This window comes from Hirundo rustica, chromosome 28 (assembly GCF_015227805.2).
Source record: "Hirundo rustica isolate bHirRus1 chromosome 28, bHirRus1.pri.v3, whole genome shotgun sequence".
NCBI classification, from domain to species: domain Eukaryota; kingdom Metazoa; phylum Chordata; class Aves; order Passeriformes; family Hirundinidae; genus Hirundo; species Hirundo rustica.
Genome location: NC_053477.1, coordinates 4537908 through 4805436, shown reverse-complemented (window position 1 = coordinate 4805436; position 267529 = coordinate 4537908). Strand labels below are relative to the sequence as shown.

Here is a 267529-nt window from a genome sequence, read left to right as displayed (position 1 = left end):
TCTAACCAGGGTGCGGGTCCTGGGGGCATGGGGACCCTGGCTGCTTTGCTGGCTGCCCGCTTGTGGTGGTAGGGATCCTGGGGCCCTGCGAGGTGGCAGAGCCGTGCAGGGGGTTGGGATGCTCCTGGGGTGCTTCTGGGAGAGGGTGGATCCTGCCATGCGGCAGCCCTGAGTTGTCACGAGTTGCCAGTTTCTCCCCATTTGGGGGGAGCTGCCCAGGCACCGAGCAGGTCCTGCTGTGGAGGGAAGCACTTGGGGCTGCTTGGGGTGCTCGCAGCCTCTGCTCTGCTCTGCTGCTGCCAGCTCTGTGCCCAGCGCTGGGCTCCCCAGTGCTGCAGTGGGAGCATCCCAGCAATGGGAGCTTCCCAGCAGTGGGGAGGGAACATCCCAGCAATGGGAACATCCCAGCAGCAGGAAGGGAGCATCCCAGCAATGGGAGCATCCCAGCAGCGGGAAGGGAGCATCCCAGCAGTGGGAGCTTCCCAGCAGTGCATGTCGCCTCATTAACCAGGCCAAGCAGCAGAAGCAGCAGCAGCAGCATGGTTTTTCTTTGGTCTCTATTCCTTTTCTCCTTTTTTTTTCTCTTCTTCTCTCCCCTAACTCCTCCAGCCCTGCCCAAAGCAAAAATCGAAGTGGAGTCCTACTCAGCCCACCCCGGCGAGCTCCTCCAGCTGCGCTGCCGGCTGCGGGACGACGTGCAGAGCATCAACTGGGTGCGCGATGGCATCCAGCTGGCCGAGAACAACCGCACGCGCATCACCGGCGAGGAGGTAGAGGTCAGGGACGTGGTGCCCGAGGACTCGGGGCTCTACGCCTGCATGACCAACAGCCCCTCGGGCAGCGAGACCACCTACTTCTCCGTGAACGTCTCAGGTTCGTAGCAGCCCCGGCTGTGCAGGGAAAGGGGCAGCCAAGGGCCCGGGCTGTGAAGAGAGGAGCTGCCTCTGCAACCCTGCACAAAACTGCGCACAGCTGCACAAAACTGCACACAACTGCACACAACTGCACACAACTGCACACAACTGCACACAACTGCACACAGCTGCACAAAACTGCACACAACTGCACACAAATGCACAAAACTGCACAAAACTGCACACAACTGCACAAAACTGCACACAACTGCACACCACTGCACACAACTGCACAAAACTGCACACCCTGCACACAACTGCACACAACTGCACACAACTGCACACCCTGCGCACAGCTGCACACAACTGCACACAACTGCACACCCTGCACAAAACTGCACACAACTGCACACCCTGCACACCCTGCACACAACTGCACACAACTGCACACCCTGCACACAACTGCACACAACTGCACACAACTGCACAAAACTGCGCACAGCTGCACACAACTGCACACCCTGCACACAACTGCACACAACTGCACACAACTGCACACCCTGCACACAACTGCACACCCTGCACACAACTGCACACAACTGCACACAACTGCACAAAACTGCACACCTCTGCATACACTCTGGCCACTCGCAGTGAGTTTGTGACCCACCCGCGTCTCACGAGTGCCCGGAGGAGTTTCCGTGTGGAGCCTTCCCGGCTGCTGCAGGGCCGGGAGGAGCAGCCAGGACTCATCTCCCGTTTGTCTGAGCGGGCGGGGGCTGCGGGGCCCCCCCAGAACGGCACGTGCTGGGTGGGAGCCGGGTCTGCGCTGGTGTCGGCGTGTGAGGAACGCTCGAGGTGGGGACGTGTCCGTGCTCGCGGTGTCTTGGCTGCCACCCGGGTGTCGGTGGCGCCGCCGCACACCGCACACGGCGTGAGGAGCTCCCGGCACCTCTGACTCTCTTGGCCGTGTCCGTGGCTGCAGGCTCTGGGAAGGTGGGCTCTGCCAGCCCCGGCTGTGCTGGCGATCGTGCAGAGTGTTTCCCTGTGTCCCCACGGCCCTGCCAGGCATCGCACCGCCCTGCCCTCCCTCCTCACCCTCAATGTCCCTGCCCGGCCAGCCACAGAGGTCCACTCACACACACGTGCTCAGCAGGGCTGTGGCTTCTCTTGCAGACGCTCTCCCCTCGGCAGAGGATGATGATGATGAAGATGATTCCTCGTCGGAGGAGAAGGAGGCGGATAACACCAAGCCGAACCGTACGTGCCAGCTGGGTTTGCCCGTGGCGCTGCCCTGTGGGGAGGCTGGGGGGCAGGAGGGGCAGGGGGGCACCCCAAGGTGGGACAGGCAGCTCAGGGCATCGCCCGGGGTGGCCTCGGCCGTGCTGAGCCCTCCTCTGCTTCCAGAGGCCATCGCTCCATACTGGACCTATCCCGAGAAGATGGAGAAGAAGCTCCACGCTGTCCCCGCTGCCAAAACAGTGAAATTCAAATGTCCTTCGAGCGGGACACCCAACCCCACGCTGCGCTGGCTGAAGAACGGCAAAGAGTTCAAACCTGACCACCGCATCGGGGGGTACAAGGTACGGGGCTGGGGCAGGGGGGCAGCCCCTGGCTCTGCGCCGCTCCGGGCCTGGGGGGCTTGTGGGGAGGGGCAGGGCTGGGAGGGGCTCCGAGGCTTGAGAGGCACCAAGCCCCGTGCACAGCACCCCAGCAGGGGCAGATGGGCCCCTCTGACACGGCTGTCAGCCATCGCCCCACGGCAGTGACCTGCTTCTGGGTCGTGTTTGTACCAGCTCAGCCCTGGGGGAGGGGGCGAGGAGCCACGGCCGCCTAATCCTGCTCACCGAGGGCAAGGAGAGGGGTCAGGGCATCCCCAGGGGCCCCGGGCTGGAGGAGTCCCTCCATGCCCAGCAGTGGTTGGTGGGGGCTGCTCCAGCCCATATTTGGGGGCCACTTTGGCTCCCTGAGCTGGGGAGAGGCTCGGTGCTGCTTCCCCAGTGCCCACAGCAGAGCTGGGCTGCAGATGCATCTGGGGTGGGATGGCAGCTTGGCTTTCCCCTTCTCACAGCTCCAGAGCATCCCTGAGCTCCTTTTCTCCCCAGGGGAGGGGTGACCAGAGCTACTGTCCTGCTGGCTGTCCTCCAGCTCCAGGGCAGCGCTGTCCCCTTTTGCCATCTCTCTGTTTTCAGGAGGGAGCTGCAGCCTGCCTGGGCTCAGAGCCCTCAGTGTTTCCCAGGCTGGGAGCCCTGAACCAGCCCAGCTGGTGGCTGTGGGGCCACCGCCACCACGGTCACATGCCACGTGTCACACGCGGCCCCAGCCGTGGCCCTGCGCGCCAGGGCTCCTGGCAGGGAGCAGCAGGAATGTCACAGCTCCCAGCTGTGTGCAGCGTGTCCTGGGGAGGGGCACAGGCTCACCCAGGCCGTGGGCTCGGGTGGGGAGCAGAGGGGCTGCTGGCAGCACTGTTCCTGCTGGCTGGTGACAGAAAAGTGCCCCGGGGAGCCAGTGGGGATGAGATGCGGGAGAGTGGAAATAACCGGATTCCAGCTGGGAGGGAGGAGTGCAGTAGTGAGCAGGGCTCAGGGAGGGTTTGCCATGAGGAGCCACAGCTGGAGCTGGCAGTGACAGGGCTGGCTCTTGGTGTCACTGCAGTGACAGTGCTCCTCCCAGCAGAGCCACTGAGGCTCTCCAGAGGAGATGGGTCAGCAGCACCCACGGACACCAGGCTGCACCTGCCCATGGACTGGCACAGGGCCAGCTGACCGTGGGGAGCCGTGGGCTCTGAACCCCAGGGGAGCAGCTCCTGCAGGAGGAACGGTGCTGGTCTGTTCCCTCCACACTCGGGGCCGCCAGGGAGGGCTGTCCCCGCTCACCAGGCCAGCCCGGTGTGCTCGGCCAACAGCATCTGCTCCTCGGCACAGCTGGCTCTGTGGCCAGGCTGTCCTGGGACAGCTGGCAGCAATTACAGCCCCCCCCCACCGTAGGGATGGAGAAAGGTGACCTCCGAGGGGGATCCGTGTCCTGCCCGTGGCAGGGGTGGAACCGGCTCTGACACCAGCAGGGCCTGGGGCTGGTGGGTGCTGCACGTAACTGGCCCTGTCCTCCCCGTGCCCCCAGGTCCGCCAGGCGACCTGGAGCATCATCATGGACTCTGTGGTGCCGTCCGATAAGGGCAACTACACCTGCATCGTGGAGAACAAGTACGGCAGCATCAACCACACCTACCAGCTGGATGTCGTGGGTGAGAGCGCAGGGCTGGGGGCTCACCCCGCATCCTCGTCCCCCTCAACCTCCCCGGGCAGGAGCGGCTGCTGCGCCCTGGAGAGGTGGGGGGGTTGTGTCCTGGGGCTCACCCACCGTCCCCGTGGTCACCTCCCGTCCCCGTGGTCACCTCCCGTCCCTGTGGTCTCCGGCCCCAGCGTGCACGTCCGCAGCACAGCGGGCAACGAGCTGGCCGGGAGCAAGGCTCACCCCACCCTGTTCTGGGGATCTTTAATTGTGGTGAAAATAATTTCATAGACCAGACAGAAACTTTTTCTAATCGCCTTATTAGCCATAATTCCCAGCTGGGAAGGCTGGTCTGAGCAGTTCCACATGTGGAGCTGCTCTAAATGCCAGTAAATGAACCATTAAAAATGTGATTTAATTTGATTACACTGAGCAAACTGAAGGGAACAGTCAGCGAGGTGAACAAAGGGGTTTGTTAATGCTGACTCACCACGGCGGCAGCGGCTTTGTTAAGGGCCAGGGCCCTCCATAGGTTTGTTTGACCTCTGACCCCGCCCAATAGGTGCCGATGTCCCTGTCCCCACTCCGGGGTTTCACCTGTCCCCCATCCTGGGTGCTCTCACCCCATTGCAGCCAGGCTCCTGGGGAAGGGGACCCTAATGCTGCGTTGGTTGCATCGGTGCCCGCCTCGGCCAGGGGCCCTGGGCACGGCGGGCTGCGGGGTGCACCCTTGTAAGGCGCCCCATCTCCCGGTCCCGCAGAGCGATCCCCGCACCGGCCCATCCTGCAGGCAGGGCTGCCCGCCAACAAGACAGTGGCCCTGGGCAGCAACGTGGAGTTTGTCTGCAAGGTCTACAGCGACCCTCAGCCCCACATCCAGTGGCTGAAGCACATTGAGGTGAACGGCAGCAAGATCGGCCCCGACAACCTGCCCTACGTGCAGATCCTGAAGGTAAAGCCACACGCTGGGTGGTCCCGGCCACGGCCCCCGCTCCCCTGGAGCAGGAGCAGGGCACTGGCGGCCACTTGGATGGGCCAGAAGAGTCACCTGGGGCTGGGGACCACCGGCCTCGGGGCAGCTGGAGCCCCAGAGCCCCCACCAGCCTGCTGGGCAGGGAGCAGGGAGGGCTGTGCGTGTCCGGCCCCTTTGGAGCCCTGAGCGCACACCACGGGGCTGGGGTGTTGTCCCGGGCAGCGAGCACGGCGCCGGAGCTGAGCCCCGGATCAGCCCAGCGACAGCAGCTCCCTCTGCACCCCAGCAGTGCCGCTCACTGGGCACACTGGCTCCAGACTGGGTGGCCTCTAAAGATCCCTTCCAAGCCGTCCTGTGATTCCATGCAGCCGCCCCCGGCTGTGCTCCTGACCGCTGGGAAGCAGGGGGGAGCAGGGATAACACCCCATTCCTGCCTGCCCCTTCCTCCGGTGCCCCCCTGCCTGCAGCCCCGTCCCTCCCCTGCCCGTGGGTGTGTGGGGAGCAGGCGCAGCGCTGGCAGAGCCGATGCCAGCCCTCGGCGCGCTGCGGTTCCGGGGCGCATCCGTGTGACTCCATGTCGTTGGTCTGTTCCAGCACTCGGGGATTAATAGCTCTGATGCGGAGGTGCTGACCCTGTATAATGTGACAGAGGCCGAGAGCGGGGAGTATGTTTGTAAGGTTTCCAATTATATTGGCGAGGCCAACCAGTCTGCGTGGCTCACGGTCACCAGGCCCCTGGCCACAGGTAACCGGAAGAATGCCTGGCGGTGGAGAACAAAACTCTGGGCTCTCCTGTTTCTGCTGTGTTTCTGGTGCAACAACCATGGAAAAATACCCGGCGGGGCCGGCTGGGCGCTGTGCTCTGTGTGTGTGTCCCAGTGTCCCTGCCCTGTGCTGGTGTCTCGTCTCCCGCTGTCTGTCCTGTGTGCTGCGCTCCCCGTCGTGCAGACACCAGAGCTGCCCAGGTGCCTGCAGGGCCTGGCACCAGTGAACCTGGGGGTCTGAGGGTGCTGCTGTCGGGCCAGTCCAGGCACCCCAGACTGGCACAGTGCTGCACCCCCTGTCTGTGCTGCCCTCCTGTCTCTCGTCTCTGTGCTCCCATCCCCAGTCTCCCATCCCCGTCCTCGTGCCTCCCCGTGCCAGCGAGCCAGCCGGCCGGCTCTGCCCGGGCTGATTTCTCCATGCAGCCCATGGCCAGCATGTTCGCATGGGCAGGACACTCCGTGTGGTGAAGGGTTTTAACCAGCATCTCCGTAGGTCCATAGGGATGAGTGGTCATCCCGAGGGTCTCTCTAGCAGGTCTGCAGTGGTCTCTGTCTGCTCCCCGGGGGTCTGCCAAATGAGACTGGGCTCTCCCTCCTCTCTGGTCTCCTCCCAGAAGATCTCATGTCGTTTGCTTCTCCGTTTTTTGCTTCCATTTTTCCTTCCAGACGGCTGGCGTTAACACGACAGACAAAGAAATGGAAGTCCTTCACTTAAGGAATGTCTCATTTGAGGATGCTGGGGAGTATACATGTTTGGCGGGTAATTCTATTGGGATCTCCCATCACTCTGCATGGTTGACAGTTCTCGAAGGTATATACTCCTCTTCCTCTCCCTTTCCTCCCTCCTTTCCAACGTATGCATTGTGGTCCGGGAGAGAGCATTTCCCAGCCCGTGTCCCCTTGGAGCGTGGGTGCCCAGGGCCGCGCTGCAGCCGGAGCAGCGTGGGGCAGTGTCCCCCTCCCTGTGCCCCCTCCACCCCAGCTGGGGTTCGCCCCCGCTCTCTCCCTGGCCGGGGCAATGCATACCTGGGGAACTTAACCTGGGGCTGCTCCACCTGGGCAGGACGGTGCCACAGCCCCGGGCTGGGCCAGGCCAGCGCCGCCCGCTCCGGGGGCACCGGGGCAGCTTTGGGGGTGCTGGCAGCGCTGCCCCTCTGCCTGCCGGGGCCTGGCCTTGCCCTGCGGTGCGGGACCGTCCTGGCCGCGTGTGCTTGCTGCGGGGATGGCTGCCCCGTCCCCATTGATGCCGCTCCTCGGTATCAATGCACGGACCAAAGCCTGATAACAGCTCTGGGAAAGTTTTCTGGGTCGTTGCTTTTCCAGCCAAAACTTTCCCAGTTATCAGCCACTGCTTTGTCAGCCGGGTGTGCTCGGAGGTGGGACGGGAATCCTCGGCTCCCTCTTGCGCCTCTCTCCGAGGCTCCGCTCTTTGGGGGTGTCAGGCTGGGGGTGCAGAGGGTGCGGTGCCAGCCCCGTCCTGCCGGATTCACCACGGACCGCAGCACGTGGCTGCGGCTCTGAGCTGTGCGTGGCTCCAACACACCAGAGCGGGGTCTGTGGGTCCCTTGCCACCAGCCCAGGCTCCCAGAGCAGGTCATTGCCACTGGAGTGCCCGGGCTGCTCTGTTCCCAGCCCTCCCCAGTCATTACCAGTAAGGCCTGGACTCCCACAGCCCCTGACACACCCCCTTTCCATCACACCGTGCACAGGGTGATCCTGAGGCACCTGCAGCTCCCAGGCGTGGGCAGAGCACAGCAGCTGGGACAGAGACCTGTCCTCAGAGGTGCCACATCGCTGTGGGGTGGCTCAGGCCCTGTCCCCCACTCCATGCCTGTCCCAGCTCACCCCACCCCGCCCTGGGCTGCCTGCAGAGGTGCCGAGGGCGTTGCTTGGCCGTGGGGATGATGAGCTGGGGGCTGCTTGCACGCCTTCCCTGCGAGGGTGGGTGGGCAGCCCCCGGTCCCTGCTGCACCAGGGTCCCCACTGAGCTTGGGGAGGAGCCAGGGGCTCCCCAGTGCCACCCCCTGCTCATGGGCGTGTGCTAACAAACCCTGTTCACGCCGAGCCAGCCATTGAAGACACCCCAGCCATGATGACTTCTCCCTTCTACCTGGAGATCATCATCTACTGCATCGGAGCCTTCCTCATCTCCTGCATGGTGGTGACCATCATCATCTACAAGCTCAAGAGCACCACCAAGAAGACGGACTTCAACAGCCAGCTGGCCGTGCACAAGCTGGCCAAGAGCATCCCCCTGCGCAGACAGGTAACAGAAAGTAGAGAGGGGGTTTGTTTGCACCTACTGCCTCTCCTGGAGCCCGGCCTTTCCCAGGGACTGGGGAGGAGGGGTGGGAAGACCCAGGACCATCTCACCCTGCTGCATGTGCCACCCACTCCGGCCTGTGCCCACCACTGGCACGGGATGGGGCCGGTCCAGGCTGTGCCTCCTGGTGATGGCAGCACCGTGAGCAGGGTGGGGGGCTGCACAGCTCCCCTCACCCCCCTTGGCGGGGCTCCTGAGGAGAACCAGGAGGATTTACAGCAGTTCAAGGTTTGAGCAGAGCGTGGCACACACTGGGAGAGCTCCCAGGCTGGGCGTTTTGGGCCGCAGCATGATGGAGGCTGATTAAAAATTCCATGGAGGGGAGCAGCACTGGCGGGCACACAGGCAGGGCGGGCAGGGGGCTGCGGGCAGGGGGCTGCAGGCAGGGGGATGCGGGTAAGAGCAGGTTCCAAAGCTCCCATCAGGTTCCAAAGCTCCCCTCACCCTCTCCCCTCGGGGGCAGCCCGCCGCGGGCTGGGCGCTGCGTGAAGGTAACCCACGGTCCCACCGCAGGTGTCGGCCGACTCCAGCTCCTCCATGAACTCGGGCGTGATGCTGGTGCGGCCCTCGCGCCTCTCCTCCAGCGGCACCCCCATGCTGGCCGGCGTCTCCGAGTACGAGCTGCCCGAGGACCCGCGCTGGGAGCTGCCCCGGGACAGGTGAGCTCTGCCCCGCTGGGAGCGGCGTGAGGACGGTGCCGCCCACGCTGGGGCCAACCTGCATCGGGCTCTTCTCCCGCCAGGCTGATCCTGGGCAAGCCTCTGGGAGAAGGCTGCTTCGGCCAGGTGGTGCTGGCAGAAGCCATCGGCCTGGACAAGGACAAGCCCAACCGTGTGACCAAGGTGGCGGTGAAGATGCTCAAGTGTAAGTGGCGGCGGAAGGGCGGTGCTGGCACGAGGCCGCAGCCCTGGCTGGGGTCTGGGGCGTGCAGCCCAGCCTGGCACCCCCTGACTGCCGCCTCCTCCACTTCAGCCGACGCCACGGAGAAGGACCTGTCTGACCTCATCTCTGAGATGGAGATGATGAAGATGATTGGCAAGCACAAGAACATCATCAACCTGCTGGGAGCCTGCACGCAGGATGGTGAGGAGTTGTCCCCTCTTCTGCCACCCCTGCAGCTGCTGTCCGCGGGCCGGGGCTGGCCTGGCACCCCGCTCCCTGTCCCGGCCTCTCGGGATGACCCTGGCACCGTCCCCATCCCCTCAGGACCCCTCTACGTGATCGTGGAATACGCCAGCAAGGGAAACCTGCGGGAGTACCTGCAGGCGCGGCGGCCCCCGGGCATGGAGTACTGCTACAACCCCGCCCGCGTGCCCGAGGAGCAGCTCTCCTTCAAGGACCTGGTCTCCTGTGCGTACCAGGTGGCACGGGGCATGGAGTACCTGGCCTCCAAGAAGGTGAGGAGCTCCCGGGAGAACGTGGTGGGATGGGATGGGATGGGATGGGATGGGATGGGATGGGATGGGATGGGATGGGATGGGATGGGATGGGGATGGGATGGGGATGGGATGGGATGGGATGGGATGGGATGGGATGGGATGGGATGGGATGGGATGGGATGGGATGGGATGGGATGGGATGGGATGGGATGGGATGGGATGGGATGGGATGGGATGGGGTGGGGTGGGGTGGGATGGGATGGGATGGGGATGGGATGGGCAGCCCAGCAGCTGCACCCTTCCCTCCCGTCCCGTCCCATCGTGGGGAGCTGTCCAGCTGACGGCCCCATGCCCGGTCAGTGCATCCACAGGGACCTGGCAGCCAGGAACGTGCTGGTGACAGAGGACAACGTGATGAAGATCGCTGACTTTGGGCTGGCCCGTGACATCCACCACATCGATTACTACAAGAAGACGACAAACGTGAGTGGTGTGCGAGGGGTTTTGTGGGCTGGGGGTGCTCCAGGCCGTGCTGGGTTACACGTGCAGGGCTCTCCCCTGCCCCGGGCTCCCTCACAGCCACTGTGGGGTTTTGTGTCCCAGGGTCGCCTGCCGGTGAAGTGGATGGCCCCCGAGGCTCTCTTTGACCGAATCTACACCCACCAGAGTGACGTGTGAGTAGGGCCTGCTGGGGAGGTGCACGGGTGGGATTCGTCTTGATTTAATGAAATTACAATTGGTGTCAGCCAACCAAACATTTTAAACCCAAATTGTATTTGGTGCTGGGACTCGTTTATCCTGCTGATTGAATCAAAGCTGTGGGTGGTTGTTCCTCCCAGCACAACAACCTCCATCCGTACCCAAACTGGGCCTGGGGGGTGTCAGTGCCCCGGAGTCGGTGCCCCAGCGCCTGCCCTGTGTTCCCAGGTGGTCCTTCGGGGTGCTGCTGTGGGAGATTTTCACGCTGGGTGGGTCACCCTACCCCGGAGTGCCCGTTGAGGAGCTCTTCAAGCTGCTGAAGGAAGGTCACAGGATGGACAAGCCCAGCAACTGCACCAACGAGCTGTGAGTGCAGTGCTGGGGAAGAGGGGTTTGATGTCTCTGAGTGCCACTGCCGGGCCCAGAACACGGGCTGGGGCAGGGAGCGTGACAGGCAGATGTTTGGAGTCACCGTCCGAGCTGTTCCCAGCCCTGCAAAACCATCAGTCCATCAGATCTGCAATAATCAGCATCTCCCTGGACAGGAGGGAATCCCAGGGTGACCCCAGCACGGGGACCAGCCCAGGCTGTGTCCATCCTCCTCCCCGGACAGCCCCTGGTCATGAGGGCAGGCGGGATGGATTCCCTTCCTCCCACAGGGGGATTTCCCTCAATCCCTGGAGCAGCATCTTCCTGGGCCCTGGGTGCCAGCCTGGGCACGGGGGCACACTCCTGGTGCTCCTCTGCTCCCGTGGGTGGGGGTCCCAGCGCTTGCCCCAGGCTGAGCCCCTGCTCCCCTGCCCTGGCAGGTACATGATGATGCGGGATTGCTGGCACGCCGTCCCTTCCCAGAGACCCACCTTCAAGCAGCTGGTGGAGGACCTGGACAGGATCGTGGCCATGACCTCCAACCAGGTAGGAGCGGTGGCACCAGCGGCACCGGGCGCAGTGCTCCTGGCGCTGCCCAGTGCCCCGCTGAGCCCAGCCCCGGGCTTTGTCCCTCTCAGGAGTACCTGGACCTCTCCATGCCGCTGGATCAGTATTCTCCTGGCTTCCCGGACACCCGCAGCTCCACCTGCTCCTCGGGAGAGGACTCTGTTTTTTCCCACGACCCGCTCCCCGATGAGCCGTGCCTTCCCAAGCTCCCCCCGCAGCACAGCAATGGTGGACTGAAGCGACACTGAGGTGGCACTGCCGGGGTGCCGTGCCGTGCCACACCGTGCCACACCGTGCCATGCCATGCTGTGCCGTGCCGTGCCCGTGGACGCTGCCTGCACAGCCCGGTTGTGCTGAGCTGTCACAGAAAGGGTTCAGAGACACCCGTAGCATCTCACGTAACCAAAACCACCCACGTCCTGCCAGCTTCTCCTGCCGCCTCGTGTCAGCTCTCCACAGCCCAAAGGGTTCGGCTCCCGTGTTTTTATGGCATTTCCTCCTTTCATTTCTAAACCTCTTCCATGAATTCTGTGCTTGAGTGTTCCCACTTGGCTGAGCTGAAATCCTCTCCGGTGGGCAGTGCATGGCCAAAGAGCCCGCCAGGTGTCCTGGGATGGCACATCCTGGTGGGGCACCGAGCCGCGCTGCTCTGCCACTCGGGGAGTCGGAGCAGCACCCGGCTCCTGCGGCTGCACGAGGCGGGAGCCCTGGCATTCTGGGAGCCTTGGTGTGCCAGGAACGTCACTGGTGTGCCAAGAGCCTTACTGGTGTGTCAGGAGCTTCACTGGTGTGCCAGGAACATCACTGGTGTGCCAAGAGCCTTACTGGTGTGTCAGGAGCTTCACTGGTGTGCCCGGGATGCCCCACAGGGCCAGCACCAGTGGGCTTTGCTGAGCCACGCCCGGCACATCCGGGGCAGGAGCCCTGCACTGCCCAGAGGCAACCAAACCCACCCGTGCTAAACCCAGTCCCGTGTACATAACGAAAAATATGTATAAATATGAATATATATTTACATGTCTTTTTAAAAAGGGTTGTTACCAGAGATATACCAGTTTGGTAGGAAGGTACTAGTGGCTGGTAGATATCAGTTGCTATGAAAAAAAAAAAAAAAAGTCATATATTTTGCTATTTTTGCTGTTTTTATTTTTTTAAATTATGTTCTAAACCTATTTCAGTTTAGGTCCCTCGATAAGAATTGCTGCTGCTGCTTCAGTTTTATATGGGGTTGTATTAAACAATAATAATAACGTGTCGATGCCTTTTGGGAATCCGTTGTCATTACGTGCCTGGCCCTGCCCTGGCCCCGCGTCCCCCCCGCTCCCCCCCCGGGGCCGGGCAGCGCCCGCGGCACCGCGTTGGTGTGCGGGGACGGGGACGGTGCCCCGGGGAGGGGCTGCCGGTGCCCGGCCCTCGCCTGCCCGCGGGGAGGAGCGGGGGGCGCGGTGGCTGCGGGGTCTCGGTGCCCGCTGTGCCCCCGTGCAGCCCCCGCTCGCCGGGCAGCGCTGCCAGTGCCTTACCGGGGGAGCAGCCTCATGCCAGCTCCGCCCGTCCGTGCCCCGCGGTGTGCCCCACCGAGCGCGGCGGGGGCCGCCCGAACCCCTCCCTCCCTGCCGCTGGTGTCGAGACGCCGGAGCCAGGCCGCCGTTACTTGAAAAGTTTATTTTGCCTTTGTACGGAGAAATATTATTTGTTGTAAACTCTTCTGTAATGAATCTGGAATTCTTGTAATTATTAAAGACTTTAACCGCGACTTGGCCGCCCGCGGGCCGTGCCTGGGGGGCGATGGGGAGCGCGCTGTCGGGGCTCTGGGTGCTCCAGCCCGTCCAGGCGGCGCTTTGGGAAGGTGATGCTCGGGGAGCAGCCCTGGTGGCAGCCGGTTTTGTGGGAATTCTGTTTTACACGGCTCCGGCGCTCCCCTAAAATGTTTTAGCAGCCTGCACCCCACGGGGCGCGGGCAGGGGTGTGGGAGGTGGCTGAGCCTGCAGGGAGGGAGGGGGTGAGAGGGGCCGCCGCCTCCGGAGCCCCGAAAGGGTTAAGCTGAGGCAGCCGCAGCATCACCGGCCTCCTCGGCCTTTTTAAATGCATCTGCTTGTTGGTATTTCCCGGTGTAAATTAAATCGATCAGCTGCACTCTGCCCACCCCCCACCCCCTTTAAATTAAGTAGAGCTTTTAATCAAGTGATTTATGTTGAATTTGCGGCCCTGGATTAGGCTCGCAGCCCGCGGGGGGAGCGGGGCTGGGGGGCTCCATAAATCACTGCTCTCTCCGGGACCGGCTTGGCGAGGCGCGGGGAGAGCTGGAGTTCGTGTTTACATCATCCCAAACTGCAGCTCTCACCATCTCCTGCTCATTTCCTGGGGTTACCAGGAGGGCAATTAAATATGATAATAAGCAGAGCAGCTGCGGCAGAGCCGCGCTCGGTGCCGGGCTGGGAAGGGGCACGTGCGGCTGGATGCCCGCTGCATCCCGCGGGGACACGGGGACACCGGCGTGCAGCGTCCCCGGGGTGCCGGCGCCCAGCAGAAGCCACGGAGGGTGCTGGGACAGCGCTGCCTGGGTGCCGCACCCCAGCAGGAAGATTCAGCTCCGCTCTGCTCTTCCTGGTGAGCCGTCCTCTCCGTGTGGGCAATCCCGGGGATGAGCTGGCCGAACCTGACCTCAGCACCCACCCAGCACTGCGGGGAACCGGCAGGAACAGAGCAGCGCCAGGTGGGACCCAGCTGCAGCACTGCCCGGCACCGAGGGCTCTGCTTAGGGGGGAGATGGGATGGAATCCCTTGGGAAACGGCTCCGGAGCAGTGCAGGATGTGAAGCGCTGCCCTCAGGAGCCCTGCAGCGGGCGCGGTTGTTGGGCACCAGTGGCTTGGCCTGCACCACGTTTGGCTCTCACAGCATCCTTTGTCTCCTCCACTGCTCGCCCTCCTCGTCCTCTCCTTTTAAAGCCCTCAGACTGTGCAGGGCTGGGACAATCCCTTGGCCCCAGCCCAGGCCGTGGCTGCTCTGCCAGCGCTGAGCTGGGCTTTGTCCCCCTGCCAGCCGTGGCAGGAACCTCCTGTGCCATTCCACCTTGGAGCAGGGTCCTGCGGCTTGGAGCACGGCTCCAAGATCCCCCCAGCTCCCTCTGTCCCCTGTGTCCCACCCAGCTGTGGGGTCAGCAGGACCCAGGGTTCAGCTCCAGCCTACCTGGCCACCACAGCCGAGCAGAGAGAGCCAGGTGTGTGCAGCTCCCCCAAACCCTCGCTGTCCTGGGCCCTCCCTGCACCACGAGGAGAAGCAGGCTGGGCAGTGTGACGGGCAGTGGGATGGGGACACCTTGGGGACGTCGCTGCCTGCACCCCTTCCCGCTCCCTGCAAGGTTTGATAATGGAGCCCTTGTCCCACACGACTTTAGGCTGGGATAAAGCTCCGTCTCCTTTGTTCCACGTTTACAGCAGAGGCAGAAGGGCTGCAGGAATGTGGCGCTGGGATCCGGGAGCTGTAAATCCCAGCCTTTGTTGTGCTTGGGCCGCGCTAAATCACTGCTTTTCCCTCTGAATGCTAATCTCCTCTAAAAGTGCTGACCGGGGCATCTTTCCGCAGCAGCTTTCTGGGGAAGAGGCTGACGCAAGGCCCGGGGCTGGCGCTGGCACAGGAGCAGCATCCAGCAGAAATCCCCGATTCCCGGGCAAGGCCGGGCTGGGACGGACACGGGCGCCGCAACACCCGGCTCCAGGCTGGAGCAGCGACGGTGTGAGGGTGCCCGGGGGAAAGATAAACAGCAGAGGAGCTGGTTCTCCATGCTGAGGGGAGACTGGAAGGTGTCTGGCACCGGCGTGGCTGGAAAAGCTCTCCCCACGCCAAAGCACACACGGCCTTGGATCTCTGCAGCGTTTCATTTGCCCGGTGTTGCAGAACAGAATCCCGTGATTTATGGGGCTCCACGGGGGTCGTTTCCTCCCCTCGCTCGGAAGGTCGTGAAGCAGGATTGCTGCCTCTCCCCTCGGTGTGTCTGCAGGGTACGGGGGTCCTGGGAAGGGGCTGGGGTCCCGACATGCCAGCCAGAGGTGAGACCCGGGCACGTCCCCCGGGGAGCCCGGCAGCAGCGACCTGTGAGCCTGGGGCAGGAGGGGATCCTTGAGATCCTTGAGAAAAGGGGTTTGTGCAGAGGTGTGTAAGGGGCCCGGGACTGCCCGGGTTCATTCCCTCCGCCTGCTCCAGGGATCGGCTTTGCCACAGCCCGTGCTCGGCCGAACCCGGGTGTGGGCTGGGGGTCCCCGCGGGAAACCCAAGGAACAGTGAGTCCCAGCTTCCAGAACTTTCTAAATTGAAAACACAGGAGGCAGACGGACACAGGAGCCCTCGCACACACACCAGCATGATGTGGTCGTGGTGGTGCGTGCACGGCCTGAGGACGGGGGCGTGGGAGGCACCAGAGCTCGCCCACGGAGGACCGTGCCCAGGTGATGCCCGGGCTCCTCTCCAGCCCCTCTTCGCTCCCATCTGTGAAAGCTCTCAGCACAGGAATGCGCTGCTCCCTCGGCAGCCGGCGCTGGCTGGCTCTGCCCCGCTCCCGCCCAGGACACTCGCCAGCCTCCTCCTCTCCCTCCGCCAGGAGCAGGGGCTGCCAGGCAGGAGCTCGGGCTCGGCTCGGTGCTGGGATGCAGTAGGAAGCTCTCCGGGCCGGCTGGCAAAGGAAGGAGCCGTTACCGGAGCATTTCAAACACCCCCGGGGTTCCAAGGGCTGCCAGGAGGAATTCGGGCGGGTCTGGGAGCAGGAGCAGTCACAGGCTGGAACACCAGGCAGGAGATGCCTTCCCTCGGGACGGCGCTAAGAGGCAGCAGTGACTCCACAGCAAGGGTGTTATTTTATTGAAATTAACAGTTGTTCCCATTTATTAGACACAGATCCGGCACTGCGGGCGGGCTGGATGGACACGGAGAGGTTCAGGTACAGAGCTGAGGACACAGAACTCCTGCCAGCTGTGCCTGTGCTGCTGTAGGAGCCCGAGACCCCGGGACTAAAGTGCTGCTCACACCTGACCTTGGAGAACTGGCTTTCAGTCGGGCTGTTCTAAAGGCTGAATAACCTCTGGAAGAGACGTTTCCTTCCTACTTAGCACCAAATCTAATCTTACAGTAAGTATAAATATACATGTTTAAAATCAATAACGTGAGTAATTTCTCAGCATTTACATAGGACAGAGTAAAAAATTTAACAAATGCTAAAAACAGCTTTCCAGTATCCTCTGAGAGTCTGACAAAAACTGAGTCATCGCTGGAGTGTGTGAGGAGCTGCTCTGCTAAGTATGGAGAGCACTTGGTGTGTATTCTGAGCTGGTAAGGATTTACCAAATCTCCACACTTGGGAAGGGTGTGCAGGTCCCTCATGTGACCCAGAGGGATCCTGAAAGTGCAAGTCTGAGTCTGTCACAGTGTGTGGCACCTGCACAGCTCTCACTGGGGAAGAAAACACAGGTGGAGGCTGTTCCTGCCACTGCTCTGCTCCTCTCCAAGCTCTGAAGTCCTTCTGATCAGTTCTACCACAGCAGCGAGCGCTGCTCCCTCCTCCCCTGCGGTCACCCTGCTCGGTGGAACTGCGGCCACGTGGGTCATTGTGGGCTGGTCACTGCTTAAAACACCCAAATCAGGACCAAGAGCCTGAGCTGTGACACTCAGGACAAGCTGCTGGCCCTGGCTGTGTGGGGATGCTGCTGCAGAGGATTTCACACTGCAGAACAGGCTTTGCTGGACGCCCAGCCCAGCGGGTTCTGTGCACGGGCCATCCTGACAGGAAAAGCTGCCTTTGCTACGCACAAACACCTGCTCAGGAACAGCACAGACAGCAGCACCATTATTAACATATTTACACCATAAGTTAAAAGTAGCAGGGCAAGGATCCAGTGCAAAAGAGATGTCTGAGGCATCCAGACAGCAGTGGCCTAAGTTGCTAACGAGCTTGGGACAGGGAGAGAGGCCCCTGAGGGCTGCTGCCTCGTCTAGAGCAGCCTCCTGGGAAAGCCCTGCTCCCTTTGCAGGAGGTGTGGAGATGGAAGCTGCTTCCTCCCAGTGCTGGCTCCAGGTTAGGCTCCGTTGGCACCGGCCTTGCTGCTCTGGGATGCTTCCATTTTGGTCTAGGGGCAAAAGAAAAGGGCAGATTTTAGGCAGTACAAATGTTTCTTGAAATTCAACATCTTTTCTGAAGGTGTCATCCCATTTAGCATGGGAAGCTCTCTGGAGAGTAATAGCTGAGGAGGAGCAAAGTTCTTCAGGTTAAAGGAGACAGGAGTCCGTCTGGACTCCCAAACTTGCCTCAAGCAGCACCCCCAGATGTGAACATAAGCACCTAAACTGAAACCAAAGATTCACAGAAAGAAAATGGGGAAAATCACTGCAGAAATATTTTTACAGATACGAAGTGGCTCTGAACATCCTGGTGACCCCAGGGGAAGGCTGGCCTGCCCTAGTGGCCCCAGGCAGATTATGAAAGAGGAAAACAAGGATATGGTAGTAACTGCCTCAGCGCTCTGCTCCCACCCCCAGTTTGACTGCTCCCTGTCATGTGTGGTGTTCCTGTATTGAACAGCCCTCAGTGCAGTTCTCATCCAGCTTTTCCTGTATTGAACAGCCCTCAGTGCAGTTCTCATCCAGCTTCTCCAGCTGCTCCTCGAGCTCAGTGCTCACAGCATCCTGTACTATGAACCTCCACGGTTTGGCTGCAGGCTGTGTGAAGAACAATCTCTTTTGGGAAGTGTAAGAACTCTGACAAGCTCACCTCTCGTGGGGGAGGCTTCACTGACGCTTCTGAGAACGGCAAATTCTCTCTTGGCTGGGACACAAACTCTTCATTCTTTAAGGAGAAAGCAGCTGTAAGTCACAGAACCCTCTCAGAAAGGGCTAAACCCCCCAGCCCCTTCTCCCTTCTGAGCAAGGCTGTTCCCTGCTCACTCAGTGAAAGCTGTGCTGGCATTCCCATTGTTTCCCCAGCACAATTTAGCTATGTGGAAATATTTCTGGCAGTTGACACAATATTCTCTGATTCCTGCTGCTGCTTTTATCAGCTGGGACTAATCTAAGGAATTCACTGCAGCATGATGCTGAGAACCATATGCTCTGGCTTTCTTACTTTGGATATTTTGGCTCATTTTGTCCTGGACAACTGAACCCAAATTCAGTAAGAGGGCTAAAAACAAGTCCTCTTTAACTGCCTTCTCTGAGCTGAATGTACCTGAAGCAATTCAGGTCGAGTCCTCCCTGGCTGGGAGCCAGCACGTGGTACTGAATAACCAGCTGCTCCCAGGCACAGGAACAGCCACAGCAGATCCCTGCTCCCTCCCTTTGCCTCTTAAATCAGAACTGTAAGGCTCTTGGGGGGAAAACATCCACAGAGGGCAAGAACAGACGCTGCTCGTGTCCTGTGCCGTGGCGCCAAACATTGGTTATGTCCAGCTTTGGAAAGGTTTGGTCACGCTCAATTCACAAGGATCTCAGCACGTTCTCCTGCTTGCAGACTGCCATTTCTAACCTTTCTTCCTTGTACAACAGGGGCAGGATCCAGGAGGGTCTCCTGACCTTCGAGCATGGATGTCATCACTCCAGCAGCTTCCCCTGTCTGCAGAACACAGAGGTATAACTTCAGTCCACTTGTGGGATCAGGAAACAAGATTCCGATCACAGTCCTTCATTTTTGTAATGTATAATGGTTGAGCTATTAACCCAAAAGTTTTACTCAAACAACTCGCCTTGTTCTGTGGAATGGGAACGGATTGTGGCTTCAGGTCTATTAAGTACAAGGCACGGGAAAGCAGGAGGAGAGAAGAAGGAACATTCTCCTTTAAATGCAGATCCAGCCACTGTTGGAAGAAAACAGAAGGAAAAGTTGCTTCATATTGGCTCTATGTGGGTATTTATTAATACAACACTCTCTGTCCTTAAAGCAATCTTACAGTTTTAGACTACCATCATGAGAAGAAATGGGTTTGAAGAGTCAGGGATACCCCCCGGTTCACCTTGCCTCTATCTGGCCCTGTTTTTATTTGTCTAGGACACAATCTGGACCCTTCATGCCTCAGAGCTCAGCTCTGCAGGTGAGGATCCATCTTGAAACTCACGCACGAGTTCTCAGGAAGCTGTGCCAGCTGTACCCGACCCCAGCCTGGAATGTGTGCTCTGAGGAACCTGGCCACACCAGGGCATGCCATGCTCACCTGCCCAAGCTGCTCCTTCAGCTGCTCCTCAGTGAGCCCCAGTGAGCGCATCCCTCTGGCCCTGCAGGCGCTCTGCAGCTCCGACACGCTCAGGCCATCGACTCCTTCCTTGGCAATCATCTGGAACAAACAGCAACGTTCCCATCCAGGCACAGAGTAAGCCAGGACCCTGCTGCACCTGAACTGACTTCTGGAGACCCCCCCCAGTCCAATCTCCTGGTCAAAATTGCTCAGCATTTTCCATTTGTCCTTTAAGCCTCTTTAGGGATGGGGATTTCACAGCCTTCAGACAACCTGTTCCACTCTTTACCCACTCACTGATTTTAATTCTTTTTCTTATCAAGTTGAAATTCCCATTGCTGCAACTCGTGGCCTTTACCTGCTGTCCCTCCACTCTGCACGTATAAGTCTGGTTGCATTTTCCAAATATCCCCATTACACATCAGAAAACAATCCCTTTTTTGTAAGTCAGCGTGACTCCAAACCAAAACGGTCTAGTGACAATATCTGCAGTGCCACCTTCGTTACAGCTCCCCAAATGCTGCAGGGGTGCAGGGAGATGAACTCTCATTCTCTTTTCTTCTGGAATCTCTCATGGGCAGGGTCTGACTCCCATCCATGCTCAATTCCCTGCTGTGGAGGGGGTGTGGGCAGGGACAGACGCCTCGAGCACGTAGCTCCCGCGCGCTGCTGCAGACTCACCTCGTCATCGGCCTTGATGCTGCGCAGCCGCAGCAGCAGCTGGAAGCGCAGCAGGTTGTTGGTGCCGATGGGCTGCAGCTCCAGCAGCTTGCACAGAGCCACCAGCTGAGGCCTCTCCAGGTGCTCCAGGGTCAGCTCGTCCTCGAAGAGCTTGGAGAAGCGCACGATCTCCTGCGTGCTGGGCTGGTGGCCGCTGTGACGGATCTGAACCATGGCACAAAGGAGACCTGAGCAGGATCGATATCTGGGAATCACCTGCCCCCCTGCCCTTCCTCACACCGGAATTGCTGTCTCTGATGGGGACAGGCCAGTTAAAAGTCAAAATGAAATTGTTATTGAGTGGCCACTGGAAGTTTCCCAGGATGAAGGGAAAGGCTCTGACAGCAGGGAGGCCCCCAGGGAACAGCACCCGACAGGGCAGCTCTGTGCTGAGGCTCTCCACAATCCTGGTACAAACCCTGTGTTCCCTGCCCAAACCAGCAGCGCTCAAGGTGTGTCTGTGCCACGGCTGCCACCCCCAGCACGGCCCATCCTACCTCGTGCAGGTAAGAGGAGAACTGTTTCCCTTTTCCTGAGTCTGCTTTGTTCCTTTTGGCCATCTCTGCAATGGTCTCCCGCAGAAACTTGGCTAACTCCAGCTTTGCATTCAACTTCTTCTTCTGCTTTTCTTCCTTCATTTGGGAAATACAAAATTATAAATTAGAAAATATAACATAGGAAATGGAATTGCTGTGCATGTTCCTTCTGATCCCTGCCAACAGCACAGCCTTCCAACTGTCCCACTCAGCTCAGGAAAATGCTGGGGATTCTCAAGCACTGGGTGAGGCTGATCCTCACTTGCAGCAGCAGGCAGGGAACAACAGCCCTGCACAGATGTTCTGAGGAGCTGTGGACACCCCACAGCCACAGAGAGGACACAAACCCTTTTCGACTCCGTCTCAAACGTCGAGGGCAGCATCTCAGGGAAGAGCTTCAGGAACACAGGCAACAGAAACTCCATGAAGGGGACAATGACAAACACCAGGAAGGGAACCAGCCGGAAGAGATCTGCACAGGTTCTCAGCAGCTGTAGGGAGAAGAGCACAGCAGAGATTACCCAGAGATTATCGCTCAGCCAGACGCACAAAATGTGTCCAAAGAGGGGGTTAAGCCTCTTTCTACACTCCTTTATCCAGGAGTTGTGGCACTTACCCTTCGCCTCTCCCTCCTGGTGAGCACCTGCCCGTGGAGCAGCCTCCACACCATCCTGGCAGCCACCTTGGTGTCAGTCCAGAGTAGGTGCAACCCATTGTAGTAATGCTTCAGCTCATCCACAACTTTTTGTCGCAAGGACTTTTTTCCCGCAGGAGCCTCTAGGATCTGCTTGCTCAGAGTTTTAGCAGGTTTAGCTCCCTGGTTTCCGGGGCTTCGGTGGGGCTGGGATTCACCTGGCAGCTGCTGCCATGGGCTGGTGGAGGTGTGCAAGGTGTGGGCAGGTGAGCGAGGCAGGGCAGCGCCCAGACAGGAGTGGCGTGGCCAGGGGTGGGTTCTGGGGTCTCTTGAAGTCCGGGTTAACTGGGAATCCACCAGATGGACAAGAGCAACGGCTGGAGAGTACACAGGGCTGGAGTGCGCCAGGAGGTGGCAGCCCCTGAAACTGGAGAGTTGTTTCAGTAAGAACAGAGATGCCAAAGTGCCGAGGCATCACACCCACACGGACCTCCTCAGCGCCAAATTAACCTCGCAAAATTAATTTTGTGACTAAGATCCCGATCCTTCAGTAACGGCTGAAATGCTGAGAACCCGTCCAGTGCTAGCAACTCATCTCCTGGGGGGGAACCTCCGCAGCGTCTCACGGAGGTCGTTTTAGCAGAGACTGGGATAAACCGAGGCAGCTGCAAACAGCCCCCCAAGGTTCCTGCCCCCCCTCCCGCGGGGCTCACCTGGCCCTGGCCGCGGCCAGGAGCGCGTTACAGCCGCACGCAGCCATGGCTGCGGCCGCGGGACCTCAGCCCCGGCGGCGGGGGGCGGCGGCAGCTCCGGGGGGCGCCGGGGGGCGCCGGGGCCCGGCCGGACCCATCCCCGAGCCGCTGCCGGGCGCGTCGGGCCGGACCGGGGACTGCCACGGGTGAGCCGACCGGGCTGTGCTGCCCCTCTCCGGTCCCTGTGCTCGTGCCAGTGCCGGTGATGCCGATCCCGGTCCCGCTGATCCTCTGATCCCGGCGCCGGTGCCGATCCCGGTGCCGGTTCCGCTCACCGCCGGCCGCACTCCTCCCGCCCCTCCCACCCGTCCCGTCGTGCCCCGCTCGCGCCGCTCTGACCCTTCGCCGCTCTGTGGTGCCTGCGCCGTGACGCCATCTCGCCGTGTCACGCCTCCTTGACATTAGCCAATCAGACGTCAGAATCCCGTCCCTGCTGGAGGCCTGCCCAATGGGAGCGGAGCGGGGCGGGGCCTGACCAGAGGAGCCCTCGGGAGAAGCCGCTGATTGGGTGAGAGAACGGCGGCGGCGCGCGGGCGGTGACGTCACTGGCCGGTGCGTGACGCCATCGCGAGTTACGCTGACGTCATATGCATGGCGGGCGCTCGGGACCGGCCGGGGGGGACTTCGAAGGCTCTGGCGGAGCCGCACCGGGGCCTGCCCGGGACGGGACCGCCACTCCCCGTCACGGGGCCTGAAAGCGCATCTGGTCCCAGCCCCTGCCGTGGGCAGGGAACCTCCCACCAGCCCGGCCAGTCTGGCCCCGGACACGTCCAGGGATGGGGCAGCCACAGCTTCCCTGAGCAGCCTGTGCCAGAGCCTCCCCAACCTCCCAGGGAAGCATCCTTCCCAATGTCGCTCTGGCACACGGAAGCCATTCCCCCTGCCCTGTCTCTGCAGGCCCTTGTCAATAGTGTCTCTCCATGCAGTGCCCATAAATACACAAAACACCTTGGGAGCAGCGCTGTGTGCGATGGGACGCAGCAGAGCAGAGACTCCTCTGTGCTTGGGGAAGGGCTTTGCAGGGAACGAGGTGACAGAGGGGAGAGTCAAGCCCTGACGTGTGTGAGACAAACACTCCAGTCCTGTGTGTCTGAGGAGCGCATGGAACACACTGGCAGCTGAAGAAACGTTCTCAGCAGGTGACAGATGACTTGATCTCTTGAAATTTTTAAGGTCCCTTCCAACCCGAGCCATTCTGAGATTCCATGAAGTGCTACCTGGTTTTCAGACACTAGATGGGAAAAAACGTTTCATTGCCCCGGTGAAAAAAAGGGCCTGGAACCCTTTGGCTAATGGATACGCAAACAGATGAACAGTATTTTTGAAAGTAGAAAATAAAATGGGGTAGATGGATGGAAAAGGGGACAGAGCTCCCACATCTGCTGCCAGAGCTCCCAGTATGAAACTGGGGTTTAAGCACATTTAGATTATGTCTAAAAGAGCTTTTCCTGTGTGAATGAGGGAAATAGATGAGTCTCCTCTCCTGTTTCCGAGGAGATTCGTCTATGGATGTTTGTGCACTGTACAAGGGCCTTTAGGAGGGTCCCTAAAGTGAAGAGCAGAATCACTTTGTAAATTTCCTTTCTTAGAGCTATTCCCAGCCCAGCCCCTTGTCCCTCTTGTCCGAGGAGCCCTGAAATGGACAAAATCCCGCCCAGTCCTCTCTTCTCCCCGGGTCCCCTCGGGGGTCACTCCACCGCCACCCTCGACCGAACTACACCTCCCGTGGCGCCTTGCGGAGGGCACCGCCCGAGCGGCCAATGGCTGACTGCGGCGCGTGCGCGCGCGGCTGCGCAGTGCGGCGGCGGCGGGGGGCGGGCGGAGGCGGAGGCGCTCGGCGGGGCCGCACCGGCACAGCCGCTCCAGCGCCGCCGCCGCCAGCGCCTCCCTCGGCCGCCGACCCGCCGGACCCGCCGGGCGCCGCCGGCGCCTCCCTCGGCCGCGGCGGGCGCTGGGGGGCGGGCGGCCTCCCCGGGGCGGAGCCGGCGCCAGCGGCGGGGGCGCGGAAATCGAGGCCGGGGCTCCGTCGCGGCCTTGCTGGTGCCGCGGGAGGAGGAGGCGGAGGCCCCGCGCCGCCCTCGCCGCCGCCTTTGTCTGCGCGGGGCCGGGCGGACGCGGCGGGGCCGTGAGAATGGAACTGACTGAAGGTGAGCGCGGGGCCGCGGCGGCCCCGGGGCGGAGGGGCCGCGGCCGCCATGTTGCTGCGGGAGCTGCGGCGGCACCGGGGCCGGGCCCCGGGCAGAGCCCGGCCGGGGCAGAGCTCGGGCGGACGGGCCCCGGCTTCGCCCGGGCTCGGTGCCGTGACGCGGGGTCCCCGCGCCGTCCCCCTCCCGGCCGGCTCCGCGCTCCCCGCGGCTTCACCGGGGCCGAGCCCCGACCTGCTGCGGATGCGAAATTCGGGCTTTGACCCGAGCGGAGCCGTCGGTGTCACCGTGCCGCGGCCTCCCCGGCTCCAGGAGAAGGGTTTTATTGCGCGCGGGAAGAACTGCGCGTCAGCGAAGGGTTTGTTGTTGCTCTGATGTTATTTTTTTGCGATGCTGTTGCGTTGTGCTGCACTTTGTTGTGGTCTCGCCGTGCTTTCGTTTCGCTGTCGATACGCTCGGTCGTTCCAGTGCAATTTGTTGTTAAAAGTCTTAGCTATGACATAGTTCTACAGATACTAACTAGCCCAAAGAACGATATTAAGTAGCCAGTAGTTATAGTTGAAGGAAAAACTGTAGCGTGTTTTGATAACTGTTTAAATCTTCCAGTGACATTTTGCGGAGATGCACAGTGAATGCTTTAGTAGTTACATATGTATTTTCTAAATTAATTATTCTTATGAACTACCTGGAAAGATTTTGCTCCAAAACCTGGGCATGTGCTTTATGAAGGTACAGGGTAAGAGTGGAGGATGGTGGTCAAAGACTCTATGTTCCATTTTAATACAAACATGTTTTTCATTTTCCAGTTTCACGACTTTGCCTGGGGTTGAGGGGGTTTGTGTGAGACACGTTGTGGTTCTTGCTCTGGCTGTGATACGTGACTGCCTGTCACGACATTACAGCGTTTGGTATTGCCGGTGATCTGGCTCCATAGCAGCATTAGCCCATGAATTTTCCCGAAGATCCAAAGTTTTTGCTCCATGTTTTCCATTTGAATCCCATGGCTCTCTAAACAAATGAGTCCCTGAGCTCCTTTTTCAGGCAAACCCCTTTTCTCTGCTGGTCAAGTTGTTTCTTTCCACAGCACCGTGGGAAACTTCTTCCAAATGCCCTTATCAAGCCCAGTTACAGACGTGACTGTTTTTTCTGGCATTCAGAAACCAAATACAAAACACCTTTACAAAGGTGCACAGGGAAGCAGCCTCACCTCATGCTTTAAAGTTTGTCAAGAGGCCTCTGATTCACCGCTGGTGTCTGCCAGGAGGAACAGCTCAGTCCAGCTGGAGTCAGGAACAATCCACTGGCTGCGGGTTTCCTGTTAAAGACTCACATGCAGGTGAAAATTTGGCGTTGTCTTAACGTGTGCAAACAGATCTTTGCCTGGAGGATTTGTTAAGGACATGCAGAGAAGAAGGGGACAAAGCAGATTGCACAGACTGAACGCAGGGATTAGTAGGAACAATTGTTTTATTTCTAGCTGCAGTTCATACGGTTCTGACTCACCGGGGTGATGTTCCAGGTGACGGAGGTGTCCCTCTGGGTCATGGTTGATGTGACCAGAAGCAGTGGGTACGCTCAGCTCCGGGGAGGAGCGAGGTGCAGGGGTGTGTGTGTGAACTGCAGGCTTAGGGTTTGGAGAGGTCAGGAGTGATTGCATCACTTCAGACACGCGGCCTGTCCAGCCGGGCAGCTCTGTCTCTCTGTCAAACACCTGCAGCCGTGAACAGCTACCGAGAGCAGGTGCTGCCTTGGTTGCATGCTTGAGGGGACCAGCCCCGGTGCAGGGTGGATACTCTGGGATAGAACAGCACAGGAATGGCACTAGACATCTGTGGGGTGAGCAGGGGTCGGTAGGATGTCAGCAGAGGGTTGCACGTCTCTGATTTAGGTCTGTGTGGACTGGAACTGTGTTGGTGTTTGTCTTGGAAGTTCTGCTTTTGAGCCTGTTGATAGAAAGCCCATCTCAGGGTGACGAGGCAGTGACACGTTCTGAGCACACGCGGCTGACTCACAGCAGTGCTTCCAGCTCCCTGAGGGAGCCAGCAGGCCAGATTCTGTCTCACAACACTTTCCATCCTTAAAACACCTCACCTCTGACTGTGATAACCTTCTGCAGGGATTGTCATCCGCAAAGGGTGGACAAAGGTTTTGTGAAACCTGTTTAAAATATGTTTATGTTGGACTTTTATCAGTAGCTGTTGTGTTTCTCCCTGCTGTGGCCACAGCCAGTCTCAGCCAAACCTACAAGAACTCCCTGATGGGGAATAAGAAGAGCTGTGATCACATGGGACTGGAATTGTTTGATAATCTGAGGTCAATTGTTATTTAGTCTAATGCAGCATGGAAGCAAGGTTTGAGAACTTCAAGTCTTGTTTTCTGAGAGCAAAGTTGAAAAATACTCATACTGAAGCTGGCTTTAGATAAGTGCAATTGTTGGTGAAAAGGTGAACCCTCACTGAGCACCCACTCCTGGAGTGGAACTGATTTTTTGTGTTATATTCATTTGAGATGGGAACTGAAACAAACGGTGTTCACTTGAGAAAGAGCTCTACTAGGCTGGCCTGTCTTATTCTGTACTGTTTATATTTTTCCATTTACCTTTTCCTCTGTTACTTTGAATTGCAACTCTCCCATGAACAACAGGAAAATATTTACTGAAGGTGTGTAGAGTCTCAGTGTTTGTAAATGGCCTTGTATCCCTTTCTGCCCTGAGAAAGGGCTAGAGCAGAATGGTGGACACTCACCTTTAAAGAGGAAATTCATTCTCTCATCAGGAAATTCAGTTGCACTTTTGAAAGTGTTAACGTCAAGTTATTTCATTGTTGATTTCAAGTTGTTTGCAGCGGCTCTGAAGTGTCCATTTCGTATAAACATTGAAATGATGAAACTGTTTCTTTATGTGTTGATCTCCGTGTTGTATCAGTGCAGGATCTGTTATGGGTTGTGTTCGGAAGCCAAATCGTACAGTTCACAGGAGGCTGACACGGTGGGTTAATAGTGTAATCTACTGGCATAGTGAGAAGAATTTATTCTGGAATACTTTTCTGCCAGATCAGCTGGAAATCCTGTTGCCCCGTGGTCGGGGTGGTGTTGCTGTGTGGCAGGGACGGCTCTCTGTGGTGACAGCAGGGTGTTCTCATTAGTGCTTTGGAGGGACATACACAAAGTGATCCTTCCCTGGGTTTGGGTGTCGAGAGTCTTGTGTGCTCGGGATTCCTCGCTGTGTCCTGTTTTTGTGGGTCGCTCTAGGGCCTGTCCTCTCACTGTAACCCTGCCCAGATGCCACTTCACTGGGCAGCATGTGGGGCCTGATCCACTGATGCAGAATTTTGGGCAAGAAGGAGGGTGGGAAAGTTTGGGTGTGTTAACGGTGATGACAGCGAGAGACTGGGCAGGAAGGAGCTGGCAGTGATGTCGGTGCTGTGGGAGGACAGAGAACAGCCTCGGTGCTTTGAGGTGCTGGGAGCTGTTCCCTGGAGCCCTGACCCTGCTTCTCAGCCTGCACCGAGTTACTGAGGAACGAGTTTGGGATGGGATGTCCCAGCTGTGCAGCACAGGCTGGCACCCAGGCTGAGGGACCCAGGTGAGCTTCAGAACAAATTAAAAGAAACAAATCCTAACTCTGTTCCTTAACTGGTACTCCTAACTGGGGTGTAAATGCAGTGCTTTGAAGTTCATTAATCCACATTTCTGTCATGTAACAAAACAAAGGACAATGGCAGCCACCTCTGCAGAACCTGTGGGAGCTGCATCGGCAGCTGGGGCCGTGCCCATCCAGCTGTGGGTGTTCCTGAAGTGCTGCCACAGCTTCCCAAGAGTTGTTTATAAGTATTCAGAGGAAAAGATTGAACCTGGTTTTAGTAAAACCCAGCCTAGCGTGAGAATCTACTGTTTGCTCTTCAGTTTGGCAGATGGAAAGTAACAATTTGGTGGTGAATAGTACAAACAGTCCCACTTCCTCTTTTCAGAACGGAGGTGGGTTGGGGTTTTTGACCTTGGTGTGCAATCCCACGTGCTGCTCCTCAGATTTGCGCCCCCTGACAGTGACACTTTTGTTGGTTTGCTGGCTGATGTGCAGAGCTGTGGAGGAAGGGATGGTTTCATGGCCCCGAGGTTTAAAAGTTCCTGCAACGAGAAAATTCTGCTGCAGAGCCTTGTGCTGTTATTGCCCCAAATTGCTTAATTACGGTGGCAAATGTGCCTGAGTCGATCTCACAGGGCAGTGGAGGTGAGGACAAACATCAGTGAAGTGTGAAGATCATGGAAAAATCACCCCAAAACATCCAGCACAAATCTGATCAAGTTCTTGTTCCTGTTGGAATTTCAGTTACTTTTCATGGTCTTGGAGGAGGGAAGTTGTCAGTGTTAGGAAAGCTCTTAGCTAAGGTATCAAGATGCTTTGGGAGGGTGAGAATTGCATGTGGGCAGGGTTTAATGGAGGTTCCCTTTAGAAGCCGTGTCTGTGGGATGCATTAATGTCATTTCTAACCCAGACCAAAAGGGCACAGTAACCCTCCTGTGTGCCCATGGAGGCAGAACAAATACCATGGAGCTGTGTTTGCTTTGGAAGGGCTGAACTAACCTTGTGGGAAGCAAACTGGTGTTTCTTACCTGCAGGTCAGGTCACTGTGTGTTGCTTCTTGTTGAACATTGAGCTGCTTACATGAATGCCAAAACCTTCTCTGACACTGTAGTTGAGTTTTGGAAGTCTGACTTTGATTGAGTCTGATTTTGGTGTTCTCATATGCACTGGAAAGTTGAAGGTGTGTGTGCCAGTGCTCAGCTGCAATCTCATTCAGTGGGTGACCTCAGGGCTTGGGGGTCTGTTGGTGCTGAGGTCAGAACCATGCAGTGCTTGGTATTAAAATAAGGTGTGAGGGGCGGGAGAATAACCCTGCTCACTGTAATAACCCTCCTCCTGAACTGTACCCTGCTTTTCTGGGGAGGGAGGAGGTTGGGGAGCTCCATCTGAGGCTCTGCAGGGCACTGCCTCCCCAGTGGCCGAGGTGGAACGACACACTTGTTTTCATTGTGCTGTTGTTCAGAGCATCCTATGGCTTGCCTAAAGACTGCTCGTGTCTCGAATTTTGGCAAGGAAGTGGGGAGGGAGGAGGAGAGGTTTCTCAGTTTGTGTTTCTGTGGTGCTCCTGGCTTGTGCAGTTCACAGTGGCTGTGTCAGGAGAACCTGGTGTCCCTTGTATGCTGCAGGGTGAAATGCTGTCCAGCTGCTTCGGGTTGGAATAACCCTTCCTAGGGCATGGCTAGGAGGGCTGCAGGGAGTGCTGGGGATTTTGCCACCGTTTATTCTGACTTTGTAATACTGGGGCTTATATTTCTTAAGCACTCGTAGGTGCTTCTGATGTTCTTTGAAGTGTCTTGGAAAAGAAGGAATTGGCCATATGAAGGGCTATGTCAGTAGGCCTTTGTAAAGGCTCGGTAACACCAGTCCTCTCTAAATCCCTGCGAGGGTGGCTGCTGATTAGAGAGGGGGAAATTGTTCTTGAGATCCCTTTTTTCCTCAACTGCTTAATTTGCTTAATTACCGTTGTTTAATTTGCACTGACTTCTTATTTCCCTTCCCCTGCCTCTAGGCCCTATGAGAAAAAGGGAAAGCTAAGGATGCTGGAGCAGAACAATGGATTTCTCTTTCTCTTTCATGCAAGGGATCATGGGAAACACAATTCAGCAACCACCTCAACTCATTGACTCGGCCAACATCCGCCAAGAGGAGGCCTTTGACGGCAGCAGTGACATTGCTGAGGATGGGGGCCGGACGCCGTACGAGGCCGCGCTGCAGCAAGGCTTCCAGTACCCCACGCCCACGGCGGAGGAGCTGCCGCCCCTGTCCAACGGCTACGCCCCGGCCATCGGCATGTACGAGCCCCAGGGCAAGTACCAGGCGTACGCCCAGTATCCCAACGGGTCGGCCAACGGCTTTGGGGCGGTCAGGAACTTCAGTCCCCCGGAGTATTACCCCGTGGAGAACTCGAACGCGAGGCCGCATGAAGTTCTGGAAAAAGCTTCCCCTCCCCAGCCGCCGCCTCCACCGCCACCTTCAGCTCCACAAGGGGGGATTCCAAAGAAGACTGGCTCACCAGAGATCAAACTCAAAATAACCAAAACTATCCAGAACGGCAGGGAATTGTTTGAGTCCTCCCTGTGTGGGGACCTGTTGAATGAAGTCCAAGCGCGGGAGTACGCTAAGGCAAAACATGAAGGGAGGAAAGAGAAAAGGAGAAAAAGTAGCAAGCACGACTCTTCCCGATCGGAAGAGCGCAAGTCACACAAAATTCCAAAATTAGAACCAGAGGAGCAAAATGTAAGTGGAGTGGTAATTTCAGCCATCTGTACACCTGGTGTTGTTGATGAAGAGCATGTCCAGCAGGGTTTGTCCTTGTTCTGGCTCTGTGCACGCTGAGTCAGGCTTGAGTTACTTGTCAGAGCCTCGGGATGAGGTTGCCAGGAGCTGTGTCTGTAGGTAACACAATGTTGGTTTAAAGGCTCATATGAAGCAAATTTTAGAAGAGGTTATATATTGTTTTTTTTATATTATTTAGTGTTATAGCACGTTTAGAGTTTGCTACGCTCTGGCTGGTGTTGAAGGTAGAACTTCTGGACAAAAGCTTGCGCATTCCAAAAAGTGCCTCTCGAGAGAGTGCCAGACTGTTGAGTGGAAAGTCAGGTTACTTGGGGCATTCAGCAGTGAAACATTAATTAATCTTGTACTGTGTTGTCCATATCCAGAGGATGCACATCAGGTGGTGTTAACTGAGATTCCGGGCAGCAAAGACCCAGATTACGTTGCTGCCCTCTCGTTCTTTTTCTTTCAGTTTCATAAGCCACTCCAGTACTTCTGTTTCCTTTTCTCGTGCTTGTTCCTGCCACCTCTGTGGTGCTGGTTTCTGCCCCTCCCAGTTTGAGGGAATGGGTGGCAGAGAGGCTGGTAACTGCCAGGAATGGGGAAGTTGCCATATCTGGCCAGGACAGAAATTGCCCAGCACGGGCTGGGCTGTTACAGAATGTAGCTGAGTTTGTTGTGAGGTCTGTGAAAGCCCTTGGTGTTTGCTGCTTTCAGGGAGGAGAGCCTGTCCTGCAGGGATCAGCTCTGATCCGGTAGAGTGGGTCCTGTGCTCCATGGAGGTGCTGTTGGAACCCCTGTGGGGTGGCTGTAGGAGCTGCTGTGTCCTGCTGGCACTCCCTGAGCAGCATCTCTCTTGTACCTCCTCTCTGGCCAGACTCCATCACCCCGACATCAGGCTGTCAGTTTGCTTCCCCTCTTACCAGTGACTCCCATTCTCCTGGAGCTGTGCCTGTCCCTCTGGCTCTGTTACCTGCTTACCATGAGAACAAAATCTTCTGTCTCTCACAGACTGAACTAAAACGTTGCATCTTGAATTCCAAGTTCCTAGTCACGTGTGTCATCCAGAGTTCACCAGAAATCTTGGTCTTGCTATTATCATCCCTGTTTCCATTTCCCTTTCTAAAGGTGGTGTTGCAATAAATGTTTCATGTTACCCAGCCCTGTTTCAGATGTGAGCTGCTCTGACAGGAACAGGGTTTTGTGCTGGTGGTTTTCGGTATGAGTTTGCCAGGGCAGTCCCAGGTCCACTGTCCCATCATTTTGTTTTCCACTGCACAATTTTGTCTTCATTTACACGTTTGTCATCTTCAGTGTTAATGGTATGAGTGACTTGGGATCGCCTTCATAGGAACAAACAACTTTTGCTACAGCTCTGGTTGTTTTATAGTTTTACACTCATCGAGGCTGTGGCAAGTCAGATGATCACCAGTTGTTCCTTATTTTGGCACTGTATTCTCACTGGAAATCCAGTGACTGTGAGGGGATGCCCGTACTGGAGAGGCTGATTTAAAATGAAAGCGTTGTGAAAACACCGGTGAACATCAAGCTCTGAATCCTTGTTTTAAGGATCAGCCTCTCTGCTTGGTAGTTATGTTCTGTGAGGAGCTGGAAGTTTGCAGTCTGTGAACCCAGCTTGACTCTCCTGGCAGAGCAGAGGTTTCACGAACTCCCTGCAGTGAAAGAAAGGCAGGAATCAGCGCTGTGCTTCCTGCTGTACGGGGAGGAAGAGTTTCTGCCCAGCAAACAGCAACGTGATCAGTCGTAACTGGTGGTTGTGTACAGACAGCTCCAAATGGAGCACTGGGCTGTGCCACCCCTGAGCTGAGCTGCTCTGTCCTTTCCTGTCCCCGGTTCTCTGGAGCACACAGTGTGGACTGACGTGGGGTCTGTGCTTGGAGTGGGAATAATGGGGGTTGTCAGCATTATTAGTTCCTCACTGCTTGTGTCTGACTGCTCCTTTTGCTGCTCTTTGAGTCCTTTCAAGTGTGTGACGTCTTCTGAGATAGTTCCCAGCCCACCTTTACCTCAGCCCCTGTCCCCTCGCGCCCGCTGGCATGGCCACACCACGTCAGTGTCAGCCTCTGGTCAGGGCTGATTCTGCTCTCTGTTGTGAACTTTTGATCCTCCAAATATATTTGTCAAGTCTATGCAATTTAACATCGATTTACAATTATCATGTTGTATATTTAGCATAATTTATGTAATGCAGCTCTTGCAAATAACTGGTGTACAGTGAGAGTCATCACATCACTATGGATATCCTCACATGGGGTTCTCTGGTTTTTGGAAATTATGTGTTATTTTAGGTGGAAAGTTACTTGGATTTGCTGTTTCCGAATGTATGTTCTTCTGTCACCTGTTACAGGAGAGCATAGTTATATTCAGATGTGATGGTAATGTAAATAGTGTAGGGGAAAGCAGGCATTTCTTTATTGTGATGTTACTATGTTAATTGGGTACAAGGAATAGTCATATTCATGTTTTCTGGGTTCATGGTTGCCTTTCTCTCTGTGAATTATTTTTTTCTGCCTGGTTTCACTATTATCTTGTATTGTTTTACTGTCCCCTTACCTTATTTGTGTTTTCCTTTTTTCTCTTCATTGTTACCCATTTCTTAGAGACCAAACGAGAGGCTTAGCACACTCTCTGAGAGACCAAGAGAAGATGTGGTGCTGGAGGAAGCCCCGGTTAGTACATGCACCAATTAACACTTTGGGAACTTAGTAAATGTCACTACTTTTGGACTGTTTCATCCATTGATTCTTTAATTTATCTGACAAATCAGTTGTCATTTCTTTTAAACTCTTATTACTCTCATTGCTGCATCAATGCATCTCTTATTGTACTGGATTTATTGCTTGCTTTTATCCTAAAAGCAGTATTTCTAATCAGCTTAGGAAGCAGAATTGTTTTTGGGGGGTGGCAGTTGCTCTTTTGTGCCTCGATTTGTTGGTGATGTTGTAATGTAAATCCCAGCTGTGCGCAGCTCCTCTTTTTCATGTTTCTAAGAAATGTTTTTCTCATCTTGGATTATCAAACCTCAGGGATATCTGAGAGAACAACAACAACAGGTCCCTGTGGATGGGGTGTGCCTCTCCAAGTGCTCTAAATCCTCTCCTGTGGCTTTAATCTGGTGTTTCTTTCGCAGGTCCAGCAGCTCACGCCGTCCCTTCCAGCACAGGTCACCCACGACGTCAAGTTCCAGGTTGGGGATCTGGTCTGGTCCAAGGTGGGGACGTACCCGTGGTGGCCTTGCATGGTGTCGTGTGATCCACAGCTTGACGTGCATACCAAAATTAATACAAGAGGTGAGGGAGGAAGCTCTTTGCTAGAGTGTCAGGTGTCTGTAGCTGTTCCTTTATTAAAAATATCTTCGTTCTGCACAGCCTTTGTGGGGTGAATTCTGCTGTGTGTGTGCTGAACAGGACGGTCTTGGCGCACACAGAACGAGCACCTGGTACACGACCTCTGCAGGTGGCACTGTGGGAATGGGCTTGTGCACAGGGGTTTCTGCTTTTCTCGAGTCACTGTAGGAGTGTTCAGTGTGGGCAGGGTGTCCTGATCTTCCATCTTAAACTGTTCTGGATCTGGCCTGTTGTGTTTGTGCGTTCGGGCCAGGTACCTCACTTGCAGGAATGGAGCTCTGGGGAGGAGGAGAGCGTGAGCTGAACAGGCAGAGCAGTGTTGATGCGAGTGCTGAGTGGTGTTTGCCCTTTCAGGTGCCCGGGAGTACCACGTGCAGTTCTTCAGCAACCAGCCGGAGCGCGCCTGGGTGCACGAGAAGCGCATCCGGGAGTACCAAGGGCACAAACAGTACGAGCAGTTACTGGCTGAGGCAGCCAAGCAAGCCAGCAACCACTCTGAGAAACAGAAGGTACAGGGGGCACTGGGGGAATCATCTCTGTAAGGGAGATGCTCCGGGGCAGGTCTGGAACTCTTCAGTGCTTTGCCCTGAGAAGGTCTGGCTGCTTCTCGCTGCCAGGGAGTTCGGTGTCCACATTCAGTGTCAAAAATACCTGTAAATGGAGAGCAGACTGCAGTCTGCTGCCTGAGAGATGCAGGGACCCTCAGGGTTGTGTTTAAGCGCTGTGGTGGCAAAATCTTCAGTGTAACCAAGTGCTTGTCTTGTCCCTTAAGATTCGCAAGCCCCGGCCGCAGAGGGAGCGAGCGCAGTGGGACATTGGCATTGCCCACGCTGAGAAGGCGCTGAAAATGACCCGGGAAGAGAGGATAGAACAGTACACCTTCATTTACGTAGACCAAGAGCCAGAGGAGGCTTTGGCCAAAGCCAAAAAGACTGCCGCTTCCAAATCGGAGGCCAAGAAGAACCGGCGGCCGAAGCCAGCGCCGAGCACGCAGCCGGAGCACGCCGGCGTGGCCGGGTCCTCGCCTCCCCACGCCGAGGCGCGCAGGCAGGGCCAGCGCAGGCAGCCCAGCGGGGAGGAGGAGGAGGCACCGCCCGTGAAAATCGCCTGGAAAACAGCTGCGGCTAGGAAATCCCTACCAGCTTCGATAACCATGCACAACCTGGATCTGCAAAAGTGTAACATGTCTCCGGTTGTTAAAATTGAACAGGTTTTTGCCCTTCAGAATGCTGCTGGGGATGGAAAACTCATCGATCAATTTGTTTATTCCACCAAGGTACGTGCTTGGTCCAGTGACCCCTCTTTTTCTCCTGAGTTATCCCGAGCCTGCCTTACTGGGGAGCTTGAACTGTGTCCACCAAGCTTTCACCATCCACGTTTCTTTCATTGGAGAGATTAACAGACAGCTGTGACAATAGAATCTTTCAGTGTGCTGAACCCCACTTTCAGTGTAGCTCTGGCAGTAACTGTTTTGCTGGTGGCAGAGCAGCTCCCTACAGATGGCCATATTTTTGTTCGTAACACATTAAAAATATTAAAGCTGTTTAACTTCGGCTTCCTAGTTCAAATAGTCCAAAAATTCTTGATAAAATCAGTGGTTTTGTGGGAAACAGATGACAAAACTGTTAATGATGTAGTAAAAAGTAATAACTACATTTTGTGTAACAGACTTTTAAATTGAGTTCTGCCTCTGAGCTTCCTTCAGGTGCACTGCAGCTTCCCACAGTCAGTGTAAGGAAAAGGCTTAGGACTATTTCTCTGCCTCCTTCTTCTGCCTCTCTACCTGGAGAGTATTTATTTCATCCTAAGCCCTATAGAGAAGGTAATGTTTAGAAAAGTCACTGGAATTGTTTTTTCCTTGTGTGTAAGGGGAGATCGAGAGGGGTGGAAAGTTCTGCAGGGAAGCAGCTCCGTAGTAGATTAATCCTGTGTATGTGTTGGGTGGGAGAGCATTGATTGTTTCTGTTCTGAGATCCAGGGGCAGGTCTCTTACCTAGTAGCAACACACCTTTATATCAGGGGAGGACAATCTTTTCCTTTTTTCTTTTCCAGGGAGTTGGTAACAAACCAGAAATAAGCGTCAAAGGACAAGAGAAACTTAATTCTTCATCAGCTCAGAGAAGTGAAAAAGCAGTGGTGCAAAACGCGTCCTCTCCTGAGACCACTTCTGGGGCAGCAGGTAGGGAAACTGCAGACCTGGTCTGAACCTGAGCCCTCAGCACGAACATTCAGATATCAAACCCAGAATTTTCTCATTACCTAAAAATTATTAACATCTTTCTGTTTACATGATAATTGTAATGAACATGGCTAATGTCACACGTGGTGAGCCAACATACACAGCATGGCTGTGGGGTGGGATTGGTGGTTTGGCCTCGAAACTTTGTGTCTGCAGCTTCCAGCCTGAGTCAACTGACTTGAGGGATGATGTCCTGTGCAGAGCAATGGCAAGTGGGTTTAGAAGACGACCCAGTGGATGTGTGTTAGCTGGGTATTGCCATGGCTTTTGGCCCCAAATGTAAAATACAAGAGCTGTCATGAAAGCAAAAGAGTCAGGAAGTGGCACATTTTGGTAGGGAATGTCTGATTCAGGATGGAGACTCCCTTGGCTTTGTTGTTGAGTTTTTGCATGACCTGATAAAGAACAGGGATTTTTTAAAAACTGCTTCAACTAACTCCATCGACCAAATGAGGCAGTGCTTGCCTTCTGGAACCATCTCAGGGGTACATCATAAAGCAGCAGGTTTTGAAATACCAGGTCTGAGGGAGAAGAACCACTGAAGCAAATAATGGAACTTGGGCCTGAAATGGGAAAACCTTGAATGAGCTATTTGAATCTCGTAATGTTGCCAGGTGTCACTTCTGCTTTAACAGTCCATCTGATTATTTCTCCCTTCCCAAACATGAAATAAATGAGAATCAGAGTCGGAAATCTCAGTGGTCAGCATCCATGAGTCCTCTGCAAACACACTTCAGGTTCTGTGTGATGGATTTAGGCAGGGTTGTTTGGTAGGCTGCTTTATGGGACTGCAGCACACGGGCCAGGTACTCTGCATTTCCTGTGTCAGTGCGGATTCCCCTGCTGTTGACGGTAGTGGTTCCTTCCAGCTGTGGTTGCTGTGGCTACTTGAATTGCCTTGCAGCAGGAGAGGCCATTGCTGTTCTGCTTCTCTCACCTGGCATCTAAAGGCTTCAGCTTCCCTGTGGCTCCTCAGGTGTAGGGGTGAGAATTCTGAGCCTCTCTTTTTTCATTTTCTTAGGCTTTTTGGATACGTAACACTCCACGTGCTAACACCCTGTCAGTGCCTGAGCTTACCTGCAGTGCACACTCCAGTCACTCTCAAAGCCATTTCCAAAGTCCAGTTATTGGTCCCCTCTTGTGGAAAATAACTGCCAAGTCCTTTTTTCAAATATAAGGTCAGCGGAACTTCAGAATCCCTTTACGGTAAAGTATTTCCCAGACTGACTCTGAGAGTCCTTATTGATAACCTGCAGTAAGATACACAGAATTCAATAATGCTGGAAAGATTATTCCCTTACTTGAAATCTGCTGCGGCAAGAGCAGTCCTGAGAATCCCTGGTGCCTCTGACGTGCAGACACTGAACGGGGATTTATCTCCATCAAGGTGGGGAGGGCTGGTCCAACATCTGTCCTGAAACTTTGGATGAAAATATACCTGAAGATGGGATGGGAGCCGGTGATGACGGGATCCTTGGAGAGCAGGAAGAGGAGAAAGTGCCCACTGCAGTGGTCAATGTTGCTGTCAGCCAACATCAGACACTCTGGTTCTGGAATTCTCTGATCTGGGATCTTATCTTGTAAGATCTTGATCTCATCTCCTTGGCTTCAGCGGTGCAGCGCAGGGAGAAAGTTCATTTGTGATTAAAGTAACAGTTGTCACATCTGTTCAAATTTACCCGAAGCTGCTTCAGGGGATTTTGCTCACACAGCAAGGTGACAAAAGGTGTTCCCCAGCTCTGATGTGGAGACCCACTGCAGCTGTGGGAGTTCCTCAAGGGGTGGGGCCTATTGGAACCAGAATTTACACGTGGACAGTGATGGATGTTGACTTGAGTCATTAATTTCCAAATTACTAGTAACTAATTGCTATTATTCATTAATTAATATGCTGTAAAAGTTTTTTCCCTTGAAGAAAGACAATTTTTTCCCCTCAGAAATCATTCCCAGAAATTAATGTGACGTGATAACTTTTCCACCTGGACAGATTACTGAGACATTCCTAAGCTGTGCAGCCATGGGAAAAATGCTCATCCAATGGATCAAGAGAAGTTTTCATTTTTTTCTCTGAAGTCCTTTTACAAGGTTGTCTTTCAGTCTGGTTCAAGCTAGTTTGTGTCTCTAGACACTTGATCTTCTGACAAGACCAGGCAGGTTTACAGCTCCTAACAGTGCCTCCGTCTGGCACAGTCAGCTCCCAAGAATTTGCAGTTTTGCTTGGAAGAAAACAAAATATTTCACAGTTGTGTCTTCTTTAGGTGAAACCTCCCAGGCTGAAAACCCAGAATAATGCTTCCCAGCAGCTCACTGTAAATCCTCAGGTGCCAGTTTTCTGTCAGCTCCAGGCGTGTGCTCATTCCAACAACTGCCCGTGGTGCTGAGTGTCGTGTCCATGGCTCTCGATGTGCCTCTTTGGGAGGTGCTGGAGCACAGAAAGATCTTTTGATTTTGCCAGCCTTAGTTGCCAAAAACTCAGTAGCTCCCTCTTCATCTGTGGAAACGTCACAATAACCTTCATTAATCTGAGTTTGTTTTCTATGGTAATACTTTTAAAAACTTGTGTTTTTCACATTCATTAATGATGGTAACACATCGTGGTCAATGCTTCTGTTTGTGCCGAGTTTTTCTTCACCTCAAAACTTTCAGGTGAGCATTGAGGTTTGGTGTGGCTGCAGGTGGTACAGGGTGGGGCTGGCTGCAGTTACGTGACAGAGGCCATCACCCCACAGAGGGGGGCACAGATCTGGCATTTTGGGGGAAATCCTGAAGCTGTGCTTTGCGTCTGAAATTTCTAGTTTGTTTTTGTTCAAGGAGTTGGTTGTGGCTACCTTCCCAAAACACCAAAGATGGACTGTTTGGTTCAAAATTACCCAAGTGAAGACTGTGCCTGAGAGGTGTGTTATGGATTGTGGAAAACTGTTTGCTCTAATTCCAGCCTTTTGTTCCACTCTGTTACTTGTGTCTGTTTTCTGAAGCTGATCTGTCTCTGGAATCAGAATATGTGTCTGCAGCCACAGCACCAGCTGGTCAATAGCTTGGAACTGAATTTAAAAATAAAACATTCAAAAGAGGACAAAGTCTTGGTTTCATTCCTTTACCTCTTGGTTTGGTGTTGCACATCTTGGTGTACCTCAGAAGTACAAGGAATCGTATAATGGAAACCTTTTTCCTTCTTCAGGTTCTGTAGAAAAGAAGCAACAGAGAAGATCGATTCGAACCCGCTCCGAGTCTGAGAAATCCACCGAAGTTGTGCCAAAGAAGAAGATCAAAAAGGAGCAGGTTGGCTTCCTCCATGTAGAGAGTTAAAATATATCGTATTCATAAATGTTGTGGCTTATATTGGTGCCTTTTTATTTTTCTCCATTTTTCCCCATCGGGTTTCGGTTCGGACTATCCTCCATGAAATCCCCCTGTCAATGCCATTGCTGTGACTCTGCTACTGGCATCTTCTCAGTATCAGTCAGGCTATGGAAGTGGGAACGCAGTGATGGATGACTCCTAATCAACCTGCCATGTTTCCTTTGAGATTTCTGTTCTGAGCAAAATGGGTTTGTTTCAGTGATTTCTCTTGGATGGAATTGCCACCAGGGTCCTTCCTTTGGCTCTTGATTTAGCTGCTGGTTTGTGTTGAGGTTTTGTTTTTCAAATGAAGTTAGAGTGATTAATTTGACCGCTTCTGAAAATGGACTTCAAGAATGATTTCACTTAAAGATGAGTAGTCAGACTTTCATGTTGGCAGACATCAGCAAAACAGTTCTGGGATATACCATTTTTTCCTGAAATAGTTCTAACGTGTACAGGGCATTCCTTGAATCTGGATGTCAGATAGACAAATGTTGTTGCTTTAAAAAAAAAAATTAATGATAAAAGATTTCTGCGTGGAAATGAGTAGGAGAGCGCAGTGGATGGACAGAAATATTAAAACCTGCATACGCTTTTAACAAGTTTGTCAAAGTTGTTGGTTCTTCTCCTTGCATGGTTGATTTTTCCCTCTTCAAGGGCCTCTGTCTGAAAGCTGAGAGTTTTATATAAATGTTTCATAGTTTAGCTTTTCCCAGTGAGAATTTTTAAAGAGGGACAGTCAGGATGAAGATGTATATGGGAAGGGGAAAAATATTTTTATCTCTTTAATTTATTCTTTGCCCTTTGTGCTTTGTTTTGCACTTCCTTCACTTCAGAGACTGAAAGTGAACTCAGTTGCTTTTTGGTTTTTTTTTTTTTCCTTATTTTTCCTTTGATGCTGCAGCATTTCTGCACTGCTGTGCAGCAGAGGAGTGCTCCAGCTCGAGGCAGTTTCTTGGTGAAACTTTAAAGCAATTTAAGTGTTGGGTGTGTGACACCTGATGTGGTCCATGGAGCCTCTTGGCACGAGCTGTTGCAGCCTCTCCCTTTCAAAAGAGTTGTTATACGTTTGTAAAGGTTTCTTAATTTAACAAAGGTATAAGAACCAACAAGATGAACTTCATGGATGCCAGTTAGCTCCATGTGCTTCTCTTACCTGGCTGACTCAATCTGTGGACATTAATTAAAAGCGCTTTTCTCAGGAGAAGTATCTGACTAAAGTGAAACCCAGGGGCACTGTAATGCACAAAACCTTGAATGTATTAAGTTAAATTTTAAAAAAGAAAACTTACTAACTTCTTACAATTATGCAACAATATTTGTTACCCAAAGTCAAGTTTTCTTGATTCCCCAGTTAGTCTGCAACAACTTGGTATAAAATTATAACTGGAACGAGTAAAATTAATGGGAAAAACAAAATGTTGATGCTACTGTTACAGTGACTAGTGGAGAAATAAAAGTGATTGTTTAGATTTTATATTTGTATTACAAAATGTATCCTATACAAATCCTTCTACTGTATGTTTTTACCTATTGTACAACAAAATAAAATATTTTTTAAAAAAATTATAGAATAATCCTTAAATATTTACTAAACGTGTTTCTCCATGCATACGTAACCACATTGCAAAGAAGTAACTTGTAATTCTTAACCTCGAAAACAGGATTTTAGGCAACAGCTTTCTTCTGTAAAATATCCAGTCACCAAATTCCCACGTCTTCCATGTATGTTGGCAGAACAGTTCCCAAACTTCTCCGTAGGGCCGAGGACTGGAAGCGCTTTTGCAAGACTGTAAACTTGTGCCTTTGTCTGCCGAAGCGCCTGTGCCCTGGCGTTCCAGCTGTGTAGAGCCCTGCACCGCGGCACCCGGGCGGGCCCGTGCAGAGCTCTAGACGGGAGGAAGGGCTCCAGGAGCTCCAGGGAGCGCTGCTGGCAGCGCCCGGCGGCCCCGCGCTGTGTCTCAGTAGCCCAGTGCCACCCTGCCAGGGGAACGTGCGCTCGCGCAGCCGCGGGCTTTGCGCGGCGTCAGGGGCGGCTGCCCACAGGCCCCCGCTCCTGCCTGCTGGACACGGATACAGCGCTCCTGTCACCTCCGTGGCCCGGGGGAGACGGAAGGGACCTGGCTAGTGACCCTGGCTGCCACGGCTGCGGGCACCAGCGTAGGCAGGAGTGGATCCAGCGGGACGCGGAGGCTCGGGCTGAGGAGGGGATGGCAGCTCCCACCTGAGTTCTAACCCCTTGAACTGACCTGTTTGCTTTTTGGTACTAGGGAGAAACTTTCCTCTGGTGTTAACTGTGGATTTTCCTTTCAAACAGGTTGAGACTGTCCCGCTGGCAGCAGTGAAGACGGGGTTGCAGAAAGGTGAGTGGCAGGTGCAAATGAACTCGGCTGAACTTGGTGGCTCATGGCCCTCGGGCAGCAGCTTTGTTCCATGTGAGCCACAATGTCGGTGCTCTCTAGGGCCGAGCTTGACTTCTCTGGGGCAGGCTGTGGTTGGGGTTCTGGTCCTTGTGCATTGCTGGGGGAAGGATGGTGTTAGTTCATGGGCTGTAGGCCGCTGAGTCCTTCTGCACATTTCTTAAAAGTCTGTTCTTAGCCAAAGTGAAAGATGGATGATGAAGAGGAAATGTAAGGATTTATCCTCTCCCTTAGAGACAATTTATTGCCTTCCTCTACTGTGTTACCATGTCAAAAAGTCTGTCAAAAGCTCTGCCTAAGCTGGTTTTCAGTTAATTTTCAGGGAGAGCTCAACTAGTAACTAAATTGCAAACTGAAAGTTAAGGCAGATTCTGTAATCCAAGCTCTCCTCTTTCTTTCCTTTATTAAGCTTAAGGAAAAAGTCGAGAATGTGAATTAAACTAATTTTAGCGTATTGTGTTAAGGTGCCAGTGAGATTTCAGACTCCTGTAAACCCTTAAAGAAGAGAAGTCGTGCCTCCACGGACATGGAACTGACCAGCTCAGCCTACAGGGACACGTCTGACTCCGATTCCAGAGGACTCAATGATTTACAGGTAAAGGTGTGTTGGTTCTCACAGGGACCTGATCAAGCTGTCACTGTACATGGGACTTTTCAGTTAATTACTGCTAAATATGTGAATACTATTTTCTACAACCTTTGAGTCTTTTATTGTCCGAAAACTTAAAAGCCTAGTCTGTTTCCTTCTATTCCCCTCCATTGGTTTGTTATGAAAATACAATGTTTACTTACAAATTTTCCTGTTACTTTGGCAAAGCGTTGGTTTAGATCATGGTTTGCTCTGTGGAAGGTTTGAAATTCTTGGAGAGTTGGGAGATGCTGCTGTATCTGGTGTAACTCCAAGGAGTGGCTGGAAAAGGAAGAGAGAGCTTTTTATGGTGTTTGGCTTGTACAGGTGAAATTTATCAAGAAGGCAGCACTTGTGTGATCCCAGTGAGGTTCCGCACGTTTCCAGGACCTTTGTGTCTCCTGACCTACCAAACGGTCTTTTGCTTGACAGTGACAGAAGTATTTTTCCCAGTGTGAGTGTCCTTTGGAACTGTTGGTTTGAGCACTGTGGGTTTTTCCTCTCTGTAGGGCAGTTTTGGGAAGCGTTCAGACAGCCCCTCAGCCACTGCTGATGCTGATGCCTCTGATGTGCAGTCGGTGGACTCCAGCTTATCCAGGAGAGGAACTGGAACAAGTAAAAAAGACACTGTTTGTCAGGTAACTGGTGATACTGGGAAGTGATGGATACTAAATATGTATCCCCTGTTTCTGTTAGTTCCCTTAATTTAACCTCTCAGATAAAATATCCAAGTTTTTAGGAGTTTTTGTGCTCTGGAAATGATTCATATTAAATGATTCCTAAGGCCTCCTGCAGGCCAGAAAGCTCAGCAGCTGGAAGGTGGTGTCTAATCCATACCTGCCAGCATCAGTAAAAAAGTAGATGACATTTTCTGCTCTGCTTGAAAATTGCAGATGATTGGTCAGGATAGGAGAGAGTGAGAAATTTTCAGTACTTTGAAAAAAGACCCTGGGGTCTTCTGTCCAGTTCCCTGGTCAGTAGTAAAGGACCGGAGGAGCAAGAGCAGCTTGTTCCCTGAGGAACAGAGGAGTGCAGGTGGATCCTGTGGGGCCTCTCCTGTCTCTGTCCTGGCTCGCAGTGTTACCCCAGAGCAAGGTGCTGGGATTGTCCTCGGCCTGAGGCTTGCCACGTTCAGTTCTCCTGCCTTACCCTGATTCTGGAGCAATTCCAGGCAGCTCCTGTTGCAGCACCTGGCAGTGTCTGGCGTGTCAGAGTGCCCTGGTCCCTGCTGAGCTCTCTGCCTGTTGCAGATCTGCGAGAGCTCCGGCGAGTCGCTGCTGGCCTGCGAGGGCGAGTGCTGCAGCATGTTCCACCTGGAGTGTCTCGGCCTGAAGGCCGTGCCTGAGGAAAAGTTCATCTGCGGCGAGTGTAAGAACGGTGAGTGTGTTCCTGTGCCTGGAAAACCGGCAGGGATTTCCCCCTTTGCTCAGCAGCCACATTCTGGTCAGAGCAAACCAAGACGGTGCTTTCTGAGGGTTTGTGAGTAAGTTTGGGTTATTTCGCTGCTTTTTTAACCTCTGAGACCAGATTCTCATTGTCCATTTAGCAAGTGCCTTGGAAGAAAAAAAAGTAACAAACTGCTTAGGGTTTTACTTGAAATAAGGGATTTTTATGTGAGCAGCTACTCCAGTGTGATTGTGGATCACAGTAACCACCCGGCCTGTTGGATGGGAGGGGTCCTGTACTGCTCACAGGCTGTTGGCTTCAGAATTTGTTTGGACAATATTTGTATGTCAGAGTTGGGTTTTACAGTCGGGATTCCTTATTCCTTCTCTTCCAAGGAGAGCACACGTGCTTTTCCTGCAAGCTCCCTGGCAAGGACGTGAAGCGCTGCTCTGTCAGCACCTGCGGGAAGTTCTACCACGAGGCCTGTGTGCGCAAGTTTGCCACAGCCCTGTTCGAGTCGCGGGGCTTCCGCTGCCCGCAGCACTGCTGCACTGCCTGCTCCATGGACAAGGACATGCACAAAGCCAGCAAAGGTGAGCGCGGAGGAGGCTCAGCTGCATCGTGGCAGTAATGCTTCATCCGCTTCCACTCTCGCAGGAGCAAGGGTTTCCTCCTCACTGAGGAGGTAATTCTCTTTATCAACCGAAGTAGCTCCTGGGTGGGAAGCAGCCCGACACTGTGGAGTGTACCTGCATCCACACGCCTGGTCAGCTCTTGGTGCTGTGTTTAATGGAAGCCAGGGTTTTATAAAATATGAGGCCAAGAAATGTTGGATGTTAAAGACAGTTTGTAGAGGCCTTGTGAACAATTATTTTTCAAGGAAAAAGATCCTTTTACAAATGAACCAAAATGTTTAAGCCAAACAAATAGACTCTAGAACAATGGAAGATTTTCTTAACAATTTTAAAGTGAACGTTGAGGGGTAATATTTATAAAATTTTCTTTAGAAGAAGATATAACCATTTCTTTTTTTTACCCAGTACTGCCATTGGAATAGACCCAGCCCTGCCTTTGCCTGTGGGGAGTTGTGCCCTCTCCTGACCTCAGTGTTCTTTCCCAGCCATGGGAATGGGCGATGCTGTGGCCCGGGTGACGCGTGCCTTTGCTGTCTTCTGTTGAGCAGGTCGCATGGCCAGATGTCTGCGCTGCCCCGTTGCCTATCACTCGGGAGATGGCTGCATCGCTGCAGGAAGCTTGTTTGTGTCATCCCACATCCTCATCTGTAGTAACCATTCCAAAAGGACTCACTCCTCATCAGCTGTAAATGTAGGCTTTTGTTTCGTTTGTGCAAGAGGTGAGACACTTGGTTTTTCCCTGTTTTATAGTTCTGTTGTCATTTGTGCAGTTTAGTGATAAAAACAGTGTTTCGTGAGGAACTCCTCCCTTAGGACTTGCTGGGGTTAAATGCTGCCTGGGATTTTTTAATCTAGTTTTATTTTATTTTATTTTGGTCAGCAGTTCTCATGAGATTCCACTCACTGTGTTGATCCAGAACACCTGATAGCCAGAAGCAGCAATAGCACTCAGGCCGGCTTGTTGTGCCAGTAGGAAAAAGCAGATCCCAATCCCCCCATTCCAACTTTTCATGCTGAGAATGGCTGCTGTGTTGTTAATCACTATATTAAGCAGAAGGGGATTCTTCCACTGCCACAAACTTTAAACTATTAAGTTTTAAGGCTAAAAGGTAGGATTTACTCAAGAACTAGAAAACCTCAATTTACAACTGCCATCACATTTGAGAACTTTGAAAGAAGACCTTTAGCAGTATTGTATGAGCAGGTTTCATGCTGGGCTTTTCCATGTGTTAAAGTTCTTTTTTTTTTTCTTTTTCTTTTTAACTTTTTCCCTCACTTGTTACTTCTGTGATTCTTCGGTCACCAGGATTCTGCCAGAGTGCAGCTTAAAAAAATGTCAGTGCAGCAGCTGCTTTGGTCTCAAGATTCAAAAGTACCATTATTCTTAGGTGTTGGAATAATATTATTGTGTACCTTCTACAGAATGCCGGCAGTTTATATTGGATGTGTTCTCTGCAGCAGTTTTGAGAGTCACTAATAGGGAAATGAAAGTGAGCTGGATCTTGCAGTTACTTGTTTCCATTTGTGTTTGTTCAGGTGGAAGTTTAGTTTGGATTGGCTTTGCAAGAGCAGAGTAATAATTACACATCTCATGCTTTTTTTTTTTTTTCCCTTCCACTATACATTTGTTTAGTAATTCTCTTTATACCTGAATCTGGCTCCATCAGAGATGAAACTGCTCAAGTCTGTATTTTCTCCTGGCAATCTAAATAACCTCTTGAGCCCTAGCAGATGGAATTACCTGTCCTGTGTATTCCCCAGATCCTAATTAGAACTTGAACAGTTACAAGCCATTGCCACTGCCTGAATCCTGTGTGTCTTGGAGCAGCTCTGTACTTGTTCGTCCAGAGCATTCTTGTGGAGCTTGTGTCCACCAGGCCTGGCTGGAATCAGGAGCCAGTGCTGCGGAAGGTACCTGGGCCGGGAGCACGGAGTCACCTGCTCAGAAAGAAATGGGCAACTGAACACTTTAGAAATCCTTGGACATCTCTATGGGAATGGTGATTTAATTAGTATTAGTCACTGTCAGGAGCAGACACTCTTTATTTAGATGCAGTTACTGAAGTGAGAAATGTAAATGAGAGACAATCTATTAAATATACAAGCTTGCTTACAGTGAGGTACTTGAAATACAAGATATTTAAAGACTTCTTATTCACCCCCTGCAGTACCCTCCAATCATCATGTTACAGTCACTCCATTGCATGTGTAGGTTCCCTATTTTTAGGAATCCTCCCAATGTCCAGATGGGCTGACCCCAATCTTCTTACAGCAGTGTTTTAGGCACCATCCAAGAGCTTCTGTCTCGGATTCAGCTGTGTGTCCCTCAGGAGAAGAACTGGGGGCTCTCTTGGTAGCTCATCTCTCCTGTTTCTTTGGGGCTCAGTTGCTCTGCTCTTCCCATGAGTTACTGGCCAAGCGCTTCTGCTCCGCAACTCTGGGCTCTCAGCTGGGCTGCCTGGCTCTTTGGAGTGACAAGGAAAAGCTCTTCTTGCTGCAGGACAGGGAATTGCAAAGGCCTGGAATGGAGTTTTGTAGGCAGCTGAGTGCTGGACTGTTCTGGAGCAGCCCTGGGAGGGCTGGGTGGGGGAGCTTCACCACCATGGCCTAGGGCAGGAGCTCCATCTGTGCTTCCCCCTCGGTGCCTTGCAGAACACTGACCTCGTCCTTGCTTTCCAGCACCGCTACAGAGGCAAAACCCTTCCGTAGGCAAGGTCTCGGGGATAGATTTGTAGGGAGTGGGACGGTGAGTTCTCATTCCCAACATCTGTTCCATCTGTAGCCCCAGCTCAGAGCACGACCCTGCTGCAGTGACCATCGCCCCAGGTCTGCAGAGGAGCTTCCTTTTGCCCTGTGGGAAGGAGAGGGGATCCCGCAGATTCAAACTTTGTTGCTTTTCTTGTGCTTGCCTATAAATGCACAAATGAAGGGTAAAAAAACAATTGAAATTCCACTTAGAAACAGTCTTTTTCATAGCAAGATTTTCCAGTTAAGTTTGAGTCTCTCCAGCACAACCTCTTTGTTAGCACAGAAACTTCGTCAGACTTTCCTTTTTCTTCATTTTATCCTTTTTTTCATTCCCACATAAAGCATTAGAGGTGTTCATTGGGTTTATTTGATTTTTCCTTCATGGAATCATGGGTAGTTTCATTGCAACTCATCTCTTTCTGTTTGTTTCGTATAGGGCTGGTAGTGCAGGACCATTCAGACCCCCTGTTCAGTTCCTATGCCTATAAGTCCCACTACCTACTGAATGAGTCAAATCGTGCTGAGTTGATGAAATTACCTATGATTCCTCCTCCTTCGTCAGCTTCCAAAAAGAAATGTGAGAAAGGTAACCAAAATAGTTTCTTTCTCTTTAATTTACTTTCGCTTTTTCTATTTTTTCTCTCTAAATCAACGGAGAAATGTCTGCTTGTCCCCACACTGACTGCTTTCAGTGACCTTCACTCATGGTTATTGTGAGCCTGTGTTCATGTTGTTGGCAACTTTTAATTTTTTTTTTTTTTTTTAATTATAAAAGGGCTTAAAATAATTGCTGTCACTAAATTCTCCTTGGTAGGTATTTGGTCACTCCCTATCTGGCCTGGGCTGTTCCAGGTTCAGGGAGCTGTTTGCACAGCAATGTGGAGAGGAGGCAGATGGATCTCGATATTGTTGCAGTTCAGTATTTACCTGGACGATGTCAAACCGCTTCTTAAACCGCCTGGAAGCAGAGGGGGCTGTGCTGCTTCGGCTCTTGTGCAAGTCCTGAGAGAAGAGAGGGCCTTTGGGGCTGGACAAGGGTGGGTGCCGTGTCCTTCTGGAGGGTGCCAGAGCAGCAAGGCAGGGAGGTTTGGCCTGTGTGTGTCCCACCTCCAGCACGGAGCCAGCGGCGCCCCGTCCCTGTCCCGTCCTTGCCAGGCCGGGCTCTGACCCTGCAGGGACCCCGCAGCTCCGGGCAGGGGTCACCTCCTGCGGCTGAGGGGGCTCAGGCTCTGCGGCTCCCTCCTGGGGCAGTTCCTGCTCTCTGTGTGCAATGCTCAGATGTGATATTTCATTCCCCACAGAAATTTGGTTCCCCGGGAGCGTTCAGAGCCGGTGCCCCATTACCCAGCCCGAGTTAGGTCGCTTTGAGCGTTGTGAGATCAATGCTTGCAGTAGTCCTGTAATTCCTGAAAACAAGAATTATTTTGAGCCCTGTGCTTAGCTTGAGCCAAATCTGCCTAATGCATCCCGAGAGCAATGTTGGGGTTTTTCTTGCTTAGCATTGACAGTTTTGTGTTTGATTTTGTTTGATTTTTGCATCTCTTGGCATTTTCTCATCTTGGATAATGTTTCAGTAATGTGTCTGTATTTCCTCTGAAATTACATTTGCAAAAAATAGTTCAAAAATTTTGTTATGGGTTTGGGAGCTCTGGAGGATCCGTATGACTGGATTTTACTGGTTTTAGCAGAGGAAATACAGTGTTGATCATGCAACTGAATTGTTTAAGGAATGCTTATTGTAATATGCAATGATCAATTAATGCAATGGTATTTTGGGAAGTCTATAGGTGGACAAGATTTTCTGATAAAGGTTCGAAAGTGACTATTCACACTTCTTTCAATACTGGGATTGAAAATTAGTTTGAATACTCTCAAGTCTCTCCCAGATTTTCCATCTGGGACAAAAAAATCTTGTTAATTTTTAAACATGTATACATATAAGAATGTATATGTATATATTTTATAGACCTACATGTACAAAATATTACAGTATGTGTAATGTATCAAGTCATTTTACATGAGCTGCTTTGCTGAGGGTGGCTTAGAGATGTGCTGTGGCTCTCCACACATGACACATCATCCAAAATGTGAGCCAACCAAAATAACTTTTGCCCAAATTAGTGTAAACTTCAGAAACTCATGTGATCCCCAGTGCTGAGGTTCCCTCTGTGCACCATGAATTTTCGGGATGGGGACAACTCACGTGTGTCTCATTCTGCTTTATGTACTGGGCTCATCCTGGTAACTTTTTGTGGAATAAACACACTTATTACGATTCCTTTTCCTTGCAGCAGAAAAGTATTGATCAACCTATAGGCTGTGGGGTCGGTGCTCGCTAATGATTGCTGGGGATTCAGTCAGAGCAATGTTGATTGAAAAGGATTCTTCAAAACTGTGGAGTTTTGTGGTTGCTTTGGCCGTCACCAAAGCACTAAAAGCTGCTGTCGCTGTTCCCAGCTGCAGTGCTTCCCTTGGGAATGGTGCTCCTCCTGCCAGCTCACCTCGTGTTTGAGTCCTCAGCTGCTTTTTTGTCCGACGCACTTAAGAGTCCCAGCTTAAATTGAGCACTGCACAGTCCTTTTTAACCAACATTGATAAGTTTGGCTCGATCCCTTTCTTTTGCCGTTTTTCTGTGGGGCAGTGGGAATCTGGAGTGGATGATTTGAAATGAATGTCAATTGCTGTGCTCAGGGGGAGCAAATCCTGACTTCTACAAACCAAGCAGGGCTTCTTTGTTTCAAGGTGGCAAACTGTTGTGCTGTGAGTCCTGCCCAGCTTCCTTCCACCCCGAGTGTCTCAGCATAGAAATGCCTGAGGGATGCTGGAATTGCAATGACTGTAAAGCTGGCAAGAAGCTGCGGTACAAGCAGATCGTTTGGGTCAAGCTTGGGAATTACAGGCAAGTTCACCTTTGGGGGGTTCTATTGCTTTGGATGTTTTCATGTACTCTGGAATTGCAGGAAGATAAAGCAGCTCAATCATCGTGAGCAAGAGTTAGAAATACAGTAATTCCTGTGCTTGGGGTGAGGCGCCGATGTCACCCCTGAACGCAATGCTCCTGCTTCTCCCAGGCAGCGACGGACTGGATTGCACACGCCTTTGCTCTGCGGAGGGACCGGGATGTGGGAAGGCTGGGGCTGGCAGAGCCCAGCTGTCCTTGCTGCTGTTTGCTTTAGTCAGCTGCAGCAATACAGGTGTTCACAGGTGATCCTGGAGAAACACTCTCAGGCCACGGATATTCTTAGAAGGCTTTTCCAGAATTTGGAATAAGAACATTGCTTGTGTTTTGCATGGAGCTTCCCAGGCATTGCCAGCCGGAGCCTTGGCTGCTTGAGGGAGGAATTCATTTCCTGAAGAAAGGAAAACAGCTCTTATTTCTCAATCCCATTAGGGAAACCGGGAAGCTCTGGTTCAAGGAACTTACATTCTTCTTTTCTCTCCTACTCTGCAGGTGGTGGCCAGCAGAGATCTGCAATCCCAGGTCTGTGCCTCTCAACATACAGGGCCTCAAACATGATATCGGGGACTTCCCAGTATTTTTCTTTGGTTCACATGACTACTATTGGGTACACCAGGGCAGAGTTTTCCCTTATGTTGAAGGAGATAAAAGCTTTGCTGAGGGGCAAACTAGTATTAACAAGACCTTCAAGAAAGGTAAAATCAAACAAAGTTTATAGTGGTTTATGACAAAAATTCCACGTGTTTGTGTCTCCATCACCACTTAACCTGCATGGGAATATTATGTGACTAGTGTTCTGTGTTCATGTGAAATCCAAGCATTGTGTTGATCCCTTGACTGCAGATAAAAATGTGTTTAAGTGCCTACTCATTGTGTGTTGTTGTGGGCCAGTTCAGTGCTTCCACAAACGGGGAAATGTTATGGAAATGGATGGAAATCTTGGGTTCTGCTGCATGGGATCATTGTTCAGTATCTTGGTACCTGCTGAAAGTACCTGCTGATAAATTCATGATAAATTGCCATAACTAATTTTTAGCTTGTCTTTTTGTTAATAGATTTCTGTTCCTAGTCTTAAAAAAAAAAAAATAATTGATAGAGACATGTACATGTACATATTTGATTAGTAGCAGCTGGGGCTGATTGCTTTCTATTCTGAATTCCTTGCACAGCACTTGAAGAAGCAGCAAAGCGTTTCCAGGAACTGAAAGCACAAAGAGAAAGCAAAGAGGCATTGGAAATTGAAAGGAATTCAAGGAAACCTCCGCCCTATAAACACATTAAAGTGAGTTGGCCTCTTTCTTTTTTATTTTTGTTTTTATTCTGTGTGTGAGGAAGTTGCCCTGTGCATGAGTAAGGATGCCTAGAGAAGGTGTGGCTGCCCACTCCCCGGCAGTGCTCAAGGATCAGAGCAGCCTGGTCTGCTGGAAGGTGTCCCTGCCCAAGGCAAGGGTTGGGACTGGATGGTCTTTAAGGTCCCTTCCAACCCACTGTTCTGTGATTCTAAGTTGTGTACTTACACCAAGGTGTTCGACAGTGGGGGCCTAGAGAAATTCATTTTGCTGTTCTTTTCACTAATCTCTTGTTGTGTTTTACAGTACGTTAAACACAGGATAAAAATTTTTTTTTTTTTGCCTTTTCATGCCAGTTGTTGCCTCGGTGTTCCCAGTGCACTGTCGTGATCCTTTGTTCTCCCCCTTTGTTCCGCAGTCCAACAAGGTGATCGGGAAGGTTCAGATCCAGGTGGCCGACCTGTCGGAGATTCCGCGCTGTAACTGCAAGCCCTCGGACGAGAACCCGTGCGGGCTGGAGTCGGAGTGCCTCAACAGGATGCTGCAGTACGAGTGCCACCCGCAGGTGTGCCCGGCCGGGGAGCGCTGCCAGAACCAGTGCTTCACCAAGCGCCTCTACCCCGACGCCGAGATCATCAAAACCGAGCGCCGCGGCTGGGGCCTCCGCACCAAGAGGAGCATTAAAAAGGTAGAGCAGTGACCCAGGACAGGGCTGTGGCAGCTGGCAGCCTGGGTCTGGGTGAAAGCGCTGCACTCTGCACCTCCAGAGAGCGAGCTGTGTTCGAACCCCTCTGCCTGGCTGCTCAGGGCAATGCCCGGTGCATTGGTGACCTTGTGTCAAGGTGTCAGTCCAGTCCCAGCTCTTCTGATTTTCCTTAGAAAACTCTCTTAGCCTGGAGGGCTGCTTTTTACCATGGGGTCTAAGCTCATTCATTTTATTAAATTCAGAACTTTTTAAATCTGCATTTCACAAAAACTGTGTTACTGCAAATGTTCCAAGCTTATTGACTATAAGGTCCTAATAAAAGTGAAGTATGTAGTGAAAATACTGTAACAGTTCCTGTTTCCTCAGGAGCCCATGGATATTGTCACATGGTTCTCTTTGGAAAACGGGCAGATTGAAAGGTTTTACAGACCTGACATCTGTCCTGCGTACTGAATGCAGGAACAGGGCTGCCTTTTATTCTGCGTGGGTGTATTGCTTGGACAGCAGTCACCTGCTGCAGGTATTCACATTATGCCTACTAGACCAGTAAATTTTGTGATGATGAGAGTCTTTTTTATAGGAAATGCTTTTTTCTCTGCTGTTCCCTTTATCATCGTGATTAGGATGCACAGATTTCTTACTCTAGTTCTCCTTTCCTTTGCAGGGTGAATTTGTGAATGAATATGTTGGGGAGCTGATTGACGAGGAGGAGTGCCGGCTGCGGATCAAACGTGCTCATGAGAACAGCGTCACCAATTTTTATATGCTAACGGTGACCAAGGTGAATATTGTGTCTTGTTTGATAGCAAATATCACTCAGCAGCAGGAAACCTCTTTGCTTTATAAGTACTAAACACATCTTTGTCTTTTTCCTTGAAGGACCGAATAATAGATGCTGGCCCAAAGGGGAACTACTCTCGTTTTATGAACCATAGTTGTAACCCAAACTGTGAAACACAAAAGTGGACAGTGAATGGTGACATTAGAGTTGGACTGTTTGCTCTTTGTGACATTCCTGCAGGTAAAAGGATGGCACTCTTTGGTGTGTTTGCTTTTGTCTTGCAACGATCAAGTTCCTCACTTAAAATCATTATTTTTTTTCTTTGAAGTTATTAATATTAAAAGTGTTTAGCAACTTTGTCATTCACTGGAGTGGAGATGGTACTTAAGGTTCCAGTTTTAGCAGGGGTCTCATGCTAACAAATGCTAATGAAATGTCATTGTCACAGGCCTGACTCCCCTCAGTGTCCACCTGGGTGAATTGTTTTTCTTTAAATTTTAGGAATGGAGTTAACATTCAATTACAACCTGGATTGCCTGGGCAATGGCAGGACTGAGTGTCACTGCGGAGCAGAAAACTGCAGCGGCTTCCTGGGAGTGCGTCCCAAGGTAGGTGGATGAAACTGCAGCTTCTCCTCCCAAATCCAGGAATTTTGTAGGGCAAAGAGGGTTTTGATTTATTTCACTCTTTAGCTCTTTATCTAATACTTTCTACTCTTGGAATCTCCAAAGATTTTATACTGTGCCCTGCCATGCTGTTGTGTCTGGTGGGAAGTCAACTCAGAAACATCTGAATGAGCACATCTGGTTTTAGAGCTTAAAAAATATTTTAAATGGATCTAATTTAAGAAGAGTTCATGCCAATAATAACCCAAAATTGATTTGATTGCCGGGGGTTTATAAGTGACTCTTTGTTGTGATTTTCTCCTTCTTAGACAGCATTTGCAACAGCAAATGAAGAGAAGGTGAAAAATGCAAAATTAAAGCAGAAGAAGCGGAAAATAAAAACAGAACAGAAGCAGATGCATGAAGATAACTGTTTCCAGTGTGGAGATGGGGGAGAGTTGGTCATGTGTGATAAGAAGGACTGTCCCAAAGCATACCACCTCCTATGCCTTAACCTGACTCAACCACCTTTTGGTAAGAGCAGTCATGTGGCTCCTCCTGCTCAACTTTTCCTTCCTGCTGCAAGGCAGTGTTGGATGTGAAATGCAGCATTCGTCTATATAAAATACTGTGTTCACTAATGTTAAATGCAGTATTCATTTGCACCAAGGGCACCAAATTTGCTTTTTCAATACCACTCACTTCTAGCAGTGGATCAGGGGACTGTTCCTAAATGTAACTGGTGGGCAGAGGCTTTGTCATGCTTTTTAGTGTTGTTCTCGTTCCTCTCCTTGAATCAAACTTCATCTTATTTTGATTGAAACACGAGCATTGTCTTGGTGTCCTAGCACAAGCAAATGACAGTTCAAACACCGACAAAGCCAGCAGAATGTGTAGGGCTGACCTAAAGCTGCCTTTGGAGGCACCCTCTGAGGAGCACACAGTCCAAATCAGGAAAATGCACAAAACAAGCTCTGTCTTGCAAGGACATTCGGTGCCCTGGTGCCCAAGGAAGTAGATCTGATTGTTTTAAGGTCTGGTTGTGCATGCAGTAATGTTCTGGGCCAAGGGAGGCCTAAAAAAATGCAGAATAGAACTGTGTTCAGTCAGATTCTTGTACATGAGAAGCAAAAGCAGCAGCTGATTTTTCTGAACTTTGTTTGCATTCATCTGAGCAATTCAACACGGAGTGAGGGTTAAAGGCCAGTGCTGTCTCTGAAGTGCACTAATTCCAGCTTCCCTTCTCTCTCTCCTCCCATCCTCAGGAAAGTGGGAGTGTCCATGGCATCAGTGTGACATCTGTAGCAATCCTGCCGTGTCCTTCTGTGAGTTTTGCCCCCATTCCTTCTGTAAGGATCACGAGAAGGGAGCCCTGGTGCCGTCGGCGCTGGACGGCCGCCTCTGCTGCTCCGCGCACGACCCCAAATCTCCTGTGGCACCCGAGTACTGGAGCAAGATCAAGTGCAAATTGGAAGCACAGAATGCTGTGGAAGAGGCAAAGGAGTGAATTTGGTTAAAAACAAACACGGGAGGGGAGAAGAGGGGCAACAGGAGATGAACTCAGAGAGATTGCAACGCCACACTCGGCTTTGTCCTCGGAGCCGTCGTGTGAGCTGGGACGGGACCATTGACCTGAGCGAGAAGGACCAGGCAGTGGTGTTTGGTTTTTATTGTTTGGTCTTTCTTTTACCCTTGAATGTGCTACAGCAGCTCTTACTGTTGGAAACCAGGAGCGTCTTGGCCTTTGAAGAAAACCGTAAACCTGTTGACAGTGAAAAGAATATTCTGTTTAAAATAATGTTCTTTGAGTGTAGAAAGCAAAGCATAGCCACATATTTATTTATTTAATTTTGAAAGGGTGTTGAAGATCTGGCTTTGATCAGTCATCGTGTCTTTAAAAACAAAACAGCGAAGCCAACGTAACATTTGTGTCTAGTTTATGGAAAGAGCAAAGCCTCTCCCCTCTGTAACACTGAGATGCCAAACAGACAGGTGTGGGTGTCAGACCAGGTGGCTCTGAAATGCCTCTGTTCCAGTACTTATTGTTAAAGGCATTGGAGAAGGTAGGTTGTCTCTCATATTTACTTATGAATATTATTGTCAAGCCTTTCCTGTGAGAAATCAGGTGTGTGACTTCTGGGAAGTGCTTGTAACACAGGGTCTGGCAGTGGGGAAGCGATGGTGGCTCCTTGCTCCAGAGCTGTCTTGGGTGTTTGCAGACAGATGAAAAAATTCAGAGTTTAACTGCACAGTGGTCATTTCTTTATCCCACCTATTTTGGAAACCCCTCCCAGGCAGGAGAGGCTCCCAGCCCCAGTCAGAGCTGAGGTCAGTCCTGCCTGTGGGTTCATCCCCTGCCTCATCTGGCCTGGTTTGGTGGCAGTTTCTGGGTGTGATTCTTCAGTCCTGCCTTCTCGGGCTCCCCTTGGCATCAGGGAGGCTTGGGCACGTGAGGGGCCTGACCCATATGCGTGCTGGTTTCAATGGAATGTTAAGATTTTTTTGTTGAGAGAGATCTTTTACCTTTATTCTTCATTGTTAGTGGAGCTGAGGAACATCTCAGCGCTTCCTCTATGAACAGGGTATTTTGTGTCTGGGTAAGGGGCCACGTCCCAGCAGCCAGCTGATGCCTCAGGAGAGGGTTCTGTCTTGGATTTCCTGTGAATCAGAGACAGACTCCTTCAGTGAGGCTTTCAAAGTGGCTTGTGTTGGCTCTTGCTCCAGAATCTTTTTAGAAACCTGTATTCCTCCATTTTTTTGTGCAAGGAGCCACAGGGCACTGGTGTCCCCAGGCTGGAGCTAGTTTTGGTGACTCTTCCTCCCCCAGCCCACGAGCTCACCAAGCCCTGTGTGTCCCCCCCTGCCCTGGTATAGCAAGTACTTCTAACTTGTGTACTCATAGTAGCTACTTCCTGCCAGCCTTTGCTCATGGGTACTGAAAATAATCCAGTGTTGCTGGCATCCGGCTGAATTGAGCCTTGGAATTAAGAACCTTGTCTCTGGAAAACTGCTTACACAAACCTGTGGGAGCACAGAGGCTGCTCAGAGCAAGAAAAGAGGCAAGAAAATGGGCTGTGGAATTTAGAACTTGTCTTGCCTCTGCCTGGTGTCCTTCTCATCCTCAAACTGATGTACAGGAGGAGTTTTGTGTGTGTGCAATGGTAGAGTGATAGATACACTACAGTCCCCGAGCAGCTGCTGCGCCGTGGACTCGGCCCAGAGCTCCTGCCCACACCTCCCTCGGGGTGTCTGGGGCAGTCCTGGGGCAGCAGCTCTGGGGATCCTAAAGCACTTCCTGCTGTGGGCCATGCTCCAGTGAGGGTCCAACACTAACCCTGCTGGAAAGCAGTGCTGGATTTTGGTATTTTTAAAGAAAAAAATTACAAAAAGGATTTTATTTTTCTTAACTTTTTGTGTGAGAAATATCTCTTTTTAAGCTCTTATTGAGGATGTTTAACTTTCTCAGAAATTCCAAACACAGCTCTTGCTAGCACATCTGTAGGGCCTGAGGTATTCACTTTATGTTATTTATTAGGCTTGATAATGTTCAGTGATTTTCTCTGAAGTCAGAGCATTCTGATGTCACAGATATCAGCTGGTATATTTTATATATATGTGTCTGTATATATATCAGATATGTTGCTGATATCGTGCTGCTGTGTGAGTGCTCCGACCTGCTCCATTGGTTCTGTGTCCGTGGTGACCTGCTGAGCAGAGGGACGTGGTGTGGCAGCACCAGGACACCTTGGGAGCACGGGACAGAAGCCACAGGCTGTCAGTGGCCACCGTGGCCGTGCCACAGTGCTATGCCAGGGCACAGGACACAGGCTGGGCACAGAAGGCTTAGAACTCTCAAATGCTGTGATGGAGACTGCTGCTCCTCCTGTGCCACTCGATGTCTTGGTTCACTTTGTGTGTTCAGATTTCTTAGAGAGGCTTCTTTTTTCCACACAAAAATGATTCGTAGCAGCCAACGCCTGGGCTTGGACTCAGAAGGGAAAACAGGAGAGGTTGTTCAGTTTGTGAACAAAACTGAACAGAAGAGAAGGAGAATCTTTCAAAAAGCTTTAACACTGTTGGATGAGCAAAGGCCAGTTCAGAGGATCTTGGTGACTGCAGGGGCTGTTCTGAGTGCCAGACTCAGATGTAAAATGCACATTTTAATCATGTCTTTGTGAAGTGAGTAACCAGAATGTAGTTGCTTAGTGCATCTCCTATGTAAGGAAGAGATTGCACAGCTGTTCTGATGAATTGGCTTCAGCAGAGTGGGAGGCAGCTGCTGAATTAATTTGTGTGGGCTCCAGAATGAGGAATCTTGGATGGTTGGGTCATTTCGTGCTGAGACGTAGGGAAATCCACAGAACTGGTGATTTTGGTGGAGAACTGCAGCGTGCTGTCCCAGCACATTGTTGTTCCTCCATGGGAACACACCAGCATGTTTTTCCCTTACTTTAGTGTTAAATTTTAGGGGTGGCCTCACACTTCTGGTGACCTCCTGCCTCCAGCTCTGGCACCTGGGCAGTGCCTGAGCTGCCCTGCCCAGGGAACAGGGATGGTGGTTTACTGGAGTTTTTCCTCTGCAGCTGCACCTGGGCACAGTGCAGGCATCCTGCAGCCCATGGCTAGATGAGTCTAGAAACAAGAATTCCACGATTCTGTGATTCCAGTGGTGCAGAGGCTGGTTCTGCCATTCCTGAACACATGGTGCAAGCATTGGCTGTTGTAGCTGTCAGATTATTGTATAGACTTGTCCTGTCCATAGACTGTTGAAGGCATTTGCAGCTCAGGAAGGAAATTTGGTGGGCAGATCACCTTCTCTGGTCACCACGTGGTGTTGGAGAATCAGTTCAAACGGAGTAACAGGGCTGGAATGTAGATTTTTGGCCTTTCTTCTAAAATACCCCTTATTTTATCTTAATTTCAGGATAGAATGGGAAAGACACAATTACTAGACATAATTATCAATGAACATAAAAATCTGTATATATTGAAACTTCACAGAATTATGTGGGTGGGGAGGGGGGAGGGTGGGATGGGGGTGTCCGACGCTGGTACGGAGAAGTCACTTTAACATGGAAACCTCTGCCTCATTGAATTCAGGGTTTAATGTACTTGAAGCTCTGCGGTTCCTTTTACAGCTTTTTTATTTATACATGATTTTTTGTATACTGCATTGAAAATGTCCTTGACTTCCCCCAAGTTCCTTCCCGCTCCCGCTGCACAGTGGATCCGTGGCAAACGGGAGGGTTTGGAGGCCTCGTCTCGGAGGTGTGCGTTCACCAGGTGTTGCGTGGGGGACGGCGACCTTGGAGCAATGCTGTCCCTTTGCTTCCCGTTCCCATCAGCTTTCCCCACCGTTTCTCTTTGTGTAGCAAAAACATTTGCACTTACGATACACTCCTACACGTTGGATGTATTCCCAGTGTTGTTCTGAGGGAAAAAAAAGGCAGAACAGGAGGAAAAGAAAAGGTGTCCCCTGTGATACTGTATTTCTGAGTGAGCAGCTCAGGTCTGTGTGCCCCTGGGAGGGGTCTCGCTGCTCCAGAGTGAGAGGCAGGGAGCTGGAACTGTGCTTTGTGTAGGAGATTTCTGCGATTAATGTGAATAAAAAAGGGAAAACACGTACGAAATTGCCAAAGCCATTTACCACTCCCTGTGCCACCGGCTCCAGGGGCAGGCGGCTGCCGGGGGCCCCTCTGGAGATCCCAGTGTGTGGGATCCCTGGGACCCCCCCCCACCTTGCAGTTCTCTCTCGCTTCTGGCTCGTAACCAGACTGGATGAACCCCTGCGCTCCCTGTTCCAGCTGGATCTGTGTCTCATTTCTGGTGTCACTTTTCCTTTTCCAACAAGCCAGCGGCGTTGCCGCGGTCCCCGGGGTGATCCTGTCCCGTTGGAGCCGGGGGCTGGGGTTTGCGTTCGGGGTGCTCTGAGAACCCCGACCCGTTTGTCTCCACATGAGTGATGTTGCACAACACAGATCCCCGCGGATCCGCCTCCATCCCCACGTGCTCTGTAAGATGGACCTTTGTAGAGTCGTTATTTCTGTAGACTTTGTTTATCTGTAACAAACTTTGTAGATTCTGTGAAATGTTATTTTAATGAAATCACTCGAGTCTTTAATAGCAAAGCATTGATATTCACTGAAGTCGGTATCGAAGAGTTTTTGGACGCAGATGCAGCCCTGACACTACCGAGGAGTGTCTGATTCCACGGGGCATTACTGTATCATGAATTGATGTTGCCGCATAGACTTTGAGATATCCAATATTTGGGGGGTTTGTGTTGGCCTCTGTCCTCTTGCATAGTGTGAAGCCTGTAAAGCTGGTTCCCTGTACATAGATAGCTCCTGTCCTCTAGGTAGAGCGTATCGAGACTTGCCTGTAATATTTTAGCTTCTTACTGACTGTGTGTGATGGTAGAACATATAATTTTTGTACATTCTATCTACTGAGATGTTGCCTTTTTTTTAATTTTATTTTACAAATACTCTGGAATTCAGATGGGGGGGGGTTGGGTTTTGTTTTGGGGGTGTTTTTTTGGTTTGTTTTCTTGGGTTTTTTTCCTTTCTTTTTTTCTTTTTTTTTTTTTTTCCTTTTTTTTTTTCTTTTTTTTTTTTTTTTTTCTTTTGCTTTTCCGTGAGGATTCCTTTGGAAAGGTTTTTAATGACATTCCACTGATCTGAAATTTTTTTGCTTGAGGTTGACTTCAATAAATCGTTCTGAATGTTCCAACGCCGAGACGAGTCAGTTCCGTGTCGGGGCGGGGCGGGGGGATAGCGGGACCCCGCGCTGCGGTCCCTCCTCCGGGCAGGGCCGCGCTCGCCCCGCCCCGGCGCTCCGGGCCGGGCAGTGGCCATGCGGCGAGCGGAGCTGGCGGCCGAGACCGCGCTGCGGGCGCTGCTCCTCGCCACCTTCGGGTGGGTGCGGGACCCCCGCCCGCCGCCTCCCCGCCCGCCCCGGGGCTCATTTGTTTGTCTCCTTCCAGGATCATGGAGTTCCTGCCGCCCTTCCAGCGCGTGCTGCAGCCCGAGGAGATGTGGCTCTACAAAAACCCCTACGTTGAAGTGGACCGTGTTCCCACACTCCTCATGTTCGTAAGTGCGGTGGGTTCCTCAAGTGGTTTGGGTGGGAAGGGACCTTAAAAGACCGTTTTGTCCCTGCCGCTACGGGGGATGCCCTCCTCCTGCCAGACCAAGCCCTGCACGATCTGCCAGGGAACGGTTCCGGGAATGAGGCATCCACGGCTCCTCTGGGCAGCCCGCGCCAGTGTTTCCTGCGTTTACTTCGATTTATTCTTAAATAGCAAGTTCTCCTTTCAGAGCAGAGCTGCTGGCTAAAGGCTTGTACTGCAATACCTGCAGCTCCTAGTGCACGCTGCAGAAAGTGCAGGATTTTGTATCCGTGTGGATAAATAGCTGAAGGGAGGGGCTCTGAGGATGGAGCCGGGCTGTGCTCAGTGAGAGGCATAAGCTGGAACATGGGCATTTCCACCTGAACTCCAGGAAGAACTTTCCTGCGTGGGTGCCTGAGCAGTGGCACAGGCTGCCCAGACAGTGGGAGCCTCCTCACCCGGACGCACTCCTAGTCCATCTGGACACAATCCTGGCTGATGTGCTCTGGGGACCCTGATGGTCCCCAGCAGTCCCTTTCTACCCACCCTGTGAGACTAGTGCCAACCAGGCCAAACACACAGCGATTTTTGTCATGTTTTGAGTCTTTTCCGTCCAGGGTTGCCTTTGGGATTTGAAGTTCATAAACTGATGAGGACTTTGCACTGTTGTCCATAATCCATTCCACGTCTAAATTACGGGGCACGTGGAAGATAGCACAGCTCTCACTATCAGGGAATGTCTTCCTTGCAGGCAGCTATTTTTAGCAGAGATTTATTGTCATTTTATTGTCAAATGTTTTCCCAGCGGCTCCAGCCTTGGTTAGAAGAGTTTGACTAACTCTGTGTTGGATTTCCAGGAGAGAGCAGCGTGTCAGAGGGATTGGTTCCCCCTGTCACAGGTGTGAGGTGAGGGGCTGTGGCTCTTGAGTTGGCAAATGGCAGGTGGGATTTTCTACAAGAGGTGGCCACTGAACAATAAGGACAAAACCTTGGGATAGTATTTGGAACAGGCAGTGTAAAGCAGGACACCGGAGTTCAGGTGGGAACAGAGTCCATGGGAGCCTGGCAGCCATGGTGAGGATGTCCGGGGGGGAAAATCCCCCAGGGCTGAGATGGGGATGATGATAACTGATTGCTCTGAATCAGCAGCTCCTGCGGTTTTGCTGACAGAGCTCGGGTGCTGCTGACAGAGTGCTAATGCTGGGGCTTGCAGGGAGGGGAGAGCTGAGGTGCTGTGCCTGGGGTCGCCCCCAGGAACCAGCCAGAGCAGCACTCTGCCAGGAGAGCTGTCTGAGAACCAAAGGATATGCTGGGCTGACCAGGGCCTGCTGCAAGTTCAGCTGGTGGGGGACTTGTTCTGATGGAACTGCAGTGATTGCAGAGGGCAGATTGCTGTTTGGCTTTGGGGAAGGAAAGGGAGCTTAAACCTACTGACACCTAAAACTCTCCCTGTTTTGTGCAGTTCATCGCATTTCTGTCTCCCTTGTTGCTCATCATCCTGGCGAGGCTGTTCATGGGCGCAGACCACGAGGACACGAGGGAAGCCTGCCTTGGTGAGCTCCTGCTTGTCCCAGAGAAAGGCTCTTGAGCCCTGCCCGTGCCTGAATGTGCTACACTTTCAGGTGGCGACGATGCTGATGTGACCCTTTTGCTCTCTCTCAGCTGCCAGCCTTGCTCTTGCCCTGAACGGGGTTTTCACGAATGCCCTGAAGCTCGTTGTGGGCAGGTGAGGACTGGCTGGTTCCCAGCTGTGCCAGGGGGAGGGCGGGGGAGGCAGGGCCGGATCAGTGCCAGGAGCTGAACTGGGACATGCTCAGCCTGGGAAGAATGTGGTTTTTTCTAGCTGTAAAGACAATTTAGAATTAAAAAAACACTGGGTAGCTGCTGTCTCAGGCCGTCACTTGGACGGGCTCATTCAGGCCCACGCTGGGAAGGATCACGTTGGCACAGGCAGCTTCTGCTGCTCCGTGGGTGCTGGGAGTGCCCTGAGCTTCACTTCCCCGTCCCAGGCCACGGCCCGACTTCTTTGACCGCTGCTTCCCGGACGGGCGAGCCAACGCCGAGCTGGTGTGCACAGGAGACGCGCGCAGGGTGACGGAGGGCCGGAAGAGCTTCCCCAGCGGACACGCTTCCTGTGAGCTTTCCGTGTCCCCTTCCTGCTGCAGCCCTGGGGCCCATGGGGAGGGCAGCTTGCACTGGCTTTCCTGCACCCCGCAGCTTTGGCTGCGTTTGTTGACATGGTCAGGGGACTCGGGTTTCCCTCTGCAAAGCAATGGGATGAGAAATATGGTCCAAAGCTGTAACCCCAGAAAGGAGGGATGTGTACCAGGTACCAGCTTCTAGGATCCATCAGTCTCAGATGCCCACAGGGGTGGCAGACACCTCTCACAGCTCTTCCACTGCAGCAGCAGAGCGTGAGGGTCTGGCAGCAAAGCCTGGAGCTGTTCTGAACCAACATCGCTCTGTTCTCTTCCAGTTGCCTTCGCTGGTCTTGCCTTCTCCGCCTTCTACCTGGCAGGGAAGCTGCACAGCTTCGTTCCGGGCCGGGGGGGCCGGGCCCTGCGCTTCTGTGCCTTCCTCCTCCCCCTCTTCCTGGCCACCCTCATCGCCGTGTCCCGCATCTGCGACTACAAGCACCACTGGGAAGGTGGGTGAGCCTCTGCTGGTGCACTGAGCAGGGCACTGCAGGCGCAGGGGCTGTGCTGCCACAGGAGTGTTCAGAGCCCCCAGGAGCAGCTTGGGGTTGGTTTTTTTTGTTTTATTCCTCCTGTGGCAATTTTGGTGCCACCTGCAGAGAACTGATGCCTTTCTCTGTGGTTCTGAAATACAAACCAAGGTTGGGTTTACAGCCAAATCAGGTTATGGATCCAGCAGAAAAGCTGCCGCTCAGGAATTGATCACGAGGCTTGGGAGGCTGCAGGACCATTAACTCTGCTCTGGTCTTGCCCACAGATGTGTTGGTTGGCTCAGCCATGGGCTCGGTGCTCGCATACCTGTGCTACAGGCAGTACTACCCTCCCCTGACAGACTCCGTGTGCCACAAACCATCTCTGGCCAAGCCCAAGCCGCTGCCTGCGCATGAGGAGAAGCCTCCGGGTCCCAGCTTCCACATGGACATATAGTGACGGGCTGGGGCTGTGTTCTGCTGCTCCCTGGGTGCCAGGGCAGCCAAGGCTTGGGGGAGGCTGCTCGGGAGAAGTGGCTCCACTGAGGATGAGCCCCTGGGCAGGTGTTCCCTGCTGAGCTGGTGAGTTTCCTGCCCTGGCCCTTGTGCTGCTTCATTTAATTCAATTTTGTAGGCCAGCCCCTCTTCACGCCCACTGTGGAGCGAGGGAGGCACTCGGGATGCCAGCCTGTGGGAAGACAGCTGGGGTATGAAGGTCCTGACCAAGAACTGGGAAAATGTGACCGCCCCGTGTGCCCAGTCTGGTGGGAGTTCTGGTGTCCAGTCCAGGAAGCACCACTGGTCACCTCCCTGCAATCCAGCCGAGCTGGCCCAGCTCTTCTCCTGGGAAATGAAGTGCAGTATCTGCCAACTCTGAACTTTTCTAATTCCCAAATAAAGGAGTTTAATTTTTGTAATGAGCTGTGGTACTAAAACTTTATTTCAAGGCTCAGGTTGTTGCTTTATAAGCCATTTCCCCTGGTGTCTGCAGGGGTTTCTGGTGGGTGCCCTTTCCTTGCAGCTTTAGTACAGTTTTAATTACAGAAATAGCTTCCCTTTCCCCTAAAACTGCACATGTAAATTTTCCAGCCCTTCCCTCTCCCCCAGACATGCACACACCACAGTCATCTACTTATTTATTTTGGCTTTTACTGGAAAAGACATTAAATAACATTTAAAATTTATTTAGCTTCCTTTTTTTTTTTTTTTTAACAAAGTGCATAACTTAAAAAGCTGATCATTAGTGTCCCATGTTAAGACTGTCTCTTTTCCTGCTCCCATGAGACCTTAGCCAGCAGTGGTTCAGGTGCTGACCGAGCAGCTTGGCTGTTCCTGCAGTCAGGTAAAGAACAGCTTCTGTTCCTTGGGAGGGGAGGAGGGGATGGAGGCTGCAAACAAAACCCTTCCAATAGTGCAAATAACAGACAATGGAGGGAAAACAAACCAGCAGGCTGTGGGGGGGGAAAAGGCTCCTTACCCCATGCAGGGCAAAAGTCAGCAGGAGGGAAAGTGGTTTGGCTCCTCCAAAGGCTGCACAGCAACACCTCGCACAGCAGCGGAGCCCCAGCCCAGGGGCTCTCCGGCCCCGGCCCCCTCAGAAAAGAGCTTCAAGGCGGGAGCAGACTGAGCTGCCACCAGAGCTGGTGTCATTGCTGCAGTGTGCAGACCCTTGCTGGCTGCGTTTTGTACATTTAAAGCTAAAAACAGGGACTGGGGCGCGGCGGGTGCAAGACCTCGGTGTCCCCCGGCAGCGCTGCCCCGTGTCCCTGCGGGGCACTGAGGGCTCCCTCTGCCCTGGCACTGCCAGGAGCAGCTGCTGTTCCCTGCCCGCCTGGAGCGGGAGGTGAAGCTTTCCTCGGAGCAGGTACAGCTGGGCACTGCCTTGGTCGGTGTCATGGGGGCTCCTTGGTGCCAGCGAGGGCTGGGTCAGGGGGCTGGGCTGGCACTGCCAACACGCCGCTCTCACGAGGCGCTTTACGGGGCAGCCCTGCCTGGCAGGGCCCAGGGGTGCACAAACATGCAGCAGCAGTGCAGGGACACAAGGGTGGCTGCTGGCCAGACCCTGCTGGCTCTGGGCTTTGCTGCCCGGGCCCACAGTGCTGGTGTGGGTGTTAGCAATCTCCCCGGCTCCACGGCGGCTGTAGCTCTTTCCACGCTGTGTGTTTAAGGCTTTTTCTCCTCAAGGTCCCGGGCTGTGAGTGTCCTCCCCGAGCCAGGGTCAGGACCTCAGAGGAACTGACAGCTTGTCTGCTGCAGTGCTGGAGGAGCTGGTGTGGGGACTCACAGGGTGCAGGGTTAAAAGTACACGTTGCCACAGGGAGTCACTGTACAGGGGTTGTGTGTGTTTGAGCAGAAGTATTTTTCCCTTGACAGTTTTTCCCCCTATCCCTACCCAAAATGGAGGAAAATCCATCCTTATCTCCAGGCAGCAGCAAGTACTTGGGAAGCAGCATGCAGGACATGGCAGCAGAGGAGAGAGGAAGGCAGAGAAGAGATCTGGACTTTCCTGGTGAGTACGCAGTGGGATTTGACCTAAAACAGTAAATGCGGGGATAGCTGCAGTGAGGCAGCCAGAATCCAGCCTCCTGGACCCTCCTTGGTTCTCTCATGTCAGGTAAGAGGAAAGAAGCCAAAGGTCTGACAGGCCAAAAAAGAAAGCTGACACAAGTTCCCTGCCTTAGGTATTGGATAATACTCCCTCAAACAAAACCAGATCTCCTCTGAGGTGTCCTAGAAATGCAGAAGGGGTTATGGCAAAGGTGACTTACAGCCAGAACAGAACAGGTTGGTCACTGGCTTCCTGGTAGAGGTTGATCCAGTGTGATGCCTTGTGTCTGGTAGATCTCCTTCAGAACCAGCAGAACGGTGTCCTCTGACTCCCTGCAGGAGGAGGAGATGGGAATCAGAAGGGAATGTCTCCCTGCACTCTGTCAGGACGCTGTGGCGGTGGGGGTGGATGCAGTGCTCTGCAGAATGCAGGCAGCACAGGGCAAGGAGAAGCACAAGTCTCCTTCTGTGTCCCTGTGTGTCGCAGACAGGAGATCTTGTTCCCTTGATCAGCTGAGGCTTTTCTCACTACACTGCCTTTGAAACTGATGCCATTCTGCTTCTACCACCTGTAAATTTGAAGCCCTGAGCATTACACAGACACTTACCAATAGCAGAGATGCCCCTGGAGTGCAAACAAGTACTCGTTGAAGCTCTCTATTGGCTTCTCCTGCAGCACGTAGTCAATGCGGTTCCCTCCATTCAGCCTCCCCACGTTGATGAGCGGCGTCTCTTCCTTCACTGCTGCTGGGGGCTCCTCTGCCTTTGTGTCTGGAGGAAGGAGGAGCAGCGTGGTTGGGCCAAGGGCCCCAGCAGCCACGACAACACAACAGCAGGGCCGTGCCCTCCCCTCACCCCACTGCAGCTCACACAGGGGAGAGCCCAGAAACAGCAGTGCAAGGGACAGCCAGAGGAGGGGACAGGCTTTTAAACCATGCTGTGGTGTGCTGAGACCCCCCCAGGAAACCCTTTCATCAGGTGCTGACAGGGAAAGGACACAGCATTTGGCGAGAGCCAGGTGCCTGCAGAGCCCAAAGGTGATCCGACTGCTGGGCACAGGTGGCTGTGGGAGTCCAGGCACGCTGCTGCACGCGAGGCTCCCCAGGCTGCACCCCTGGCTCCCCCCTGCCCCCCACCACCAACCTGGCTGCTTCTCAGTGCCGGCCTCTGCCTCTGGCTCAGCCTCGGTGCTCGCCGCCTCCAGGGCCGGCACCGGGGCGCGGGTGAAGGACTGCCAGGCCACGCGCAGGGACCCCAGCAGGTTGTTCTTCAGGTCCACGCTCATGCGAGTCAGCCCTTCCTTCAGCTCTGCAAGGCAGGAGGGGCGTGGGCAGGGGGCCGGGGGCTGCGGCAGCAGCCCCGGGCAGGGGGACGGGGGCTGCCCCTGCCATACCGAGGTGCATCCTTTTCCTGCCCTTGTGGTGGGGCAGCAGCATCGGCTCGAACTCCACGTCCGGGACGATCATGGGCTCGATCCGATACGCCACGGGGTCGTACTGCACACAAGAGGGGCACGGTGGCCAGGGCTCGTGCTCCGCGCGTCTCACGCGGGACGGCTCTGGTCCTTATACCTACGGGGTGGTAGATGTTGAAGAAGCCTTTGCAGGTGGGCAGGCTGTAGTTCGGGTCGATCCGCTTCACCCCTCGCACTGTGAGAAACATCCCAATGGGAGAGCCAAAGGCAAAGAAGATGGTGGGCTTGTAGTTCAGCTGCGGGTAGTTTGCCGAGACCTGGGAGAGGGGGATGTTCGGGTTTGTTCACGAGAGGATCTGTGCTGGCAGTACCAGGGCTCTGCGGGTGCGGCCAGAGCTCGGCCGTTACCTGTCCCAAGCCAACGTCCCGGTATTGGCAGTTCCTGACATCCCCTGAGCTGTCCCCGTGCTGGGACGGGGGCCCTGGCTCGGCTCCGCGTTCACTGTGCCCAGGAGCTGCTGAGCTCTGATCCTGCAGCAGCACAAAGGGGTCCTTGTGTCAGAGGGATGGAATGGGATGTGATGTGACGGCATGAGCACAAGCCATGCAGAAAACAAACCTTCATCTCTGTCTTGGAGCTGATGTAATGGAGTATTTTCATTCTTGGCCCTAAGGGAATTCCTATGTCTTTAAGGTTTTTCTCTGTGCACAAGAACTGGAAAATAAGCAAGGCTGGTGTTAGTCCAGGAGCAGAGGTGTGGTGTCTGTTCTATGGGATTGTGTTCCTCCTCAGAGATGTTTCATGTGTGACTCAGCACCAGAAGATGAGCAGTGGTGGGATGATGGGGAGGAGAAGCAAAGAAGAGCCAGTAAACAGAAGAACTTCTCACCAGTGCTTGCCTGTCCATTTTCTCCTTCTCAAAAACATCACAGTACTCGGACAGCTCCAGCTTCTTCAGGATTTCCTTTACTTCTTCAATACCCCTTGTGCTTGAGGCTGTCCTGGACCCCTGTGAACAGATACAGAAGGGATCAGGCTTTCTGCTCACCAGTTTGCTCCTGTGCACGTTGTGTTCTCTCCCCCACGGCCATGAGGGGTCAGTGGCCTCCCGTACCTGCGCACAGTGCTCGTCCTCCTCGGGATCAGCCTTCTGGTTCGTCAGGAGATCAAACAAAATGAGTGACCCTAGAAACCAGGCAGAGTATCAGCATCGGGAGGGGAAGAGCCTGAGCCGCCTTCTTTTTGGGATGAAGAGCTGCACCCTGGACTTTTTTACAAGCAGATAATGACAGGACAAGGGACAATGGGTTTAAACTGACAGAGGACAGGCTACATTAGATGGCAGGAGGAAATTATTTACTCAGTGGTGAAGCACTGGCTCAGGTTGCCCAGAGAAGCTGTGGCTGCTGCACCGGGGAAGCTGGGACAGGGCTTGGAGTGACCTGGTCTAGTGGAAGGTGTGTGTCCCTGCTGACCCAAAGCGTGCTGTGAGCGAGCCCCTGGCACCGCGGGAGCCCTCACCCAGGCTGTGCCCCGCGATGGACACCCCGCCCTTGAACTGCGGGTTCCTCTGCAGGAACAGCTGGTGCAGGCGGTTCATCTCCGAGGCCACCGTGTCCACGATGGTCTGGCAATAGGTGGAGCTGTTGTAGAAGAACACGTCCAGGATGGTGTCGTTGATGAAGTGACGCAGGCGGTTGATGCTGGGCAGCGTGATCCGCTCCAGGTCACTGCGGGGGAAAGGGCACAGGGGGCTGCAGCTGGGGAAGCCACGGAACCCCCACCATGTTTATAAAAGAAAGTATAAGTTCAGAGGAGGATTGACACAGTCTCCAAGGATGTACGTTGTAATCCAGACCCTCAGCTTATGCCCAGACTGAAGGCAAAGCACAGCCTGTGCTCTTACATTCCAAGGATAAAGAGCCTGTCCTCTCTTCCTCAGGAGCCTGGCCTGCTTTCTGCCCTTGCTGGGGCCCTGCAGAGCAGTGCTGCAGTGCAGGAACCGCTCCGTTCTCAGAGGCCTTTAGCAAGGTGTGGACGTCCACGCTCCCTCCCGGGATCAGGCAGGGAAAGGCTGAGGCCTCTGTTCTCAGGATGCTGATCGGAGCAGGTGCCTGCCGTGTGCTGCAGAATGGGGAGGTGCTCTGGGGGTCCCTGTCTGTCCTGCTCACCCCTACCCTAAAAACTCACAGCTTTCCCTTCGCTTTTCCAACAGAGGAAGTGGAGTTTGCAGGGCAGGATGCTGCCTGTGCCCTGGGGACAGTGGCTGTGGGACACTTACACGTCCACGCCAGTGGAGTGCAGGGAGCTGTGCCAGTTCACAGGCAGGAACTCCACCCGGCCAACCTGCTGCTGCTCCTGGGCCTTCCTGAAGTGTGCCTGCAGCATGCTGAGGGACACGTTCCTGAAATCGTTCACTGCAAAACAGAAGAACTCCAATGGAGATCCACCAGGCTCTGGGGGCACCCTGTGGCAACACCACCACTTTATACCGTGAAAGATCATTATGGGGAAATCCCAGAGGTGTTTAATCTGCTGCTGCTCCCCCAGGTCCCTGACTCTTTAACTACACATCAGGGGAGGCTCCATGTCCTGCCACGTGTGTTTACTGGATTTTGCTGCCCCATCTGGGCTTTAGTCTGGCAGTCAGGATAAGGCACTTTTAGAAATTTATAAAAAATATCTCTGTTGTGAAGCAAAACTGATGAACAGCAGTTGCCTAAAGCTTTTCAGCAGGTGGGACGTGGTGGGTCAGTGAGCGCTGTCAGAGGTTTGGCCGTGCAGCAGGAGGGGCTGAGGCACCGTGACGGCGTTTCCCATTCCCAGGATGAGGTTTTCCCTGGCTGGAGCCCCTTTCCCAGCTCTGCACCTACCGCACTGCACGATGCTGCGGAAGCGGATGTCGCAGGCGGGGCCGATGCCGTGCACCACGAACACCAGGTGGTCGATCTGCAGCGGCTCTCCTGCGGAGGGGAGGGCAGGGGAGCTCAGGGTGCTGAAGAGACAGTGCCCAGCAGGGAACAGACCTGCTGGAGGCACCACTGCGGGGCTGGAGCCTCCCACCCTCACCTCAGCCCTTCTTAGTGCCTGGATTTACACCTCCAGGGTGCTGGGATTTCTCACATCTCTCTTAATTCAGCTGCCTGCCCTGGGATGGATCTGGACCAACAGGACAGTAGAGGACGGGGTGGTGACTTGTCCCTGTGGCAGTCCACCCCTGCCCAGCCGTGGGGATTGTTCAGCGCAGGGAACTGCAGGATCAGGAGCTCTCGGTGCAGCTGCCCCATGCCCAGCCCGCTCTGACGAGCCCCATGGAGCTGCATCTCCCAGGTGGAGTCAGGGCTTGTTCTCTACTTCCCACACACCTTAGTCTGCATACATGGCTGGCACCCCTGGAAAATGGAGTAACTGCCTGACATCCTCATGGGGACGAGCCCTGAGGCCTGGCTGGGAGGGGACAGAGCTGACACATGGCTGCAGAGATGGGGAGAGCCCCAGAGGGTCACCAGCACGTAAGTAAGTGATAAACCACCGCGTCCCTAGCAGGGAAAGAAACTCTCCTCCTGTACAAATATAGACATCGGGACCTCAGGGGGAATTTCAGGCCCTGCAGAGCTCCCAGCAGCTCTGTCTCCGTCTCTGTACAGGAGCTGGAAGCTCACCACCCTTCCCTGGATCTGCAGCTCGCTGGGGCTGGGGAGGTTTCCGAAACCATTTGATCCTTTTGGCACAAAATGTTTTGATGTGCGCTTCACCTAAAGGATCGTGGGAGCTTCTGCCAGTCTTTTTGAGTGATCAGGTTGGAAAACCCTCCCCGGGGTTTGGATGGGCGGAGGGGAGAGGGAAGCTCACCACTGGGGATGTCGACAGCGATGTTCTCCACTCCTCTCTTCACAGTCCGGGGCCGACCTTGTTCCGTGGGGGTGGAGACCCAGTCGTCGGAGCTGGCAACGGGATGGTAGTGAACCATCAGCTTGGGAACAAGAAGAGCCAGTCAGTGACCCGGGAGCAGAGACAGCTACAGCAGCTGCTGGGTGACACGGGCTGGTACCAGACTGCGCTGGGCCGAGCCCTTTGCTCGAGGTGTGGAAAAGAAAGGAGAAGCTGCCACTGCCCTCTCCTCTGGTACAGGCAGGTGAGTGGAATGCCATTGCGACAAACCCATTTGAAGGGAACAGCACGAAGAGACCCAAGGGGACGTCCTCAGTGGTCACCACAGAGATCACCAGGCCCTGCTCACCTTTGGGTTGTGCAGGATAATGACTTCTCTGTTGGGGGACTCCAGCTTCTTCTTCCACTCACCCAGGGTCACGGCAATCATGTAAGCTTCCTACAGAGGAGAACACCCACTGTGAGTCAGCTGGAAGCACGCCCATCAATGCTCAACCTCTTGGGACATTCCCCACCCAGTTTTCAGAATCTCTTATCAACACCTCGAAAAAGAAGCAGAGAAATCGGCTGGAGGAGCAGCGGGGTCATCCCAGGATCACCTGCTGAGAGTGTTTAAGAACTCCCTGCTTTGACAGCAGCAGCATCAGACTTCCCCATGAACTTAGAACTGGTTTTGGTACATCAGAATAGAGATTATTGCAAAGATGGGTATTTTTATACACCTGTCTATGTATTTCTACATTTGCATCATCCCAAAGGAACGCCGGGCACTTAAGGTGCTGTGGAAGGATGCACCGAGGCCGGACGAGGGCAGGGGAAGGGGAGGCCACGGCCGTGCTCACAGTTCCATCAATCAGCCGCAGAAATGCCGTGCCAAAGCCTCTCTGGAGTTCGTGTCCTCAGGCCTGACTGGTGCCAGTGGCCTTGTGTGGGGTTTGGAACACCAGGAGAAGCCGAGATGGAAACCAAGAGGGAAGGTGCGTTTACCTCCAGCTCCTCACTGAAGGACTCCGAGTAGGGAATGAACTTGTTGTCCTTGTCCCCCTTGTAGAACCAGGTGCAGCGACGCACTTCAGACACCTCCTCCTCCCAGTACACGGCCACGCGCTGCCGCGTGCGCAGGTGCACGTCGTACCTGCCCCCCGACGTCGGCACAACCACGTCACCCTGCTCCTTCCCTGTGGGAACCGAGGCCGGGGTTAATCCTGAGAGGCCTGGAATGGCGAGTTCCCTGAGGCTGGAGCATCCCCTGGGCAGCACAGCGGAGCAGCTCAGAGCCACGGCAGCAGATGCCAACGTCCTCTGTACCCAAGTTCAGAGAGCCGTATCAGGGCAAGACGCTCCAAGTCAGGCTTCCCCCAGAGGCAGAAGGTGAGATGAAAATATTACACTACACTGTCCTTCTCTGGCCTCTCCCTGCCTCACCTGGAGGGTAAAAGTGAAAATGTGGGGAAGCGCATTGTGTAACACTGGGGTGCACCAGGGTCTCCTGTCTCTCAGCTGTTCCTCTCTGAAACAGAGAACTCTCTACAGACCCCAATACAGACCTCAAACTCTGAATTTCACTGCCTTTTGGGTCTGCCTGCGGGCTGGGCCGGTGGCACAGCACCCCGTGCCAGGCTGGGGCAGGCAGCAGCACTGGGGACGGGCAGCACAGCCTCTAATCCCAAACTTCCTGGGCGGGGGAGGCCGGGAGCCGACCTTGGGCAATCGGAGCTCTGCCTGTGGCAGCAGCAGGTGGCACAGATGGTGACATTTGGCACACGAGGGCCCCAGCACAAGGCTTGGAGCTGACCTCCAATCCTTGCTCCCGTAGCAGGCACAGCTCCGTGCTGTGCGTGGAGGGCTCTCCCAGCAGAATTCCTGCCGTCCTGCTAGCATCCTCCCAGCCTCACCAGAGGATGCTTGGCAGTATGATTATGTATAATTTAGAGCAGTATCAGCTGAATGGGGTCAGACCGTTTGATGCATCCGAACAGCTCGGTTATTGGGAGCGGACACATGGCCAAAAAACGTCCCGATTTAAAATTCCTCGAGGGAAAATCTAGCATCCCAGCTGGAAGCCGTGGATGTATCATGGGAATATTTCCCTGGTACCCAAGCACACGCGCGGGGCTCCCCCGTCAGCCTCACCAGGTGCGTTCCTCACGGCGATGCAAAGCGAAGGGACGCGGTTGGTAAAGGCAAGGGGCGGCTGCGGGACCGCGGGGGGATCGGGACGCCGCCGGTGCCGCGGGACCCCCGGCCCGGCCCCCGGCCCTACCTGCGCCGTGCGCCTCCTCCAGCCGCTGCGAGTCCTGCGCGCTGAACGGGACCCAGCGCTCTCGCGTGTCCGTGACCTTGCACCAGAACCAGTGCGGCAGCACCGCCTCGTAGCGCCCGCCGGGCTCCGGCTCCGGGGGCTCGGCGGCGCCGGGCGGCGGCCGCGGCGGCTCCTGCGCCGACATGGGGCTGCCGGGGGGGCAGCGCCGGTTCCGCCGGTTCCGCCGCCACCGGGGGCTCCGCGGGTCGCGCCGTGCGCCTCGGGAACCCGGCCCCGCTGCCCGGCCACGAGCGGCCCCGGTCCCGCTGCCCCGGCGGCTGCTGCGGCGGCGCGGCCCGGCCCGGGCGGCAGCGCAGGCTCCGCTCGGGCCCCGAGACCGCCCAGCCCGGGGCGGTGCTGCCCGCGGCCCGGCCCTCCGTCACGGCCGGGGCGGAGCGGGGGCTGCCCGCAATCCCTGCCCGCAGCCCTGCCCGCGATCCCTGCCCGCAGCCCTGCCCGCGATCCCTGCCCGCGATCCTTGCCCGCGATCCCTGCCCGCGATCCTTGCCCGTGATCCTTGCCCGTGATCCTTGCCCGCAGGCCCTGCTGGAGCTCTTGTCCGCACCCCTGCCCGCAATCCCTGCCCGCAGCCTTTGCCTCCAGCCCCTCCCTGCAGCTCCTGCCCGCGATCCCTGCCCGCAGCCTTCGCCTGCCATCCCTGCCCGTGACCCCTGCCCCTGGTCCCTCCCTGTGACCCCTGCCCGTGTTCCCTGCCCGGGCCGGGTCGCCGTGGCCCCGAGGTGGATGCAGGGCCCTGGGGTGCAGGGAAACACCCGCCCTCCTGCCAACCGCGGCACGAACAAACACTCCAGCATGGGGTGATTGCAGCAGAAACCACGCGGTGCTGATTCAATGCTTGTTTTTCAGTCCCTCTGTGACACTTTAGCCTCCGTGGCGATTGAGAAACCCTCTGCTGAGGGTGAGCGCTGCTGGAGAAGCAACGGGCAACCCCAGAGTAAGAGTTTGGTTTCTGTAGAGATGAGCCCAGCGATAAACAGAGACAGACTTTCTAATCTGGGGGTTGTGCTGTGGGTGGATGCTGCAAGATAAACCAGTTGCCAGGAGCTGCTCTCCCTGTGCTTACTGTGGCACAGCAAGGATGGGTGAGGAAAACCGAAGGGTCAGGAGTGCTCAGTTCCCCGGTTCTGCAGCTGGAGAGCGAGTGCCTGCAAACCCTGACCGTGCAGAGCCTGCGGCTGCCGGTGCTGGCACGGCTCCTGCCCGTCCCAGACCGTCTGCACGGGGATCCTCCGCCCGGGCTGTGGCACAGCTCGGTCCCGGGTGAAGCAGGCGCAGGCGGCAGGGAGGGATGCGGTGGCAGCAGTTTCCTGCAGGCTGAGGTGTGGGATGTGTGCCTGATCCCAGCTCAGCTCGGCTTTGGGAGAAAGGCAAAACCCACCCGGGGGTACCGGAATGTCACAGGCAGCCACGCCAGTCCCACGGGGCTGTTGGGATCCCCACGGCCTGCCATGAGAACCTGCCACCGCGGCCCACTGCTTGTTCTCTCACGTGCTTCTCTCTAGGGATTTACATAACGCTCTGCCACGGAGGCAGGAACAAGAAATATCCTTCAGGAATGTGTAACCTGGATGGGCTCAGCTGATCGGGGAGGGGTGGCACTCTGAGTACTGTGAATCGCTTTGATCTCTCAGCACAGCCAGCCACCCCCAGGAGTCGGCTGCCAGGCTGGAAGCTGGAATGGCTCGGCCTGGCTGCTCCTTGCCTGACACGAAATGAAGCAGCAGCTGAGCCTTTTCCTGTCCCAGGACGTCCAGCTCACCCCAGACGCGGCTGGTGGTGCAGGATGACCACATGTGATCATGGACACATCCAACAAGCTCCAAAGGTCAGTCCTGTGCCGCCCTGTCTGGGAATGTGGGATCTGCTGGCTGTCAGCAGAGTGCATGGTCAGGGCACTCCCAGCCTCGGGCATCCTAAATGCCTTCCAGAGCCCTTCCACAACTCAGCCACTGGCCCTAGAGCCACAGCTGGAGGCTCCTGGAGCATCTGCACTGCCCGGGAGGCAATGGGGCACCCTGGCACCCAAAACAGCCTTCAGAGATGTTCCATTCACCCCTGAACTCACCACTGTGAGTTTCGGTCTGAGTTACAAAACCTTCCCCACACCTCTCTTTAGAGAAAAACAGACTTTGAGACATCTCAATTACAAAATAACATTTAAAACTTGTCAGGGTTTATTAAGTGTCACGCATAGCAGTGAGCTGCTGTGCAGGAGGCTGGAACAGGCCGAGCTGTTCCCTCCCCGTGGGGCTGCACAGTGGGACACAAAACTCACAGGATGGACAGGGACATTAAACAGGGGATTTTGACCCAAGTGACCTGGACATCACTTCCAAGCATCCTGCGTCTGTTCTCTCCTTGACTTGTGCTTCTCCTTCCCAGCGGCAGAACTGGGATTTCCAGTCTGTCCCCGTGCCCACAGGGACACCCGACGCTGGCTCTGCTCCACAGAAGAGGAACAGCACGATGTGAATGTGCCAGCACAGTCCCTCCCTCCAGCACTTCAGTGTTGCTCCTTGAGTGCACCAGACCCACACAAGCCCTATGAGGACACACGGGGTTTATGGCAAGGGAGCTGAAGCTGAAATTACAGGCAGTGAGGACAAGCCCAGAGTCTTGGCTGGTGGCTGCACATTGCAGCACATCTGACGAGTGTTTAAAGACTGGCTCTGGCTGTAGGAGGCACCCAGAGATTGGGCCTGGTATGGGCAACTCTGTACACAACCCCACAGGGCTCCATCCTTGGCCCAGTTCTCTTCAACATCTTCATTAAATACTCTTGCTGCTTCAAACCTCTCTCAGTTTGTCCTTTGCTGAGTTCTTTGTCAGGGCTGGGCTCCTGGGCTGGCTTTTTGGTGGGTTTGATTTGATTTGTTAACTCAGGGCTTATTGCTATTCCATTGTCAATACTGCGTAGCAGAAAGAGCTGAGATTTAAGAGAACTGAAACTCTTTGGAACCTCAACAGCAGGCTGTACGTTGTGGCTCATGTGCTTTCACAATCCCTTTCTTTCCAGTTTTTCCAGTATGGCCTGAATTCTGTGGACGGACTCTTTCCTGGCCTGCCGGACACTGTCCTGGCCCCCAGTCTCAATGGAATCCAGCTCCAGCAGCAGCTTGGTCAGCATCTCCTCCAGCAGCCGGTAGGATTTATCTGTCTTTTTCCCTACAAATTCGTCCACCTCGTCCTCCAGCTGTTCAGCCTCCCCCATCACGTGGAGGATCCTCTGAATCTCCGGCTGCGTGGCTGCAGGGTTTATGGAAGGCTGCTCAGCAGGTTTGAAGCCCAGCTCCCGGCCCCCGGGCTTCCGTGGAGCGAGGTCATAGAGCTGGGGCTGGGCACTGAACTGCACCCGGGGCTGGGGCGGGGCCGCCTTGGCCGTCCTGTGCTCGTTCACTGTCCCCGAGTGCCGGTGGTTGACATCAGAATAGTAACTGTGCTGGCTGGGGCCTCGCTCAGGTCTGTCGTAGACAGGGTCCTGCAGTCAGAGGGAGAGAGCATCTCTAAGTGCATTTGCCCTCACCCGAGAGTTTCTGCTCTCATCCTGCACCAAACCGTGGACAGGGCTGGGGATGATGGGGACAGGGACCTGTGCTCTGGTCCCCCTGTTAGAAAGCAACACCTCAGCAAGGAGCACCTGTCCAGAGGAGGAGTCTGAGCCCCTGAACCCCCCACCAGGGCTGCTCTGCCCGGGGACCAAAAATGTGGAGTCACTCAATTCCTGATCCAACCCAGAGAAAGCCTGTCAGAGCCACCCCAGGACACCTTGTCCTTCCAGTACTTTATGGAATCACAGCCAAGGAGTTCAGTATGCAAACAGGACCTCACCTGTCCCTGTGACTCCCAGGTGGGAGGGTGGGAAGGAGCCCCGCTGCCCGTCCAGGGTGGGTGTGAATCCGACATGTAGAGGCTGCCGTGCCCCGAGGCCGCGGGCCAGGCGTAACGTGGCTGCACCCCATAGACAGAGTGGGGGCCCCACGTGTCCTCCAGGGCTCTGGGCTGCGGCACCGGGCCCTGCCCCGTGAGCCCCGCGCTGCTGTCTCCGTACGGATACTGCGGCACCGGCATTCCCGGGGTCTGCAAGGACGGGGACGGGCGTTACAACGGGGGACAGGCATCGCTCCCAGGAACACGGGGAAACAGCCTCAAGCTGTGCCAGGGGAGGTTCAGGTTGGACAACAGGGAGAATTTCTTCATGGAAAGGGTTGTAAAACATTGGAACACAATGGCCAGGGAGGTGGTGAAGGTGTCCAGGGAAGGACTGGATGTGGCACTCAGTGCTCTGGGCTGGGTGACAAGGTGGGGATCGGGCACAGCTTGGACTCGGTGATCCTGGAGGTCTTTTCCAACCTCAGCGATTCTGGAATTCTGTGAAGCGGCTGCAGCTCAGGTTGGCTGCACAATTCCCACTTTCCCAGCCCAAAAACTCGGGGTCTCCAGAGAACAGGGTGACCTCCAGTTTTTGTAAGAGTAAAACCAGGCAGGACAAGATGCTCGAGAGCCACGGGGACCCCCAGCTCCACCAGAGCCGCTCCCCCCCGCCACAGCCCCAGGCCCCACCATCCCAGGAACCGCGGGCTCCGAGCGTCCCTCACCTGTGGCGGGGAGTAGCCGGGGACCTGCTGCCGGCGGAGCGCGGAGCCCTCGGGGGGACACTCCGGGGGGACGTAGCTCCAGGCGGGCGCGGGCGATGGGGGCCGGTAGAGGCCCGCGGGCTCCGTGGGGTAGGGGCTGCGCGGGGGCCCCGAGCAGTAGAAGCCCCGTGCCTGCGGCAGGCCGGCGTAGTGCGGGTACGGGGGGCTGTAGGCTCCGTTGGCGTAGGGAGAATCCATCGCCTGGGGACAAGGGAGAGCACGGGAAGGCGATGGGACGCGGATGCGGGCAGAGGTGCTCCGGGAACGAGGAGCAGCCCCTCCCTGCAGCATTTAACCAGGGGCTTCCTTTGCCCTCAAGGTGATCTGCCCCAGTTTGAGGCAGGGATCCAGTCTAACCTGGATGTACCAGGTCAAGCACTGAGCTTAACCAGGTTCTCAGCGGGAGGCATGCAGCCCCTCACAGTGAGCAGCTCCAGGATTCACTGCATCACTGACCAGAGGATGGAAAACACTCCAGGAAAGTTCATTTCCCTGCTCATTCTCACACAGACAGGATGCACACAGACAAGCTCTGCCTGCCAGTGTTCAGCTCCTTGAGCTGCAGGTCATGTGGGTCTGTATGGAAAGTCTGCACATCCAGGGCACGTCCGAGGATTTACCTGGATCCGTCCCATAACTGATGTGTAGGGAAGGTGAGTTTCCACCTGACTGCAGAGGGGACACTGAAGGATGGGATTTCAGGAGCTCAGGGAATGACTCCCTGTACCTTCGGGCAAAGCAGTGTTTGGCTCTGAGCTGCTTCCCGGAGCGCAGGCTGTACAACCTGTGTGCTGGGATTTGTGGAAGAGCCGGACCGGCCCTGATATCCCAGAGGATAAACCAAACCACAGCCGTGGCTGAAGAGCAGAGCCTGCCCTGGCGGGGCAAAGCCTTTCCGTCACTCGGGATTTGCACAGCAGCCCGAAACCCATCTCGATAAACCCCACAGATAACGGGTCCGGGAATGCCCAGCCCCAGGACCGGATCCGGGAATGCCCAGCCGCGGGACCGGGACCCAGCCGCTCAGCAAACTGCTCCGGCATCCCCGCATTCCCGGGATCCCCGCATTCCCGGGATCCCCTCGCACGTGCCCCAGACACGTCCCCGTGAAGCGGCTCCGCAGGCAGCGCCTGCCCGCGCCCCCTCCTGCCCGGAGCGGTCCGCGAGAAGCCGGCGGGGCGGGGGAAGCTCCGGGCAGGGCTCGAGCTGCGGGCGCTGCCCGTGCCCTGGGACCGCCCTGTGCGCCCGTTACCGGGGCAGGGCCGGGCTGAGCGCCGCCCGCCCGCCCCGCCGGGCCGTGTCCGTGTTCCGGGCCATTCCCGTACCCCGGGCCGTGTCCCTGTCCCGGGCCGTTTCCGTACCCTGGGCCGTGTCCCTGTCCCGGGCCGTTCCCGTACCCCGGGCAGTGCCCGTACCCCGGGCCGTTCCCGTACCCCGGGCCGTGTCCGTGTCCCGGGCCGTTCCCGTACCCCGGGCCGTGTCCCTGTCCCGTTCGTTCCCGTGTCCCGTTCGTTCCCGTGTCCCCGTTACCTGCGCGGTGTCGCGCGGCGGGCCCAGCCCGGCCGCGCGGGGCTCCATGGCCGGCGCCGAGGCCGCGCCCCCGCGCGCCCCGCGGACCAATCGGCGGCCGCTCCCCGCCCGCGCCGGCCAATCGGCGGCGGCCCCGCGCGCACGGCCGGGGCGGCCCAGAAGGGCAGCGGCGCGCGCGCCCCGCCCGGCGCGGGCGGTTCCGGGGCGGCGGCGGCGGCTCCGGCGCATGGCGGCGCTTCCGCTGCGGGCGCGGCGCCACCATGAACTACATGCCCGGCACGGCCAGCCTGATCCAGGACATCGACAGTGAGTGCGGCCGCGGCCCCGCCGCTCCGGGCCCGGCCCGTCCCCTCCGTGCCCCGGCGGTGCCGCCCCGCCCTGGCGTCCGGACTCCCGCTCCCCCGGGTCCTGCCCCGCGGTGCCCGGACCCCTCTGCCCGCAGCGAGCCGCCCCCCGTGGGCTCCGGCCCCGCGCGGCGCTGTCCCGGGCGGGGGTCCCGGGGGCCGTGGCCCACCTCCGCTCTCCTTTCCCGCAGAGAAGCACCTGGTGCTGCTCCGGGACGGGCGGACGCTCATCGGGTACCTGCGCAGCATCGACCAGTTCGGTACGGCCGGGGCTGCGGGGGGCGCGGGCGGCTGGGCGGGCGAGGAGGAGGAGTGTGTGCGATTTTCGGGTGTGATTGTACTGGGGTTAAACGTCCGCCTCTGCGTGGTGTTCCCCTGGACCTGGTGCTTCGCGGAGGTTTCTCCCGCTCCTGGGAGCTTCTCCTCCCGCGATTGCAGCCAGCGCTGTCGCGCTGGCATCGCTGTCGCGCTGGCATCGCTGTCTGAGCAGAAGCAGCCGGGGATGTTCATCCCTACCCAAGCGCTCGGTCCTTGCCCGAGCTTGCAGCAGCAGCATCGCCGTCATCGTCCGGGCTCCCCTCGGCACGGGGGGGCTCGGGTGGGCTCAGCGGGGCCGGGAGGTGTCGGGGGCTCCAGTGAGCGGCTCCGAGCCCCCGCCGGGTGTCGGGGAGAACCAGCGCTGGGCTGGGCTGTGCCGCTGGCAGGGGAACGCTGCTCAGCCGAGCTCACGGTGCGCCGTCCGTGGTTTTGTGTCTCTCTCGTCGCTGCAGCGAACTTGGTGTTGCACCAGACTGTGGAGCGCATCCACGTGGGCAAGAAGTACGGGGACATCCCTCGGGGCATCTTCGTGGTGAGGGGCGAGAATGTGGTGCTGCTGGGGGAAATTGTAAGTGCACAGCTCCCGCTGCCCTCTGGGCCTGAGCTGGGGAGTGTGAGGTCTGTCTGTCGGTCTGCTGTGAAATGTGGGTGCTGTTCTGTTGGGCTGGAATTGGAGCCGCCTCCAGGGCCAGTCCAGGCTGAGCCATCACAGAAACACCTGCAGGGCAGGGGAGCCTCCTTTCCAGGGCCCCTCTGGGATGACAGGACGGATGAAGAACGATGCAGAGGGAGCTGTGGGGAAGCTCCAGCTTGTGTGGCGTTCATTGCTGGGGGCTGTCATTGCTGGCTGCCTTTACATCCCTGCTGGCTCTGCACCAGGGACACCCTGGGGTGGGCTCAGGTGGAGCTGAGCGCTGTTGGCTTTGGGGTCCCCAGGAGCCCCTTCCCAGGGCTGTGCTGGGGATCCCTGCCCACGTCCCCACCCCTCAGAGTGCTCCCAGCACCTCTGTCTGTCACCGCCACACCTGGGGAAGGCGCGTGCGGGTGCCCTGCAGGGCTGAGGAGCTCATTTCTCCTGCAGGACCTGGAGAAGGAGAGCGACACGCCTCTGCAGCAGGTGTCCATCGAGGAGATCCTGGAGGAGCAGCGGGTGGAGCAGCAGGCCAAGCAGGAGTCAGAGAAGCTGAAGGTGCAGGCGCTGAAGGAGCGCGGCCTCTCTGTCCCGCGGGCCGACACGCTGGATGAGTACTGAGCCCCTTCCTGCCAGGAGCCAGGGCTGCTCCCGCCTGGGCAGCGACACAGCTCCTGGGAAAGGCGGGCTGTATTCTCGGATTGTTTTTGTGGTGCTGGTAACTGTACACGAATCATGCCTTTAGTCTCCTTCTGGAGAAGGAGACGAGGAGGGCCCAGCGCACTGGGAGCGCAAGCATTTGTGTTTGGGAGGCAAATCACTGCTCCTTGCGTTTGTTTGCTTTTTCCTCCTCACATGACTCTGGGTGAGAGTTTTCCTTGACATGTAAATAAATCCTTGATCCTGACATCGATGGTTTTCCGGTGTTCTGGTCCTGGCAGCTCCCCCTCTCTCAGGATGAGCACCCCTCAGGCCAGCTCTTGTCCCCTCCATGGGGACAGCTGGGACCCCTGGTCCAGCCATGGGCTGGCCTCACTCCAGGGGAACGCTGGAGCCCGTGCCAAGATCCTGCTCTGGGATGGGAGCAGAACCGGGTACCCCAACAAAGACTGCCGTGCCCCCAGCCCGGCTGGGCCACTGCCCTGCAGCTGAACCCACTAATTACCAGCTGAACCCACTGATTACCTGCTGATGAGGAGCTGCTGCACCTGGGGCAGGGCAGAGCCTTGACCTCCAGCCCCTGCTCCCCTCAGTGCTCAGGGAGCTGGTGCAGCTGTGTCAGGTTGGAGTGTCCTTGGCCTCGGGCCTGCTGCAAACGGGGCAGGGGCGTCCCTGTGCAGCCCCAGGCTGCTCCAGTGGGAGTTCTTTGGCTGAAGAGTCAATGCTGGGGGGACAGAGGAGAAGCCCAGCTCTGCTTGCTGGGGCTGAGCACAGCAGTCCTGGAGGGCTGAGAGCTGTTGTGGCCAGCGCTGGCCCCCTCTCGCTGGCCCAGGGACCGCTCGCTTTGGGGGGAAATGTCTCTGCCCCATTGGGCTTGGGTGGATGTTGTGGGTTTGGGAGTAGCGAAGGTTTAAACGAGGAAATGCTATTTCTTGTTCTAGCAGAATTTAATAAAAAGCATTGATGGAGCTGGCTCCTGTGGCTGGAAAATCTCTGGCAGGAGGGGACGGCTCCTTGGGGGTGTTTTGGGGTGAGGGGGGATCAGGGCAGGAATGCCTGTGGTGGCTGGGGGAGGCAAGGGCTGCTGTGGTGGGGTCCCAGTCCCCCAGGCTTTGGGGGTGCAAGGAGCTGGTGGGGGTCAAAACATGGACCTGTTCTTGGTGCTCTCGAGCCCATTATCTTATCACGGCGTGGGCTGTGACCTCCGTGGGCACTGGGGCTGTGCTTTGTCTGCGCTCTCCAAATGGCACCAGGGGCAGCCTTGGGACGGGGGAGCCCCTGCAGCAGCAGGGGCAGGGTCACCCCGACAGAGCCGCCACTGCCACGGGAAACGGGCTGGGAGAGGGGAATGTTCTCCAAGGGGGCTCGGCTGGACACGGTGGGGGGCTTGGGGCAGCCTCAGGGTTCTTGGGTCCCTCAGCCTTCGGGGCCTGGTGAATCTCCAGTGCCTGTGGTTGGCATCATTTTGGTTTTGTACATTTGTGAGCGTTTGTCCTTCGAGCCCTGGTAAGTGAATGCAAATGGAGCTTTGTGAGGGCTGGGGTGTCCCAGTTAACCAGATCCCCTGAGGGTTCTGGGTGCCTTGCTGGGGTCTCTGTCCTGCTCTGGGGGCTGGTCACCCGCAGCCGTTCCCCGTGTGCAGTGGCACAGCGTGGCTGTGCCTGTGTCCCCTCCTGAGGGCACAGATGGGGCCGAGCCCCTCCAGCCCCGAGCCAGAGGGGCGGCTCTGCGCGGGGTGTTTTGGTTCTTGTCACAAACAACTGCGTGTCCTTGTGCCGAGGCCTTGTGCTGGGAGCGGCTGCTCCCTCTGGGATAACAGTCTGGATCGTTCGCAGCCAGGGGCTCCCCGGGCCCGGGGCTGTGCACGGTCCTGGGGTGTCTCTGGTGTCCCCGAGCACCCAGACCTGTCAGTGCTCCGGAGCTCAGGGCTTCCAAACCCTCCTGGGGTTCGCTTGGTGTGTGCAGGGAGGTGGCAGCAGGTGGGTGAAGCCCAGAGATGGGGAGAGCTGTGGAATGGCCCAGGAATTGCACTTGTGAGTGTGGAAAGGGACAGTGCAGGTTCTGGCTCCCTCCTGGTCCCTCTAACCCCACAGCGCTGTCCTGGGCACGAGGTGTTTTCTGGCACACCCTGGCAATGGAGAGGAGCACCCCGGGGAGCAGCAGGACCATTCTGGATGGCAGGTGAGGCTCAAATCATCTCGGGAGAGCTGGGGACAGGCGGGGGAGGCAAAGCGCCCCTGGGGCCGGGCTGTTGGCGCAGTGAGGGGTGAACTCCCCCTGGGCCGGGCTGTTGAAATGGGGGAGGAAGGTCAGGCTCCCTGCAGGAGGGTGCAGGGGCTGACGTCAAAGGAAGCAGCTGTAATTCACAGGTTGCTGGGAGCGCTGCTCTCCAGGCCGTAATTCATCCCAGAAATGTCATTTCAGCCTTGAGCGTTATCGCTGCTCCGCCGTGTCCCATTGCTGGGGCAGATAACAGGGCCTGGGCAATGGGGGCTGCCCGGGGCTGCCCCTCACTTCCAGTCCCAGGCTCAGCAGCTCAGTGTATTTAACATCCAGCGTTCTGTGGGCTGTCCTGGTTCCTGTGCACAGGGTTTGCAGAGGCTCAGCCCGGCTCGTGATGGTTGTGCTGTCAGATGGTGTTGTCCTTCGTTACCCCTCATTATCCATTGTTACCCATCAAAGGCTGGACGCGATGACCTCTGGGGTCTTTTCCAGCCTTGGGGATTGTGTGGTTGTGTGATGATCTGCTGCTTGTCCCAGCTGATGACCCAGGTGTGGAGCCCAGCTCCGTGTGCTGAGCGCTCTGTCCATCCCCAAGGGATGGCCGGGCAGGGGCTCAGCGTCCCACTGCCCCCGGGAGGAGAACAGGGGCTCAGCGTCCCTCTGCTGGCTGGGGCTGTCGCTGTGGCTGTCACTGTCACTGTGGCTGTCACTGTGGCTGTCACTGTCACTGTGGCTGTCACTGTGGCTGTCACTGTCACTTGTTGTCACTGTCACTGTGGTGGTGGCTGTGGCTGTCACTGTCACTTTGGCTGTCACTGTGGCTGTCACTGTCACTGTGGCTGTCACTGGCTGTCACTGTCACTGTGGCTGTCACTGTGGCTGTCACTGTCACTGTGGCTGTCACTGGCTGTCACTGTCACTGTGGCTGTTACTGTCACTGTGGCTGATACTGTTACTGTGGCTGTCACTGGCTGTCATTGTGGCTGTCACTGTGGCTGTCACTGTCACTGTGGCTGTCACTGTGGCTGTCACTGGCTGTCACTGGCTGTCACTGTGGCTGTCACTGTGGCTGTCGCTGTCACTGGCTCTCACTGTGGCTGTCACTGTGGCTGTCACTGTGGCTGTCACTGTGGCTGTCACTGTCGCTGTCCTGTCCCGCATGCTCCCGGCCCCGTGCGCGCGGCGCTGACCCGCGGCCCCGGCAGATGCGTGGGGAGCCGGGCTGGCCTTGGCCCGCGGGGCCCAGCCCGGAGTGACGCTCTTATCTCCCGGCTGACGGGGCAGAATCCTTCAGCCCCATGTACTTAAGGCCGTGCACAGCGGGGCCGGGGCAGAGCAGCGCTCGGTGCAGACAGACGGACACCGTGACCGCCACCGCAGCCACCACCGCAGCCACCACCGCAGCCACCGCCCAGCCCACGGCTCCGACCCTGCAGGGAGATGCTTCCAGCCACGTCCAAGCTCTGCGCCGCCATCTCCTACCGCCACCTGCGCAACATGACCGGTGAGTCCGGCCTCGGGCCGGGGCAGCCCCTGTCCAGCTGCCTGGGATGGGATGGGATGAACCAGGGGCTTGGGATTCTCTCCCTGCTGTCACAGGCAGATAAAAGTTTATTAGAGAAGCTCCTGTTGAGTGACAGGCTCCAGAAAGGACTCTTTCTTTCTGAAAGAGCGGTGGCTGGGGCTTCAGGGATGTTCTCCCCACTCTGTATCATGTTGGGTTCTGTGATTTACTGTCCCTGAAACCCTTCTTGCTGCCAGAGCTGTCACTGGGGCCTCAGGGGCTGTCTCATGTCCCTGTGACCAGCCCTGGGTCACGCTCCCTCTGGCTGTGAGGGTTTTGTACCTCTGTGCTCCTTCCTGCACGATGCTCCTCAGTGTTTTTAGTGCTGCTGGAGCCAAGCTCAGGGTTGCACAGGACAGCCTGTGCCAGGGCAGTTCGATGGCAGCCAGCTGCTCCCTGTGCCTGCAGAGATGGTGACGAGCAGGGACTTTTCCGTGCTGCGTTTCAACTGGGGAAAAGCCCCGGGCGAGGCCGGGCAGAGTGGTGCCAGCGGGTGACACGCTCTCTCCCCCAGGTCTGAGGAGACAAGCTGCCGTGGCCATCAGCCAGGAGCTGAGCAGGCTCGCCAGCCGCAGCCCGGGACCCAGCGCCTGGATCCACCAGGTGCGCAGGAGAAGCTCCCTGCTCAGTAAGTGACACCCGAGGGGTCTGTTCCTTCCTGCTGTGAGGGGACAGTCACTGCCTGGGGAAAAACCTGCTTGAGGGTGGGCTGTGCTTCTGCTGAGCCAAAGGCAGAGTGGGAACGGGGTTCAATCCCCGTCCCCCGGGCACAGAGAAGGGGATGTGGTGTAGATAACGCTCCTCTGGCATGTTACGCTGTTCTTGCACTCAACCCTGCCTTTGTCTGGTGCTGGCAGGCTCAAGGCTGGAGGAGAAACCCTTCAGTGAGATGCAAATGTCTTACATCAAGCAAGGAGAGGAAGCCCTGCAGAAATCCCTCAGAATCCTCGAGGACCAGGACGACTGGAAGACAGAGACGGTGGCGGTGGGTGCTCTGCCCTGTGGTGCTGCACTGAGCTTGCAGCTGTGAGCAGCTCTGGTGTAACTCTGCCATCCCCTCCCCAGGGTAACGGAGATAAAGTGCTGAGCAAGGTGCTGCCGGACGTGGGGAAGGTGTTCCGGCTGGAGGTGGTGGTGGACCAGCCCCTGGACACGGTGTACGGGGAGCTGGTGGACAACATGGAGCAGATGGGAGACTGGAACCCCAACGTCGAAGAAGTCAGGGTAGGAAACACGTGTCAGACCTGTCACAGCCAGCCTGCGCTCTGTCCATTTCCTGCTGCAGATGTAGAGGAGTTTTTGCAGTGTCTGTGCTGCTGCTGCAGCAGAGGCGAGGCTGGAGCAGCTTCTGTGTGACTCATTCTGCAGGAAAGGCCTTTTCTGCAAGGAGCAGCCAGTTCTGCTGGGAACTGGGCTCATCTGGGGAAGAAATAGCCCCAAGGCACAAGGAATGAGAGGAGCAGTTAGGGAATAGCTTTTCACTCAGGAATTGAAAACACCTGGGGGTGTTTGGCACCTGGGGACGAGCAAGTGTTTGGAATTACTGTCACTGTAAACACCAAGTCTTTGTCAGACCCTGTACTGAACACCTGGGAACCAAAGGCAGCTTTTAGCTGTGCTAGCGCTGAATGCTTCCAATCAAAGTTTTCATTCCAAACTGCAGATTCTGGAGAAGATTGGGAAGGACACGGTGATCACCCATGAGAAGGCGGCCGCGACCCCCGGGAACATCGTTGGGCCGCGGGACTTCGTGAGCGTGCGGTGCTCCAAGAGACGCGGCTCCACCTGTGTCCTGGCCGGGATGTCCACGACCTACGGGGCCATGCCTGAGCAGGAGGGCTTCGTAAGGTACCGCCTGCCCAGCCCCGTGTGCAGGGAGGGAGATTCCCACAGGCCAGGAGCGTTTTCCTGTGGGCAGCGGGAGCTGCTGCGGGAACCCCAAACCCCAAAGTGCATTTTTGAGGCTGAAAAGTCCGGGTTTGGGTCTGACCTGGGCCTGTCCCCTCACCAGGGCTGAGAACGGTCCCACCTGCATGGTCCTGCGCCCGCTGCCCGGCAGCCCCTCCCAGACCAGGCTCACCTGGCTGCTCAGCATCGACCTCAAGGTACCCGGGGCTGGGGGCGGCGGGGGGCAGCCAGGGGCTCCGGGGGAGGCAGTTTCTGCTCACAGGCCGTGTCTGCTCCTCCCCAGGGGTGGCTGCCCAAGACCATCATCAACCAGCTCCTGTCTCAGACACAGGTGGACTTCGCCAAACACCTCCGGCAGCGCCTGGCCCGGCCGGGGCCGTGACCTGGCCACGACCTGCTGATGCCCCTGCAGGCTTCCTTCAGGGCAGAGGGTGGCATCCTGTCACATCAATCAGCCTTTAATAGCAGGCTCCACTAATTAATACACGGTTACAATCAGTAAATATAAAGGTTTATTTATTGAAGCTCATTGTGGAAGTGCAGGACCAAAAATTTAATTCCTGCAGTTGCTCAACTGAGCAGGCGCTGGCCCAGTCAGCCAACTCCACCCTCTCTAATTACTCTCAATGAATAAATAAACTTTAATTAGTGCTGCCTACAGTTAAAGGTCTGGGCTAATTGGTTATTAGGGAGACAGCTGACTGGGAAGGTACAGTCTCAGTGAGGCAAACACAGGCCTGACTGAACCTCACCTTTTACTCTCCCAAAACTCAAACACAGCACTTACTTAACAATTTTGTTTCCTCTCCCCCTCGAAGCAGCTCTAATTTATTTTTTCCTGTACCAACGCATAAGAAGTGTCATATTATTTATTCACCCAAAGCTCTGCAGTGGTGATCACTGGCAGGAGGCCCCATGTACCTCCTGTGCTCAGGAGATCTCTGAGTGTAGCTACCTTGAGTTTAAATGTCACTTGTAACAATTTACAAGACAAAAACAAGAATAAAAAGAAGAGTTAAAGCCTTTATTTTTAAACTGGTTTCCAGTCCTTGGGGGGGAAAAAAAAAAAATACAGTTTGGACAGAAGCCCAAATTTCAGTTGACATGCAGCCGTGTCGTTCCGAGAGAGCCGTCCTGGCTGTGACCACCAGCCAAACCCAGCGGAGCCCGGGGGTCACTGCACCCACCCCAGGCAGCTCCAGCTGCACCCTGAGCTGTCACAGCCCAGGAGAAGGTTCTTCAACGCCCCCTTCTCCAGAGAGTGACGCTCCAGTGGTACCGGCGGCTCCCAGAGAGGCCCCAAGTAGCGCAGAGCACCCCAGGAGCGCCTGGCAGGGGCAGTGGGGAGGTGTGAGCACGCACCACGCCTGCCAGCCACGGCTGCACCCGGCCCGTGCCCGTGGCTGACGGCCGAGGCGCAGGCGGGCGCTGCTCTGCTGCAGCCCCGCGGGGCCGGGGGCTACGGCTCCCAGGGCGGGCTCCTCCTGCCATCCACCTCCGTCTCCACGTGGTACAGGACGTCAGCCAGCGTGTGCTCCACCACGGCCCCCCAGCCCATGTCGCTCATCTGCAGAGGGAAGCGCGGTTAGCTCTGCTCCTGGGCAAGGAGCGACCGCACCCTCCAGGGCTGTTCCCCCCCCTCACAACAGGCAGGGGAAATCCCAAGGGTTTCCTTGAACAGCAATTCAGCCCCCCTGCTGACAAATGAGGCCAACACGGGCAATAATCTGTCTAGCGGAACAAGGTAACAGTGCCTATTATTTAATTAAAATTAATGATTTATTTGGATATCTGTCCTTCCGTATTTTTAAACACAATCCTTTTGGGTGGACTACCCAGGCACAGGTGTGGTCTAAATGACACCAAAACACCTTTGATTTAAACAACGAGGGTCTCAGATGGGGGGTGACGCTTCAGTTTTACTTACAGGATGGTAAGTGATGTCTCTTGGTGGATACTTGAAATATGGCCCAAAGTTTATAGACACCTGTGGAACACACATTTTCATTCAATCTAAAAGTCCAGGGAAATTTCCTCGTCCCTTCCTACTCCTGAGCCTCCCCACACCCTGTCAAACCCACAGGAACAAACACTGTTGATGTTACTTCAGCAGTTTGATAATCTCGTTACACACGGGAACAGCAAGATTGTTCAGAGTCACTAAAATGATTCCCATCTTCCCTTTTTCATTTGGCACACTCCCAGAGTGCCCACACTCTGTGCATTACTGAAACGGATGGATTTAGGAATTCCCTTTCACTTACCGTGCAGCCTTTGTACAGAGAAATAGCAGGAAAATAAACCCCCTCAAAGATGTCCTTAAAGGCAACTCCCTGGCTGACACCATTCTTGAAGAATATGATCTGAAAAATGAAGGGGTTTCTCTCTGATGGTGGCTGTCAGGACACAGCAACCCTGACAAGATGAATCCCTGCTCCCTTTCACTCCGGCCAGGCACGTGCTGAAGTGACAGCAACAACTCACCTGGCTTCCAGGGGCTTGCTTTAGGCTCTTCTCTGCTTTGTCCACAAAATCCTTCTCTTCAAAGTACAAGTAGCTTTTGAATTTGATCAAAGCCTGAAACAGCAGCAAACAACATCAGGAAATAGCCCAAAAACCTGTTACCTGTCACCTGCCCTGCTCAGGGCCAGGCGTGCCTGGTGCCAGAGTACCTGCGAGGAGTGATTCCCACAGCTCAGGGATTTGACAGCCAGGAGGGGAAGGTGAAAGGAGATGTGTGCAATCCCATCCAGGAGAGTTTTGCTTTCTTGAGATCAACACTTTGGGCCTCTCCCCCACGAACCACGGAGGTACCCAGAGGCAGGATGGGAAGGATGCACGGAAAGGGGCACGAGTGAGGCCACAGCAACTCGTTTTCCCGTTTTCCACCTGCCAATGCTTAGTCCAACAGTGAACTTGCACCTCACCTTGTCTTTGTAGGTGTCAGGCAGGGATTTGGCTGTCTCAGTATCCTCTGGAAGGCTGATGTAAAACCCCAGGACATCGCCCTGCCCGTAGCCAGAGGAATAGTGTTTGCCTATGGACTGGTGAAACTTGGTTCCCTTTTTGCTGCGCCAGGAGTAGCTGAACTTGTCGTATCCCAGAGGGGCCTGCAGGTTCCCTGCGGAAATAAACGCTCCACGGTGAACACCGGGAGGGGAGCAGGAGCACCTGCTAAGAAATGTTCTGTAAAACGATTTACCCAAGGGCTGTGACCAGCCTAATCTGGCAGCTGTGTCCGGAGGCATCTCATCCATGGAGATCTCGAAGTACCAGGCTCCCTTGCGCACGCCGTGCGAGGCCCGCACCATGGAATAGCCCTTCTCGCCAACGACGGTCAGCCTGTCGTCAGAGATCTTCAGCTGCGGCGCTGCAGGGGAGCACAGGAGCATTTACTTGTGCGCTTTAACCTGGTGATGTCTCCAGGCAAGTGAGCGCAGAGGTGGATTTAACCTCTGCACCTCTGAGAGCAGCGTGAAACACCTGAGTGGTAACCGAGGTTACCGAGGTGCCTCTGCAAGGAAACCGCAGATGGACGATGGATGGGCTCCGTACCTCGGTCATGCAGCGCCAGGAGGACTCGTTCATACAGGCAGGCTCTGTACAGATCCCCAGGAATTGGTTTTCCTGCCCAACAGTCCAGCTCCAGCTTTTCTGGGTCGGGCGCGTGGGGGTCGGGCTCGGCCAGGATGTAGCGGTACCCGTCCTTGTTGAAGGGGTGCTCCAGAGGGTACCCGTGTGGGGGCAGGCGCTGAGCCGAAAACAGCGGGTCACTGAAACACAGAAACCCCGCTGGCATCACCAGGTGCTGGCACCTCTCACCCCAGGACACCCCTGCAGAGCTCTCCCTGTGCTCAGGGGCCGCACACTCGTGTCCGTGTGAAACGAGCGCTGCTAATCGTTTATAGATCATTTACAGCCCCTGACTCATCAGAAATCCGTGATGTCATCGGTGACATCACAGGGCTCTGGAGTGACCCCCAGACACCCACCCAGGGCAGAGACAGCTGGGAGGCAGCTCAGGCCATCACCAGTGCCACTGTCCCTGACTGGTACCCGTCCCCACAGCCATCCCTGCGCCCATGTGTGCCCGTCCCCGTGCCCGTCCTCACAGCACCCGTGCTCTCACCTCCGTGTTTTCTTGGCTGTGCCCGTGGTGCCCCCGTCCTGCTGCTTGCGCTTGGCTCCGCGGCCCTTGCCGCTGCTGCCGGCAGCCATTCCCCCTGCACACACAGAGCGGGCAGGCTCAGCAGCCGCTGCCGCCCGCGCGCACGGAGCCTCCAGGAGACAGCGCGGAGCGGCCAAGCCGCAGCCCTGGGCTCAGGTGCCTGAATGTGAACCAGACCTCGCTGCCAACCAGCGCAGCAAAATCCACAACTTTTGTGTGGCTTCGGGTCGGCTTTGGAGGTGTCTGAATTTGGAGCAGAAGCTAAAGGAGATTGAGCAGCAGAACAAGCTCAATCTGAGCTTTTCAGGAGAGAATTAAGAACCTTTTCTGTCATCAGAAGATTTACAGGCGGCAGCACTGGGATCCACTTCAGGGACGTTATCACTATGATTATCACTTATCATTATCATATCATATCATATGATTATCATTCATGGAGATTCCAGTCACAGCCCAGATCTTTTTCTGCAGAAGCAGCAGAAACCCACCCCACAGCACAGCCACCAAGCCAGTGACCCTGTGCTGGAGGAACACTGACACCAGCCAGCAACAAGCACTCAACGCTCCATTTCCATCTACAAAATAAAATACACCTAAGTTGAGGAAAAATGAAAAGCAAGAGGTGTTTGTCTTCAGTACGACTGAAATCAGTTCCATGACTGAGCAGAAAATCAGTTGGAACCCAGCACTCAGTTATAAAACTGTAGGTTAGGAAAAGCTACACGTCAAATTTAATCAAACTATTATCAGCATGTTTTAATAAGTTAAATCATACATGCATTTATCATCCTGCTATTTCAAAAAATATCACTGCTGATTTCTAAGGAAAACTATGGATATTTCATGTACTGCAGATAAACACCTCCAGAGCCACGTTCGTGTGGTAACTAAAAATCCAGTCAGCTCTTCCATTACCAGCATTCCCTTACAGTGTAAGGGATCCAAACCATCCAGGGAATGCCATATTCTGCACAAACGTGACCTGATCCAGCTGCACTCGCTGATTTCAGTGCAAACATTCAGGCTCTCCAGTTTGTCAACAAATACTTGCCCAAACCAATTGATACAGAATAAAAATAAACATAAATGTAAAATAAATGAACAAAAGCTTTAAACCAGTCAAGCAGGGCAGAATATGGCAATTAAAAGCTTCTAACTACTAAGATTGGAATTGCTGGTTTGTATTGAAGTCCAACTGCAATCACATCAGGGCACACTTTCATTTTTGATTGACTTTGGCTTCTAAGAGAATCGAGCAAAAAAAGCTTTGCAAACAGCAATACTTAAGTTTTAGAAGCTGAAAGGTAAATATTCACCTCCCAGAGAGGCTCCACCTGCAAGAACAGAAGTGGCACCACATGTTTGTCAGTCTCCCAGAAACTAAATAAAAAACACCCAGTGTGTGACATGGAAAGATGATGAGATATCTATAACCTGAGATATCTATAACCTGCTTTAAAAACACCCAAATACCTCCTGTCTGCACTACCGGGATGTGTTTAATAAAGACTTTTAATACATACACCAATTAACAGTTCCTTTACTGCAGCGAGGCCACCCTCAGCAGGATGGGAAACAGGAAATCTGAATAACCCGAGGAGACAACTTAAAACCATTCTAGGGGCAAAGTGACAAGCTCAGCTCTCAGGGAGCATCTTGATTTATCTGGTGACAGTAAAGAAAGGGCTGAACACTCCCAAGACACAAAGTTGATCTTTCTGTAGAAAGCCACAGTGAGACTGTTCTGAGCGTAAGCTCAGCTCACAGGACAGTTTAACTGCACAGATGCCCAGAGTGGGAAATGCAGCTTAGTCCCAAATACCCAAACCCCTCCCGAGTAAAGAACTTGCCGTTTAAGCTCCCGCTCGTGGACACGGCGTTGTTCTGTTTCTGGTTGTCGTAGGCTGGACCAATATTGGCAAGATCCTGCGAGAGATGAAATAATCTGCTGGGAACACTGAGCCTGAGCAGGGCACTGCTGGCACAACACAGGCTCACAGCACAGATCTGCCCCTTCCCTGCCCGAGCAGGAAGGTTCCAGAGGGACCCCCGCTCCCCTCTCAGCTCCCCACCCTCCTCCTGTCTCCCATCACATACCTGGTCTAGAAGCCCAAATTTGGGGTAATCTTCCTCTGGGTCTTTACTGCCTGGGTCTGGATGCTCCTTCACCAAGAACACGTCTCTTTCTTTACACTAAAACAGAGGAGTTTTGGTTACACATGGTAAGATCGTAACAAATTCATTAACAAGCGTTTAAATCCCAGCAGTTCCTATTAATATGTGTTACTAGATCAGCTGCCCTGTAGCTCCAAGCCCAGCCCTCAGCACACACAGATGCCAACCCAAAATTTGTGGGGATCCTTCCACAGGTTTACCCCCAATTCTTACCATGGTTTTGACGATATTATTGGGCCAAGTCATTTTCCCAGGCCTCTGCCGTGTTGTCATACACTCCCAGTATTTATCAATGAAAGGGATAATATCCTGTAGGAACAGAAAACATCTGTGTGAGCTCCTCCTCGCTGACACCAACACTGACGCCAGCCCGCGGCCGGGCCCCACAGCCCAACCTTGTCCTTGGAGAACATCGTTTTGGGGTGCTCGTCCTGCGTCCTTGACTGCCACGTCAGGTTGGCCAGAGCACTAAGGCACATTTCCTTGAGATCTGAGGAACAAAACACCCCAGGGCTACAGCTGCACTTGGTGGGGAGATCAGACACCCGTGCACACGGCGACCACCCCGGGAAACTGCCAACGCTCCCAGACCCTGTCCTGACCCAGCCCTCGCTGGACCAGTTACACCTCCTTCATAAATTAGTAGCAAAACATTTTTAGAAGAAGCCATATATGGCTGTAAATACGGGACTTGGGGTCATTTCCCAAAAGTCTCATCAGAACCCGCTTACTGGCTTCAAACTAAACCACCCTCCAGGATGATCCCACACAAAGCACCTCCCAAGGTTTTCCCCAAACTCACTCGCTTGTTTCCTCAGGAAGTAGGTGTTCCCGCTGTGGTGGCACACGTTGCAGTGGAAGCTGTAGTTGGTCATGAAGGGCAGACACGACCTAGGGTAAAGCAGCTTTGTTAGGGCTGGGGACAGTGTAATTCTTGCATCAGGTTAAAGAATCCCAGAATCTTTGCGGTTGGAAAGGACCTCTGAGAGCATCGAGTCCAGGCTGTGCCTGATCCACCCCTTGTCCCCAGCCCAGAGTGCTCAGTGCCACGTCCAGCAGCTCCCTGGACACCTCCCCTTGTCCTGTCCCTGTTCCCTGGGAGCAGAGCCTGACCCCCCAGCTGTCCCCTCCTGCCAGGAGTTGTGCAGAGCTACAAGGTCTCCCCTGAGCCTCCTCTTCTCCAGGCTGAGCCCCTTTCCAGCTCCCTCAGCCCCTCCTGGAGCTCCAGCCCCTTCCCCAGCTCTGCTCCCTTCCCTGGACACGCTCCAGCCCCTCAACGTCTTTCCTGGAGCGAAAGAAAATTACCTATTTTTTAATATACTGGGTTAAGAAATCAATTATTCCAATAATTCCTTCCCTCCCTAAAACCACAAACATCTTACAGGCTCAGTGGAATTTCACGGGGGTGTTTTTATCACGGACAAAGCTCTGTTTACACAACACACCAGCTCCCGAGTGTTCAAGGACATGGACGGGTCCTTGGGAACCCGGACTCCAAGCACTGCACCGTGGCTACCCAAGCCCCGTGCTGGCCCTGCCGTACGTGGTGTCGATGCCGAAGGTGTCAGCCGTGAACCACTTGGTGCAGATGCCACACTGCAGCTCGATCTCGCCCAGCTGCCGCGCGTTCTCCTCGTCCCCCGAGCCCCCCTGCACATCCATGGCTTCGGCGCCGTCCCCGGCAGCATCCTGGAACCGGAGCAGAGACAGGAATCAAACGGTGCCCAGGGAGACAGCACAGGGGGGCCTTTGGGCAGGAATCTGCCGGGGTGGGATTTTAGCGGGAATAAATCCTTTCCCCTAATCCAGGCTGGAGCTGTTTTGTACACTCAGCTCGTCAGGACGAGCCACACGGGTGAAGACTTAGCTTCCAAAAGGATCCTTCACGGGACCGAGGCCGGCGCTAAGCGATGCCCCCCTTTGGGCCGAACCAAGCTCTCCGTGCCCGCGGCACTTACCAGCGGCTCCTTCCCGTTGGCCGACTCGGTCTCCAGGGCCGCGCTGACATCGACCATGGCCGCGTCCCCCCTGCCAGGGCACACAGATCAGAGCGGGGCCCGCACCACGGGGAGACCCCGGGGGCCCGGCCGGGACCCGCTCGTAGCGGGCACCGGGTGTTCCGCGCTCGGCTCCTCGCCCGGGACCCCCATCCCCGTTCCCATGGTAACGGGGCCGGGTCCCGCGGAGCCCCGACGGTCCGGGGAGTGCGGGGCTGCCGCGGGCCCGCCCAGGGAGGGACATACCCGGTCTCGGCGTCGGTGGCGGGCGGCTCTGGCGGGGCCGGGGGCTCCGGGGCCGGGGGCGGCTCCGGGGGGGGCTCGGCGCCCTCCGCCGCCGCTGCCGCCGCCATGTTCGAGAGAAGCGCGCGGCTCTCGCGAGACTCAGCGCGGGAAGGGGCTCGGGGCCCCGCCGCGGCCGAGCGCGCCCCCTGCCGGCGGCCGCAGGGAGCACTGAGCGGGGGGTGTGACGTCACCCTGCACGGCCGTGACGTCACACCGCCACCGGCCGGGCGCGAGGTGCGGGGCTGACAGCGGGAGAATAAACCGGGAGCGGGTCACAGGTTCCCGGTGCCCCGCGGGAGGACTGAGCGCGTTTTCCCCCGGGAAGGACGAGCGTCTCCTCCTCTCTGGGAGGCGGGCGGGTGGGGGGACCCGCCTTGGCACCCCCACCCCAGAGAGATTGGGGTCCGGGGTGCCCCAGGTCCTGCTCCCTTCTCCAGGGAACAGGACAGGATCGACTGGGCTGGGGGTGTGCCTGGGCCGCTCATCCCCAGCAGTCCCGGTCTGTGCGGGGTGTGGGGACAGCAGTGTCCCCAGCGCGGGGTGGCCGCCCCCAGCCCCCGGCACCGAGGGGGACAGAGACAGGGATGGTGGTGGGGACGAGCCCAGCAGGGGCGGAGGGAGAGACGGACGGGGAGAAAGAGAAGAACTGGAGGAATGCAGGGATGAAGCAGGGATGGATGGACGGATGGAATGATGGATAAGGCTGGAGGCAGCGGGGGAAGGATGAGGAGAAGGAGAGAGGGAGAAAGCGTAGGGCGGGGAACGAGGGAAATGGAAATGGGGAGGGATGGCCGAGAGGTAGATGGGGGTGGAGGGGAGGGAGGACAGAGATAGAGACGGAGGAATGGGAAGAGGGACGGGGAGAAGAGGGGAGGGGGGCTGTCGGGGAGGGGGGTGCCGGGGCCGCCCGGGGCGGCGCTCGGGGCCGCTGTACAAATAGGGCGGCTGCGGGTGGCCCGGGCAGACATGCGGGTCCCGCTGCGCTCCGTGCCCGCGCTGGTGCTGTGCACCCTGACCCTGCTCCGCCTGGGCTGCGCTCCGACCCGGGCACTCACCTGGGCACCGACCGGAGCATCCACCCGGGCACTCACCTGGGCACCCACGCGTGCTCCCGGCCGTGCCCCGGCCCGCTCCCCGCCGCGCTGTCCCCCGCTGATGCTGCAGCTGCTCCGCGCCCCTCCAGCCCCGCTCCGCGCCGCCGCCGCCGCCGCTCTCAGCCTCTCCCCACACGGTGAGTGGGGCCGCGGGCATCCCTGTCCTGGGACCGGCACCGTCCCCGGGACTCGCAGCGACCCCGAGCATCCCTGTCCCGGGACTCGCGCTATTCCCAGGACCGGCTCCGTTCCCGGGCAACCCCGTCCCTGGGATCAGCACCGCCCCTCTTCCCGGGACTGTCGCTGCCCCCGAGCCCCCCTGTCTGGGACCGGCACCATCCCCGGGCCCCGGCACTGTCCCCACGCATCCCTGTCCAGGGATCGCCACCATCCCGATCATCCCTGCTCCCAGCACCAGCCCTGCCTGGGGCTCTCGCTGGCTCTCGGGTGGATCCAGCTGCTTTCTCCCGACCCTCGGGCCCCCACGGCAGGGATGGTTCCCCGGCAGTAGGCGGGGGCACTGTCCCCACCCCCGGCTGTGGCACCACGTCCCCTCACCGTGCCCTTGGCTTCCAGGCTCCCTGCAGAACGGCTCCCGCTGGGCGCTCTCCTTCGACATGTCGTCCCTGTCCAGCAGCCAGGAGGTGAATCTGGCTCAGCTCCGTGTGCTCCTGCCCGGCCTCTCCCGCGCCCACAACGTCTCCCTGGACATCTACCACAGCCAGCGGCGCAGGTGCCGGGGAGATGGGGCCTGCGCCCACCAGCTCTTCCTGGGCACCGTGACTGGCAGCCCCTCTGCCACCCAGGCCTCCTGGAAAGTCTTTGAGGTCACCAACCTGCTGCGGTCCTGGCTGCACCAAGCCGTGGTCGCTGGGCACCGCGGTCCCACGGGAAGGGGGCACTGGGAGGAGGGTGGGTCACCTGCTCCGGCCACCGCTGCCCCGGGGCACACCGGCCACGGGGACCCAGCCCTGCCCCAGGACGTGGCAGACAGAGTCCTGCTGCTCGTCTTCTCCGAGGACAAGTCTCCAGGAGACCACAGCCTCATCAGGACAGCGGAGACCTCCAAGTACATCATGCGTGAGAGCGGCTCGCAGGGCGCGGGGACGCGCCGGCAGCGCAGGAACAGGATGGAGAGGCAAAGGATCAAAGCGAGCGACGCGGCCGCCCCGCGGGAGCAGGGCAGGGCCCTGTGCAGGCGCGTGGACATGATGGTGGATTTCGAGCAGACGGGCTGGGGCAGCTGGATCGTTTACCCCAAGAAGTACAACGCCTACCGCTGCGAAGGGCTGTGCCCCTCGCCCGTGGACGAGACCTTCAAGCCCACCAACCACGCCTACATACAGGTAAGAGGGGTTGCTGCCCCTGCACCCCCTGCCCACAGCAGGGGGACGTTCTGCCCTTCCCGTGTCTCCCACAGAGTTTGCTGCAGCTCTACAAGCCCAACCAGGTGCCGTGTCCCGCCTGCTCCCCAGTCAAGATGAGCCCCCTCTCCATGCTCTACTACGAGAAGGGCGAGATCGTCGTCCGCCACCACGAGGACATGATCATCGAGGAGTGTGGCTGCAACTGAGGCCACCCTGCACCCTGCCAGGAAGGTGCACGTCTGCCCAAAAGCGCCCCGAGGACCAACCCACGAGCACTGCACGCACCAGGGCGTCTCCGAGGCCCACGCTCCTGTGGGATGGACCTGGGGAGGAGCCCGGCAGTTCTGCAGCACTGCACGGCCACAGTGCCTGGCTGGATCCAGGCTCCAAAGGGAAAAGACCGCCGGCCACCTTCCCGTGGCACGAGGGGCTGCTCTGGAGTGGAGGGTGCCCCGAGGAGCTGGTGGCTGCTGTGCCTGGCACACAGGCAGGAGCTGAGGTGCAGGACTGGGGCACAGCAGCGTCGCTCCCTGCCGTGACACGGCTCAGGTGATGTTGCCTTTCCCAGCCAGGGGAATCACCAGGACCCACGGGTCCTCAGGACCCTGCAGTTCCGGCCATGCTGAGCATCCACACCGCCAGGATTTTCAATCTCCCCTGTGGTTTAGGCATTTCTCCTAAGGATTCTATTATATTTCTATTAAAACTATCAGATTTCTATTACAACTCAGACAAGTGAATGTATTACCCGTTGTCCAGAGCCCCGGCTGGCAGATCCAGGGGGGCAGCTGTTACAAACAAGTAACCACAGCTCTGCTCGAGCCTTTTCCCCCTCGCTGGATGGGGTGGTAGCGAAAAGGTCACAGCTGCACAATTCATTGCACAATTCATCAATAAATTATATATTTTAAAAATGCCCATCCGATTCTGCTGATTTTTGCTGTTGATGGTCTGCCAGGGTGTGAGTGTCCCCGGTGTGTCCCCAGCTCCTCCCTGCTCTGGCTGCTCCTGAACCCGGAGCAAGGGGGTCCCTCCAACAGTGCAAAAGACGCTCGAAAGCTCCAAAGCTGTTCCCACCCTGATGAGGGGATGCTCGAGAGCAAGGGACGCACCTGCAGCCGTGGAAGGGGAGGCTAAAGGGATTTTCCTCCTTCCTCGGAGATAAGGGAAGGGCCGCTCCCTGTAAGAGCAGTGAATCCTAAGCCGCGCGGCGCAGGCGACTCCTTTGGGTCACCCATCCAGAGGAGTGAGGGGCTGGGGGCGATGCCCGGCGTCCTGAGCGCCCCGGGGTGACCGTGCCCACCCCCGGCAGCGAGGATCCCTCCCCGGGTCTCAGCCAGCCGCCCCCGCTGCAGCCCCCACCGTGGGGACCCGCTGGTGGCCCCCAGGCTGCAGAGGGGTCGGGCGGGACCAGGAGCGCCGGGTGGCCCCGGTGGCCGCGCAGGACGGGACAGGGGCCACCCCCACCCCGCCCCTCCTGGATCCACATCCCAGCCCAGGCTAATTACCCGCAATCCACATCCCGGCCGGCGGATAAACAAAGCGCGTCTGGTGCTCCCCCGCCGCAGCAGACCCTCCCCGGGGCCGCTGGCATATTCCGACAGCTTTCACACTGGGGCCATCCCGTCATTAGAGGGTCATTTGCAGGAGCTGTCAAGGGTGGGCCGGGGGCGCGGGGCTGACCCCCGGCGGGAGGCAAAGCAGGAACCTGCACATCTGTGCTCTGGGTGACGTAAAATTATATGATTCTGCCTCGTTCTCCACGGTTTTCCTAGTCCTGCTCCTCACAAAGGGTTCCGAAGCAGGAGGATTCGCTCCCCGACGCTGCCCCCCGTGCCCCGCCGGGGCTGTATCTCTGCTATCTGTGCCATCTGTGCCATCTCTGCCTCTCCGTCACACCCGCTTGGAATCCAGCAGCGGGTTCAAAAGCTGTGCCGGGGCAGGCAGCTGCCGTTCCCCGGGAAGAGCAGGGTGGAAAAATAAAGGCCGGGATTCCAGGGCTGTAAGGAAAACATCAAAGTGTGGGCAATGACAATAAAGTCGGGCTTAGGCAAGGATCTGCTGAGAGCTGGGCTCTGCCAGGCTCGGGCTGTGAGGGGGGACCTGAACTGAGCGGGGAGAGCTCTGGCCCTGCTCCTGCCCCGATCTCTATCGGCTGGGGGACACAGGGGGCCCAGACAGGCAGGACAATAAAGGGGGGGACAGCCCCAGTCCTGCCCACCACCCTTCAGCATCTCGGGGCTGGGGAGCCCGCAGGATTCTGCTGCCTTGGCCAGGGGGGACTGCAGGCACAGATCACTTTGGACACTTAAAAAGGAAAAAAGAGAGAACAAACAGACCGAGGGGTCACCGAGGGTGATATTTGTACAAATGGTGCCTTAAAGCACGAGCTGGGTTGGGCAGGTGGCGTTTGTCCCATGACTGGGACACAGAGCAGGACACAGGGACACGGAGCAGGACACAGAGGTGTGGGGCAGGACAGCGGGTGTGCCTGCTCGGGACAAAAAGGGGCTGGGATGGGAAATGCGACGGCAAAGACAACTTGTCCCTGGACCTCCCCGGAGCATCCCAGCTGTGCCTCAGCCACCCACGACTGCCTCCTCCCCTCCCTCCCTCCCACTGTGCACAACCGGGCTCAGCCCGTGCAAAAAGCAGCTCCTCGGCCTGGGAGCGCAAGCGCTGGGTGAGGAACAGCCCCTGGGCAAGCAGGGATGAGCCCTGGAATGCTGAGCTGCTCCTTGCAAGGCTCAGGAGAGCTTGGAGAGCTGCAAGCACGAATGCATGCAAGAGATGGATCTAAAACTGTCTGTCTGAAGGACGCAGCAGCTGGGATGTGAGGGAGGGGGTGAAGGACCAGAGCAGGGGGATGCTGAGACCACTTGGTCCCACACCACGGGTGAAAAGGTTTAGGAAATGGGCTTAGGACAAATTGCACCAGAGCAGATGTCCACGAGTACGGCATCACCTCACAGGGCCACCGCGGTGGTCACGGCTCTCTCTGCCCCCCACAACGGCCCTGATGTGCCCATGGCCCCAGGGCCCTGCTCTGAGAACCCAGCAGGACCCCTGGTCACACCTGGCCAGGTGTTTCACAGGGTTTCCTCCTTCCCTCCAAATTATCAGCGTTGGAGGCACCTGGTGCTTTGATGCTCCCCCCCGATCTGCATAAGCCGCAGATACCGATGCAAAGCTGCCAAAGCTGGGGGGGACAGACAAAGCACTTAACACCTCCAGCACGTGTTACCTCTCCTACAGGTGGGAGGGAACGGCATTTAGGAGCATTACCTGCAATACCTGGCACCCCCAAATCCAGGCAGCCACTTTTGTACCAACACCAAAGCCCAACACCGCGAGCCTCCTGCTCCTGCAACAGCCGCGGCTGTCGAGGCTGGAATCAGCTCGTTTCCCCCCAAAACTGCCTGGATGTGCAGCCCTCAGCTCGGGATGGCACCTCCAGGGGATCCCAGGGTCACCAGCACCACACCTCCCCCCAAAACCACAGTGCTGGGGGACAGCAGGGCACTGCCCGGACACACAGGTCAGGGGAGGGTGACACCCAGTCCTGCAGAGGTGCCTGTCCAGGAAACCTGCTCACCAGGGCTTCACTGTAAACCTGCTCACCAGGGCTTCCAACTCAATCCAACCCTCCCACTGCAAACCTGCTCACCAGGGCTTCCAACTCAATCCAACCCTCCCACTGCAAACCTGCTCACCAGAGCTGCCACCAGTCCAACCCTTCCACTGCAAACCCACACTGCAGCAGTAATTCCTGGCGTTTGGGATGGGTCAGAGCAGGAGAACGAGCCCCAGCACAGGGATTCAGTCCCTGCAAACCCTGCCCAGCCTGTCACGGCCATTTCAGCCTTCCCCTGGTTAGGGGAACTTTGGGGAAATTACCAGCAACATGGGAAGTTTTCCTAAACCAAAAGCTGCAGCTGCACCATGGTCCAGCAGTGCCCTTTTAAACCAAACCCAACAATTTAGCACAGAAAAAAGTCCCAGCGGCAGCAGCTCCTCTCTAAACCTTCCTCAGAACCCAACTGGTGCAGCTGAGACTGATAAAGTCGCACCTGAGGGCAATAAATTTGGATTTGTTCCCATTAAGGTTTCAGAGAAACCCTTAAATCTTATCTTGGAGAAATGCAGGTTTATCTGCAGCAATTGCTTTGTTCTGTTATTCATTATTGAGGGTTTGCATATCATAATGTCACCGCTGAGCTTCATTAGCAGATATTTAAATGCTATCTACCAAAGCTGATTTGCACAGACACTTCTTGTGGTTTGGGAAGTCTGAAGTCCAGGCTCTGCCCCACAGGGATTCTCCTCCTTTGAGGTGCCTCCACGCCCCCAGCAGTAACACAGCAGTGTCTCACAGACTGTCCAGGCCACACTTATCAAACCTCACTGAGCCTAAAAATGAAGATATTTGCTCTGGAGACCCAATCTGAACCTCCCCACAGCAAAATTAACTTTCTCTGATGAAAATTCCCATCTCAAATGCAGACAGACTTTGTTTCTGACTCCCCGTGAAGCTCTCTTCCCCAAAGCTCTTCTTCCTGCCCACCACACGATGAAGAAGAGGAGCAAGGGTAAAGCAGCACGGAAATTTCACCGTGGATCACAAACCCAGGCAGGCAGATGCCAGGAAGAAGGAAGTGCAGTGGTGAAGCTGAAGGCTCCTTCCCCTCCCTGGCAGGGCAGAAGGGGGCACAGCCAGGAACCCTCCAAGTGCCTCCAGTGAACCCATCCCAAACATTCCCACCTGCAGCCTGAGCCTGGCCCCGCCAGGCAAAGGAACACAGCTTGTGGCAGAACCTCCTGGAAGCACCTGGTTTTTGTCACTATTCTGGGAGCAGACCTGTCAGACCAAAACTTCCCCAGGGCCCAGGGGGGACCAGGGACGTTTGGCCCAGCCCCACCAGCTCAGGGGCACCGTTCTGATGCCTCAGGTCAGTGGTTTCTTGCTGGAATAAGGGACAGAAGCCACATTTATTGCATTCATCTCCACACCAGGAGACTCCACGTGATTTTTATTTCTCCCTTATATTGCTTTTCTGTAACTGTTACAGTATTAAAATGATTAACAAAAGCATAAAACTGGAACCAAGGGGGAGAGCGTCTCCTCCCGCATCCCGAGACCCGGCCCCTGGAACAGGACACGCTCTGCTCTCCCGAGGGGATCTGCCTCTCCCAGGAGCAGGAAGGCACTCAAGGCGTGGCTGCTGTGAGCCTGGCTGGTGGGAATCCTCAAGACGAGTCCTGGTGCTTCACTGGGTCAGCACTCTCCGGGCAGGTGCGTTAGATGTCCATGTCGAACTGCTCCTCCTCACCTGCTGGGAGGGACAAAAGCACAGTTGAGTCCCCAGAGTTCCACATCAAATGCCAAGGATTTTATTGAAGGGGCAGCTGGCAGCTGTGTTTCAGAAATGGGGTCGTTTGGGCTAAAAACCTGAGTTCAGGCATCAGGGTTGGTGTGAAAATCATCTTGTGAAGCTCTGGTAAAGGTGTCAGCGCTGGGGGATCTCCCTCAGACACACCAGAGCAGAGGCACAGAAAATGCCCTTTAAATAATTCATTCTTACCCCTGGATTTCCTTGTAACGAGGAATGTAAAGAGCCACAGTGAGGACAGCTCCTGGTGCGAACCCAACCAGGCACATTCCACACTGGTTATCCCAGGGGCTGCTCCCACAGCCTGACAGGAGCCAGCCAGGAGCTACTCCTGAGCACTGGGATCCTCTGGGGAGCCACAAGCCAGCACCCAGCCTGCATTTCAGGGTGCCAGGGAGTCCCGTGAGCCACCGCGGCTCACACCAGTGTGTCAGGAGTGAGGCAGCCCCGACTCTGAGGTTTGACTTGGAGCGAGCACACAAGAGCCTTCAGATCTTTATTTTTAGAGAAGATAAATGCACTTGGTAGGTTCAGGTTGCTTCAAGAAACAACCTCAAATAACTTTAAAAACAATTCTCCAAGGGCAACGTTGGCTCGTGTTGCTGCAGCAGGGCCCCAGTGAAGTGTCCCTGTCACAAAACGGGGTCAGAAACAGGCAGGAGGAATTTACAACTCAGGCTGATATTAAAAACCCAAGTAAATCCTGCTCTGAATTGCAACTTGAAACTCCAAGCAGCTGCAGCATGGCCCAGCTCAGGGAGAGGCAGCAGCAGCTGCCCCTCTGCACCCCACAGGGCTCCTAACCCAACGGCAGCTTCCCAAATGCTGAATTAATGGGAATTATATCACATTACACCTAATAACTGCAAAAGTCACGTTGCTGGGGCCCACAGCAGGCTCAAACAACTGCGAGAACCTCGTTACCCGGTGACACTCGGCCCGCTCTGACTTTCCAGGAAGTTACTGGAGAATTGACCACAGCGAGAGATTCCTGGGAATCTCCTGGCTCCATCCCAGCCCTGGAATTTCCAGGAAGCGGGAGCGCACCTCGCAGGCCGTCAGGGGTTCACTGCCTGCGCTTACCTGCGCTCACTTTCTCCTCACAGTTTTGGACGTGGTGGTTTTCAAGCTTCAGCTCCTCCACGCTGGGGCTGGTAACGCCTGGAATGTCCGGAAGGTCGGAGGGGGGCGTTTTGGCCACCGGAGAATTGCGGCATTCCATCAAGAACTTGCGGTCATAAATAATCCTGGTACCTGGGGGGGACAGCAGCACGTCAGGCCCAGGGCAGGGCGGGGAACCCGATGGTCTTTAAGGTCCCAACAGCCCAAAACGCTCAGGGATTGGATACTGCAGTGATAACTGGGATGCACTGCTCGGTCCGGGACACCTTTCCAGAATTCCAGGTACGCTGACACCGTACCTGCCACTCAGGCTGAGACATCACAGCCCACACGCTGCCAGGTGCTGCCCAGGGCTCCACAGCCTGCACAGGCGCTGGAAGCAGCAGATCCAGCCCCTTCCACCTGGCTCAAGGGCACGCCAGCCCACAAAGCAAACAGAAAGCTGAATTTGATTTCCACTCGTGACCAGAAGCGGGGCTGAAAGCTGCAGGTGGACACACAGCAGGGGACAGGGCGGGGCAGGGCCGTGTCCCCCCAATTCCCAGTGGGAATTCCTGCATGGACACCTCCCTTGGCAGAGCAGCACCTACACACACCTTGCTCGAGGGTTACACAGATGGTTAATGCTCTAAGGGTTAACCAGGAACCACCCAGCTCCAGCCTACCACACCGAGCCTCCGGGCATGGATTTCTAGGAACACCGCTGAACACCCTGTTCCTCATAAAGGAATTTCATGGAAAAAGCTCAAAAACCACAGGCAGAAAAGGGATCCATCCCTCCAAGCAGCCCACAGCCTTAACCCAGCAAGTGCTGGAGAGCAGCGTTCGCTTCCCCAGAGGAGGCTGCACAGTCCTCGTGCCCTCCCCAAAAGTGTTAACTAAAGTCCACACGTGTGGGCAAACAGCTCCTGCCACCACCTGTCCCGGAACAATCAACTCCCTTCGGTCTGAACACCAGAAGTATAAAACAAACACTTAAACTGACGTGTCCGGGCGTTGTGTTCCAATGCACTTCTGCCAGGGAGCTGTCAAAACACTGAAAAACTTCTCACTGATGCTTCTGAACTCGAGTCGTTTTGGGAGGAGGATCTGACCCAACAGTCGGCTGGCTGGGAGAGGGGTGTTAAATTCCTAGGAAACTCGTGGAGGAGGATGAGGACAGGGATTCCTGGAACTGCAGCCCGTGTACCATCCCTGGGAGCACAGAGCTTCCATGTTCCTCCACCAGCCCCATTCCCAGAGCTCTGAAAAGCCAGGGGCCTGTGGATAGCTGGAGCTGGATAGCCTGGGCAGGACAGGCTGGGCAGGACACAGAGCCTGGGCAGGACATCGAGCCTGGGCAGGACATCGAGCCTGGGCAGGACACAGAGCCTGGGCAGGACACAGAGCCTGGGCAGCACACCCAGCCTGGGCAGCACACCCAGCCTGGGCAGCACACCCAGCCTGGGCTGGCACCAACGGGCTCCTTCTCACACCCAGAGCCACGTTCCAGCAGTTCCTGGTGCTGTCAGGGAGGTCAGGGTGTACTCAGCAGGAAAACCCACACACCGCAGGAAGCTCTGCTCCTGCAAGCCCCACAAGGGACACACAGCCCGTGTGAAGGCAGACAGACACACAGACACACAGCCCGTGTGAAGGCAGACAGACACACAGACACAGAGCCCGTGTGAAGGCAGACAGACACACAGACACACAGCCCGTGTGAAGGCAGACAGACACACAGACACACAGCTGTGTGAAGACACACAGACACACAGACACACAGCCCTGTGTGAAGGCAGACAGACACACAGACACACAGCCCCGTGTGAAGGCAGACACACAGACACACAGCTGTGTGAAGGCTGACAGACACACAGACACACAGCCCGTGTGAAGGCTGACAGACACACAGACACACAGCCCGTGTGAAGGCAGACAGACACACAGACACACAGCTGTGTGAAGGCAGACACACAGACACACAGACACACAGCTGTGTGAAGGCTGACAGACACACAGACACACAGCCCGTGTGAAGGCTGACAGACACACAGCTGTGTGAAGACAGACAGACACACAGACACACAGCCCGTGTGAAGGCAGACAGACACACAGCCCGTGTGAAGGCAGGTAGACAGACACACAGACACGCAGACACACAGCCCGTGTGCCCGTCCTCGGGCAGCTCCGGATCCTCCCTGCGCTCAGCACCGGGGCAGGGCCGGGCAGCACACGGTGTCCCCAAACACGGTGTCCCCAAACACGGTGTCCCCGGGCAGGCTGGGACAGGTGGGCACACCCCGGTTTATGGCCCAGCTTCTCCTCCCCTGCAGACACCCAGGAACTCCCCGGGGACAAAGGGCTGACAGCCCCGCAGGGCTCATTACTGCGTGCCGCTAATTGCTCATCTCTGCTGTTACTCGTGGCTGGAGGAGTCTCCCACACCTCCACACGATTCCTGCAGGTGCTGTCGGAGCTCTCAGCAATTTGCTGCTTTCAGAGGTCAAACAAACCCCAAACCTCAGCTTTTCTGCACACCCCAGCCCCGGTGAGTCAGCAGTGTCACTTCCCCTTCTCTCCGAATTTTAACCCCTGGAATTCTGCGGTAGATCCGAGGGACCAACAAACCCTCCGTCTCCTCCCGCAGTTTGTTCCTTTGGCTTCTCCAGTGCTGCTGCTCACACCCGTCCGGACCGGGCTGCAGAGATCTGCAGAGGCACTGGGGGAAACTCTACAAGGTGTGGGCAAAACATCACTGCCCTCACTGGCTGAGGGGCAGCAGAGGAATTCCCCACACTGACCCTGTGCCATCACCTGGAACTGCGGCCACTCCTCTCGGGGCCAAACTGCCACAAATGAGCACCCAAGGAGGAGATGGGGACCCCAAACCTCTCTGACAGAGGGACCCTAAGCAGGATCGGTTTATTACTCTTACTTGATGATCAAATCCCTAGATTACTCTCCTGGCAGCTCTGAGGCTGCCCAGGACCTCTCAGCAGACAAAGAGGGAACGAGCTCATGGCATGTTTGCAGCAGCAAAGTACTGTGCCTCCAGAATCTGGAGAATTTGGGATCAGAAATAAAGAAAAAGGGCCCCGGGGTTTGCTGACTGCCAGAGAAAACAGCAAATATTAGAGATTAGAATTAATCAGTAACCACGGGGAGGCCGAGGCTGCTCTCTGGGAGGCTCCCGAAGCGCTGCCGTGTGTTCTAGCACGGACAGCGGGGCAGGCGCTGCCCTGCTGCCCCCGCCGCCCCAAACCTCCGCCGAGTCCCGGGACCAGGGGGAGAGCGCTCCCCGTTCTCCTCCCGGGACCAGGGGGGAAGCGCTCCCCGTTCTCCTCCCGGGACCAGGGGGGAGCGCTCCCCGTTCTCCTCCGGGGACCAGGGAGGAGCGCTCCCCGTTCTCCTCCCGGGACCAGGGGGGAGCGCTCCCCGTTCTCCTCCGGGGACCAGGGAGGAGCGCTCCCCGTTCTCCTCCCGGGACCAGGGCGGAGCGCTCCCCGTTCTCCTCCCGGGACCGGGGGGGAGCGCTCCCCGTTCTCCTCCCGGGACCAGGGCGGAGCGCTCCCCGTTCTCCTCCCGGGACCAGGGCGGAGCGCTCCCCCTCCCCTGCAATCCCTTGCCCCAGGCCTCCCTCCCCGCTCTCCGCCCGCCCGGCCCGGCGCTCACCGCCCGGCGTGGTCCCGAACACGGTGCCCCCCGGCGTGGTGCTGTAGTCGCCGGGCGGCAGCGGGGCCCCGTCGGGCAGGGCGAGGCACTTTCCGGGGCCCGGGATGTCGCGGCTGGGCGTCTGCCCCTGGCAGCAGCGGCCCGACATGACGGGACCGGCACCGGCACCGGGAGCAGGACCGGCACCGGGAGCAGGACCGGCACCGGGAGCAGGACCGGCGCTGCCGCCGCCGCCGCTTCCGGCCCGGGCCACGGCGCTTCCGCCGCGGGAACGGGAACGGGAACGGGCCGGGGCGGGGCGGGGCCGGGGCGGGGCCCACGCAGAGAGTGGGCGGGGTTTAACGGGAGCGGGCGGGGTTATGCAAATAGTATGAGCCCCCCCGTGCGGGGGCGGGGTTTAGCCCGGGCAGGGCGGGGCTTAGCGTTAAATGGGCGGGGTCTGTGTGGGACGCCCAACGGGTCCCGTTTCCCCCCCCCCTTTCCCCCCCCCTTTTCCCCCCCTCTTTTCCCCCCCTTTTTCCCCCTTTGTCTCCCCTTTTTTCCCCCGAGACACCCCCTGCCTGTGCCCCCCGGTTTCGGGGTCGCGCTTCCCCGTTCCCTTCTCCACGCGGGTCCCCACGGGGCGCTCGGGGGCGTTGGCAGCGCTGCCCCTTCGTGCCCTCCCCTGCCCACGCTGGGGGGCCGCCCTGGGAGGTCCCGTGGGAACGCTGGGGGACAGATGTCGGCCCGGCTGGGCGGCAGACCCGGTCCCAAATGGCGCTGCCTCCCCCGAGGGGCCGCGAACAAACGCGGGAGGAGCCGGGGGGGGGCCACACACGGATCCGGCGCCCCCCGCGCCGCGTCCCCGGGGATGCTCGGGTGGGGCTGCCCGCGACTTGAGCTGCGGCAAAATAGGGTTTGTCTTAATACTTTATTAAAGAAAAGGTTTCAAGAGACGCTGAAGTGCGGCGGGAGGGGCGCAGGGTCCGCTGGGCGGGACCCCTGGGCTGGGCCGGGATGAAATCCTGGCATGAAGCTCCTCCGAGCATCCTTGGGGCCACCCCGCTCACGAGCGGCCTGTAGTAAAAGCCCTTCATCCCTGCCCTGCTCCCGCGGGGCTCCGCGGACACCGCTCCGGTGCTGACCTCTGCCGACGGCCGCGGGGCCGGGGGCCGGGCTGCGCTCCAGCGCAGACGCCAGCAGATGCCAGCAGCATTTCGGCGGCGCTCCGCCGGTGTTGCAGCACCGCGGGGTGACCGAGGCTGGGGCGGTGACTGTCCCCGGGCCGGGACTCCTCTGGTGCGGGCGGCGGTGGGACACGGCCGGCCCCGGCCTGCCCAAACCATCGCCCCGGCTCCGACAGATGGAGCTCGGCAGCCGCGCACGGCTCCGGACCCCGGGCCAGGGCCGAGCTCATCCCCGCGAGCCTCGGTCCCGCCCTGGGGTGCTGCGGGTCCCCGGGGGATCCCTGAGCATTTTCTACGGGGCAGCGTTTGGGTGTCCAGGGCAGCGGCGTCCTGCCAGGCTGGGGTATGGACAGGGGTGGCTCTGCCCCCAAGGCCCTGTGGGACCCCGGGCAGGCTGCGGTACCCCAAGAACCCCCAGGAGCCCCGGGCAGGCTGCGGTACCCCAAAAACCCCCAGGAGCCCCGGGCAGGCTGTGGTGCCAGGCAGGCAGCCCTCGCCCTGTGCCAGCTGCTGAATCGATCAGTGGGCACTGGGGCAGGAAAATAACATTTCCGTCATGGAATGACATCAGCCGTGACCCCCAACCCAGAGAGGCGGCCAATGCCATTTCCTCCTCCTCCTGCTGCCGGAGGATGGACCGTTCTGGGGTCAGGGACCGGGGGAAGGTCGGGGTTTAAGGGCACATCCTGGCTGGGGCAGAGCGGGGCCAGCCCTACACGGTGTCACCGTCCCAGAGCCCGCGGGCGCTCCTGGCAGCGCACGGGGGACAGGACAGGGATACCCCTGCCCCTGGACGAGAGCTCCCTGCCCGGGAGCTGCCTGCAGGCGGGGAAGAGGCTTTGGGTGCTCTCCCACCACACTACCAGCACCCTCCGATTACAGCGTGTTCCTCTCCAGGGCATTTTATCTGCCCGTTCCACGGGCAGCTCCCGGAGCTGGAAAGCCCTTCGTCATCCTCATGTGACACGAAGTTATCGCATTATTGCCGTCTAAATCGGGAGCTGAAGTGCCTCTCCGAGGTGTCCCTTTCTCCGCCAGCGCCGCCTTTGCTCCTGCCCTGGTTTGAGTCGCTGGGAGCTGAGCAGGGGTGGCTTTGAGGGAAGGACTCGCTCCTCTGGCAGGTCCTGGGATATCAAAGTTTCATAAGCCATGAAATGCCCCTGTCCCTGGTGTGAGAGCAGCCTGGGGACCGCAGCAGGGGCAGCTCCCGCCATCCCCGGCCCCACTTCCAGCAATCCCGACCGGGCTGTGATTACGGGGGGGTTCGCTGAGACAGGAAGCGAATAACCCGAGGGAAGGATAAACTCCTGCCTGGTGGGCTGGCAGCTTTCATCTCGGCCCATCCATCACCCCCCGTCTGTGCGGCTCAGCCGCAGCCCCCCCTGCAGCCCCGGGAAGGGCGGGATGAGGACGGGCCCATCCCAGCGAGGATGTCGCTGTGCCGCGGCATTTCCACCCCGTCCGTGTGTGTTTACATTCCCCTCCGATCGCGGCTGCCGATAAGGACAGGCCCGGACAAAGGCGCATCCCTGCTGCCCGCCCGAGGGCTGTTCGTGCAGATAAAAGTTGCCCCATAAACAAACCCATCCTGCCTTTGGGAAGGGCATCTCCGCTGGCCCCGGCCCTGGGCAGGAAACCCGGAATGGGACGCTCCTGGCATTGCTGGGGGTGCTCAGCACCCCAAAACGCAGCCCTGGGTTATGACCTTTGGGTCCTGCTCTCGAAACAGCCTCTGTGGCATGGGATTCACCGCGGTACCCACGGCCAGAGCCAGAGGGGGAGTGTTTGGCTCCCTCATCCTCATCCTCCTCCTCGTTGCTGTTGGTTTTCCTCCCTGCAGACATCGGGCTGGAGGCGAGCACAGCCCGGTGTCAGCCCCGGGAGGGGCCCTGGGGGCAGGGGAGCAGGGATGGGCGCTGCTGGGCAGCGGGGGCACGGCCGGGAGCTGGCAGAGGGTGCCCAGGCGTGCAGGGGCAGAGGAGGGGCAGGGGGAGGCAGGCGGTGGCGGCTTGGCCGGTGTCCTGTGGTGTGGCTGTGCTGGCAGGTGCCTCCACGTGGGGCTGCTGGCACCGGCTCCCTCATCCCTGCCGGCTCCCCCAAAGCGGGGCTGGACCCTCTCCCTCCCACCCTGCTCCGGGAATCCCACGGCTGGGATGCTCCTATCTCCCTCAGAAAGCCCTGCCTGAAAGCTCATCTCTCTCTGAGGTTATTTCTGTTGTTGATGTTTTTTTCTCGACACTTCCCACAGTTTTTGTGAAATCTGGACCCGTGTTATTGCAAACTTCTCCCTCCTTCCCCCGCCCCAGTTTGCTTTAGCAACAGCTGAAGGAAAACCAGAAACAGTGGGAAAGGAGATGTGAAAACATCTGTGAAACCTTTGCAGTGCTGGTGGCAGCGTGAGGACGGTACTTGCAGCTGCAGGGAGATGGGACCTGTCAGCAAAGAAACCTGCAACGTTTGATGAAAATGTCAGAAATTGGGAATAACTGCTGCAGGCTCTGCCCTGCTGCTGCTGCCGCAGGCTTTCCTCTCAGCAACGAAGGAAATAAACCAGCTTTACAACGGTTTATTTTTTAATTTGAAAACATAATCGCGCCGGGATCCGGGGGGGGCAGGAGCAGGAGCCGGGATTGCCTTCGTGCAGCCTTTGTCACTGGCTGGCTTTCAGGATCCCGGTGCCCCTTTCCCTCATTCTCCCAGCGCTGCCGCGGCCGCAGGAGGAGCTGCGGCCCCGAGGAGCGGCCGTGCCCGCTCTGGGGCTGCCTGCTCTGGGCAGGGCAGGATCCCTGCGCCCGGATCCTCCACCTCCCGTCCTCGGAAGCGATGCCGGCAGCCACAAGCTGCACTCTCCACTGCGGGTTTCCCACACCCTCAGCCCCAGCTCTTCCCCTCGGGAACAGAGTTTTTTATTCTTCTGGCACAGATTTTCCCTTCCTGCCCAAGGCCTGGCTGACAGTGCTGCTGGTCCCAGAGCCGTGCCCGCCTTGGCCGGGGGAGGAGGGTTTATAGGGAGACCTGAGTTTATGTGGAGCTTCCTGCAGGCTTCCTGGGACAGGCAGTACCCAGGGGTTAAAGCTCCATCACAGCCTGTTTATGTGCTGACGAGGAAATGTGATGACAGAGAATCCCAAACAACTTCAAAGCAAGATTTGTGGGTCTGATATGGAAACTATTCTGAAAGTCCAGGAGAGTCTGTCACTTCTGCGGACACACAGCTGGGGCAGGACCATTCCCAAAGCCCGGCCTGGCCCCGTGCCTGCCCCAGCGAGCCCAGAGCTCCCGCCCTGGGCATGGAATTTGGGATATGCTCCTTGGGCCTCTCCTTCTTAGGCAGAGGGAAGAGCATCACGCTGTGCTGTCCGCAGGTGTCTCCCTGGACAGGTGGAGCCCCTTGAGGGTGGGCAGTTGTGGTGCCATCAGCTGCTGGCTGGGGCTGGGCTTGGACCCTCTCTGCCACGGGAAGCTGAGGAAGCAGAACCAGAGGGGCGAGGGGGCCGCTGGTGTCCCCGGTGTCGGCGTGCCACGGGCAGTGACACCACCGCCACTCCGCCGTGTGATGGCTTTATCTCGTGTCCTGCATCGGCGGGTATGCGGCCACGTGCCAGGGAGGGAGCGAGTTCTCAGCTATAAAAAGCTTTTGTTTTATCCAGAGCTGCTACTTGAGCTCTCAGCCCTCGCTCTCTGTGACCAAGAGGAGCCCGTGTGCCCTCAGATGTGTCTGGGATCAGCTCAGGCATCTGTTTCCTCTCTGCAGACACATCCGTGGGCACCAGGAGCTCCACATGCTGCCCAACAAGGAGATGTCTGTTCCCTGCATCCCAGCTCTCCCCGAGCAGGGATCTCCCCTGATTGATTCCGATTCTCTGTGTGTAAAGAAGTATTTTTAAATACCCATTGTTTATTCCGTAGCAGCAGCCAAAGGAGCTGTTCTGATCCATGGCATAAACATATTTTCCCAGAGTTTTCTAAACAGCACTTGACCCGTTGGCCTCCTGTGGCATTTTGCCAGGGCTGGCTCTGCCTCTCCCGCTGGCAGTGGCGTGCAGGTAGAGCCGGGCCAGCGGTCCTGGCCGGCGGCAGGGATGGGAAAGGGAGGAGGATGCTTCCCATGGTGACAGCCCCAGGCTGGACAGGCTCCATCCCTGTGGGGGCTTGGATCGAGGCTCTGGAGCAGCAGGGATGGGGCTGAGGGCTGGGTGCGACCCAGCACCTCTGTGCTTCAGCTTTTCCAGCTGTAAAACTGGGACAAAGATACGGAGCCACGTTACTTCCCCGGCGGTGATGAAAGGCCTGGGACCCTCCCTTCCTCTCCCCAGTCCTGTGTGAGCCCTGGGAACGGTGAGGGCATCCAGCCCTCCTGTCCGGGGCTGGCTCCGATCTGAGTTCCAGAGAGGAGCTGTGGGGATGGGGGCTGGATGCCCCGGGAGCACCTGGCTGTCTGTCCTGCACGGCCAGGAGGGTGAGGAAGGCCAGATAATGCCGTGAGGGACTGTCTGCAGGAAAACAGGTTGTGAAATCCCTAGGGATGAGTCCGGCAGCCCCCTCGGTGTCTGCCCGCTCTGCAGGCAGCTGGGGCTGCCAGGGAAGGGGGGCAGGGGTGGAGGGAGGTGAGGATGGAAAGCGTGGGAAGGGTGGGCAGCCAGCAGCCCCTGGTCACTGCAGGCTGGTGGCAGAGCTGGGCATCCTGTCCCGTGCCAGCCTTTAGTGACTCCGCACAGCCGAGCATAATCCCGCATCCCCCAGGGACATTCCCAGGGGTGCCCTGGCTCTGGTTTTCCTTTCAGACGCAATTCCAGCCCCCTGTGCCGGGGTCCCCTGGAGCCGGGTGTGCTGGGCACATGGCTCCTTCCCTGCACACCCGTGTCTGTGCCTGTGGCCAGCACAAACTGCCCTGTGAACAGAAGCCCCCAGCTCGGTCCCAGCCAGCAGCAAACGCCGGCGCTGGCAGCTGAGTGAGATCCGATCGAACCCTCGGCTGAGGGCTTTGAAAATCCAAAACAGCCTTGTAAATATCAAGCTCGTAAAACCAGGGCTCTGCTCTCGTAGCTTATGAATGGGAAGAAATGCCAGCCAGATCAGTTTTACACATATTTTTTCCGTCTTTGTCAACATTCCCCCATTTGGCCGAAACTTCAAACCGCCACATTTGGAGACTGTCTGTCTTAGAAGTTCCAGTATTTGTATAAATAACTGATAGGGAAAGATGATCCACTCTGGAGTCTGCCCAGGGGCCCTGGGAACTCTGTGGAGCCTCCCAGAGTTTTGGTGGTTCTCCGGTGCCAAGTGTGGGGCAGGAAGTGTGGGTGGGGGTCTCCAAACACCAGCACCCACCCACATTCAGGAAGGAGAGTGAGAAAGTTCTCCTCCATCCACTGGAAGGAGGTTCAGGCAGTAAATATGGAGGGGAAATGGTGGCTGTGGCCCTGGGTGTCATCTTTGGAATCGGGCTGTCCCTTGCCAAGCCCGTGCTGATGTTGGGGCCGGGGGACAACAGAGCTGTCACTGTCCCCACCGGGGGCAGTCTGTCCTGCCCAGGGAGAGTCCGAGCACAGCGAGGGCACACGGAGAGGGGCACGGAGAGGGGCACGGTGAGGGGCACGGAGAGGGGCACGGAGAGGGCAGCACGGTGAGGGCAGCACAGAGAGGGGCACGGAGAGGGGCACGGAGAGGGGCACGGAGAGGGGCACAGGGAGGGGCATGGAATGGGGCACGGAGAGGGCAGCACGGTGAGGGCAGCACGGAGAGGGGCACGGAGAGGGGCACGGAGGGGGCACGGAGAGGGCAGCACGGTGAGGGCAGCACGGAGGGCCGAGGGCTCGCAGAGAAGGAGCGCAGGGAGGGGATGGTGTGCACGGCAGGGTGCGTGGAGAACAGGGACAGATGTGCGGGACCGGGGACCCAGAGAGGGGCTGGAGGGCGCGGTGGGGGATGGAGAGCGCGGAGAAGGGCCGGAGGGCGCGGCGAGGGGCTGAGGCGTCCGGCGGGGATGCCGGGGGGAGCGGGGCGGGCCGGGGCAGCGCGTCCGGGGGGAGGAGGTGCCGCCGCCCGCTCCCCTTCCCTCGCCCTCCGGAGCGGGCAGCCCGGGGCCGCCCCGCGCCTTTAAAGGCTCCTCCTCCGGCGCGGAGGGGACCCGGCCCCGCCGGTCCGCCCCGAGGGCTGCGCCGGGAGCGCGGCGGGGAGCGCACGGCGGGGCGCGGGGCCGCTGCCCCCAGCCCGGCCGAGATGAGCCCCCTCCCCGCGGGCAACGGCAGCGCCTGGGGGGGCTCCGGCAACTGCAGCGGGGCCGGCAGCCTGGGCCGGCAGTGGGTGCTGGGGACCGCCATCGGCCTCACCGTCCTGGTCACCGCGGCCGGTAACTTGCTGGTGATCGCGGCCATCGCCAAGACGCCGCGGCTGCAGACCATGACCAACGTCTTCATCACCTCGCTGGCGTGCGCCGACCTCATCATGGGCTTGCTGGTGGTGCCGCCGGGGGCCACCGTCCTGCTGAGCGGCCACTGGCCCTACGGCACGACGGCGTGCGAGCTGTGGACCTCGCTGGACGTGCTGTGCGTCACGGCCAGCATCGAGACGCTGTGCGCCATCGCCGTGGATCGCTACCTCGCCGTCACGTCCCCGCTGCAGTACGAGGCGCTGGTGACCAAGGGCCGGGCGCGGGCCGTGGTGTGCCTGGTGTGGGCCATCTCTGCCTTCATCTCCTTCCTGCCCATCATGAACCACTGGTGGCGGGACGGGGCGGACGAGCGGGCGGCGCGCTGCTACGACGACCCGCGCTGCTGCGACTTCGTCACCAACGTGACCTACGCCATCATCTCCTCCACCATCTCCTTCTACGTGCCCCTGCTCGTCATGATCTTCGTCTACGTCCGAGTCTTCGCCGTGGCTACGCGGCACGTCCGGCTCATCGGCAAGGACAAGGTGAGGTTCCTGCAGGAGCCCCCCAGCCCCGCGCCCCGGAGCAGCCGGCGCAGGAGACCCTCGCGCCTGCTGGCCATCAAGGAGCACAAGGCGCTCAAAACCCTGGGCATCATCATGGGCGTCTTCACGCTCTGCTGGCTGCCCTTCTTCGTGGCCAACATCATCAAGGTCTTCTGCCGGTCGCTGGTGCCGGACCAGCTCTTTCTCTTCCTCAACTGGCTGGGCTACATCAACTCAGCCTTCAACCCCATCATCTACTGCCGCAGCCCCGACTTCAGGAGCGCCTTCCGCAAGCTGCTGTGCTGCCCGCGCCGCGCCGACCGCCGGCTCCACGCCGTCTCACAGGACCTGCGGCGCTGCCCCCGCGCCTTCAGCCCTCGGGGAAGCCCTGCAGGGGACGGCAAGGCGGCCCCCGGGCGCCCCGGGGAGGACGGCGAGGCTCGGGGCGGCGGCGGCAGAGCAGAGGAGGCTCCTGTGCCCCAGGGCAGCGGCCACCGGCAGCGGCCCCTGGGCGAGTCCCGGCCGCAGGGCGCGCAGACCGCGCTGTGCTCACAGCTGGATGAGTAGGTACCTGCAGGCGTTTGCTCGGGAGGGGCTCGGGGGGGGTCCGGTGCATCCCTTTGGGGTGGCACTGGTGGGGCTGTCAGTGGTGGGACTGTTCTGACAGTGCAGTGCAGAGCCCGGGGTACGCGGGAGAGGCTCTGGGGTGTGGGACTGGGCACCACTGCCCTGTTCCGGTCTCTCCACTGAGCTGCAAAATCGGGGTCCCAACCAGTCCCACTCCAGTCCTCCAGGACCCGGTCTGCTGTTCCTGGGTGGCAAACACGGAAGCAAACCAGCTGAGCAGGAATGTGTCCCAAAGCCTGGGATTTCCCCTTCTCCTCCCGATCCCGCTTTCTGCTGCTGAAGAGGGAAAACGCGGGGACCCCTCCGCAGCGAGGCTCTGCGGCCGCCGTAGCCACCCTGGGCTCCGCAGGTTGCTTTGCCCTCCAGCGGTGTAAATCTGGGAAGGGAATTAAACCCATCCCGTCCGTCCCAGGACGGGAAATGCGCTCCCGGAGCCGGCAGCCCGCGCAGGGCAGGGGGCCGGCAGGGCTGGTGGGGGCTGGCAGGGGTGGCAGCGGTGGCGGGGACACCCATGCTGTGGCTCAGCCCTGCCGGCACCCCGGCACGGATTTACACCTCCAGATTGCAGGGTGGGTGATTCCCACACTGTTTTTTTTAAAATTAGTATGACAGAATTTGAGTTATTCCGGTTACTGTGGATTTTAACCGCGTTTTCCCCCTGACGCCTGAGGGCAGGAGAGGTTTCCTGCCAGGCTGCGCGGCAGCAGGGATGAGCAGATAGAGGTGCCGGAGGTGTTCCCCGGGAAGGATTCACCCATGCTGGGAGCACGGTGGGTGGTGGCAGGGGCTGGGCTCTCACCCCCTGCTCCCCCATTTCAGGTTTGCTGGCGGAGAGACGCCCGCGGGTCCGTCCGACTGACTGAGAGCCGGGAGGAGAGCGTTTCCCGGCCGGGTCAACATCCCTCCGGCCTCTCCTCTGCCCGCCTTGGCCGCCGCCCGCCCCGGGGAGCGCAGCCCGGGGCTGCTGCCCGGCTCCGGGCATGTGAGTGCGGTGTCAGCCCGGCCGCAGCCGCCGACACCTCCCGCTGCCCCCGAGCTTGAACCCCCCTGGGGCCGCTGCCTGGCTGGAGCTGCACGCTCCCGGATCCTGCCGTGCCCGCTGGGGGGTGGCTGCGGGTCCCCGTCCCCAGCCCAGCCTGGCGGGTGACTCTGTGTCACCTCCCACCCTCTCCTTGCAGGGCCGGGGTTGGACGAGCGGCGCCAGGGGTGACGGTGGCGGCGGGACCCTGCAGCGCCCGCACCGACCCCAGGAGGAGGAGGAGGAGGAGGAGGAGGAGGATCCCCTTTGGGACCGCTGGGACAGCACCAGCTCCTCCGTGCCGCTGGTGCTGGAGACCTGGAGCTGGGGAAAAGCTCTGGAGCTGCTCGCCAAGGGGCAGCACAGCCTCAGGGATGTGTGGGCAGGGGACAAACTCCCATCTGGGGGGCTCCTGGCGTGGCTGGCAGTGGGATGTGGAGACTGCCGGCTCTGCCTTCCTGAAGGACAAAGGACCCTGTCTCGCGAGGCTCGGCCAGTTTTGGACAGTCTGTTGAGAAGGAGAGAGGAGCCTCCTGCAGGCTCAAGCCCTTCCCAGGATTTCCATGCCTGCCCCAGCTGCTGCATTCCAGGCCGGGTGCAATTCCAGGAGCTGCAGTGATGCCTTCAGAGAAGGAAAAGCTCAGGGGAATGAGGGGAGCTCCGAGCACGGAGGACTTCCAAAAGCAGGGAATTGGGACCTTGTCAGATCTCTTGGCAGTTTCTCCCTCTCGTCTGGGACAGATGTCTGTGCCCACGGGCAGTGCCCGCACCACTCGGGGATGGGAGGTGGATCCTCGTCTCATCCTCATCTCACACGTGTGCAGACGTGCCCTGCTCGCTCTGCCCTGTCACACAGCACCTTTGGGCACGAGTTGGTGTCGATCTGTTCGGTGACTGTACGGGTTCTGTCCTGGTCTGTGTCGCCCCTGCTGTGTGAAATAAACCTCTGGATCTCTGTGGTGCCTCCGAATCTGTCCCGAGCAGAGGGTGCTGCTCCCTGTGCTGTTCCCAAGTGGGGTTTGGGGGGTTCATCCTTGCTCCCGGGGCTGTGGGTAGCAGGGAAAGCCGGGCTCTGGGCGCGCCCTGGTGCCCCATGCTCCCACACCCCACAGAGGGCAGGCAGAGCTGTCAGAGGTGCCCAGTGCCACCTCCTGGTGCCAGGGAAATCCCAGCTCCTGCTCAGGAACCAGGCCTGGGGTGCTGCAGGGTCTCCCCCGCTGGGATGGTTCCTTGTTTTGCTTTTCACACCCTGCGATGGTGAAATCACTGAATAAAGAGAAGAAGTGCAGCTCGGGGGCGTTCCCAGTTCAGAGCCTCAGGCCCGGGTCTGGTGATGCTGGGGGCTCATCCCGGATCCCGGCAGCTGACCCTGAGCACAGGCAGGTCCAGCGTGTCCCCACGTGTCCCCACGGGCTCCTCCTGCACTCAGGGACACGGCCCAGCCCCGGAGCTGCTCGCTGGGCCGCGGGGGCCCTGTGTTAATGGGTGATTTCCCTGCGGGGGAGGGCAGGCTGCGATGGCTCAGGGTCTCGGGGAACAGCGGCCCCAGGGCCCGGTGGCCTCGCTGGCAGTGCTGGTGGCCTGGTCTCTAATCAAGCTGAAGTGTGCCCAGGTGGGCTGTGGGTGCTGCTGGGGGGTGTGAGGGGGGGTGGGTGCTTTGATGCCGCCTCCACCCCCCACACCTGCGCTGTATTCCCAGCCTGCCCCTCCCGGGATCCCCCTTGCCTTTATTAGCGCTCGGTGCGAGGGCAGGGGCCCTGTGGGTGCTGTTGTCTCTGCTGTCAGGTTTTTTTGGAGGATGAACAGCTCCTTTTACCTCTCCCGGTCGCTGTCGGAGGAGCGGCCCGTGGCCGTGCTGTGGGGTACGGAGCTGGGAGCCCCGGGATGAGATGAGCTGGGGGGTGGTGGCTCTGCTCTGCGGGCAGCGGGGCTGGGTGTGATCCCCCTTTCCCATGGCACCCGGGAAAGCCCCCGCTCTGGTTTTGGGTGGGGGGAGCACCTTCCTTTTGCTTTTGGGAGGGGGCAGCCGGTGCGTGCACGGACCCTGCCGTGCCTGCCAGGCTGCCAGCTGGGCACGGGCGCCCGGAGCTGCGTGGTGAAGGAGGACGATGACCTCTTGGAGCACCTGGTGCTGCTGAGAACGGTGAGATCCGAGCCCTGCGCGGGGCCCCGCCGCAGCCCGGGCCGGCCGCTCCCTGCACGGGCTCTGTGCTCGGCCCCGCAGATCTGCCTGGGGGCCGACGCCAGGGACGAGCTGCACGTGGTGGCCGTGGATTCCAAAAACGCCTCCGGGGAGCGCAAGCCGGTGCCCATCGCGGCTCTGAGGAGCTCCCTGCTGCCCATGGTAAGCGCAGCCCTCTCCCAGCCTCTGCCCAGGGGAGGCAGCGTCACCTGGGGCCGGGGGTCTCTGAGCTCCGGCTCTTTGCAGATCAGCCTCAAAGGTCTGGAGCTCGTCCCTCCCGTCACCTTCGTGCTGCAGTGCGGCGCCGGGCCGGTCTATCTCAGCGGGCAGCGCGTCACCCGTGAGTGGCACCGAGCCGAGGGCTCCGGGGTCACTCGGGGATCCCCGGGGTTCCCCCGACAGCTCCTGCCCCGCCCCGGGGTGCGGCGGGGGCTGCTCGGGGGCATCAGCGCCCGTTTGCCGTGACGGGCTCACACGGTGGGCTGGGCCAGCTCCTGCCCTGCGGCCCCGGAGCAGCGCTCGCACTCCTGGGGTGGGCTGGGGTGGGGTTTGCAGGGGGGGCTTCACTCCTGCCCGCGGGTCGGGGCCTCCCCTGCTGCAGCCTCTCCTCTCCTCAGTGGAAGATGATGCCGTGCCTGAAGCCCACGAGGAAGAGCTCTCGGAGGAAGATGCGGCCGATGAGGATGATGATGGAGCTTCATAGGACGCGGCAGCTTGGAGAAGGCTTTGGCTCTGGCCTGGAGCTGGTGTGGTGCTGGGAGCACGCTGTGCTGGGAGCTGCCGGCGCCCCGTGCTGAAGGCGGCGGGTCCTCGCAGAAGGACACAAACTGCCCGGGCTTTCGGGGTCACCCCTTGTCCGCTCTCCACTTATGCCTCCCCCTGCTCGGGGCCGGTCCCCTCAGCTCCCCCGGGCACAGCTCGGCCTCTCCTGCCTTTTTGCACGGGCAAATTCCAATGAATAAATGCAGGAATGCCCTTTTGTGCATAAGTGACCGTTTATTTGATGCATGAGCACCCAGTTCATCAGGGGAGGGTTGAACAGTGCAGGCCTGAGTTTATTCCGAGGCTGGCCCTGAGCATCTCTCTGAGGTGGGCACCTCGCAGACACGGGGGTGAAGCAGGCAGGGCGTGTGGAAATTGGTCTAAAAACCCAATTAATGCAAACTGGGATCGTGGAGCTTTTGGGGGGCTGTTGGGATTTGTGGTGAAAGCGTGGCTGGGGCAGCTCAGCTGGGGGGTGCCCGGTCCAGCCCCTCGGCCTCACACCCCCCTGCACACACACTGGTACTGCACAGGCTCTACCCCACACCTGGACACGCACCTGCCTGCGCTCACAGGCACCTGTGCACCCTGAAATGCCCGCACATGGCCCTGCACCAAACCATGCACACCTGTGCTCATCTGTACCTACATCTGTGCACACCTGAACTCACCTGTACCTACACATGTATTAATCTGTACCTACCCCTGTGCACACCTGTACATACTCACCTCTGCACACCTGTGTACACACACCTGCCCACACTGGTGCTCACCTGTGCATACCTGTGCACACCTGTACTCACCTGTACATACCTGTACTCACCTGTACATACATACACTCACCTGTGCACACCTGTACTCACCTGTACATACCTACACTCACCTGTACTCACCTGTACATACCAACACTCACCTGTGCACACCTGTACGCCCAGGCCCCGCCCCTGGCAGGCCCCGCCCTGTGCTCTCTCTCGCGAGAGGGGCGGAGCAGGGCGGGGAGCGCCGGCCGCCGCCGTTCCCGTCCCGTTCCCATTCCCGTCCCGTCCCGTTCCCGTCCCGTTCCCGTCCCAGCCCCGCCGGTGCCATGGCGGCCGCGGGCTGGGCTCCCACCCACGTGCGGGTGACGGTGCTGCGGGCGCGGGGGCTGCGCTCCAAGGCGGCGGCGGGCGGCAGCGACGCGTACGCGGTGATGGCGCTGGGCCGCGACAAGTTCCGCACGTCGGTGGCCGAGCGGTGCCGGGGGGAGCCGCTGTGGCGGGAGGAGGCCACGTTCGAGCTGCCGGCGCGGCCCGCGGCGCTGCGCCTGACGGTGCTGCACCGAGCCCTGGCCGGAGCCGACAAGTTCCTGGGCCGCGCCGAGGTGGAGCTGGCGGCGCTGAGGGACGGCGGCGGCCCGCGGCACACCAGGTGCGACCGGGGCTCTGTGCCCCGCGGGGATCCGGGGACCCTCGGCGACAGCGGTGCCGTGTCCCGCGGGAGCCGCGGGGAGGGATGGAGCGGGTCCTGCGGAGGCTGGCGAGGAGGTTCGGGGGGTTCTCTCAGCCCCAAGGGGTCCCGGGAGAGGTTTGGAGGGGAGCTGCGCGCCCCACGGAGGTCGGGGAGAGTGATGAGGGGTTTTCTGCGCCCCACGGGGGCTGGGGAGGAAGTTGAGGGGGGCCCCTGTGCTCCCCAGGGGGTGAAGGGCTGTGAGGAGCCCCGGCTCCCCAGGGGATGTCCCCGTTCCTGATGGAAACCTCTGTGCGCCTCAGGCAGGTGTGGATCCGGTGGGACACCTCTGTGCCCCCGTGGGAATCTGTGTGTCCCGCAGCTCGGGGGTCTCCCTGTGCCCCGGAGGAGCGGGGGGCTCTTGTTCCCCACAGGGACCCCGATAAGTGCCCGTGGGGCTCACCCCGGAGCCTCCTGCCCCTCCTGCACCCCTCCTGCCGGGGAGTGCCTTCCCCTGGAGGCGGCTGCGGGCCCCGAGAAAGCTTTTCCAGCCAGTCCTGCCTGGCCCTTGGCTTTGGTTTTCAAACATTTCCCCGTGAATGCTGACACTGTACAGAGGAAACAGCCAGCCTGACCCCCGAAAGCTGATGTCCTGGGAATGCTGCCTCCTTCCAGCAGGGAAGGAGCCCGGGCTCCGGCAGCCGTTCATTTCTTTTTCCTAATAAACACCTAACGCGTGTCAGGGTGGATAATTCCATGTTCCAGGGATCGCTCTCAGCCCCGTTCTGTGTCACCCCAGCTCCAGCTCTGTGTCACCCTCGCTGCTTTGAACACAAACACGGGACGGTGAAACCCAGGGGTGGTTCCCGGGAGGGAATTTCGGGAGTCAGCAGCCTTGTAATGTGCTGGTGACTCACCTTCCTCCCTGGCTCACCTGAGCACCGCGACAGAGCCGTCCCGCTTGTCGAGGCGTAATTAGGCCGTGGGTTCATTAGGGCTGTGTCAGACACTGCCGTGTTTACACTGCGGAGCCCCTTGGTCAGCAGAGCTCAGGGCCGGCGCCTCGGGCTCCCGGGCGCGTTCCTTTGTGTCTGGGCAAAGGAAAACTGAGTGGGGAGAAAAAAAGAAAATACAGCTTCGGTACTCCCGGGGAAATTGCTCATGTTTTCAGTTGTTTCCAGCCCTCGGTTTCCTGTCTGAAGCGCGTTTTGTTCTTGCTGCCATGGTGATGTGTAGCCATAAAGGACTCGTTTTATTGGGGAAATGGACGCATGTTGACTGATAGGTGCTCGTTAACACAGTAAATGCCATTAATGAGATTTTTCGTGGTTTGGGGGTTGTCAGTCCATGATTTCCTTCCAGCCGCTCCCGGGGGTGCCGTTTTCAGCCGGGGCTGAGCTGCCTTTGCTGAAAGCGGTGTTTGCCTGTGCCCCCCGGGACACACGGGATCCGTCAGGACGCTCCCAGAAATCACGGGTTTGGAACAAAAGTGCCCGGTGCTGGCTCGTGTTAAAGGCAAAGGGGTTGTGATTCCCAGGCTGCCGCAGCTCCAGGGACTGGGCAAAGCCTCCGGATGAAATCCCTGTCCTGAGTGTCTGCTAACCCCGGGCTGGAGCATCTGACTGTAGCTCAGCTGTTCTTTCAGAATCCCAGAATGGACCTTAAAGCCCATCTTGTTCCACCCTCTGCCCTGGGCACGGACAACGTCCACTAGACCACTGCTCCATACCTGGCCTTGAACACTTTGAGGGACAGGACAGGACAGACACAGCTTCTTCAGGATCAGGGCCTCTCCACCCTCCGAGGGAAGAATTTCTTCCTCATTTCCCTCTGAAGAGTCTGTAGCAGATTCCTGAATCCATCTCCTTCGGTTATACCCATTAGTTTTGAATTTTCTCTGGAGCAAATCACCTTTTTTGTTGCTTCCAGTATACCTGTGGAGGTTGAAGTGCAAATTTGATGGCAGGGCACATTTGCATGCTCTGTTTGCTTCCTTTATTTTCCCATTCCACCTGGTGAGGAGGAAGAAACAAAGCAGAGAAACAAAGCAGTTTCCAGGCAGCCTTTCCTATGGGTTCTGTGGCGTTGGGAATTCTGCGATTCCGTCAACAGACAAAACCACCCTGGTGTGCAGTGCTGATAATTCTCTTTGCTGGCTCAAATGTGGTTTGAGTGTCACTGAGGGGTGGTTGAGGGTGCTGGGACTGTGGTTTGGGATGCCCTGGGCACTCCCCACAGAGCTGGGTTTGGGGAGGGCGAAGGCCCCGTGTGAGCAAAGCCCTTGCTGGTGCCAGTCATGAGCCTGGGGGGGTGAGTGGAAATCCCCCGAGGTCTGTGAGGCTGGCTTGGCTCTCTGCTGTTGATTAGGGGTTCCTTGGCTTAAGAGGCATTAAGGAGCTGGAATGAAAGGTATGAGGGCGTGGGACGCGTGTGCAGCTCTGAGGCTGCTGCTCTGATCCACTTCAAAGCCCTGGCTCCTGGAGTGTCAGGAGGAGAGATGAAAGGGCAGGGCCGAGTGGCTGAGCTGAAACACAGGAATTCCATGTTGTGTTTCTGTTTTTCCCCTTTTTTTTTTTAACCCTTCCTGATCTGGGTTTTAAACCAAATCTTACTAATAACTTTCCGTGTACGATAAGGAATGTTTTCCTTGGCACCTGGGGCTGTGACCGTGACGTCACCATAAGATTAAAGGCTTTCTTTTCCTACACTCTGGGCTGATTTGATTTTTCAACCGTAAGCACCCTCTGTGTTCTCAATTACTGGCGGTTAAAGAAACCCCCGTGTTGCTGCAGGTGGTACAAACTTCACTCCAAACCAGGGAAGAAGGAAAAAGAGAGAGGGGAGATCGAGGTGGATATCCAGTTCATGAGGAGCAACATGACAGCCAGCATGTTTGATCTGTCCATGAAGGACAAGCCCCGCTCCCCCTTTGGGAAGCTCAAAGACAAGCTCAAGGGCAAGAGGAGCAGCGGCCTCTCGGACACGGCGTCGGCCATCGTCCCCAGCACGTCCCACTCCCCTGCTGACAGCGAGGACGAGGCGGTCGAGAAGGAGAAGAAGAAATCCAAGTTCAAAGCGCTGTTCTCCAAGCCTGGCCTGCAGAAGACGTCCCTGTCCCAGTCCATGTCAGTGCTGCCCACCCAGCAGCCCCTCACCCAGAGGGTTCGGCTGCGGCCCAGCGACTTCCAGGCGCAGTGGGATGAGGAGGAGTCCCAGCCCTCTCCTGCCTCAGAACGTGAGTACGGGCACAAAACCTTCCTCCAGCACAGCACTGGTTAAATTCTTCTTTCTGAACAAGTCCATAGAAAGTCCCTGCTGGCACTGAGGCTGTCAGGGAAAAGGTTGTTCTTGCATCTTGAATTTCTCCCTGTTTTGTTTTTTTTTTCCAGGATCCTTTGAAAATGCGCTGGAGGAGAAGCCAGCTCCTTCTCCTCTGTTTAAATCCCGTAAACCAGCCTTTTTGGACAGTAGGCAGCTAACCCAAGGCACCACTAACCACACCAAAAAAGATGGGCTCTCTTTGTTCAGTGGCCTTAAATCCAAAAGCGATCCCGTGTCCAAGTCCAGTCTGTGCATCAATGGCACTCACGTTTATATGGAAGAGACCACGACGAAGGACAAGACTCCAGCCTCCTCCCCCTCTCCTCACAACCTCAGGAGGAAGCAGCACTTTGCTTCAGAGGAGAACCTGTCCTCCAGGCCCACTAAATCACCTGAGGAGATGGGCAGAACCTCTCCTGCTCAGGCTTTCTCTGGGTCCACGTCCTTGGAGACCTTCAAATCCATGACTTTGCCGTCATACAAACTGCTCAGCAGCGAGGAGAACCTGGACACCAGCGTTCCGCCAAGCGTCGAGGCTGTTAGAGAGAGCAAAAAACCAGACCACAAAAAGTCTGCCTTGCTCTCCCTGGTCACTGGGAAGAAGGAGACGGTGAAGACCAGCGATGCTGAGATTATTCCTGACAGGACCCTGCAGAGTGAAGAAGACACAATTCCAGAAGAGAAGAGTGAAGAGGAGGCCAAGTGCCCCGAAGTCCCAGCAGATCTGGGCGGAGGGAGCCCGTCAGGAGACGCTCCCCGTGTGGAGGAGGCCGCCACAAACCCGCAGCTGCTCAGCCCTCGTGAGGAGGAGCGGAAACCCGAGAAAGCTGCGCCAGCCAAGACCAGAGCTGTGAAACCCAGGTGAGTGCTGGCTGCTGGCAGAGGTGGGATGGGCAGTGCTGGTGGCAGGGGCTGTGTCCTGCCACGCCTGGGCTCTGCTCTGCGGGCACCTGCGGGTTTGACGCTGGCGTTGGGCGCTTTGATAGCAAATAAAAACTCCCAAGTTCTTCCTCAGTGTGAAAGGAAGATGGATTAGGGATGTGTGGCTGAAACTGTGGTTCTCTAGCGCAGGCACCTGTGCAGGTACTGAAGGGGTGATTTTTCTCGCTGATCTCTTGCACAAACTAACTGTGTCTGAGCTGTGTGGCCGCAGCTTCCCCAGGGTCTGAAATGCCCGTTCTAACGTCTCTGCTTTCCTCTTCCCTACTTGGCTGTGCTCTTCCAAAGGGGAGCCTGGGAGCCCTTCTGCTTTTGGCATCGCTCACAGCAGCACAGAGGGATTTTGTGTGGACTTGTACACGAGGCTTTTTCGGAAATTCTGCTCCTTTATCCTTCATACATGTATATATATAAATTGTGTTTGGGGTTTATACATATATATACAGGTGTGCCCTACTAATAAGGCTGTGTTTTGTGTGTGTCCCTAACTCCTCATTTTCATTGCTTCTCAGGTTTAAGTTTCTTGCCTGTGCAGTGTTTACATGCTAATAAACCTGCTTGGGGTGCAAAGAGACGGTGCTTGAAGCAGCAAAAACAAGCTCTGCAGCAGAAAGTTCTGACATAAGCCCAGTGCTCGGTATAGGTGCAGCTAAGGGTATAAAGTCTCACAGACAAGGGGACCTCTCTCTGAGGTCTCTTTAAAGCATAGCTCAACTCCAGAGCTGATGGAGGCTGGTGCTAAAGCTTGTCTGTTCCTGCCTCGTGTTGCATCCGCAAGTGACATGCGAGTTTTTTGTCCCTTTTTGCAGACTGGGCCTGTCTCCAGAGGAGGAACCCAAAGCCACGCTTCCTACTCTTGCACCTGTCCCCCTCCCTGCTTTTCTCTCTGTTCACCGTATCAGCAGTGCAAATAATCCTTTTATATCTGAAGGGGGGCAGGCAGGCCGAGTGCCAGACTCTGAAAACATCACTAGTTCTCCTGCCTCTCTCACTTCTCCTGCTTTTGCTGCAGAGCTTCGGAGTGACAAGAACCCCTTTACTCCTGAGTGGGACAGGGCGTCCAGAGCCCTGGATCCCCAGAGCATCGCCCGTTCCCCTTCGTCCCATCATCCTGCAGCCCCCGTTCCCAAAGCTCCTCTTCCTGGGCAGGTCCCTGCTAGGGGCAATAATCCTTTTGCTGCTGACTGGGGGCAGGGTCCCGAGGGCTCTGGCACGGAGGCTTCCAGGGGTCCCTCTGGCCCACACACACCTTCTGTCCCCTCTGACTGTCACTTCAATGACAACAATCCCTTCGTGTCCAGGCGTGGGGCACAGGCGGTGCCGGGTTCCCAGGCTGTCGCTGGTCCTTCCCCTTCCTGCCTTCCCGGTGGTGAGGACTGTTCCTCTGCAGGGCGCCCTGCTCGTGGTGCTTCAGGGGGCTCTGCGGATGTGCCTTTGGCCAGGGATGTCACAGCTGTGCCAGACCCTCTCGGCACCGTGTCTGACCCCCCTTGTGCCCCCCCTGGGCTGGCTCCAGAGCCGCACTGCGATTCTGCCCAGCTCCAGCCCGAGGATTCTCTGGGAAGCAGCAAGCCAGGCAGTGGGGAATCTGTGTCCTTTGTCCTTGGGGGATGGCAGGGTGTGCCATCAGGTGATGCGGGTTTGGGTGGACAGGAAGGTGGAAAGCAGCAGCAGGATTCCAGTGGAAGGTTCTGGATGGCTTCAGGGGCATCAGGAGAGTCAGCAGGGTCTGGGGGTGAGCTGGGAGCAGGGGGTGCCCCATTGACAGAGCTCTCTGGGGACAGCACACATCCCACCTGGAACAGTGATGGAGCAGCTCTGGAGGCCACTGGTGTCAACACTGAGCCCTGCAGGAGGGGTGACAAAGGTTTTGTGTCTGTCTCCGAGCCCAGGGACAGCCTCGTGCCCGAGGCTGAGCAGGCACCATCCCCTGAGGGCGAGCTCAGGGAGGAGCGGGAGAGCAGTGGTGGAAAGCAGTGGGCAGAATGTGTGCCCACGCTGGAGCCCCGGGCACCTCCACCCGCTGGAAAAGAGCCACTTTCTCAAGTCCAACCAGCCCCGAGAGCCTGCAGGGTGTCCCCTCAGGAAGGGGATCCAGGGAGGGCTGGCAGTGACATCCTTGTGCCCCCAAAGCCGGCCCCACGACTGGCTGCAGCGCTGAGGAAACCCCCACCCACTTCCCCGGCTGAGCTAAGGGGTGATGGTGTCAAATCCACCCCAAGGCTCTCGTTCCTGGAGGCTGAAGCCTCGGCTGCTCGTGGGTGCCTCCCTCAAGGTGCCTCCTTGCAGAGCGTCCCTGTTCCAGTGGCACGCAGAGGCGACAGCAGTGCCAGGCCCTTAGAAAAGGGAGGTGATGATGATTTATCTGTCGGTCTGACAAATGTCAAATCTGCCGTTCCTGGGGACCGGGGCTCGGCACTGGCTGGGCTTCCAGTGATCCCGGAGGGAGGCTCCGATGACGAGCTGCTGGGGGACTGCCAGGAGAGCTCTGGGCTCACTGCAGGTGACAGAGGTGTTTTAGGGAATGGAGAGCAGCCCCGAGGTTTGGCAGCTGTGCATGGAGAGCCAGGAGAGCTCTCTGATGGCTCTGCTGCAGCCCCGGTGATCCCGGCTGCTCCGGGAGGAGGAGGAGGAGGAGGAGCTGTTCCTGGTGCTGGTACACCGGGGGGTTTGGCTGTGCTGCCTGCTGCAGTGGGTGCTCCCAGGGTCTGTGTCCAGGGAGCAGACTCAGGCTTAGGTGTGACGTCTCCTTCCAGGGAGTGTGACAATCACTTTGAGAAACAAGAGCTGGAAAGGAGCGTGGGTGTTGAGGAGCGTGCAGAGTGTGACTTCTCTGAGCCTTCTGCTTTCTCTTCCTCCCTGTCAAGTCCTTGCCAGCCCTACTCTTCCTCTCACTCCCTTCTCTCTGACACCCCAAGTCGTAGAGCAGAGTCTCCGAAAAAGCCAACAGCCGAGGGCTTCGCAGATAAAGCGGGAAATTCGGGCAAGAAGAAACTCCTCCAGGCACGGGTTTCACCCTCTGAAACGTTCCCTAACCAAACCCCACGGGGTGGTGAAACCGTGTCTCCCAAGCACAGGTGAGACCATGGGGGATCACAGCAGGTACCTCCGTGCAGGAGTGAGCTTTGCTTTGCTCTCCAGGTGCAGATCTGTCCCTCCAGCTGCTGGATCTGACCAGGACCAGACAGCCCTGGCTTCCTCTGGGGCCTGGATTTGCCAGGGCTTGGGTGCTGTCACCCAGTGCGGGGTTGCTGCTGGCTCCAGGAGAGTCCGAGCAGCTCCTCAGGGTGCCCAGGGGAGCAGCTGCTCTTAAGGGAGCTGTTAGGGAAAGTGCAGGTGGAATGTGAAACTGCCTTTGTGTTTTCTGACTGAGCTGTTGGTCAGACATGGGAGAATGGTCACCCTGATAAATGAGGATGCTCCATTTCCCGGCTGAATTGGGCTCCTCAGGATCACCACTGACCTGTCAGCCCTGGAGGCTTCACCTGCAGATCCCTGCTGGTGTCTAGGACACCTCTGGGCCAGCGTTTGCTGAAACAGAAGGAAAATTTTCTTCCTGTGTTAAAATTGGTGTTGTAAGTCCTGCTCAGGTAAATAATGACAGCACTTCCTCAGAGCTTGTGGTGTCAGTTCAGGTTGGACAAGGCCTAACACGTGTCTCAGGACAGCAGAAGTTTTTGATAGGTTGTGAGATCACAAGTTTGTTCTGATTAGGAAAGTCAGGCTGAAATACCAGTTCCTGAGGGGTCAGCGTAGCTGCCCTGTGTTCTGTCTCCTCGTGCAGCCTGACCTGGCTTTTCTTCCATGACACACACAGGATGTATTTCCCTTCCTGCTGCTGCTTTATCTCCAATCCCACAGGTCAATAAAGATAGTAGAGAACTGGAAAATACTTACGAAGCCCCTGTGGCTTAGAAATACCTTGTCTTCCTGAAGCTGAATCTCTTTTCTCTCAGGAGACAGGGCAGGGAGGGAATCATCCCCAGTCTTGCTGTATTTGTTCTTAGTCTAGACCAGGATCTGTGTCATGCTGCTGTTACATGTTCTGCCTAAACAACAGGAGCCTCTTTTTCCTTGTTGCAGACTCCATCCTGTGAAGCCGATGAATGCCGTGGCAAACAAGCCTCAGAGCAAGAACCTGAATGTCATCAGCACCATGAATGAAAAGCTGCTGGAAATGAGCGTGAAGGTATGGAGGGAAGCGGCGCTTTCACTGCCTGAGCTTTGATTTAATTGAAGAGTTTGTGTATTCCGGGTAGATGGGACTTGAATTTCCTTTTGGCCAGACCCAGGCATGGGAAAAGTCCTTAAATGCTCATTTTCTTGCAGACTGATCTGTGATAGAGCTGGGGCTCGTGCTTTGTGGAGCTTCTCAGGCACGGCCACGTCCTCGGGGCACAGTCGTGGGATTGAGGAGCTCTCAGCATAATCCTGGCCTCAAAAGAGACCTCCAGGCTCGAGGCACAGCTTCCCTGCCACGTTGATCCAAAAGGCTGGGAGCATGCCTGGGTCAGCAGGGAAAGTCACGGCTCCTCTAACTGTCTGCCAGGGTTTTTTTGGGAAATGGAGAAGTTAGAACTGAAGTAACGGCAGTGCCTCCTTCTGGTGTGAGGGGACAGGATGTGAGTTGAGTGACTCAGGCTCACACGCTGCTGTTCCAAGGGAGCTGAGAGCTTGCAATGGGTGTTGTGGTTCCACCTAAATGGTGCGTGCTGCCCCACAGGAGCCTGTTGTGCTCACGCTCCCTGCCTGGGCAGCGTTCTGGGGGCTGGAGGATCGCCAGAAGCTGCCCAGTACCTCTCATGCTGCTCACGGGTTAAAAGCAGACTTTTCAAAGAAATAGGAAGAAACAGCAAAGGCCTGGGTGGGTGTTTCTTGCTGCTTGACCTGAATTTGGCTTTACCAGTCTGCATTTAAGCAGCTGGTTTGAGCTCTAGCGGGTTTGTTTAAGCAGCAGCTGTCACCGTGCTGGTCTGTGTGCTGAGTGCTGGTTTGGAATGTCCTGTGTCTGCTCTGACCCTGCCTTCCCTCCCTCCCTCCCAAGAAATACGATCCCTCAGACCCTGCCTACGCCTATGCGCAGCTGACACACGATGAGCTGATCCAGCTGGTGCTCAAACAGAAGGACACCATTACCAGGAAGGACCTCCAGGTGCGGGAGCTCGAGGACTACATCGACAACCTGCTCGTCAGGGTCATGGAAGAAACCCCAAACATCCTCCGTGTGTCCATGTCCGGGAACAAAAAAGCTGGGAAGATGTGAAGGGTGTCGGGGCTGAGTTCCCCCGAGGAGGGTGAGGAGCTGGTGTGGAGCAGGTGCTGCTGCCTCTGCTGCTCACTGAAAATGACCTTTTTCCTGTTTCTGCCTTGAGCAACTCTCGGATTGATTAATAGCTCCATCAGGTGTTGTAATGAAGTCACCTTATCATATTTATTTGTTGTTTCCTTCCCATTATTTGGGAAGAACAGGCATTAATCCAAAGGCTGGTTGTGATGGAGGGTTTTTGATGTGTTTTGCTTCCCAGCAAGGCGCTGATGATCCTTTAGGAAGATTTTTTTAAAAATGGGTTTTATTTTGTAGCAGCTTTGATAGATCAGTTACTTTTCTTTCCACCTCTGAGGCTGTAGTGCAATATAAATCCTTGTACAGTAGAGCTTGAGGATTTGATTGTTTTTAAAATAATAATTCACTACACTGGAGAAGTCCAAAGATGTCCCAGCTTCAGACCTGGGCTGTAATTTAAAAGTTGACCGTAAGCTGGCCAAATCTCAGTTCATCTCATCAAGTGGACATTCCCAGAACTCCTTCAGGGCAAAGTGTGCAGGTTTTTTGGAGTAGGCGACATTGAGGTTCATGGTACGTTTCTGCCATAGGAATGGCATCAATGAATTTGGGCCAAAGGTACATTTTTAATCAGAATTTGTTCTCTTAGTGTCTTAAAATTCCTGCTCTGGAGGATGTTGGAAGGGGGCAGAGGCTGCCCTGGCTGTGCCCTGTGCTCTGGAGCAGGGCTGGCTCTCACAGCTTGTGCCCTGTGGGAGTTCTGTGGCCGTTTTCCTTTTACACTGCGTTCAGGAAACACAAATACTGTGGATTTTGGAGCTGGGGCTCACCTGGAACGCCCTTGCAAGGTGACCCAGTCTTGCAGGGCTTTTTTCTGTCATTCCAAGGAGGGCAGGGAGCGCTGGGGCTCCCCCTGCTCGGGTTCCTTGTGTAGCTGGGGGTTTGCTGGACACTCAGAACTTCCTGGGTGTCTCCGTGGGTTCGGGGGTGTTCTCCCTGTCCCAGACAGCGGGAGCAGCCACCACAGCTTCCCCTCTGGAAACTACACAGGGCTTTTCTTTGGTGAGCCCCTGTCAGAGATCAAAAGAATCAGAAGCCTTTTTGCACCTCTGGGATTTACCAGGGTAGGGAGAGTCCGTAAAAGGCGTAGAGGGAAGCTGGAAAACCAAGAGAGCAGGAAGCAAAGGACCAAAGCTTCATGAGGACCAAAGCTTAAAGCCTTCCAGCCTTGATCCTATGGAAATAAACACTCCTACCTTTGGAAACTGTTGGATTATTGGGTCACCCCTGGCTCAGGGGTGAGTTTCTAACTCAGTTTTTCTACAGCAAAGCACTTTATGGAGGGACTGGAGCAGCTGCATGGACTCTCACCCTGTGAGCAGTCTGCTTGCAATTGTCACAAACCACTGGAAAATACTGGAGATCCCAAATACTGTATTTGTGTAGCGAGGAGCATTTTAATATATTTGCATGGAGATGTAAACATGCATCAAAAATCAGAAAAAAAACCTGTTAATGAGATTTTTATTCATGTTTGTTCCCGCTACCAAAGTCTGGAGCTTTACCGACAGAGCTGTCCCTCATGGGCAGCCTGACCTCAGACAAGCCTTAGGAGCTGACAGTCGTGCTAGACTTTTGAGGTACTTTAATCTCATTTTAGTGTTATTTGAGCAGCAAGGGCGTTCTCTCTTTTCTCCTGTGCCCTCTGCTCTGAGTGAAGGGTCCGAAACGCAGGCGGCCGTGCTGCTGCTGGTGGTGGTTTAATTCTGAGTGGTGCCGCTTGGCCTTGCTGCAACCTCTGCTGCCTCTTGTGCCTTCTCGAGTGAGGAAGATGAAGGATTGATTTGTTTCCTCCTCGTGCCTCCGTGGATCTCTGGATCCTGTACCTCACTGATAAACTTCTCTTTTAGACTTTTTCTCTGCACAGAACCAAAGCAATAATAATAAGTGCTCTTAGCAGAGATGAAGCCTTAAACCCTTTTTATACCAGTTCCAGCCGTGGCTGTCGGGTGGATCCCGAGCTGTGCCAGGCTCTTGCCCCGGGGCTGCTGCAGCTGTGGAGCCTCTCCCTGAGCAGACCCAAGGCTGGGGGGCACAGGGGGGTCCCAGTCCTCGACATTCCAAAAGCATCACCCGACCCTCGTACCTCGTTTTTATTGGCAGCACTCATTAAAGCCTTCCTTGGTGTGAGGGGACTGGCATTTTACATCCCCAAGGGCCTTAAGAATCAAATGCATTGTTTTATTACTGAAGGATCCGAATGCACGTTCCCTGTTTGTACTCTCTGCTTTTAGCCCAGGTACTGTTTGTTTTTAAACACCTTTTGGTTTTATGGAACACTAAAATAAAAACAACCTTAAACCCAGTGCTCTGATGGCCGTGTCTTTATTCTCAAAGAGCAGTTTCAAAAGGGCCTTGTCCCCTCCTTGTGTCCGGCTCCGCTCATCCTCCAGGCATTTTGGGGCTGGTTTCACCCCTGCAGGGATCCATGCGGAACCTCCTGGTAAACACCAGGCGGGTGTGGAAACCTGACGGACGGGCTGGGCGGCATCTGCAGCGCCGCGAGTTTCTGTACAGCACCAGCAGCGACCCCGGCGCTGCTCCCTGGTGGCAGCGCTGGCCTCGGACTGCGGCGGTGATGGAGGAGGAGGAGGCCATCAGCCTCCAGCCCGCCTTGGCCGCCCAGCCCTGAGCGCGGTTATCGCTGGGCCCCGGCGTGATTTGCGGTTCCCCGCCGAGGAGGAGGCGTTGTCCCCTCGGTCCCGCTCCCTCCGCCGGTCCCGGGGCCGCCGCCGCCGCCTGTCCCCGGGCATCCCCGGCGGAACGCAGCGCGCACGGGCGGGCGTCGGGACGGACCGCGGCCGGGGCCGCTATTGGTGAGATGGGCTGGGCAGAGCCGAGCCGCTATTGGTCAGCTGGGCAGAGCAGAGCCGTGCCGCTATTGGTGAGCTGGGCAGAGCCGGGCAGAGCCGCTATTGGTGAGCTGGGCAGAGCCGAGCCGTGCCGCTATTGGTGAGCCGGGCTGGGCAGAGCCGAGCCGCTATTGGTGAGCTGGGCAGTGCCGAGCCGAGCCGCTATTGGTGAGTTGGGCAGAGCAGAGCCGAGCCGCTATTGGTGAGCTGGGCAGAGCCGGGCAGAGCCGTGCCGCTATTGGTGAGCTGGGCAGAGCAGAGCCGAGCCGCTATCGGTGAGCTGGGCAGAGCAGAGCCGAGCCGCTATTGGTGAGATGGGCCGGGCTGGGCAGAGCCGCTATTGGTGAGCTGGGCTGGGCAGAGCCGAGCCGCTATTGGTGAGCTGGGCAGAGCCGAGCCGAGCCGCTATTGGTGAGCTGGGCAGAGCAGAGCCGAGCCGCTATCGGTGAGCTGGGCAGAGCCGGGCAGAGCCGCTATTGGTGAGCTGGGCAGAGCCGAGCCGTGCCGCTGTTGGTGAGCTGGGCAGAGCCGAGCCGTGCCGCTATTGGTGAGCTGGGCAGAGCCGAGCAGAGCAGAGCCGAGCCGAGCCGAGCCGCTATTGGTGAGCTGGGCAGAGCCGAGCCGTGCCGCTATTGGTGAGCTGGGCCGGGCAGAGCCGAGCCGCTATTGGTGAGCTGGGCCGGGCAGAACCGTGCCGCTATTGGTGAGCTGGGCCGGGCAGAGCCGAGCCGCTATTGGTGAGCTGGGCCGGGCAGAACCGTGCCGCTATTGGTGAGCTGGGCAGAGCCGGGCAGAGCCGGGCAGAGCCGGGCAGAGCCGGGCAGAGCCGGGCAGAGCCGGGCAGAGCCGGGCAGAGCCGCTATTGGTGAGCTGGGCAGAGCAGAGCCGAGCCGCTATTGGTGAGCTGGGCAGAGCCGGGCAGAGCCGCTATTGGTGAGCTGGGCAGAGCAGAGCCGAGCCGCTATTGGTGAGCTGGGCACAGCCGGGCACAGCCGGGCACAGCCGAGCCGAGCCGCTATTGGTGAGCTGGGCCGGGCAGAACCGTGCCGCTATTGGTGAGCTGGGCCGGGCAGAACCGTGCCGCTATTGGTGAGCTGGGCCGGGCAGAGCCGAGCCGCTATTGGTCAGCTGGGCAGAGCAGAGCCGTGCCGCTATTGGTGAGCTGGGCCGGGCAGAGCCGAGCCGCTATTGGTGAGCTGGGCCGGGCAGAACCGTGCCGCTATTGGTGAGCTGGGCCGGGCAGAACCGTGCCGCTATTGGTGAGCTGGGCCGGGCAGAGCCGAGCCGCTATTGGTGAGCTGGGCCGGGCAGAACCGTGCCGCTATTGGTGAGCTGGGCCGGGCAGAGCCGTGCCGCTATTGGTGAGCTGGGCCGGGCAGAGCCGTGCCGCTATTGGTGAGCTGGGCAGAGCCGGGCAGAGCCGGGCAGAGCCGGGCAGAGCCGGGCAGAGCCGCTATTGGTGAGCCGGGCCGGGCAGAGCCGTGCCGCTATTGGTGAGCCGGGCCGGGCAGAGCCGAGCCGCTATCGGTGAGCCGGGCAGAGCCGGGCAGAGCCGGGCAGAGCCGGGCAGAGCCGCTATTGGTGAGCTGGGCAGAGCCGGGCAGAGCCGCTATTGGTGAGCTGGGCAGAGCAGAGCCGAGCCGCTATTGGTGAGCTGGGCAGAGCCGGGCAGAGCCGCTATTGGTGAGCTGGGCAGAGCAGAGCCGAGCCGCTATTGGTGAGCTGGGCAGAGCCGGGCAGAGCCGGGCAGAGCCGGGCAGAGCCGGGCAGAGCCGGGCAGAGCCGGGCAGAGCCGTGCCGCTATTGGTGAGCTGGGCCGGGCAGAGCCGAGCCGCTATTGGTGAGCTGGGCCGGGCAGAACCGTGCCGCTATTGGTGAGCTGGGCCGGGCAGAGCCGAGCCGCTATTGGTCAGCTGGGCAGAGCAGAGCCGTGCCGCTATTGGTGAGCTGGGCCGTGCAGAGCCGAGCCGCTATTGGTGAGCTGGGCCGGGCAGAACCGTGCCGCTATTGGTGAGCTGGGCCGGGCAGAGCCGAGCCGCTATTGGTGAGCTGGGCCGGGCAGAACCGTGCCGCTATTGGTGAGCTGGGCCGGGCAGAGCCGTGCCGCTATTGGTGAGCTGGGCCGGGCAGAGCCGTGCCGCTATTGGTGAGCTGGGCAGAGCCGGGCAGAGCCGGGCAGAGCCGGGCAGAGCCGCTATTGGTGAGCCGGGCCGGGCAGAGCCGTGCCGCTATTGGTGAGCCGGGCCGGGCAGAGCCGAGCCGCTATTGGTGAGCCGGGCAGAGCCGGGCAGAGCCGGGCAGAGCCGGGCAGAGCCGGGCAGAGCCGCTATTGGTGAGCTGGGCAGAGCAGAGCCGAGCCGCTATTGGTGAGCTGGGCAGAGCCGGGCAGAGCCGCTATTGGTGAGCTGGGCAGAGCAGAGCCGAGCCGCTATTGGTGAGCTGGGCAGAGCCGGGCACAGCCGGGCACAGCCGAGCCGGGCCGCTATTGGTGAGCTGGGCCGGGCAGAACCGTGCCGCTATTGGTGAGCTGGGCCGGGCAGAACCGTGCCGCTATTGGTGAGCTGGGCCGGGCAGAGCCGAGCCGCTATTGGTCAGCTGGGCAGAGCAGAGCCGTGCCGCTATTGGTGAGCTGGGCCGGGCAGAGCCGAGCCGCTATTGGTGAGCTGGGCCGGGCAGAACCGTGCCGCTATTGGTGAGCTGGGCCGGGCAGAACCGTGCCGCTATTGGTGAGCTGGGCCGGGCAGAGCCGAGCCGCTATTGGTGAGCTGGGCCGGGCAGAACCGTGCCGCTATTGGTGAGCTGGGCCGGGCAGAGCCGTGCCGCTATTGGTGAGCTGGGCCGGGCAGAGCCGTGCCGCTATTGGTGAGCTGGGCAGAGCCGGGCAGAGCCGGGCAGAGCCGGGCAGAGCCGGGCAGAGCCGCTATTGGTGAGCCGGGCCGGGCAGAGCCGTGCCGCTATTGGTGAGCCGGGCCGGGCAGAGCCGAGCCGCTATTGGTGAGCCGGGCAGAGCCGGGCAGAGCCGGGCAGAGCCGGGCAGAGCCGGGCAGAGCCGCTATTGGTGAGCTGGGCAGAGCAGAGCCGAGCCGCTATTGGTGAGCTGGGCAGAGCCGGGCAGAGCCGCTATTGGTGAGCTGGGCAGAGCAGAGCCGAGCCGCTATTGGTGAGCTGGGCAGAGCCGGGCACAGCCGGGCACAGCCGAGCCGAGCCGCTATTGGTGAGCTGGGCCGGGCAGAACCGTGCCGCTATTGGTGAGCTGGGCCGGGCAGAACCGTGCCGCTATTGGTGAGCCGGGCAGAGCCGGGCAGAGCCGGGCAGAGCCGGGCAGAGCCGCTATTGGTGAGCTGGGCAGAGCCGGGCAGAGCCGCTATTGGTGAGCTGGGCAGAGCAGAGCCGAGCCGCTATTGGTGAGCTGGGCAGAGCCGGGCAGAGCCGCTATTGGTGAGCTGGGCAGAGCAGAGCCGAGCCGCTATTGGTGAGCCGGGCAGAGCCGGGCAGAGCCGGGCAGAGCCGGGCAGAGCCGGGCAGAGCCGGGCAGAGCCGTGCCGCTATTGGTGAGCTGGGCCGGGCAGAGCCGAGCCGCTATTGGTGAGCTGGGCCGGGCAGAACCGTGCCGCTATTGGTGAGCTGGGCCGGGCAGAGCCGAGCCGCTATTGGTCAGCTGGGCAGAGCAGAGCCGTGCCGCTATTGGTGAGCTGGGCCGTGCAGAGCCGAGCCGCTATTGGTGAGCTGGGCCGGGCAGAACCGTGCCGCTATTGGTGAGCTGGGCCGGGCAGAGCCGAGCCGCTATTGGTGAGCTGGGCCGGGCAGAACCGTGCCGCTATTGGTGAGCTGGGCCGGGCAGAGCCGTGCCGCTATTGGTGAGCTGGGCCGGGCAGAGCCGTGCCGCTATTGGTGAGCCGGGCAGAGCCGGGCAGAGCCGGGCAGAGCCGGGCAGAGCCGCTATTGGTGAGCCGGGCCGGGCAGAGCCGTGCCGCTATTGGTGAGCCGGGCCGGGCAGAGCCGAGCCGCTATTGGTGAGCCGGGCAGAGCCGGGCAGAGCCGGGCAGAGCCGGGCAGAGCCGCTATTGGTGAGCTGGGCAGAGCCGGGCAGAGCCGCTATTGGTGAGCTGGGCAGAGCAGAGCCGAGCCGCTATTGGTGAGCTGGGCAGAGCCGGGCAGAGCCGCTATTGGTGAGCTGGGCAGAGCAGAGCCGAGCCGCTATTGGTGAGCTGGGCAGAGCCGGGCAGAGCCGGGCAGAGCCGGGCAGAGCCGGGCAGAGCCGAGCCGCTATTGGTGAGCTGGGCCGGGCAGAGCCGAGCCGCTATTGGTGAGCTGGGCCGGGCAGAACCGTGCCGCTATTGGTGAGCTGGGCCGGGCAGAGCCGTGCCGCTATTGGTGAGCTGGGCAGAGCAGAGCCGTGCCGCTATTGGTGAGCCGGGCCGGGCAGAGCCGAGCCGCTATTGGTCAGCTGGGCAGAGCAGAGCCGTGCCGCTATTGGTGAGCCGGGCCGGGCAGAGCCGAGCCGCTATTGGTCAGCTGGACAGAGCAGAGCCGTGCCGCTATTGGTGAGCTGGGCAGAGCCGGGCAGAGCCGAGCCGCTATTGGTGAGCTGGGCCGGGCAGAACCGTGCCGCTATTGGTGAGCTGGGCCGGGCAGAGCCGAGCCGCTATTGGTGAGCTGGGCCGGGCAGAACCGTGCCGCTATTGGTGAGCTGGGCCGGGCAGAGCCGTGCCGCTATTGGTGAGCTGGGCCGGGCAGAGCCGTGCCGCTATTGGTGAGCCGGGCAGAGCCGGGCAGAGCCGGGCAGAGCCGGGCAGAGCCGCTATTGGTGAGCCGGGCCGGGCAGAGCCGTGCCGCTATTGGTGAGCCGGGCCGGGCAGAGCCGAGCCGCTATTGGTGAGCCGGGCAGAGCCGGGCAGAGCCGGGCAGAGCCGGGCAGAGCCGCTATTGGTGAGCTGGGCAGAGCCGGGCAGAGCCGCTATTGGTGAGCTGGGCAGAGCAGAGCCGAGCCGCTATTGGTGAGCTGGGCAGAGCCGGGCAGAGCCGCTATTGGTGAGCTGGGCAGAGCAGAGCCGAGCCGCTATTGGTGAGCTGGGCAGAGCCGGGCAGAGCCGGGCAGAGCCGGGCAGAGCCGGGCAGAGCCGGGCAGAGCCGAGCCGCTATTGGTGAGCTGGGCCGGGCAGAGCCGAGCCGCTATTGGTGAGCTGGGCCGGGCAGAACCGTGCCGCTATTGGTGAGCTGGGCCGGGCAGAGCCGTGCCGCTATTGGTGAGCTGGGCAGAGCAGAGCCGTGCCGCTATTGGTGAGCCGGGCCGGGCAGAGCCGAGCCGCTATTGGTCAGCTGGGCAGAGCAGAGCCGTGCCGCTATTGGTGAGCCGGGCCGGGCAGAGCCGAGCCGCTATTGGTCAGCTGGACAGAGCAGAGCCGTGCCGCTATTGGTGAGCTGGGCAGAGCCGGGCAGAGCCGAGCCGCTATCGGCGAGCTGGGCAGAGCAGAGCCGTGCCGCTATTGGTGAGCTGGGCAGAGCAGAGCCGTGCCGCTATTGGTGAGCCGGGCCGGGCAGAGCCGAGCCGCTATTGGTCAGCTGGGCAGAGCAGAGCCGTGCCGCTATTGGTGAGCTGGGCAGAGCCGGGCAGAGCCGAGCCGCTATCGGCGAGCTGGGCAGAGCAGAGCCGTGCCGCTATTGGTGAGCTGGGCCGAGCCGGGCAGAGCCGGGCAGAGCCGGGCAGAGCCGGGCAGAGCCGCTATTGGTGAGCTGGGCAGAGCAGAGCCGAGCCGCTATTGGTGAGCTGGGCAGAGCCGGGCAGAGCCGGGCACAGCCGAGCCGTGCCGCTATTGGTGAGCTGGGCCGGGCAGAGCCGAGCCGCTATTGGTGAGCTGGGCCGGGCAGAACCGTGCCGCTATTGGTGAGCTGGGCCGGGCAGAGCCGAGCCGCTATTGGTGAGCTGGGCCGGGCAGAACCGTGCCGCTATTGGTGAGCTGGGCAGAGCCGGGCAGAGCCGGGCAGAGCCGGGCAGAGCCGGGCAGAGCCGCTATTGGTGAGCCGGGCCGGGCAGAGCCGTGCCGCTATTGGTGAGCTGGGCCGGGCAGAGCCGTGCCGCTATTGGTGAGCTGGGCCGGGCAGAGCCGTGCCGCTATTGGTGAGCTGGGCCGGGCAGAGCCGTGCCGCTATTGGTGAGCTGGGCCGGGCAGAGCCGAGCCGCTATTGGTGAGCTGGGCAGAGCAGAGCCGTGCCGCTATTGGTGAGCTGGGCCGGGCAGAGCCGAGCCGCTATTGGTCAGCTGGGCAGAGCAGAGCCGTGCCGCTATTGGTGAGCTGGGCCGGGCAGAGCCGAGCCGCTATTGGTGAGCTGGGCAGAGCAGAGCCGAGCCGCTATTGGTGAGCTGGGCAGAGCAGAGCCGAGCCGCTATTGGTGAGCTGGGCTGGGCAGAGCCGTGCCGCTATTGGTGAGCTGGGCACAGCCGAGCCGTGCCGCTATTGGTGAGCTGGGCAGAGCAGAGCCGAGCCGCTATTGGTGAGCCGGGCCGGGCAGAGCCGAGCCGCTATTGGTGAGCTGGGCCGGGCAGAGCCGTGCCGCTATTGGTGAGCTGGGCTGGGCAGAGCCGAGCCGCTATTGGTGAGCTGGGCACAGCCGAGCCGTGCCGCTATTGGTGAGCCGGGCCGGGCAGAGCCGAGCCGTGCCGCTATTGGCCGCTGGCGCTGCAGCAGCCCCGGCCCTCCCCCGGCCCTCCCCCGGCGCTCCTCCGGCGCGGCGGCCGCGATGGCGGCGCGGGGCCGGTGCCCCGAGTGCGGCTCGGGGTCCCTGGTGGAGGACGCGCACTACGCGCAGCAGCAGCTGGTCTGTGCCGCCTGCGGCTGCGTCTTGTCCGAGGGGCTCCTCACCACCACCTACACCGACGAGGAGCATCTGCGGGGTGCGGCACCGGAGCCGGGAGCGTCCGCGGGAGGGGCGGTGCGGAACGGACCGTGCGAAGCTGCTCTGGGCCCCTGTGAGGCGTTCCGAGGAGCGGAGCGCTCCCCGAGCCGTGTCCCGGTGTGCCCGCGGGGCCGTGCTGGGCTCGGCCGCTCCCCCTGCCTCCATCCCCCCAGCACCAGCGGGGTTTTCCATCACGGGGAACACCCGCGGCGCTTCCCTGCCTGGGTTTAGGCTTGGGGCCGGTGATGGGCTTTAAATTTAACCTCTGGGATCTCTTATTGCTAAAAGACTATTGCAATCTCATTTAAATCTCTTCTAAGAGCTTTGAGTGCAGCGGAGCAGCCCCGAGGCCGTTTCCTGGCTCTGTCTGTCGGGAATCTCTGGCTCGGGAGATCCCACCGCTCGCTTTTACCTGTGCTGCTCTAGCTCAGTGCCCTCAGACAGTTCTGATTGTTGGAGTCCGGTTCTGTGGGCAGCTGCCGGCCCCAGACCCAAACGATTCTGTCCCGGGATTCCCTCCAGGACTGACTGATCCAACCCTGTTTTCCAGAGGTCGCCTATTCCCAGAGCACTGGCCAGAAGGAGCAGCGGAGCCGCTGCCTGCAGCGAGGTAAGAGCAGATCCTGCACATCCCGCCCGTCCCTGGCTGCCGCTCCGGTTTGTTCATCCTGTTCCTAATGGTGAAAAAGGCTCAAAACCCCTTCGGGGCCGGGGGAGGGCGCTTGGTGCTGCATCCGGCCGGTGAGGTGTTTAGTGCCCTGCCCGGTGGGGCTGGGTGAACGCAGCCTGCTGGAGTTCTGAGGAGGAGGTCTCTCATCCCGCGTCTGTCTTGTTCTGCCGCAGGGATCCGGCGGGTCCAGGACCTCTGCAAAGTCCTGCAGCTCCCGGCCGTGTTCGAGGAAACGGCCGTGTCCTACTTCCAGAGGGCTCTGCAGCTCCCTGCCTTCCACCTGGTCAGCCTGGAGAAGAAGGAGCTGCTGGGGGGCTGCTGCGTGTTCGTGACGTGCCGCCAGCACAACTGGCCCCTGACCATGGGCAGCATCTGCTCCCTGCTCTACGCCAAGCAGGATCTGTTTGCCAGCGTCTACCTGAGCCTGCAGAAGGAGCTGGGGCTCTCGGTGCCCGCGCTGAGCCTGGCAGACCTGGTGACGACGCACCTGAACAGGTGAGGGGGCCCCTTGCAGCCCTCGTCTGTCCTGGCTGGGTGCAGAGGCTGGGATGGGTCACACGTGCGTGTGCTCAGGCTGGGCTGGCCTTTGTGTCTCCCTTGTCACACCTGGGCTGCGATTCTCATCCTTCCTGCTCCCGTTTGGAGAGGGCAGAGAGGTGCTCAGGGAGGAACCAGAATCCCGGAGTCCCTCAGGTTGGAAAAGATCTCTGAGGCCATTGAGTGGTGGGCCTGACGCCCACTGTGTCACCCAGCCCGGAGCTCCGAGTGCCACCCCAGGGATGGGGGCTCCACCACCTCCCTGGCAGCCATTGCCGTGCCTGAGGAGCCTTTCCATAAAGAAATTCCTGCCCATGTCCCTGAGCAGCAGCCACGGCAGGAGAGGGGTGCGTCTGTCCCAAAAGCCTCCCCTGACCGCGGCCTCTTTGCTCCCGCAGCTTCCGCCTCTTCCAGCCCACGGCCAACGTCCCCGCGCCGTTCCTGGAGGACAGGGAGAAGCTGCTGGCCCGGACCCTGGGCATTGTGGAGCTGGCCAGCGAGGCGTGGCTGGTGACCGGCCGGCACCCCGTGCCCATCGTCACGGCCGCGGCCTTCCTGGCCTGGCAGTCGCTGCGGCCCGGCCCGCGCCTCTCGTGCCCCTTGGCGCGGTTCTGCCGCCTGGCGGGGGTGGATCTGCCCCCTCCGGCCCACCTCAGGCTGAAGGAGCTGCTGGAGATCCTGCTGGGAATGGCCTCCCAGCTCTCCTGGCTGCGCGGCTTTCGGCTGGACAAGAAGACGGTGGTGAAGCACATCGGGGACCTGCTGCAGCACCGGGTGTTCCTGCTGAGAAACGCCTTCAGCCAGGACGGGGAGGAGCAGCAGGACACGGCCCCGGGCCAGGGCTCCCCGAGCCAGGACCCTGTGGGGCCAGACTCCTTGGAGAAGGACTCCCCGGGGAAGGGCTCCCCAGAGAAGGACTCCCCAGAGAAGGACTCCCCAAGCCAGGACCCCGTGGGGCTGGACTCCTTGGATAAGGACTCCCTGGAGAAGGACTCCCCGGAGAAGGACTCCCCAAGCCAGGACCCCGTGGGGCTGGACTCCTTGGATAAGGACTCCCTGGAGAAGGACTCCCCGGAGAAGGACTCCCCAAGCCAGGACCCCATGGGTCTGGACTCCCTGGATAAGGACTCCCTGGAGAAGGACTCCCCGGAGAAGGACACCCCGGGCCAGGACTCCCCAGGCCGGCGCTCCCCCAGCTCTCCAGTGCCACAGGAGCGGGGCTGTCCCTCGGCAGGGAAGCGCCATGGCGGGCGCTCCCTGAGGCCGCTGCTCCCGCCCTGCCTCATCCACCCCAGGAAGAGGCTGCGAGCGGCGGCTCCGAGCGCTCCGGCCGCGGCCGCCACAGGCGACGAGCCCATCTCGGACAGCGAGATCGAGCAGTACCTGCGCAGCCCCGAGGAGATCCAGGCCTTCAGGAAGGCCAAGGGCTGGCTGTGAAGGTGGCCGTGGCCCAGAGGACGGTGCTGCCAGGGACGGTTTTGGGACCAAAATGTGAAGCCCAGCAGGGACAGAGTGATTGTGCTGCAGAGAGTCGCCCGGGGAATGTGGGGATGGCTCAGGCTGGGTCCTCCTTAACGTGCTGGACCCAAATGGAGCTTTTTATGGAGTGACTGCTTCAGGTCATGCTACATTTCTGTTATAAATAAATAAAAGTGCAGATGCCAGGTTTTCCAGGACAGCCTCACCGTGGACTTTTGTTCTTCAGCAGAATGATTTTGTGAGGGTCAAAAAACTGCAGTCCAGGCTGGATTTGAACATGAAGTCTGAGAGAAATAACAGTAGCTCTCGGCAGATTGGCATATCTTTAATATATTAAACAAAACATATCTGCTAGAAACATTCTATTCATATAAAAATGCAAAAAGACCCCTTTGAAGACATTTCTTTGGCATATTTCCCTCCCTCCCCCCAGATATTGCAGGAAGCTCTGTTGATATGTCATTCGCTTGTAAACACACAAAACAAAGTGTAATTACGAATACAAAGCTTTTCCTCTAATACTGTCACAATGCAGCAAGCAATAGAACCACGGGGCATCAGCCAGGCTGTAAGGGTTTAAACTGTGTTAAATACCAGGGACGATGGGATATTTAAACATTTTAGTGGGCAGAGAAGCCGAGGCAGGCAGGGAGTGGCAGGTTAAGCCCAGGGGTGCCCCAGCCCTGTGGGGTCAGTGGTTCCCAGGTGAGACCAAGCCCCACTAAGTGCTTTTTCCTCCCCTGGCTCGTGGCCCTGCCAGCCCCACGACCCCTCGGAGGTAGCTATGTTATTAAACTCATTTGCAGGCGGGGGAAACTGAGGCAGGGGAGGCTGGAAAGGGCGGGGGAGGCACCAGGCTCCCACCTTCCTCCTCTGCTTTGCTGCAGCCTCTCTGTGGCCTGGCTGTTTTACCTGTGTGCCGGGAAAAAGGGGAAACTTGGTTTTTCAATGGGAACAGTAAGTGCTAATCCAGGTTCCAGCCCTTTAGGGTCCGAGGAAGGCCCCTAATCCCTTGGCATTCCTAATTCCTTCCTTGGCATTCCTTCCTAATTCCCTTGCATTCCCAGGAATGGTCCCTGCTCCCCAGAATGGTCTCTGCCTTCTTAAGAGCAAACCTAGGTATTTTCTGAGCTTGAACGCCTGGATTAAGGACGCAGAGCTGCTCTGGGCCTCTCCCACCTCTTGGTTCTTTGGTTCTTTGGTGCTTTGGCACAGAGGGTCAGTCCTGGCTCCGGCAGCAGCGTGGGTCTGCCAACCCACCCCACTGCGTGGCTTGAGCCTCTGAGGGCCTGGGAGCATTTTCTGGCTGTGATTTTAGTGCCCGGAGCCTTTTCTGGCCGTTATTTTAGTGTCTGGCATTAAAGCAGTGCAGACAATCACCTCACCCTGGAGCTGAGGCTCCTCTTACCTTGTGCTTGGTTTGCAATATGGCTTTGGCACCGCCCGGCCCCCGGCGCTGTAGGTGCGGTAGGAACGTTCCAGAGGGAGCAGCTGCTCTCCAGAAGCACTTTGCTCAGGCTGGGGCGGCGCTGCCTGGACGTCAAGGGCACTTGGAGCGGTCCCTCAGCGGGAATATTGCAGTCGTGGCACGAGCGGGCCCTGGCCCAGCGCCCGCTCCCAGGGCACGGGAGCATCACCTACGGCTCTGTCTATACATATATACATTCAATAATATAGCTTTGAAAAATAGACATTTCCTCTGTATAATATAAAATAGCATTTAGGATCAATCTCAAGTGACATGCAGGAGTGATTAAAGCACGGCCGCAATTCCGGCCGCCGGCGGGCCAGGGTTGCCCGGAGCCGCCGGCACCGCGGCGAGAAGCTCGGCGCCTCCTCGGGGAGATGGGTGTGCCCGGGGCCGTGCTGTGCCCGGGGGAGCCGGAGCCCCCGGCGGCGCCGCCCATCCCTGCCTAGTGCAGTGGGGATTCCCGCAGCCGTGCCCCAGCGGCTCCGGCCGCGGCTCCCGCAGGAAAGCGCTGCGGCCGTCGGTGCTCGCCCAGCCTCACACGGTGGTTTCGCTCTTCCAGAGGCCGGTCTTCATGCCGGCCGTGCCGTCGGCGCTGGCCAGGTCGATGTCGTACTTGCTGCCCTTGAGGCCGCCGTTGTGGCTGCCCACGTTGAGGGGGTAGGAGCGGCGCTTCGCCTCCCTCTCGGCGCTGCCGCCCGGCCGCAGGTTGTCCCGGCTGCCGCTCCTCCGCCGAGCCTCGGCGAAGTCGGGCGCCCTCCGCCCTCCGTCGCTGCCCTCCGAGGGGCTGGGGGCCGCGTCCCCGTCCTGCGGCCCCCGCGGCCCTGCGCGGCCGCCGCTGGCCGGGCTGGTCCTGCCGCTGGGGAAGCTCTCGGAGTGGCTGTTCTGGAGGCTTCCGCTCTCGCTGGACGCGTGCTCCGAGGGGCCCCGCAGCATTTTCAAGCGGTGGTGCTTCCCGTCGCGGCACGGCTTAGTTCTGCCGCGGTGGCTCCTGCGGCCGTGGAGGTTGCTGGCGTGCCTGACCGGCTTCCCGTCCGCGGGGTCCGGCTCCGGGCAGGGCGCCGGGCGTGCGTCCCCCTGGCTCTGGGCTACCTGCAGGTTGGTGAGCTTGCAGCGGCCCCCGGCAGAGCCGGCGCTGCTGGGCGAGGAGGAGGAGGAGGCGCCGGAGCGAGCGGCCTCCGGGTCGCAGCCGATGAAGACCTGCGAGCCGTCCTCCGGCCCCAGCCCGGGGTGCACGTAGGCCTGCATGGGCAGCGCGTTCCGGTACGACGGGCAGCAGGAGAACCAGGAGCTGAGCACGTCCCGGCGCCGGAGGCAGTGATGGACGAAGATGAAGAGCCCCAGCGCCACGGCGGTGACGCCGTAGAGGCAGCTGAAGACGATGTTCAGGTACCAGCGCTGGGACACGGCCATGGCACCGAACGTCCACAGGGCCACGTACAGGGCGTGGGTGGCCACCAGCGCCCAGAACTGCGCCCGCAGGGAGTGGACACCGTCCCCATCGGGGCAGGGCGGCCCCGAGTTGAGCGTCACCGAGATGGACCCAGAGTCTGTCAGGAGGTCGCTGGTCCCCCCCAGCCGTGGCGGCGGCTCCAGCGGCTCCGGGATCTCTTTCTGGTGCGAGGGGCGGCACTGGAGGCTGAGCCCGGCGCAGAGGAAATAAATCCAGGTGACGAGCAGGATGAAAGCCACGGGGACGTAGAAAGCGCCCAGGCTGGGCCGCCACACCAGCCAGCAGCTGTGCGGGAGGAGAGGGGCTCTGAGGGGTTGTGGTGTGGAGCTGCCCTGATGGCACGGGCTCTGTGGAGCTCTGCCGGTGGCCTGGACGATTTTTTCCCAGTAAAACTGGGAGTTATCCCAGGATAACTCTCAGGAAAAATCTCAGTGATCTTTTCCCAAACTCCTCCAGGCTCCCAGTGCCACCAGCTTCCGTGCCCCAGCAAGGGAGGCCACCCATGCGTGAGGGAGGAAGGGCAGAGCAGGAACACTTACTAGGGGTTGCTGTCGTGGTAGTTGTGGATGTTGACAGCTGCTGTGATCCCACAGATGATGAGGGGGATCCCGCTGGCGATCAGGTAGAACCTGCAGGGAGGGGAAGCGTCACTGCACACCTGGAGCCACGGGAGAGCGCGGGATGGGCTCGTCCAGAAGAGCGAGTCCCACCCCAGCCCCTGGAGGGGGCCTGGGCAGGGGGCTCCGTACCGCAGCATGGGTCTGGGGGCTGCCTGGGACGTGTCCCTGTCCGGCTGCTGTGGCGCCTTCCAGGTCACCTCCTTGTAGAGCACCCGGGCTTTCACCGCCATCCAGAGCAGCGTGGAGAGGGACGAGTAGTGCAAGATGATGCCGACCTGCGGGAGGAGGCGGCGGCTGGGGAGGGGGTGCTGCAGACACGGCCGTGCCCCCCCGGTGCCCGTCCCGCCCGAGCCCGCGGTGCTGGGCGCTGCCCGGTACCCACGGCCTGGCACACGGCCCGGTAGCCGGTGAGGGTGATGCCTCCCGCGAAGACGGCGGCCGTCATGGCGATGTGGAAGCAGAGGTTAAGCAGCATGTGCCAGCCCTTCCGCGGGATGAGGATGGTGCTGCGAGAGCAAGAGGCACAGTGGGGACCTGTGAGCCCCTGCCGCGGCTCCCTTTGGCACAAATCCCGCACCTGGGGGGAGGCAGCAGCAGCCTGACCCCGGGCACGGGGCGTGGCTGGAGGAGAAGCTGTGCAGGTACGTGCCTGCACACGGGCAGAGGACCAGGACCCGGGGCAGCACATTCCTGGAGGGTCATCTCCACGTCCTACAGGCCCGCGCCACTGGACGGCCGTCCCCGTACACCTTCTCCTGGCTGTTGGCACCTGGGGAGCTCCTCCCGCTGCCCACAGCCCCCAGCACAGCCCCCAGACCCGCAGCACAGGCACCGGACGCGTCCTCACCCGTGGTGGACGATGTAGGTGATGATGGTGGTGAAGAGGCAGAGCAGCAGCACGGCCGTGCAGGTGTACATGGCCGGGTGCAGCACCTCCACGGCGCCCGGCGCCTCGCTGGGGAACCCACTGAGCTCCTGCACAGCACAGCACAGCACAGCACCGCCCGTCAGAGCCCGCAGCACCAGCCCTGTGCCCCTGAGCCGCCCCACCACCCTCCTGCAGCCCCTACTCTCACAATGCTCCCACCTTGCCGCTCGCCCCACACCCACCATGAGCACGGCCACGTTGCTGAGGTGCCGGCAGTGCAGGGAGGTGACGTTGGGCTCGCGGGAGGCCAGCTGGCACCCCTCGGCGCTCCAGCCCCCCATGCCCCCCAGCACCTCGAAGTTCCAGTACGCAGCCACGGGGTCCGTGCCCTCCCCGGGGTGTCGCAGGGACACGGCCACCGGCTCTGACAGGTTCCCCACTCCGCAGCCGTCTGCAACGGAGAAACCTGGTCAGCAGGACGAGTGGCACCCCTCCACCTGCACCCCCCGAGGGGCCGGGCACAGGGGACCCTGCACATCCCATGGGCACACTGCCACCTCCCTATGGGGACCCCAGGGACGGCTCTGCCCTGCGGGAGCACCGGCACGATGCCCCGGGGAGCCCCCCAGGGCACCCCAAACGCCCCACCGTGCTGCCCTTACAGGTCCCGGCGTAGATGACTGGGGTGGCCACGCTGCGGCGTTTGCCGTCGTCGGCCAGGCGGGAGGAGTTGCCGGTGCTGCAGAAGAGTTTCCCGTTGCGGAAGACCAGCAGCTGGAGCTTGCAGTCGGCCCCCGGCGTGGCCGGGGCGGGGCTGGCGAACAGGCTGGGGGGCAGCTGGATGGAGGCCAGGGCGATGCTGTTCTGTGGGTGCACGGTCACCGGTGAGCAGGGGCCGAGCCGCAGCCCCCCGAGCCCCGGCGCTCCCGTACCTTGATGTGGAAGCTGGTCAGGGAGATGTTGGGCCGCCCCGTGGTGCAGCGCAGCCGGAGCTGCTGGTCGGGCGTGGGCTCGGCCCCCCGCTCGGCCGGGGGGGAGCGTCCCTGGGGGGCCCCATCCCCGCGCTGGAACGCCACGCAGCTCAGCCCCACGTAGCTCTCGGGCTTCACCACGTACGCCTCGAAGGCGATGTTGCGGGAGTTCTGCCAGCATCATGGAGGGATCATCAGCTCCAGCACGGGCAGAGACCCCACAGCAGCAGCCCACCCGCCCCTCCTCCCCGTAGCCAGCCCCAGCCCGTGCTCCCCCTCACCACTGCCATGTGCTGGGAGTTGCTGCTCAGCGTGTGGGCTGCGATCCTCTCCAGGGAGCGCACGATGCTGCTGCAGGCCTTCTCCTCCTTCTGGGACATCCACAGGATGTGGTCGTCCACCAGCATGATGTTGCTGGCCATCTCCACGATCACGTCTGTCAGCTGGGGACAGCAAGCAGCTCTGCAAGGAGCTACCGCTGTCCCCCGTGGAAACGCTCCAATTCACGCTTTTCCGCCCCAAATCACCAGGCTGCGCTGGGGCAGGCAGGGGACACCTGCAGCACTCGTTACCTGCTTGATCTGGTCCACGTAGCCAATAAACTTCTCTATCATCTGGGCCACATAGAGGACATCAACCATGTCCGAGAAGTTGGCTGCCTCGGCCGTGTAGACGCGGAGCTGGTGAGCCAGGGTCAGGGCGTTGGAGGCGTTGATGGGCATCTGCGGGGCGGCACGGCCACGGCGGGGCCACGGTCACCGGCTGTGCCCCCTGCGGCCCAGCCGAGCCCCCGGGCCCCCCGCTCACCAGCACGAAGGTGTAGAGCACGCGGGTGATGTCGTTGGTGTAGAGGCAGTGGGAGTAGTCGCCGTCCTCCCAGCGCCCGGCGCGGTCGCAGCGCCGCCACGCCTGCTTCTCGCCCGCCGAGCCCGCGCCCGCCGGCCCCGCGGCGAACGGGTGCTGCAGGCAGGGCTGGTAGGCCGTGATCCCTGCCAGGGTGCGGGGCCACCTGCGGGCACCCACGCGTGGTGACCCCGGGGCGCCCCACACCAGCAGCGCTGCCCCGAGCCTGCTCCCGCTCCCCCTGTGCGGCCCCCGTGCAGCTCCAGCCCTGCAGCCCCCTCTGCAAGCCGCTGCCGCCGCTGGGCTCCGGGAAAGCCGGCGAATCTCCCCCAAAGGCGCCCACCCTGCCCCGCATCCCGCTCGGCTCCGGCAGCGCAGGGGGAAGCAGCGGGCAGCGGCGGGGGGGGGGCACCGCTAATTTAAGCCACATTGACTGCGCCATTAATTTATATTCCGTAAGGGCCCCGCCGGGGTTACGGCGAGCGCCCGGAGCCTTTCGTCTCGTGCCAGAGAAATTCCAACACCTCTGCTGCTGGAGCCGGGCTGCGCCACCCTCCCCGCGGCCGGTAATCGCTGCCAGACGCGCGGTCACCTGCGGCGAGGAGAGGCCCCCGCACGCACGGCTCGCTCTCCGTGCGGCACCGGCCACGCGTGTCCCCCCCGCCGCGGCACCTGCGCCGCCGCCGGCCCCACCTGAAGTCCCCGCGGTTGTTGGTGACGCGCTCGGCAGGGCAGTAGGATGCAGAGGTCTCCAGCACCACGATCTCCACCTTCTTGCTGACGTTTCCCTGGGAGGTGGAGACGGCGCATTCCCACTCGCCGTTGGCGGAGACGTGGATGTTGGAGAGGATGAGCTCGCTGCGGGCACAGGACGGGGGCTGGCACGGCGGGGCTGCCCCACAGCGGTCCCCCAAGCTTGGGGACGTGGGGACTCATGCCACGAAGCACCAAACGTGCCCACGCTCGGCAGCCCACCCACAGCACTTGGGACCCACAAACATGTGACTCCTGTGGCCACAAGTGGTCATCCCCATCCCCATATCATCCCCGTGTCTGTCCCCATCTCAGTCCCAACTCCCTCTCAATCCCGATCCCATCCCCATTCCCATCCCGGTCCCCATCCCTGACCTGGTGATGAAGGTGCAGTCATGGATGAGACTCTCCTCCACGATGACGCCCGTCTGCTCATCCTCCTGCACGGGCTGGCGGTTGTGGAACCAGCGGATCTGGGTGCTGTTGTCCAGGTACGTGGCCGTGCACTGGAAGGGCAGCCGGTCGCCCTGGAAAACCACCTGGCGCAGCGACGGGATCAGGTGGTGCGTGTGCAGCTCCGGGGCTCCCGCTGCGGGGGACACAGGTGAGCCCGCGCCGCCGCCGCCGCCGCCGCCCCCGCCCCGGCCCCGGCTCACCGCAGCGGAGCTGCCCGTCCCGCGCCCCTCGCAGGGCCGCGCCGCGCAGCTGCCGGGGGGAACGCGCACGCCGTCCGCTCCGAGATCTGCGCCCCGCGCTCGCGGGCCCAGCGCAGCACCCAGCGCAGGTTGCAGTCGCACGTCAGGTACTCGGTGGCAAAGTCCCTGCAAGGGATGGTGTCACGGGGCGCCCGCGGGGACGCGGCGCCCAGCAGCCCTGAGACCCTCGGGCAGGGCGCTGAAATCCCAGGGCACCAACTCACACGACTTTCAGGGAGGGGAGCTCGTCAAAAACGCCGGGCGGGAGGCTGGAGAAGATGTTCCCGGACACGTTCCTGGGGGACGGGAGAGAAGGATGGCGTGGAGTGGGCTGGGGAGCTGCTGGGGCAGGGGACACCTTGCAGGCCCCTTGCCGTGTCCGTACACCTCTCAGGGGACAGGGGACAGGGGACAGGACTGGCCGGGACGTCCCCAGAGAACCACTTACAGTCGGAGCAGGTTGGGGAGCCCCTGGAAGACGCTGGCGCTCAGGCAGCCGATGCGGTTGTTGGAGAGGTCCCTGCAAGGTGAGTGGAGGGGCCGTCAGGGCTGAGGACGCCCCGCTGTCCCCACTGTTGTCCCCAGGGCCAGCCCCGGGCGGTCCAAGGGCCTGCACCGGCACTCACAGGCGTTTCAGCTCGGGGAGGCCGAGGAAGGCGCCCGGCTGGACCGTGCTGATCAGGTTGTTCTTCAGGTCCCTGCGGGGAGACAGACACAGACCTTGGGGTGTGCTGTGGGGAGCCCCATCTCCAGGGGCACAGCACAGGGGACATGAGCACCCCCGTTCCACCCCCAGCCCCTTCCCTGGCCCCCCCCAGGCGCTGCCAACCCCCTGCCAGAGCCTCATTAGCAGTTCTCCATCCCATTTCTCTCGTTATCTCTGCGAGGGGTGCAGGGAAGGGACGAGGCTCCCCGCTGTCCCCGGGGGATGGCAGCCCCCGGGCACACTCCGCGTCCCTGCCCGCTGGCACTGGCTGCTGGCACCGGTCCCGCGTCGCTCGGGAACATCCCCGCTATCTCCCGTGTGCGGGATAAGAACACGGCCCCGGACGGGCTCTGCGGCCCTCGGGAAGCTCGTTTGAGCAATTATCTTGATTGCAGGTGCACATCCAACCAGGGGCTCGCCTGGCACACCCCACGCGGAGCATCAGCCGCTCTGCCCAGCCCCTGGGACCCGAGGCAACTTCTGCTGAGCACCGGAGCCGTCCGGGAGAGGAAATGGGATCCATATGGGTCCGTGTCTATTTATAGCAGTCTCTGGAGCTCGTGGCTGGGTCTCCCGCGGCCCTGGGGACACCCCGTGAGCCACAACCCAGCGGCCGGGGTGGGGAGCGGTGCGGCCCCTCCCAGCAGAGCCGGGCTGCGAGGGGGGAGTCCCGCCGAGGGACCGGGGGGGTCCTGGGGGAGAGGAAAGGCAGCCGGCCTCATCCCGGCCCTTCTGGGCTGATGCAACAGCCGTGCCCGCGCCTGCCCTTCCCGGCGGTGCACAAAGGCTCGAAGCGGCAGCTGGCGCGGCCGGCGGCGCGGGCACGAGTGCGGGCAGGTGCGCTCAGGTGAGCGCCGGTGCTGAAGGAACAGCTCCGCTCACCTGCCCGCCACCAGCGCCCCCAGGAGCCCCAGCTCCCGCAGCCAGCTCGAACACCCGGCCCGCAAAGCCCCGGGACAGCACCGCTGCCAGCCCCGCGTCCCGCCGGGTGTCCCGGGGACTGCCACCCCCGCACAGCCCGGCACACCCTGCCGCACAAAACACATCCAGTGCAAAACCTGCGGCCCCGGCTCAGGTCTGGGGGCGCTGGGTGCTGCGGGGACCGTGCTGGGCCCCAGGGGTTTGCAGCCAGCCCGGTGCTTGGCCAGCGGCAGCCTTCCTCATTCAGGCACTTCCTCCCGCGGGCCAGGCCCGGGGCTGCCGCTGCTCATTTCCGATGAGGATGCTCTTTTTCTCTGCCCTGCGCATTTGCCTTTGCATTTCCTGCGGTCCCGAGCCCCCTCCTGCCGCAGCCCCGGCGCGGTGACGCTGCAGGAATGAGAGCCAGCAGTGGCTCGGGGCCTGGGGGCACCCCAGCATCACACGAACACGGGGACCCCAATCACCACGAGTGCACAGAGACCCGCATCGCAAACCCGGACCCCCAGAGCCATCCCGGTTCACTGCCCACACCCCCTGTGCGCCCACGGCAGCCCAGCACAGACAGACGGGTGGACGGACAGAGTCCATCCTTGTCCCCGCTGTCACCCACCGAGCCCCCTCGCATCCCCCCAGGGCCGCTCCCAAGCAGGGAACTCCGCTAATGAGCGCTCGCATACCGTCCCCGCTCAGACTCATTAATCTCATTACGCCGCTACAAATCACTGGAGATGCCAAGCCGGAGGGGAGGGGGTCCGTGGGGGCACCCCGACATCCAGGGAATGGGTTGTCCCCGCTGTGCTGGGACCCCACAGCCCCCACGCTGGGCAGCCGGGGCGGGCGGGGGCCTGGCCAGCCCCAGGAGGGGAAGCGAGGGGCCCCGCAGCCCCCACGGTGTCCCCGCCACGCCGGCACGGGCCCTCCGTGGGGCACGTCTGCCCCACCGCCCCAGAGCGACCCGGCAAAAACAATTCTGGCTCCTGTCGAGGGCAATCAGGCGCAGCTGCCCACCCGCCCCGGGCCCCCTCTGACCCCGTGGTGAGCAGGAGGTGACCCGGGGCAGCTGCTTTCCCAGGGCATGGAGACCTTTCGGGGCACCCCAGGCACGCGGGGGCTGCAGAGCCGTGGTCCTCCCCGGGTGGCCCCCCCTGCTCCACGGCTCCTTCCCCGTGTCCCACCATCCCTCCCATCCACGATGCTGCAGTGCCAGGAGCAGGAGCTGACCCCGCACCTTGACCCGTGCTGGGGGTGTGGGAGGGTGTCCCCGAGGTGACTGCTTTCCACCGACCCCAAAAGCAGCCCCGTGGGGGTTTCCACGGGAGCCCACAGAGCGCGGGAATGCGTGAGACCTTCACGGGCCCCCGGCGGGGAACAAAACCCCCTCAGTGCCGGTGCCCGTGCCCGCATACCTACAGATCAAACCCGTACGGGGGCCATAAATCTCCCCTTCTCGCAGCTCCCTCCATAGAGATGCCTTTCACGGGGAGATAAGAAAGTTGACTTTGTTTGGGGGGACAATGTCGCTTTTCATCCCGGCCCTCATGGAGCGCGGCCCCGCTGCAGCTCCCGGGGTCCCTGGGGTGCCCGTGGGTGCCAGTGGCAAGTTCTGCGCTGCAGCACCGGTCCTGCTGCAGCACACCAGGAGCGGCGTGCGAGTGGCAGCGCTACCACCCACCGTGGAAGCCCAACCCGCATTCCACCGCCCCCACCCTCCCGCCCGACCCCCACTCACAGCTTCTCCAGAGCCCGCAGCCCCGAGAAGGAGCCGTTCTCCAGCACCGTGATCTTGTTGTTGCTCAGCAGCCTGCGGGAAGAGCAGAGGGAGAGGGGCGGCCCCGTTACCTCACCTGCCACTGACCCCCAGCCGTGGCCCCCTGAGCCGGGAGCTGGCGGGGAGTGAAGACAGACAGACCCCCGGAGGAAGCCCCGGCCCGGCTGTGCCACTGCCGTGGTGGCCATGGGGAACCCCAGGGACGGCCTTGCATGGCCAGGTGGGAACAGGGAATGCAGGGGCTGTGTTGGGTGCAGAGGCCGTGTCGGATGCAGAGGTTGTGTTGGATGTAGAGGTTGTGTCAGATGTAGAGGTTGTGTTGGATGCAGAGGCTGTGTCGGATGCAGAGGCTGTGTTGGATGTAGAGGTTGTGTTGGATGTAGAGGTTGTGTTGGATGTAGAGGCTGTGTCGGATGTAGAGGCTGTGTCGGATGTAGAGGCTGTGTCGGATGTAGAGGCTGTGTCGGATGTAGAGGCTGTGTCGGATGTAGAGGCTGTGTCGGATGTAGAGGCTGTGTTGGATGTAGAGGTTGTGTCGGATGTAGAGGTTGTGTTGGATGCAGAGGCTGTGTCGGATGTAGAGGCTGTGTTGGATGTAGAGGTTGTGTCGGATGTAGAGGTTGTGTTGGATGCAGAGGCTGTGTCGGATGTAGAGGCTGTGTTGGATGTAGAGGTTGTGTTCGATGTAGAGGTTGTGTCGGATGTAGAGGTTGTGTTGGATGCAGAGGCTGTGTCGGATGTAGAGGCTGTGTTGGATGTAGAGGTTGTGTTGGATGTAGAGGTTGTGTCGGATGTAGAGGTTGTGTTGGATGCAGAGGCTGTGTCGGATGTAGAGGCTGTGTCGGATGTAGAGGTTGTGTTGGATGTAGAGGTTGTGTCGGATGTAGAGGTTGTGTTGGATGCAGAGGCTGTGTCAGATGTAGAGGCTGTGTTGGATGTAGAGGTTGTGTTGGATGTAGAGGCCGTGCTGGGATGCTCTGCATGCTCTACAAGCCATGGACCACACACACTGACTGTCATGGAATCCCCGTGCTGGCTCCTGGGGCATCACCTCGGGGCAGGAGGTGACCCCACCCCAGCACCCCAAGGACCTGCACCTGGCAGGGCCCCCCCAGCTCCCCACGGTCCCATTGTGGCTTTCCCAGGAGCCTCCCAGCAGTGAGATTTCATCCCCAACAAACAGCTCTGCTGACCAAAGGGCCCCTCGCGGGGTGACGGGGGTGGACGGAGGGCAGCAGCACCCGGCGATTCAGCCAGGAGCTCATTAAAGCTCCTCAGCGCAATTAGCAGAGCCGGACCCGGCTCTCGGGGCCAGCGCTGCCCCCAGAGCTCCCGCGCCGGCAAAGCGAGCGAGGCACGGAGCGGGGCCGGCGGCAGCCGGGCCGGGAGGGCAGCCTGGAGCCCCGGCCGCGGGGAGCGGGATGAAAGCGCTCATTGAGGGCCGGGCCGGGGCTGTTTACCCGCGGCTCAATGGGCGCTGTGTGCTGCGGCCCGGCCCCTCCGGACGCGCTGCCCGCCGCGCTCGGCTCGGGGCAGGAGCGGCCCCGGGCCCCGCAGCCCCCCGGGCTGGGACGGAAGGGCCGGGCTCTGGCAGCGCAGCCCCCGCATCCTGTGCTAATGAGGAGCCGCCACCGGGCACCGGCGCGGCCGCGGGGCCCCGGACCCGGCCGGCGGGGAGCGGAAACGTCCGGCGGCCCCGACAGCTGCAAATTGCTTCCACACGCCGTGCCGGACCCTCTCCTCCCCGCCCGGACCGCTCTTTGCCGGGGCTCGGCTCGCCCCAGCAGCCAGCACCGGCACCGGCTCGGGCCAGGACCCTGCCCGGAGCAGGGGAGAGCTTCCAGGGCCGTTCCCATCGCTCCCGGCACGGCCCGGGGCACCCTGGGCTGTCCTTCCTCAAGGAGAAGAGATCCTTGACCAAAAGGAGCGGCTGGCACAGAAAGGTTGTGCTGGCAGGGACAGTTTGCCCGAAACATTTTTCCCAGTAAAACTTTTCCTGGGAAGGGATCCGGGCTCTTCTCTGTCCCACTGGAGCCATCTGGGTCACACTCCCCAGTTACAACCCACATCCTCCAACACGGGTTTGTTTTGTTCTCTCCAGTTTCATGGATGTTATGTTCAAATTGTTTTCTGTTTGGGTTTTTTGGTTTGTATTTTTTTTTTCCTTTTTTTTTTTTCCCCCAGGAAGTTCTCATCAGGCTCCACGGCCCCTTTCCATTCCCACGTGTCCAGAGGCAGCAGAGCCGTGTGTGGGTCCTTGGCCCTGTCCCCTCATGGGACATTAACTGAGAACCCCCAGTGCAATGGGATCGGTGTGTCCATGACGGATCCCAGTGCAATGGGATCGGTGTCCCCACGAGGGGATCCCAGTGCAATGGGATCGGTGTGTCCATGACGGATCCCAGTGCAATGGGATCGGTGTGTCCACGAGGGGATCCCAGTGCAATGGGATCGGTGTGCCCACGAGGGGATCCCAGTGCAATGGGATCAGTGTGCCCATGAGGGGATCCCAGAGCAATGAGATCGGTGTGTCCATGACGGATCCCAGTGCAATGGGATCGGTGTGCCCACGAGGGGATCCCAGTGCAATGGGATCGGTGTGTCCATGACGGATCCCAGAGCAATGGGATCGGTGTGTCCATGAGGGGATCCCAATGCAATGGGATCAGTGTGCCCACGAGGGGATCCCAGTGCAATGGGATCGGTGTGCCCACGAGGGGATCCCAGAGCAATGGGATCGGTGTGTCCATGACGGATCCCAGTGCAATGGGATCGGTGTGTCCATGACGGATCCCAGTGCAATGGGATCGGTGTGTCCATGATGGATCCCAGTGCAATGGGATCGGTGTGTCCATGACGGATCCCGCTGCAATGGGATCGGTGTGTCCATGAGGGGATCCCAGTGCAATGGGATCGGTGTGTCCATGACGGATCCCAGTGCAATGGGATCGGTGTGCCCACGAGGGGATCCCAATGCAATGGGATCAGTGTGCCCACGAGGCCACTCCGACCCCACGGGGGTCAGGGGCCAGCCCCCCCGAGACGCGCGGGGGGCCGGGCTGTCGGCACGTGGGGATGGGCCCGGAGCCCCCACTGCATTCCCAGCTCTGGGAACTGCCCCGGGCGTGGGGATCGGCTGTGGGGAGGGGTCGAGCGGCTCTGAGCCGTCCCCCCGGTCACCGAGCGGCTGTCGCTGGGCCGGGACACGCAGGCGGGGGTTGCAGCGGTTTCCCACGCGCTCTCGGAGCTCTGGGCGCGCAGAGGGGACCCGGAGCCCTCCCATCCCACCCACCTGCAGCCTCGGCAGCCGCGGAAGCAGAGCCGTGGCCTTTGGAGCTCATTCCCAGCTCGGTCCGGGTCCCCTCAGCTCATCCCCGGAGCGATGAGCCTGGAGGGAGGGCTGGGGATCCCCTCAGTGCCCGAGAGTTTCCGTGCGCTCCGGAATCCCCCTGGAACCGCTCCTTCGTCCTGCCCGGTGCCCCGAGACCCTCCGGCCGCGCGGAGCGTGGGAGGGCGGGGGCTGCTGCCGGGGACACGGGGACAATAATCGGCTAATTGAGCGGTGGCTGGAAAAGCCCCTCTGGACAATGCGGGGATTAAGGACTGGAGCAGGGAGTCAAACGGAAACGATGGGGGATGCGTGCCGGGGATGGGGGGAGCCCCAAGGAGCACCCTCCCATCCCGGGGGAGCCAGGCCTGGAAGGGGCGCAGCATCCGTGCTCCAACCCCCCGCGCCGGGGCTGGGGGGGCCTGGAGCCCGCGAGGCTGCCGGCAGAGAGATACAGATCCCTTCTTCTTCTCCTCCTCTTTTTTCATCTCAAAAAAAAAGGAGCCAAAAGTGGAAAAAAAACAAGATTGTTTTTTCAAGCGTGCTGGAATCCACTTGGATAAATAACAGCTCCAGAAACTGGGCTGCTGAAACAATAAACTTCCTCTGGACCCAACCAAAAAAGGACGCGGGGAGACGGTGGCTCCCCGGCCCGGGCGGGGGTTCCTGGGGGGCCGCGGTGGGGGCCGGGGCCCGGCCCGGCTCTGCTCTCCAAGTGCCTTAATTCAAAGCAGATGCCGGCAGCAGATACGGCACGGGCTGCGCCCCGAGCACGGCTCGCTGCTCCGCGCAGGGACTTCGGGGAGAGAAGAGAGGAGAAGAGAGGAGAAAAGAGGAGAAAAGAGGGGCCCCGGGGCTGGTGAGAGGTGCTGGAGGCTCTGGGGGCGGCTGTAACACCAGGGGGGGCACGGAGCAACCTAGAGGGACCCCAGAGAATCCCGGGGGGCTCTGCAGCATCCCAGAGGGGCCCACAACATCCCAGGGGCGAGCCCACATTCCAGCGGGGACCCCACAGCTCCCAGAGGGGACCCCACAGCTTCCAAGCCAGTGGGGCTGGAGAACCCCAGACCCGGGCGATCCCCCCCTCCCTGCTTTGTTTGGGTGCTCGGGGGCTCTTCCCCTCCCTGTGCCGTGCCCGGGCGTTTCCTCCAGCCTCACGTCACGCCGGGCTATTTCGGATGGTGAAAATTATTGTTCCAACCCTTGGCTTTTGTTAGCGCAGGAAAAATGAGCCCCGGAGAGAGGGCGAAGCCTCCAGAGCCGGCCTGGGCCGGGATGCTCCGACGCACCGGGCAGCACCATGACCTGCAGCCCCTGGAAAACCCAAACCCGATGGAGCTGCAGCCCAATAAACGACAAATAAAAAGCCGAAGAAGGCTTGAGAAAGAAACCATCTGCAGGGCCCAGGATAGAGCGGCCTTGGAGCGGGGAGTTCAAGTAGAACTGGAAATTGGTCATAAGTCAAAGCCCTCTATTCCCTGCAGACAATCTGTAATTTCAGTGCAATCAAGCTGTGCACATAAATGAGGCCTGTGCTGGGATTCCACATCTGGAAGAGGTTTGGGCTCCCGCCCGTGTGACAGCGGGGCTGGCCGAGCCTCTGCAGCTCTCGTTAGGGATGTGGCGCTTTTTCCATCGGGCGATTAGCACAGGGGTCAGCCGGGGGGGGATTAAAGCCTCGTTAATCCCTGTCTGCGGCACCCCGGCACCTCAGAGCCACGCTGCGGGGACGGCCCCGAGAGGTGCCAAATCCCCTGGTCCCGACTGGAGCTGGGCCACGCTGTGCCTGGTCCAGCCCTGCCAAAACAGCCAGGAGACCTCTCCAGGGCCACCGGTGAGAGCAGGGTGACAGCCCAACGCGCCGAGGATGGCACCCTCCTTCCTCCCTGTGGGGAGCTGGGCACGGGAATAACCTGGGCAGGAACTGGGGTGGGTGCTGGAGAGCACAGAGCAGGAAACCCCTGCTGGGGCTGTAGGGGATGTGTGAGCATCACCCCCTCCCCAGAGCCACAGCCCCCCGAGATCCCTGCCAGGGCACGAGGGGAGGGAGACACAGCTCTGCTCAGCAGACACTCCCCATGGGACACCAGCGTCCCCTGGGACACCGGGACCGGCCGCAGGGCAGGTCCCTGGGGCCACAGGCACCCCTCAGCCCCTGTCCTTTGTCCCTCAGCCCTGCCTGCCCGCCCGGGGGTGATGCCAGCGCCTTTCTCAGGCGCGGGGGGTAAATGCGCAGCAGCTGCCCCCGAGGAGCGCAGGATTCCTCAGCACAGGCCCAGTGATTAAAGATAAATAAAGCGAGAGTGTGGGAAAAAGCCAAATGAGAGGCGGGATGAGGGACACACAGGGTGACAGAACTCCTCCGGCCACTGGAGCTCCTCTGGCCACCCGCCTGTCCCCGGCCTGCCCGGGCAGCTGGACCTGCGGCCGGGCCAGGGTCCCTCCCGCGCTGGCGGCTGCTGGGAAGAGCCTCCCGTGCTCAGCACTCAGGCTCTCCTGAATCCAGGCTGCACCGGATGAGCGCTGGAACACAGCTCTGCTTTGAAACGTCACTGCCCCAGACACATTTCCTGCAGCAGGGGCAGCAGCAGTGCTGAGCACCCTGGGGGACAGAGGGGACCTGGAACCTTGGGGCACAGAGGGGACCCGAGCACCCTGGGGCCTGCCTAGGAGCCCTGCTCAGACCCAGCTCGTCAGAATTCAAGGTTCGGCTGTCCCCAGCAGGATGTCCCCAAGGCACGTGCAGCCCTTGCCACATGCCTGGGCCCCTCCACTCCCTGCCCGCACCCCAGTGGCTTCAGGAGACGCTCCCAAAGTCGGAGCCTCTGGTTTTGATTGTTCCATCTGGAAAGGGTTTGGAATAAATCATGTTTACTGCACGAGAGCAGAGCCAGGGTCACTGCATATTTGTAGGTTTCTGCCTACGCCTGTAGGTTTCATGTCACGTTTTAGTGGGATCGTGTAATGCCCTAATGCTTCTGCACGGTCATCCCGGCCCCTCCAAGGGAGCCCCCAGCACAACCCCCCCGCCCTGCTGGGAACAGCTGGGGAGGCACCGGAGCAGGCCTGGGCTGTGGGACGGGATCCTTTTCCCAAACACAAACCGACAAAGGGCTCAGCGTCCCGTGGGTGTTTGCGAGGGGCTGACACGCGAGGAAGGGACATAAGAGGAAGGACATGAAAACCAAAGCTCACAAGTGTGATGGGGAGCCCAGCTGTCACCTGCCTGAGACCCACAGTGTCCCCACGGGGGGAGGCCCGGGACACCCCTCAGTTCTGGGGACAATTCACACTTTGAATGTGGCCGCTGCACTGGGACCCTGCTCCTGGCACCGTCCTGCAGCAGCGGCGCGTCCGTGGCCACAGCGTCCCCACACGGGGACAGCGGTGCCACAGGGGTCACCTTCGCTGCCACCATCACCCCAGAGCGAGGGGGGCACGTGGGAAACCAGAGCAAAGGCAACACGAGCCGGGATCGGGAATGCGAGAGCAGGCAGGACGGGGCAGCCCCCAGACCCAACCCAACCCAACCCAACCAAACCCCGAGCCGGGATCGGGAATGTGAGAGCAGGCAGGACAGGGCAGCCCCCAGACCCAACCCAACCCAACCCAACCCAACCCCGAGCCGGGATCGGGAATGCGAGAGCAGACAGGACAGGGCAGCCCCCAGACCCGACCTGACCCAACCCAGCCCAACCAAACCCAACCCAACCCTGAGCAGGGCAAGGTGGGAGCCGTGACCACGGGCAGGCGGCACGGCCACCCCGGCGGGACAACAGTGGGGAGAGCGACGCTCCCCCAGCTGCAGGGCTGCCAGCCCAGCCTCCAATCCAGATTTTAATTCAAACATCTCCTCTGGAGTTATAAATAAACCCTGCAGCGAGCAGCACACGGCTGCCAGCTCCAGCCGAATCCCAACCCCCGGCACGGGGCTGTGAGGAAGAGGAGCCTTTACGAATGGAGCAGCAGCTTCGGAACCTCTGCACAAACGCCAGACCCATGAACCGCTCCTGATCGCTCCTCAGTAAATATTTCCAGGGGCAGCAGTCTCTTTCAAACAAAAACATTTTTCCCGGCACGCAGAAACGCTGCGGAGGGAAGCAGGAGAGAGAGCCCGTTTCCTGCATTTCCAGCTCACGTCCACACCAGCCCCGCTCCGCCTCCGCGCCGTGGGGACAGCGGGGTCCCGTGGGCAGCCCAGAGCCGCGACAGCCCCTTAAGGCGACTGAAACCCCGCTTTGGCTGGCGCAGAGTCGCTTATTGAGGGGAAACAGTAACTTCATCGCGCTCCGGACCCCTCGGGGCTTCATCCCAGCCCCGGTGTCCCCGGTCCCCGAGTGGCCACCAGCCTCTGCCCGGCACAGGGCGATCTGCCCGGGGCTTCCCCGGGCGCAGCTCCGGCACGGAGAGGGCTCAGCGCGACCCACGCGTGGGCTCTGGTCCCGCTCAGGGTGCCCGGGGCAGCGCGGCCGGGGCAGGACGGAGATGCCCGGGGCAGGGGGGATGCCAGGCACGGGGGATGCCCGGAGTTGATGCCCGGGGCCCGATGCGATGCCCGGGACGCTGCCGGTCGCGGTACTCACAGCGTGACGGTGCCCTCGGGCAGCAGGCGCGGCTCGGGCGGTGCGGGGAGCCCCCCGCCGCTGCAGACCACCCTCCGCCGGGGCGCGCCGGGGCCGCCGCCCGCCTTGGCCCGCTCGGCCGCGCACTTGCAGCCCAGGCTGAGCGCGGGGCAGCTCCGCGCACCGGCCCCGGGGCCGCTCAGCGCCGCCGCCAGCAGCACCAGCGCCGCCGCCCGCCGCATGGCCCCGGCCCCGGGCCGCGGCTCCGGCTGCCGGCTCCGGCTCCGCGCCCGCCGCCGCCCCGCTCCCCGGGGCGGCTCCGGCGGCGCCGCCTCCCCCGCTCGCCGCGCTCCGCCGCCGGCCCTGGCGCCTCCCCCGGCCCGCCCCGGCCCGCCCCGGCCCCGCCGAGGGCAGCGGCTCGGCCCCCCCGACGGCACCGGCGCGGAGGAGCGGGGCTGACCCGCGGGACCGAGAGCGACCGAACCCACGGAGCGGAGCAGGGGCTCTGCGCTGCCCCCGGGGGGCTCGGGCTGCTCCCGGGCCGGGGCCGGGCTGGAGCCCTGCGTGGAGCAGAGCCCACGCGGTCCGTGTGACATCCCGGCTGTGACAAGCGCAGGGGGCCGTGACACGCGCGGCCCCGGCAGATCCTGTGCGCACGGGAGTTCCGTGCTCCCCTGCGCGACCCCGGCCCCCCGCGCCGTGCAGAAACTCCCTGCGCAAACTCTCGGTTCACTCCTGGTCACGCTGCTCCGTCCCCTGCCAGGCTCCGCTCTGCGGTTCACGCTCGTCCCCCTTGGCTTCTCTGTTTGCTCCACTGCTTTTCGCACTAAGTTCAATATTTTTCTTCCCGCTCCCCCCTCCCACGTCCCGCTGCCTCTCGCCTGACTCCAGCCCTCTCGTCCGCCCCGGGCTCGGCTTCTCCGAGGCTGCAGCATCAAATCAAACGGGATCAAAAGCCGGCAATGAAGTCTGCCGGACCCCGTGCCAGGGAGCGGAGGACAAGGGTCACGGAAGGACGACGAGACGGCGCTGGGAATGCGGTTTGTCTCCAGCACCAACAGCTCCTGGAGGGGAAAAGAAATTTACTCCTCTCTCCAAATAAATAGAAGCCGCCGCGGAAGTGGGCGCCGGGGAGTGGGGGCGCGGCTCAGCTCACACCCCGGGGTGCTCACAGAGCTCCGGGCCCGGCACCCGCTGCCTCCACCCGGGCAGGGACAGCGCCTGTGGCCCCAGGGGCTCTTCCGTGGCCACTACACAGCCCCAGACCTCCCACCTCGGCACCGGAGCCCAGCTGTGGGACCCCAGAGCGCTGGAGACCGACATCATCCTGCTCGTAAAAGAGACAATGAGGTGTCCCACATATTTCCGTCTTTTTTTTTTTTTTTTTTTTTTTTTTTTTTTTTTTTTTTCCCGTTTTTTCCACTGAGCAGGATTTTCCCTGCCTGGGTCTGTCCCGCACCGTGGAATGACGCTGCCCCAGGAGCGAGTCCTGGCTCAGGGAGCCTCTGGAGAAGGGGCTCAGGGACAGGGTGGGATTGTCCTGGGGTTGTTCTGTGCAGCACCAAGAGCTGAGCTCCATGACCCTGGTGGGTCCCTTCCAACTCAGAACATTCTTTGATTCTCTGCTGGTCCCAGACCCTGCAGCTGAAGCTGGAAGAGCAACAGGAAGCTGCTTGTGTCCAGTATCCGCTCCGAGATCCTGCGAGCATCAGCACGGCAGGGATCCCTCCCATTCCCCTCAGCCCTGCAGAGAGCAGGAGCGGCTTCCCTCCCTCTCCCGCGGGGGAAGAGGCTCCGGGCTGGAGCCTGCTGCTCCCCCTGGGCATTCCAAGGGAGAGGAGAGTCCTTGTCTCAGGCACTCACAGCACACCCAGCACGGCACCACACAGGGACACCCCAAAACACCTCAGGGCACCGGGCTCAGTGCTCCTTCCACTGGATGAACCCCAAATTAAGAAATCTGCGTTTCCAGGAGCTCCAGTTCCAGCGCTGGAATTGCTCCATGACGCTCTGAAGCAATCAAAGCACCGTGCCTGCCTTCAGCATTTGAGTCTCTAAATTCCCTCCAAGAACAGTGAGAACCTTGTCCAAAGTGGGACGTGTGGAATACCCTGCCCCAGTCCCGCTCGGAGGAGAGCAGCTCAAGCAACACTTTCCACATGCTTTGAGCCTGAGAGCTCAGGTTCTTTCAACTGCTTCCAAGCCCCTCTCCACGCTTTTGCAGCCCCGACCCCTCCTGATGCCTCCGGCCCAGGAGACAAGGCAACCCGTTTGAAACTCCATCGCCACAGCGCCGGATGCCAAATCCCCGCGTCCCTCCCTCCCACACGAAGGTAAAAAAACCTCCTTAACTACTGCAGGCGCAGGGAAAGACAACAAGCACGAGACTCTCTCAATTCCTTTCACCGTGATCCAATAAAAACCTTGGCAGTGGCTGTCCTTCCTGCCGGAAAGCCGATATCCCAGAAATAAACACACTTTCCACTTTGAAGGGCTGCAGCAGGATCCGCCTGGGCCGAGCTGCTCTGGGTGTCCCGGGCTCCCACCTGAGCCACAGCTCCTCATCTCTGCTGCTTTGGCACTGGATTTTCCCTGAGGATGAGGATGACCCATTTCCCAGGATCCAGAGAAGAAGGAGCAGCAGCAAATCACCCAGTCCAGCATCATCAAGGGGTTTATCCTTCTCACAATCAGCCCAGTCCGCACGTGGATGCGCTCCAAGCCCCCGGGAAGGTTTTCATCCTAGAGCGTGTGAGGTGCTGAGGCTCCGGGGGCTCGGCCTGGTCACCCCCCACCCAAGGGACGTGTGGAACCAGGGGTGACCTCAGCGGGCTGCCGGGAACCCTCGGGCCGCGCTCCAGGCTGCGCCATCGGCCCCTGGAAATCCCGAGGGCAAAGGAGCCCCGTCCTGTGCCGGCCGCTTTCCTCCAAGGCAAACCCTGACAGCGGCAGCGCCTGGCGCGGGGATCCCGAGCGCTGCCGCTCCCGGCCCGGCTCTGATGGACGGGAACCGGGCCGGGGTGCGGGGAGCTCCGCGTCACGGGCCCGGGGAGCCTCTCGTGCTCCCGCTGGCCGCACTCCGGTGTCCGGGAGCTCCATCTGCCGAGGGACCCCTGCCCAGGGCCTGGGGGTCTGAGCCCCACGGCCCCGGCCGTGTGCGGGGTCACCCGCGCCGCGTTCCCGGAGCCGCCCGCCCCGGGCTCCGGGTGGGAGCCTCGGGAGGTGCCCGCGGGCAGTGCCAGCTGCTCCGGCCTCGGGGCGGCTCGGACACGTGAGGAGAGCGGCAAACCTTCTGGACACGAGGAGAAAAGCGGGTCGGAAACTCCACGTGTGGGAGGAGCAGCTGCGGAGGAAGCAGCAGAAGCTCCGGCAGATCCCCTCTCCTTTCCTCTCCTGTCCCAGCACAGCGCCCGGGCTGCTGCTCCCCGATGGCCGCGGGCGGAGGGAGCTGTCCTGGGGCGGAGGCAGCCCCCGGCTCCGGCGCAGCCCGGCGCGGGGAGCCCGCAGAGCCGGACAGCCCGGCACAGGGAGCCCGCAGAGCCGCGCAGCCCGGCACAGGGAGCCCGCAGAGCCGCGCAGCCCGGCACAGGGAGCCCGCAGAGCCGCGCAGCCCGGCACAGGGAGCCCGCAGAGCCGCGCAGCCCGGCGCGGGGAGCCCGCAGAGCCGCGCAGCCCGGCACGGGGAGCCCGCAGAGCCGGGCAGCCCGGCGCGGGGAGCCCGCAGAGCCGGACAGCCCGGCACAGGGAGCCCGCAGAGCCGCGCAGCCCGGCACAGGGAGCCCGCAGAGCCGCGCAGCCCGGCACAGGGAGCCCGCAGAGCCGCGCAGCCCGGCGCGGGGAGCCCGCAGAGCCGCGCAGCCCGGCACAGGGAGCCCGCAGAGCCGGACAGCCCGGCGCGGGGAGCCCGCAGAGCCGCGCAGCCCGGCACAGGGAGCCCGCAGAGCCGCGCAGCCCGGCGCCGGGAGCCCGCAGAGTCGGACAGCCCGGCGCGGGGAGCCCGCAGAGCCGCGCAGCCCGGCACAGGGAGCCCGCAGAGCCGGACAGCCCGGTACCGGGAGCCCGCAGAGCCGCGCAGCCCCGGGGGCTCCAGCGGGGGCTCCGCACCCGAGCGCGGAGAGCGCGGGGCCGCGCCCGGCCCGGCAGCGCCACCCAGCGGCTGCGGCGGGGACAGCTCGCGACAGGCGACAGGCGACACGGGCCCGGCGCGACCTCCGACCCTCCCGACCAAAGCCCGCTCCGCTTCCCTCGCCAGCCGCGGCCCAGCTGCCTTCCAACCACCGTCCTCCCCCCGGCCCAGCTCCAAGAGCGGCCCCGGGCTGCGGAAAGCTCCCAGGGCAGCTCAGGGCGTTTATTCAGCACGCGGGAAGATAAGAATAACGTCTTTAATAGCTTTCGAGTCGGCGCAGATGGCATTGACACTCAGCACTGTTTATTACGAGACGATGAACCACGCAGGGCGCAGCGCGGGTGGGCGGCTCCCAGCCCACGGCGCCTCTAAACCACGGAGCTACAACAGGTTGGTGTTGGAGTTGACTCTTTTCATTGTACATTCAGCTTTTAGAGTGAAACCAGCAGCGAGATTTAACCACACGCACACAGAGCGAAGCCTGGGGAGGATGTTCCTGCTGGCAGCCGAGCTCTCCTCCTCTTAGCAGACACAAAAGCCCAAGAATCATCTGTAACACAGGTTGTTGGACTGGCCAACCAGCACAGGACAACGCAGGAGCTTCTGCTCACGCCTGAAGGGAAGTTACTGCAGTGACAGTCCCATTTCCCTCCTCCAAGAGCAGGAAAGGATGTTCAGACACGGCCTAGAAGCTCTCAGTGGCCAAATGATTTTTTTTTCAGAAGCCCAGAAAGCAGTGGGACAGTAATACTTCCTGTTCTGAAGTATTTTCCCAAGGAAAGGTCCCTGTGCCCTGAGCCAAGCGCTGTTATCCTCACACGGGTGTAAAGGGGATGGCACAGGCACCAAACCATGAGGGACTCACCTTGAAAAGCAGCAGCAAGCTGGTGGCAGAGCAGAGGCCTGGCAAAAACCCCCAGTCTGACCAAAAAACAGCAGCAGAACTACCAGGCAGGATGAAAATAATTCCCAATAACAGAGGAGGGGAAAGGAAGGGAAGAGGGAAAGCATTCCAGATCTGGGCAGCCACAGAGCCATGGGAAAAGTTAATGTCAGCCTGAAAAGGGCAAAGCTGAGCTGAAAAGACACTCCCACAGTTGTGATGTGCAGCCAAAGCATCACACCATGAACTCCCAGTGGCAGCTGAGCTCCCCACAGTCCCTGTGCCTGTCACTCAGCCCTTGGCCATGGCCACGGCCCCTCCCGTGTCACGGCACGGCCCCATCCCAGCTCCAACCACCCCCCGTGCAAAACTTGTATTTGGGGAAACATTTACAGGTTTCTGGCAAGGTCATAACGTGTTGAAATGAAGTATTTAGTCCTCAGTGAAAACAACCAGCGAGCCCAGCTCAGCAGCAACTCCAGCCTGACAAACACTGCTTTGTGCGACCCAGTTACCCCAAATCTCTGTCCTTGAAGACCCTGAGGAACCAAGACACCACAGCCAGTTCCAACCCGCAATTTCCTTGTCGTTTGTTGGTTATAAAGATTTCCAGTTTCTAGGGGTACTCTATAATCACAATGATCATGAGGCGTTTCTGTTCCGAGGAATTCCCTCTCCACCACCGGGATCGGGTGCCGACACGGAGGGAGGTAAAATGCATAGTGAGGTCTCTCCTCTGGTGAGGCCACTGCTTTTCCCTTTAGTGCCCCTGCACCGTCACGGCCTCTGCTGGGCCTTTACTCCCTTTGTTGGAATAATCCCGCTCTCCAAAAATAGTGCTCCCGATCCTGACGTTCGTAGATCCAACCTCGATCTGGAAGAGGCAGAGAGGGGGAGGTCAGGGCAGGGCTGCCAGCACCCCCGGCCCAGCCCGGCGCTCACAGCTTGGCTCCCCTGGGGCTCAGCACCCACAGCTACACCAGGGGCTGGTTTGATCCCAGGAATCTCCCCAGGATCAGGAGAGCTGCACTGGGATCTTCATCCGAGGTGAAGCCTTAGAGGCCGGTTTGGGCGGCACCTGGGCTGGAATTTGGAGTGCAGGCAGGTTTGTTCCCCGAGGGAAGGGGCAGGAACGTGCTTACTGCGTGCTGGAAGTCCGTGGACATGCCCATGCTCAGCTCCACCTTGTCCACGGGCAGGTTCAGCTTCTCACACACCTCCTGCCGCAGGGACAGCAGCACCTGCGGGGCACGGGGTCACCACCTGCACTGCCACGCCAGCCCCGTGCCAGGCTGCCACAGATCCCGACCCCTGCCTGCCCCTGGAGTCTCCCTCACACAGGACGTGCAATTCCTGCGCCGTAACAGCGACTGGAGCTTCCCCAGATTTACTGACAACGCACAGGAGGTGAAGCCTCACCTGGACCAGGGGCTCCAGGACAGCAACGGCTGCCCTGCCAAAATCCCGGCTGCAGCTTCAGAGGACGGGTGGGAGCAGCACCCTGCAGAAAGCAGCCTCACCCCTGCACTGACACGGGTACTGAGGGCTCTGTGCTGCCCTGCACAAGGCGCTCCTGCACCCTCACAGCCTGACTCAGACTGGTTTGACCAGGACAGACGAACTCTAACAGGAGACCAGCCCACAGCGACGCTTTTCTCTGAGAAAATCTTACCTGGAAGTCAGGGTTTGGGCCCTTACTGAGGTCATGGCCGATGCTGCCGATGGTCATCAGCCCCACGAATTCCAGGCTGGGGCACTTGGTGATGACGTGCTCCACAGCAGCCGTGGTGTCCCCGGGGGAAAGGCCGTGCTTGCCTGGAAGAGAACAGGGAGATCCCTGTTCCTCGTGCCCAGCTCTGCCAGGGAAGCGCTCTCAGAGCACAAAGCAGCCCAGCCCGTCTGAGTCCCCTGTCAAGCCAGCGGGACAAACGTGCACATGTCACAAGGAGCCACTCACTGTCCTCCCCACTGGTGTTGACTTGCACCATGACCTTCAGCTTCTGGGACAGCCCTTTCTTCTGCCACAAGCTGTTGACTCTGTCTGCCAGTTTCACAGAATCCACCGTTTCCAACATGAACAGGTTTGGGACAGCTGGGGAGAAAACACAGGCTGAGGGGATTCTGCTGGCACGGGATTGTTTGTACCTACAACAGGCATTGGTGAGTTCATGGTTATTGTCCAGAGAATCACGAGATATCCTGAGCTGGGAGGGATCCCCAGGGATGATTGAGTCCAACTCCTGTCCCTGCACAGACACCCCAAATCCCAGCCTGTGCCCTCCTGGAGCTCTGGCAGCCTCGGGGCTGTGCCCATTCCCTGGGGAGCCTGGGCAGTGCCAGCACCCTCTGGGGGAAGAACCTTTCCCTGCTCTGCAGCCTGAGCCTCCCTGACACATCTGAACACTGCAAGATCACTGCCCACATAAAACCAGGCCTTACCCATCAGCTTGTTGACATTGCCCTTCTGCAGGTGGCCAATAAAATGCCACTTGATGTCTGGACAAGACGACAGAATCTGAAAGCAGAGGGAACGCTCAGGTTGGAACAACAATTCCCTTTTCCCCCAGGCAGCACTTCAGTCTCAGTTTGCCCACAACCAAATACCAGACAGCCAATTTCTTTGTTTGCTGACCCTGAAAGACTCAGCCCGTGGCTGTGCTGAGGTTGAGCCTGGAGAGGGATGGGTTTGTGGCTGCAGGGAATGCTGTCCATGGGAACAGCAAAGGCAAAGCTCTTTTGCAACAGCCATAAAATGATATTTTCCCCAAACTGAGTGTTAGCATTGTTTTTCAACAAGGACTGTGCTTCTCCTAAAGAGAGTACAAAAGGCAAAGCCCTGTGCAGACAAATCACGACTAGGGCAGATTCCCAGTATTCCCAGACTCCTCTGGAGCCAGCAAGGCAGGAGGGGGAACGGGGCAGAGGCAGTGAGCCAAGAATAACCCACTGTTTATCTGCAAAGATCAGGACCCAACCAAATCCCTAACAAAGCCCAGGACTTTGACTGAACAGCTCTTAGGACACATGTGGTGAGGAAACATGAAGGGAACCGTGTGCTTACTCGGGAGTCTGATGCCTTTTCCAGCAGCTCCTGAACCTGGGGGAATGAAGGAGAATTCCGTTAAACCCACAGCAGGCACAGGATTGGTGTTCTCGGGGCAAACCTGAGTCTCAAAAACACGAGGCCAGGGAATGATGCTGTCACCCACAGAGCCACCCAACCTGGGCTGGCCCAAGCCTTCAGGAGGAATTTCTTCACGGAAAGAGTTGTCAAACATTGGCAGGGGCTGCCCGGGGAGGTGTTGGAGCCCCCGTCCCTGGAGGTGTCCAAGGAAGCACTCTGTGCTCTGGGCTGGGTGACAAGGTGGGCACCGGGCTCAGTTTGGACTCGGCGACCTTGCAGGGCTTTTCCAAGTGGAACGATCTCGGAATTCCGTGCCCTCCACAGGTGCCCTTCCCCAGCCCCGCTGCCCCTTCCAGCCCCGACTCACGTAGTTCTCCCCGAAGCTGCGCTGCCCGTGGCTGTAGGCCTCCATCACCATCTCCGCCGGCTTGGTCTTGCTGACGGCCACGAGGCGCGGCTGCACGGCCGGGAGCCCCTGCGGGAGCAGCGGGGTGAGCACGGGGAGCGCCAGCGCCGGGCACCCCCGGGCTGCTGGGGGAGCGCCGGGCCGAGCAGGAGCGGGGACTGCGGCGACAGCGGGGCCTGGCTCCTTTGCCGGGAGTCAGACACCCAGATCCGCGGTGTGCTCGTCCCCGGCGGCACCGCGGGTCTGTCCCCATGGTGACCGGAGACCTGTCCCCACGGTGGGACCTGTCCCGGCGGCACCGCGGGTCTGTCCCGGTGGCACGGCGGGTCTGTCCCCACGGTGACCGGAGACCTGTGCCCACGGTGGGACCCGTCCCGGTGGCACCGCGGCTCTGTCCCCGCGGTCACCGCTGACCCGTCCCCACGGCGCGGGCCCGTCCCCATGGTGACGGAGGCCCGTCACCCAGCGGCAGCGACCCCACCCCGCGGGTCCCGCCGGGTTTCCCGTCCCCCCCGTGCCCCCCTCACCTGCGGCCGCCGCGCCGCCGCTTGCTGCACCTGCTCGGTGACGGCGCGGAGCGCCGGGCCCAGCCCGTCCCCGGCGGCCATGCCCGCTCTCCACATCCCCTCCCGCCCGCCGCCGCTTCCGCCACACACCCGCTCCCGCCCCCGCTCTCGGCCAATCGGATCGCTCCGACGGCGCCGCCATGTTGGGAAGGTCGCGGCGGGCCCATGGCGCCCCGCTCGTCCCCTCCCCTGGGTTCGGTGACAAATCCAAATCGTTCCGTGCCCTCAGGAACTGGAGCGGGCGCCGCACGACTGCTCCGCTCCCCGCCACCCTCCACGGCCACCCTCAAAATTAGGTTGTTATCCCTGCATGAGGAGCCGTCTCCCAAGGGTGTGAATTTCAATTACTGCGGGGAAAAAAGGCATCATAAAAACAAGGCAGGGAGCAGTGCTTGTCCTGCAGGCCCGGTGTGAGGCGTGGGGAGCGCGGCCGCAGGGCCCGGGGCAATGCTCGGCTTTATGGAGGAACTGCGAGGGGAAGAATGGGAAACCGCCGGCTGGAACACATTAACTCAAATATTTGTCTTAATGTGCAGAACTTCGCTGTCCCTCTGCAGATCCAGTGTTTACACAGCTGGGTAAAAACACCCAGAAGGTTCCTGCCCTTTGTCTGGTAAAACACAAGGAATCTCTGCAAACTTTACTAAATCCGAGGTTGTTTGCTGCTCCAGTCTGGTTCCTGCGTTCTTTGCTCAATCCATAGCAAAGCAGGGGCTGACAGACACAGGGTTCCTTGGACACAGACACCTCTGAGCCTTCCTCCACTTTCCTCCTCCTCCTCACTGGAAAGGGAGAACCAGCCCCGACCCCAGCACCCACAGCTCCCCACTCCCACCTCGCCATTCCCTCTGGATTTGCCCCTGCAAATCTGTCTACCTGTGATATATTAAAGCTTACCCACAAACCCTGACGTTAAAGTTGGAAGATTCTAAAATTGAAGGCCATTTTTATTGTCATAGCAAATACCAAAATAAAAAGGCTTTGAATTCAGTACACAAGGTCAAAGACTGCACTGGCAGAGCATTTCCACACTCCCAGGTATCAGCAGCGCCACAAACCTCTGTTCCCTTTGCTACAGAGTGGGTTTAAAGTTCAGATCTTCATCTCAAGATTAGGGAAACAGGACAACTTGCCTGTTAAAGAGGCAGAGGGAATAAAGGTTTACGTGGAGAGATGGATCCACTCTGGAAAATTCAGGACATTTTAGAGTGAAGAAACCTGAATGAAGACACGACAGATATTGGCTTGTGAAGACTGATACACTCTCAACTTTGCTTTTCCTTTTTTACTCTTAGTACAATTTAACTAAATTACACTAATACTTCAGCAGTCAGGGTTTTAATTAAAAAAAAAAAAAAAATCATTAAGAGCTCTTTATCCCAAGCTATTGTCTTGCTGTGAAATCACACATAAAAAAAAAGCCTTTATAATACCACTTTGGCTTAGCTGGGTCTTTACATTAGTGAAAAATACTTGTGTAAAAGGAGGTGTTAGTTGCTGATGGAAACCTCGAGCACGAACGTAGAACAATCTCAAATGAGCTCCTCCTCATGGCTGAACTTCTGTTCCCTGTTACAATCTGCCTGCACAGACCTATTGACGAGTCAGGAATACCACAGCCTCCCTGGGGATGTTGTTGACTGCCGTGGGTCTGATGCAGGCCTGGAGATGGGACTTCCCTCAGCTCTTGTCTCCCAAGACACACAGAGAGGACGGGACTTTTCTCCAGCAGAAACCGATGCTCAATTTCCATTCTGCATTCTCAAGCACCAACAGGGAAGAGAAAACTGCTGTAAAAACCCTGGAGCCAGCAGCTGAGATTGATCCGGGCTCTCTCAGAGGAACAGACAGATGAGGGTCTGAACGCTGAAGGGTGAGACCCGGGGAACGGGGGAGCAACAATGTGGGGCACGAGCCTGGGAAAGCACCAGGCTGTCTGTGACAAGGAGCACTGGCGTCATCTCAGAAGAGGACACTGACCTCAGATTATATCAGCAATTAATCACCAGGCTCTGCTGCCAAATGCAGATGGGATTAGGCAGGGAAAGAAAAAACGTTCTCTCTAGGCCAGTCATATTTTGCACGTGTGGAGAACAAAGCCCTGTTCCCTCCCTGCACGTGGGATGTGAGGAACTGAGCAGCTCTCTGGAGGGGAAGGTACATTCTGCTCCATTGTTCTGACAGAAAAAGGGGAACCCATCTTTGGGCAGTTCAGAAGAGCTGCTTTTCTCTGCCTCGTGACCCTTCAGGATCATGGTTTGTCCTTGGCCCGTACAAAATCTTCCTCCCACGAGGTCCATTCAGCCCCAGTCCCACAGGAGCTCCGTTCTGCTCACTTCAGCTCACCTCAAGGTCCTTTTTCAGTCAGACACTGCCAACACTGAGATCCAGCTGCTCCCACAGAGCAGGTAACAAGCTAAAAAACTGTCTGGTCACTCCAGCAGCTGCTCCCCAGCAAGGCCTTTTGTAAAGTCAGGGTCCCTGAGACAAAAATTCTTTCCTCTCTGGTTTTCTAGGACAATTTCCATCGTTTCTCTGAAAATCCCTCCCAGCTCTGCACTCCAGCAGCTGAACTGCTGGGAAAACTCCTGTGCCCTACAGAAACACGACAAATGGAAAACAAAGCAGAGTCAGGCCAGAGCAAATGAAGAGTCTGGGTCACTCCCTGCGTGATGTGGTCTAAGGCTTCGATCCCGCCGTCAGTGGGAACCTGCAGGATTCCAGCTGAGCCTCTTTCCCTCACGGGGTCACCTCACGTGGGCTCAGCAGCCACCTGCCACTGGCCCCAGCCTCCAGCAGCTGCTTGTAGTGTACAAAATCTAGCACCTTGTTCTCAGAGGGGATTGAAATAAAGTACTTGGAATTTTCAGCAACAAAAAAAACCCCAAACCCAAACCCAAAACAAGTTGTAGCAGCAATTCCCCTCCCTCCAAAACCTCAACATTTCTTTAACTGCAACTGCTATGAACCACCTCAATCCCAAATTAGGTTCCCACCCAGCTGATAGCCCTGACAGCCTCTCCCAAATCCTTGGTCTGGGTGACCAAGAGCTGGGGAGATGCAGCTACAGAGCACAGCGGGAGCTTAGAAGTTACCAGAAAACCCACCCCATAAATACCAAAGTCCTTGTGTCTAATTGTCATATAAAAGATTGAAAGGATTAAATCTGATTCGTCTCCTTCAGCACAGGAAAGGGGGAAAACGAAAAGGAATTTCCCAGTTCATGATTTTTTGATATAAAATGAGTAGAAATCTTTCTTTTCAGTTGATGTTATGAAGTAGTTTTGTGTCCTCGCTGGTTCCTGCCCCATCCTCCTCTTGGATTCCTTCTGCCAGTCCCTCTGCAGATTTGGTCTGGCTCCCTGCAGAGTCCATGAACATGTTGGGAATATCTTTGCCAAAGTAGATCTTGCTGTTGGCTGCGATTGCCTTGTACTTCATCAGCTGCAAGTACTCGGGAGTTAACTTGAGCTGCACGGAGAGAAAACGGGTCACAACAGCTCGGGTTCGGGAAAAAGGAAATCCTGCCACGAGCACACGAGGCACAGACTTCCCACAAGCCCAGCAGGCACGGCCAGCCCTCCAGAGGGAAACACGGAGCGCCCAGAGCCAGGCTCTCCTGTGCAGCTCTAAATCCCAGAGACTAAAGGCAGGATGGGAAGCGATGGCAGCAGCTGGGGAAAGGCTCAATCCAAACGTGACGGGGATGCTCCAGAGCACATCGCTCACTGCAGCCCTTGCAACGAGAGCTACTGAGGAGGGAAATATCCCTGGCTCTTTTCCAGGGAGCAGATCCACGAGTGTGTCCGGGTGAGAGGAGCTCACATTCCTCCAGGATAATGACATTGTAACAGAGAGGAGGGAACAACTGGCACAAAACCTCGGCACAAACGCCCCAGCCCTCTGCCCCCTCTCCCTGACCACCACAGAACCGAAACTTCCTGCTGGGATGTCCTGTCACATTCCTTGCTGTAGGCAGGAACACGCCTGGGGATTTTTTGTTGTTTTCTCTCTGCAGTACCGAGGCTCTTCCAGGGTGTCTGAGATCAGCTCCATTTGTTCTTTCCCTGCCCTGTGGTTTATCCTACCCCTGCCTGTCACCCTGGAGATCTCTCTGCCCCGACTGCCTGCCAGCTTGAGACTGGAATGAAACCACATTTCTCATCACAACAGCGTGAGAGGGCAGCACTGAAAGTGATATTCCACAGAGAGCCAGGCCTGTGAGCGCCTGGCAGAGCAGAGATTTCACATGCCCTGACACTGATCTGTCCAGAGAACACAATGAACTTGCAAATAAGGATCTAATTGTTGATTAATTGTTGCAGATGAAAGCTTTGCTGAGAGGAGATGGCCTTGTTTTGCTTTTTGACTTAAACAAGGATCACTGCCTGCCCTGTGCTGAGTATTTCCCTACAGCCTGGTGCCCTGAGGCACCACAAAGGAAAGCACAGTACCTTGTTGGCCTCGGCCACCTTCATTGCAGTGTAACACTCAGCATCAGCTCTCGCCTTCTCTCGTGCAAGAAATGCAGCATCTGCAAGAAAACACATGCCCTGAGCCACATTTCTATTTCCAGCCACCTTAGCACCCTTTGCAGCTGGTAACTCTTCAGAAAGTGGCCAGAGCCACATCTCAACTGCACAGGACCCAACCAAGGGAAGAGGGAACAAAATGGGAACCCAGAAATGGGAGCTCAGTTTGCAGCTAACGGCCGCAGGACGAGAGCATTAATAAGAAAATTGCATCTGCAACTGCAGAGCTCAAAGAACTTGACAAACATCAGGGTTTGATTATCCCCATCACGTGGGCCCAGCTCAGCCTTTCTTCTCGAGCCAGGACTGACTGTGGTGCTGAAACGCAGCAACTGCTCTCCTGCAGACGTGGATTTACCCACAGCCTCTGCCCAGGACGCAGGAACGGCCTGAGCAGCTCTGCAGACGAGGATGTGATTCCCAGATGGGATCTGGGATGCACAGATGAAGGTTCTGGCACGCAGAGCAGGGGATTTTAACCTTGACAGGCTCTGCCCCTCGCACAGATGCTGCTGAGCTTTTCTCTGCTGCATCAACAACTGCTCCAAGGCTCTGATTCTGTGGATACTGAAACTCCTGACTCCTGGCAGAGACACCTAAGGAAAGGAATACTTCTCCTCTCCATCCAGGGATAACGATGGGTTATCAGCCCACCACGTTAAGGATAAAATGGAATTCCCCAGTGGAATCCTGCCCATCTCCCGCCATTCCTCCTAAGGCACAGAGCCACACAATTGCAACATGACAGCCTGGGTCAGAGAGCTGCAGAGCTGGATAAACCATTTGTTTACTTGCCCCAGCAGGGAGCCCTGGGAGCTGCTGCACTTAAAGATCCTGTAAACAGCTGGATGCTCTGGCCCACAGCTTCCTGGCCTGGCTAAAAGGAGAGGCTGGTCCCAGCCAGAGACACCAGGAAAAAATGAAGAAAAGGAATCCTCCGCCAGCACAGACCCAGACTGAGGGCTGACACCTGCTGACACAGTTATAAGAAATAAACCCCATTGTATTTCTGCAAAGAACTTCTTAATGAGAAGCTGCTGATCTGTAAAACTCTTAATTGGCTCCTCAGTGGCTTCTGCAAAGCTTGTCAGGGCCTCTAATGAATGTAAGGGGAAAAAAGAGCCTTGCCACTCCCTGGCTGGAATTGCAGAGTCCTCTCCACGCCCTGGAGTTTCTTTGACAAAGCATTCTATCAGATGGGTGAGGGAACATCTCAGGTTCAAACTCCTACAAAGATCACCTTGAGAAAGGGAGTTTCAAGAAGCACAGCCTGCAAAGAAACTCCTATTCCTGCCTCTGGTCAAGAACTTCACCCCAGTGAAGGTCAGCCTGGGCTGAAGAACAGTCAACACACACTTCAACAGCTCCCTGGTGAACTGCTTCAGGATCTATTTACTGGAAAGTTCATCCCCCACTCACCTTCAATCTCTGAAATTCGCTTCTCTGTTTCCTTTTCCATCACTTTCTGTCCATAAGTTATTTCAGCAACTTGTGCAATCTTTTCTGCCTCTGAAACGAAAACAAGAACACACCCACACCGTCATCACACACCTTCCTAATGCCAGAGACAGCCTCAGCCTGGAAAATCCTCACTCATCACCCACTTCAGGTGGAAATGAACGGTGGGAAGAATTTCCAGCCCACAGAAAACAAAGCTGGAACCCACCTGAAAAACTCCTGAGTTTCTCTGGGCAAGCTTCAGATCAGAGAAGGTCCCAGAGGGAAGCAGGTGCATCCCTCCCTCCCTCCCTGAGCTCCCTCGCTGCCTGTCCCCGCTCCCTCTCCCAGCCCAGGCACACAAACCGATCAGGGCTTTCTTCCTCTCCGTCTCTGCCTCCTTCTCCACCACTTTCTGCTTCTGCGCCGCGATCAGCAGCTTCGTCTTCTCACTCTCCCTGGGGAGCAGGAAAAGCCAGTTAAAACCAGGAGCTCACTGGTGTGGGGCTCACAACACATCCCCAGAAGGAGCTGCTGGCTCTGCCCTCCTTCCAGCACGTGTCCAGGGCAGGCAGATCAGCAGTGTCAGCGCAGGGACCTGCACACAGCTTTTTGCTCAAATCAAAGCATTCTTTCCTCCCCTCTATTGCAGGAGGATTTTCCAGTGAGTCCCTGTGACACAGTCCCTGCAGGCTGCCCTTGGTGCCTTTTCTATCTTACTGTTTTTTACTCACATTCATGAGTTTTTAAAGTGTGAACATAAATAAAAACTCTGCTCCTGCTCCCAGTCAGAGAAGAGACCTGGAACTGAGTCTCTCTCAACACATCCTGCTGTATTTACGGCACCAGAACTGATCTGGGGCCTCCTGCCATGACCACGCCACACAGGATTTACCACAAGCACCAAAGCTGACCTGCAGTGCTGGGGAAGCAGAATGGGTGAGGGATCCCATCCTGGCAGGGAGTCAGGGAACAGGGGCAGGCAGCTGCAGGGCACTGCAGAGGGATCAGCACGTCAAGTGCTGTCAGAGAAAGTTATTTCAAAGCTTTGCAAGTCTTCAGCTTGTTGAATCAACAGTTTCTCTATCCCAGTCAAACAAGAGGATTAGTGGTGAAATCCATCCCTCTGCCACTCAGGGCTCTGAACACAGGGAGGGCAAATCCCTCCTGTGCTCAGGGGCTCCAGGTGAGGGCCCTGCCAGGGCTCGGTGCTGCTGCTCCCCAGCCCCTTCCTGAGGGGCAGCAGGAGGCTGAGGGCACCACGATCCCCCAGTCCTGTTAGTCTGCCCTTCTGGATCCTTCTGGGAACACTTACATGAGCTCGTAATTCCTCCGGATTGTTTCAGGGATGTTTGGCTTTGTAACTCGAACTGCCTGAAGAGAGAGACGAGGAGAACATGGGCCAGCAGCCAAGTGGCCCCTGGGGCTGCAGGACACTGGGGGTGGCACTCGGGGCCACCAGAGCTGCACCAGCTGCGAGCAGGCCCCAAACCCACAAACAGCACTGAGAGGTCTCCTGACATGACAGGAGAGTGTAACGTGGGCAAACCAGCACCCAGAGTAACCCCAGGAGAAACTCGACACATCAGAACTGAGGGGACAGAGGGACACTGCTCCCACTCCGCAGGTTAAATGGAATCTGTGTTGTGAAGCAATTTCCTGAACAAATCTCAGCTTCTTGTTTCCTTTTAGCCCTTTCCACTCTTCACAATCTGCCCCTTCAAAATGTCAATCAAATCCTGATTACCTGTATAATTAATCCGGGGGCCATGGTGGTTAGGTCTTGCTGCAAGGCCAGTTTAAGGTTTTCATCAATTTGATCTGATTGGGGAAAAAAGAAAAGGGAATGAAACATCCCCCAAGGCAGTTTGCTGTCAGCACCCAGAGTGAGCTGGGGTGGATCACATTTCTGATCCCTAGAAAGCACAAATGGGAGCTGGATGTAGAAGTGCTGGGCTGACCCCAAGGCATGTTCCCAGCTCCCCCAGCCCTTGGGACACACCACAGGAACGGGGCAGGCATGAAAGGAAACCCTCCAGCTTCCCATAACCTGCAGTTTGGAATCCTCCTGAGGCAGACACAGCACCTTTACAGCAAGGAACCTGTGCTCTAACCCCCTTCCCCACTGAACTTCCCAACCAGATCCTGAGTGACGAGGTAAATCCTGACTCACCTGCACCGTGCCAGCAGGACACAAAGCAAAGGGAAAGGCAGGAATGGGAAATGGCAGCGTCAGTTACTTTAACAGGCTGCAAAAATCATCAGCTATGGCTCCTTGGCTCAAGGAGCCCCAGAACTCCAGCGTAGCTGAGGATTTCAAAAGGAAACGCAGCCTAAAACCCTGCTCGATGAAAGCTCCAAGGAGGGCAGTGCTTCCAGCTGGGGCCTGCTGGGAAGTGCAGAGGGAAAATCAAACTGTAACGGCTTTAAGAGGGATCACATCGCACTCCTGGACTGTTTGCTTTGGTCCCAGTTCTCTATCTGGAGCTCGGGCTCCTAATGAAGCCCAGCCAGGAGTTTGGGGAGCAGCTGTTATCAGTTCCCTGCACCTGCTGGCAGATGTGGGGGCAGAGGGCAACGTGAGGCCGCTCGGAGGGGCCGTGCCCCACTGCAGAGCCCGAGCCAGCCCCAGCCAGCTCAGCCCAGGGGTTCCAGGGAGTTTGTACAAGTCCCTGCTGTGCAGAGCGGTGCTTTCAGCCCGTTTCAAGCAGCCGTCAGCAGCAGCTGCAGACATCTGGAGCCTCCATCGGCCAGGAACCCGTGCAGCTGCCAGCAGGAACTGGGAACTGGGGGGGATCCCAGCCCCAGCCCCGCAGCTCGCGTGGGAAGGGGAAGCCAGGCTCCTTGGAAAGCCCAGGCTGGAGAGGACGGGAGTCTGCTCTCTCAGGCACAAACCCCATCCTGCTGGGCCCCCAAACCGCCCCCAGCAGCTCCGTGCCCACAGGCAGCAGCGCTGAAAGGCTGCGAGGATTTCCTGTCAGCGCAGAGCCAGGAACAAAACACTCGGCATTGGCAGCCACGGGGCCGATCCCACCGAGAAACCGCAGCTTCTCCTCAGCTCTCCTGCCCTGCGTGTCCCTGGTTTCCTGTGGGGAAGGTCGGCAGGCTCCTGCCAGCGCTCCTGGTTTGTGGGCACGGCCCAAAGCTCATCAAACTCTGCCCAGCCAGGGTTTGCTGCGCAACAGCAGAGAGCCACAGCCCGGCTTTTCCATCTGCATTAGAGAATCCTGTGACTGATTCGATCCATCACAGCTGCTGCACACACAGAGAATGCCACAGAATTCCCGCTCCCTTCTCTAAAGGGAGGCTACTGGCAGGGCTGGGGTTTATTGTTACAACAAACTGAAGCACTCAGCTCCGAAAGATAACAGGGATAAACGATGGCAGCTGCTTAACAGCCCCGACTGCGAGCAGAGCCAACACGGGATTAATGGATGAAGCCATCAGTGGGGATTCTGCACCAACAGCCCACGGGGAGAGCCCTCAGAAGCAGCCCCAGCTCACCAAAGAGCTCGATGTAAACCTCCTGCAGCGTGTGGACACTGCAGAACTGGTTCAGCTCGTGGTGGATCTTGTTGAAGATGAGAGCCTTGTCGTAGTCGGCCGTGTAGTTCTTGACGATGTCGTACACTGGGAGAGGAGAGAGCACGGGGATGGAGCAGGGAGGGAAGGGGAGCAGGGGAAGGGGGCTGAGAACTCCCAGGGAAAACCCTGGAGCTCAGCACCAGGCAGGGGCTGTGAAATGAGCGAGCCCCCTTGCCCTCAAACCCTCTGGCCAGGGCAGGTTTACCTAGTGCCGGTATTTTGTGGCACTTTCACTGGTATCTGTGCCCTGCCTTGTGAACAGAAGGGTCTGCAGCCCCCAGGCCTCAGGATGTGCTGGGGCTGCACACACACACAGAGCTCCAGGCTGAGCCAGGCACTCCAGGGCTAAACCCCAAAGGATTTGGGAAAAGGCTGCCCAGTGTTTGTCCCCGGGCTGCAGAGGAGCCTGTGCTCACAGCGCCTGGCTGCCCCTGACTCCAATCTCTGCTGCACAAAGCTCAGGGGGGCTGGGATAACAGAGCTGGTAAAAGCAAGAAACAATAAACACCCCAAATTCTGGGGAGAGCGGGCTCAGAGGGAACACCCCGAGCTCAGGGCTCTGCCAGGTGCTGGGGCACGCCTGTGGCACAGCCTGGCTCCCAGGCAGACACAGCCCAGCCTCTGCACCTCCTGCCACTGCAGCACAGCGTGCCCGGGGCAGAACTCTGACTCACCGGCGCTCTGGATGAGGAAATTCACCACCTCGATCCTGTCGAAATAGATCATCACTCCCCCGCTGCGAAGGGAGAGAAGAGGGGGTGATGTTTGCTGCAGGCTGAGGGGCTCTGAGGGGCTCTGTCCCCTCCGGTGGGATGGGTGAGGGACCCAGCCCGGCCTGCTCAGCACCCCGACGCCCCCAGCAGAGCCCAAACCCCGCAGTCCCGGGGAGTGGCACTGACACAGCCCTGGGGGGCTCATTGTCTGGAGAGGCCCTGCAGAGGCTCCCAGTGACCCCAGTTTGGGGGCTGCAGGAAAGCTCAGTCTCTGGGGAGCTTGCAGCTGGGATGAAGGGCTGCGGTGGGGAAGAGCCGAGCGTCTCACCTGGTGCCACACGGGACATTTTTCACCTCGTCCGTCTGCAGCGTGGTCTGCAGGGGATTGAAGGAAAGCGGCTTAGGAGAGGGATTTCCCCGGCACAAATCTCACAACCACGTCCGCCGGGACCCTCCAAAGCAGGAGCTGTACCCGCCTCGCTCCGTCCCTCGTCCGGGGCCCAGCGGGACCGTCCCGAGAGCCTCTCCCGGTACCGGGCACAGCCACACCCAGCCCCCGCCACCACCCGGGCTCCCCCGCGTCCGGGCCCGGGCCCAGCAGCACCTGCACTGACTTGTAGGACGTGATGAAGGGCAGCATGAGGTGGAAGCCGGGCCCGCTGGTGGAGGTCAGCAACGCTCCGCCGCTGCGGAGGGAACGGGAGGGAGAGAGAGGGAGAGAACTGTGAGCGGCGGCGGCGGCCGGCCGGGGCCCGGCTCTCTCCCCGCAGAGGGCCCAGCCGGGCCCGTCTCACCGGTAGTAGACGCCGATGTGGCCCTCATCGATCTTGTGCACGGCCGAGAGGAGCGCGGCGGCCGCGACGCCGAGGGCGAGGGCGGCGATGGCACCGAGCTGGGCCATGCCCGGCACCGGCGGCGGCACCGGCGGCGCGCCACTGACGTCATCACCGCGCGACCGCGCCGCCGCCGCCAGGGGGCGATGGAGGAGCGGGGATGCGGCCCCGGAGGCGGCGGGTTCGGGACCCCGGCGGGGTTTGGGGCGCGGAGAACCCCCGGACCCCGCTCCCCGTCCCGCGGACTCACAGAGTTAGCGAGTTAAGTGTCGGAAGGGACATCGAGACTCATCCCGTTCCACGGCCTGCCGCGGGCCGGGGCATTTCCCACTTCTCATTTCCCACAGCTGGAAAGCGCCCGCAGGCTCCTCCAGCCCAGCTCCCGGCCCTGCACAGACCCCCAACAATCGCCCCGTGTCCCGGAGAGCGCCGTCCAAACTCCCCTGGAGACCTGACTGCCAATATCCAGCCTAAATCCCCCCTCTTTCCATTAATTTTATCAGGCACAAAGTTTGTATCTCCTCACTGAGCTCCCCCGGCATCGCCCCCACACACAGACCCCCCGTTTGCTGTCCAAATCTTGTGCGGGCACGCACAGGGAAAGGGATGGACCACAAAATACAGAATCGTCCGGCTCTGTAACCTTGGAAAGGGACCTAAAAACCGTGTGAGAGATGTATAAAACGTCAATAAAGGAGAAAGATTTGATCTCTACTCGTGATAGATCTCCGAGGTTGTATATAACAACCCTGTCAGGAGGGTTCAGCGCCATTTAGGAATAAGGAATGAAATATCCACGATATTTGTCAATCCAAATTTTACAGCTCTTAAATAAGCGCAAAAGGGCGCCAGAGATGAAAAACACCCTGTAGTTGGTGTTTTTTTAAAGGCGTTTGCCCAGATTTAAGGCCTTGATAAAATGTATTAAATCTTTAAAGGTTTTAATGAATCTAGTATGTGTTTCATAAATCACAAGCCTCTGCTCAGCCCCTCTCAGTTTAATAAGGGTAAACTAGGAAATTGCTCTGAGCTGGAGCAAAATGCATCCATGGAATATTGAAAAGTAATAGATTTTTAAATGTGGGGAGTTCTGGCTCGCAGGAGAGGTTTTGGTTCATAACACCGGCACTATATCACTGCCCTGAGCGGGAAACCAGCTGCGGCCACGTGTTTAACAGCATCAAGATGTGAACCAGCACAAAGGTAAATATTATTTGTAATAATCCTTAAAAAAAAAAAAAAAAAAAAAGCCAAAAAAAATCATTACTGCTGGACTTGAGGCCAGGAACATTCAGCGGTGTCTGTGCTGCGGCACTCGGGATTTTAACAGGGCTTTTTGTAGGAATAAATGGTTTATTGCACCCAGTTCTCTCCAGCTTCTTCATCCCTGCCTCATCCCCTGCCCCTGTAAAAAATATCCTGTGGAGTTTTCTGTGGAGCTCAGTGAGACAGTTTGGGGGTCTCTGGGTGCTCGTGGTTCCAGACTTGTGGGGATGGAGCTGGGTTCAGACCCGGGCAGGCCCTGGGTTGGGATGAGGGTGAGAGAGCTGGGATGGTGGGAGAGAGCTGGGATATCCATGGGCAGAGCTGGGATATCCATGGGCAGAGCTGGGATATCCATGGGCAGCCCTGGGATATCCATGGGCAGCCCTGGGATATCCATGGGCAGAGCTGGGACATCCATGGGCAGAGCTGGGATATCCATGGGCAGCCCTGGGATATCCATGGGCAGAGCTGGGATATCCATGGGCAGCCCTGGGATATCCATGGCCAGAGCTGGGATATCCATGGAGAGCCCTGGGATATCCATGGGCAGAGCTGGGATATCCATGGGCAGCCCTGGGATATCCATGGCCAGAGCTGGCATATCCATGGAGAGCCCTGGGATATCCATGGGCAGAGCTGGGATATCCATGGGCAGAGCTGGGATATCCATGGGCAGCCCTGGGATATCCACGGGCAGAGCTGGGATATCCATGGAGAGCCCTGGGATATCCATGGGCAGAGCTGGGATATCCATGGGCAGAGCTGGGATATCCATGGGCAGCCCTGGGGTATCCATGGCCAGAGCTGGGATATCCATGGGCAGAGCTGAGATATCCATGGGCAGCCCTGGGATATCCACGGGCAGAGCTGGGATATCCATGGGCAGAGCTGGGATATCCATGGCAGAGCTGGGATATCCATGGGCAGAGCTGGGATATCCATGGAGAGCCCTGGGATATCCATGGGCAGCCCTGGGGCACGGGGAGGGTCCGGCGGGGCCGGCACAGGGCGCGGTGTAAAGTCTGTCTGCTCTCATTAGCTGTCACAAGTAACAACGGCAATAAAGGCAATTCCGAGGCTGCTGGCCATTAATCACCGCCTGACAGCTGGGAATAGGGCTGGAAAAACTCTGTCCCCGTGCTCCTGCTTTGGCGTTTAAGGTTACCTGTGCGGCTGGAACGGTGGGGTGGAAAGCTCTGCTCGTCAGCCCTGCCCCAACCCCACTCCAGTCTCCTCTGTTTGTATCCTGTCCCTGACCCCATCCTGAATTCTGTCTCCACCTCCATTTCCACCCCATTCCTATCCCCATCCCCATCCCCATCCCCAGGAAGGGAAATCCCTGGAAGGAGCTGGGAGGCTGCAGGGTGCTTGGCTGGGCCCTTACCTGCTCTGGCTCGGGAAGGGAAGGGAAGGGGGTGGGAGAGGGGCTCTCTGGGGGGAACACTTCCCGAATTCCGTCCATCGAACATTATTTGCCGATTACGGGGCAGAATTGTGTTCGAGTCTGTCCGGGCTCGTTCCGTGTCAGCTCTAACAATGCAGCACTTGGCAGCCCAGGCAGCTCTGTGGCGTTGGCCATTAATCATCCCCTGACAGTCCGGAGCTGGGAGCGAGGAACCGCTCACACGTGGTCGTGGTGCCCCCTCCCCACGGCCGGTGGGGCAGGGGGGGCTTCCTCTGCCTTGGGCCCACCCAAACCCGTGAGCTGAGGCTCCTGGATCCACGGGAGGGATCCAGGCAGGGAGGGAGTGGGGAGACATTCCTGCCCTCGCCGTGGGGCAGGCAAGCTCCAGGGAACAACCCTGCTCTTGGGAACGCGTTACAGCACGTGGCACTGCCGGCGTTCTCCTCTCCATCGCCATCCCCTCGCTCCGTGAGCCCCGAGCAGGAGCTGGGGGTCTGTCCTGGGGGGTGATCCCGGGGGGAGCCCGTTCCCGGCACAGGAGGGGAGCTCTCCCCGAGCCTTCTCTCCGCGCCTCTCGTTGTCCCGCAGGCGCCAGCCCCGTGGCCGGGTGCCAGCGTGCCAGGTCATCCCCCAGTAAATAAAGGAGCAATGTGTTTCCAGCCCCCCGATGCTGTTTTCTAAAGGGAAATGATTAATGGTGCTTGGAAACCACAATTCATCCCGGGAAAGAAAGTAGATTTACCCGAAACATGCGTGAGAATTAGTGCTGGGATCGGCTCCTGGGGCAGAGGGGGGAAGCTAATGGCAAACAGAGCCCGTCTGTGCGCAGGGGGAGGGAATAGCCCGCCAAAAACATGGGCTGGAGGAGCTGGGATGGAGCTGGGACAGGAGGAGGAGAGCCAGGTCCCCTCCCCAGCTGGAAACCTCGGTCACTGCTTCCCTGATCCGCAGTGAGATGGTCACGATGGAGAAGGGAATTCTCCTCCCACGTGTGTCCCAACAGCAGAGCACAGGATGGATGGTGCTGATGGGACCAACACTCACCATTCCCAAAGGTCCAAGAGATACCTGGGAGAAGCAGGAGTTGCACCAGAACCCAGGACGCTCCAGCCTGTAAACACCAAATGCTCCAAAAACGTCTGTTTTAGGCTCAGGGAATGATCTCACCTTTCTCCTGCTGGTGGGATCCACTGGGGTAACTGGGATGGGCTGGGCTGCGCCACAGCAGCACGGAGCCATCCAGGTGCTTCATCCCTGGGGAGCAGGAGACTGCAGAGAAGGGAAAAACACCCTTTTCCTCCATGAGGGTAGGAGGGAGGGAGGCAGCCGTGGCAGCCCCGGCCAGGAGCGTGGTCCTGCTGGGATGTGGGAGCTGCAGCACCACCCTGCTGAGCTTCCAAGTTCGTGGAAAAGGTTTTCAGGCACAAATGCTGACCTGGTTCTAAGCTGCCGTGCTCTTCTCTGCCCGGGAGAGCAGCAGGGGAGGGGAGCAGGAACAGGTGACCTGAATTTATCTCCCCATTCCAGAGCTAACCCCAAGATCCTCGCCTTTACCTCAGCTCTGGATCAAGGCAGCAGCTGGCCCCACGCAGGTCCCGTCACATCAGAGGCGTGGAGGAACTCTAGGAGAGAGATTTATTTGTGGGATTCCAGGAAGGGCTGGGGAAACCTCGGCGAGGTGCTGAAGCCCAGGTCAGGAGTCATCCCTGGTTCGGTGATATATTTAGAGCAGGATAATGTAAGCGGCAGGAGGGAAAAAAATAAAAAATCCGTGGAGGAGGTGCAGATCCGTCCCCTTGGCCAGGAGTTACTGGATGATCCGAGCCAGGGAACAGATAGTTGGATTTCCCTTATTTCTCCTTTCAAATAAATCACAGCTCCAGAGGCCTTTAAACTCTGCAACATGATCTGTTCCAATAAGGAAGGGAATGAAAGGCTGCGTCTCTCTGGAAGCCTTCAGAGCCATAAATCTCCTATGTACAAACACAGACCAGATTTCCAAGTGCATTTATTTTATTGTATTGTTTTAACAGAAAAATCAAACTGCAATAAACTCCGTCCCTCATTAGCTGTCTCCATATCCAGGCCAAATGTTGCTAACGAATAAAATCAGGACAAAGGAATGTGGATGTGGGTCCAAGGCCTGGCCGGGCGCTGACCCCCCAAAGGCATTTCCCTCTGAGCCTCACAGAGGTGTGGGACGAGGGGGCCAAGGGGGTGGTTCCTGCACCGCCCATCGCTGCGGCTTTGCTGGGGTTGTCACCCCAAATCCAGCATCCCTGGCCCTGGCACCCCTCCCGGGCCCCCAGCACAGCAGCTGGAGTTTCGTTTAGGGGTTTCCTGCTTCAGTTTGTTGCGGTCCCTGATGTGCACCCCAAGAGCAGCGGGAACAGGGGGCGGTTTGGGTGGGTGCTCCCCAGGCTCCCTGAGACCCCACAGCTGCCCGCGTGGAGGGGCTGCAGAACTGGGGCTGCACTCATCAAGCACGGGGTCAAACCCCAAACCTGCAGTCGGGCGGCTCTGGAGCTGTCGGTCGTTAATCATCTGCTGACAGTCCCGAAGGGTCCAGCTGCTCCCAGAGCGGCTCTGGGGGGGACAGAGGGCTCAGGGACGGGGACGTGCCTGGCGCTGGTGGCGGCGTGGATGGCGCGGTCCCCAGCGACCCCACGGAGCAGCCAGCGGGTTTTCCCAAGCCCCCCAACCGCGCCCCGGGGGACAGCCGTGGAGGGAGCAGGGCTGTCCCATCCCAAAGACAGCACCTCCTGCGGCTCGGTCTGATCCGGGGAAAAGGCGAAAATCAATCCCAAGCAGCCCGGGGAGGAACAAGGAGCCTGTCTGCAGGATTTACGGCACCGAGCCGGAGAGCCCAGAGCAGCGCCCGCGCCGCGCGGGTCCCGCCTCAGCCCACGGAGAAATTCCTGACTTATTGAATCACATTTGTCATCCCTAAATACATATGCAGGCCCGTGTTTCTGAATCCATAAACATCTTTAACTAACTCCGCTCAGCGAGGCCTCTTTCAGCAGTAATTTATATTTAACTTTTTCCATATGCAGGGCCTGTCGCGTTGGTGTCATTTCCGGGAAAACCGGGGGGGCTCGGGGGGAGCCGGGGGCGCGGGGGGCGCGGGGGGAGCGCGGCGTGTCTTGGCCCGCTGGAGCAGCCCAGCTGCTGGCACGGCGCGAGAAATCCACCCGGCAGAGCCAGTGCTCATTAATCATTTGAACTACTAAACTGCCAGCTCCTTTCAAGATCTTTCAAGAAGTGTTTTCACCCAAAATAGAGTTGAAAACGCGCCGGGCCCTACTTTCAGAGTCTCATCCATCTGGCCATTATGGGGAGTGTCAGGCGGCTCTGACAGACAAGGCTGCTCTGTTCGAGGGGCCCCGGCCCCACAGCCTGTCATATCGCGGGGCTGATGGCATCTGACAGCTCCATTTGTACCTCCCTGCGAGATGAAAGGGCTGCTCCCGCCGGCGGGAGAAGGGCGCGAGGGATGAGCAGGGGCAGCCCGGGGTGCCAGCAGCAGCCCTGGCACCGCGCTGGCCCCACGGACAGAACGCCCCAGAGCCCCTCGCTGCCCATGTGTGACCAAAGGCCAGGTGCTGTGCCCACTGCCCAGCCCTGGCTGCGGCGCTGAGCTCTCCCCGTGCCCCGCTGGCACAGAGCATCCCGGAGCTGCCAGCCCTGCCCTGGCCCCCTTCTCCCCCGAACTCACAGCCAGCGCCCCGAGGGCTTCCCCCATGGCCAGGAGAGCTCAGGGTCTGCCCCACACCAACACATCCCAAAAGCAGGCGAGAGCTGCCGAATCCTGGTGCTCCCCTTGGGGCGTTCCTTAGGTAGGAACCCCCCCCAAGGTGCCCCAGTGCTGCAGGATTTCTGTGCCAGCACAGCAGCTTGGAAAAGTTTGGGGATTATGGAGGCAGCAATGGGGACAGAGCACATCTCTGCAGCCAGAGGAGCGGGCACCCAGCCAGCCCCATCCATCGCAGTTGCTCCCCACACAAAACCCAACCAGAGTCCAAGAGACTGTGGGAACCCCAGAAGGAAGGAAGGAAGGGCAGGCTTTTGGCTCCATTTCCATTTTGCCCAGAACATGGATCTTCTCACCTCCCAGAGGGACTGTCCTCCTCCAGCCTGGATGTTACCAGGACTGTGCAGGGAACGGCAACAAAACCCCACAAAGGAACACTGCTCCAGCAGAAGTGAGGAGTCCCTTTTGTAGGAGCCCTGCCCAGAAGACCGGGGCTCCTGGCCTCGATGCCATCCTCGGTGATGAGCAGCTGCATCCTTCTCATCCAGAGAGAAAAATACAGCAAACCTTTTGGGTGCTTCACTCTCCCTTCTCCTGCCAGGAAGTGCAGAAAAGACGGTGAGGGTTCAGCCAGAAAGATCCTTAACAGTCCCCATCCTGTCCTTCTCTCTCCTTCAGGAGCTGCTCATGGAGAGGTGGCACAGGGACCTCAGGCTCCCACTGCTCCCTTCTTTGGTGCAGCAGCATCTCCCTCTGCCACGGATGCACCAGTGCAGGTGCAGGGGCTGCTGCGGCGGGCACCGGCACAGCCCCGAGCGCTGCTGGGGCACTGCCCTCCGCAGCTGTGGGGGACACAACAAAGGCCACCTCGGTTCTCTGTTCCACTGAGGGGTCTGCAGGAAGGGTCTAGCAAGCCCCAGAAGCCACCAGATGCTGCATCCTTCATCTCCTTCCAAATTTTTCCAGGAGGGGCGATCCATGAATTTTGGGACCACAAGGTGCTGGAAGAGGTCACGTTGCACCCTGCAGGGTGTGCAGCTCTGACAGCACAGCATCGGCGCTCCACCGTCACCTTTGCAGAGGCACCTCCCCTGTGGGTCACATCCTCCTGTCCTGTCTCCTGCACGACGCTGGAAGGTGGGATGAAGTCATGGCAAAGCTGCTCCTGGAGGTTTCCATGAGCACCTTCAGAAAACACAAGGGTCTGTGTAAATCTTTGTGACTGGACCTCCAGGACCCTGCCCTGCACACGGAGCTGTCAGCTGAGCGCCCTCCTCTGCGCTCTCCGGTGAGGTTCAGAAATGTTTGTAAGGATCAGCATCTTCAGTAATTCACCACAAGAAGCCGAGGGGTGACTGTGGTCACACTCTGGGCCCGCAGGAACGAGCGGGATCCCTGCCACGCTCCGCCGTCAGCCTGCGCGAGGGAGCGGCCGTGGCTCAGCCCCAGGAGCAGGGTTCGGCACCTGCCAGGGGCCCTGTGCTGGGCTGTGATGCTGCTCGGACACTGCAGAAGAGGGAAACCATGGCCACGGGTCACTTCCTATGGGTCACTGGTGACCAGCCAAGGCCAGGTGTCCTGGGGAGGCCAGGAAGATGTCAGCGTATCACTGCCGAATCCGGAACCGGAGCTGCTGGAGGATTTGCCCCACACACCGATCCAGGGCCAGAGCAGCAGCTCTTCAGCCATTATCCAGAGCCAGAGGAAAGTCCACTCCCATTCGTGGCATTCCCGGCCACTGCAGCGTTCCCGGTGCTTGCCCACGCTCTCCCGGCCTTGGCGCCTTGAGGTCTTTGCCCTTCTGCACTCACCCCGACCAGGGCCTCTCGTCACTTGTGCTGTCCCACTGCTGGCAGTGGCTGGAGGTGAAGCCACACCAGGGCAGCGTGGGGCTCTGGGGGCTCAGTGTGGCTCACGGCGTCAATCCAGCTCCACGCCCCGGTGCCGCCCCGGCCGCTCCGTGTCACCGCCGGCTGCTCCGGCTGCTCCTCCTGCAGGGCTCCCGCTCACAGCCCTGGCACAGCACCTCCACTGCCATCTCCAAGCACGGCTCTGTCCCTCCAGGTCTGCTCTCAGCTCACGCAGCACCAAGTGTGTCCCAAAGCAAACCCCTGACCCCGGGCTGGGCACGGGGATGCTGCTGGGGGGACAGGAGGTGTCCGCGCCACTCCGGCTTTGAGGACAAACGGAGCCCGTCTTCTCCGTGGCTTCCACCAGTGCTCACGTGGAAAGAAAAGCTGCTTTATGCAGCTGAGGAACTTCTCATCCACCCACCACGGCTCCGCTCTGGCCCATGCCTCTGCTTCCCAACCTGACCCCTGGGCAGGCTCCAGCCCTCGAGGACGCCGTGCTCCGCTCCGGACTCTGAAACGCCTTGTACGTCTGCGGGCAGCCACCTCTGCATCACCTAAAAGACATCGGGGAGTTTTTTTGCAGGAGAGGAAGGAAAACACGGAGAAAAAAATGGGGCCTGGCTCTTTCATTCACGCATTTATTGGGCAGGCAGCGTGGCTGTGGTCAGCTGGGCTTCGGGCTTTACAGACGGGGATATTTATAAGGCACGCGGAGCGGCTCGGCGTGTGCGTCCAAGTCATTCCTTCCCCGGCACAGGGTATAATGTTGCCTTTGTTCGGCTGCCTCCGGCACGGCAGAGCGTGCCGTGCCGCTCGGCCGGGCCCCTCGCCGCGCCCCGGCGGTCCCGGCGCAGCCCCGCTCCTTCCACTCACACCACGGCCCGGCAACTGCCACGATAAATCAATAGGGAAGGAGAGGCTGCCAGTTAGACTAAACAAGTGCATTTGCAAGGATTGCTAACCCTCATTAATCACTCTGACAGTCCTAAAAACACATTTCCCCTTTAATGACTGTATTTGGATAATCAGAGCTTTTTCCTTGTGGCGCGGGGTGAGTGACGGTGGGCGCGACTCCGGCACCGGGGTCACCGGCGAGTCAAGAGCTGCAGGTCCCCGGCAGCTCGGGGCGAGCTGGAGACGGTGCTGCTGTGCCACGAGGAAAGGAGCCACCAGCACAGCCCCAACACCGCTGTTCCCACGTCCGACACCCACCGGCGTCCTCCCGGCCCCAGCTGGATTTGAAAAGGCCTTTTTCTGTCTCTCCGTGTTCCCTTTAGGTGACTTTTGCCTCCTGGAGAGGTTTGAAACCTTGCACATCTTTCTGTATAAATGATGCAACACATTAATGCACAGCACATTATGAAAATGGTAATTCAAACCCATACAACTCTAAATTAAGCCATACATTATCCGACCCACTCAGCCATATATCTTGCAGAAAGACAGGATTGAATCAAATCAAACCGAAACTGTGGAGTGCAGGTTGTTAGACAGAATGATTAATAAAGTGCATCCCAGTGCTGTTATTATAAAATGAATTCCGCAATAACCTGGGCATACATTACACAGGGAATTATTTAATATATTGGCGACACAACTGTTCCCCAGCAGCTCCGGCCCAAGTGCCGCCGCTATCAGATGATACTCGCAGTGTTTACACGGCCTGGCCCCGCTGCTGCAGTCCTTAGGGAGGGGAAAAATATTCCTCAGGGAACCTCCCGCACGGCAGGACACACCCGAGCAGCATCCAGCCCTGCCGTGGGTGAAGGGAATACGCACGGGCTCGTGTTTGGAGCGGGGACCGTCCTGGTGCTGGGGAGAGAGGGGCTGGAGCTTTGCTGTAAGGAGGGATGCTCCCGGCAGCTCTGGCAGGACGAGGGCTGTGCAGCCCCGTGCCCCGGCTGCTCCACGGCTGGGATGTGGCACGGTGTGCGGATTTTGGCACCGGGCTACCGCGCCTCGAGGCTCTGCGGCACCGTCCTCCCGCCCCGCGGCACGAGGTGCCCAGCCACGGCCAGGGACGGGCACAATGGGACCAAATTCCAGCGCAGGAACCTGTGACGGGCCCCAGCCACAGCCAGGAGCGACGATGGGGACTGGCAGTGCCCGAGCGAGGCCGACACCGAGCTGTGGGAGAGGGGGACACGTCCAGGGAGAAGCCGTGCTCCCAGGGACAGGGGGTCTGGATACCTCCCACGCCACCGGAGAGCATGCACTGGAGCTGCACTGGAGCTGCCCACGGCACCCTGCCCCACGGCCAGCAGCAGCTGCCGAAGGGCTCAGCATCCAGCAGACACAGGAGACACCGGCTGCGCCTGGCACCCCCTTCCTGCTGTGCCCGCAGCGCTGAGCAAAGCCCCGCAGCGAAGCCCCCCGGTGCCAGCCCCAGCCCTGCGGACCCAGGCCTCCTGCAGCAAACATCCCACCTGGCACGAGCATCGCCACCACGGCCACAACCGGACCCCAGCCACGACCGCACGGGGCAAGGGGCAGCCACAGACCCCCAAAAACCATCCTTGGGGAGCTCAGAACGGAGCCAAACCGGCCCCTGGACCACCAGCCTCTCCCACTGCCGTAGGAAAGCCCGGCTGGGCCCTCCCGCCGGCCGCACGCCCGCAGCCACGCTCGAGGCTCCGGCAGGGAAATAAAAATCCCTTCGGCAGCAGCAGTCCCTGTTCCCAGTGCGTTATTTCTCAGCTCAAAGGACACAAAGGAATTTAAACGCAGGGCATAAAGCAATATCGAGAAGGCAATTAACAGAGATTAATTGCATGACTCACTGAAATGCAACAGGAGCGAGGCAGAAAAAAAATAAGCGGTGTGGGGCAGTGGGGCATGCAGGGTTTCAAAGGGGAGCAGGGGCTTGGCCGGGGGTGCCACTGTTGGAATAAAAGCGCTTTCCCTGGGGCATGGAGCGGGCACAGCCCCCCGCCCGGCTGAGCCCCCGACACGGCGGCGATGGAGCCAGACCATGCCGGAGCCATCCATCACCTCCTCCCGGCACAACGATGAGCAGTCGGGGCCGCAGCAGCCCTCGCACCGAGATCCGGGACCCCGCTCCTACCACAACCCCACCCCTAAAACTGCACCCCCGGGACGGGGGCACCACCCGCTCCCCGCGGCGACCCGGGGCCACGGCTCTGATCCCGCTCAAACGCCTTCTCGAACCTTCTTCCCTCCGCCGCCACGCGCGAGGACACCGGGGACACGGACACGCGGGGAGGGGGACGGGGGCACCGGGGCCGGTCCCGTGGGGACTCACCGGTATCGGTCCCGCAGGGCTCCGGTGCTGGTCCCGGAGGACACACCGGTGTCGGTCCCATGGGGCTCCGGTATTGGTCCCGCACGGACACACCGGTGTCGGTCCCTTGGGACACACCGGTATCGATCCCGGAGGACACACCGGTCCCGGTCCCGGAGGACACACCGGTATCGGTCCCGCAGGGCTCCGGTATCGGTCCCGGAGGACACACCGGTCCCGGTCCCGGAGGACATACCGGTAGTGGTCCCAGAGGACACACCAGTACTGGTCCCGGAGGACACACCGGTATGAATCCCGCGGGGCCCCGGTATCGGTCCAGCACGGACACACCGGTCCCGGTCCCGGAGGACACACCGCTATCGGTCCCGCGGGGCTCCGGTATCGGTCCCGGAGGACACACCGGCGTCGGTCCCGCGGAGCCCCGCTGCCGGTGCCGCCGCCGCCACCGCTAGATGGTGCTGGGACCCCGCGGCCCCCGCCGGACCCCCGGGCAGGGACGAGACGAGACCAGAGCGTGGGTACAACCAAGAGGCGTTTATTAACAAAATCAGACTTACCGGGGCTCGTCCGCCCGCCCGGGGCCGCCGGTCCTGCCGCTCCTCCGGCCCCCCAGCCCGGGATGGGGGGGACGCGCGGGGTCCCGCAGCCCCCGGCCGGGGGGAGCACGGCCTGGGGTGACCATCAACCATCACCGGGCCGGCGTCCGCAGCCCCCCGGCCCCGGACACAGCACAAAAAATAGTAATAATAAAAAAAAAATAAAAAGTTTAAAAGGAAAAAAAAAAAAAATTGAAAACCCCAAAGATTAAAAATAAGAAAAAAATTACCAAAAAATTTACCAAAAAAATTATATCTGCAAGTTACAAACGCAGATAACAACAGAATCCCAGAGCGATAAACGCAGAAGGGGAGGAGGAAAATGCCTTCTTTTTTTTTTTTTTTTTTTTTTTTTTTGCTTTTCCATGTGTGGCAGGAGTCATGCAAGAATTTCTCAGGGGAGAAATTAAGAAGGGGAAGGAAAAAAAAAAAAATCAAAAGAAACAGAAGGGGGAAAAAAAAAAAATCAAAGCCCCACACCTGCAAAGTAAAGAGGGGAATTTTTTTTTTTTTTTGTGTTTTTTTCGGGTGGTATTTTTTTTTTTTTTTTTATTTTTTTTGGAAACAGACTTTTGCATACCATTGATTCATCGGTGTATAATGCACTTATATTCCCAGCTTTAAGCTAACATACAGTAATAAATACAGAGTCCAAGGAGGGCGCGGGGGGCTGGGGCTGAGCCGGCCGGGGCCGCGGGCGTTACTGATATCCCAAGGCGGAGGCTGACGTGAGTCTTTGGCCGTAGAGCGCGTACGGGGAGTAGTAAGGTCCGGCGGCCGGCAAGGAGGGCACGGGCAGGGCGCCGGCCGCGGGCAAGTGGCTCTTGCCGTAGGGGTGGTACCTGTTTAGTCCCAAAGTGTGTGGGCTCCTCAAGGAGAGCGAGGCCGGTAACGTGTTGGGGCTCCCGGGGGCGGCGGGCGGGAGGTGCAGGTGGCAGGAGGCCGCGGAGCCCAGCCCGGAGGTAGGGTAACCCGCCAAGAGTTTCTCGGCCCCCGGCAGGGCCGTGTGGGTCCGTAGGTGGGTGAGCAGCTCCTCCGAGGTGGCAAACCTCTTGTCGCAGGGTCCGCTGGCAGACACCCAGTTGCATATGTGGGGCAGGGGGTCGTTCTGCAGCATGAAGCCGTAGGTGTAGAGGGGGTGGCCGGGCAGGCTGGGGGTGCCGCCGGAGGAGAGCGTGGTGTGCACCGAGTGCAGGGGGTGCGTGGGGTACACCAAGGGGTATCCGCTCTTGAGGCTGCCGGGGTCGTGCACGCAGCTGGAGCAGTTGCTGGAGCCCAGGTGCGAGGCGCTGTGGTAGCTCAGGCAATAGGGGTCCCGGCATAATCCCTGCATGAAGGAGGGCGGCGAGGCCCCGGTGAGCGGGCTGGAGCTGGGCGGTTTGCCCGGCAGCCCCAGCGCCCCCGGCAGCTGGCTGCCCACCAGCCCCGGCTTGGTGGGGTCCAGCCCGGGCACGAACTGGGACGGGTAGCCGGCGTAGGCGCCGACGATGGAGCCGTGGTAGCCGATGCTGGAGGGCGGCAGGGGGAAGACGGAGTGGCCCGGTTTGTAGGGCGAGACGGGGGCCACATGGCCGGCGGCCGGCAGCGCGGGGGGCTCCGACTTGCGGCCCGAGGGGGGCTCGCCGTGCGCCCCGGCCTCCGCCACCCCGCGCCCCAGCGCCCCGCCCGTCCCCTCGGGGCTGGGCTTGCCGCCCTCGGGCTCCTTCTTCTCCTCGGCGCCCTTGGTCTCGGGGTGCTGCGGCGAGGCCCCGCGGGAGCCGCCGGGCGAGGCGGCGGCGTGCGGGGGGAACGGCGGGCAAGCGGCGCTGGGCACCCGAAAGCCGGCCTTGTCCGCGCCGCCCTCCTTGCGCGGCTCCCCGCCGCCCTTCGAGTACGGCTTGAAGCTCGACTTGTCCTCGGCGGGCGCGTCCCCGCTGCCCGGCGGCTTCAGCGCGGCGGGGCGAGCGGACGGCTCCTTCTCGGCGGCGGGCGCGGCGGCGGCCACGGCGTTCAGCTTGGAGGAGGGCGGCGGGTCGGGCTTCCCGATCTGCGAGCAGGTCTGGGCCAGCAGCGCCAGCGGGCTCTTCTTGGCGTCCAGCTGCGGGCGGAGCGGAGCCGGTCAGGGGGGGATCCCGACGGCGCCCCCGCACCGGCCTCCCCCCACCCCCCAAAGCCCGGGGCCGGGCCCGGCGCCGAGCCAGAGCGCGGGGATGGGGGCGCGGGGCGGGGGACGCGCCCGGCCGGCGAGAAGAGGGACCGGGAGGGGTGGGGGGGAGCGGGGCTGCGGCGGGGGAGGGAGGGAAAGGACGGGGTGGGGGAGCGGGGACGCCGTGCAGAGCAGAGCCCGGCCGGGAGAACCGGGAGCGCCGGGCCGGGAAGAGCCCGGCCGGGAGAACCGGGAGCGCCGGGCCGGGAAGAGCCCGGCCGGGAGAACCGGGAGCGCCGCGCTGGGAAGAGCACGGTCGGGAGAACCGGGATCGCCGGCCGGGAATGCCGGGAGAGCGCCGGGCTGGGAAGAGCCCGGCCGGGAGAACGGGGAGAACCGGGAGCGCGGGTGCGGGGCTCCGAGCCGCGGCCGGCGGCGGCGGGCACTGACCTCGATGGGGCTGACGGGCGTGGAGGAGAGCGGCTGGAGGTACTCGGGGTGCAGGAGGTGGCCGCCGTGGGCGCTGAGCATCTTCAGGACGCGGATGGGCAGCCGGCTGGCCTGGCGCAGCGGGTCGGCGGGGGGCGGCCGGGGCGACGGGGCGGCCGCGGCTCCGCGGCTCGGCGGGGTCCTCGGCCGGGGCCCGCCGGGAGCGCCGCTCATTTGGGGCGGGGGAAAGGGGGGGGTGCCCGGGCTCCGCGGGGCCGGGCCGGGCCGGGCGGGCGGCGGAGCGGCGGCGGCGGCGGCCCCGGCGAGACGAAGCCCTTCCCCGGCCCCACCGACACGTCAAATAGCCCCGATGGCGGCCGCGCTCCGAGGGGGCCGGCGCCGCGCACCAATCCGCGCCCGGCCGGGCCCCCGGGGCGGGGAGAGCCGCCGGTGGGGGGGGGCGAGCCGCCGCCGCTCCGCCGCCACCGCCCCGCGCCGCCGCGCGGGGGAGAACCGCGGCACCGGCACCAGCGGCACCGGCACCAGCTGCTGCGGCACCGGCTCGCACGGCGCGGCACGGCACGGCACGGCACGGCACGGCACCATGCTGCTGGAGCGGCATGGCACGGCATGGTGCTGGTGGTACGGCACGGCACGGCACAGCACGGCACGGCACTGCTGGCACAGTTTGCCATAGCATGGCATGGCGCTTCTGGCACACCATGGCACGGCACTGCTGGCACAGCTCGGCACGGCACTGCTGGCACAGTTTGCCATAGCATGGCATGGCGCTTCTGGCGCACCATGGCACGGCACTGCTGGCACAGCTCGGCACGGCACTGCTGGCACAGTTTCCCGTGGCTTGGCGTGGCGCTGCTGGCACACCTTGGCATGGCTGACACGAGATGCCACAGCTTGGAATGGCACAGCACGGCTCGGCTGGCGGGGCACAGCTCAGCTGGCACTGCTGCCGTGGCACGGCTCGGATAAGACCGGCCTGGCACAGCTTGGCACGGCCCGGCTCAGCACCCCTGTGCCGGTGTCTCCTGCACCCAAACCTGTGCCCTGTGCCCGTGTCCTGCCCCGGCCCCGACCTGCGGCCGGCCCCGGTGCCCCGTCCCGGTGCCACCCAAGGCAGCGGGCTGACCTTCACTCAGGGCTCTCACAAAGTCACAGTTCCCTCAGGAGCCTACAACTCCTTTCTTCCAGGCATTTTCTCCTTCCTTTGGTTTGCTGAGTCTTAAAAATCTTCAGGTGCCAGTGCAGGCTGCTGTATAACTAATTAACTTCCAACAATTAACTTCCTATTTCTAGTTACCTTTTCCAGACATCCTTGAATTAATTTCACAAACCCCTGGGGCTTCAGTTTTGCGGGGGGGCTGAAAACCAGCCGAGCTCAGCCAGGCTCTGTCCCTGAGGAGGAGCCAAGGCAATGGATAAATCCTGGAGCTCTGTCCAAGTGATGTCCCGCATGTGGGGCCGTGGGGTCCTGGTGGGGCGAGAGCTCCTTCCCTGGCTCCCCTGGGCTTCAGGTGGGAGCTGGTGGGAGAACGGGGGCTTGAGGGGAGAGGTGCAGTGGGATGGGGGTGTGGAGTGACAGGATAACATCGTGGGGCCAGGACGGGATGAGAACTGGGGACCTTCAGCCTGAAAAAGGCGATGTGGGGCTAGGTGCCCATGCCAGCCCCACCTCTGCCCGCCCCGGGTTGGTGTTCCAGGTCCCTCCTGCCTACCCAGCACGGGAGAGGGGAAAGGGGGAGAGACAGACACCTCTAATTAATCATATTAACTCCTGACAGATGCTTTATGTTCCAACAATGTTGCTATTATTAAGTTCATGTGCCCACCCCTCTCCAAGCCCGCTGCTCCGGGTTCTGGGAAAAAAGGCTTTGCTGGATTTCCCCAGTGAGTGCTGGCATCGCCCAGCGCAGCCTGACATCCAGTCCGCCTTGTCCAACCACTATCAATCACACCCAGGGTCAGAGCTGTCAATTTCCCCTCTTTGTGAGGCTTTTTTCTCCTCTTTTTTTTTGCTCTCCCAGAGCTGACCGCGAGATTGATTCAATCCGGACAGCGGGATGTAAGCGGAGAGGCGCTGCCGTTCAAAGGAGCCATTCAAGGAAGGAGGAAACAGGAAAAAAAGGCTTTCCTCAAAGTCACTCGGGTTGTTCGCCAACAACAACACGGCCTTCACGGAGTAACCTCGAATCAGGTGGGACAAGTGCGTAAGAGCAGCGGCGATGCCGCCGGGGCGCAGCAGGGACGAGCAGCCGTGGCCCCGGGGCTGTTTGTCCTTCCCCAACCTCGGGTCATGCCCAAGGCCTGATCCTGCCCCGCTGCTGGCGCACGGAGACATTTCTGCATCTGCTTCACTGGATTAAAGCTTCAGCAGAGGGATGTCGGCGGTAACGATGAGTCTCGCTCCACGCTCATGCCCTTCCCGGCGCTGGTTGGATCCTTTGCTCTAAAATCCACGAGGGTCCTGTTTTTATTAATGAGAACAGTGACCAGAGGGGAGAAAGTTAAACTTCCATGTTCCACCCCCAGTTCTGCTCCGTGACAAGCCCCAGAGATTGCACAAGTTCAAATAAAAGCAGCGAGACCCTTGCCCAACAAAAATAACACCAGCACCAAAGGAAAAGCAAAATATTTGGAATAGAAGCAAAGCCAAGGCAGATCAGAAGCCTCGGGGAGCACTTTCACCAGTGACTGATGATGTTTTCATCCCTAGGCACGACTTGCCCCACCTGGGCTGCCTTTCAGGACATTTGATTTTGCCAAGGATGAGTTCCCGTGCAGAGCCCTAATGAAGCCCAGGGGCTCCGACGTCTTTGAGAGCTGTGGAGCGAGGCTGGGGAAGGGGGAATTGGGTTTTTCTCTACCCCAAGATGTTCCAGTAACTTGGGGTGAGTCTGAGCAGGGAGTTTCCTGTCCCATGGCCCCGGCATCCTGAGCGCCAAGGGGTGCAGAGCAGGCAGGATGGAGAGAGGCATCGGAGCGCTGCAACCTGCGCTGAGAATTGTGGTGGGCTCGGATAAGACGTGGATTTAAATCGCTGTAACTCTCCTCTGCTGGGCTTTGACTGGAATAAATCTCTCCTGTCTCACTGCTGCTGGATAGAGTTTGAGGAAAAACAGGGCAGGGGAGCTGGGGGTGTGTGGGGTGTGTGGGGTGTGGGGGTCAGGCTCCATCTCCCCCCTGTGCAGGGCAGTGAGGGGACCTTTGCCACGAGGGACAGGGCAGGGGACAGCCCACGCTGGGTGGGTCCCTGGACGGGTCCCACGGAGGCTCCAGTCAGGGTGGGGGAGCTGGGGGTGGCTCCAGCCCCGCTGCGGGATGAGGATCCAGGGCATATCCCAAATCCGAGCCTTTACCTGCCCCTCAGAACTCTGAGGTGGCTCCAGCCCCGCTGCAGGATGAGGATCCAGGACACATCCCAAATCCGAGCCTTCATGTGCCCCTCAGTGCCCCGGGAATGGCTCCAGCCTCGCTGCGGGATGAGGATCCAGGACACATCCCAAATCCGAGCCTTTCCCTGCCCCTCAGTGCCCGGGGGATTCACCTGCCGATTCCCAGGTCAATCCTCGCTCCGTGCACACAAAACCTCCAGAGTCAGCGTTTTCCCTGCCCTGCTCCATCCCCGAGTCCCTCCACTCCCCAGGCAGCACCAGCCCGGGCCTTGCTTTTAGCTGCAGAACAAGTGCATAAAAATGATCTTATTTATTACAGGAGACATGTTTTAAAACAACTGACAAAATTGCAAGATGTAAAACGACAAGCAAGTGCTTTTTCTTTTTTAAGCCCGTATAGACTCCTGGCAATGATAAAAATAGTGTTTTCTTTTTTAAAGTTGGAATTAATCTTTCTTTCCAAAGCAATCATGTAGCAGGAAAAGCAGGAAGACACTTGGATATTAACTGATCCTCGCTGGTGATGGTTAGTTATGGAATGGCCGGGACTCGCTTCCCTCCGCAGAGCCATTAACGCTGCGAACATTAAAGCAGAAAAAGGTGAAGGGTTTTCTTTTCCCCTCCCCTGCTCCCTTGATGTGTGACTAACAGCTGCTTTTCTGTGTGACAAAGCAGTGGGGTCTTCCTGTTGTTGATGTAATGAAGCTGTTTCCTGGTGGGAAATTCGACGGGATAAATTGCAGAGGGGGGGAGGAGAACATCCCACACTCACCGAAGAGCTCTGGGGGAGGGAGCTCAGGTGGTCAGGGCTGGCCCGGGGTCAGCGTCACTCCCGCGGGCCTTTTGGGGGGTTTTGCCTGTTTATCTCCGAGTTTTCTGCCGTCAGAGTGCGGCTCCGCACGGCCCTGGGGTGCAGCCAGGACAGTTTGGGGGGTTCTCTCTGCAGACCCCCGCGATAACCCCGCGCTGCTGCCGCGGAGCTGTGCCAAGCAGCCAAGCTCCTGTGCCTCAGTTTCCCCATCTCTGAAGGGGGGAGTGACGGTGACCCCCTAATCTCCAGCACTGGCACCCCCCGAAATCGCTGTGGCGCTCCCGGCGTTTCCCTGTGCCGGCGCTTTGGGGGATCGGCCTCAGCGTGTTCACTGAGTCCTCAGAGACCCACAAAAAATTCACCTTCATCCCTGGCTTCCTTTTTTTTCCTTTGCCAGTTATTAGTTAATTAAACTATGCAAATGAAACCAACTTAATTTCTCTAATACCAGGGCCAGAGCCTCAAACCATTCAGCGCAGCTCGTCTGGCACGTACGTCACAGAAAATGTTTGGAGCAACTCTAATAAAAATGAAAAAGGCTGTAAATCAAGTTTAATTTATTCATTTTCTGTATGGTATGAAAGCATGCCAAAATCAGATTATTTATGAGCCCTTCATAACAATAGGCATTTTTATTGGTTGCAAATGACAAAAGGGGTTCTCAGAGGGATTTTTTTCTTCTTTTAAATTTTTTGAATGCCTCTTCAGAAACATTTATTTTTTTGGACTCTATGATCTCAAAGAAAAATATTTAATCATTGATACAGTAAAAATAATTTATATTTTGATAGTGAAAAACACATCAGTCTTTAAAACATAAACAGACAGAGCTAATCCAGCCCGAAGGCTCAGGCGAATGCTACCCCACAGGTTGGAGGAAAAGGCTGTGATTTATACCCACATCCTTAAATTTCCCATTAGGAGCATAATCCCCTCTAAGTCCTTCACAAAATGTTTGAGCCACTTGCTTTTGCTTTTGCAGACCCCTGGGTGGGCCCGGGGCTGCACACCCGCTCCGTGCCCACCATCACACGCCTGTGCTCACACGCTCACCTCGGGGCGACTTTCTGTGCCCTTCAGGGTAATTCACAAACTCCTGCCGTGGAACCCAGTCCCCTCCAGGAGACCCAGCAGGTGAGGCAGGCAACGCTCCCTCCTCCAAAAATCACCCACAAACCGACCGTGGCTTGGCTCTGCCTCTATCCCCGGCTGTTTCTACCGCCCCTTGTCCCTTCAGTGGCACGGCTGCACCCAGAGGTGTCTGGGCACGGGCACGGGCGGCACACCCAGGTACTCCCTGACCACCCGGACTGGCCTGGGATGCTCCTGTCGGCGTCAGTGGTGCCATCCGAGGCTGCCACGCTGCTGGCCCTGGGGACAGGGACGGGGACACGAGCCCCAGTGTGGCCTGTGACAGCCAGAGGGCCACGTCCCTCCTGTCCTTCGGGAGGGGAATTATCCCGGGAACCCCAAAGACCCGGGAGCGAGGTGGGTGCCAGGGACAGCGTCTCCGTGGTGGGGACAGCGCTGGGGACAGCACCTGTCCCTGGGTGCCCTGGCTGCCGCAGCCACCGGGCAGCAGGAGGAGGCAGGGGCACCCCAAAACTCCTGCGGAGGGGAACAAAAGCCTGGCTGGGTCGTGCAGGGGGGCTCGGCTCTGCCGGAGGGCTCCGGGTGAGGAGAGGCAGCTCTCCTGCAGGAACGGGAGCTCTCTGTGCGCCGGCCCGGCCCGGCCTGGGAATAAAAAACCACCAAGAAGAGAAAAGAGGGAACCCCCTCCCCGGGAGAATTAGCATCCAGGATCTGTCAGTCACTGGGAGCTTTTGGTAAAAGGGGCCCCTTGTCAACCTCTGCCTTTGATGTGACTGGGACGGAGGTGCTCAATTAAAAGCCTATCAGTCTGTAAGTAAATCAACGCCTATCAGGCTTGTCACATCAAACAAACGATTATTGCACGAACCCGCCCACCCCATTAATCTGGCTGTTCCTTCTTGACAGCTCAGGGTCAGGGCACTGTAAATCCTGCACTGGATTGCAGCCACCTGGAGCAGGATGAAAGCAGCCCCGCAGCGTGTGCTGCTGCACCCAATTACTCCCTGGCAGCGGGAGGCTGCGCTCGGGGGCACCCCTGGGTGGGGGGTGCCCGGCGCGGGGCTGGGGTCCCCACCAGAGCTCGGATTTGCAAGGTCACAGCCGGTGCCAGCACGGTTTGGTGGCACCACGAGGCCGTCGTGGCACACGTTGGGTTCCGGGGATGCTCAACACCCAACTTGGGGTGCTCAGCACCGGAGCTGCCGGCACCGGGAGAACGGAGCAGCTCCAAAGGCTGCTCTGGGAGGTTGTTGTCACCAGGGATGGTCACACACAGCCCCACAGTCACGCCTTGAGGGTGCCCGGTCACGCTGCACTGGCCCAACCCCTGAGGTGCCCTGGCCAGGTCACAGGGATCGACCTCGGGGAGCTCTCCAAGTGGGAAGGAACCAACAGGTTGAGCTTTCAGATGCTCCTTGGGTGTGGATTAGCAGCAGCAGTCCCGGGGACACTGGGTGCTCCCTCCAGCCCTCCTCCTCCTCGGGGTGCAGCCTGTGCTGGCAGGGCCGCGCTGGAGCCGGCGCCTCCTCCCCGAACACGCCGGGCTGTTCAGGGGGACAGGCGCCAAAGTGCCCTGAAAAGCCTCAGAGCCGCGCTGGGAGCGGCCTCGGGGCAGCCAGAGCCCGAGACTCCTGTGCAGGCAGAGGATTCTCATACAGGGAAAGCCAAGGCTGGGCTGGCACCGGGGCTGTGCCCTGGGCTGGGCTTGGGGAGGGCTCCGGCGCTCCTGCCCCTGCCGGGGCTCTGCTGTGCCCCAGAGGAGACGGGGTCTGTCCCTGGGGCTGTGCGGGCACAGGGGCTGCCCAGCCACAGCAGGAGCACCCCGAGGGTGACGGGGGCTCTGCTCCCCTCCTGCCCAGCCCTGGTTCTGTCGTTCCCCCTCTCCGCCTCGCCCGGTGCCTGGCAGTGCGGCTCTGGCTGGTTCTCCCCGCGGGGCCGTGAGCCGGGGCTGCCCTCCCGTGCCAGGGATTGACTCCGGCCCCGAGGGCTCCAGGAGCTCACCCTGCAGCCGTGGGCTGCGTTTTGGGGCTGCTGCCAGGGCAGCGTCCCCATGGCTGCCCTCCCTGCCTCAGTGTCCCCATTTCCAGGGTCTGCGGTGTCTCTGAGCACCCCGGCACCCCTAAAAGCAGCACTCGGCGCTGGAGGGGGAGAGGGGCTTCACAGAGCTCAGCAGAGAAACCGAGGCTGCTGCGGCCTCGTGTGGGGAGGGGGCAGCTGGGACAATGGGCCCGTGCCGGCCGAGGTGACACGCACAGGAGACAGACTGTCACCGTGCCACGTCCGATGCGGTGACACCCAATCCTTGCCGATAAGCGGTGTCACCGCGGCAGGGAGAGCCGTCACCCCTCACCCACCCTCGGCTCTGCCACCACGTCAAGCAACGCCTGCTGTCCCCGGGAGATAAACGCCACCGTGTCCCCCGTGCTCCTGCTGGCCCTGCCTGGGCCCTGCCTGTGCTGGGAGATGCTCGAGCTGGGGAGGGAGGCACGGAGGAGAGGAAATTCCCCCCTCTGTCTCCCCCTGTCCCATCCCAGTGTGGGGAGAGGCGCCGGGGCTGCACCACCGCGGGATCTGGCCCTGAGGAGTTTATCTCCCCCGCATGATCAATGCTGAGTTTAAGTAAGGTTTATTGGTATCTGTAATTTAACATGACATATTTCTAACACGAATTACTCTGAGATCATCGTGTGCATAAAATATGACAGGAATCTTTTAAGTGCAAGCATAGTTCTCAGTTAATTTAATAACTGAGATGGAAAATGGAATAGCATTAAATTTAATATTTTACATAATGCTCCTACACTTCCTTCACTTGCTGCTGGCATCATTTGTTTTCCCTTCTTCCTCATTTACAGCCCACTCAGCCCGAATTGTCCTGGAGCCCGGCCAGGGAGGGAGGTGCTGACCCCCGGGAGGGTGGCGGTGAGCAGCTCCCACCTCTCCCGCGGGCGGTGGGAAGGTGCTGGGATGCTCTGCCCTCCCCTCGGCTCCCACGCTCGGGGCTGCTGCGGCGTTCTCCGGGTACCCGGGCCATGGCAGAGCCGGAGCAGCCCCGGCCAGACCAGCCCTGAGAAGCCCCCGGCACACCCTCCCTGGGCAGCAGCCCGTGCTCCAGGCCGGGTTTTGTGCCGGCCGTGCGATTTGGGAGCCCGTGCAGCGCAGAAGGGATCGATGCCGCTCTTAGCCTTGTCCCTTCCTATTGAGCCTCGGCCGTGATTTAAGGGGCTCCGGTGACGCCGCGGACAAGGTGTTAACACCGATCCGGAGGGGCTGCGAGGGGGATCCGGCCCTCCAGCCGTGTCTGCTGCGGTTGCGAGGGTCCCCGAGGCCGCTGGGAAAGCGGGGGTGCTGGGGGGGCTCTCGGTGGGAGAGGAGCAGAGCCTGACAGCGCCGTAACTCTCTCCTCCTAAGGAGATGAGCTTGCAATAAAGCGAGGAGCGCATTAGAGGTAACGAGACAAAATGGCAGGGTTTGGAAAGGCCGGCGAAGCAATAATCCAGGCTGGAACAGAGAGAGCACTCAGCTCACCTCAGCTCCTGGAAACGCTGCCAGAGCTGTTCTTTACTGTGACTTGGAAAGTCTCGGCCGCGGGTTTCAACACCTCGCGCTCACACCACATCATGCAAAAGTTAATTCTACTTTCAGGCTGATGTCAACGTTCCCCTTTATTGCCACGGCGAAACGCGAGGACTACATTAATTTGCATTTGCTGTGCGCGAGTAACGCGTTCCAGATAATCGCAGTAACTCCTCTAAGGTATAGACGGGAATTTCCTGGATAACGTGCAGGATGGAAAAAGCCGACGGGGTCCAGGAGAAGGAAACGCCATTGTGTGTTTTCATAACTCCACCTGGAAGCAGCACGGCCCAGGAGCGCAGCCCTTGGCTGGGCCGGCTCCCCTCGCTGTGCAGGGGCTGAGTCGGGGGCCCGGGCTGGGCTCTGGCACCCACTCGCCGTGGAAGCATTCCCAGGGCTCTGTGGGGTGCCAGGAGTGACCACGGAACGCCACGGGAAGGGAGATCCTGCTCCCAGACAGCTCCTAACACCTGGCAGCCGCTTCTCCGTAGAACAAACAACCCGTCGCCAACCGCAGGCCGAAGGGAAATATTGCTTTAAGCAACGTGCTGGAAACGTGGATGCTCCTGCCTGGGATGGGAACGACCCTTTGTCCACGGAGCTGGGAAATGAACGGAGCCCCAGGAGCTGCCCCAAATACCCGAGCGGGGATGCAGCGGCCAGGGAATGGATTTCCCATCTCCCCTGAGGAATGCCGTGCCCCAGCCCGTGGCTGCGGTCACACATCACAGCCGGAGGCTTCCAGAGGCTCCCCGGACCCAAGGCGGGCGGCAGGAAGCTCCTCCCGGAGCTGCTGCAGGGAGAGGCAGGAGCGTGGCCAGCCTGGCCGGGGCTCAGGGTCCGTGTGGGGCTGTGGGAGGGGCAGGGGACGCTTCCAGGTGGGATCCGCGCTGCGTCCCCTCCCCAGGGCTGCGCTGGCACCGAGCTGTGCGCTCGGATGCGGCGATGGCGTGTGGGAGCGATGAATTCATTTCCATTTATGATCTGTTATGATGATACCCCTGAAGGATAAAAGTCTATACATAATAATCTCCCTCTTCAGCTTTGTTAACAACTTCAATTAACAGGGAGCTGTGTAATGCTTCATCAGCCGCTCGGATTACAGATGAAATTAAGCCATCATATTTATGAACTACGCCGTGAGTTCGAGGAGGACTCCACATATTTTACATTTAATAACTTGCCCTCTCATTTTATTCATAACGTTAGTAATGATTTGGTGGCTGCTTTGGGGGGAGCAGCAATGAGGGAGCGAGGTGGCCGGGTGGGAGGGAAGCTCTGCTGGGCTCTCAGAGCCCCTCCCGCCCCCGCTCCCTCCCCTTTGATTTTCCATTAAATCCCCCTCTGAACACAGCGGCTTCTCCATGGAATTGCTTTCCACTCAGCGCTTTTAAAGCTGGGATGAGGATTAACGACTGAATCCCGCACCCACCAGCCGGGGCATGGGCAGCCGGCACACGCCAGCGGGCCCTGGGTCCGGGCTGTCACCAGGCTTGGGGACATTCCAGAGGTCCTGGTGCCCCGAGGAGGATGGATGCTTCACAGGAAGGGAGGGAGCTCTGCCACTGGGAAAAACAGAAACATCCTTCCCCAAAGTGGGGAGGGGCCGTGGGAGCTGTGCAGAGCTTCTCCCGCACACCCCACTCCTTCCCATCCTCCCATCCCGGGCTGGTTTTGGGGTCTGCTCCCTGCCAGGGACCCCCACGGTCCCCACCCTCTGTGACCTGGCTGGGAGCACAGCGCCTCCTCCCCGGCCCCGAATGCAGCCCAGGCCGAGCAAGGTTAATTAATTTGAGCAGAGCCTGAAGCCCCGAAGATGGGGAGCAGCACGTTGAAAGATGATGCCTGGCAAAAATCATTAGGAGCATCTTTCAACAATCTATACACCGTTATCGATCCTGTTATAGATCATGTTCCTTTCCCCTTTTTCGCAGGATCTTCTGGATCAATACAGCAAGTGCATTGAGACTGTAGCAACACATTTAAAACCTTATAAAAGGTTATTTAGTTGCTAACAGTGCAGCAGTTTCTGCAAAGCCTGCCAAAAGGTTACAGCTTTTTGGGCATCATAAATTACAGACGACAGGGAAAAAAAGTAAGTGCGGTTTTCTTTATTGTCTGGGTGATGGATGGGCTCCTGAACAAGACACAAAATACATCATATCACCTTTAATGGGACCACATTTCTGTAGCCATAACTCACAATTTTAAAATAGAAAATGGTGAAATATGGCGTTGTATATTCCACTCCTGACATATTTATGAGTCCTTCCCTTCTTATAAATACAGTGATTGCTATTTCAAAGCAGCACGTCAGGTATGAGCAGAGCACAAACAGCTGGAGCGAGTGAAAAATTATGGCCAGAGTTGGACATTTTCAAAAAGTCTCTCTAGCAGCAGTAAATTTACAATGTTTGCACTAACTGTTATTAAAACCAAATCCATATCTTGGCAACAGGACTCCAGCTGGAGCGCCGGTGCCGCTGACAGCCGGGGCGAGCCGGGGGCTGCTCCTGGGGAAGCGATAAAAAGCTCTGGGAGGGCCGGGGGTCCCGCAGGGGCACAGCCCGGAGACCAAACCTGTGACTGGGCCTGGAGCTGAGCCCCACCCTGGCACCAAACAGCGCCGAGGGGCGGGGAAAGGAGGATGGAGCTGGGATGGAGCTGGGATGGGGCTGGGATGGGGCTGGGCTGGGGCTGGGATGGGGCTGGGATGGGGCTGAGATGGAGATGGGATGGGGCTGGGATGGGGCTGGGATGGGGCTGGGATGGAGATGGGATGGAGATGGGATGGAGATGGGATGGGGCTGGGATGGGGCTGGGATGGGGCTGGGATGGGGCTGGGATGGAGATGGGATGGAGATGGGATGGGGCTGGGATGGGGCTGGGATGGGGCTGGGATGGAGGTGAGGATGAAGGTGAGGATGGAGGTGAGGATGAAGGTGAGGATGAAGGTGAGGATGAAGGTGAGGATGAAGGTGAAGATGAAGGTGAGGATGAAGGTGAGGATGAAGGTGAGGATGAAGGTGAGGATGGAGGTGAAGATGAAGGTGAGGATGAAGGTGAGGATGAAGGTGAGGATGAAGGTGAGGATGGAGGTGAAGATGAAGGTGAAGATGAAGGTGAGGATGAAGCATGGTCACTTCTGTGTCAGCTGCACCTCGAGAGCATCAGGCTCCAGCTCCGGCCTCTCTGGGTTTATCCCTGAGTTTGACGTGACTCCATCCCACGCCTCCGCTCTGCTCCTGGATCATTATTTCCTTGCACTCGGCGAGCGGCTTTCACCAGCAAATACCTCGGAAGAGCTAATCCTGCCAAGAGCCCTCCCGAGCACCCCTCACCCCGGGGAGCAGGGGGAACTCCCCGGCCTCATTTAGGCACACAAAAGGCCTCTAATTAGCTTTTTGTTTAGTCCGATTATGACTGTGAGTTTTGACCTTTCAAAGTGATTAGCTTTTGAAGTGAACTCATTTGCATAACATCGCTTTCCAAACTGCATCTACAATCTGGGATCAGACTTTGCGTTGTTGCTGTTCACGCCTTTGTTTTTTTTCCTTTTCTTCTTGTTGCCAGCAGCCAGGCTTTGGTTTTGGTCCCTGGACGAGGCTCTGCTCCCGCCCTTTGGCATCTCCGGGGCTCTGGCGCACCCAGTTTTGGGGAATCCGGGCTCTCTCCAGCCCTTTCCCAAAGCTCTGCCCCTGCCGCGGCTGGGAAATCGCACCGCCCTGGAGGATGCTCACCTGCGTGCCGCGGTCACCACCAAGGCGCGGCCCAGCCCAGCTCCTGGGGACTCCCAGGGAAATCCTGGAGCCCTTCCAGCTGGACTCCGAGCTCTCTGTCCGGCCATCCCGGCCCAGCTGCCGCCACAGTCACGGCCAAGGTCACCCGCCGAGCCCGGGGGAACAAAGGGCTTTAACACGTTCTTTGTGGCAGCTAAATTCAAAACTCTTTATCACCATAAACATTCTTTTATCTGGGCAAAGCCCTCCAGAGGTGCAGTTGATTACCCTGAGTTATTAAACAAGAACTCCCCGATAATGAGGCGAGCTGCTGGCCGCGGTTGCCCTGGGGGGACCCGAGCGTGCCGGTTATCAGCGCTCCGGGACGGGCCGCCGGTATCTCTGCCGCTGATTATCCCGTCCCCCTCGCAGGGCTCGCATCAGTCAATAACCGAGCAGAAATCTTTGCTTTGGACGAGTCTTCTCTCCGAGCACCTCCGGTACAACAGCTCAGGGCTTGGGGGGCTCAGGGGTCCAAAGGTTCTGGAGATAAGTGCCCCCCTCACCTTCCCCCCCTTGGAGGGAAGGGCCGAGGGCTCAGTGCAGCACTGCGACCAAGGAAAAGCTGATTTTACTATGAAGACACCCTTGGGTGGTCAGAGGCCAAGCTGTGCCCACCCTGCCCAGCCCCACCTGGGTCCTGCAGCCCCTCAAAGCCACCACGACCTCCTGCCCCGGCAGCAGCTCCATGGCTGACCCCCGTTCCCCCGTCCCCGTGGGACAGACAGACTGCCCCAGCCCCGGCACAGCAGCTCCATTCGCCCCTCCCCAAAGCAGGCCTGTAATATTTTGCTCCCTGCACACAGACGAGGAGCTCGGCTTTATAACATCCCCGTTTCCTGGCCTGGCTTTATTACATCTGCTCTTTGGGGTATGGGGTTATAAATTGGGCATGTGATGACGTGTAATCACTAACTGCAAAGCCAATACATCGCTGCTGCTACAGCAGCAAGACAAATAAAGGTGAGCGGGGGAGGCTGGCGAGGCTCTGACAAAGGGAGATGCACCGCCCTGGGAAGGGAAAAGCCTGACCGGGGACCCAGCGTCATCCTAACGGAGCTGGTTTGCTTTCTGGGCAACGTCCTCAGCTTCTGGGGAGAGTTTTGGCTTTCACTACGAAGCCCAACTGCACCTGCAGCTCTTTTTTGGGATGCCTGGGGCCTGGCACTGGCTGTGCTCCCCATCCATTCTGCCCCAGATTCCCGGGGGATCCCGGGATCCAAGGCCGAACCAAGGCGGTTTCATGCTGGTATCAGCCCAGCTGGTGTGAGCTGGACATCAGGAAAAATCCCTTCATGGAAAGGTGGTGAGCACTGGAACAGGCTGCCCAAGGCAGCGGTGGTGGTGCCACCACCCCAGGGAGTGTTCAAAAGATGTGTGGATGTGGCACCTGGCGACAGGGATTGGTGGTGAAGGTGGCAGTGTCAGGTTAGAGGTTGGACTTGGTGATCTTAGAGAGCTTTTCCAATTTAAATGATTGCAGTTGGAGCAGTCTGGCATCTCCAGTGCCCCAGGAGGGACCTGGCACATCCCTGGCACATCCCTGGCACATCCCTGGCACAGCCCTGGCACAGCAGGACCCCCCAGCCCCTCGCCCCACGTCCACATCAGCTGCTCCAGGTGCTTCACTCCCGGCTTTCACTCCTGGGAGTGCCCAGGGCTGGAGGGAGGCTTCAACCAACGCAGAGCCAAGCTCGGTTTGGATCTGCAGTTCCCAGTTTTGGATCTGCAGTTCCCAGGTGCTGCACGTGCAGCCAGGCAGGGTTTCCAGGGCTCAGAGCCGGGCAGTGCCTCTCTGCCCTGCTCCCACTGAGGCTCCTGCAGGCTGAGCTGAAAGCGGCCCAGCACTGCAGTCCTGAGCAGCAATAATCACTTGTGCAACGGTGCAAACGCGGCTGGCCGAGATGGGACAGGTGATAAATGGGAGGGAGTCAACCAGCTGCAGCTTAAGATGTGCCTGTATGCTGCCGTACCGGTTTATCATGATAAATGTCACCGGAAAATCAATTCTCTGTGTACTTTTGGGAATTACAACTATCATTTTGGGGTGATTTATTTCCTGTATAACACGGACAAGGGCTCTTTGTTCATCATTTTGAAAGTTCATTTAAAATTGCTCTGAGTTCTTGGTTTTCCGCCGTGACACGGCCGATGGGTATCTGCTCTCCTGTGAAATATGGGCCGAGGCAGAAGAGGCTGGGCTGGGAGCTCTGCCCCTCCTTGTCCTGCTCCCGTGGGAGTCACGGAAAGCCCTGGCAGAAAGAAACATCACTGGGGACGTCTCTGGGGACAGAGCAGAGGACGCTGGCCATCGCCCCAGTGCTGGGTTGGGATTCTTTTATCCCAGCGCGGTTGTGCTTGGCCCTTCTGCTTTTCCACGCCACCCATCAAACCTGTTTGTCCTGCTGAGGAGCCAAGAAACTTCCCAAGCTCTGAGCACGGAGCGTCCCGTCTGCTCCTCGCGGGGCTCCCCTGGTGCTGGCACAGCCTGCCGGGAGCCTCCCACCCTAAAGCTCTCCCCTCTCCCTGCCGGAGCTGCAGGGAACGGGGCTGGAGGGCCCCGAGGATGCAGGGAGGGGGGTTTGTCCCACGCCAGGCTGGCAGGGGCTGGGGGCAGCGGTGCCAGGGAAGAGCCATGGAAACCACCCAGGCTCAGGCTGTTTACCCAGGAGTGCAGGGAAACGACGGCTCCTACAAACACACGGGGTAAACGACAGGCCGGGGACGAGCTAAGTGAAAGGGCAATATTGGCACAAGGACAAAGGGGATAAATCAGCCATGGGAAAGATTTAGGCTGGAAATGACAAGAAAGCTGAAGATCATCAGGAGAGAGAGGTTCTGGAAAAGCCTCCGGGGCAGGGGGATGGAGGGATGGAGCCACAAGTGCTCCCAGGATGGAGCCCAGTCCCGTTCTGGAGGGTGACCTGCGCCCCTGGAGCTGCTGCTCTCCTTCCTGAGCCCCTGCCCAAGGGCTCCCACTGCCTCCAGAGAAACATCCCCACTGCCCTCACCCCGTGGTATTTTGGAAAAGTTCAGGAAAACCATCACTGCATCAATCTCCCAACCATGGGGCACTTCAAACATCTCGGGCACGAATCATTTGTCTTTAAAGCCCAGAAGTCAGGCCTGGGATTAGCACCCTCGGAGGAAACAGCTCCCCGCGATGTCCAGGAGGGATGCCTGAGGAAGGGATCCCTACTTCTGCCCCCAAACCCATCCCTCAAACCCCAGGGAGATGGGAACTCGGCTCTGCAGGCGCTGCGGCAGCCCTGTCCCGCGGGGCTGTGCTCCCGGCCAGCCCCGGGCTGCAGATGTGTTTTTATGGTTGTTTGGACCAGGTGCGAGCTGCGGCGGGGCGGGGGCGGAACCACGAGGAGGAGGAGGAGGAAATGTGCTCGGTGGTTTTGCCTTACAGATTGGAGCCGAAACCCCCAATAAATCACGGGAGCAGCTGTCAGGGAGCAGAGGCTGTGGCAGGGGGGACCCCACATCCGTCCTGCTGCAAATGCCCGGCGTGGAGGATTCTCCTGCCGTCAGGAGCTCCCAGTGGAGCTTGGAGGGAAGGAGAGGAGCCGAACCACCGCGTCCTCCTCGTGTGCCAGAGCCCACCCGCAGCAGGGCCCCAGGGCTGTCCAGCTGCCCTGCCCCAGGGCTCCTCCAGCGCCTGTCCCTGTCCCTGTCCCTGTCCCTGTCCCCAGCCGGGCTCTCCCAGCTCCTTCTCCCTGTCCCTGTCCCTGTCCCTGTCCCCAGCCGGGCTCTCCCAGCTCCTTCTCCCTGTCCCTGTCCCTGTCCCTGTCCCTGTCCCTGTCCCTGTCCCCAGCCGGGCTCTCCCAGCTCCTTCTCCCTGTCCCTGTCCCTGTCCCTGTCCCTGTCCCTGTCCCTGTCCCTGTCCCTGTCCCTGTCCCCAGCCGGGCTCTCCCAGCTCCTTCTCCCTGTCCCTGTCCCTGTCCCTGTCCCTGTCCCTGTCCCTGTCCCTGTCCCCAGCCAGGCTCTCCCAGCTCCTTCTCCCTGTCCCTGTCCCTGTCCCTGTCCCTGTCCCTGTCCCTGTCCCCGTCCCCGTCCCTGTCCCCAGCCAGGCTCTCCCAGCTCCTTCTGCTCCTTGTTACCCTCCCCCAAGCCCAGCACCAAGAGCCTAATTTGGAATAACAGCGAGTGTGAAGGGGAAAAACCCTGCACTCGCTCTGTTCCTGGCTAATCCCCTGACAAATTCTGCAGCCCTGGCTGTGCTCTGGTTCCAGAGATGCCCCTGATTGAAATGGAAATACTCCCCGCTCCTCTCCCTTAAAGGAGAAGCTTCCCTGTGTTTATAAACCCTTCCAGAGGGGGTTTTACGATCCTCTTTTACTGGCTGGCCTGCCCGAGGAATGTGGCAGCCTCAATAGCTGCAGGAAACATCGCTGCCCATAAACCCCGCCCCCGGCCAGAGCCGCGGGCTGACATTGTCATGAAACGAAAATATTCCTGATGCTTATCAGGGGCCCACATCAAAGGAGCCCCGGCCATAAATCTCCCGGGCCTGTCCTGGAGCCCAAATAAAAGCAGCTCCCTGGGCAGGGCGGGGGGCTCGGGCTGGGGTCACCTCCTGCACGGGGTGATCCCAGGAGGCATTTGGGGCTGGGGAGAGCCCCCAGCTCCTTTCTTGGTGCCGTTTTGCGGTGAAACTTGGGAAGGTTTTTGGGGTGCTTTGCCTCCTCCTGCCCCTCTGCCTGACCTCTCCCACCAAGACACAAACGGGCCTGGGCACTTCACCCCCGGGCAGAACATTCCTGGTTCTGTGCTTGGCAAACAAATGGGAGACAAATCCCACCCAGCCAGGCTGCCTCCGAGCTCCCAGAATTCAGAAGTGACAGGAGACGTCCCAGCTCCAACCAGCACACTCTGCCCCCGAAACGCTCATTTCAACCTGAAAAATCAGGGTAAAAAGAAAAATAAAATCAAACATACCCGAAAAATCAGGGTAAAATAAAACATTAAAAAAAAAAAAAATCTCAGGCACGCATGTGTGTGGGTGGGGAAATCCCCGTGGGAAGCTGGAGGGGTGGGAGAGCTGCAATGTCACCTCCAGAGAGCCGGAGAGGGGAGCAGGCTGTGCCCAGCCCCGGCTCGGGGTGACCCTGCTGTCCCCAGGCCCGGCACGGCCGAGTGCACGTCATGCAGCTCGCCTGTCTTTTGTTAGGTCGGAGCCAGGAGCATTCCTGCCGGTCCTTGGGATTCAGGTAAATCAGCATTTTCCAGTCCCGGAGGACATTCCCCCCCCCGGCCGGGCTGCGGGGTCACCTCCGGGAGCTCTCGGCAGGGTATCGGCTGCTCCGCAAAGACCTTGAGTGATGGATGTTTGTCTCACAGGTAAGTTGTTCCAAAAGTTAATTATCTCCCTGGTCGCTGGCTTGGGAATTTAATCACGCTCGGCTGAGCTGCCGCCCTCACCAACAATTACAGAAGTGCCCAAAGGGGAAGTTTCTATCTGGCCCTGGGCCTCGTCATGCCCTGGTGGCAGCAGATTTACGGCCTCGGAGGCGCCCAGGAGCCCCGGCCCGGGCACTCCTGCCCTCGCTGCGGCTCTCGGGGCAGAACCATCCCAGCGCTGCCCCGGAGCCGCTCCCGAGCAGGAGAATTCTTTGTTCGTGGCCTCTCTTCCCTCGCTGAAGGAGGGCCAGGGAGTCGGAGCCTTGATGAGCGAAGTTTAAAATGCAGGAGCTCTGGGAGAGCCAGACACTAAAGTGACATCTCTCTCCAGCGCTTGCCATCCCCTCCCTTCCACGGCTTTGATGTTGAACTTCTCAGGAGCTGGGAGACGTGGGGATCGAGGATGGGGTGGGGAACTGGTGCATGTTAACGGCGAGAAGCGACAGGCAGGCACCAGGACCCTCTCTGCCCCACAGACACCGGGGGAAAGGACAGGCTGCCTCCCCGGCCGCCCTCTTCTCTCCTGGGTGCCTTGTCCGGGTGTTTTGGGACGATGTGAACCTTTGGCCTGGTGCTGCGCCAGTTCCAGTGGGTTATTCCTGGGTCAGGAGTCCTTGACGGGGGCTGGAACCAGTTTGGCCACAATTTTAGCCTGTGGCTCCTGCCTCTCTTCTCCTCCTCCTTCCAAACTAGGTTAGCTTCCCCTTGGCTATCAAGGGAGCGTTGGAGATGCTCAGGCAGGTTTGATATTTAGTGCTGCACCTGTGTTGGATGGGTCTTAATTATTTATAGCTTTCCTATCCTGTTTTCTCAAGTCAGTTGGGAAGAGGTGACAGGTGAAGACTTCTTGCAGCAGATGCGTCTGAGGCGGGTGAGGTGCCTGCCGCTCAGATGAGAAGAAAAGAAAGTGTCTTCAGCAGGAGGGAAATGACAAAGCTGCAGAGGAGCTGCCTCATTTAGTAGTCAAGGAGGAGGAAAAAAAACCCTCCTCAGGTCTCCAGCACAGAAACACGTTCCTGCTGGAGAGATGGGTGTAGTGGGGAGCAGGAGCCTCCCCTCTTTGTTCAGGGGATGTGCTGGGGGTGCCGAGGGCAGGGCAGGCCCTGCTCGCCCCGCTTGGCTCGGCTGGCCCTGGCAATGCCGAAACCCCCAGAGGCATCCAAAGCCGTGGGTGCACCCTGCACCGGGTGGGCGCGGCTGGATGTCGGATGCGATGCTGGGGCGAGCTCACCTCGGGCTCCAGCAGCTCAGCTTTGGCAGCTCCGAGGTCACTGCGATCTTGCCATGGAACCCATTTCCCCATCTGTGACGGCAGTGGGGCAGGAGGGAGAGGGACTGCCCTGACCTGCAGCACCCCTCTGCAGCCTGGGACAGAGCCCCACTGGGTCCCGAGTGTCCCCACGGCCCCGCTGGGTCCCCAGTGTCCTCACAGCCCCGCTGTGCTCCCCAGTGTCCCCACGGCCCCACTGGGTCCCCAGTGTCCCCACAGCCCCACTGTGCTCCCCAGTGTCCCCACGGCCCCGTTGGGTCCCCAGTGTCCCCACAGCCCCGCTGTGCTCCCCAGTGTCCCCATGGCCCCGCTGGGTCCCCAGTGTCCCCACGGCCCCGCTGTGCTCCCCAGTGTCCCCACAGCCCCGCTGTGCTCCCCAGTGTCCCCACAGCCCCGCTGTGCTCCCCAGTGTCCCCACAGCCCCACTGTGCTCCCCAGTGTCCCCACAGCCCCACTGTGCTCCCCAGTGTCCCCACAGCCCCGTTGGGTCCCCAGTGTCCCCACAGCCCCACTGTGCTCCCCAGTGTCCTCACGGCCCTGCTGTGCTCCCCAGTGTCCCCACGGCCCCGCTGGGTCCCCAGTGTCCCCACGGCCCTGACCACACAGCACTGTCACCCCTGCTCTGCCCCCTCACACCTGAGGGAGAGGCTCCTTTAGCTCAAGTGCCCGGTGCTCTCTGCTGACAGAGCACTTCATCTGCAGCGACAGCCACGCTGCTCCTCTGCACGGCTGCGTTTGTCACCGGCGGTCTCCTCTGCACGGCTGCGTTTGTCACCGGCGGTCTCCTCTGCACGGCTGTGTTTGTCACCGTGGCCCCGACGCACGCCCGGGCTCGGCGGCTGTGCGGAGCAGGGCTGGGCAGCGGGCAGAGCTGCTGCATGGATTCTCGCCGGAATGCGACGGCTGTGCCCCCACGAATGGAGTTTGTGCTCCCCCACAAGGGGCAGGGAGGGGGCTCAGCTCCGGCAGCAGCTCTGAGCCCCGCTCCGGCCCAGCCCGCCACTGCAGACGTCAAGTTGATTATTTCAACCACATTAGATCCCTGTTAATTAATATGAATTAACCACCCTAATATTCCCGGGTAAACAAGCTGTTAGGTGCAGCGAGGGGAGGAAAACCACCTTTAAACCATGGCTAATCGATCCCTGCCAGCGGCGGGGCTCCGGCCCGCCCCAGCCCAGGCACCCCCTCCTCGCTGCCGGGCTGGGCCGTGCTGAACTCCTGGCACCTCCCGGCTGCCGCCGGCTCCAGGTATGACACACACACAAAGGTACCTTTTTATAGTGAGGAAATTATAGGTGCCATGACTTCAAAGGCTTTTGCAACAAGAGCTTTCCCTTTGATAAGTGACAGCATCATTAATGGTGATTTATTACCCGGGCTATTTCACAAACAGAAATAACCAGTTTCTTTTCATTTGGCTTGGTGGGTTTTTTTGCTCTGGGCTACTCAGACGTACAAGGTGGCTGGTAACAGCTGTTTTACTGCTGGTAAGACATCTCATTTATTAACTTGTCATCATGTGTCATAAAGTTTAGCAAAATGCGGGATGATTGTGTACTTAAGCCGGGTAATTACCCCATTATTAAAGCTGCCTTCTTTATTTATTTGCTCTTCTGGTGGTTCGTTCCTACCTTTGCTCCACATGTTGCCTCAGTCACAGGGCACGGAGATGCGCTGCCTTGTAATTATCCGTGTGCTGACTTCCACTGCTGCAGACGTGAGCGGTGTCTCTGCCAGGCGCCCCCGGCTCTCCGGTGTCTGGAGAGCTGGGATGGGGCTGGGGGGAGTCCCGGGGTGCCTCCAGCCCGCTCCCGGCTCCAGCAACCCCTCCCCGCGGCAGCGGCAGGGGCGGGACGGGGGGTGTTGTGCCGGCTGGAGGCAGCCCAAGATCTTTTCTGCAGGGGAGGAAGCCCTGGGGCAGCGCGGGGCTCCCGGCCCCGCCGGTGGGACGGCTGCACAAGCGTTGGCTCGTCGTGCCAAGTCGCTAATTAAACTCCGCGAGCGTCACTGCCAGCGCCCAGACACGGCAGATCCCCGCCTTGATGGAGGAGCTGCCTAGACAGAGGAGAAACCCACGGTTAGCACAGAGACGCTAATTGCCCTGGGAACTCCCAGAACTCAGGTGCGCGACTCCCAGGAATGTCTGGGGCCCTGCCCAGACACGTCCGTGCCCTCCGCGGGGAGGGTGCGGCTCTGCGGGCACCGGCCCGGGCAGCGGCTCCGCGTTCCCAGACAAAGGGAGAGCTCCGAGCGCGCTCCCGCCCGGCTCCAGCAGCCTGCCCGCGCTCTGCTAAGGCCGAGCCACCGGATAAACCCGGATAACGAACGTTTGCTGAGAGGTTAAGCGCCTGAAACCGCCCAATACCCGGCTATTATCCGGGCTAACAGGAGCTGCACCGCAGGAGCTGCGGCGGCGGCTCAGCCCCGGCTGTGCCCCGGGGACAGCGCCAGACCCACGCAGGCGAGTGCCAGAGGGCTGGCCGCTCCGCTGGGATGCCTTCTTCCCACCTCTTCTCCCAAATCCAGCCTCGGGGTGGAGAGCAGCCCTCGCCATCCTCCCCAGAGAGGGAATGAGGCCACACCAGGGGCTGCCGCTGGCTCCTGGAGCTGCCCTGCCCTGCCCTGCCCTGCCCTGCCCTGCCCTGCCCTGCCCTGCCCTGCCCTGCCCTCTCTCCCACAGCCCCATCTGCTCGGGCACTAAGAGAGGATTTGGCGGTGCCAAAAGGGATTTTTGGTGTCTTGTTCTTTCATGGGCAGCCAGCACCTCCCTGCAGGTCCCCATGGGACACGACCCACGTTCAGCCTTTCTGTTTTCCTTTTACGTTCTCCAAGGTCAGCCGGTATTAAACCAGAGAGAAATAATTACCCAAAAGAATTAAAAAAAAAAAAAAAAAATCCCTGCTACCCCACACGTTTCTTCCGGGAGCTGCTGTGAATATTGATCAGGGAATTTCATCCATAAATCCATCTCTCACGTGGTAAGAGGTTTAATGTTGTAATTAACAAGTGGCTGTTGCACAGCAGTTACAAAGAGGTGAAGGTTCCATTTCCAGCCCTGCCCAGGGTGCAGTGAGGGTTTGTTTTTTTTCATCGGTGGAAGAAAAAAAATTGTTTAGGCCCGTTCCCTCTTTGATGCACCTCATTCTGTGGGGTCAGGAGCCACCTGGAAAGGAAGGGAAGGGAAGAGCCGGTGGGATCAGAGAGAAGAAACCCCACCCTGTGCCACGGGCTGACACCCACACATCTGGGCACAGGGCTGAATCCCTGCTCTGAGGGATTGGGAGGTTTGGAAACACGGAGGCTTCGCACCAGGGAATTGCCCCGGAGCAGCAGAGGAGCCGAGGCTGCTCCAGCCGGCCTGGGGCAGGGCGATGGGTGGCTCTGGGCCTGGGGCAGGGCCATGGGTGGCTCTGGGCCTGGGGCAGGGCGATGGGTGGCTCTGGGCCTGGGGCACGGCGATGGGCGGCTCTGGGCCTGGGGCACGGCGATGGGTGGCTCTGGGCCTGGGGCAGGGCGATGGGTGGCTCTGGGCCTGGGGCAGGGCCATGGGTGGCTCTGGGCCTGGGGCACGGCGATGGGTGGCTCTGGGCCTGGGGCAGGGCCATGGGTGGCTCTGGGCCCGGGGCAGGGCGATGGGTGGCTCTGGGCCTGGGGCAGGGCCATGGGTGGCTCTGGGCCCGGGGCAGGGCGATGGGTGGCTCTGGGCCTGGGGCAGGGCCATGGGTGGCTCTGGGCCTGGGGCACGGCCATGGGTGGCTCTGGGCCTGGGGCAGGGCCATGGGTGGCTCTGGGCCTGGGGCAGGGCCATGGGTGGCTCTGGCTCCGTGGAGAGGCACAGGGGATGAAATGGGACGGTTCAGCCTCGCCCAGGGGTTTTGCACTGGCAGAGAATGACAAAAACCCAGTGCTGCTGGAACCTGCCACTGCCCAGCAGTGAATCTCCCCATTTCCATTTATTAAAATAGTGGTTTTATTCCAAAGAGATGCTAGGAGTGAAAATGGACAGAATCCATTTTCCATCCCCCATCGATTTCCGGGGATATTTACAACCGCAGAGGTATCGATCTCCCCGAAGTGCCGGATGCGCTCGCTCCTCACCCGCGACGCTTGCACTGATCAAGGATTTTTGGCAAACAGAGCAGCCAAACCTGCCATGGAAATTGATCCAGAAAGGCTGGGGGAAGCGCCAGCGCTGTCCCCACCGCCCACCCTGGCTGCCATCCCTTTGTGCCAAGCGTGGCAGGAAGGTGGGAACTGCCCTGCTGCAGGACACCCCAGCCTTCCCCTAGCACCGGGATGGGGATGGAGACCTCAAATTCCCCACACGGGGAATTTCCCATTGAAACATGATGCAGTTTTAATGGAATTGAATCTGTTGGGGTTTGTTCCAGATGTGGGAACCGCAGCTGTCAGCCCTGGGTGGGGAGGAGGGAGTGGGGAGACCTCAGTGCCCCGTTCCCCACCCCACAGAAACTCTCAGGTGACTCAACCCCCCTTTTTAACTTCTCCTCCTGTCCCCCAGACCCATTCCCACAGCCCGTGCTGGCCCCATCCCATCTCTGCACGGCTCTGACTGGAGTCAGAGCTCTGCCGTGGTGCCTGGCACAGCTGCGGGAGGTTTTCTCCCACCTTCTTTTGCCACGCACGTGGGACTCAGCCCAGATCCCAATGCCTTCATTCCTCCTCCCAGCGCAATCCTGCTGAAGCAGTTTTGGGGTTGCCAGGGTCCAGGCTGGTGCCCTGGCACGGGGCTGCAGAAGGGGTGAGAGGGATGAGCAGCACTCCGCTTCCCCGCCAGGCCCGCGCTACAAACGCCCCAAATTCCGCCGTGCCGGAGCCCGGGGTGCGCCGCGGGGCCGGGATGGTGCAGACGGTGCGTCAGGAGCGAGGTGCGAGCCCAGCTCGGCTCCGAAGGGCGCTCCGAGCTCCGCGGTGCCCGCCTGGCAGCGCAGGGCAGCGCAGGGCCGGGCAGGGCAGTGCCTGCGCTCTGCTCTGAGGCAGCAGGGACATGGATGAGCCCTGCCCGGCCCCGCCGGAGCGCCCCCGGCCGCTGTGCCCATCTCGGGAGGGGCGGCCGGGGCTCAGCGGGCAGCGCTGCCCCCCGTGCCGGGCACGGCGTCGCCTCCAAAGGCGGCTTCCCGGAGCGAGCCGGGCGGGCGCGGGCCGGGAACGCGCCCTGGTGTGAAGTTTCCCGAGCCCCTCCGTGCCGCGGTGTCGGCCCCGATTACATCAGTCAGCTCGCGTTTCCCGGCTGACGGGCACTAACGAGAAGTGACAGACGTGACGGGGAGCGGGCAGGCTCCAGGAGCGACGCCGCGGTCCCCAAGGACGCGTCCCCCCCTCCCCGGGGCGGCTCGGCGCCAGCTCCGTCCTGCCGGGGGCGGGAGGCTCTGCCGGGGCCGCTGCCCAGCCCTGCCCGGGCACCGCGGACCCACGGCCCCTGGGCCACCGTGGAGCGAGCGTTTTGTCACCAGAGCTCGGAACCGGGCCCAGAGCAGCGACTCCAGCCGCGGCTGAGCCTCCCGCGGTGGGGAAGGGCTGGGGGCTCCTGCCTGAGAAAGCTCGGTGCGTGGGGGCTGCCCGGCGCCCCCGGGACGCTCCCGCATGGAGCTGGGCTCGACGGGATGAACGGGAAGGAGGGCGGGACGCGTTTGAAGTAGCTTTGCTGTGATCCTGTCGCTCTGAGGGCCGGCGGAAATCTGGGAAGTGTGGCAGGAGATAGGGGACACCGACAGCAGGGAGACACGGAGGAACGAGCAGGGAAGGAGAAGAAGGACGGGCTGGAGGGAAGGAGTGAAGTTTTCACCTTGAGTTCCACCTGCCTGGGGGCCCGTTGTGTGCCAAGTGTCCGTGGGAGGGCTGGAACCCTGGGGACACCTCCCAGGGCAGGTGAGGGTGCTGGGCGATGGGTGATGATGGATGATGGATGATGGGTGCTGGGTGCTGGGTGCTGGGTGCTGGGTTCTGGGTGATGATGGATGATGGGTGCTGGGTGCTGGCCTTGCCCCACACACTTCTGGGAGAGGAGGGGCACAAACAGCCCACCTCGTGCTGCTGCGTTCACCTGGGGAAGGTTTTCTGCCTCCCTCGAACAGCTGAAGAGGACCAAGAGCAGGATTCCTGGGCTCTGGCACGATGAGTTCCTCCCTGCCTGAACCTCTCCCATCAGGAGCTGCCTCTGTCCCACCACGGCTCATCCCTGCAGCCCACACCCGTGGCCAGGGAGTTTAATTGGCATCAATCATTCCCGACCTTCAAGGGCTGCAGTTATTGACATTTTGTCCTGACCGGGTCAATACCAACTTCTCGGGCCAAGAGACAATAAACAGAAAATAATAAGCAGTGCAGAGTTAATATTGATTTATGATTATTTGGGTCTTTTGCATGGGTTTCTCCCAGGCGCAGCAGCTCTGTGCCCACGAGGCTCCCACATTCGTTAGTGCTGAGAGACAAAAACAGGAGGGAGAGAACTTTGCTGCAAGGTCCAAAATGCTGAGGCACCTGGCAGGGCCCTCTGGCTGCTTGGAGAACATTGGGAGCACTTCCAGCTCTTACAACGCATTAAAATGTTAAATCAAATTAAATCCTCCACTTCCCCATGAGCAGCGACTAGGAAGAGCTTGGAAAAACAGCATCAGATCAAGTTCACAGGGGGGATTTTATCAACACTGGGATTGTGAACCAACTTTTTAAGGCATTAAAAAGAATTGCAAAGAAAAAAGGGAAACGGTGAGAGAGACGCTGCTGAGAAAACCCCAGAGGGTAGGACAGAGACGAACATCTTGAGGCTGGGCTGGTGGGGGCCAGTGAGCAGCACCCGCAGCTCTGGGCGAGGCTTTGAGGGGACACGGAGGGGCTGGGGGATCCCATCCCATCCCATCCCATCCCATCCCATCCCATCCCATCCCATCCCATCCCATCCCATCCCATCCCATCCCATCCCATCCCGGTGGTGAGAGCTTTTTTCCCTCCTCCTCTCTGCCCTGCCCCGACGTCAGGATGTTTATAAAACTCGGCATCAGCCTGAGGCCGGGAGCCGCTCCGCCGGGGAGCGCGGTGCTGACGGGGTCAGGGGCCGTCGCCAGCGCGGATCACACCCCTGACGGATTAATTCGAGCTGTCAGGACCAATCTGCGCACAAGCGCCCGGGGAGGTGCGGGCAGCGCTTCCCAAAAATCGAGGTTTGCGCTTCCCACCCCGCTCCGGCCGCATCCCGGGACCGGCGGTGCCGCATCCCCCGCATCCCCCGCACCCCCGGGCCGGGCCGGACCCGACCCCACCGCGCTGCTCCTCGGGCGGCCCCGCTCCCTGGCACCGAGGCAGATCTGAGGAGCTGCAGGAAGTACATTTGTTACTGGGAACGCTTTGATATTTCTCATGTGAAACGTCTGCGTGCCGGAGGAGCTCAGGCATCTGGCAGGAAATTACCATGAATCCTGTTTCTCTGAACAGTCACACACACACACAGACGCCTCCTCGCTCCTTTCCTTCCCCCTTCTCCCCGCGCAGCCCCTCTGGCTGCCTTCCCCTGTCCCCAGGGCAGGACCCGGAGCCCGCAGAGGGTCCCAGCACCTCCACAAACGCTCTGTCCCCCTCCCTGTCCCCTCTGCTCCGAGCACCCCGGGCCCGTGGCAGCTGTGGTCTTCAGGCCTGTGGTAACAAATCCTCTCCTCTTCCTCGAGGGCCTCCGCAGGGTCAGGGTGCCCAAAGCACCCACTGCCCCCCGTTCTGCCAGAGGCAGCACCCGGGGGTGCAGGATTTGGGGTGCCCAGGTCACCCTCTGCATCTACGGCCTCATCACTGGTGGATGGCACCTTTGGTTTGGCTGGTGGAAGAGTGGAGCAAGGAACGTGCCGGGCACAGGGCTGATTCTGGGCACGGGGCTGATTCTGGGCACGGGGCTGATTCTGGGCACAGGGCTGATTTTGAGCACGGGGCTGATTTTGAGCACGGGGCTGATTTTGGGGCACAGGTACCCCACGGGCGCCTCCTGAGCAGGGGGGGCTGCAGGGGGGGCACAGGGATGACCACACCAGTTCTGCTGGGGAGCACCGGGAGCCAGCCCGGGAGAACCAGCCCCGCATCCCTGCCCCCGCTGCGGCCAGCAGAGCCACGGGCACAGCCCACGGCCTGGGGAGCCCCCGGCAGCCGCAGCCAGCCCGTGCCCTCCCTCCCAGGGAGCCTCAGCCCGTGCCCTCCCACCCAGGGAGCCTGGCCGCGGATCAGAGGCGCTCTCTGCCCCCTCGCAGCACCGGAGCGGGAGCTCGCGGCTGGATTTTCGTGTTGCCTCCTGCTGGGAGCAGCCGCGGCGTTATCGGGCGCATCTCTGCTGTCAGCCAGCTCCGCTCCCCGGAGCTCCCCTCGCCGGAGGAGCTCTGGTTCCGCTGAGCTGGGCTGGCCGGGGACAGCAGCAGCGTCCCCTGCCCGCCTCCCTCCTGCCTCCCAGGGGCTCTGCGGGACCTGGGCGTGGGAACACGGCTGGGACATCCCGAGGCTGAGCCCCCCCAAATGAGGTGGGACCCAGCGGGGCACCGTGCCCCAGAACCCTCAGGGGATCCGGGGAGGATCTGGGGTCCCCGGGGCGCAGAGCAGGAGCCCGTGCAGCAGCAGAGCAGCCAGAGCAGAGCCCCGTGGCAATAAATCCTCGCTTTTATCTGCAGTGGTACAAATCCACGCAGCACGGGCGCCCTGCTCCCCCTCCCGCTCGCGCAGGTTTCGGTTTGGCCTCGATTCCAGCGAGTTTACTGACAGATTACTTCATTTTAACTCTATGGCTTTCCCGTCTTGGGGGAGGCATATTTCTAAGTATCGTATTTATCAAAAGGCCTGTGCAAAAACAAGGGCCAGAATTACTCTTTTGATGGTTCTCCCAATAACTACAACCACAATAAATTTTTTCAGGCAAGAAAACTCAAGCGGGGCCCTTTTGGGCCAGGCTTTGGGAGCGGGGTCCAGCTCTGGGCTGTGCAGCCCCCCCGGCCCGGCCGCCTCCCCCTGCCCAGCGCCGGCACATCTGGTCTCGCTCGCAGGGCTGGGCTCCCACTTCCCAGGGGTGACATATTTCCCCCGCCTATAACTCTAAATCAGAGCAGCATTTCAATAAATCACAGCGAACACTTATTTATTGGACATAGTTTTGGGGCTCTTAAAGCACGGAAAATAAATTTAATGGAGCGTTTGGAGCATTTCTCCAATCTTTTGAGGGATTACTTGGGGAATTTGTCAACGGAGCCAAGCACAGCAGCTTGATCCAGAGAGATGGGAAAGAAATTATGGGAGATACTCTACAAAGGCCCAGGTGTACCCTAAATCACATCAGAAAAGATTAATGTCAGAGGATTGCTTGCCAGCAGAGTTGATTGGCAGCGCTGCAGTTTATTTAATAAACTATCAGTTTAGCCAGAGGGTGACTTTAATCTGAATTACATTTTCTTGTTTTGGCCAACGCCACGCCAAGCGATTTATTGAATCCTGTAGCATTCTCCTTAACCTCAAACACCGTCAGGAAAAAAAGAAGGAAAGCCTCGAGAGCCCCTGGAAAACCTCGAGGCAGCAAAAGCTGCTCAGCTCAGGGGGCAGGAGCTGACTCCAGCAGCTTTGGGCTGGCTGGGAGGAGGAGGGAGCAGGAGTGGGGTGTGGGTGTCACACCCCCAGAGCCCAGCGATGGGGCTGGTGCCCGTTTGCTCACTCACACCCAGACCCAGTTCCAAAACTGTCCTGGCCTCCAGGGCCCCCAGACCAGGATGGACAGGGAACTGGGACAGGCAGGGAACTGGGATGGAGGCAGAGAAGCTCCCAGAGACATTTGCAGAACTAGAGAAGAAACGAGCTCATCCCTGCGGATCCCCTGGGCTTTATCCAGCCCGAATCCTCCCCTGGGGACTGCAGGGTCAGCACACAGCCCTGCTCCCAGCACCTGCTGTGCCTGCACCCACAGGACCCGCCTGCAGTTTGGCCCAGAGTGAAGCCCCCCAAACACCTGGCTGCCCCCAGACCCTGCTCTTCGCAGAGCTGAATGATTGGGCAAAGATTTAAAGCCTTGGAAAGGATTTGGGGATACCCTGGCTGAGGGGGGGAACAGCCCCCAAGGCTCCCCTCGCCGTGCCCTGCACACACTGGAGCTGCCTCCCTCCCTGAGAGCCAGCAGAGACCAGGGCCTGGAGGCTTGCTGACCTGCTGGGCTCTTAAATAATGTGTTTGTGCAAACAGACAAAGAAATCCCAACTAATAATAATCCTTGTTCCAAGGTTATGATTGAGTTTTTCCCCTGTTCTGCTTGATATTTCTGCCAAAGAAAGAAAAATCCTTGCTGAAGTCTAGCAGGAAATCCAATAAAATTTCTTCAAAAGATGGGTCTGACATTGAAAAATAGCAAAATTATAAAAGTAGGCCTCAGAAAAGAAAAGGGGTGAGTTATTATATCTGGCACCTACCGAGGGCCCAGAGCTCCCTCTCCAAATGAGCCATCACAGATTGAAAGTGTTTAGCTTCCCGTTGATTAAACACGGTGAAGGACCCGCAGCGTGCCAAGCCTCGGGGATCGAAAGTTTGTTTTCAGTCAGAATGTGTTTTCAGTCAATGGAAAAAATGGTCGGGCTGTGCCGGGGTATGTAACTGAGAAGCCTCAGGTTTGGAGTGAGTAATGACTGCGATGCCGAAATGCGGGAGGGTTGTTAATCATCCGACCCCAGCCCCCGTAATTCAACTCAGCAACTCTTTGGAAGCCTGCTCCTTTTTTTTTTTTGCTTTTTTTTTTTTGCTTTTTTTTTTTGCTTTTATTCTCTCCTTGCTCTTTTTAACATATAAAACCCAAATATTTTTCCTGCTTTTTTCTTCTTTTCCCCGCTGAAGGAGCAGCACTGGCTGCGTGGCTGCTGCCTCCCTTTTCTTCCTCCAAGGTCAGGGGAGCTGCAGCTCCGTGGGGCTGGTGGTGCTCAGATGTGGGGCTGGGCACAGGGGGATGGAGGGAGCAGGGCTGGGGAGGCAGCGCAGGGGGGCTGTGAGACAGTGACACGTGTGTGACATTGGGATGTGTGTGACACTGGGATCTGTGTGACATTGGGATCTGTGTGACAGTGACACCTGTGTGACATTGGGATCTGTGTGACAGTGACCCCTGTGTGACAGTGACCCCTGTGTGACATTGGGATCTGTGTGACATTGGGATCTGTGTGACAGTGACCCCTGTGTGACAGTGGGATGTGTGTGACACTGGGATCTGTGTGACAGTGGGATCTGTGTGACATTGGGATCTGTGTGACATTGGGATCTATGTGACAATGGGATCTGTGTGACAGTGAGCCTCTGTCACAGAACTGCTCAGTGTCACACAGGTGCCACTGTCACACAGGTGCTGCTGTCACAGTGTCACACGGGCTGACACACCCCTTCCCCCCACAGTGTCCCACAGTGTCCCACAGTGTCACAGCCGTGTCCCACAGTGTCCCACGGTGTCCCACAGTGTCCCACCCGTGTCGCACAGTGTCCCACGGTGTCCCACAGTGTCACACCCGTGTCCCACAGTGTCACACCGTCCCAGGGCTGGCAGGGGGACACCGAGTGCCCCCCTGCTCCCCCGGGCTTGGTGGCCCCTGGGGCGCAGCTGCTCGCGGGCAGCGGGGCAGGGAACGCCCGGAGAGCGAGGAGCCGGGGCAGATGGCGAGGATCAAACACACCTCGGGGGCCGGGGCCGGAGGGACGGGCGGGGGCTCAGCCCGAGTTCAGCGCTGGGTCAGGAGGTTGCTGGAGGGACCACGGGGACGCAGGGACAGCTCACCCAGCTCACCCAGCTCACCCAGCTCAGCCAGCTTACCCAGCACCTGATGCCCGAGGAGTCCCCGTGAACAGCTCCACAAACCCCCCCACCAGCCCCGTGCCCACCCCTCGGCCCCGCCAGACGCCTGGCGTGGTTCATTAGCTGGCTTTGCCGGGCTGCTTCTCATTAGATAGCCAACAAATTCCAGGAAGACAGGACACCCACTGGGCCTAAATGAAATTAGAGAACGGAGCGCTGCTACAAGTGGTTTAATTCAAATTACAGCAAGATATTATCGCCAACTGCAAGTGCTCAGAGCCATGAGTCAGACCCCCACAAGGAACGAGATGGGTTTAAAAAAATCATGACTTGTTAAGTGTATAATTAACTTTCGGGGTTATTTTTATTTACCTTCCAGTTTTTTAGCCTTCAGGAATCAAATCTTTTGAGCTTGTTTGGAACAGCTTAAAATTAAAGAGGGGAGGAGGAAGAAAAGAAGAGGAATGTGCCCACATTCCCCTTGCCGGGAGCTGGGCGTTTAAAGCGACACCATGCGAGAACCATCCCAGAGCCAACAGCTTTCGGGGCACAGAAACATCGCCGTGTCCCACTCTGGTTCCAGCCAGGAAGCTCAAAGTGAAGCACAAGAAACTGGATGGAGATTTTACCCAAACCTGCCGACGTGCCAGCCCCACATCCTGGGCAAACCCCAAATCCTGCCGCTGCCTGCTCCTCACAGAACCTCTGCAGCTTCCTCCTCAGCTCCTGACCCAGCTGTCGGGGCTGTGGCTCTGCAGTGAAATTGTTCCCTCAGACACCAAATCAGAACCGCTGGGACAGAGTCAGGGTGAGCTCAGCAACCTCTGTCTGCTTGAGCTCTGCCGTGTGCAGGATCACAGGATCTGCTCCTGACAGACCTGCGCAGGACACAGCTGCAACAGCTGGAGCTGCTGCAGCATCCTGGGACTCCCAGAAGAGCACGTCACCGTGGGGAACAAACGACTGGGAAGCGCAGTCAGGGTCCCCACATCATTTCCTCTCCGCTGAGGAGATGAAAAGCAAGAGGGAGGACACGGCCGAGCAGTTTGCTGGGTGAGGGATGAGCGTCTCGGTGTCGCCGAGCTGCTCACACAGCCTCAGAGCCATCATCATCCTCGGCTGGTTCTCGTGGAGAACCTCTGCTCCTGCCTCAGGTGCTGTCTTCCCCTGTTTCCGCTGAGCAGAGAGTACCCTGCTCTCTTTCATTGAAACATCATGTCCAATTTATCCCTTGATTAAACCCATATTTTCCTTGGCTATAAGTCAAATATAAGAGGGCCGCACTCAAGTGAACTAATCTCGGTTTACTTGCCAGTAAGTAATTTGATAGACAATTTGGCAGACATCCACTCCAGAATTAAGCAAACCCGAGCAATAAAGATGTAGGAAAACAATCCTGAAAAGCCATGACGAGACGTCGAGTTCCATTCAACAGCAGCTCGTCCCACTCGTGTTTGTGCTGACACTCAGGGCTGTGCCCGGCTGAGGGCACCTCCAGAGCCCGGGCAGGTGCCAGCCAAGCCGAGAGCCTCATCCTCAACGGAGAACGAGCCCGGCTTTGGCAGCCCCAGCCCCGGGGCCGGGTGAGCTCGTGAGGAGGCGGCAGCAGGGTTTGCCACATCGCAGGCTCAGAACCATTTCGGGCGGAAAGGGCCTCCGAGATCACCGAGCGCAAATTTTGAAGTCTCAGCTGGGAACGCCTTGGAGGAAGGAAGGAAGGAAGGAAGGAGCAGCTGAAGCACGCAGGGCACGGGAGCTTCTCCTGCCACCTGTAAGCAGCTCCCTCGCCGTGCGCCGCTGTTCCAGCCCCGCAGAGCCCGCAGCCCTGGCCCAGAGCAGCTCCGCACCAGCGCCGGGCGCTCTCCATCACCTCCCCAGCACCGCCGGAGCGCCGGCACCGCCAGCACCCCCGCGGGGACGGGGCAGGGCAGATGGGGGTGGGCCGCACCTGGGGGGCCTCTGCTTCAGGCAGAGCCTGCTGGGGGCCCTCAGGGGCGTGGGGAGGGGCAGCCGCACTCGGGCCGTGGCCGGAGCAGAGGGGCTGTCAGCCCGCGCTGCTCCATCCCTCATAATGCCATTATGCATTGCTGGCATTAATCACCCCGCTAGGTAAGCGTTGTGGCACTTTTATGGTAGCTTTGAAGCTAATCTGTCACTAATGCCTGCTGGATTATCATGATTTCTTACAGTTGTGATTCATTAACTCAGATGCCTAATAGAATTAGTATTAAACATCTTCCATAGATTTCTGCCTCAACACGTTGAGTTTTGAAAGCCTTTTCAGTATTTCATTGTGTTGTATTAAATGGCGTGTCAGGCACATTGTGTGGTCTCCTGGAGAACCCGGCACGGCCGGGGGGCTGAGCTCCAAGGGTCGGGGGGTCTGGCGGGGCAGCGGGACCCTGCTGCCTCCTGGGGACCCTCCTGGGGCTGTGTGTGCTCAGGCCCAGGCGTTTCACGTCGGGAGAGTTCTCCAGCTAAAGGTGCTCCAGCGGCACAGCTGCTGCCTCCAGCTCCGGGTAATTAATTTGGCGCAGAAGAGGTTAATCAGGTTTGAGGACGCAGAGCGCAGTGCAGACGCTAAATATGATTGTGATTATTACCTGGCCCTGGAGGAATCCTTTCCCTAGACACTGCAGTGCCATTCCTAGTATGAATATTATTCCTAATCATCGATATTAATTCTCAATGCATTCTCCAGGGTTTAGAATGACTTTCTTGTTTAGGATAAGATCTAGATCTTGAAGCAGGCTAAAAAGAGGAATTATTACTATTATTAATATTAGCATTATCATTATTATCTTGGGCTTTTGTTAAAAAAAAAATCTTATTTAGATAACAGTTTCCCCCAGGAGCAGATAGTGGAGCTCACAGGCCTTATCTGGCTGCCCAAATCCGCGTTGTGGGTAACAGAATTTTACAGCTATTGTTATTAATAATGTAAGGCCCAGAGCAGAACAACATTGCATTAGGTTCTGTGTGTGTGAGGCTGTTGGACCTGTACCTCAACCCTGCCTCGCTTTTCCCAGCTTTTTTTAACAGGGGAGTCCCCTGCCCAGATTTCCAAGTGGCTTTGCCGTGGCAGGAGCCCCGGAGGGGAGGATGCTCACGCCGGGCACTGGGAAGAGCCTGGACTTTCGGATGCTGCCCTGACCCCCGGAACCCCGCGTCGAGGCCGTCAGCCGGCAAAACAGAGAGGGGGGGCTTCAAAGCGGGGATTAGAAGCAGCTGTTCAAATTGACAAACCCGTGCCAGGAACTGCGGGACCCGGGACCCGGGACTGGCCGAGAGCGACCGGCACCGGCGCCGGCACCGGCACCGGCACCGGGACCTGGCCGTGTCCCTGCCACATCCCTGTGTGCGGCTCGCAAGATGCGCTGCTTTTAGAAATGCTCCTGTGGAAAGGAAGCTCGGGCTTGGGGCAGGCGCTGGAGCGGCCCCGGGCGGGAGAGCGGCGCAGGCGGCTGCGGGAGGTGCCCGGTGCCGGTGCCGGTGCCGGTGCCGGTGCCGGTGCCGGTGCCGGTGCCGGTGCCGGTGCCAGCCTGTGCCCGCGGCCGTGTCCTGCTCTGCCCCATCGCCACCAACCCCCGAGAGCCCGGCCCGGCCCCGCTGCCCCAACACCGAGGGCAGAACTGAGGAGCTCCGAGCACCAGCGAGCACCAGCGAGCATCCCCGGCTGCGCCAAGGGCACCCGGCCCTGCCCACCCCGGCTCCGCCTGTCCTTCCCCGGGCACAGCCCGCGCCGTGTCCGAGCTGCTCGGAGGGAGCGGTTTTTGCCCTGGAAATGATTGATTTCCCAGCTTTGAGAGGCCTCTCCGTGAAACCGTGTGATCTTCCCCTTTCTTTTTCCCCCTGCGTGAGCGAACTAATGCGCGCATTTAAGGGGGGAGAAAAAAATTGAAAACTTCTCCATTCCGTGACGTGTCTAAAGTGTGCATTTAAACCCCCCTCTCCCCGAGTTTTTGGTTACGGAAAGGGTTTGGTTCTCCCCCGGATCGCTTTTATGCAGCCCCGCAGCATTTCAAAGCCAAGCCTCGCCGGAGAGGAGCAATTCCTTTGCTTCTCATCAAAATGCCGCTGCTGATGTCACGGCAAGAGGAGACTCCCGGGGAGGGGGATGGAGAGCACGAGGTGCCGCCGCCGTTCCCTGGGTCCTGAAAACGCTTCGAGTGATGCTTTCCGGCCGATTCTCCCAGTTTAGCAGGAGGAAAAGCGGGGGAGCCCCAGGGCTGGGGTGAATTTGGGGGAATGCAGCGGCGGGGGAGGCGGCCGCGGCTGTGCCCGGCTGCGGTGGGGAGCGGTCCCCTGCCAGGCTCCGGCTTGGCCAGAAGAAAGCGGCGGCCAAGCGTGGCCGGGTCCGGCCGCGGCCGTGCCCGGAGCTCCTGAGTGCAGCCTTTGTTCCAGGGCTGAAAGGGGCGGTCATGGGACAGCAGTCAGCCGGGACAGCACGGGGGAGGCCGGGGGAAAACTTTAATTAGGGGAACTTGAAGGCAGGCTTTAAGCAGCAGCCGCAGGAGGGCCGGTTTGATCTCCTTGTGGGATAACCCTGTGATTAATCGCGGCCCTGTCGAGGGGACGGACACCTGCCTGTCACATGCTTTGATTCCCGGCACCGCCTTTGATCCGGCGCGGCTGCGTGGGAGGCTGCCGGAGCAATCCCCGTGCCCAGGTCACTTTTGTGCCGCCTGCAGGGGGTCTGTGCGGTGGGGAGGGGGCTCGGCCCGGCCCGGGGTCAGCCGGGAGCTGCCGGGGCCAGCCCGGGTTCGTCCGAAGGGGAAAGTTCATCCCCAATGCGAGGGGCTCGCTGCTGTCCTGGGGTGACGCTGTGCTGTCCTGGGGGGTCACTGCTGAGGTTGGGGCAGACAATGGGGTACCCTGGGTGGTGTCCCCACCTCTCCCTGCTGTCACTGTCCTGCTGAGAGCCTGCACCAGTGGCTCCGTGACCGTTTGTCACCAGCCTGGCACAACCGGAGGCACAGAACCGCCAAGGCTGGAGATCTCCAGGCTCATCCAGCCCAGCCATCCACCCAGCACCATCATAATCACCCCTAAACCACGTCCCTGAGTGCCACACCCTGACCCCAAGTGCCGCATCTGTGGCACCAGGAGAGCAGGCAGCAGCACTCCAAGGTGTCCTCTGTGGGGACAAGGGCCAGCCCCTTCCCAGCAGGATTCCGGACCAAACCCAGTGGGAACCGGGCAGGGATGGGGTCCGGGCTGGCCTCCGGCAGCACCCAGGGCCCTGGCGGCTGCTCCCCGGGCTGTGGTCGTTCCCTGTGGGCACTGCCAGCTGCCTCTGCCTGGCCCAGCCCGGGTTATTCTCAGCCCTGACATTTGTGCCAAGCAGGCAGAGCACGTCCCCACTGCTGCTGCGGGAGGGGTCCCTGTGCGGCCTGAAACAGGATCCCAACGTCTCTGCTGTCAGCCTGACCTTGAAACCGGAGCAGGGAGCTGAGCCCCCTGGATCACCCCCCTGGGAACGCCTGGCACGCCCCGGGCACGGGCCGGCAGCGCCGGCACCGCGCTGGGTGACACCGGGGACGGCCCCAGCGATGCTCGGACCAGCCCAGAACCTGCTCTGCGGGAGCCTGGGGAGAAGGGGCTCCCTTGGGATGGGGGGCAAAGGGCTCCTCGTGGCTGCTGGCTCCCAGGGCCCGCCGGAGGCTCCCCGGATCTCGTGGTGTTCCCGTCACTCTTTCTCCCGGCTTTGCGCAGAGATGGTTTCCGTGATGTCTCAGTAGATGGTTTGGTTCATACAAGCGGTAGATGTTCTGGTTTCGGGGAGAAAAGCTCTATTGAAGCTGGAGACAAGCATGGGAAAGCCCTTCTCCATGCTGCACGGGTATAACAAAAACAAATTTCCAAGAGCCCCGGACAGGCGCGGTGAGGCTGTAATGTGGTGTCCTGTTTCCTAATCTCTCCAGTAAGGAAGCAGTGTGTTGAATTTAAAATATCCCTCTGGTAAATGCTAACTATTTAAAGAGTGCTAGGGTCTTAGAAATGCAAAACAAAGATTTGTTGATTAAAAACACATGGTTTGTTCTGGAGGCACGAGTAGCCAGAAAAATCAGTTCTGACAGTATTTTGGCTTTTTCAATCCCACAAGACATGATGGTGATTTATTATAGTGATGTCAGCTGTGGTTGAAAAAAGTTCCCTGTGTTGTCTTAATAAAAGAGCTTTACCTTGAAATCATTAAGCTCTCAGGCTGTTTATTTGGAGCGATGACTGTGGATGTGAATGGTCCCCTCTAAATCACCCGGCCCCGCGCGGGAACATCTGCACACGCGGGGCGGCGACAGCCCCGAGCTGGCCCGGCTGAGGGAGGCCTGTGATGGATCTGATTAGCGCGGCTTTGAAACCGGGAGGGGAGATAAGAGCCCCGGCAGGGAGGGGAGCCCCGCACCACAGAGGGAAGGGGAATTAGAAGGAGAGCGGGCTCTGTCTGTCTGTCTGTCTGTCTGTCCGTCCTCTGCCGTCCCTGCAGGCTCGTCCCCAGCCCTGTGCCCACTGCACTCCCCGCTGGGACAAAGCATCCGTTCTCCAGGAGGGACCTGGGGGGCTGCAGATGTTCTTCACCGAAGGCGTGCCTTGGTGCGTCCCCGTGGGCACAGCTGAGGAGGTCTGGCGGTGTCAGAGCAGCACCAGGAGCTGGCAGCGCTGGATCTGGTGACTCAGCCCGTTTCCAGCGGTACGGAGCTTTGCTCAGAAACCTCCGAGCACATCAGGGAATCCCAGCACGGTTTGGGTTGGAAGGGATCCTAAAGTCCATCTCATCTCAACCCTCAGGCTGCTCCAAGCCCCATCCTTGGCCTTAGACGCTTCCAGGCACGGGGCAGTGCACAACTTTACGAATTTACAATATTATTGTCCCAAAGAGATGTGCAAGGTGGAGTTAATGTGCCAGCCGTGTCCCGAGGAGGAGGGTGCAGCAGGCAGGGAGGGACAGGAGTTCAGGATGGCAGGTGTCTGACACCATTCCCGGGCGCAGAGGGGCCGGGGCGCTGCAGGATCCCACAGCCCGGCCCTGCCACGAGCTCCTTCCCCGGTGTCTGGCAGCAGCTGAGCACGGAGCAATATTTATTTCCTGGGTAAACAGTGGTAATCTCCCTAACCGGAGTTTATCGCAGGGAAGTGAGTTAAATTCCTCCTGGATAATCCCCGCCCGCTGTGGTTTTCTGAGCAGATTTTGGGATGCCTTTCGATGTCAATGAGTGGCTCTGCGCTGGAGAGTGATGAAGGCTGGCTCTGGCCTGAGGCAAGGGCTGCAGGTCCCACCGCTGCAGAGACGGCTGGAACTGGGGCAGCGAGGGGGCCGCGGGCTCTGGCACAGCCACCTCTGAGAGCTGGGACAGGCTGGGACGGACTGGGACAGGCTGGGAGCGCTGGGATCCATGGCAGGCATTGCTGAAGGCAATTCCTCGCCCAGCCCCTCACCCTGGGGCCTCCCCTCCAGGTGGGAGAGCTGCAGGTGAGAGCCCCAACCGCAGCAGCCAGCGCTCACCCCGAGGGCGCCCACCCTGGGTCCCAGTGCCAGAGACCCTCTCTGTCCCAGCCTCTCAGCAGGAATTACACCAGAAACAATGCAGATGTGGGAAGATCCCCGGGGCGAGCTGTTTACACTGAAATCCTGGTGTGTGGTGCCTGGGATGGAACAGCCCAAGCCGAACCCTGACCCTGGGAACGTTACCAGAGACGAGACGCTTGGCAGGTACTCACATCCCATATATTATCTGCTGCAGCTACAAGAAATATTTTTTCCCATCAGCGTGATTATTTTTATTTGACTTTTAAGTCGAGCAGGAAGCCGGCGTGGCTCCCATCCATCAGCACTGAGGCCATTAGAAAATTAACCAAGCTTAATAAACTTCCTGCACAGCTCGCTCCTGCAGCTGCACATCTACAGGAAAACAAATATATTGACTGGCTCCCCATGGAAGCACATCGCTAAATAAGACTTGTTGGAAGTGAGGAATGGCCCAGGATGATCCCGGCGTGGCTGTTACTGGGCTGGAGAACGCTTGTGCTGAGCTGAGGATTTGGAAACCTCCCCGAGGGTCACGGAGAGCTCGGGTGGTCAGGGGGGTGAGGGGTGGGATTTACAAGCTGCCTGGAAACCCCTTCGTCCTGTGAAAAGCCAGTCTGCAGACCGGGAGAGCTCCTGCTGATTTCTCCAGGAGCAGGACCAAACCCGGGGTCTCCCAGTGGGGATGTGCCAGTGCTCGTGCTGGGAGCCGCGGGCTGGCCTGGCTCTGCCGTTTGGTCATCACTGGAAGGGGATTCCACAGAGCTGTGCCAGAGGGCAGCGACGTTTTGGGTGCCTCCAGGGCAGCAGGGCTGAGCCCGCAGCAGGCAGGGGACACTTCCCTCCCGTGCTCTCCTGCAGAGCCGACACAGCCTGGCCGGGGGAGGCAGCAGCACTGCGGGCTGGGGAGGAGGCAGGGAGCCTGGCCACAGCTGGGAATCGAGTGGGAAGAGCTCACGCTGCAGCCTCCCCGGTAAGGAAGGGAGATGGGCAGGTTCTAACCACAGCAGCTGTCAGGGATGTTCAGCTCCGAGGTTTCACCTGGAGACACTCTCAGTGCGGCAGACGTGGCTGCAGGAGCTCCACGCAACGTGTGACTTCCAGATCAATCTCTCTCCAGCAGGCAGGATGAACTGGCTGCTCACGTCTGTGCGTCTCAAGGAGGAGAGGCAATGAAAAAGGGAATTGAGGCGGGTGCAAGGCCTCGTCTCCTTCCCTTGGAGCGCCTGGATGCCTCTTCATCTCCTCTTCAAACACCCATCGGACAGTTTCAGCCAGGGGTCCGAGTGCCTGGATCCGAGGCAGGGAATGGGAAGGGTTTGTGTTTCCTTTCCTTTGATCCTTCGATCCTTCAATCCTGCACAGAGCCCCAGGGATGGAGCCCAGTAAAACCCCAAAAATACCACCAACCCCCTGAAAATACCACCAACCCCCCGGAAATGCCACCAAACCCCCGAAAATACCACCAACCCCCCAAAAATGCCACCAAACCCCCGAAAATACCACCGAAATGCCAGCAGAGAGGAGCAGGGCTGGGGGTGACACATCCCACCGGGCTCAGGGTGAGGAGAGGTTTTCCCTGAGGGTTTTGTGGCTGGATCCAGCGGGACAGCACCGAGTGCCACGGCCCCGGTGGGAGCTGAACCTGCCTCAGCACATCCCCACCCTGTGATAACTGCAGCCAGGAGCTGCAGAGTGCGGGGGGCCCAAAGCCCCCAGACCTCGGGCCGGGGGTCGGGGGGGCTGTGGGGTAAGGGGGGGGTCGCTCCCTTCCTCGCGTGTCTACTGGCAAATTAAAAATGAAATAAATAAATTTGCTAGTTTACAAATAGAACTGTTACTTGTTACTCACAGTATTAACAGTCTCCTTTTATTTTTTTCCCCCCCCTTTTTTTTTTTTTTTTTTTTCCGAGGCTGTGAAAGACGTTTGTTTCAGTTGCCAACATCTCTACAGAACTAATGTGGGTGGATTGTGACAGATATAATTTCTCCATCCTACAGTTTCATCAACTTGAGTTCTGTTAAACTATACCCGCTGGGCTTAGCTCCTTTTAAAGTTTCCGCTTTGACAGGTAGATTTATTAGTCTTGAAATTTGTACAAATCAGATGTCACTCGTGGCAACTTGTCAAAATGTCAGTCTGGTGAGGGAGGCATGAAAGGATTTTCTGGAGAGAGACGGGAGGCAGGCTTGAAAGAGCTCGAGCAAGGCAGAAGAAAGGAGCTGGGAGGGATTGCAGCCTGCTTGATCCTGGGGGTTTTACTTTATTAAATATCTAGCGCCATACAGTGGGAGATGCTGCTGGATCCTGCCCGCCAAGACATCAAGGCTGTCAACATCCGCTGACGGCTCCGGCGCTCCCGGCTGCCTTCCGCAGCTTGTTATGGATATTTAGGGCAGGGGTGAGGCGTGGGGAGGGGAAGGTTCAGCTTGGTTCCAGCGCTGCTGCGGTTGAAGTGCTCCATTATCGCCCTAACGAGACGGGATCCTCGCAGGGGCTCTGCTCTGCAGCTCCGTGTGCCGGCGCCAGGGGAGTGGGGACCCGCTGCCAGCACCCCCTCCCGCCCCCTCTGCACCCCCACAGCCTTCGGAGAGCCTCCAGAGTCTCGTGTGGCTGGAGGGAGCCCGGAGGGAGCATCCCCGGGCTGCCTGGTGCCAGGCAATGGCCTTTATCCAGGTGTTTTCCCCTGTGGCATCGGCAGTCTGGTTGTGCGAGCCGCTGCTCCGGCCTGGCTCCTGCTGCGGTGTGCCCGGAATCCTTCCTCGGGTGTGGATGGGATCAGCTGTGCCCAGCCCCTGGCGCTGCCCAGGGCGTGCACCCTGAGCCGCCGAACCTGGCTGGGCTGGCACAGCCCCGCTCCCGGCGCCGCGCTCGGACAGACGGAGCGGGGACGGCAGCCGGACACACGGACGCGCTCTGCTCCGGCAGCCCTGGCGAGCTGCAGGCGGCAGAAGCGGCCTCCCAGCTGGAAGTGGCCGAGGAGGAGCAGCCATCTCCCTCACCACTCCGACCCAATAATTTTAACTGAAGTTCTTCTCATGGAACAAATTTAGAGCTGTTGAAATGAAAACTTAAAAGAAGTTATTTAAAAAAAAAAAAAAAAACCCACCAAAAAACAACCCAGCAATTTAAAAAACATTATTTTGATTACCGGTTCCAAGAAGATCAGGAAAATCTCCACCGAAACCAACATTTTTTCATGAATATTTACACTTTGTTTGAAAAATCTGTTTTGGCTGAAAAGGCGTTTGTTGATGTTTGCTTGGCAGGCGGCGTCGCTCCCCAGTGACGTGGGGACCTGGTGTGGGGACCTGGCACGGGGACCTGCTGTGGGGCAGGGTCGTGGTGCTGTGGGGCAGCGGGGTCACGGGAACGGAGCTGGGCATGGATGGGCCTCTCCAAACTCCAGAGCCACAAAAAAGGGTGGAAAGGTCCTGTCCTGTTCCTCTCCCTCCTCTGGGGATGCTGGGGTTGATCTCAACACAGAGGGTTCCTTGCAGGGACAATCCCTCCTGCAGCTCCCAGTGCCTGCCCAGGGCTGCTCGGACATTCCGCCCATCCCAGGGCTCTCCCGATGCATCCCGTGGACCTCACAGCGTTGCTGTGGCTGAAGAGCCCTTTGGCACTGCCCCAGCCCAGGGCACAGCTGGGGAAGGCTTTTCTCATGGCCAGGAAAGCTCATTTCCCATCCTGAGCTGGGCAGATTTGGGCAGCTCCTCTCATCCCGGCGCTGGGTTCCACCGCAGCCTTTCCCTGCTCCCGTGTGCCCGGTGAGCTGTGACACCGGCACCGGGCTCAGGCCGGCGTCTGGCCGCTGCTGCCGAGGTGGGGCAGGCGCCAGAGCGGGGTGGGATCTGTGCCAGCCCCGCTGCCATCGCCCTGATGAGGGTTTGGGCAGGCCCAGGGCAGCGGGACGTGGTTTCCTGTCCCCTCAGCACGGTGCCACCGAGTCCTCGTCCCTCGGGGCACCGGGGGCTGCTCTGCGTGGGGCTGTGGGGCTGGGGCTGTCTCCAGGAGGATTCCTGCGGCAGGGATGAGGACTCACCTTACCAAGAGGGAAATTAAGCTGCTTCATTAATTGGTTCGTAAATGTTTCCCCTCTTCGAGCGGCTGCGAGCATGAGAAGAGGAGAAGGGGAAAACCCACTTCACACGGCAGGATTTTTCTTTCAAAGAGATCACTCTGTGTCGCATCCAGCCTTGATTTCCTTTCATGTGGCAGAGGAACGGTGGCAGCCCGGTTCCCACATCCGTGTCCTCCCGGCAGGGATGTCCTGCCCCTCTCCGGCCAGGGCAGGGCTGTCCCGGGCAGCAGGCGCCCCTGGGCTGGGGCAGGAGGGGACAGAGAGCCTGTCCATCCATCTGACCGGGTTTTTCCATGTGCCCTGAGTGTCTGCGGAGCAATTTCAGTGCAGGGAAAGCGAGAGGAGAGGGGAAAAAAAAAAAGCGCCTGGCATGAGTTCAGAAAGCTCTCCAGCTCACACATCTGGTTCTTATATTTCAAAGTTAATTAGTCATATTGAGGCTGTCTGAAGATAAATTTATCATCCAGAAAAAACACAAACAGTTTGAAAAATGAAAGGAAGTGAGGTGACACGGCTTGACGTTTAAATAAATCATTTTAACATGATTAAAAAACTTGTCCTCCCTGACACCCGGCGCCGGATACTTTGTAAAGACTTTTTGACAAAGACAAGCCCCTGTTTGGTACACAAAGCCCCTGCCATTCAATTTGCGTGCACTAATCTTTGGCCAGTTCCTTCTCCCGGCGGCTACCGGGGCTCTGGAGAGGAGTGTGGGGCTGGGGGGTGGAGGGTGGCCGGAGGGGTCCAGCTCAACAGGGGATGGAAGTACAAAACGGACTTTTCCAAACACCAAGGGCTCCACGGATCCCCCTGTGAGCTCCCCCCAGCTTGGGGTGCACCTGGAGATGGGGTTTGACCCCCGGGAAGAGGCAGGGACACCCCAGGGCTTCACCCCCTCGTGTCCACCCGGCTCAGGGCACAGTGGAGGATCCAACACCACCCTAAAGTTCTCTCCCATCAGCAATTCTGCCTTCACGGCTTTGCTGATGGGACAATGAGGTGCTGCTGCTGCTGCTGGAGCCTCGTCACCCCTGCGATTCTCACCCGTGGCGTCGGTGCCGCTGCGCGTCCCCGCTAATTCCACCCAAAAGTCTTATTAAATCAGAGGCTTTGGTTTTACGTCCCTGTTATCAAATTTCCTTCTCGCTGGCTTGACTGATGGAGGGTTTGTGATTAAATGAAATGCTCTCCCTGCACATCAGCTGGAGAACAGCCCTGTGTGGCCGCTTGACAATGTGTCTATAGGCTGAGCATCAATCAGTATTAGGGGAAATCAGCATCTGGGATGACCCAGAGCAGGAGCTCGGCTGCTTTTCATTCCTGTTCACCTGCTCTGGTGGACGCTTTCAAGGGATATTTAAGTTCTACTGACTCTGGCTGAATTTCTGATGGTTTTTTATTTCCCAAATCCGGCTCCATCCCTCGGAAGCCACTCGGGATTTTTTCTGTTGACCTGACTCAGCCCATGGCCTTGCTGCCACGGCTGTCGGGGACCTTAGAAAATTCTGGAGTTTCTCGGTGCCTTAAAAATCTGCAAAATGGAGACGTTAGTGTGTGTCCCCCACTTCCCACGGGAGCAGCAGCAGCCAGACAGGGAGACAGCAGAGCTCCGAAACCTTCGCCTCTTCGGAGACAGGGAGGTTCAAGAAGGTGGGAAGATTCACATCTCGTAACAAGAAAAGAGCTTTCCTGGGCATGAAGGAAGCAAAGTGACATAAAAAGCATGGAATGAAAATAAATAAATAAATAAAAGTGACGCCTAATGGATAAAATGAATATTCAAGTTGTTTCCAGGGAAGAGTCGTCAGAGACTCTGGTTACAGTTACAAGGTTTGTGCGTTTTCTTGCTGTCAAAGCCTTCACCGTAATTGTCCAAAAGTTCCTTGATTATTTCTAACAAAACTGTCAGCTGCCTTTGAAGTATCAGAACAGTCTCATCACATCTTATTAAATAGTAAACATCATTTGCAAGCGCGCAGGAGGTTTCGACGCCGCGTCAGGCGCCTCGGCGAAGTGGGTCGGGGAGGTTTTGGGGCAGACACGGCTCCCGCGCCCGCCGGGCTCCAGCACGGCCCCATCCCAGCCTGGGGACACCAGCCCCGGCACCGGGACGGGCCCTGGCAGCTCGGCTTGTCCCTCGCTCGGAGCAGGGAGCGCGGGGAGCGGGATGTCGCACACCGGGGACGGCGGATCCCGCTGCGGGGGTTACTGTGGAAACCCCCCCGGGCAGCGCTGCGAGGGGTGCTGGGAAGGAATGACTCAGTCTGAAAAGAAAAGGATGTTTAGGATCCAGCCCAAGGCTTTCCAGCCCGAGCTTTCATGTGATTCTTCGAGCCAGATTCAGAGAAACTCATTTCATGTGCTGAAGTGTCTTCTGAGGGCTGAAGCTTTCATAGGAGAGTAATCGTGCAATTAGCTATGAATGAGTAAAAAATTCATCCCAATTACTTCCAGGTGTGACACATTCTCCGCTCAGGCGCCAGGAGGGACTGGCAGTACCCCTCGGTGTGCCTCTGCAGGCTGGGAGCGCTCTCAGCTCTCAGCCTCCTGCCCGAGGGAGCTGCAGGGACCGGGACAGACCCCAGGGATCGCTCACACGGGGACACAGGAGTGGGGGCCTCTTTCCAGACCGGTCTGAGGGACCCCACAAACTGGTGGGGCCCCAGGGACACCCGGAGCCTTTGGCCAGCAGCAAAGGCCGTGGTTCAGAGCGACCCAGCGCAAGAACTCCCTCTGTGCCACTGCTGTGATGGGGAGCAAACCTTGTGCAGGAGCCACGAGGGTCAGAGCCCTGCTCCGTGCCACCCACCCCAAAACAGGGGGTTCAGCTGATTTACTGCCCCTGCAACTCCAAAACGGGCTTCATCGCGCTGTGAGGACCTGGAGTCCCCCACACCCCGGAAAGCCACAGCAAACCCCTTCCCTGCAGGAGAGGGAAATCCAGGTGGATCCCATTGTGCCCCGTACATCAGTAAAACCATTGGAAATCGCACAATAAAGCCTGCGAGATTTCTAGCTTTAATTCCAGATCAAAGAGGCTTTGGGAAGGAGCATCCCAGGTTTGAATGCTTATCTCAGCCAGACCCCGTGAGCTTTTGAAGTTGCCCCATCAGTCACTAATCAAAGATCTCCTTTTAGATGGGGAAATCAAATCCCTTTCAGCAGGACCAGCGGTTATCAGTTTCTAAACATCACTTGTCTTTTGAATGACCTTCTTTTTGTGAGCTGACCCTGTGAGGAAAACCCCGCAAGAACCGGCCCTGGAGTTTGCAGAGCGTTGGCACAAACATCGCCGGGCTTTCAGGATGTTCAAATCGGCAAAGAATGTGTGTGTGGAAGCAGTAAAACCCTTCAGAGGTAAATAAATACTCGCTGTAGTCCCTGGTTAACACATCGCAATTGCCTTCAACTGCAAGTGCTAACAAAGGCCCAGCATTCCCACTCCGAGGAGGAATTCACGGAACTATTTGTCTCTGCTTTTCCTCAGCGTATACAAACAAGCTGAGAAAACAATACAGGATCAAGTTCTTAAACACAAAGCGTTTTGGTAAAGAGCCCCTCTGGTGGATAAAAGGCCGCCTCCACACTGCTCTGAGTGATGCGTCCGTGGCATCCCGTGGCATGATTCAGGACTAACTCCCCGCAAACGGGGCTGGTGAGGAAACTGTTCCTGCACCGGGTGAGGAAACTGTTCCTGCACCGGGTGAGGAAACTGTTCCTGCACCAGGAGCCCTCCTCTGCCACTCGCGGCACCGGGAGAGCTGCGGGACTCAGGGGTGCAGGGAAGGGGAAACCCGGGAGCTGCTGCCTCCCTACAGCCAGCCTGCGCCTTCTGCCGCGGGTAGAGCTGAGTGACAGGGGCCAGACTGAGCTTAGGAACCCCCCAAATCTTCCTTTTGCCATCCAGACTTTCAGGGAAGTTGGCTTCTGCTGTTCAAATCCCTCCGGGGTTCGGCGGCACCGGCGCGCAGCAGAGCTGCTCCCGGGAATGTTCTCTGGACGTGGTGATGTGATCCCCTCGTGCCTGTGTGATCCCTCCCCGTAACTGTGCAGGGATCAGATGTCGTGTTTCTCCTTTCAGCCGCTTCCTTGATGGGAATTTACACCTTGAGAGCCGATGGGGCCCGTGAGTGGAGCCCGGTGTGGCGAGCAGAGCTGTGTCCCCACTGCGGGGCCGGGTCTGCTCTCTGCCTCCGAGATTCAGCGCCCGCTATTTCAGTCCCGCTCTCTATTTTTGGAAGCTGTCTCACGGTTCTGTGTCGTTCCCTGTAACTGGATTCTCCACGTCCCCTGCCTCGACGGCTCCAGCAGTGTGAGCCCCCGGGCTGGCACGGCCGGGTGCCTGTGCCAAGGATCCTGCAGCGACCGGCTGGAGCGGCACAGAGGGGCTGGCACTGGGGCTCGGGGACCCTCTGGTTGTCAGGAAGCGTCTGAGCAGGGACACGAGGGCCTGGAAGGAGACAGGAGCACAGGGCACCCCCAGCATGCCGGGGATGTCCGTCCCAACGGCAGGAGGGTCCCCGTGGGACGCCTGTGCCCCACACCGGTACCTTCCATGGCACCCCACACGCTCAGAGAGGCAAGGCAGGGGTAAAACCCCAACCCCACAATGTCTTAGCGCTCTCCTGGTGTTTAAGGGACCCTTGCAGGAGCTGCTGAGGGCAGAGGAGAATCCCTTGGCAGGAGCGAGTGTCCCTGTGACCCCATCCCTGCTGCGGGGGTCACTGGTGCCCCACACCTCACCCCAGCGCGACGTTTCACTGCAGCCCCGTGAACTCCCACCTCCCCTGCAGGAACGCAAACGGAGCTGAAGGCAAAACAAAGCCTCGGCGGAGGGCGAGGGATCACCAGCACCTCACCGGCGCGGCTTTTATGGGGTTGTACCTGATTTCTTGCACATTTGCTTGGGCGACTTCGAATAATTAAAAATAAACTCCCTTATAAAACGCAAACAAACGGTGTCACTGTCGCAGGCAGCCCCAGCCCCGGGGCAAGGCTGCCTGGCTGGGGTGAGGCACTCGCGCCTGCCCAGCCCAGCTCCCAGGGCTCCTTTGAAAGCTCCGAGTCTGAGCGCAGGAGACGGGAAGGTGCTGAACGCCGAACCACCGCTGCCAAAAACCGGAGTATTTTTTTAATAAGGGCTCAAACAAACCAATAAAAAAAACCCCATCAGCAGGGCAAATTTCATTCCAGCTGGGAGCTGGATTCCTGTTAAAAGAAAGTGCCAGCAGGCCCTTTAGCTCCAATGGCACTACCAGACACAGCTGTAATTACGAGCTCTCGATTGCTGTGTGAGAGCTGTTATGAATTTCGGTGGGCAGAGGGGCACAGAGGAACAGTAAATCACCCAGACAAAAGGGACGGGCAGCGGGGAGCAGGCTCCGGCCTTAACCAAGCACCGTTGTAAAGAACCTAAATTATGAACATGTGCCACGGTTAAAGCAGGATCTGCAAACCGGGAGCTAATTGTCCCCCAGGAGCCCAAACATCTCTTGGAGCACTGGAGGAGCCAGGCTCTGCTCAGTGGTCCTTTGTCCTGGGGAATCCCAGTGCCCCAGTTCGCCTGGGGGACGGGGCAGAGCGTTGCTGCGGCTGCAGAGCGAGTGGGGACAGCAGGACCCCTCTTCTCCCTGCTGTAGGATGGAGGGGGCAGCAGGACCCCTCCTCTCCCTGCTGTGGGATGGAGGGGACAGCAGGACCCCTCCTCTCCCTGCTGTGGGACTGTGGGACAGCAGGACCCCTCTTCTCCCTGCTGTGGGACTGAGGGACAGCAGGACCCCTCCTCTCCCTGCTGTGGGACTGAGAGACAGCAGGACCCCTCCTCTCCCTGCTGTAGGACTGTGGGGACAGCAGGACCCCTCCTCTCCCTGCTGTGGGATGGAGGGGACAGCAGGACCCCTCCTCTCCCTGCTGTGGGATGGAGGGACAGCAGGACCCCTCCTCTCCCTGCTGTGGGATGGGGATCCCAACCTTTGTCCCGCTCCTCATGGCCTCTCCTCCCTCCTGACGGCAATCTCAGAGCAGAACTGCCGTTCGCCATCATTTAGTCACCACTGTCACCACCCCTCCCAGCACTGACCCGGAGTAATCTGTTGCTGATTTGTCGTGGATTTGTACCGGAAAGGATTTCCCCAGAACCCCCGGTGTTACACGGGCTCCTTTATTAGTTCTGGATGCAGCTCTGGTGGGAGGCTGAGCCAGGAGTGCCAGGACCGCTGCTCAACCCCGCAGCCTCGCCTGAGGAGCCGAAATCCAGCCCCAGCTGGGACTCCTGTGGGAGATGTGGGCTTCCAGGGTGAGTTCTTGCCAGGAGAAGCGGCTCTCCTGAGACAAACCAGTGTTTGCTGCTCAGCTGGACACCAAACCCCTCTCTGAGCTGCAGACTTAGCGAAGAATGAGTTCATTTGGTGACTTCATCCGTGTGCTGTCGGAGATGCCCTTTTCTCCTAGGGAGGCCCTTATCCCGCTCCTCTCCGCTGAATTCCAGGGCAGCCACTGCTTCCCACCTTGCTCACGTGGTGGTTTTGCTTCCCTCTGACCCATTCCTTTCTTCCCCGGGCCCTCCGGAGCGCCCGTGGGCAGCACCCACCTTCCCAGGCAGGGTTTTGAGCCGTTTCAGCCCTTCCAGCCTGTGCACGGGGGGAAGGCGCAGGGAGCTGAGCACTCCCCGGAGCCTCCCGCTCTCCCCTCCCTGCTTCCCCCTTCCCGCTCCCTCCACCCCATTCCCCAGGGATCAGTCACCGTTTGGCCAACCTCTTCCATTGTCTGCAGCCAGGATCATCCTGCCCCAGGAGATGGATCATCCTGCCTTAGGAGATGGAGCTGGATCATCCCGCCCCAGGAGATGGAGCTGGATCATCCTGCCCCGGGAGATGGAGCTGGATCATCCTGCCCCGGGACATGGATCATCGTGCCCTAGGAGATGGAGCTGGATCATCCTGCCCCAGGAGATGGATCATCCTGCCCCGGGACATGGATCATCGTGCCCTAGGAGATGGAGCTAGATCATCCTGCCCCGGGAGCTGGATCATCCTGCCCCAGGAGCTGGATCATCCTGCCCCAGGAGATGGAGCTGGATCATCCTGCCCCAGGAGATGGAGCTGGATCATCCCGCCCCAGGAGATGGATCATCCTGCCCCAGGAGATGGATCATCCTGCCCCAGGAGATGGAGCTGGATCATCCTGCCCCAGGAGATGGATCATCCTGCCCCAGGAGATGGATCATCCTGCCCAGGGTGATGGAGCTGAAGCAGACACCGGCGCTGCCCAGCGACACCAGGAGAATTCCAGATTTTGCCAAGGTGGTGCTTTCCCCCCTCCCCTTGATGGATTTTCCTACTCGGAGAGATTTGTCTGCAGAGCACAACTTCTGTGCACCTTGAGAAAGTCAGCGCTCTGCCCGAGACAGCTGCAGGATTAATGTCCCGAAGTGAGGAGCGAGGAGGGAGAGCGTGTGAGTGAGGAAGAAAGTCTGCTCCAAACCACATCAGTAAAATGAGAAAGCCAAAGATTGCGCCATAAATAAGGACCAGTTGACACTTCTTAAATTCATAGCTTTAGCACACAGCAAAGTGTCTCCTTTTTATCAGGAATTTGTTGACAAGGGTTGCAAAAAGATCTACAAATAATACTGAGTGGGGCTATGAAAATGTATTTGTGGAACATTTCAGTATCAGGGATCACCATTATATCGGAAGAATTCATCTTCCTGGAACATTTTATTAGTATCTAGATTTTATAGCTGCTCCCTTTTAATTTTTTTAAAATTTATTATTTTTTTCATTCCTCCAGCAAATATAGCATTGGCTGAGAAGAGGGGGGACCAGCATCCCACCCCTCTCCGTGCTGCCTCCGTGATTTATTCCCTGCATTTCCAGAGCAGCAGCGGCCATTAGGGGTTCAGCTTCCCAAGTTCTCTTCTTGGGGTTGATTTCCCCACGGATTTGCTGGGTGACCTTGGGCCTCAGCGTCCCCTCAGTCCTGCTTGGAGCAGCAGAGCCAGGCTGGGGACCAGGGATGTTCCCAAAGCCCCTTCCTGGGGACAGGCACAGCCACCTCAAGGCTGCACTCTTCCAGGTGGGAGCATTGTGCTCCAGAGGCACTGGCACCCCTGGGCCCAGGCTGCACCCCCTTTGCTGGGTCCCAAGGAGCGGCTTGGCTCCCCCGGTTCCTTTTGTGCTGCCCCAGTTCCCTTTGTGCCTTCTGGTTCCCTCTGTGCTCCCCGGTTCCCTCTGTGCCTCCTGGTTTTCTCTGTGCCTCCCAGTGCCCAGCCCAATACACCCCGGTTCCCTGTGTCCCCCTGGTTCTCTCTGTCCCCTGGTTTTCTGTGTCCCCCCAGTTCCCTGTGTCCCCTGAGGTTCCCAGCCCCGGTTCCCATCCCCGTCCCCCCTGGTTCCCAGCCCCGGTTCCCTGTGTCCCCCCAGTTCCCTGTGTCCCCCTAGTTCCCAGCCCTGGTTCCCATCCCTGTCCCCCCTGGTTCCCAGCCCCAGTTCCCTGTGTCCCTCTCGGTTCCCTGTGTCCCCCCAGTTCCCTATGTCCCCCCGGTTCCCTGTGTCCCCCGAGGTTCCCAGCCCCGGTTCCCTGTGTCCCCCCGGTTCCCTGTGACCCCCCAGTTCCCTGTGACCCCCCAGTTCCCTGTGTCCCCTGAGGTTCCCAGCCCCGGTTCCCATCCCTGTCCCCCCTGGTTCCCAGCCCCAGTTCCCTGTGTCCCCCCGGTTCCCTGTGTCCCTCCCGGTTCCCAGTGTCCCCCCAGTTCCCTGTGTCCCCCGAGGTTCCCAGCCCCGGTTCCCTGTGACCCCCCCGGTTCCCTCTCCTGGCGGCTCCGCCTGCCCGGCAGAAGGGGCCATAAATCCGGGCAGTGGCATTACAGACACTCATAAATAAGGGCTCGCTCGGCGGTGCCGGCACTTTCCATTAGGGCTGTCTGGATCGGGCTGTTGATACCCCCAGCCTGCGCGGGCCCGGCTGTAAAATTTATCAGCGCGCTCTCCTCGGCCCGTAAATCATCCCAGCTGGAAGGAGCGCGGCAGAGGAGGCCTGAAAAACACCCCAGGGCCAGCAGGCAGCTCCCGAGAAACACCCCAGGGAGAAGGGCACCTCTGCTCCTGGGTGACGCCTCTGGGGTGCGCGTCCCGCTCCGGCCCCCCTCCCCTCGGCGGGGTCTGTGCCGGCCCCGGAGCAGGAGGAAAAGGAGTTCTGTGGATTTCCAAACCAACACCGGCAGCAGGGAAATGGGAATTATCTCCCTGAGGATTAAAAGGTGGACTGCACCTCCCCGGGGATGTCCCTCCTGAGCCAAACCTCTGATGGGAGCAGCCACGTTGACGGGGAAACTGAGGCAGCACCACACGGGGCACCCGGAGCCCAGACACAGCTCAGGCTCACCAGCTTTGCTCTCTAAGGGACCAGTTTGCACCAGTTTGCCCCCCAGACAGAGGCAGGTGCGCCGGGCACCATCCACCTCCGGCTCCTGCTCTGCTTTCCCCGGGCTCTTTACCCGATTTCCACGGCAGCCCACGGAAGATGTCACCTTGCCCTCCTGCCCGGAGCGCCAGGAACGGGTTAACCCCAAGCCAGCACAGCCCTGTGCCCGTGGAGCAAGGAGCAATCCCAGGAATTCTGCACTACCTAGATACTGGCCTGTCTGGGAGAATCTGCCACAGTGAACTCTGGGGAGCACATTAAATTAAGTGTCCTAAATTCGCCTAACTATGCATTTAATTTGGCAGTAATAGGACACTCTCTGTGTAATAGCAGAGTTGCTGTGCAATGGAAGAGGAGCTGCATATTAATATTTTGATTATTAAGGACATGTGTATTGGAGGCTCGATAACTATGTAATACATTATTGCTTAATTGCTCAGACTCTTAAGTATGTTTTCATAATTAGCTGCTATTTAGTTAACGTAAATATTCAGCTTATTAAATATAGAAATGCCTTTCTGCTGGAGCGGTTTATTTGCATGAGAAGAAACCACAGGGGCTGGCGCCTGCCCTGGGAGGGGTGGGAGGGCAGGGACCCTCCCTGGGGACACCTTGGTGGCCCTGAGGCCACCGAAACTGAGCACACAAAGGCTTTTCTGCCACAGAGCTCATCCCGGGCACTCCAAACTTCCCACTCCTTGTTGGAGGTGACGGGAGCCCGAGTCCCAGCCCTGGCTTTGTCTGGTTCCTCTCAAGCAGAGCTAATCCCCTCACCTGGGCCAGGCAGCCGATGTGCTTCCTCCTCCCTTAATTTGCTCATAAATCTGCCGAGCCAGGAGGCTCCTGGATGAGGCTTTTGCTCTTCTTTCTGCTTGGAGCACCCATAAAAACCACATGGAAGTGGGAGGCAGAAATGCACGTTTCACACGGTGCCTGAGCTGGGCCAGCAGCTCGGGAGCGTTGGGGCTCTTGTGTGAGAGGCACGTGATCCCCCCCAGCATCTCCTGATCCCCCCAGCATCTTCTGATCCCCCCCAGCATCTCCTGATCCCCCCAGTGTGTCCTGATCCCCCCAGCACCTCCTGATCCCCCCAGCATCTCCTGATCTCCCCAGCACCTCCTGATCCCCCCCAGCACCTCCTGATCCCCCCAGCACCTCCTGATCCCCCCAGTGTGTCCTGATCCCCCCCAGCATCTCCTGATCCCCCCAGCACCTCCTGATCCCTCCAGCACCTCCTGATCCCTCCAGCACCTCCTGATCCCCCCAGCACCTCCTGATCCCCCCAGCATCTCCTGATTCCCCCCAGCATCTCCTGATCCCCCCCAGCACCTCCTGATCCCCCCAGTGTGTCCTGATCCCCCCAGCACCTCCTGATCCCCCAGCACCTCCTGATCCCCCCAGCACCTCCTGATCCCCCCAGCATCTTCTGATCCCCCCCAGCATCTCCTGATCCCCCCAGCACCTCCTGATCCCTCCAGCACCTCCTGATCCCCCCAGTGTGTCCTGATCCCCCCAGCACCTCCTGATCCCCCCAGCACCTCCTGATCCCCCAGCATCTCCCCCTGCCTCCCTGGGAGCATTTTGGGCACTTTGGGACGCCCACCTCTGGGTGAGCTGGCAGTGGGTGGCCCTGCCTGGGACACGGGGGGTGCCCGTGGTGACACCCTGAGCACCCCTCAGCCTGTGCCTCAGCGAGTGCTCCACATCCCCTCTGCCGGAGCACCGGGACAAGGAAAAGCTGGTGCCTGAGGAATCCTTTGGTCAAGGCCGGCTCTGGAGGTGCAGCCGAGCCCTAGGCACGCTCTGGGGGCGCAGGGGCTGTTTCAGGGGGTTCCTGTTGGGTGCAGAGGGGAAGCAGCTCGGGTCCAGCCTGTGGTGACACTGAGTGCCACCTCCAAGCCACCCTGGGCAGCCCCTTCCAGCGCCTGGCCGCCCTTTCCAGGAAGAAATTCTTCCCGATGAAGGAAAGTGAAGCAATCCAAAGGGCTTCGAGCTTGTTGTTCAAGCTCACAGGTTTCCTGCAGGTTTCTGATTTGGCTCCTAAATGCAACACTTGGTTCTGTTTATTGTCCCACGGCCCAGCAGGGAGGAAGGCGAGCGGGGGAATAACTTCACCGCCGCCAACGCGCGTGTTCGAGGTTTTTTAACAGAGCTTTGGCAAACACAGGACGGGCGGGGAAAGAAAAAGCCCCTGGTGCCAGCGTGCATTTAATTCCTCCAGGAGCAATCCTCGGAGGAGCACAAAAGCACGCAGACTTGCAAAGTGTAACCAATATTTGCACGCGGCAGTGACGGATTCCCCGCTCCGCGCCGCAGAACAATGGGCACGACGGCGGAGAGCATCAGTGCAGAGCGGGCCTGGCTGGTGCCGAGGCTCTGTGACACATCAACGAGGACGGGAGGAGGGTTTCATCCACCTGGATAACTGCTCGCCGAGCAGCGGGTTACAAATGCGCTCAGAAAATGCTGACCCAGGGCTGCTCCTGCACCTCCTGCGCCGGATTGGCACATGATTTGCAGCACTGCGGGAGTTCTATCGCTGACCTCATTAGCAGTGCATTTCCTGGCTTGTTAGCATCATATTTGTATAATTTACGGCACCTTCGTTTTTATGGAATGTGTTCCTTGTAGAGTGTAATGGCAGCAATATATTTAACCTCTCCTATTTAGGAATGCTGTTGCTGAAGGCAGCCTGGAGATATAAAAGGGATTTTTTTTTTTTTTTTTTTTTAATCCCTTCTTTCTCTCCTGCATGCATATATTTTTTTTTTTCCCCCACCCGGTTGCTACATACCCAAATATCCTTGTGACTGCAAAGTGTTCATAAAAGGCAACGTGAAGCCGTGCTCAGGAAACCGCAGCTTTTCAGGAGCATTCCCAAGGTCAAGCCCCTAAATCAGTGCAGTGTCATCTTTCCAAAGCCATTACTCAGCTGCTGGAAGAGGAATGAGAATTGCACCAGCAGAAGGAGAGGGCAGCTCTGAGGAGAAGGCGGCTCCTGGAGGGGGGACGGGTCCGGGGTCACCCCTGGCTTGGTCACGGCTCCTGGGCCAACCTTGGCCAAGGACGAGGTGTCCTGGTTCCCTCCTCGGGGACTCTGGGCACCTCTGCAAGTGGCTGGAGCGAGGTCAGAGCCTCCAGCAGGGAGGGGCTGCTCACCTGGACAGGTCTGGCAGCTGGGCTGAGCCGCTCCTGCCAGGCTCTGCCTGGGCACAGGGGCTCAGCCTGCGCCGCCCAACGCCCCCGAGGCTGGCGGGACCCTCCTGCTTTGCCAGAGGGCAGCTCTGTGCCGCAGCTGGCACCACTTCAGCACAGAGCCTTTGGGAACGGGGCCCTGTTTCTGTTCCAGGCGTCACAGTTGTTTTGTTGCGCCCTGGCAAATTAGAGCATTGATTTTGGGGACAGCGAGGTGACCTGCAGAGACCCCCCGGGTGACACTGAGCTCCATTCCAGAGCGAAGAGCCCTGGAACCCGGGAGCCAGCGGGGGCTGTGCTGCTCTCCAGCTGGGAACACAGGGCTTGTTGAACCCCTGGAACGCCCTTCGGGGCAGGAGGCAACGCCAGCTTCCCTCGGGCTCACCCATCACAGCACCACGCTGGCAGCACTTGAAAGCAAACGCCTCTGAGTGACGCTGCTCTGGGTTAAACCCAGCTCAGTGCTTAGTGCTGGCACTGCCTGCACAGCCCAGCGGGCTGAGACAGCCTCAGCAAATCGGGGAGAGAGTGACCATTCCCAGGGGTGCTCCAGGGTGGGATACATCCCTGTTCCTCCCCTGGAGGGTGATTTGTCCTCCTAAATCACTTGAGCTTCCAGGAGACACCAGACCCAGCCCATCTCTGCTGATCCTCCACTGGGCTTGGGTCGTTTCTGGAGGCTCTGGGGTTTAAGGAGCGTGTGGACTCCGCAGGCAGAACCTGCCATCGCCTCTCCTGCCGTGCCTCCCGCAGCCAGCACCTCTGCATGAGCCAGGTGGGCTGAGAACACACAAACTCATGTCATGGACGTGCCCGAGGGAGCCACGGCGCTGTGGAGGAATTCAGAGCAGCTCAGCACGGCTAAAAGGTCCCCAGAGTCACTCTCTCCTCCCCGCTCCTTGGTTTTGATGAATTCCTCTGCAGCCCTTGGAGCTGTGTTTCCAAATAAGCATCATCCCGATATTCTGGGATAATTGCTGACCAGATGGGCTCGGTGGCTGCTCCCCTGATCTGCCCAAGCCTCCACCTCCAAGTCTCCACGCTAAACTGCTGGTCTGGAGAGGGCGAGGTGAGGATTAACAGCTTTTCCTCAGGAGACAGAGCCCTCCAGGCCTGGGTAAGGCGTTCCTCTGGTGCGGGAGCCATTTGCAAGGTTAAGAAGCGCCTGCGGCTCTCGCCGCGGCCGAGCGCATCCTCCATCTGCTCCCGCAGAGCCTGGCAGGAGCTGCTCCTCCTCGCCTCCCCTCAAGTCACAGATCGCTCCCGACACGGCCGTGTCTCCATTATGGCACGAGACGAGCGCTCCGGCTCGGCTCAGCACGCACACGAGCCGAGCACGGCCCGGGACAGGACCCCGGGACAGGCTGGGGAGGCGCGGGGGTCCCTCCGTGGCAGCTCGCTGCTTCCTGGCTGCATTTCCATCTGCTTTTCTCCATCAGGGTTTCAAAATCCAGCATCACCCCTTGGGGGTGAGGGGAGCCCTGGGAGCAAAGCCTGGGGACGGAGTGCTGCAGCCTCCTGTCTGCACTCCTGTCTGCACTCCTGCCGTTTGCTCCCGCCTTACACCGAGATTCGGATCCCTTACGGCTCGGCTTAAATTGAACCTGGCTCATTAAATGTCTCCGTACCCACTCCTTGTCTCAACATCCCATTTTCATGCTGCTCAGGGCGCCCCTGGTACCTCGCAGTGATGAATTCCACGGGTTAGCCAACAGCTGCATGAAAATACATCTTTTTGTGATGCTTTTCAGCCTGTTTGCACCTGACACGGCTCTTGTGCTGTGACAGCAGTTCCAGATTACTCGCCTTCTCCCTCCATTTAGATGTGCTCGGCTTGCTTTCCTCTCTCGCTTAAGCCCATCCTAATTCCATTCAGGATCAAGCTGAGGAGCCGGGAGGATCAAAACTGAGTTTCTGCTGACGGAGGGGAAATTCGGCTTTGGCTGCTGCCACAGATGCTCCCGGGCTCTGGTGTGGAGAACCCACAAGGGCCCTGTGGCCTTTTGGGGTGCACTTTGTGCTGGGCTCGCGGGAGGAGAGCCCTGACCCGGCCTGGGCAGGGACGTGCCCTCCAGTCCCTGTGCCCACGCTGGCTCTGTGCCTCCGGCCAGGTCCTCTCCCTGGCTGCAGTGAGGGCAGCGGGCTGGAGGTGGCATTTCCCACGGGTGTCACCCCCGGCACCGCTGCCCGAGGGGCCCCGGCCCCGTGGGGGCTGCGGGCAGGCACAGACAGACGGACAGACAGACAGACAGAACCTCCCCTCGGGGCTGGGCACCCCATCTCCACCCCAGCAGCTCCTGCCTGGGGCCAACACCCTTCTCCAGCCGCCCAGGGACGCGTGGAGAGCAAACGAGGGAGTGTTGATCCATCGGAGCGCGGCAGAGCCGCTGCCGCCCCCCGTGCCCCCCGAGCGCGGGGGTCCGGGCGGGGATCCGGGCGGGGGCCGGGGGATGCTGCCCCGCCCGTCCCGGCCGGGAGCGGCTCCGCAGCGGGCCGGGAGCGCCTGGCAGCCCCGGTAATGTCTCCATGGCTTCTTGTTAGCTGCACTCTAAGCAGGAAAGTGACTGGCCCTGACAATATAATTTACATTGCTGTATAAAACTATCTGTGGAAGCCAAGCTAATTTGTGCCAGATTAGGCTATTTGTCTCAGCCACTGTCTAACGGCACAATCTATCAGAGGGCTGTTTTCAAATATCGCTTTTCAAGCGTGCCCTTGAGAGGCGGGAATTGATTGGGATCTTAGAAAGCAAAATTACAGCAATAACTTAAAAGAAACAATAATTACTGAATCATACCAGTGTCAGCACTCTGCAAAACACGAAATAGCCATCAAACCCCAATCCAATATATTCTGAAGCAAATTTATTGAATGGAAAAAGCAGTTGAGTGAGGCTTTTTTTTTTCCCTGCCGGTTCCCCTCGCCCCCTCTCTCTCCCTGTACATATGGTTATCTCCAAACCGCAAGTGAATGAGTCGATAATTCTTGTCATTGACTGCTCCATTTTCAGAGAGTCAAGAAAAGATCCATTAGCTACCTCCCGACTCGGTGTCTTTCCCCTTCCCCTCCAGTCATTTGCCAGTCTGTGCTCCTCAGGCAAACAAACATATATAACTAATCATCTGTTAAAACACCGAGGCCCCTAATAAATCTCTGCAGCTGAAATACTTTAATGGGTAATTAATTGATCCTGTTCCAGAGGAGTAATAAGATAATAAATTAGACAATATTTCACTCAGTTGTGTCAGTGTACTGCTAATGGTGCTGGAGGGCTAAGCCGAAGGATAATAAATTAGCCAGAAATTAACTGCTAAGAGCTTTCTGCAGAGAAATGGGCTGACAGCGAGGGGCTGTGATTCAGGGCCCTGCTGCCACCGCCAGCTCAGTTATTTATTTTTTGGTGCTTACCAACATTCCCTCTGGCTGGGGCTGGCCGGGGGCGGCGGCAGAGGGGGCAGCGAGGGGCACAGGAGCTCCGGGCACGGCGTTCCCGGGACCGGGGAGCGAAGGATTTATGGCAACCTGGCTGCGCTGCATGTAGGTAAATTACTTTTGTGCTGACTATAAAGACTGTCTCGGAGGCAAGTTATTACCCATCCAGCAAACAAAAAGGAAATATTTCCTAGTGCATCTGTCATATTTCACGGGAGGCTTTGGCAGAGATATCAGGGAAGATGACACCGGGGACCGATCGTGCGTGGTGCGGGGCTGCAGAGCCCCCCCGGAGGCTGGGCCCCCTCTCGGCTCCCTTGGCGGGGAGTTTCAGGGGTTTTAAAGCCTGGCCCACACCCACGCTGTGCTTGCAGCCGTGGTTTTGGTCACACCATGACACCAGCCGGGCTGGAGCGATGCCGGAGGGAGGTGAGGGGCAAAGGGGGCCTGGGGAGCCAAAGGTCTCCTGCATTGCCTCAGACCCTGGGCTGGCAGGCTGGGCCACCCCAGGGAGATCAAAGACGACCTTCAAAAAGCCAGAAACCTACTTGCCATCTCAGAAACCCTGGATTTATTTCTCAGTGATGGTAAAGCGGATGAGATAAACAATGATCAGTCTGTGGCAGAGAAATTCGGGCTGCTCTGATCATGGACTCTGATCGTGCCCATCCACCAGGTGCCTCCCCTTCCTCTCCTCCCCACAAAGCATCGAGTCAGCCTCCCCTGGCCTGAAGCAGGACCCTCATGGCCCCCCCAGCCCCAAAATCCTGCGCTGGGGCTGCAGCAGGAACAAACCCTGGGTCCAGGGGGGATGGAAGTCACATTCCAGGGGCACAGGGGGAGGCGTGGGTCAGGGAAGGGCCAGGCTGGAGAGGTGCCTGGGGAGCTCCCGAGTGCAGGGGATGCTGCAGGTGCTCCTCAGTGTCCTGCATCCGGCTGCACCCCTCATCCGGCTGCGCCCCTCATCCTGCTGCACCCCTCACCCTGCTGCACCCCTCACCCTGCTGCACCCCTCACCCTGCTGCGCCCCTCACCCTGCTGCACCCCTCACCCTGCTGCACCCCTCACCCTGCTGCGCCCCTCACCCTGCTGCACCCCTCATCCAGCTGCACCCCTCATCCAGCTGCGCCCCTCACCCTGCTGCACCCCTCATCCAGCTGCACCCCTCATCCAGCTGCGCCCCTCACCCTGCTGCACCCCTCATCCAGCTGCACCCCTCATCCAGCTGCGCCCCTCATCCTGCTGCGCCCCTCACCCTGCTGCACCCCTCATCCTACTGCACCCCTCATCCTGCTGCACCCCTCACCCTGCTGCGCCCCTCACCCTGCTGCACCCCGGGGAGCCGGGGACACCGAGCTGCTCCACGCAGCCACCACGGCCAAGCCCCTCTCCTTGGGTTTGCCCTCTCCCCGTTCTCCTTCCCGCTGCCTTTCCTTCCTGAGAGGAGGTGAAGAGAGTGATAATCAGCCAGGGCACCAGGAGAGCTCATGGACGAGATTAAAAGCAAATCAAAGAAGAAAAATCATGGCATGGTTTATGTCTTCCTAATTAAAACCCCGCCAGTCTCCCTTCCCTCCCCCCTCTTTCCCAGCTAATGTTACACTAACGAGCTGAGTTTAGTGGCATTTATGTAGATAAAAGTCCTGATGATTGATCTCAATGGCTTGTTAAAATTAGTTTCAGTCCACCATATTGATTTAATTCCATTGCTTGAAAGTGCTAATTAATAATGATAATAAAAGTGTCTGGGCTCATTATTATCAGGAGGCAGGTTGGGAAGGGGATGAGGGGCGCGGCGCTGGCGCATCGCTCACTCCGGCTGAAAATGGCCCTCGGAGAGGGGCTGAGAGTGGGGAGGGACCAGGGCAGAGACGGGGCACGGAGGGGGCAGAGGGTTTGGGTTTGCCCTCAGCCAGGGCAGGAGAGCCCTGCAGGGGCTTTGCGGTGTGACAGTGACTGCGTGACGCTGCGGGAATCAAAGACATCGAGGGACATTGCCGGGTCCACTCCCAGCAGCTCCACGAGTGCCGGGGGCTCAGGGCACCCCCAGGAGTTGGGCACATCCCTGAGGCTTCGCCCCGGTGCCACCCTGGTCCTGCAGGACCCAGCTCGGGCTGGGTGGGCTCAGCACCCGTGGCTGCTGCCAGACTGTCCCATCCCGTTTGACCTCTCCACGTGCCCTAAAACGGTTTGCCCTGGGATTTTTCCCTCTAAAGCTGGGTCCCTGGCCCAAGCACAGCGGCGGGGAACAGCCCTAATTAGGGAATTTGCTGCCTGCAAAGTGGTGCTCGTCCTTAGGTACCTGCTGTCTCCAGAAACCGAAGCCTCTTTCCTGGGAAAATTAGTGTAATTAATATATTTATGCAATCATTCAGAGTGCTGATCACAAACTAAAAGAGGAAACTTTTAACAGTGGCAGGCACCTCTTCCTGGGGCTCCGGGCTGGGATTTCACTGTTCTATCTCTGCTCTTGGTGCCATCAGCTCCTTTGGTGCCATCAGCCATGTCCTCCTCCATCCCCCATTCCCTCCTGTCTCTTCCCAGAGCCTTTCCTGGGCTCCCTGGCAGGGACCACCCTCCTTCCAGCAGCACCCCAAGCTGACTGAGCTCCTGAGCCCGTGGTGAAGGTGCTGAGCGAGGTCAGGCAGGTGAGGAGAGGCCCAGAGGGGTCCCTGCCCACCCCTGCCCCATACAAATCTCATTCTCCAGCTAATTCCCAAATCCAGAGCTGCCAGCAGGACCAGGTCCCCCTCGGAGGAGGCTCTTCCACCTTGGCTGAGGTTGCTCCACAGGATTTTCCCAAGCCAGCCCCGTTCCCCCAGCCCCACACACTCTGCTGCTGCTGCTGCAGGGTCTGAGCCTCGGGAGCGATCCAGAGCCCAGCGGACAAGGAGAAAGCAGGGTGGGGAAGGGCCCTTCTCTCCCCCCTCTCTGCCCCTTCTTCTCATTTCATTCCATTTTATTTTTAAAATTTCTCTCTGTCTTTCTCATCCATCATTTTCTCATTCCCTCTCTCCCATCCACGGCGAGCCGGCTAATGGAGTCTGCAGTAATTCAGTCCTCCTCGACAGGGGCTGTAATTTCAATAAATAATTACAGGACTTGATTTCATCTCCCTCTTCCCTGAAATGTGACTGCACAAACTCATCCCGTGGGCCCAGGCAGTTAATGGGCTCCAGGGTGGGGCTCTGGGGTGGCTGCTGGGACCCCAGGGCGCAGACCCTGCTCCTCCCCGGGGTCGCTGCTGCCGCTTTTGCCGTGCCCAGACCCTGTCCTGCCTGATTTTGGGGTGTGCTTGGGGGTGCTTTGGCACCCTGGGCCCTGCTCCGGGCACCAGCTCCTGTGTCCTGAGGATGGGAATTTTGTTCCCTGCGCACGCAGCGTTCCCAGCCGCGTCCTTGCCCGTCCTCCTGCCCTTGCAGAGCTCGGGGGGGCTCCAGCGTGGATCCACCTCCTGCCGGAGGGGGATGGAGAGGGCGACCCCGCACCCACCGTGCCAAAGACAAAGCGAGGGCAGACAAGGCCCCGGACTCAGTGGCACTGAGCCCGTCGATAGCCATTTCCAGTGCCTTTGGTCTTGGCTGAAAACAAAGTGAAGGTCCCTGAGTTCTCCTATAAATGGTAATGATAACACAATTATCATGCAAAACAAAAATTAAGTTTAATGGTGCAAAGCCAGGGTGTACTGTGGAGGTAATTCATATTAATTATGTTTGGATTAAAAGCTTATTTCTTTTGTTAGCATCTGCAAGTAGGAACTTAGCAGTAAAAAAAGCCGCATATAATTACTGCATCTTATGGAGGAGCAGTGTCGAACTTAATGGAGCATCCCCGCTCTCTCCGGGCCCCCGACGAGCCGCAATATTTCACTTTTTATGAAATACAGGAGAAATAAATTACAGGTTTAATGATAAGCATTACTTGGGCTGGTAATGCGGCGGGATTGGCTACCCCGAGCGCTCAGGCCTGCGGGCTGGGCTGGGGGCACAGGGGCCCTGGTGGCCATGGGGACACAGAGCACCCCAAAGCTGGGCTTCAGCCCCTGCCTGAGGGACACAGCGCTGTCCCCCGCTGCTGCGACCCCTGTGCTGCCAGGTCACCTCTCAGTGACCCCTGAGACGGTGGGATGGCACCGTCACTGTGCCCACTGTGGGTGGCACCGTCAGTGTGCCCACCGTGACACAGAGCAGTGTCCCCCTTGTGTCCCCCTCTGTTAACCCCTGTGACAGAGCAGTGTCACCCTTGCTGTGCCCCCTGTGACACAGAGCAGTGTCACCCTCACTGTGCCCACCATGGATGGCACCTTCACTGTGCCCACTGTGACACAGAGCAGTGTCACCTTCACTGTGACCACCGTGGATAGCACCTTCACTGTGCCCACTGTGACACAGAGCAGTGTCCCCCCCGTTAACTTCTGTGACACAGAGCAGTGTCACCTTCACTGTGACCAACGTGGATGGCACCTTCACTGTGCCCACTGTGACACAGTGCCACCCCTCGCTGTGCCCCCTGTGACACTGAGCAGTGTCCCCTCTGTGACCCCCCGTCACAGGGTGGTGCCACCCCTCGCTGTGCCCCTGTCACCGCGTCCCTCCCGGCAGAGCTGCGGGCACAGCTGAGGGTTTGGTTTCAGGGTTTCTGTTTCGGTGCCAAACGCAGCCCGTGGGAGCCGGGGCTCTCTGACCCCCGCAGTGGGACAGGGGATGAGGCTGATCCCGCTGTCACCACCCCACAGAGTCCCTGGGACAGCCCCTGCTCTGGAGCCGTGCTCCAGCTGCTGCTTCCATGCCTCTGTGCCGGTGACAAGGGATTGGTGTCATCCTTTTTAGCACTAACCAGTCTGGGACTGCTTTGGGAGAGCCTTGGCATTTATTTATAGACCTGAAATGGCCATTTAAAACAGCTTTATATAGATACATTTTTCTTTTTTTAAAACCAGAAAAACCTTCAGCTGTTCCCCCTGGTCCAGGCTGGCCCTGGGTCCAGACCAGGAGGTGGGAGGTGGCCCAGGGTTTCCACAGAAGGTTCTGGTTTTTCCCCATTTCCCAGTGACCCCAGGAGCTGCGAATTGCTGGGCCCACTGCACTGAGGGGCTTGAGCTGCATTGACACCATCATTAGTATTATCTGATTATTGATCTGCGAATGAAAAACTCCAGAGCTGGGCCTTAAGGTCCCGCTCTGAGAGACCCCAGGGACCTGCAGCAGCTTGGCCCTGACCCCTGTGAGCAGCAGCGCCCAGGGACAGCCCCAGGTGACGGCAGGGGGACCCAGCTGTGCCCCCAGAGCTGTTCCAGCGCTGTGTGAGCCTCTGGCAGGGACTCGGGGACACCCGGGCGTGGCACACGTGGTGCCAGCGCTGTGCCATCGCCCGTGCTGCGCCAGGGCTGCGGGACAGAGCGGCAGCCCCCGGGTGAGGGATGAGCTCTGGGTGGCTGAGCACCTCGGTCTGCTCCGAGCTGGAAGCCGGCCGGGGAGGAGAGAAGGATGATCAGTGAAAGGTCCCTGGACGGGCAGGAATTGGATTTTAAATGGAGGCAGCGAGGGACACGCCAGCAGAGGGGAAAGTTGTCTGACTTGGCTTCCTTGCAAGTGTTTGACAAAACACCTGGCGTGAAATTGTCCCCCTGGGTGACGGCAGGCAGGACTGGGGAGCACATGGCCCCGCCAAATCCAGCCTGGAACTCGGCTCTGTGGGGCTGGGGGAAGCTTGAGGCCGATTTTGGTGCTATTTTTGGGCGCTGCTGAGGCGTCCGTCCAGCTCCAGAGGGCCAAGTGTGTCCGAGAGGCAGCGAGCGAGGAGTTACCCACACGTAGTCCATGCTCCAGATCCTTCCTCTATTAGGGCATCCCCAGCCTGGGAGAAAGCCGAGGACTCCCACTCCCAAAATAGCAGCAGGACCAGCGGTGTCCTCTGAGTCAGCGCTGGCAGCAGGGGGGGACCGGGGGGAGCAGGGCCCCCCTGGGCTCACCGCTTTAAATCCAGGGATATTCTGTCTTTACATCTCCACCGGTCCAGTATGGCCACACCTGACACCATCAGAGAAACACGGCATTCCCAGGAAAGGCTCTCCCTCCTCACTCCTCCCATTCCCCGCTTCCCCTTCTCCCATCACCCTGCCTGCCCACCAGACTGAAAATCCTCCTGGCTCTGTTCTCACTGGAAGGAAATTCCTGAGCTCATTTCACCTGATCGCATCCCACAGCGCCCCGAAATCCCAGGGAATGCTGGCGGGGCTCTCTGCATACAGAGCAGGACCTGGCCCGGAGCTGCCCTGGGGCCGAGCAGGAGCCGCCCGCATGGGGAGAGGAGCCCTGGGCATGGCCCGGCCGCAGGAGCAGGGGCAGGGATGGGCGAGGGTGCCCGGGAATGTCCGTGAGCAGATCCCTGGGATCCGCGGGGGGAATGGGAACGGACAAACGGACACCTGTGTGCACACACACACACAGAAATATATATATATACACACACACACACACAGCAGATTCAATAAATCAGCACCATTCCCAGCTTTCTGGTTTTTTTTTTTTTTTTTTTGACACAATAAATCTTTTTTTCTTGTGGTGGTTTTCTTATTTTTTTGGATTTTTGTGGGTTGTTTTTTTTTTTTTTTCGGTTTTTTTTTTTTTTTTTTTTTTTTGAACTCGTGGTAGCGATTGCATCATCTCCCCTCGCTTCCTTCCCCACCCCGCCTCTGGAACAGCACAGATTAAGATAAAGTGATAGTGCTGTGTCAAAGAGTGCTTTACTGCCACACTTGGGATAGAAGAGGAGAGGTTAATTTATCATCACTGGGGAGAACTGACAGAAGAGAGATATACTACCGAAGGGGGATTTAGCACAGGGCCAAGAAACTTCACACTATTTTTACCATCTGTCACATGCTCTAATAAAGCAGGACAAAATATGAAGAAAGGAAAAATGAACTATCAAACACTGATGTAATGCAGCCCATAAATCTAATTTAATTACTTTGCATGGAGACAGGTCCTCGAGTCCGTGTGAATATACTGGATTTTCTTGGCAACTTAACAACTAAGTGTTTTAATAACATCACGCTATAATTTATTCTGCTCGAAACACAAAACCTCTTTTGTGCAAGTTTCTTTTCGCGTGTGTGCGTGCGTGCGTGTGTGTGTGTGAGAACTGTTAATTTTTCCTGCTAATGTCAAAACTGGCATAAATTCACATGTGAACTTGAAGCCTGACTGCGAAAAGAGGCGGAGGGGAGCGAACGCCTTTTCTTGTCGGCGGCGTCCCGGCTGTGCCGGGGCTGCTCCGGGCTCAGGTGAGCCCGGCTGGGAAATCGGATTTTAACGCCACCACCAGAGCGAGGGAGGAGGGCGTGGGTGTGGGCCAAACGCAAAAATAGAGGAGGAAAAAGACAACAAAAGGCTGGTGGTGCCCGAGGAGGAGGAGGAGGATGAAGGGCACGAAGGGACCCATGGGATGGGGACGAATCAACACGAGGAGAATTATTATTCAATATGTGCTCCCGTGGAGCCGGATGCAGTTACAGGAATTATTGCTAATAATGAAAGCTATATATCAAAGGTTATAAAATTCCTGGGTGCTGGGACACAATTTTTCTAGGCTTTGTTCTGAACCATTAAAGATGACATATTGAGTTTGTGTGCCTCTGTGTTTAGTAAGAGACGTTTAAATCTGATTTTAACCTAAACTGGCAATTTTGACCTTTTTCTCTGGTGTTTAAAGCGGGAGCTGTGATGGCACCGAGGGGGGCGAGGGGTGGCCCCCACCCAGGCTCCGTGACCTCACGAGGGAGGGAAGGAAGGGAGCAGGTAATTAATTTGTTAGATCATCAGTGATTCATGTGAAATAAAACCATCAGTCTCTGTACAATTCTCCCTGGGAGGAGGGGAGGGAAAAAAAAAAAAAGGAAAATGGAGAGGAAAAGAGAGGTTTGGTGTGGGAGAGGCCGGGGAAGGTGCAGGGGGAGTGCAGGGACGGGGCTGGGGGTGCAGAGCTCCAGGGCAGAACCCGCCGTGCTCCTTTGGGGTCCCTGGTTCAGGGGCACCCCCAGCCCCTGGCACTCCCCCGGAACAGCAGCATCCCCTGGGATGCAGGATTGTCCCCAGGACTGTCCCCAGGAGTGTCCCCAGGAGTGTCCCCAGGATTGCCCCCAGGATTGTCCCCAGGATTGTCCCCAGGATTGTCCCCAGGACTGTCCCCAGGAGTGTCCCCAGGAGTGTCCCCAGGAGAGTCCCCAGGAGAGTCCCCAGGATTGTCCCCGGGAGTGTCCCCGGGGATTGTCCCCAGGAGTGTCCCCAGGAGTGTCCCCAGGGCTGTCCCCAGGGCTGTCCCCAGGATTGTCCCCAGGGCTGTCCCCAGGATTGTCCCCAGGGCTGTCCCCAGGGCTGTCCCCAGGATTGTCCCCAGGGCTGTCCCCAGGATTGTCCCCAGGAGTGTCCCCAGGAGTGTCCCCAGGACTGTCCCCAGGGCTGTCCCCAGGGCTGTCCCGAGGATTGTCCCCAGGGCTGTCCCCAGGAGTGTCCCCACCGATGGGCACAGCCCCTGGCAGAGGAGGAGACCCTGCAGTAACTCCTGCCCAGGGCCCCAGCGCTGCCCGTGCAAAGTTTAATTAACATCAGATATTAAATCTGGGGCCCAGAGCCCACGTGGAACCCGTGTGCCGCCCCTCAGGTACCTTCCCATCCTCAGCGAGGGGAAACAGGAGAAATGACATTTAGGGACATTTCTTAGGTGCAATCTGAATTTCTTCTCCCACTGTAGAAGGGGGTTGAGGCAGGGGGAGAAGAACCAAGTGTTCCCAGCATCCCAGACCCATCCTCTGGGGTTTGTCCGCATCTTGCAGAACGGGCATTTTGTGTTGACTCCGGGAAAGGCTCCCCTGGAGCTTCACCTGAATCCTGTCTGAACTCAGAGCACTCGCTGTGATTTTTCATCCCTGGAAATTTTAACTCATGCAAAGATGTTTTTCCCCCTGGAGCTCCCACTCCAGCAAATCCACCTGACGCTGCTGTAGCACCTCCAGGGGGGAAATGGGGATTTAAAACCAGACAAGAGCAGCAGAGGAGCCTGCTTTGGGGTGTGGAGAGGAGCCACAGCGTTCACTCAAAGGTCGTGGCAGAGCAGGAGCCAGGCCCTTTGGGGGTCTCCAAAAGGGAACGCTGCAGATCCCATGAACTCGCTGCAGGCTGCTCCAGTGCATGCGAGGCAGGGGGAAGCACAGCAAACATGCAGCCAGAGGCTCTCTGCAATCTCCTCTCCCAATGTATTCCTTCTGCGGGAGAAGGTTTGGTGTAACACCCTCGGCATCACAAGGCTGCAGAAATCCGCACACCTTCAGATATATTGTTCAAGAGATTGGAATTTATTCCCCTCTATTTTCAATGTCCCTCTCCCCCCTTTCTCTTCCCTGCGCTGGAGATAATGAAAACCCTGGTATTTAAATTCAGTTGCAGCTCCTCGCCGCACAGATTGATTGCTCAGAAAAAAACATATATATATATCTCTAAAACACCCCTCGGAGCATGTGTGCATAAAGTGGATGGTAGATGAGGTGACTGGGGGAGGAAACGTGCCCCTGCTCCGCGAGAGCACCGTTTGCAGGAAGATTAACTGATGCGAGCAGCCAGCTGCTGATGGAGGCAGTTTGTGTAGGAGCAGCCCCTGACGCTGGAGCCTCATCTGTCACCGCTGCCAGCGCCTGCTCCGGCCCCGCTCGGGCACGGGGACAGCATGGGGACACCTCGGGGACACCACGGGGACAGTATGGGGACAGCACAGGACACCACGGGGACAGCATGGGACAGTATGGGGACAGCATGGGGACAGCATGGGACAGCATGGAGACACCATGGGGACACCACAGGGACACCACGGGGACAGCATGGGGACACCTCGGGGACACCACGGGGACAGTATGGGGACAGCACAGGACACCACGGGGACAGCATGGAGACACCATGGAGACACCACAGGGACTCCACGGGGACAGCATGGGACAGCATGGGGACAGCATGGGACACCACGGGGACACCACAGGGACATGCTGTGTCACCATGGCATGCCCATGTCCATGCCATGTCACCAGGACAGGCTGTGTCCATGCTGTGTCACCGTGAC

The 267529-nt window shown here is 58.5% G+C and overlaps 19 protein-coding genes and 1 long non-coding RNA gene across 40 annotated transcripts in view; 10 read left to right on the top strand and 10 right to left on the bottom strand.

Annotated features, from left to right (window-relative positions):
- Positions 1–12430, top strand: part of FGFR1 (fibroblast growth factor receptor 1) — a 19932-nt gene extending 7502 nt beyond the window's left edge. The window contains exons 2-17 of one of the 4 annotated variants that reach the window (XM_040087778.2): positions 610–873; positions 2031–2114; positions 2262–2437; positions 3975–4098; positions 4847–5037; positions 6489–6633; positions 7892–8088; positions 8659–8804; positions 8888–9009; positions 9118–9228; positions 9352–9542; positions 9885–10007; positions 10128–10198; positions 10452–10589; positions 11033–11138; positions 11231–12430. In XM_040087778.2, the coding sequence (XP_039943712.1) occupies positions 610–873; positions 2031–2114; positions 2262–2437; positions 3975–4098; positions 4847–5037; positions 6489–6633; positions 7892–8088; positions 8659–8804; positions 8888–9009; positions 9118–9228; positions 9352–9542; positions 9885–10007; positions 10128–10198; positions 10452–10589; positions 11033–11138; positions 11231–11407 (2366 nt within the window). In that variant the 3' untranslated portion in view covers positions 11408–12430. Of the gene's footprint in view, positions 1–609; positions 874–2030; positions 2115–2261; positions 2438–3974; positions 4099–4846; positions 5038–6488; positions 6634–7891; positions 8096–8658; positions 8805–8887; positions 9010–9117; positions 9229–9351; positions 9543–9884; positions 10008–10127; positions 10199–10451; positions 10590–11032; positions 11139–11230 lie in introns of all 4 variants that reach the window. The other 3 variants (XM_058423733.1, XM_040087780.2, XM_058423734.1) reach the window with 3 other exon arrangements.
- A 3554-nt stretch (positions 12431–15984) lies between these two features.
- LETM2 (leucine zipper and EF-hand containing transmembrane protein 2) lies at positions 15985–22063 on the bottom strand. The gene is made up of 10 exons (XM_040087784.2): positions 21971–22063; positions 21240–21684; positions 20971–21114; positions 20585–20719; positions 20049–20252; positions 19347–19466; positions 18882–18992; positions 18665–18751; positions 17915–17989; positions 15985–17273 (listed from the first exon to the last, which is right to left on the bottom strand). The coding sequence occupies exons 1-10, from the start codon at positions 22015–22017 to the stop codon at positions 17223–17225; spliced, it is 1419 nt and encodes a 472-aa protein (XP_039943718.1). The 5' UTR covers positions 22018–22063; the 3' UTR covers positions 15985–17222.
- A 1962-nt stretch (positions 22064–24025) lies between these two features.
- Positions 24026–55150, top strand: NSD3 (nuclear receptor binding SET domain protein 3). 6 transcript variants are annotated; one of them, XM_040087771.2, is made up of 24 exons: positions 24026–24156; positions 29745–30472; positions 33133–33201; positions 33663–33822; positions 34234–34388; positions 34652–35155; positions 35932–36058; positions 39297–39397; positions 41778–41823; positions 42345–42475; positions 43018–43146; positions 43759–43885; positions 44290–44487; positions 45078–45248; positions 47714–47863; positions 50020–50176; positions 50729–50931; positions 51406–51518; positions 51944–52213; positions 52896–53012; positions 53111–53252; positions 53514–53620; positions 53947–54151; positions 54883–55150. In XM_040087771.2, the coding sequence occupies exons 2-24, from the start codon at positions 29789–29791 to the stop codon at positions 55122–55124; spliced, it is 4308 nt and encodes a 1435-aa protein (XP_039943705.1). In that variant the 5' UTR covers positions 24026–24156; positions 29745–29788; the 3' UTR covers positions 55125–55150. The 6 variants fall into 6 exon arrangements, 5 of the variants coding, with proteins under 5 accessions (XP_039943705.1, XP_039943708.1, XP_039943709.1 ...); XM_040087773.2 differs by having other exon boundaries at positions 24064–24156; positions 29817–30472; XM_040087774.2 differs by lacking the exon at positions 33133–33201.
- A 408-nt stretch (positions 55151–55558) lies between these two features.
- PLPP5 (phospholipid phosphatase 5) lies at positions 55559–64532 on the top strand. 6 transcript variants are annotated; one of them, XM_058423736.1, is made up of 7 exons: positions 55559–55680; positions 60603–60720; positions 62191–62281; positions 62391–62454; positions 62738–62862; positions 63205–63375; positions 64028–64532. In XM_058423736.1, the coding sequence occupies exons 2-7, from the start codon at positions 60607–60609 to the stop codon at positions 64324–64326; spliced, it is 864 nt and encodes a 287-aa protein (XP_058279719.1). In that variant the 5' UTR covers positions 55559–55680; positions 60603–60606; the 3' UTR covers positions 64327–64532. The 6 variants fall into 6 exon arrangements, with proteins under 6 accessions (XP_058279719.1, XP_039943721.1, XP_058279718.1 ...); XM_040087787.2 differs by having other exon boundaries at positions 60603–60711; positions 64028–64529; XM_058423735.1 differs by lacking the exon at positions 55559–55680 and adding an exon at positions 60453–60534.
- DDHD2 (DDHD domain containing 2) lies at positions 64517–73693 on the bottom strand. The gene is made up of 17 exons (XM_040087616.1): positions 73510–73693; positions 72234–72424; positions 71596–71685; positions 71208–71328; positions 70229–70318; positions 69637–69772; positions 68877–69085; positions 68470–68540; positions 68245–68364; positions 67974–68069; positions 67763–67885; positions 67516–67671; positions 67334–67436; positions 67084–67248; positions 66549–66711; positions 66162–66273; positions 64517–65925 (listed from the first exon to the last, which is right to left on the bottom strand). Exons 1-16 carry the CDS (start codon positions 73691–73693, stop codon positions 66183–66185), a joined length of 2109 nt encoding a protein of 702 aa, XP_039943550.1. The 3' UTR covers positions 64517–65925; positions 66162–66182.
- A 2027-nt stretch (positions 73694–75720) lies between these two features.
- On the bottom strand, positions 75721–79789 carry BAG4 (BAG cochaperone 4). 3 transcript variants are annotated; one of them, XM_040087839.1, is made up of 4 exons: positions 79734–79789; positions 78165–78404; positions 77398–77646; positions 75721–77047 (listed from the first exon to the last, which is right to left on the bottom strand). In XM_040087839.1, exons 1-4 carry the CDS (start codon positions 79779–79781, stop codon positions 76565–76567), a joined length of 1020 nt encoding a protein of 339 aa, XP_039943773.1. In that variant the 5' UTR covers positions 79782–79789; the 3' UTR covers positions 75721–76564. The 3 variants fall into 3 exon arrangements, with proteins under 3 accessions (XP_039943773.1, XP_058279722.1, XP_058279721.1); XM_058423739.1 differs by having other exon boundaries at positions 79673–79736; XM_058423738.1 differs by lacking the exon at positions 79734–79789 and adding an exon at positions 79637–79721.
- A 140-nt stretch (positions 79790–79929) lies between these two features.
- LSM1 (LSM1 homolog, mRNA degradation associated) lies at positions 79930–81935 on the top strand. Of its 2 annotated transcripts, none has more exons than XM_040087841.1 (4): positions 79930–80039; positions 80269–80337; positions 80848–80927; positions 81477–81935. In XM_040087841.1, exons 1-4 carry the CDS (start codon positions 79994–79996, stop codon positions 81645–81647), a joined length of 366 nt encoding a protein of 121 aa, XP_039943775.1. In that variant the 5' UTR covers positions 79930–79993; the 3' UTR covers positions 81648–81935. The 2 variants fall into 2 exon arrangements, with proteins under 2 accessions (XP_039943775.1, XP_039943774.1); XM_040087840.1 differs by having other exon boundaries at positions 80848–80963.
- A 3293-nt stretch (positions 81936–85228) lies between these two features.
- STAR (steroidogenic acute regulatory protein) lies at positions 85229–88408 on the top strand. Its single transcript, XM_040087832.2, has 7 exons — positions 85229–85413; positions 85988–86101; positions 86331–86458; positions 86539–86697; positions 87137–87321; positions 87485–87578; positions 87665–88408. Exons 1-7 carry the CDS (start codon positions 85350–85352, stop codon positions 87761–87763), a joined length of 843 nt encoding a protein of 280 aa, XP_039943766.1. The 5' UTR covers positions 85229–85349; the 3' UTR covers positions 87764–88408.
- Positions 88385–96026, bottom strand: ASH2L (ASH2 like, histone lysine methyltransferase complex subunit). Of its 2 annotated transcripts, XM_058423729.1 has the most exons (17): positions 95968–96026; positions 95683–95752; positions 95268–95413; positions 94527–94615; positions 94120–94214; positions 93938–94033; positions 93647–93742; positions 93400–93475; positions 92866–92883; positions 91511–91604; positions 90937–91154; positions 90584–90751; positions 90309–90502; positions 89866–89958; positions 89646–89744; positions 89309–89368; positions 88385–88948 (listed from the first exon to the last, which is right to left on the bottom strand). In XM_058423729.1, the coding sequence occupies exons 2-17, from the start codon at positions 95737–95739 to the stop codon at positions 88841–88843; spliced, it is 1707 nt and encodes a 568-aa protein (XP_058279712.1). In that variant the 5' UTR covers positions 95740–95752; positions 95968–96026; the 3' UTR covers positions 88385–88840. The 2 variants fall into 2 exon arrangements, with proteins under 2 accessions (XP_058279712.1, XP_039943765.1); XM_040087831.2 differs by lacking the exon at positions 92866–92883.
- A 946-nt stretch (positions 96027–96972) lies between these two features.
- On the top strand, positions 96973–99314 carry NODAL (nodal growth differentiation factor). The gene is made up of 3 exons (XM_040087793.2): positions 96973–97237; positions 97677–98446; positions 98521–99314. Exons 1-3 carry the CDS (start codon positions 96973–96975, stop codon positions 98671–98673), a joined length of 1188 nt encoding a protein of 395 aa, XP_039943727.1. The 3' UTR covers positions 98674–99314.
- Positions 98584–102438, bottom strand: LOC120764062 (uncharacterized). Its single transcript, XR_005704159.2, has 3 exons — positions 102181–102438; positions 99976–100467; positions 98584–99647 (listed from the first exon to the last, which is right to left on the bottom strand). It is a non-coding gene; the product is annotated as an uncharacterized LOC120764062 (long non-coding RNA).
- A 1030-nt stretch (positions 102439–103468) lies between these two features.
- On the bottom strand, positions 103469–108868 carry EIF4EBP1 (eukaryotic translation initiation factor 4E binding protein 1). Of its 2 annotated transcripts, none has more exons than XM_040087761.2 (3): positions 108634–108868; positions 104941–105111; positions 103469–103800 (listed from the first exon to the last, which is right to left on the bottom strand). In XM_040087761.2, the coding sequence occupies exons 1-3, from the start codon at positions 108779–108781 to the stop codon at positions 103766–103768; spliced, it is 354 nt and encodes a 117-aa protein (XP_039943695.1). In that variant the 5' UTR covers positions 108782–108868; the 3' UTR covers positions 103469–103765. The 2 variants fall into 2 exon arrangements, with proteins under 2 accessions (XP_039943695.1, XP_039943696.1); XM_040087762.2 differs by having other exon boundaries at positions 103469–103797.
- A 7153-nt stretch (positions 108869–116021) lies between these two features.
- Positions 116022–118233, top strand: ADRB3 (adrenoceptor beta 3). Its single transcript, XM_040087755.2, has 2 exons — positions 116022–117284; positions 118164–118233. The coding sequence occupies exon 1, from the start codon at positions 116022–116024 to the stop codon at positions 117282–117284; it is 1263 nt and encodes a 420-aa protein (XP_039943689.1). The 3' UTR covers positions 118164–118233.
- Positions 118234–120110: 1877 nt separating this feature from the next.
- On the top strand, positions 120111–122093 carry LOC120764077 (nucleoplasmin-like). 2 transcript variants are annotated; one of them, XM_040087818.2, is made up of 5 exons: positions 120111–120224; positions 120423–120505; positions 120587–120706; positions 120791–120884; positions 121162–122070. In XM_040087818.2, exons 1-5 carry the CDS (start codon positions 120161–120163, stop codon positions 121245–121247), a joined length of 447 nt encoding a protein of 148 aa, XP_039943752.1. In that variant the 5' UTR covers positions 120111–120160; the 3' UTR covers positions 121248–122070. The 2 variants fall into 2 exon arrangements, with proteins under 2 accessions (XP_039943752.1, XP_039943753.1); XM_040087819.2 differs by lacking the exon at positions 120791–120884 and having other exon boundaries at positions 121162–122093.
- A 297-nt stretch (positions 122094–122390) lies between these two features.
- RAB11FIP1 (RAB11 family interacting protein 1) lies at positions 122391–134621 on the top strand. Its single transcript, XM_040087926.2, has 6 exons — positions 122391–122713; positions 125524–125966; positions 126121–126913; positions 127801–130068; positions 131075–131180; positions 132036–134621. The coding sequence occupies exons 1-6, from the start codon at positions 122391–122393 to the stop codon at positions 132252–132254; spliced, it is 4152 nt and encodes a 1383-aa protein (XP_039943860.1). The 3' UTR covers positions 132255–134621.
- Positions 134622–141922: 7301 nt separating this feature from the next.
- BRF2 (BRF2 RNA polymerase III transcription initiation factor subunit) lies at positions 141923–144972 on the top strand. Its single transcript, XM_040087815.1, has 4 exons — positions 141923–142079; positions 142632–142691; positions 142925–143246; positions 143687–144972. Exons 1-4 carry the CDS (start codon positions 141926–141928, stop codon positions 144723–144725), a joined length of 1575 nt encoding a protein of 524 aa, XP_039943749.1. The 5' UTR covers positions 141923–141925; the 3' UTR covers positions 144726–144972.
- Positions 144973–145076: 104 nt separating this feature from the next.
- Positions 145077–163965, bottom strand: ADGRA2 (adhesion G protein-coupled receptor A2). Its single transcript, XM_040087814.1, is given in 20 exon segments — positions 145077–147973; positions 148228–148317; positions 148438–148583; positions 148691–148814; positions 149156–149283; positions 149419–149627; positions 149839–150040; positions 150109–150318; positions 150429–150590; positions 150720–150869; positions 150955–151156; positions 151684–151848; positions 152119–152332; positions 152400–152457; positions 152459–152564; positions 152663–152734; positions 152887–152958; positions 153065–153136; positions 155795–155866; positions 163745–163965. Coding segments are annotated over 20 exon segments (3876 nt in total). The 3' UTR covers positions 145077–146772.
- A 4126-nt stretch (positions 163966–168091) lies between these two features.
- Positions 168092–172890, bottom strand: PLPBP (pyridoxal phosphate binding protein). 2 transcript variants are annotated; one of them, XM_040087656.1, is made up of 8 exons: positions 172790–172890; positions 172224–172331; positions 171794–171829; positions 171172–171247; positions 170690–170824; positions 170405–170547; positions 169875–169973; positions 168092–169606 (listed from the first exon to the last, which is right to left on the bottom strand). In XM_040087656.1, the coding sequence occupies exons 1-8, from the start codon at positions 172883–172885 to the stop codon at positions 169493–169495; spliced, it is 807 nt and encodes a 268-aa protein (XP_039943590.1). In that variant the 5' UTR covers positions 172886–172890; the 3' UTR covers positions 168092–169492. The 2 variants fall into 2 exon arrangements, with proteins under 2 accessions (XP_039943590.1, XP_039943591.1); XM_040087657.1 differs by lacking the exon at positions 169875–169973 and having other exon boundaries at positions 172790–172885.
- An 864-nt stretch (positions 172891–173754) lies between these two features.
- On the bottom strand, positions 173755–184013 carry ERLIN2 (ER lipid raft associated 2). The gene is made up of 11 exons (XM_040087655.2): positions 183890–184013; positions 183700–183781; positions 183424–183470; positions 183057–183118; positions 182302–182427; positions 180545–180618; positions 180113–180171; positions 179164–179255; positions 178780–178869; positions 177283–177362; positions 173755–176299 (listed from the first exon to the last, which is right to left on the bottom strand). Exons 1-11 carry the CDS (start codon positions 183994–183996, stop codon positions 176090–176092), a joined length of 1029 nt encoding a protein of 342 aa, XP_039943589.1. The 5' UTR covers positions 183997–184013; the 3' UTR covers positions 173755–176089.
- A 12562-nt stretch (positions 184014–196575) lies between these two features.
- ZNF703 (zinc finger protein 703) lies at positions 196576–198852 on the bottom strand. Its single transcript, XM_040087766.2, has 2 exons — positions 198640–198852; positions 196576–198141 (listed from the first exon to the last, which is right to left on the bottom strand). Exons 1-2 carry the CDS (start codon positions 198850–198852, stop codon positions 196765–196767), a joined length of 1590 nt encoding a protein of 529 aa, XP_039943700.1. The 3' UTR covers positions 196576–196764.
- Between the last annotated feature and the right edge of the window lie 68677 nt (positions 198853–267529).

What these genes read in the sequence shown, in the direction of transcription:
- LETM2 (XM_040087784.2), bottom strand. Translation starts at nt 22,017, where the DNA reads ATGGCTGCGTGCGGCTGTAACGCGCTCCTGGCCGCGGCCAGGGCCAG. An exon ending in TTCCCATTCCACAGAACAAG is followed by an intron (nt 18,752 to 18,881) that starts GCGAGTTGTTTG and finishes TGTGTTCTGCAG; the next exon opens with ACAGGGGAAGCTGCTGGAGT. An exon ending in CTGTTGTACAAGGAAGAAAG is followed by an intron (nt 17,990 to 18,664) that starts GTTAGAAATGGC and finishes TTCTCCTTAAAG; the next exon opens with AATGAAGAGTTTGTGTCCCA.
- NSD3 (XM_040087771.2), top strand. Translation starts at nt 29,789, where the DNA reads ATGGATTTCTCTTTCTCTTTCATGCAAGGGATCATGGGAAACACAATT. An exon ending in ACCACTCTGAGAAACAGAAG is followed by an intron (nt 34,389 to 34,651) that starts GTACAGGGGGCA and finishes TTGTCCCTTAAG; the next exon opens with ATTCGCAAGCCCCGGCCGCA. An exon ending in AAAAAGACACTGTTTGTCAG is followed by an intron (nt 43,147 to 43,758) that starts GTAACTGGTGAT and finishes TGCCTGTTGCAG; the next exon opens with ATCTGCGAGAGCTCCGGCGA.
- PLPP5 (XM_058423735.1), top strand. Translation starts at nt 60,473, where the DNA reads ATGCGGCGAGCGGAGCTGGCGGCCGAGACCGCGCTGCGGGCGCTGCTC. An exon ending in CTGCTCCTCGCCACCTTCGG is followed by an intron (nt 60,535 to 60,602) that starts GTGGGTGCGGGA and finishes GTCTCCTTCCAG; the next exon opens with GATCATGGAGTTCCTGCCGC. An exon ending in CACGAGGGAAGCCTGCCTTG is followed by an intron (nt 62,282 to 62,390) that starts GTGAGCTCCTGC and finishes GCTCTCTCTCAG; the next exon opens with CTGCCAGCCTTGCTCTTGCC.
- DDHD2 (XM_040087616.1), bottom strand. Translation starts at nt 73,693, where the DNA reads ATGTCGGCGCAGGAGCCGCCGCGGCCGCCGCCCGGCGCCGCCGAGCCC. An exon ending in CCGCAGCATCGTGCAGTGCG is followed by an intron (nt 69,773 to 70,228) that starts GTAGGTGCAGAG and finishes TCTGTTTTGCAG; the next exon opens with TGAACGATTTCAGGAACGTG. An exon ending in GCTCCAAGACAGAGATGAAG is followed by an intron (nt 67,886 to 67,973) that starts GTTTGTTTTCTG and finishes GTGCTGCTGCAG; the next exon opens with GATCAGAGCTCAGCAGCTCC.
- BAG4 (XM_040087839.1), bottom strand. Translation starts at nt 79,781, where the DNA reads ATGGAGCCCCGCGCGGCCGGGCTGGGCCCGCCGCGCGACACCGCGCAG. An exon ending in CGCCGCGCGACACCGCGCAG is followed by an intron (nt 78,405 to 79,733) that starts GTAACGGGGACA and finishes CCTTGTCCCCAG; the next exon opens with GCGATGGATTCTCCCTACGC. An exon ending in CCTGGGAGTCACAGGGACAG is followed by an intron (nt 77,048 to 77,397) that starts GTGAGGTCCTGT and finishes CTCTGACTGCAG; the next exon opens with GACCCTGTCTACGACAGACC.
- LSM1 (XM_040087840.1), top strand. Translation starts at nt 79,994, where the DNA reads ATGAACTACATGCCCGGCACGGCCAGCCTGATCCAGGACATCGACA. An exon ending in CCTGATCCAGGACATCGACA is followed by an intron (nt 80,040 to 80,268) that starts GTGAGTGCGGCC and finishes CCTTTCCCGCAG; the next exon opens with AGAAGCACCTGGTGCTGCTC. An exon ending in GCGCAGCATCGACCAGTTCG is followed by an intron (nt 80,338 to 80,847) that starts GTACGGCCGGGG and finishes TCGTCGCTGCAG; the next exon opens with CGAACTTGGTGTTGCACCAG.
- STAR (XM_040087832.2), top strand. Translation starts at nt 85,350, where the DNA reads ATGCTTCCAGCCACGTCCAAGCTCTGCGCCGCCATCTCCTACCGCCAC. An exon ending in CAGGAGAAGCTCCCTGCTCA is followed by an intron (nt 86,102 to 86,330) that starts GTAAGTGACACC and finishes TGGTGCTGGCAG; the next exon opens with GCTCAAGGCTGGAGGAGAAA. An exon ending in GAGCAGGAGGGCTTCGTAAG is followed by an intron (nt 87,322 to 87,484) that starts GTACCGCCTGCC and finishes TCCCCTCACCAG; the next exon opens with GGCTGAGAACGGTCCCACCT.
- ASH2L (XM_058423729.1), bottom strand. Translation starts at nt 95,739, where the DNA reads ATGGTCGATGTCAGCGCGGCCCTGGAGACCGAGTCGGCCAACGGGAAG. An exon ending in CCAACGGGAAGGAGCCGCTG is followed by an intron (nt 95,414 to 95,682) that starts GTAAGTGCCGCG and finishes CTCCGGTTCCAG; the next exon opens with GATGCTGCCGGGGACGGCGC. An exon ending in CTGACACCTACAAAGACAAG is followed by an intron (nt 89,959 to 90,308) that starts GTGAGGTGCAAG and finishes CTGCTGTTTCAG; the next exon opens with GCTTTGATCAAATTCAAAAG.
- NODAL (XM_040087793.2), top strand. Translation starts at nt 96,973, where the DNA reads ATGCGGGTCCCGCTGCGCTCCGTGCCCGCGCTGGTGCTGTGCACCCTG. An exon ending in TCTCAGCCTCTCCCCACACG is followed by an intron (nt 97,238 to 97,676) that starts GTGAGTGGGGCC and finishes CTTGGCTTCCAG; the next exon opens with GCTCCCTGCAGAACGGCTCC. An exon ending in CCAACCACGCCTACATACAG is followed by an intron (nt 98,447 to 98,520) that starts GTAAGAGGGGTT and finishes TGTCTCCCACAG; the next exon opens with AGTTTGCTGCAGCTCTACAA.
- EIF4EBP1 (XM_040087761.2), bottom strand. Translation starts at nt 108,781, where the DNA reads ATGTCGGGCCGCTGCTGCCAGGGGCAGACGCCCAGCCGCGACATCCCG. An exon ending in GTTCGGGACCACGCCGGGCG is followed by an intron (nt 105,112 to 108,633) that starts GTGAGCGCCGGG and finishes TGTCCCCCCCAG; the next exon opens with GTACCAGGATTATTTATGAC. An exon ending in TGAGGAGAAAGTGAGCGCAG is followed by an intron (nt 103,801 to 104,940) that starts GTAAGCGCAGGC and finishes TGTCCCTCCCAG; the next exon opens with CAGGTGAGGAGGAGCAGTTC.
- ADRB3 (XM_040087755.2), top strand. Translation starts at nt 116,022, where the DNA reads ATGAGCCCCCTCCCCGCGGGCAACGGCAGCGCCTGGGGGGGCTCCGGC.
- LOC120764077 (XM_040087819.2), top strand. Translation starts at nt 120,161, where the DNA reads ATGAACAGCTCCTTTTACCTCTCCCGGTCGCTGTCGGAGGAGCGGCCC. An exon ending in GCCCGTGGCCGTGCTGTGGG is followed by an intron (nt 120,225 to 120,422) that starts GTACGGAGCTGG and finishes CGTGCCTGCCAG; the next exon opens with GCTGCCAGCTGGGCACGGGC. An exon ending in ACCTGGTGCTGCTGAGAACG is followed by an intron (nt 120,506 to 120,586) that starts GTGAGATCCGAG and finishes TCGGCCCCGCAG; the next exon opens with ATCTGCCTGGGGGCCGACGC.
- RAB11FIP1 (XM_040087926.2), top strand. Translation starts at nt 122,391, where the DNA reads ATGGCGGCCGCGGGCTGGGCTCCCACCCACGTGCGGGTGACGGTGCTG. An exon ending in GCCCTCTCCTGCCTCAGAAC is followed by an intron (nt 125,967 to 126,120) that starts GTGAGTACGGGC and finishes TTTTTTTTCCAG; the next exon opens with GATCCTTTGAAAATGCGCTG. An exon ending in ACCAGAGCTGTGAAACCCAG is followed by an intron (nt 126,914 to 127,800) that starts GTGAGTGCTGGC and finishes CCCTTTTTGCAG; the next exon opens with ACTGGGCCTGTCTCCAGAGG.
- BRF2 (XM_040087815.1), top strand. Translation starts at nt 141,926, where the DNA reads ATGGCGGCGCGGGGCCGGTGCCCCGAGTGCGGCTCGGGGTCCCTGGTG. An exon ending in GAGCCGCTGCCTGCAGCGAG is followed by an intron (nt 142,692 to 142,924) that starts GTAAGAGCAGAT and finishes GTTCTGCCGCAG; the next exon opens with GGATCCGGCGGGTCCAGGAC. An exon ending in GTGACGACGCACCTGAACAG is followed by an intron (nt 143,247 to 143,686) that starts GTGAGGGGGCCC and finishes TTGCTCCCGCAG; the next exon opens with CTTCCGCCTCTTCCAGCCCA.
- PLPBP (XM_040087656.1), bottom strand. Translation starts at nt 172,885, where the DNA reads ATGTGGAGAGCGGGCATGGCCGCCGGGGACGGGCTGGGCCCGGCGCTC. An exon ending in CGGCGGCGCGGCGGCCGCAG is followed by an intron (nt 172,332 to 172,789) that starts GTGAGGGGGGCA and finishes CTGCTCCCGCAG; the next exon opens with GGGCTCCCGGCCGTGCAGCC. An exon ending in CCACGGACTTCCAGCACGCA is followed by an intron (nt 169,607 to 169,874) that starts GTAAGCACGTTC and finishes TGCCTCTTCCAG; the next exon opens with ATCGAGGTTGGATCTACGAA.
- ERLIN2 (XM_040087655.2), bottom strand. Translation starts at nt 183,996, where the DNA reads ATGGCCCAGCTCGGTGCCATCGCCGCCCTCGCCCTCGGCGTCGCGGCC. An exon ending in CGTCCTACAAGTCAGTGCAG is followed by an intron (nt 183,471 to 183,699) that starts GTGCTGCTGGGC and finishes AATCCCCTGCAG; the next exon opens with ACCACGCTGCAGACGGACGA. An exon ending in AGGTGGCCGAGGCCAACAAG is followed by an intron (nt 176,300 to 177,282) that starts GTACTGTGCTTT and finishes CTCTCCGTGCAG; the next exon opens with CTCAAGTTAACTCCCGAGTA.
- ZNF703 (XM_040087766.2), bottom strand. Translation starts at nt 198,852, where the DNA reads ATGAGCGGCGCTCCCGGCGGGCCCCGGCCGAGGACCCCGCCGAGCCGC. An exon ending in CGCCCGTCAGCCCCATCGAG is followed by an intron (nt 198,142 to 198,639) that starts GTCAGTGCCCGC and finishes CTCCGCCCGCAG; the next exon opens with CTGGACGCCAAGAAGAGCCC.